This window comes from Carassius gibelio, chromosome A1, assembly GCF_023724105.1.
Source record: "Carassius gibelio isolate Cgi1373 ecotype wild population from Czech Republic chromosome A1, carGib1.2-hapl.c, whole genome shotgun sequence".
In the NCBI taxonomy this organism is placed as follows: domain Eukaryota; kingdom Metazoa; phylum Chordata; class Actinopteri; order Cypriniformes; family Cyprinidae; genus Carassius; species Carassius gibelio.
This window is the reverse complement of record NC_068371.1, coordinates 31,315,449-31,559,241: the sequence shown is the minus strand read 5'-3', so window position 1 is coordinate 31,559,241 and position 243,793 is coordinate 31,315,449. Positions and strand designations below refer to the sequence as shown.

General features: G+C 36.7%; 9 protein-coding genes and 6 long non-coding RNA genes across 23 annotated transcripts; 5 read left to right on the top strand and 10 right to left on the bottom strand.

Annotated features, from left to right (window-relative positions):
• Positions 1-1,230: 1,230 nt before the first annotated feature.
• On the bottom strand, positions 1,231-59,905 carry LOC128026507 (polymeric immunoglobulin receptor). Its single transcript, XM_052613785.1, has 10 exons — positions 59,861-59,905; positions 40,407-40,542; positions 39,901-40,233; positions 39,508-39,520; positions 23,953-24,257; positions 23,535-23,864; positions 21,039-21,188; positions 14,858-14,956; positions 14,592-14,635; positions 1,231-1,621 (listed from the first exon to the last, which is right to left on the bottom strand). Exons 2-10 carry the CDS (start codon positions 40,465-40,467, stop codon positions 1,262-1,264), a joined length of 1,695 nt encoding a protein of 564 aa, XP_052469745.1. The 5' UTR covers positions 40,468-40,542; positions 59,861-59,905; the 3' UTR covers positions 1,231-1,261.
• On the top strand, positions 41,154-42,247 carry LOC127938989 (uncharacterized). The gene is made up of 2 exons (XR_008148863.1): positions 41,154-41,299; positions 41,515-42,247. It is a non-coding gene; the product is annotated as an uncharacterized LOC127938989 (long non-coding RNA).
• LOC127939039 (uncharacterized) lies at positions 48,434-50,400 on the top strand. Its single transcript, XR_008148879.1, has 2 exons — positions 48,434-49,452; positions 49,668-50,400. It is a non-coding gene; the product is annotated as an uncharacterized LOC127939039 (long non-coding RNA).
• An 11,644-nt stretch (positions 59,906-71,549) lies between the features above and the next one.
• Positions 71,550-71,978, bottom strand: LOC127940434 (uncharacterized). The gene is made up of 3 exons (XR_008148963.1): positions 71,868-71,978; positions 71,721-71,765; positions 71,550-71,619 (listed from the first exon to the last, which is right to left on the bottom strand). It is a non-coding gene; the product is annotated as an uncharacterized LOC127940434 (long non-coding RNA).
• Positions 71,979-79,539: 7,561 nt separating this feature from the next.
• LOC128030208 (CMRF35-like molecule 8) lies at positions 79,540-87,473 on the bottom strand. Of its 2 annotated transcripts, XM_052617705.1 has the most exons (9): positions 86,438-87,473; positions 86,074-86,114; positions 84,608-85,986; positions 83,981-84,203; positions 83,582-83,902; positions 81,971-82,093; positions 81,786-81,890; positions 81,469-81,521; positions 79,541-81,384 (listed from the first exon to the last, which is right to left on the bottom strand). In XM_052617705.1, exons 4-9 carry the CDS (start codon positions 84,027-84,029, stop codon positions 81,028-81,030), a joined length of 1,008 nt encoding a protein of 335 aa, XP_052473665.1. In that variant the 5' UTR covers positions 84,030-84,203; positions 84,608-85,986; positions 86,074-86,114; positions 86,438-87,473; the 3' UTR covers positions 79,541-81,027. The 2 variants fall into 2 exon arrangements, with proteins under 2 accessions (XP_052473742.1, XP_052473665.1); XM_052617782.1 differs by lacking the exon at positions 81,971-82,093 and having other exon boundaries at positions 79,540-81,384.
• A 3,351-nt stretch (positions 87,474-90,824) lies between these two features.
• Positions 90,825-91,196, bottom strand: LOC127940323 (uncharacterized). Its single transcript, XR_008148962.1, has 2 exons — positions 91,075-91,196; positions 90,825-90,894 (listed from the first exon to the last, which is right to left on the bottom strand). It is a non-coding gene; the product is annotated as an uncharacterized LOC127940323 (long non-coding RNA).
• Positions 91,197-91,463: 267 nt separating this feature from the next.
• Positions 91,464-148,159, bottom strand: LOC128030441 (CMRF35-like molecule 8). Its single transcript, XM_052618457.1, has 3 exons — positions 148,032-148,159; positions 147,822-147,869; positions 91,464-91,741 (listed from the first exon to the last, which is right to left on the bottom strand). The coding sequence occupies exons 1-3, from the start codon at positions 148,078-148,080 to the stop codon at positions 91,464-91,466; spliced, it is 375 nt and encodes a 124-aa protein (XP_052474417.1). The 5' UTR covers positions 148,081-148,159.
• On the top strand, positions 92,478-93,695 carry LOC127939777 (uncharacterized). Its single transcript, XR_008148936.1, has 3 exons — positions 92,478-92,735; positions 93,243-93,496; positions 93,601-93,695. It is a non-coding gene; the product is annotated as an uncharacterized LOC127939777 (long non-coding RNA).
• On the top strand, positions 93,767-95,397 carry LOC127938865 (uncharacterized). The gene is made up of 3 exons (XR_008148836.1): positions 93,767-93,821; positions 93,950-94,019; positions 94,724-95,397. It is a non-coding gene; the product is annotated as an uncharacterized LOC127938865 (long non-coding RNA).
• LOC128030398 (CMRF35-like molecule 9) lies at positions 98,170-148,255 on the bottom strand. 2 transcript variants are annotated; one of them, XM_052618106.1, is made up of 7 exons: positions 148,177-148,255; positions 101,864-102,010; positions 101,397-101,717; positions 101,041-101,163; positions 99,262-99,366; positions 99,139-99,173; positions 98,170-99,027 (listed from the first exon to the last, which is right to left on the bottom strand). In XM_052618106.1, exons 2-7 carry the CDS (start codon positions 101,910-101,912, stop codon positions 98,668-98,670), a joined length of 993 nt encoding a protein of 330 aa, XP_052474066.1. In that variant the 5' UTR covers positions 101,913-102,010; positions 148,177-148,255; the 3' UTR covers positions 98,170-98,667. The 2 variants fall into 2 exon arrangements, with proteins under 2 accessions (XP_052474066.1, XP_052473988.1); XM_052618028.1 differs by lacking the exon at positions 148,177-148,255 and having other exon boundaries at positions 101,864-102,235.
• Positions 111,111-137,583, bottom strand: LOC128030498 (CMRF35-like molecule 3). 2 transcript variants are annotated; one of them, XM_052618298.1, is made up of 7 exons: positions 120,810-120,925; positions 120,408-120,575; positions 119,923-120,240; positions 119,569-119,691; positions 111,831-111,935; positions 111,709-111,743; positions 111,111-111,595 (listed from the first exon to the last, which is right to left on the bottom strand). In XM_052618298.1, the coding sequence occupies exons 2-7, from the start codon at positions 120,454-120,456 to the stop codon at positions 111,281-111,283; spliced, it is 945 nt and encodes a 314-aa protein (XP_052474258.1). In that variant the 5' UTR covers positions 120,457-120,575; positions 120,810-120,925; the 3' UTR covers positions 111,111-111,280. The 2 variants fall into 2 exon arrangements, with proteins under 2 accessions (XP_052474258.1, XP_052474176.1); XM_052618216.1 differs by lacking the exons at positions 119,569-119,691; positions 119,923-120,240; positions 120,408-120,575; positions 120,810-120,925 and adding exons at positions 112,212-112,289; positions 112,865-112,948; positions 136,839-137,159; positions 137,308-137,583 and having other exon boundaries at positions 111,145-111,595.
• A 3,241-nt stretch (positions 148,256-151,496) lies between the features above and the next one.
• On the bottom strand, positions 151,497-155,601 carry LOC128031358 (CMRF35-like molecule 8). The gene is made up of 6 exons (XM_052619607.1): positions 155,463-155,601; positions 154,984-155,304; positions 153,821-153,967; positions 153,441-153,545; positions 153,240-153,289; positions 151,497-152,383 (listed from the first exon to the last, which is right to left on the bottom strand). The coding sequence occupies exons 1-6, from the start codon at positions 155,500-155,502 to the stop codon at positions 152,306-152,308; spliced, it is 741 nt and encodes a 246-aa protein (XP_052475567.1). The 5' UTR covers positions 155,503-155,601; the 3' UTR covers positions 151,497-152,305.
• A 996-nt stretch (positions 155,602-156,597) lies between these two features.
• Positions 156,598-172,541, bottom strand: LOC128030736 (CMRF35-like molecule 3). Of its 4 annotated transcripts, none has more exons than XM_052618673.1 (7): positions 172,400-172,541; positions 171,527-171,604; positions 170,210-170,530; positions 169,462-169,578; positions 169,278-169,382; positions 157,477-157,532; positions 156,598-157,360 (listed from the first exon to the last, which is right to left on the bottom strand). In XM_052618673.1, exons 2-7 carry the CDS (start codon positions 171,585-171,587, stop codon positions 157,121-157,123), a joined length of 900 nt encoding a protein of 299 aa, XP_052474633.1. In that variant the 5' UTR covers positions 171,588-171,604; positions 172,400-172,541; the 3' UTR covers positions 156,598-157,120. The 4 variants fall into 4 exon arrangements, with proteins under 4 accessions (XP_052474633.1, XP_052474718.1, XP_052474805.1 ...); XM_052618758.1 differs by lacking the exon at positions 172,400-172,541 and adding an exon at positions 172,215-172,372; XM_052618845.1 differs by lacking the exon at positions 172,400-172,541 and adding an exon at positions 170,659-171,423.
• A 369-nt stretch (positions 172,542-172,910) lies between these two features.
• Positions 172,911-175,863, bottom strand: LOC128030985 (uncharacterized). Its single transcript, XM_052619148.1, has 8 exons — positions 175,624-175,863; positions 174,962-175,291; positions 174,792-174,836; positions 174,464-174,532; positions 173,905-174,021; positions 173,771-173,811; positions 173,370-173,669; positions 172,911-173,026 (listed from the first exon to the last, which is right to left on the bottom strand). Exons 1-7 carry the CDS (start codon positions 175,661-175,663, stop codon positions 173,436-173,438), a joined length of 876 nt encoding a protein of 291 aa, XP_052475108.1. The 5' UTR covers positions 175,664-175,863; the 3' UTR covers positions 172,911-173,026; positions 173,370-173,435.
• A 14,351-nt stretch (positions 175,864-190,214) lies between these two features.
• On the top strand, positions 190,215-198,911 carry LOC128025946 (B-cell receptor CD22). Of its 3 annotated transcripts, none has more exons than XM_052612702.1 (11): positions 190,215-190,504; positions 191,388-191,444; positions 191,699-192,049; positions 192,148-192,396; positions 196,661-196,912; positions 197,008-197,259; positions 197,450-197,692; positions 197,771-197,861; positions 197,975-198,020; positions 198,108-198,346; positions 198,497-198,911. In XM_052612702.1, exons 2-11 carry the CDS (start codon positions 191,390-191,392, stop codon positions 198,552-198,554), a joined length of 1,836 nt encoding a protein of 611 aa, XP_052468662.1. In that variant the 5' UTR covers positions 190,215-190,504; positions 191,388-191,389; the 3' UTR covers positions 198,555-198,911. The 3 variants fall into 3 exon arrangements, with proteins under 3 accessions (XP_052468662.1, XP_052468579.1, XP_052468745.1); XM_052612619.1 differs by having other exon boundaries at positions 197,972-198,020; XM_052612785.1 differs by lacking the exon at positions 197,008-197,259 and having other exon boundaries at positions 197,972-198,020.
• The last annotated feature ends 44,882 nt before the right edge of the window (positions 198,912-243,793 follow it).

Sequence of the window (243,793 nt, the reverse complement as noted above, 5' to 3'; positions counted from 1 at the left end):
CATAAACCGTGTTAGATGAATCAGAGGGGTTTGTGGGTAATTGAACAGTGGCATAAACAGTGTTAGATGAATCAGAGGGGTTTGTGGGTAATTGAGCAGTGGCAAAAACAGTGTTAGATGAATCAGAGGGGTTTGTGGGTAATTGAGCAGTGTGAATCAGAGGGGTTTGTGGGTAATTGAACAGTGGCATAAACATTGTTAGATGAATCAGAGGGGTTTGTGGGTAATTGAGCAGTGGCATATACAGTGTTAGATGAATCAGAGGGGTTTGTGGGTAATTGAGAAGTGTGAATCAGAGGGGTTTGTGGGTAAGTGAGCAGTGGCATAAACAGTGTTAGATGAATCAGAGGGGTTTGTGGGTAATTGAGAAGTGTGAATCAGAGGGGTTTGTGGGTAAGTGAGCAGTGGCATAAACAGTGTTAGATGAATCAGAGGGGTTTGTGGGTAATTGAACAGTGGCATAAACATTGTTAGATGAATCAGAGGGGTTTGTGGGTAATTGAACAGTGGCATAAACATTGTTAGATGAATCAGAGGGGTTTGTGGGTAAGTGAGCAGTGGCATAAACAGTGTTAGATGAATCAGAGGGGTTTGTGGGTAATTGAACAGTGGCATAAACATTGTTAGATGAATCAGAGGGGTTTGTGGGTAAGTGAGCAGTGGCATAAACAGTGTTAGATGAATCAGAGGGGTTTGTGGGTAATTGAGAAGTGTGAATCATAGGGGTTTGTGGGTAAGTGAGCAGTGGCATAAACCGTGTTAGATGAATCAGAGGGGTTTGTGGGTAATTGAACAGTGGCATAAACAGTGTTAGATGAATCAGAGGGGTTTGTGGGTAATTGAGCAGTGTGAATCAGAGGGGTTTGTGGGTAAGTGAGCAGTGGCATAAACAGTGTTAGATGAATCAGAGGGGTTTGTGGGTAATTGAGCAGTGGCATAAACAGCGTTAGATGAATCAGAGGGGTTTGTGGGTAATTGAGAAGTGTGAATCAGAGGGGTTTGTGGGTAATTGAGCAGTGGCATATACAGTGTTAGATGAATCAGAGGGGTTTGTGGGTAATTGAGAAGTGTGAATCAGAGGGGTTTGTGGGTAAGTGAGCAGTGGCATAAACAGTGTTAGATGAATCAGAGGGGTTTGTGGGTAATTGAGAAGTGTGAATCAGAGGGGTTTGTGGGTAAGTGAGCAGTGGCATAAACCGTGTTAGATGAATCAGAGGGGTTTGTGGGTAATTGAGCAGTGGCATAAACAGTGTTAGATGAATCAGAGGGGTTTGTGGGTAATTGAGCAGTGTGAATCAGAGGGGTTTGTGGGTAAGTGAGCAGTGGCATAAACAGTGTTAGATGAATCAGAGGGGTTTGTGGGTAATTGAGCAGTGGCATAAACAGTGTTAGATGAATCAGAGGGGTTTGTGGGTAATTGAACAGTGGCATAAACATTGTTAGATGAATCAGAGGGGTTTGTGGGTAATTGAGAAGTGGCATAAACAGTGTTAGATGAATCAGAGGGGTTTGTGGGTAATTGAACAGTGGCATAAACAGTGTTAGATGAATCAGAGGGGTTTGTGGGTAATTGTCTGTGAGTGTCTTTAATCTCCTCATAATCACATCCAGTGTGAGAAACCTGAGGAGAGACAGAGAAATCAGTTACAGCTCTACAGATCTTCATGATTAGAATTTATTTTCATTATAAAATAAACATCTTATTTTATACAGTAACTGGACTGACTGCTTTATGTTTTCCTGCTCCAGTCTGAGATGACGAATCACCGCCTGCCAAAAATTAGACTTAAATAAATGGCATTATATCATATTTCAACACTGTGTCAGTTGTCACACATCATCTGTATTTTGTAGCTGTAGCCAATAGGTAGCGATAGAATCAAAGAGAAAAACAAATCTTCATTTTAAGCTCGATATGAATGAGAGATTCTGTATCTAAAGGAGTTTTACCTCGAGACTTATGATTCTTATAGAGAAACAGTAATAAGAGACCAATGATGATCAGAACCAGAAGAACCAGAACCAGAACCAGAACCAGAGAGATGATCAGATAAGAGCCTGTAAACAGAAAATGAAATAATAAATAATGAGTGAATCTGATTACAGTGAGCCAAAGTGTGAGTGGAGCAGTGTGATTTTGATTGAAGCGAGGAGCAGATTTTTTTTTAAAGGGGGGGGGGGGTGAAATGCTCGTTTTCACTCAATATCCTGTTAATCTTGAGTACCTATAGAGTAGTGCTGCACCCTTCATAACTCCAAAAAGTCTTTAGTTTTATTATATTCATAAGAGAAAGATAGTCTGTACCGATTTTTCCCGGAAAAACACAAGCCGCTGGAGGTGTGACGTGTGGGTGGAGCTAAAGAATCACGAGCGCCAGTAGGCTTTTGCGTTGAGAGCGTCTGGAAACTGTGACATTACCGTGAGGAAAAAACCATCATCCAAAACAAACCATGGCTAACAGTCAGATTCAGCGTATGTTTATGATCCAGAATCAGATCCAGAGGCTGAAATTTAACAAGAGCAGCATCAGCAACGACGTCTCTATGTGGTATGTACTGAAACTGTATATATTTGCTTAGCGGTTTTGGAAAATGACTAAGTTCCACTTTATGTCTTCCAAATGCAGGGAACAAACACAAATACTTGCACAACTCCATTGATGCTCTGTAAAAATAAACTCCATCCACTGGTCCCTTAATGCTGTTTCTCGTTTGGTAATCTGTGCAGGGTTGTCTTGCCCTGGCAACCAAAAACACACTTCTTTTGTGACAGAAATTCCGCTCCATCTAATGTCACACAGAGCCATACTCGGAAAAAACTTTCCGAAACTTGTGACAAACCGGAAGGAGTATTTTTGGAACAGAAATACTCCTTCAAACGTACAACTTAATGTTTGAAACTTTGTCCATGTTTAGCATGGGAATCCAACTCTTTAACAGTGTAAAAAACTCAGTATGCATGAAATAGCATTTCACCCCCCCCCCCCCCCTTTAAAGTCGGAGTGTCGTGGTTTTCACTTCAACCAAGAGCGCTCCACCACTGCTCCATCACGGGTACAATCCATGCCAACAGCCGTAATATAACTGCACATTTAGCAAGAATTTATAATTAAACATATTTATCTATAGCTTGATACAGGTGGATCACTCAGATCAGGTGATACAGCACATTCACACACAATCACTTTCACAATAATGCATTCTAACAAATCTAATCTTACAGTGCTTCTTCATCTGTATCTGATTATGAATGAGCAGAAATCTGTAAGACATGCATTTATCTGTAGATAAAATAACTGATGAAAATATACTGTTATTTTCATCAGAAAAATTTGAATTATAGGCTACCTTTTATTGTGGACAACCATGTAATTAGTTTGCCATGTGGTATGAAAAATATATTATTTATTTCATAAAAAAAGTTTTTTTTTTTTTTTTTTAATATATATATGTTATGAACAGAACATTTCAAACATATTGCAATATTTTAGCTGCGGAGCGGTGTTTCAGTGAGCGTGGAGTGATTATTAAATGCTCAGGACATGAAGGGGATGTTGTTGTCACTCCACTCCGCTCACATACTCTGCTTTGAGCTTAATATCAAATCATATGTTTATATTTTATTATACAAGCACCTTTGAACATGTCAGAAGACACTGATGCAGAGGGTTTGAAAACAGAAGTAGATGATGAAGAAGGCGATGAAGAAGGCGATGATGATGAAGATGATGGTGGTGACGATGATGATGATGATGATGAAGATAATGGTGGTGAAGTTGTCTCTGAAACATCTGTATATAAAACAATTAATTTTTTTCACACACAGAACTTGACCACGTGTCTCGTGGTGAATATAAGTGTTAGTGATGTCATACTCACTACCCAGAATTCATGTTTGCTGATAATTAAAAAACAAAACGTGAGCTGCTTGTTTGACTTCCTGTAACTGAAGTCTGTGGTTTCTCAGTTAAAAATAGATTTAATAGCAGGACGAGCATCTTTAACTGCAGCTTCTTTAATTATAGAACAAGACTGCAGCACAACAACTGCTCTAATACTGCATCCAGATGAACACTTACACTAGTCAAAAACTACAGTAATACTGTGTCCAAATGATCAAATAATGCTGCTGCATTGAGTCCAGATCTGCAGCACTGGAGATTTAAAGAATGAAGAAGAATAAAACACATAAACACTTTCCTCTACTTTACTCTGTGTCCAGTTTCTCAACAGCAACACTGATGTAAAAACTGCACGTTAACCTGCATTGACTACAGAATCATGAACCTCTGTAAGGAAACTTCCTATTTTTTTACTTATTTGTTTACCTGCTGGTAAACCTGTATGATCAGAATCGGTTCTCTTAACAACATCACAATCACTTTCTTTGCACAGTCAAGCAACATGATACGACACACGGTGATCTGCTGAAAGGAAGCTAGTTTTTCTTTTTAATTATATTATGATTAATACGGGTGAGAAAATCATCCGTACCAACCCCCCCCACCCCCCCCCCCCCCCACACACACACACACACACAGTCTCTGTCTCTTCATTCATTCATATATGTTTACTAATTTGATGAGTTTAAGCCTGACACATTATGATACATTATATTTGTCCTGGTTAATGATTTTCTGGAGTTTTTAGATGATAACATTACAGTCAGTGTTGAGTGTGTGATGTTGATGATCATCATGAGTTTGAGAGTCTCAGTTCCTCACCTGATTCAACGATCAGATTCACTTTAATGTAGGAATCTATTTTTCCAGAGATATCAACTCCACACCAGTACGTCCCAGAATCCTGTTCACTCAGATCTCTGAAGGTCACAGTGAAAACTGCTGATGTTGTGTCGTCAAACAGAGAGAATCTTCCAGAATCAACCCATTTGTTTTTCTCATCGGTCTTGATGAGGTCAGAGCATTTGATCCACTCTTCTCTACAAAAATACTTTGCATTGTCTGTATATTCTCTATCATATCTGCATGTGATGCTGACTCCTCCTCCTGAATATCCTCTCACACGGATGGAGCTCAGGACATCTACAAAAAACAGCATCTCAGTACAACAACAGTGTATTCATGAGACTGAACAGAGAAAAGTGTTCAAAAGTGTTCAAATCCACCTCAACATGAGCTGAAGTTAAAGTCTGTTTTAGTGATTTACTGTGAGTTCAGACTCTTACCAGGGATCATCAGCAGAGTGAAAGTCCAGATGATCTTCATTCTTCTCTCTTCTTCAGTCATCTTCTCTGCTGTTAGTAGATTCAGTTCTTCTGCAGCTCTCGATCTCTGACAGAGAGACGCCCACTTCCTGTTCCTCTGAGAGAGAGAGAGAGAGAGAGAGAGAGAGAGAGAGAGAGACCTTTGACCTTTCAAAAACCCTTTAATAACAATAAACAAATTTTCATTACACAATTACACAATTAAATCCACAAGACTATCAAAAATTACAAAAGCTTACACCTTCATTTCCAAACAACCATCACTTATCATACATAAAATTCCATTTAAACACCAAACTTCTTCAAAAGTAGTCAATTTTCCAATATGTTTATAATATGCAAATTCAACCATTAAACGGGCAGAGATCAAACCTTTGTATCTTAAAACAATATTTGTGGAACCTTTTGCCATAATTTTAGCTTTTCTTGTCAACCATATGCTTAATTTAGCTTGTCCATACAAATAATTCAGAAATACATCAACATTCCTTGTTTTATACCGATACTTAGGACCAAAAATAAAACCTTCTTCACTAAAAGCATGACCCAACATATCACACCATTCTTTCAACACTTGAAAAAGTGACCCTAGTCTATCACATTTTAAAAATAGATGAGACAAAGTTTCAGTTTCAGAACAAAATGGGCAAGTTTCAATAACACTGGAGTCCAAATGAGCTTTATGTTTATTTGTGGCTACTATTCCATGTATGATCCTCCACTGTAAATCTCCAGTTCTCTTATCTATGGGAACCTTATACAAAGTTCTCCAGCTTCTTTTAGGTGAAAGATCTATACCAAATATTTCTTGCCATTTGGACTCACATACTTGTTTCAATTCTTGAAAGTGCATTACTTTTACACAAACATAGTACATAGATTTCTTGCCCACCTCATGAAAATATTTAAGTTCTGGAGTGTTACAAGTGAGTAACTTTCCCTCTTCCTCCTGCCATGAGTCCACAGAAACTTTTACTTCCAATTCCGGGAACTCTTTCACATTATTATCCTCATTTTGTTCTAATAGTTCCTTATCGAGAGCACATTTAAATTCAGAAGGCACAGCTTCCACAATTTCATTTAAAAGTCTTTCAGAAAAACGTAAGGATTTAACACCAATCTTTGTGGCAATATCTTCTGGGGATAACCACCCTTTCTCATTCAGAAAAGAGGACACCTTGGTAAAACCTGCTCTTACAAGTGCATTTCTCATTGAAACAGAGTTCAAAATTTTTACAGATAACACATGATTGTACATTATGGGTTCTTCTTTTCCCCAGAAACCTTTGACAGACCCTTCCAAAACTCTAAGCATTGTTTTATAGAAATGTGTTAGACCGGTTACTTCCACTCCATCAAGATCCATTAAAAACAGATGTCGATCAAGGCCCAAACGTCCTCCTTTTCTCAACAAGCCACAGGCTACATCTGTCCAGCTGACGTGCCTTTTATACAAGAGCCTTTGAGCAGCCTGTAATCTAAAAGCAGCAACTCTGCATTCAATGTCAATAAGTCCTTGTCCTCCTTCACATATTGGTAAATACAGGACAGCTGCTTTCAGCCAGTGCTGTCCTGACCAAAAAAAATTAACCAACTGTCTTTGGATATCCTTTACAAGATTAGGAGGAGGATCCAAAACAGCCATTTTATGCCACATTGAAGATGCAATAAGGTTATTTATTATCAAAACTCTTCCTCTATATGATAATCGAGGGAGAAGCCATTTCCAATTGGACAAGCGTACACACATCTTCTCCATCAATCCATCCCAATTCTTCCCTTTATATAAATCAGAACCTAAAAAGACTCCTAAAAATTTAATACCATCTCTACTCCATCCAACGTTTCCAGGCAACTTTGGTACTGAGCTTGTAGTTCCACACCATAAAGCTTCACATTTCCCCCAATTTATTTTAGCTAAAGATGGCTTTTCATAACACTGGATACAATTCAATACTCTCTGTACATCTTCTTTATCCTTAATTATCACAGTGAGGTCATCAGCATAAGCAGAAAGTTTAATAGGTTTATTAAAGGATCCTTCAATATGTAAACCTTTTAATGACGTTCTTAATTTACACCATAAAGGTTCAATAACCAAACTATAGAGTTGACCCGAAAGAGGGCAACCCTGCCTTATCCCCCTTCTGACTTTAATGGGTGCACTTAAACCTCCAGGCACTTTTATCATACATTCTGCTTTTTCATATAGTAATCTAATCCATGAAATAAAAACATCTCCAAAGCCATATGCATTTAAAACATCAAACAGATAAGAATGATCTACTCTGTCGAAAGCCTTTTCTTGATCTAGGGATAATATCCCTAGATCAATATTATTTACCATTGAATAGTCAATGACATCTCTTATAAGGAACAAATTATCTCTAATGTACCTGTTTTTTATACAATAAGACTGATCCTTGTGAATGAATTCTCCCATATGTTCATTCAGTCTATTGGAAATACACTTAGAGGAAATCTTATAATCTGTAGTTAATAAAGCTACAGGCCTCCAATTTTTAAGTAAAGTTAGATCACCTTTTTTTTGGTAGCAGAGAAAGAATTGCTCTTCTGCAACTAATAGGTAAACATCCTGTTTGTATTGAATATAAAATCACATCATAATAGTCTCTTCCAATAATTTCCCAAAAGGAATTAAAAAAATCAGAGGGAAGCCCATCTAATCCAGGGGATTTTCCGGTTGATAATTCTTGCACAGCTTTAGTTACTTCCTGAAAACTTAAAATAGAATTCAAGTCTTCTTTATGCTCTGATTTAAGTTTTGAAATTGAATCTAAAAGTTCAGTTTTACAATCTAAATCTGTTATATCTATATCATACAACCTAGAATAAAAATCAACAACACATTTACTCATTTCAGATGGGCCATAAAATAAATCACCTCTTTCATCCCTTAAACACAACATTTGTTTCTCTTGACACACTTTTCGTTCTAAGTTGAAAAAGAAGGATGTTGGTCCATCAATATCCCTAATATGAGAAAAACGAGCTCTGACAAGAGCTCCTTTTACTTTTTCTTGCAGTAAAATTTCTAACTGTAGCTTTTTTTCATTAATAACATTTTGTAATTGATTTTCATATCTTTCCAACATTCTATTTTCAATTTCAAAAATCTCATTTTCAATTTCCTTAATCATATTTCTCATTCTTTTTGAGGAATAACAAGTATATTGTTTAATTTGGGTTTTCCCTACTTCCCACCATTGTATTATATCTCTAAAATCATTTTTACGCATCTGCCATATTTGCCAAAATAAATTAAAATTTGCACAAAAAACAGCATCTTGTAACAGCTTTTTGTTAAAATGCCAATATGAACCTACTTTACATTGCTTTGACAATACACAATCTATTGTAATCATTTTATGATCTGAAATAATATTAGGAATTATATTAGCATTACAGATTCTATTCCTTGAATTATTAGAAATATAAAACCTATCTAACCTTGCCCCATGAACCTGTCCTTCAGAAACCTTCACCCAGGTATACTGTTTTAAAGATGGGTTTCAGTTCTCCAGATGTCGTTTAACTCAAAACTTTTAACAATGTTTGCCAAAACAGATGAAGACTGATAGTGCATTTCTTCGTTATTTCTATCCATATTAAAATCTAAAGTACAATTAAAATCTCCTCCCATAATAACAATATCTTTTGATTTTAATGTATTTAAAACTTCCTTAATTTTCTTAAAAAGAACAATTCTCTCAGACCCTTTATTATTGGCATAAACATTTACAAAAATTATATTATGAGTATTTAATTCTGCTTTTACAACTAATAAACGGCCTGGCTCTATCTCTTGCTCCGATAAAATTTTAACCTTACAGTTGGGACTAAAACATATAGCAACACCCGAGCTAACATTGGAGCCATGACTAAGAATATACTTCCCATCCCACCACAAGCCCCATTCTACTTCATTGCTTTTATCACTATGGGTCTCTTGAAGAAAAGTCACTCCAATATTTTTTAATGTTAAATACTCTGAAACCAAGGCTTGTTTTTTTCTATCTCTAAGGCCATTTACATTCAAAGATGCTACTCGCAATGGCTCCATAAGACAGGAAAGTAAAGAAAAACAGAGAATAAAGGAAAAACAAAGAGACAGACAAAAAGCCATTATGATTATTTAAGATTTCTCCTAATTTCCTTTCCTCTTTTATTTTGCCTAATCGTAGCTATATGTTTTTTCAACCGAAAGCGTTTCTGTTGCGATAACACAGAAAAATTATACATTTTCCGCGCCCACACAACTGAAGCAACGAATTTGTCAACATCTGGGAAATAATCAGCAACATTTACCTTTTTACCTTTTGTTTCATCCAAAAACTCATTAATCTGTTCCACATTATATAAATCATCACCTACCTTTGGGCAATCAGATATATCAGAACAACAATCATCATCCTTTCCTCCATCATCCTGAGTCTGACTCATTGATAAAACTTCATCAAAACCTACATCTTCAGCCGTATTCACCACCTCTACATCCTGACTCACTGATACGACCCCATCAGAAAGCACATTTTCAACAGCCGTCGCCGCTTTTACGGCTATTTTACTACTACAGCAAGGCTGCTCTTCTTGCACAAACCCAGCAGAATCACTAGAAATTGCACTCACCTCATTCTCTTCACCAGTATCCACACCTTGGCCTTCTGACACTTTCTCTGGTTCCCGATTAAGGTCACCCTGACTTTCCGTTGTATTTTCATTTGCCACCGCTTGTTCTTCTCCTATCCGAATCTCCTCTGGTCTATTTTTATGCGGACACGAGAATCGTTTGTGACCAATATCACCGCACTCAAAGCACCTCAAGCTTTCCGTGCTTGCATATACTGTAACACATAAGAACTATCCCCATCATTTACTCTAAAAGACACATCCAAAGTTTTATCCTGAGAATTTAAAAACATGTGAACTTGCCTTCTAAACGACATTACATGTTTTAGCGCTGGATTCTTGCACCCTAAAGGTACCACCTTAACTGGACTGAATACTTTCCCAAAACGAGATAATTCTTTAACAATCACTTCACTTTTAATGAATGGAGGAACGTTTGAAATGGTTACTTTGGTAGCCGGTGCATACAGCGGCGTTACTGGCACAAACATTCCTTTCACCCAAAGCCCATTTTCAATTATCTGATTAACGTGTTGCTCAGTCTTCAAAAAAACCACGACAGCTTTGTTCATTCGCGAGGCCGAATTTATATTTTCGTGACCAACCTGATCACCAACTACAATCAACACGTCCTCAATCGAAGCGGTCGGCTCCGGTACACATCTAAACCCATTCCGGAGAGAAACCGACACCGTTCCCCCCGAAGAAGACGCCATGCGGACGCCAAAAAAAAAACCCGGGAAGAAGAAAAACAATACCCTCTAAACTAACCTAAACCTAAACACAAAAAAATAATAAGAAAAAAGAAACACACTTTCAGTATGTTTTTAGAAATAAAGAAAGATTAGAAAAAACAACAATAAACACCAATTAGAAACGCTCTCACACACGTCCACTCACGCAAACTCATTCCACTAGAGGGAGACAGAGAGAGAGAGAGAGAGAGAGAGAGAGAGTAATAAAAGAGAACTGATGATTATACATGTTCACACAAACATACAAGACTCACATACATGTGTAAATACAACTTTGTGTTCAAAGCATTATTTGAGAGATATCTACAAAAATATGGAAGCATATGGGTAGCATTATTCAATTTGGGATGTAATATGCAAAATGACAATGCAATATGTAAAATGGCAATGCATTTCTGTATTTACATTTACATTTTCCAATACATTTGTGCAACGTTTGGTGCAAAATGAAAATGAAAATTAAATTACATAATTTTCATTTGCCATTTCCTACACCAGTTTTAATATGTAAAATGAATATTAATTTTAACGTTTTATAAGTTGCAAAATTAAAATGAAAATGTATTACAGAAATGATTAGATATGTCTAACATGTTAAAGCAAAAACTGTGGCAAAATGATCATTTAAATGCTATTTTTCTTAAATGCATTAACACTCACAGTCAAGACACTTACCGATTGCATTTTCATTCAGTGTCCCGCAATGAATGTAGCAAAACTCAATGTACACATTGAAAATGCATTCCGAGCCGATCAAATCTCCGCCCCCTCCCGCCCTGTCAATCACTGCGTGAACAAGGCGGGGTTTACAGAAGGTCAAGAGACTCAAGTGAGAGAAAATGGACAAGACAGTTGGCCCGTGTACGTTTTGATCATTTCGGTTTATGGCTTCAATATTTCATTCGGACTTGTGGGCGGAGCTGAAACGCTGCTTTCATCTGATTGGTCGAATCGGATCGGTTTTCATCTGACAGCCTTCAGCTGAAATGTCTGAAACTACACTCACTGTTAATTAGCATAATATTTGAATCAGATGTAGCTGGGCACATAATTCGTGCTACTGAGACCTGCAAATTATTTCTAGGTTGTAGTATCGTATGAATATTGTCCCACTGATAAAAACAGTGCAAATAGTTCTGTCCCTTTGGATAACAGTAAAGTGGAAATAAATATAGTTAAATTTATGAAATAAAATTAAATAGGATTTTTTGGGAAGGTAAGTCTGGACAGTTATACAAGCAACACCAGTCGGACGAGTCTAAAGATATGAGCTGAATTGGGTGAAACATTAAAGTTCTAGTCTGTGTCAATTACTCTCATAATAAATAATAATAATAATAATGTTAACTGTATTTTTCGGTATAAGTTGCATCAGTCCAAAAATACGTCATGACGAGGAAAAAAACATATATAAGTCGCACTGGACTATATGTCACATTTATTCAAGACCAAGAGAATCATTACCGTCTACAGCCGCGAGAGGGCGCTCTGAGGTAGGCTACAGGAGCACTGAGCAGCATAGAGCTAATTTTACTATTTTTATTTAGAAATGTAACTATATTCATTTTTACAATTATTTATTAATGTCACACACACACATACCTAGTGCCTTATGACTTAAAAGATGAGAGTGGTAAATGTTAAAGACATGGGACTGTTCAGTCTATTATTGATTTTAATTTCCACTTCACTGTTATCCAAAGGGACAGAACTATTTGCACTGTATTTATCAGTGGGACAATAATCATACAATACTACAACCTAGAAATAATTTGCAGGTCTCAGCAGCACGAATTATGTGCCCAGCTACATCTGATTCAAATATTATGCTAATTAACAGTGAGTGTAGTTTCAGACATTTCAGCTGAAGGCTGTCAGATGAAAACCGCTCCGATTCGACCAATCAGATGAAAGCAGCGTTTCAGCTCCGCCCACAAGTCCGAATGAAATATTGAAGCCATAAACCGAAATGATCAAAACATACATGGACCAACTGTCTTGTCCATGTTGTCTCACTTGATTGAATCTTATTCTTGAGACTTGAGTCTCTTGACCTTCTGCAAGCCCCGCCTTGTTCACACAATGATTGACGTGGCGCGAGGGCGGGGACACGTGATCGGCTCGGAATGCATTTTCAATGTGTACATTGAGTTTTGCTACATTCATTGCGGGACACCGAATGAAAATGCAATCGGTAAGTGTCTTGACTGTGAGTGTTAATGCATTTAAGAAAAATAGCATTTAAATGATCATTTTGCCACAGTTTTTGCTTTAACATGTTAGACATATCTAATCATTTCTGTAATACATTTTCATTTTAATTTTGCAACTTATAAAGCGTTAAAATTAATATTCATTTTACATATTAAAACTGGTGTAGGAAATGGCAAATGAAAATTATGTAATTTAATTTTCATTTTCATTTTGCACCAAACGTTGCACAAATGTATTGGAAAATGTAAATGTAAATACAGAAATGCATTGCCATTTTACATATTGCATTGTCATTTTGCATATTACATCCCAAATTGAATAATGCTACCCATATGCTTCCATACAAAAATATGTTTCTATAATCTTTATTCAGATTAAAATCTCAAAGACTAGAAATGAACAGTGAGATCTAGTGGACATACTGGTTGATTGATTAAAATAGGAACATTAAAAACATATATATTTATTTTTTTTTCACTTTATTTTGATAATCCACTTTACCTATACATAACTTTGCAACTAGCAGTGATTATAGTAATGGTAGACCGTCTGCTTAATATCTGCTAACACTTTATTCTGATGGTCACTCTACTAATACTCTAATGAGAGTTTGTTGATATGTACAAAGTTACTTACAGTTAGTAGAATGTCTAAAACAGGTTATCAAAATAAAGTGTAACCTTTTTTTATTTTTTTTTCATTACAGCATTTATTATAATTTATTATTAATTATTCATTTAATCAAAATATCTCCCCCTCCCTCTCGCACTTCACCTCAGTCACAGGACAGAAGGTGTGGTTTTAAATCATTTTATCTGTCCAGTCTATTCATATCATATTTGCATACAATATCAGTTCTTCAACTTGGTTTATTACATTATAAGTTATCAACTTTTTGAAATAAGCACTGAGTAAAGAACAATAGTTGATGCATGTGTTAAATTTGTGAGCTTTTTAACTCTGAGACGTAATAAAAATGTTTTACAAGAACCATGAGTGGCCAGGTGTGTAGTTTGACATTAATCAAACTAACTGAGCACTGCTGCGTATTCTGCTTTAATTTTACACTTCTGTTCTGAAACATTTTAATACTTATTCACATCAAAATCTGACCGAAATCTCCAGGGTTTCTGATCATTTATTTCAGTGTCATTTGCAGAAAAATAAACACTGCACTGTCATTTAAACATCGTTCACATCTGACTTACAAGTCTTAAATACAGAGCAAAGGAGAACCACGAAAAGAACACATATACCAAACATAGAGGCTTAAACCCAGAATCAAAGTCTTCATCTCATTGAGATTGTCTGCTGTGTCTCTTCAGACAGTGAGAGGATTGACAGCAGTGTATTCACTGTAATCCTGATTATTCCCCAATCTGACTCTGTCAGGACAGTCTGCTTTCTTCTGGAAATTCACCACGGTATAATTCAGATCCTCAGCAGATGTGATGAAGATCTGAGAGTCACCAGTGGCTTCCTGAACTGTAGAGTAAACTGATGAATCAGAGGGGTTTGTGGGTAATTGAGCAGTGGCATAAACAGTGTTAGATGAATCAGAGGGATTTGTGGGTAATTGTCTGTGAGTGTCTTTAATCTCATCATAATCACATCCAGTGTGAGAAACCTGAGGAGAGACAGATCAATTATTTACAACTTTGAATATCTTCATGATGGACGCATTAGAATTTATTTTCAATATGAATACAAGTCAACATCTTATTTTATACAGTAACTGGACTGACTGCTTCATGTTTTCCTGCTTCAGTCCGAGATGACGAATCACAGCCTGCCAATATAAGAGTCATAATTAATGACATTATATCACATTTCAATACTGGTGTCTTATGGAATTGTTTTTTACAAAACATCAAATATCTGTATTTTGCTCATGTCTCATTGCTGCCTGCAGGTGGCGACAGACTCAAAGTGGGAAAACTGATAAATCTTTGCATTTTAAACTCAGTATAATGTAGTTTCTCCATCTAAAGGGATTAAGAAGCAGTTTTACCTCGAGACTGATGCTTCTTATAGAGAAACCGAAATAAGAGACCAATGATGATCAGGACCAGAAGAACCAGAACCAGAGGGACAGAGATCAGAGAAGAGCCTGAAAACAGGAGATAAACAATCAGTCTGATCACTCTGGGCTAAATATCAGATCAGATCACGGGTGCAGCTTCATGTTTGGGACAGGATTGACCAGAGCATGATACTGGGCTTGCAGGTTACAGGTTACAGGTTTCACGTTGAACAATCACACAAGCTCTGTTAACAATGTTCTTGTCTTTGTCACGTTCGGTGATACAAGAAACACGGAGAGATCCAAGTGCAGGTAAGATATTTATTAAGGGGCAATCCAAAAGGGTAAACAGTCCAGGCAGGGTCAAAACCAGAGAATCCAAATAAACAAGAACAGACAAAACAAGGCAGGATCAAGACTACGGAATGACAAGACATTAGACAAGGACTCCGTGACACATACTCAGACAGACCGGGTATAAATACACAGAAGGTAATGGGGGAAATGGAGACAGGTGGGGAATAATCAATTAACCCAAACAAGGAGGAAGGTGACCAACTAAGGGAACAGACAGTTAATAAAGTGACAGACACCGTGGGAAAGGAGGACATCTAGTGGAAACCCAGGGACACAACCCAGACACTGTGACAGTCTTAAACTCAGTTATGCTAATGTGTAGCTAATGTGCAGACTTTCTGAGCAAAGGATCACTCTAACCCTTCTCTGTTTAAAGATACTGCGACCTGAGATTAAAGTGTGGAAAAAACAATCTACAGTATACCAAAATATGTTGGTTTTGAGGATAGAAATACAGTGCCCCACCTAGTTACAGTAAGTCTTAGAAAAGTCTTAGAGCCCCGAAAGACACATGTCCATTTACTCCACACAAACTGCTGCTGATGTTGTGAGAAAGGCCGAGTCTGCACATGCACAGAAAGAGAAAGAGTGACTGAGCAGGAAAGAGCATCACGTGTGCATCAATGAGCAAAAGTTAGTTATCTGTTTATCAAGTTAGAGATAACTGACAGGTAAACAGTTCATTATGAATGTGTAGGTCATATTTCCTATGCTCCTGTATTGTACTGCAATATTAGAAACTGAATAGCACTTTATTTGAAGTTTATGTACATGATGTTTATACTTGTAGTTTATGTAAATTACCTCATAAGCGTTTTTTTTTATTATGAAAGTGTTTGTCATTTCTAATCACTAGGTGGTGTTATAATATTCCATTGTTGTTTATATACAGTAGTTGGTTTCTTTTATAATATTTAACCTAATAATTTAAATTTAGTATTTAAAAATACTAGCAGTTCAGAATGTCTTTGGAATAATATTATTGAGACATATAAGTCAATCTACTCATTCTTTTTCTATTGTAGACCACACACAAAGACATATTCCTGCATATGTGAACACACACCAACACTCTCAGAAAATAATGTACATAATTGTACCTTTAGGGGTACAATAGCTTGTCACTGGGGCTGTACCTTCAAGGGTACAGCTTTTGTACCCTTGTGATTTGTACCTTAAGAGACCAGTTTTGTACCTATGATGACAATTTTGTACATTTATTTAACAGTACAAAAACTCACCCTTCAAAAAGGATGAAAAAAGGGTATATTAACACACACACGCTAAAAACAATGTCTAACTGTAACATAAAAAATGATCATCTACTGAGTGAGTGTAATTTGCCTGAAAATCCATTTCATTTCCCGGTTTCAGTATAGTCTTTTTTTTATCAGCCTTGACACTGCATGCATGAAAGTGATGCTCATAGGACAAAGAATTCAACAATTTTCCACAAACGATCCACATGGTGTCTATGTTAAAGAAATACTTGATTTGCCAAAACAATGGAATAGACTCAGAATGCAGTACATCTCGACGTCGGTTACTTCTATGCCTGCTTCTGATATTTTTTGAAGGACCTCCTTGGTTGAAAGCCCTGTAAGAACCAGAGGTGGGAAGTCCAGGGGCCAAAGAGTAAAAGTCCTGCCATATTTTTGTTCCACCCATGAACTCAGCAGCTGATTTCATCAGAGGAGGAACCAAGTCATTCCTTCCAAGTCACAAACTAGTCTTGAGTCAAATCCCAAGTCCTCGAAGAGTGAACGTTAATGAGATAATTAAGTGACTAATTAAATGATGATTGTGCATTAGTGATGAACACCTGCTGTTATTAATAATTACAGAGGATCAGATGTTGATGTTTTATGTACCCTATGCCAAGGGTAAAAAAGCTGTACCTTTGAGGGTACACTCTCAGAAAATAAAGTGCATAATTGTACCTTTAGGGGTACAATAGCTTGTCACTGGGGCTGTACTCTCAAGGGTACCATATATCAAATATTTTTGTTTCTTTCCCATCACATGTCTAGGCTTTGAAATTCCATTGAAACTACAGCATGCACACACACAAAAAAAACCAAAAAAAAAACTTTGCTCTAATATTTTTCAGGGTACAGATTTTTTATTTGTAACACATATAGAAGTTTGCACTCCAGTGCTTTTTAGACACACACAGATATCAAGAACCAGCATGAGTTGAATCTCTACAGTGGTGACAATCAACAAAATGCTTCATGTTGTAATACATGAATTACTCCCATAATGCACTGCAGTATGAATAATAATTTTCACTATTGTTGAGGATCACATGATAAATGTTCATGGCTAAATGCCTAATTCCAAAATGTGTTTTTTTTTGTTTTCTTAATATTGAAGCCTTATATAGTGGCATTTGCAAAATGAGATTTCTCTTTTTTTTGTGAAAGTGACATACAGTTAATTATTGTGACCCATACTCAGAATTCATACTTTGCATTTAACCGATTCAAAGTGCCCAGACAGAGCAGTGAATACACGGCAGTCCTCTCTAAGAACTAAGCCACGAACCCTTCTCTTTAAACATATAATCAAGAAATTTAATCAAGATCATACAGTCATCATAAGCATAAGTCATCTGCTAGATCAAGAGTTGTATCAGCATTGCACACATGTTTGCTGCAAAACAATAATGCAATTGTTTAGAAGCAAATTTTTAGACACTCCTTAAAGGCTCAAGAGCTCAACTGAAGCAAATACTCATTACAATTATTGTGGCACAGTTTTTTTTTTTTTTTCTTCCAGTTGATTTCATCCAAGGCTGTGCTTAAAGTCAGTTGTAGTTCTTGTGTTTCTCTTTTCTTCAGTGATGTTGATTGTTAACAGCAGGTGTTAATCATTAATGCATCTTCATTTAATTAGTCACTTAATTATCTCATTAACTTTTACTCTTTGAGGACTTGGGATTTGACTCAAGACTCGTTTGTGACATGGAAGGAATGACTTGTTTCCTCTGATGAAATCATCTGCTGAGTTCATGGGTGGAGCAAAAATATGGCAGGACTTTTACTCTTTGGGCCCTGGATTACCCACCTCTGGTAAGAACCATGCGTAACCGTGCTATGACTTAGTCTCCGCCAAAAGAAAGAAACAGAAGAAACCGGACGTTCTTTTAAAGGGTAACTAAACCCCTGGTCAGAGCCTGACTCCACCCACTGACAATATTTGAAAAATGCTGAAAAGTGGGCAGATCACAGCGGAGATAGAGGGGACGGACCGAGGGCGGGGCTGAGTGTGTGGGGCGTGAACCTGAGACCTGCAGTGACTGATTGATTGACAGCTGCTGTCAGAGAGTTGCTGTAATGAAGCAAGTAGCTTTGCAACAGAGCGATCATTTGAAGTAGAGGACTTTTCTCCCCTACTTTCACCTGAAGTGGAGGATGTCGAGGTGTCTGTTCATATATATTGAGCCGCTGGCTCAAACTCCGGTCTTAACTCCCGCATTGTGTCGCTTTTCAGCACGAGCTGTGTGGAGAAGCCCATTTCCACCTCCATTGCGTTGGAGAAGCAATCATTTACATTTACATTTACATTTAATAATTTAGCAGACGCTTTTATCCAAAGTGACTTACAAATGAGAACAATAGAAGTAGTCAGGTCAATGAGAGAACAACCACAGAATACAAGTGCCATGACAAGTCTAAGTTAGTCTAGTATAGAACGCATAGCCAGGGATTTTTTTTTTTTAAATGAAAAGACAAGAAAAGGAAAGGAAAAAAGTGCTAGTGTTAGTTGGTTAAGTGCAGGCGAAAAATATGAGTCTTTAGATGTTTCTTGAAAATGAGTAAAAACTCAGCTGTACGAATTGAGATTGGGAGGTCATTCCACCAGCTGGGGACAGTCCAGGAAAAGATCTGTGCGAGTGATTTTGAACTTCTGGTACCACAAGTTGTCATTCAATTGCAGAGCGCAAACTTCTGGAGGGCACATAAGGTTTAACCAATGAGTTTAGTTAAGTTGGTGCCGTGCCAGTGGTTGTCTTGTAGGCAAGCATCAGTACCTTGAATTTGATGCGAGCAGCTACTGGTAGCCAGTGTAACCTGATGAGGAGAGGAGTAACATGAGCTTTTTTTGGCTCATTGAAGACAACCCTCGCTGCTGCATTCTGGATCATTTGCAGAGGCTTGACAGTACATGCAGGAAGGCCCGCCAGGAGAGCATTACAATAGTCCAGTCTGGAGAGAACAAGAGCTTGGACAAGAAGTTGGGTTGCTTGCTCTAACAGGAAGGGTCTAATCTTCCTAATGTTGTATAAGGCAAACCTGCAGGACCGGGTCGTTGTAGCAATGTGGTCAGTGAAGCTTAACTGATGATCCATCACAACTCCTAGGTTTCTGGCTGTGTAAAATGCCATGTAAAATGCAGTTTGCAAACTCCAGCTCTAGGCGGGAACTTGCGGTCTTCCAGGCCAAGTGCATGCAACCACTGGTGCCTAATTTTAAAGTCTGCTGGAAAGCAGTCCAGCAGTGCTGTCACAACCAGCAACACTACACCTACGTACCATCCTGACCACTGTATTAAATACAGATAAAAATCTACACTAACTTGACGATCTAAATAACTATATAATTGATATGCTAAATAGATGCTATAAAAGTCTATCCTGGTCGTTTTCATGTTCACAATTCCAACTCCTGACTCACTACAGTGATTTTGACAGAACAAGATGGTTTTATACTGCCAAGGGCGTGGTAGCTCATACTAAGGGGCGTGGTGAGCTGGAAACTGCTTATGTCAATTGCCACCACAACATCCAATAGGCTGCAGTAGCCACCGTTCAACCTGAAGAGGGCAGCACTCAGACATTTTTACACCATATATTGTAGAATTAAAACACTTTATACTCAAATGTCAAAAAAGTTACTCGAATCAATGAACAGCACTAATAAAGCCCCATTCTTACAGATCATTAACTAAAAAAATTGGTTTAGGGTTTAGTTACTCTTTAAATTGAGATTCAAGCAGCCAATCAGGGCTGGCTCTACAAATTGTACCATAACCTTTAAAAGAAACGCTACATATATGCACCTTTTAATGTTTGGGAACATATATGTACCTTTTTGACCCTCAAAAATAATCCCTATGGGGTACATTAGTGTAGATTGTACCTTGGGGGACAGAAATGGACCCCTACTGTACCCCTATTTCTGACAGTGAATGGTAAAAATGACAAACTGTAATACCTGTGTTCAGGTGTGTTGTGTGCATCTTGGTTGTAAATTACTCCAGTTCTAAGACTAGTTAAACTCTTAGGATGAAGCTGATGTGTTTTGACTGACACCCCTTGAGGAAGGCTATAAATATCAGACCTCATCTAACTCCACCTCGACTTTTATGCTTTTGTTACACATGATTAATTTCAACTCTTGTAATTCGCTTCAATCTTTTCAATCTTTATGAATGATTATATTCAAGTGGTGATTGTTAGGAATTAGAAGCAAGCTGAGGACGTCTATTTCTAAAGCATTCAGTGCCATCTACTGTTAAAAACTAAGATCAGAATCGTTTCGAGAGACAATCACGATGCATTTGAAAAAAAAAATCTAAGGTCTATAATAGCAAAACAAGAATTACTTCATCATCCTTATTATTATTATTTCACATTTGAAAAACAAATCCAAAGTATAAAATTACATTACTTATTTTCGAGTAGAAAATCTAGAGTTGAAAATCTAATCTTTTTTATGTTTAGAGCTCCTCACAAGTTACAGCAGGAATCATGTTTGTGTTTCAGCACCTGCTGGAGTAAAACTAGATGGAGACGATTTAGAAACACCTGTGACCAGAGGAGTTCTGTCTGATGAGAAGGAAGAAGAAGAAGATGATGATGATGACGACGATGATGAAGATGATGATGATGACGACGATGATGATGATGGTGATGATGATGATGAAGATGATGGTGGTGAAGTTGTTTCTGAAAGATCTGTATATAAAACAATAAAACAATGAATATATATATATATATATTATCACCGTTAATCTATTCTCAAAGTTGGGTTGGGAGTTGGGTCTATACTAAGCAAGCTATGATGACTTTCACCTTGATATTTTATATAACTGACTCGCTGAGGTCAGCCTAAAAAGATGCTCAGGACAGTTGACGGGCCACTGCTGCGCATCGTCATGAAAGCTTATCTTTCTCATGTCTTTTTAAGCCGTACCGCTTGTCGATTTAAACATTAAAGCATCCACACGCAAGACGCGGAAAAGCTGAAGAGAGTAGCTGGTTACTCGCACGCTGTGTTCGGTGCGCACGAGAGAGAGAGAGAGCCGCGTATCACGGACAGCGACACTGAACCGAGCTCTCTTCTGCGAAGAGAAAGACGTCTCAAAACACTTGAACATCGAATTTGCTTATTTTTGCTCTTGTGCCGACAAATACATACAAAATATGTCAAAATATCCACCTTGGAAATTATGCTCGAAAAAACTCAGTTATTTCTTAAGTGAAAGTAAACAGTTGAGGAAAAAAATGGGATGTGTATTGTATTGGATGCGTTCATCGTCTCTTAAAGAGACCGCGACTAATTTAGCTACTGGCTGCTGTAATGTTAATCCAAGAAAATGAATGAAAATCACTCACTGCTCTTGACTGAATTACTTTGTAGTTTTAACAGCCAAACCAAAAATTATTCAGACACCAGGCATAATTTTTGATATATATAGCAAAACTGTAATAATGTGAGAAATGTTGAAGGTGTCTGAATAAATGTAGGTTTGATTGTATATTTCATTTTTACATTGAAGACTATCCAGTGCTATTTTACATTTAATTATTTGGTTTCTGTACCTTGACACCTACAAACTTGAAAAAAACGTAAACATTGGTGTGAAACAGGCGTAAGTGTAACGGATGTGAACAAACACACTCACACGTGGGTTTCCTTGTGCTTGCCTTAATCTTTTGGAAATAAAATGGCACAAATCACTTTGGCTGAAGATAAACTACTGCAGACATTCAAGACCACAGCAGCAACACTCAAATCTGCTGGAGTATGGCAAGAGAAGAGCGACAAAATACACTGTCTGCAGTACCATTAATAGCCACATTAAAAGCATTGGTGCCTTTGAACACCAATGAATTTAACCAAATGCTTATTTTATGAAATTCACACATCAAAACTCTTAAATTAAGTACCCTTTTTAACCTTGTTACATAAGGTTGTTTGCACCTTGTGCAATGTGGAATTAGTTTACAGCTTTTTCAAGCACTTTGTGATGTATTTTGGAAACAGGAGATGAGCCCCTTTTCTAATGCACCATCTAGCTTGATAAACCCCTTCTCAAAGACTTACTGTTAATTTTTTTTGGGTAACACACATATTCTGAATGCCTTCGGCATAATTCGAATGAGCGGTTTTAATCTAGATTAATTTCAAGATCACAGTGAGATTAATCTAGATTTAAAAAAATAATGTATGCCCACCACTAATACACACACACATATATATATATATATATATATATATATATATATATATATATATATATATATATATATATATATATATATGTATATTTTATTTTATTTTTTTCACACACAGAACATGTCATCATGTGTCTCTTGGTGAATATAAGTGTTACTGATGTCATTCACACACTCACTACCCAGAATTCATGTTTGCTGATACTTAGAAACAAATTTGTGAGCTGTTTGTTTGACTTCCTTTGACTGAAGTCTGTGGTTTCTCAGTGAATAATAGGACGAGCATCTGCAGCTTCTTTAATTATAAAACAAGAAAGCAGTACAACAACTGCTCTAATACTGCATCCAGATGAACACTTACACTACTTAAAAACACTGTGTCTAAATGATCAACTAATGCTGAAACACCAAACACTGAAGTAAAACTGAATGACCAGAAAACTACAAACTGCTGCTGCTTTCAAACTGAGTCCAGATCTGCAGCACTGGAGATTTAAAGAATGAAATGAAGAATGAAACACACAAACACTGTCCTCTGCTTTACTCTGTGTCCAGTTTCTCAACAGCAACACTGATCTACACAAAACTGCACTTTAACCTGCACTGAGTACAGCATCATGCATCTTTGTAAGGAAACTTCCTCTTTTTAATTGTGGTTTTCTTTCTTTCATCTAAAATTAACCTGCTGTTGTTTGACTATATTCAGTTCCCTTAAAAACATCATGATCCCTTTCTTTGCACAGTCAAGCAACACAATACATCACACAGTGATCTGCTGAAAGGAAGCTAGCTGTGTTTTTTTAATTACATTCTGATAAATCTGAGTGAGAAAATGATCTGTACCTGTGACTGTGACGAGGACTCGTGTGATGAAGCTCTTGTGTCCTTGATCAGACTGAACTCCACACCAGTATTCAGCTGAATGTTGTTGAGTCACATGACTGATGATTCCCGTCAGGAGCTGCTGCTCTCTGTCATCATACAGCTGCATCTGTCCCTCAGCGCTCCATCTTCTGCTCTCCTTCACAGACGTCTCTTCAGCACAGAGATCAGATCCAGATCTCCTGCAGACAAACTTCACATCGGCACTGTGGGATTGTGGGTATCTGCAGCTGATGTTCACAGATCCTCCTGCAGCAGCGGAGAGACTGATGCTCTCCTGACAACAATCAGCTGCTTGAGAGACGAATCAAGTGCAGCAATGTTAGAATTCAACAAGAGAGTCATCGATTCAGCACAGAAACACATGAAAGCAGCTCACCCTTCTTAACGTCCAGCTTAAACTCAGAGAAGAAACTGTAGTCTTCAGAACCTCTGACTGTAATCTTATATTGTCCAGAATCATTCTCATTCAGATCTCTGATAAACACACGTAAGAGACGTGAAGATCTGTCAGCATGAACGGAGAATCGGCCGACATGTGTCCATTCTGCTGCTCTGTCTGTCTTTATTACAGTTAAACATTGATATGTTCCAGCTTCACAAACATCTATCACAGAATTATCTTCTAGTATCTCATATTTGTAGTTTATAATGACGTTTCCTCCTGAATATCCCGTCACAGACCTGTTTTTTTCACCTGTTGAACACAAACTCAGATATCAGTGTGATGATGATGATGTTCTTTTTGTAATTCATGGCACTTTATCTTCATTCAGTGACAGTGAGACACACACACACACACACACGCACACACACACACACACACACACACACACGCGCACACACGCACGCACACACACATGTTTGTTTTTGTGTAAAGTGTTTTCATCCCATAGGTGTAATGGTTTTTATATGTACAAACTGTATATTTTATGACCCGACACCAACCCTACACCTAACCCTAACCCTCACAGGAAACTTTCTCAAAAAAACTCATTCTGTATGATTTATAAGCGTTTTGAAAATGGGGACATGGGTTATGTCCTCATAAGTCACCCTCTCCTTGTAATACCTGTGTCATACCCATGTCATTACACACACACACACACACACACACACTTCTTTCATTCATATATGTAATCTTGATGTTACAAGAAAATAATACATTATATGTATCCTGGTTAATTTTTCTGGAGGTTTTTAGATGATAACATTACAGTCAGTGTTGAGTGTGTGATGTTGATGATCATCATGAGTTTGAGAGTCTCAGTTACTCACCTGATTCAACGATCAGATTCACTTCAGTGTAAGGATCTGGTCCTGGTTTCTCAACTCCACACCAGTACATCCCAGAATCCTGTTCACTCAGATCTCTGAAGGTCACAGTGAAAACTGCTGCTGTTGTGTCGTCAAACAGACAGAATCTTCCAGAATCAACCCATTTGTTTTTCTTATCAGTTTTGATGAGGTCAGAGCATGTGGACCACTCTCCTCTACACAAATACTTTGCATTGTTCTTGTATTTTTTATCATATCTGCATGTGATGCTGACTCCTCTTCCTGAATCTCCTCTCACACTGATGGAGCTCAGGACATCTACAACAAACCAGCATTAAAACACTTTATATATATTAATGAGACCAAACAATTCATGTAAATTAATTTTTATTTGAAGTTAAAGTATCTTCTGTTTTAGTGATTTACTGTGAGACTCTTACCAGGGATCATCAGCAGAGTGAAAGTCCAGATGATCTTCATTCTTCTCTCTTCTTCAGTCATCTTCTCTGCTGTTAGTAGATTCAGTTCTTCTGCAGCTCTCGATCTGTGTTCAGATGAGTGTTTCCTGTAAACATCTTAAACAAGAACAGCTAAATGATATGCCCACTTCCTCTGAGAGAGAGAGAGAGAGAGAGAGAGAGAGAGAGAGAGAGAGAGAGAGAGATGATTACTGGTAATAAAGAGGGAAGTGAAACTATTATTTCACACATGGTTTTACTTTTATACTTTTTTCCCAAGTGGGTATAACTGCAGGCCGGAGATCTCCAAAATGGGGCGTGAACTCCAAAATTAGGCAGAACCTGCAAAATGGGGCGGGGTCTCCTTTCGCACAGACTTTCACCATTGGCTGTGGCTTCAGCCAATTGTTACTGACTTACATTTCATAATAAAACTTTATAAATTAAACATTGTTTCTAGTTCAATCTAAAATAAAAGATGCGATATAAATAAATGTTCTCCATGAGAGCAGAGGCCAAGGTTTGTGGCCAGTGATGTTTGGACCCAAGTCTGAACCTCTGCTTCATGATGTAAACGGGAAAATTTAACTCTATCTTTTCGTTCCAAGCAACAGGGCCGTCCAGGAACACGAAATTAGCAGGCTAGGAGGGGGTAGTGATGCTGGGTGTAACTAAAAAGGTGCCATTGAGCGGTGAGCCACATAATCTTATTAAATGTTTATGTCCTGAACTGCAACATTCTGTACCACGTTATTCAGCAACAATCCTGCCATTCAGTCAATTTCAGTGTTTAAGGTAATGTGTGGTTAGCAAAGGTTGTGGGGTTAGCATTTTTGTTGCATAGTGTAGGAAACACTTTAACTGACACAACCAATGAAATCTTCAGAATCAGCTGTGGGGCGGAGTTTGCACTGAAGTGAATTGAAGGATAAATTGTGCGTGCGTGTCATGCGCCTGTCTCTCAATGGGAGGAAACCACGCCCCATCTCGGAGCTCCCACCCTGTTTTGGAGATCTCCGGTCTACAGTTATACCCTTCTCAGTTTTTACAGAACCATAAGAGGTTTCTCAACAATGGTGCACCAATCATAACTCATCCATGGTCCCCGCAATGCATTGCGACATAAGTAAATTATGCAGCTGTATTGGCCTAGTATTTTCTTTTATTCATATTATTTGCTTTTTTTTGTGACATTTTACTGACCTGTTTTGTGATTAAAAAAAAAAAAAAAACATATCAAAATGATCAGAATGTTTTGTCACCATTGCTCAGATTCACATGCTGATTCTTCAGGTCTATGAGTGACAGAAATTAAACCTCTTCATAACTTCTAACTCTAAACGTGCTTTATACATTTATATTTATATATTTCTCACATTGTCATGTAGTATTGTAGAGCCCTGCAGCTTCTGATAAAATGCAACCAGAGACTCAGATGCATGAAATTAATTCACCATAAGTTCCTTATCGTCACATATGTGCTTTATAAACACTATTACAACAAGCAAAAATAAACTTATTTTAACTATAAATAAAAGTCAAGAGGCATCTAAGCAAACACTAATCACCAAAAAAGAGAGTAAAAAAAATAAAATGTAAAAAATTAAATTCTCAATAAAAAAGTTCTGTTTCAGATACTCCAGAAATACGGTTTAACTGGTTAGTAATGTCTGAAGTTGGTGTTGCTCTTTGTGGAGAGGTCCTTTTTCTGAGGTCAAAGGTCTCATGTGGTGGCTTTGGTGGTGTGTTATTTGAACCCTTTCCCCAACTAAACCAAGAGACTAAGAGGGAGTTAAATATCCTTTAAGGAACTAAACAGGGTCTTACAGGTTTTAAGGTAGTGGTGCTATATATTCTCCCATCCGTGCTCGCGACCGCTAGCAACTCATGTTTGCAGCTGAATGTTCATAACTGATGGATGGACATCTATGCCCGGGTAAAGGACATCAGGAATCCGGCGCAGAGAAAAGAAAGCTAAAGAAAGTAAAAAAAAAAAAATAAAAAAAAAAATGGCCATGAAGTTGGCTTGACATTGGACGTTCGAGAGTCTCAAATTTAGGGACCGTCTCTAAAGTTACATGAGATACCAGTATACACTTTTAATGTGTTCATTTAGGTGTCAGCTACAATGCATTATACATTTGTAATATATATTAAAATAAATTATAAATATTTTAGGTAAAAACAAGGTCCACTTATCACTTTCAGGCACATTCCTGTGACTGTTTTTTTTTTTTTTTTTTTTTTTTTTTTTTTTTTTTAAGGTTCCCTTGAGAAAATTGCCCATGGTTTTAACAATAACACCACAAATCATCGTTCTTTTTAGACATGGTTACTGCAAATTAAACATGGAATTGTTACTTCAAATAATAATTTACAAAGAAGTATTAATATACTGTTATATTTTTTTGTTGTTGCTATAGAAACAGATCTAAGCCATTAATAGCCTTTAAAATAACTTAAAATGCATTATATAAAAAAACAATGAGGCAATAATGACTGGTTAATAGTAACACTGTAAAAAATACATAATGTAGGCAAAAACAAAATAAACAATTTATGTACATGTTACACTTATAGGACAATCAAATCCTTGTTTAGGCTACTGACCAAACATTTAATTCAAATATTCACTTAATCTTTCATTTTTGGCCACCTTTTTGCTATAGATGACACAGGCTTTATAATTTATTCAACAAAAAACGTGCATATCACAACCCTTACAAAAATTAACTAGGGATGCACCGAAATTTCGGCCACCAAAAATTTTCGGCCGAAAATGGCCTTTTCGGTTTTCGGCCGATAGACTTTTATCACCGAAACAACACGGCCGAAATGTTGTGATGACGCAAACAGAAACCGCGACCTGCACGTGCACCTGCATAGCAAAGACCACGAGCTCCACGCGACATTCACTTCACACCAGTGAGAACATTCTCTCTCTTCTTATTCCTTTATTCGCAGCACTAAAGCGTCTCCTAACAAAGAGATTAAGACGGACCACGAAGTAAAAACAAAGAAAAGTACAGTCTTATAGAGTCTGTTAGCACACGTCTCATTGAGATCTTTTCGGATCCTCTGCACTTCATCGCGAATGTGCTTGATCCGCGTTATAAAACCATTACTTGGATGCGGAAATAAGGCAGCGCGCACGAGAAATGATCCAGGCCGCGCTGGATGCGGAGAACCCGCGTGGAGACGGAGAAGCGCCAAGCGCAGGAGACAGATCAGAGCGCAGAAAAGACTGGTCTCTGCACCAGATGAGTGGCATGCACCATCGTTTTCTGATATGTTCAGTGGAATTCTGCAAGAAAGTGCCTCAAATAATAATAATACGTTGGCTATTTTGTTCTCATACACACACACAAACATATATACATTCATAATATCAGATTGTAGCCATATTTATGCTAGATTTTCTGCTAGATTTCTGCTTTAATTTGACAAAAATGTTTATTTATGCCCTGGCCCTATTTAAATACACTCTCTCAAATATTTCTCAAATGTCAGGCAGATGACAAGCTCAACTGCTCAACAGCTAGATGATTATCTGTCTGAAGTCCCCATCCCCAGAAGTGATAAGAGTCTTGCCAACTGGAGAAGTAATGCACTTTCTAGTCCCACATAGAAAAATTTCAAATGCACTTCACCTAAATGCACTTTGTTTTTATGAGAGAACAGTTCATTTTAAAACCTTTCTGCAGGCCAGTAGGCCTGTGCATTATTATTAAATATACACATGAGTGGGATAAATTTTTAGTTTGAATTTTATTTTATACTGTGCATTGTTGCAATGTGCTTAATAAATATTTGCATCATTTGTAATTATGTATTTTTATGTTTTTTGTTTAAATAAGTTATGTAATTGTAATTATTTTTGAAACTTTAATATTAATTTATGCAATTGCAATGTCTTAATTTTAGTAAAGGTAGTACACGGTCATAGCAATAAATGCAATGGTACTAATAATTGGCATAATTTCTTTCGGTGTTTCGGTTTCGGTTTTCGGCCTTGGTTTTCTCTTTTTCGGTTTTCGGTTTCGGCCAAGAATTTTCATTTCGGTGCATCCCTAAAATTAACCAATATAACCTGCTTAATTTCCTTTTGCATGATTTCTGAATGCTTGAGACTATAAAATCAATTCGAGTCATAATTAAGTTATAGCCATAGGTAAATGTTGAGAGCTACAATTGTAATTTGTAATTAATACAATTTATTCATTTACTTTTTAATTTGATTCAAGTTCTCTTTTCACCACTATACTAGGTGTTTTTTGTCCATCATCATGTTTGAGGAAGGGGGGGGGGGGCACAACATTACAATCCTGCTTAGGGCACCCATTTGGCCAGCAGTGGCCCTGGCTATTTATCACCACATCTACTCAAGAACCAATGAGGAACCTTAGAGTGTAGAGACAGTGACATCTGGTGAACAGACATGCAAACAGCAGCAGCTCTCACTAAACTGAGTCTCACTCATTCTTACTTATTTTCAGAGAACAGTGTGATCACTAACAGCTTTCTCCAGGCACTACACAGAATATAATTAAGAGACAAAATTAGTCTTGGAGAAAATAACACAATCTATTGTTGATTATTAACTAAATATGTCTTTAAACTCTGGAGCTGACAGTATAAATGTATTATTTGTTGAGTCTGAAGGAGCTTCACATAATAACAGTGTCTCAGTCATTACAGTGAGTTTATGATTTTCTGTCTGTCAGTGTTTGAAACCTGTTTGAAAAAGTATTTTGCAGTTGTGTTTGATTATGCTGCTAAAGATGCATAAGGCCGGTATACACTGTGTGATTTCAGCAAGGTTTTAGTTGAACACCACTCTCACTACAGGAGGAAATCACATGAGATCAAGACAAAGCTCAGGGTTTATGTGTTCACACTCACACTATACTCTCCGATCATCCAGATACAACTCCACTTTATTCCTGAAGAGTTACTGTGTTTCAAATATAGGCAGCACTTCTGGTTCGGGAACTTCCTTCAAAAAGACATAAATTAATCATTTCATACAGATGGGCGAAACCACTTATTTTGTTTACAGTCTGATCCAATACTTTTAATACGATATCCCTTTTTCAACGTATTAAGAACATTGTTTGTGGGGTTTCTGTGAAGGATCATTCAATCCTACCATTTTGAAAACGTTAAGAAAACTTCATTACTGAATGGTCTTAACATTTATAATGTCCAGTTTTTTTCATGTATTAGGAACCTTTTTTCTTGGTTTATGTGAACGTTATAGAAACATTCCCTTCTATCATCATCAGTGCCCTGGACTTCACTAATCTTTCATTCAAAACTGATACGCTGCCAAAATGTTTACTTAAGTTAAAGGTCAAGTTCAAGGCAAACTTTATTGTCCCACAAGGGGAAATTAATATGGCCATTCATTCATTACGCGCCCTTATCACAACATATTCTTCAAAAACAGAACAAAACACATAATACACAACAGTCTATACATAGAACAATAAAGACAAAAATACATAATACTACAAAAATGAAAATTACAATCCAAGTACAAAATTACAAAAACAAAATTACAATCCAACATTTTACCTTAAAAATATATAATATTAACAGGTAACTAAAACTATGATAGCTTACGATGTGCTTGATCATTATAGAATCTGATCGCTACGGGGACAAATGATTTATTATACCTTTCTGTTCTAATTCTCTGTTGTAAAATTCTACCTGTTGACCTATTACTTCTCATTTATTTATTATATAGAGGGTGAGTGGGGTCATTAAGGATTTGGTCAGTCTTTTTTGAAATAAGCTCATTGTACAACTGAACTGCAGACACCTGGTCAACTCCAATGATCCTGCTGGCCATCTTAATCATGCGCTGCAGTTTCCTTTGGTCCTTAACATGCATGTTACCAAACACACAGATGAGGCCAAAGGACAGAACACTCTGAAGTAGACTTCTACAAAACATTACAAGAATGTGTTTTTCTAATCTAAAATTATATAATTTCCTAAGGAAGTACGTCCGCTGGTACATTTTCTTAGTTTTGTTCAGTGCACATTCATTAAACGTTAATTTAGAATCAATTTCCACTCCCAGGCGTTTATACATTGAGACCCTCTCCACTAATTCACCATTAATATTAGAGGGGGGAATTATCATTCTGTTTTTACTCAAATTTATGACCATCTCTTTTATGACTTACCTCTAACCCTAACTCATCTCATTATAAAAATGCTTTTAAAAGAAAAGAGCCCACTGGATTAAGTTGGCATGAGAACAATTTATTTACAAAACTATTTAATTACAGCAAAAAAGAAAAAAAAAGTTGTACAGATAATATATATATATATATATATATATACACACCTAGCTCATTTCAACATTTACTAATACATTTTTAAGAGCAAAAGTTCTTGCCTGTTGACATTATTTAATGGATCAGAGCTAACATGAACTAACAAAGAACAGTTGTTGTTTTAACAGTCTCAAAGATCAATGCAAATGATAACAAATGTATTGCTCATTGTTATTTAATGTTAATTTCAACATTTACTAATGTTAACTAAATATACCTTATTGTAAAGAGACACCAAAACTTAGTGTTTTGAACAACACATTAGTAAATGGCAGGGTTTTAAAATTAAAACCATTTTCTACGTTTATCTATTTATCTAATAATTTACTATTACTATTAGCATGGATAATTTCTGAGTGAAACTTTGGGTACTTTTGTTGCCCATTCTCAAATCGTTTAGGATTTATGTCTACAGTGGTGTAACATGTCTTTCCACATGATAATCCGGTGACATCTTTATTTAGGAGCTTTTATTTCTGCACCTGTAAAGAGCAAATAATATAGCAGTAAGTATCTATTAGTAAAGGTCAAATGTAATGCAGCATTGTGAACTACATTAAATTTATGTTGTAGCAATGTACGTATTTACAGCACTAACTGCAGTGACAGCACAATGAATGGCTGTGCACAGCATGATTAATATTTAGTGTGAAGCATGCCAATTAAAGAGTTCACTCAAAATATGAAAATCATTTTGTCCTCTTCGTACTGTCCATACCTGACAAACTTGTTGGTTTGATTACCAGCATTCTTCAAAGTATTTTCTTTTGAGTTCTGCAGAAAAACAAAAGTCAGCGGTTTGGTCCAACGTAAAAGACAGAATTCTGCTTAACTATACATTGAAGTAAATTAATAAACTCTTTTCACCAGTCAGCCATCGCTGTGCAGTAAAATAAGTGAACCCTGCAATAAAATGCTTGAAAATACACATTCAGCAGATCCAAATCTTTCTGTTGATCAGGTCTGTTCAGTTAATATTCCCCGCAGTTACTGCAGTAAATAACATGGTGAAATTACATTCTACTTGAACTTAGTTTCTCATTGTCTCTGATGCTCCTTCCTAGTTCAGTCAGAAGTATAATAAAGATAATTTCACAGTCTCGCACTCCAACATCTGCTCAGTGTTCACAGCTGTCTCAGGAGTAATGTCTGACATTCCTTCAGCGATGACACTTCTCTTGATTACTACAAGACAGAGACATATTCAAAGAAATGTGTAAATGTTATCAGAAAGAATCAGTTACTCCCATGTGTCTCTACATTCTGAGTGAAGTACTAAGTGATGAACTGTGATGCTGTGTTTGTGTTGTAGTCATGTGTGTTTTGGCAGAGATGAGCATCTGTACATGTATAGTCTGCTTATATTTAGCATCTGTAAAAGCAGGACAGAGATATGATCTCAGACAAACTGATGCATATATGACTACAGTACATTCTCATCATAAATAGCTAAATAGTTAATGCATTTAGTTGAGGTTTGAAAAATACAACCCACTTAAACAAATCTTCAGTCTTACATACAAGAAATATGGGTAAAAAACTATGTTTTCTTATTGCAACTGCATTTACAGAAAAAGGAATGTGAAAGCTCACTCTGTGTATATGCTGGACCGCTATGATTCTCATCCTCATCTTCCTCGTCTGTTGGTGGGTTGGGTTTCTGCAGAGTCAAAACTCTGGAGTAGACCCACACAACAATTTGATCACAAATTAAAAATAAATATATGTGACTGAGTTTAAATGATGCTGTTTAATTCAGGTGAGTGTAACGTGTTAACTAATGCAATAACTAAGCTTATCGGCAACTATAGACATTAATAAAATAAAGTATGTTTTATATGTAATGTTAGATGTAACCTTATACATTTAATGTAGCACATGGTAGCAGTTATGCTAACAGTCGAAGAGGTTACTGAGGTGGTCTTTTTTTTACTTTTGCCATCCCACTTTTATACTGCTCTCTTTCTGGCTTCAGTCAGGAAAAAATAATTAACAAAAACAATTCAAGTTATCAATAAAATATACAACAATATGAGCAATTGACAAACACCTGTTGTACAAGCAGAATTCAAACTATTTAATAATGGGTTGTAAGGTTATTTAACTTGTGTTGTAGTGAATAAATAATTTGAATTGATGTTCTAAGTGACTGGTATATTATTGCATAATTCAGTGATAGTAACTTTCCAAACTAATGAGTTGTTTTTATTAAAGTGTTATGTTCAACACTAAATAATACATCATTGTCTGATTTTCTTTAAATAGGTGCTCTTACTGAGGCATTGGAAAAATAAAGAAGCTGGAAAAATTGGTGTCAAGCCTTCCCATAACTCAAGCTTTACTGGATAGATGGTGGTTTCTGATGAAGACTTCATGTACTTCACATGGTTCTCCTTAAAAAACATATTATTTGTTTTCTGGTGATCTATTGAGCCTTCTGCATCTAAAATTGTCTAAAGGTTGAAAGCCAAGAGCCACGGGGCAGTAGAACCGAGGCCAGAATAGCGCATGGTTTCCACTGTCAGGCCTGAAGCTCCCGTGTGCTTCACTAAAACACGCCCTTCACACGCCTCTCAGAACAACGTCACGCATCATTTCACCAACAAAGAGAAGAAAACTAAGAAATAAGTCACTGGAACATGCGCGATCACACAGTAACACGAGTAAAGAGGCCGTGTGTTTGCAGGCTTTGTTAAATATTCATATTCAAAAGCATCGATGTTTTACTATTGATAGTGAGGAGTCATGTGCTGATTTGGGTTGATTTGGGAGGGGTCTGAGCCGGTCAGCCCTGATGGCACGATACGCTATCTGTTGCCAGGGGCAATGCCTTCAGAACTTCACAGAGGTGCGACTAAACATTCCAGAGCGCTTTATTTTCGCACATTTATTATTTCGGTGGAACAGAGACGGATCTACGAATATGAGAAAATGAAGAAAGTAAAGCAATGCAAAAAGATAAGGCGAAAGAAAGTGGACCTTACAGGAACAAGCTCACACCAAGCGCAAAACAGCTGTGTTTGGTGAAGCTCTCAGGCATCTAAAATATGGACCCATACGAGCTCCCTGGAGCGGCACAGAGACCTGAACAATTTACCTCTGTGCACACATATGGACATTGGGAATTATATTGTTTACGATGTAAGTCACCTTGCATTCACGCTGTTAATGGCTTTAATCTAACCCGGACATTTACATCCTACAATCACACATTTAACTACCCTAGCTAACCCAGAACTGGTTTGTCCACTTTGCAGCCCCCAACACAAAAACCTGGTACAGTATGTGTCATTGGGTTAAAATCAAATTATAACTAAACATACACAGCTTTACCCTACATCAAAACATGTTCAAAACAACGTTCGTATACATTGAATATCTTGTTACAATCTAGTGTCAAGAAGTGTCTGCTACATGCAATGTGTAATTAATTACAACACACTAAAACGCATGTGAATAAACTTACTTTGGTCAGTACAACGCTGTGTTCACCATCTGGAGGCTTGTAGATGAACCCAGCCACAGCAGAAAGCCTCGTAACTTTCCAAAGACTTGTGGCTTTTAAACTCCTGCATTGTGTAGTAACTTAAACCAAAAACAATATAATTCCCAATGTCCATATGTGTGCATGGAGGTAAATGGTCCAGGTCTCTGTGCTGCTGCAGGGAGCTCGTATGGGTCGATATTTTGGACGCTTGAGAGCTTCTCCAAATACCGCTGTTTTCCGCTTGGTGTAACCTAAAAAAAATTACTCCATTGTTCCTATGTTTCCCATATGTATCGTGAGAGGTACTGAAGCAGTTTTTTTTAACGCAGCATTGTCTTCCAGGCATGGTAAAACAGTGAGGAATTGCAAAAACCTCCACGAGTTAACAACACATGTAAACAATCCTGTAAACTGATCCTGCCAACATGGCGGAGACCGTGATATCGAGGGAGGGGCTTTGTGCTATGACGACAATTCCTCACTCTTAAGAGAATACGTGATATATTGAGCAAAATGAATTAATTTATAAGGACTCAAAATTAATCACACATAAATACACTTATTTATATTTTATTTATTTATTTTTAACGCTTTACCATTATGAAAATAGCCTGCTTATTCAGTCAAGTCTGTTTATTCATAGTCACATTAAGAATGAATGATAATATCTTTATTTTTATAAAAGCTCCCGAACAAAAAACATGATTATATTTTATCATTTATTTATCAACTTATTGTAAAACTTTTTTAATGCTGGTGTTAAAGCTGTTATCTTTCTGAAATGATCCGCGCTGACGCTCTCCAGACGCTGAGAAACTCCGCCTTTGTTCATAACCCCTCCTCTAGCCCCAGCTGGCCCGCTTTGGCCCAAGGTTTTCGTCGGGCCAAAAAACCCTGTCCGTTGGCCCCAAGGAAGCCCCAGCGAGGCACGATCAAGCCCCGACAGTGACAGTGGAACCATGACTGGCCCTGGCACGCACTAGGACACACGGTTTCAGCTCGACAGTGGAAACACGGCTATTGAGTTTTTCATCTACACTCCTGCTAGTGACATATACCTTGTGTCCTCACGTGCTAGTAACTTGCCTGCTTTGTGATAAGCAAATTTTTAGTACGTTTAATCTTTTGTTACCTTCTCAGCCAGGGTTTTAACCAAAATTATACATATAATATTTCACATACTTCTCAGTGTGGAGGGGTTGGTGTTTTTTAATAAAAATCTAACACTTTACTTTTACTTACGAGTTGCAATATCATTCCAGATTCTGAACACATCAAAAAACACCAACCTCTCCATACATATCTTTCCAGGTTGGTGTGTTGTAACAATATAACATAAATAACAATTAAATGTAATTTATTGAAGCATGACTTGTTGGGGTAACTGTTTTACTTGTAACAGAACACTATAGAACTACATTCACCATAGAACAGGAACATCATTTGTTGGTCACTTTTTTCTTGTCTATTTTCTTCCAAGCTGGTTGTTGAGTAACTTGCATTTGTGCATTTACTTCATTTGCCTGTCAGTTCCTGGGTCTGTCAGTAGAGTCAAATGTGTAATTTGCGTTGATTAAATGTGATGTGTGTGTATGTTAACCTGCTTGTGAACTCCGAATCTATGTTGATTTTATTTAAGATTTCTGAGCAACGTTGATGCTTTGATGAAGCCTACACTATCCAGCGTTTGGTCGTGTTTGTCCCAGTCTTGTCTGTCCCAGGCCCAGTAAAGCAAGATTTGAGTAACCATCCACCTGCTCTCAGTGTGATTTTACACACACACACACACACACACACACATGCGCGGCCCGGATAACACCATAGACAGTAAAAGAGGATAACACTTACTGATGCCGAGTCTGAGCCGAGGGCCCGATTACTACATGCTGCCGGGACTAGTCACACTCGTAATTTCTGTTCCCATCACTTCTAAAATGAAGAGAACATCCTAGTGGTGTTTTAAGAATGTATTTGTTCAACATTGTGAAATAACACCAAAAACACGTTATAAGAATGTTGTCATGAGATCATCAGTCAAGTAAAAATAACACAATAAAGACGTTACAAATACATTGTTATGAGAATGTTTTTGCTCAATGTTACGAATGTATTTTAAAAACATTATAAGACTGTCCCAGAAACATTATTTCAAGAACGTTTTTCATAACATTTAAATAACTTTTACATATAGTTTTGTGAACATATTCCCTGTTAGCTGGGATGACACTTCTAAACTGAACTTTTAAATTATGTAATTAATTTTTTATTAGATTTAAATTATTAAATTGTTAAATTGGTCCATGCCTGGCCTTAAATACACACTTAACTTTTTCTTAAATTAGAGATTTACCTCAGATTGAATCTAGATGCTCCAGTCCAAAGAGACAGAGATCAATGTTAGTCAAGAGTTGTTAAAAAAATCATTTTTATTTGCATTTCACTTTTCACATTCAGTGCTGTTTCAAAGCAGCTTTACAGAAAAAAAATAAATAAATAAAACCCTTCATGAATAAAGCTTTAAACACAGAAGTGATAAACAAAATGTTTGGATATCAGAAGAAACAATCAGACTCATCTGGAGGACACAGTTTCCTCTGACATTACGGGCAGTGTCCATGGTGCTAAATATGATCTGTTTACAGAACGAGGCTCATTTGATGCTCAGTGTTTGTTTCAGATAATGAACATCTCAAACTCCTTTAAAATCAACCACTTTCAGACACACAGAAACCCACTGCACTGGAGATTCAGCTGATGAGGATGAGGATGATGAGGATGATGAGGATGATGATGAGGATGAGTATGAAGGTGATGATGACGATGGTGGTGAAGTTGTTTCTGAAAGATCTGTATGTAAAAAAAATAATAATGATAATAATTTATATATATATAATTTATATACATATATAGTGGCGGGAAGAGCAAACGACAGACACACTGGGCATGGTGTATAAAATAAAGCAAAACAGGGAAATAAAGGTGGCGTCTCTGTGGCGCGGGAATGCCTCAACGCACCCTACCTGGACCCACGAGGACACCAGTGTGCACTGACAATATATATATATATTGTGTGTGTGTGTGTGTGTGTGTGTGTGTGTGTGTGTTGCTGATGTCATTCTCACACTCACTACCCAGAATTCATGTTTGCTGATACTTATAAATAAAATTGTGAGCTGTTTGTTTGACTTCCTGTAACTGAAGTCTGTGGTTTCTCAGTGAATAATAGAGTTAATAGCAGGACAATCATCTTTAACTCCAGCTTCTTTAATTATAGAACAAGACAGCAGCACAACAACTGCTCTAATACTGCATCCAGATGAACAATTCAACTAGTTAAAAACTACAGTAATACTGTGACCAAATGATCAAATAATGCTGCTTTGAATCCAGATCTGCTGCATTGAACATTAAAATAATGAAATTAAGAAAAAAAAAACCTCATTATACACATACATGAACAGATCCTCTAAAATTAACTTGCTGTTGTTTGACTATATTCAGTTCCCTTAAAAACATCATGATCACTTTCTTTGCGCAGTCAAGCAACACAATACATCACACAGTGATCTGCTGAAAGGAAGCTAGCTGTGTTTTTTTAATTACATTCTGATAAATCTGAGTGAGAAAATGATCTGTACCTGTGACTGTGACGAGGACTCGTGTGATGAAGCTCTTGTGTCCTTGATCAGACTGAACTCCACACCAGTATTCAGCTGAATGTTGTTGAGTCACATGACTGATGATTCCCGTCAGGAGCAGCTGCTCTCTGTCATCATACAGCTGCATCTGTCCCTCAGCGCTCCATCTTCTGCTCTCCTTCACAGACGTCTCTTCAGCACAGAGATCAGATCCAGATCTCCTGCAGACAAACTTCACATCAGCACTGTGGGATTGTGGGTATCTGCAGCTGATGTTCACAGATGCTCCTGCAGCAGCGGAGAGACTGATGCTCTCCTGACAACAATCAGCTGCTTGAGAGACGAATCAAGTGGAGCAATGTTAGAATTCAACAAGAGAGTCATCGATTCAGCACAGAAACACATGAAAGCAGCTCACCCTTCTTAACGTCCAGCTTAAACTCAGAGAAGAAACTGTAGTTTTCAGAACCTCTGACTATAATCTTATATTGTCCAGAATCATTCTCATTCAGATCTCTGATAAACACACGTAAGAGACGTGAAGATCTGTCAGCATGAACGGAGAATCGGCCGACATGTGTCCATTCTGCTGCTCTGTCTGTCTTTATTACAGTTAAACATCGATATTTTCCAACTTCACAAACGTCTATCACAGAATTATCTTCTAACATCTCATATTTGTAGTTTATAATGACGTTTCCTCCTGAATATCCCGTCACAGACCTGATTTTTTCACCTGTTGAACACAAACTCAGATATCACTGTGATGATGATGATGTTCTTCATTTTTGTTAATCATGGCACTTTATCTTTATTCACTCACAGATCCAGACACACACACAGTCACACTCACACACTCTCTCACACACACACACACACAAACACAAACACACACACACAGACACACACACACACACACACACACACACACAGTCTCTGTCTCTTCATTCATTCATATATGTTTACTAATTGAATGAGTTTAAACCTGATTCATTATGATACATTATATGTGTCGTAGTTATTGATTTTCTAATGTTTTTAGATGATAACATTACAGTCAGTGTTGAGTGTGTGATGTTGATGATCATCATGAGTTTGAGAGACTCAGTTACTCACCTGATTCAACAATCAGATTCACTTCAGTGTAAGGATCTGGTCCTGGTTTCTCAACTCCACACCAGTACGTCCCAGAATCCTGTTCACTCAGATCTCTGAAGGTCACAGTGAAAACTGCTGCTGTTGTGTCGTCAAACAGAGAGAATCTTCCAGAATCAACCCATTTGATTTTCTTATCAGTCTTGATGAGTTCAGAACACTTTTTAGTCTGTATAAATGTCTTCTCTCCTCTACAAAAATACTTTTCATTGTTCTTGTATTCTCTATCATATCTGCATGTGATGATGACTCCTCCTCCTGAATATCCTCTCACACGGATGGAGCTCAGGACATCTACAACAAACCAGCATTAAAACACTTTATACATTGATAAGACTAAATACAGATACAGTTTTAAAACGATTTAAACGTTTTTATTTAGTAGTTTTTTCAACAATTCATGTAAATTAATTTTTATTTGAAGTTAAAGTCTCTTCTGTTTTAGTGATTTACTGTGAGACTCTTACCAGGAATCATCAGCAGAGTGAAAGTCCAGATGATCTTCATTCTTCTCTCTTCTTCAGTCATCTTCTCTGCTGTTAGTAGATTCAGTTCATCTGCAGCTCTCGATCTGTGACAGAGAGACGCCCACTTCCTGTTCCTCTGAGAGAGAGAGAGAGAGAGAGAGAGAGAGAGAGAGACAGAGAGTGAGAGAGAGAGAGAGAGAGAAAGAGAGAGAGAGAGAGAGAGAGAGAGAGAGAGAGAGAGAGAGAGAGAAAGAGAGAGAGAGAGAGAGAGAGAGAGACTTTTGACTTTTAACCCCCTTTTATTACAAAATATTCAAGGTTTAGTTAAACCTTATGTAACCCAGGCTCAAAAACCTTTGTAGTCTAAATTAGATTTAAACACAGTCATCTGAATAGCTAGATACTGTTAGAGGAAGAAATATGGAACAAATACTAAATGTGTATATATATGTATATATAAATATTTTCCATTTGAAATGGGTTACTTGTTAGGTAAACTAAATAGTTGAAATGTAACTTTAATTTTGATTGAGCTCTAGATCTGTGCAGGTGAGCAGCCAATCGAGCGTAATTAGGTCAAGCTGACTCCGCCCACCGAGAGATGCGGCATGAGAGAGAGAAAAAAACTTGAGAAACAACGTGAATTAGAAGCTGCGTAAGATCTTGATTTATTTCATTTTGAGAGAGAACGCATGTGAAAACCAAACATTGTAAGTTATTTTGCAGACATTTTGTTGATAAATAAGTTTTATTTCAAACTACTCACTTACTTACATTTTGTTGATTATGTGACCGTCGTCACGCTGAATTCCAGTGGAGTAGGCCATCATTGCGTCATCCGAGAGAAACCTGGAAAAAAAACAGAGAAATATCATTAATACACGAGGGAATCGGTGAGTTAGTAAAAATAAATAATTAATGTTTAGTATATATGTTAAAAAAAATAGTGATTCAAGGGTGTATTGGTGTAACTGGAAGGAAAGAGGTGTTCAGTGAATGTACACGCTGTTATAAAAAATATGTACAGACATGTAAAGATTGTGTAGATTTAGTGAAATGTATGTAAAGTGAGGATTGATTAAGAATGTTGTTTTGTGTTTGTGCACAGGCCAGTTTTGTTATTTTAGAAATCTAGAATCTGGATTTTTTCAATTCATGAAGATGGCGAGCCAACCGTAAATCGATCAGAAACAACTATCCTTTGTCTTTTTGGACATCTGTATCACTTCACTTTCGGCAGGACATCGCGTCGGATTTTTTTCTTTTGAGGTTTGAAACATCTGACATTTTCATTTTTCCTTTTGAGCATTGGATCACTGATTTAAAGGAACTGAGGAGACAATATCATTCTTTATTGTTCAGACTGACATTTTGTTTGAACTGTGCATTCAAGAATTACTGATACTGCATTGATACGCATTCATTTAGACTTTGTTTCGTATAAACAAGTGTTTACAGTGGACATTTGTACGTGTGACTAAACACAAGTCCTGACATTCGTGTTTATTTTATATCTACTGATCTTGAGTATACATTTGAGTTGTGTACATAAAAAAAGGAGATCAGAAATTGAATGTTTATTACAATTTAATTTGCATTGGAGAGAAGAATTTTCTATGTCAAGGGTTAAATTTCAAATTCATTTAGCTTAATTGGTAAAAAGTAATATTTAAAGCAGATTTAATATTTCTTTTTTTGGTTTTATTTTTTTTTTTGTTTGTTCTTGTTATTTTTGCCCTTTATGCAGTGTCATTGATATTTTTTTTTTCCCAACCAGTGTATCCTATCAATCGCGCTTACAAGTCAATTTTATCCAATATAAAGATGCGCATTTACATCTATGTGTGTGTGTGTGTCTTGCCTCTTACGAGTTTCAGTCTCTTCTGATTTGGTCCTGATTTGCGAATTACAGTTTACCTACAATAACTGTTAAACCTTAGTGAGTTATTGTTTTCCCTAATATATGAGTTAACCCCTCTGTTTCATTTTACAAGACAAGGGTTACACTCATTTGTGGCGAGCCAGCCAGGAGACGAGGCAAAGGGAACCACACACACATAATTACTATAATTCACTTATAGTTCCTGTCTTGGAAAAAAAAAAAAAAAGGTAACCGTTTTCAGTGGTTGTAGATATAGCGAAGTGAACAAATAGAACAAAATGGAGGTTGTAGAAAAAGAGTGCGTGAAAGTCCCAAATGCTATTTTAATTAATGGCATAACCGGAACCGAAACAGATGAGGAAATATTGGACTATGTGAAGCGGTACGGGTCAATAAATAGAACAATCCTAGTAAGCGATCCTAGCTTAGAGACAGAGAAGTCTTTAATAGTTGAATTCAACTCAGGACTAGCAGTGCAAACCCTACGGGCAGAGCTTCCCTACGTCCAACAAGCCCAAAATGATCCTGATGTCTCTTTCTGTGTTACAGCCCTGTCAGATACTTATGTTCAGAAGCTGGGAAAGACCACAACCCAGACTTACCTCAGTGAGTTGGAAACTTTGGCGAGACATAGTGGGGAAAGTTTCGAGGATGTTCTGAGGGGCATGTTAGTCTATATTCAAGAGGCAGTTGTGCCAAAACCATGTGCTGAGCCCACCCTTGTCGAAAATGATGACACTTTACGTCCCCACTCGGCAGATCCACCTCAAACTGATTCCACTCCTAGGCAGTCCAGAGTGCCAGCAAGTGCTGCACGACCTCACACAGTTCCAGCAGTAGCTGCAGCGCCATGCTCAGAATCTCCACCACTCACGGTCACTGATTTAAATCCACCTGCAGTACAAAAAGTTGTAGTGGAGCATCTGGTGCGCACTAGTGACCTTGCGATATCTGGGAACTCACCTTTGCGACTCCGTGCATTCTCCGGGCGAACTCCCAGCCCACCGAATGAGGTTAACTATGAAACCTGGCGTACCAGTGCTGAACTTCTCCTTCAAGACCCAATGGTCTCAGATTTACACCGAGTACGCAGAATCTGTGAGAGTCTTCTGTCTCCAGCAGCAGACATTGTAAAATCCCTCGGTTCTACAGCATCACCTTCAGCTTACATTCAGCTCCTTGATTCTGCCTTTGCACCCATCGAAGATGGTGACGAATTATTTGCCCAATTTCTAAACACATTTCATAACCCTGGTGAAAAGCCATCCGCTTATTTACAGCGATTACACGTGGCCTTACAGACCACCATGCGACGTGGTGGAGTGCTTAGCTCAGAGATCAATAGGCATTTGCTTAAACAGTTTTGTCGAGGATGCTGGGAAAGCTCCCTGCTTTTAGAGTTGCAATTAGAGCAGAAAAAGAACTCGCCACCATCCTTTGCCGAGCTAATGACAATGTTACGTGTTGAGGAAAACAAACACGCTTCAAAAAGTGTGCGGATGAAACAGCAATTGGGAACTTCTAAGCAACGTGTAGTAGTACAATCTCAGACAGCTATCGGAGATGACGTGACTCAGTTACATTCTATCACTGCTCAATTGGCAAGTCAAATAACACATCTCCAGAAGCAGCTTGCAGTACTAACTTCAAAACAGTCTAAGGACAAATCAAGTCCTAAGGCGAGTGCTGTCAAGTCCGTGAGTAAACAAAACATAAGTAGTCCTAAAGGAAAAGACAGAGTTTCGGACAAATCGCAGCCAGCTAGACCCAAACCGGGCTACTGTTTTAGATGTGGAGAGGAAGGGCACATAGCCAGCTCCTGTTCAAATGATCCAAATCCCACATTAGTGACAGAAAAAAGAATCCAACTCACGAAGCGGCAAAATGAATGGGATTTGCAGTATGGCAGCTCCAAGCCACAGTTAAACTAGCAGCAGTTCCTGCTACGGGGCAAGCGGGAACTGAAACCAATTTAGAGTGTCCCAAACCACATAAAGTGTTGATGTCACAAGCACAGGTGAACTCACGGCAGTCATTTGTTCCCAGAGGGTTAATTGGGACTAGATGCACCGCCCAAGTTGACATAGCCGGAATGACATGTGACTGTTTGCTTGACACAGGCTCACAAGTCAGCACCATCACACAGTCCTTCTACAACAGAAATCTCAGTGACCAACAAATTCACCCCTTAGACAATTTGCTTGAAGTCGAGAGTGCAAATGGTCAAAACGTTCCCTACCTTGGATACGTTGAAATAACTCTTACCTTTCCCAGAGAATTTGTTGGGGTCAGCATGGAGGTGCCTACCTTAGCTCTTGTTGTCCCTGATCTTCCTTCTGCCTTTCAGCCATCTATATTGATTGGCACAAACACCTTGGATGAGCTGTATAAGGACTTTTCGCAACAAAAACCCTGTTACTTTTCACCCTCTTACGGGTATAGGCAGGTTCTTAAGATTTTAGAGTTACGTCAAAAACAAGGAGTGGAGGGAAACGTTGGGCTAGTGCGTTTACCTGAGAAGCAATCGCAAACAATTCCAGCTGGTCAAACCACAGTTCTTTGTGGGACAGCTTGTGTACAAGGAGTGTACCCTGACAAATGGGTAGTACTCGAACATCCATCCTTTTCTTCCCTACCTGGTGGCTTGATTGTTAAGACCTCTGTAGTTACCCTTGGGGACACTAAATCCTGTCGCTTACCTGTAGTAATCTCCAATCCCACCGCTCACAACATAACAATTCCTCCTAGATGTGTTATAGCTGAGTTAAAAGCCGTCCAGTCTGTGATCTCAAATAAACAGTCCAGCAAAGAGGATGAAGTGGAGCCCATTCCAAATTCCTCCCTTGAGTTCAACTTTGGAAATTCGCCCATCCCACCTAGGTGGAAAGACAGGCTTACTGGACAGTTAAGGGAGATGCCAGAAGTCTTTTCCTTACATCCCCAAGATTTCGGGCGCACTGATAAGGTTAAACATAAAATTAACCTTGTGGACGAGACACCATTCAAACATCGGCCAAGGCCTATACATCCGGAAGACATGGAGGCCGTAAAGAAACATCTGCAGGAATTGCTTGATGCAGGAGTCATACGAGAATCAATGTCCCCCTATTCCTCACCAATTGTTGTCGTGAAGAAAAAAAGTGGTGACATTAGATTATGTATAGATTACCGGAAACTAAACCAACGAACTATAAAAGATGCCTATGCACTACCAAAATTAGAGGACACTTTTATGGCTTTGGTAGGATCCAAATGGTTCTCAGTACTTGACTTGAGGTCTGGTTTCTACCAAATTGAAGTGGAGGAGAAAGATAAAGCGAAGACTGCATTTGTGTGTCCTGTGGGGTTCTATGAATTTAACCGTATGCCTCAAGGTGTTACTAACGCGCCCAGCACCTTTCAGAGGATCATGGAGAAGTGTATGGCAGATATCAATCTCCGTGAAGTTCTTGTCTTTATAGATGACATAATTGTGTTTTCCAAGGATTTGGAGGAACATGAAGAAAGGTTGCTGAGGGTCTTAAAGAGGCTCAAGGAATACGGTTTGAAACTTGCCCCAGAAAAATGCATCTTCGCACAGACCTCGGTCAGGTATCTTGGACATATAGTGTCAGACAAGGGAGTGCAGACAGATCCTGACAAAGTAACAGCAGTCAAAACCTGGCCGGTTCCCAGAAATTTAAAAGAGCTTCGGTCCTTCCTAGGATTCGTTGGTTACTATCGTCGCTTCGTTAAAGATTTTTCAAAAAAGATCAAGCCTTTGAACGACTTAACTACGGGGTATCCTCCTTTGCGTCAGGGCAGTAAGCAGAAAGGCAATGGACATTATCGAAATCCAAAGGATTTCTTCAACACTAGGTGGACAACAGCTTGCCAAAGTGCATTTGATCAAATCATCGAGGAACTTACCACCGCCCCCATATTAGCCTTTGCTGACCCCAAACTACCATATATCCTGCACACAGACGCAAGCACCTTAGGGTTAGGTGCCGCCCTATACCAAGAGCAGGAAGGGACAAGCAAGAGTTATCGCTTATGCAAGTCGGGGACTTTCGTCTAGCGAATCCAGGTACCCTGCCCATAAACTAGAATTTTTAGCGTTAAAGTGGGCAGTCACTGAAAAGTTCCACGACTTCCTTTACGGTAGTACCTTTACAGTAGTGACAGATAGCAACCCCTTAACCTATGTTCTTTCCACTGCTAAGCTTGATGCAGTTGGGTATAGGTGGTTAGCAGCACTTTCCACTTATAATTTCAAGCTCCAGTACAGGTGTGGGAAACAGAATGTCGATGCTGACGGGTTGTCTCGGCGACCTTATCCAGAACTCTTTGTAGAGGACACTTCTTGCAATGAGGAAAACCAAATTCTTGACTTTGCTGAACGGCTCACTGCAGAAGCTGAAAAGGAAGAAATCAGCAGTGAGGTAGTAAGAGCCATTTGTGACAGTCGTCTTACTCAATGGTCTGAGTTTTCATGTGACTCACCTGCTGCTTTCATCAGTTCCCTGACAATGCAGACAGCCGCAGTGCCTGATGTTTATTTGCAAGAAGATCAGTGTGGAGGACTACCAACCATCGCTCACCTATCTCCTTCAGAAATCCAAAAGGCACAACTGGCCGATCCCTGTATTAGAGAAGTCATTACCCAAATCCAGACTGGTGAGACTCCATCAAGAACTGTCCGTAATGCTCTTCCTAGACTACCTTTCCTTCTTAGGGAACGAGAACGTCTGGAGTTCCAAGACGGAGTCCTTTATCGAAGGAGAAGTGTGGCTGATAAAGTTATGTATCAATTGGTTTTACCTGAAGAATACCAGTCTGATGTGTTGAAGCATCTGCACGATGACCTTGGTCACATGGGCATCGATCGTACTTTGGACTTGGTGCGGAATAGATTCTATTGGCCCAAAATGGCTTCAGACATAGAGCATAAGATAAGAACTTGTGGGAGATGTATACGGAGGAAAGTCCTACCTGAAAAAGCAGCACCACTCGTGAACATTGCAACCAACCGCCCTTTGCAATTGGTATGCATGGACTTTCTCACTCTTGAGCCGGACCGTAGTAATACAAAGGATGTGCTAGTAATAACAGATCATTTTACTAAGTACGCCCTTGCTATTCCAACCCCAAATCAGAAAGCCAAGACTGTCGCGAAGTGTCTGTGGGAGCAGTTCATATGTCATCATGGCTATCCCGAACGCCTTCACAGCGATCAAGGCCCCGATTTTGAATCGCACTTGATCAAAGAATTGTGCGATATCGCTGGGGTGCGTAAAGTAAGAACAACCCCATACCATCCGAGGGGAAATCCTGTTGAAAGGTTCAATAGAACCTTGTTAAATATGCTTGGAACCCTGGAGACCAAGAAGAAAAGCTGCTGGAAGGAGTACGTAAAGCCACTTGTACACGCATACAACTGCACCAGAAATGAAACCACTGGATTTAGCCCCTACGAGTTAATGTTCGGACGACAACCCAGGCTCCCAGTAGATCTAGCGTTTGGATTACCTCTCAGAGATAAGGCAAATACGACACACTCCCAGTATGTAAAGAACCTAAAGTCAAGTCTTGAGGAGAGTTTCCGGATTGCAGTTGAAAACTCCAAAAGGATGGCTGAGAAAAATAAGACTCGGTTCGACAAACGTGTGACGGCATCTGAGTTGGACAAAGGCGACAGAGTTCTTGTGAGGAGTGTTAGACTGAGAGGAAAGAATAAACTTGCAGACAAATGGGAGGAAACCATCTATGTAGTGGTAGACCGTTATGGCGATTTACCTGTTTACAAAATATGTCCTGAGTTTCAAACTGGACCAACTCGAACACTACACCGTGACTTGTTGCTTCCCTGCGGAACACTTTCCTCTGACGTGAGTGAACTTGAAACGCCAAGGCCAGTTCCCAGATGCAAAACACGCAGTAAAGCGAATGGTGAAAGTCCTGAAGAAGATATTTTTGATTCGGAAGAGGAAGTTTATCATTCAGTGCCCCAACTGGAGTTTGTAGGCGAATCTTTCACAGTTCATACTTCCAAAGAAATTCAACCTGGAAAGGAGGACATTGCCCAATCCTTGGGAACAGGGTTACTGAAAGAAACGCCAGAATTAGAGGAGGAGAACTTACCTGTAAACCCTGAGGCGAACTTACCTGTAAACCCTGAGGAGAACTTACCTGTAAACCCTGAGGAGAACTTACCTGTAAATTTTGAAGTTCAATCTGAAAGAGAAGAAATTGCTGATTCAACTCATGTAACTGGCTTGGAAGCACAAAGCCCAAGTTTCAATAGGGAATCTTCTGTGCCAAGGTTCAGTTCGGTTGAAGAGGAATTAAATGATGCTGAAAATATGGAAACCGACATGGAAGCCATCGAATCAGTACATTCAAGAAATGAGTTAAGGAGGTCTGTTCGGACAAAAGAGAAACCCAAAATCTTGACTTACCCCAAATTGGGAAACCCTTTGATAACCATAGTTCAGTCCCTTCTTCAAGGCCTAAATGAAGCCTTTTCAGAGTCCTTGCAAGAGTGTCCCCGTACGAGCTGTTCTGCAGCACAGGATTATACTGGCAATATGCAAAGGGACTTGCATGGTTCTATGGGGGGAGGGTGTAACCCAGGCTCAAAAACCTTTGTAGTCTAAATTAGATTTAAACACAGTCATCTGAATAGCTAGATACTGTTAGAGGAAGAAATATGGAACAAATACTAAATGTGTATATATATGTATATATAAATATTTTCCATTTGAAATGGGTTACTTGTTAGGTAAACTAAATAGTTGAAATGTAACTTTAATTTTGATTGAGCTCTAGATCTGTGCAGGTGAGCAGCCAATCGAGCGTAATTAGGTCAAGCTGACTCCGCCCACCGAGAGATGCGGCATGAGAGAGAGAAAAAAACTTGAGAAACAACGTGAATTAGAAGCTGCGTAAGATCTTGATTTATTTCATTTTGAGAGAGAACGCATGTGAAAACCAAACATTGTAAGTTATTTTGCAGACATTTTGTTGATAAATAAGTTTTATTTCAAACTACTCACTTACTTACATTTTGTTGATTATGTGACCGTCGTCACGCTGAATTCCAGTGGAGTAGGCCATCATTGCGTCATCCGAGAGAAACCTGGAAAAAAAACAGAGAAATATCATTAATACACGAGGGAATCGGTGAGTTAGTAAAAATAAATAATTAATGTTTAGTATATATGTTAAAAAAAATAGTGATTCAAGGGTGTATTGGTGTAACTGGAAGGAAAGAGGTGTTCAGTGAATGTACACGCTGTTATAAAAAATATGTACAGACATGTAAAGATTGTGTAGATTTAGTGAAATGTATGTAAAGTGAGGATTGATTAAGAATGTTGTTTTGTGTTTGTGCACAGGCCAGTTTTGTTATTTTAGAAATCTAGAATCTGGATTTTTTCAATTCATGAAGATGGCGAGCCAACCGTAAATCGATCAGAAACAACTATCCTTTGTCTTTTTGGACATCTGTATCACTTCACTTTCGGCAGGACATCGCGTCGGATTTTTTTCTTTTGAGGTTTGAAACATCTGACATTTTCATTTTTCCTTTTGAGCATTGGATCACTGATTTAAAGGAACTGAGGAGACAATATCATTCTTTATTGTTCAGACTGACATTTTGTTTGAACTGTGCATTCAAGAATTACTGATACTGCATTGATACGCATTCATTTAGACTTTGTTTCGTATAAACAAGTGTTTACAGTGGACATTTGTACGTGTGACTAAACACAAGTCCTGACATTCGTGTTTATTTTATATCTACTGATCTTGAGTATACATTTGAGTTGTGTACATAAAAAAAGGAGATCAGAAATTGAATGTTTATTACAATTTAATTTGCATTGGAGAGAAGAATTTTCTATGTCAAGGGTTAAATTTCAAATTCATTTAGCTTAATTGGTAAAAAGTAATATTTAAAGCAGATTTAATATTTCTTTTTTTGGTTTTATTTTTTTTTTTGTTTGTTCTTGTTATTTTTGCCCTTTATGCAGTGTCATTGATATTTTTTTTTTCCCAACCAGTGTATCCTATCAATCGCGCTTACAAGTCAATTTTATCCAATATAAAGATGCGCATTTACATCTATGTGTGTGTGTGTGTCTTGCCTCTTACGAGTTTCAGTCTCTTCTGATTTGGTCCTGATTTGCGAATTACAGTTTACCTACAATAACTGTTAAACCTTAGTGAGTTATTGTTTTCCCTAATATATGAGTTAACCCCTCTGTTTCATTTTACAAGACAAGGGTTACACTTACATGGATTAAAAAGTTATTTAAAACACAAACATATGATAATAAATAGCGCAGAAAACAAGGCAAGGCAATAGCACAATTAAATATACATTTGCAAAGCACCATCAAAATCAGATTCACATATGCACTGGTTAACTCCCCAAATGTGATTGAAAGTCTCCAGGTCTTTAACCAAGGAATAGTATGCATATTCCACCTTTAATCTAGTTTTAATTAACCCTTTTAAAATTAACATTGCATCAGTTGACACAGCATTATTTATTTTGCTTTTACGTGAAATCCATATTCCCATTTTTGCTTGCCCAAACAAAAAATTAAGCAAAACATGGATCTGCTTTCTGTTTCTGTTATACTTCGGTCCATATATAAATAACATGGGTGAAAACACTTCTCCCAAAACAGTGCACCATTCTTCTAATTGAGAAAATAATGGCACAAGCCTCCCACATTGAAGAAATAAATGAAAAACAGTTTCAGTCATCCCACAAAAAGGACATCCCTCCTGAACCTGGGGATCGAGGTGTGCTCTGTATCTGTTTGTAGCTATTAACCCATGCACAACTCTCCACTGAAGGTCTCCGGACCTTTTTTCAATGGGAGGCTTATACAAGGCCCTCCAGCAACCCTTCGGGGAAGAGCCTGATCCGAATAGCTCTTGCCATTTCGACTCTTTAACTCCTCTTAAAGACTGAGAGTGTGAAACTTTTACACATGTGGCGTACAGTGCTTTCTTCTCAGTTTTACTGAAACCGTTCAGTTTAGGTGTCTTGAAGGTCAACAAAGACCCCTCCTTTTCTTCAAATATACCCACATCCGGAATTATTCTTAGTTCAGGAAAAGTTAAGTCCATATCTTCATTTGTTTCCACACTGCGTTTAAAATCTGTTGATAGGCTCTCGAGAATTTCATTTAGCAGTTTTTGTGTCCGACGAATTGATCTTATTCCAATCTTGGAAGCTAGCATTTCAGGAGTCATCCATCCATCTGAAGTTATTAAATGTCCAATCTTTACAACTCCTGCAGCCTTTAAAAGATTCCTCATCGATGGTGATTTTAGGATCGCTGAGTCCACCATAGAATTGTATATTAGGGGTTCCTCCCTTGACCAGTGACCCCCCTCATCCGTGATGTCTCTTGTGATATTAAAAGTCCTCCAGGCTTTGAACACTGAGTGATAAAAGGAAGTTAATCCAGTCAAATCAACATGTTGAATGTCCAGAAGAAACAAGTGTTTATCCAGCCCCATCCCTCCTGCTCTTCTAAGGAGGGCAGAAGCTACTCCAGACCAGCTTACATCCAATCCGTAGAGAAATCTTTTTACTGTCTGTAGTCTGAAAGTCTTGATTCTGCTTTTTACATCCACTAGTCCTTGTCCACCTTCTTGTCTGGGCAGAAACAAAGTTGATGCTCTTATCCAGTGGTTACCGGACCAAAAAAAGTCTGTTAAGCGTTTTTGGATTTTTACAACCAAATCTTCAGGAGGTTCCAGAATGTTCATTTTGTGCCATAGCGTTGAGGCTACAAGGTTGTTGCAGACCAGGGCTCTTCCTCTATAGGATAACTGGGGTAGCAGCCAATGCCAGCAAGACAACCGAGCACACACCTTCTCCACCAGGCCCTCCCAATTCTGTCTCTTATAATCCTCCCTTCCTAAAAACACCCCCAAATATTTTAACCCAGATTTTCCCCATTTTAAATTACCTGGGAGAGCTGGAGTGTTATGGTCTAGACCACACCACATTGCATCACTTTTTGCCCAGTTTACTTTTGCAGATGAAGCTTTACCATAACTTAATAAAATCTCTTTTAAAACCTGAACATCGTTAACATTCCTTAAAACAACAGTAATGTCATCAGCATAAGCTGAAACTTTTACAAAATCATTAAAAATTGCACCTTGTACCTTCAAACCCATTAAACTCTCTCTTAGTTTACATAGAAGAGGTTCAATAGCTAAGCTGTAAAGCTGACCAGAAAGTGGGCATCCTTGTCTGATACCCCTCTGTACCTTAACAGGGACACTTAGGCCTCCTGCTATCTTTACCATACATGTAGCATTATTGTACAACAACTTTATCATTTTCCTAAATTCCTCTCCAAACCCAAAAGCTTCTAATACTTTAAAAAGATATTGATGATCAACACGATCAAACGCTTTCTCCTGATCTAGTGACAGTATTCCAACATCTATATTATTACACATTGCATAATCAATAACATCACGTACTAGATGCAAATTATCAGCAATACATCTGTCTTTTATACAGTAAGATTGATCTTTGTGTATAATTTTGAACAATATTTTGTTCAATCTGTTGGCAAGGCACTTTGATAAAAGTTTGTATTCAGTGCAGAGGATTGCCAAAGGTCTCCAGTTCTTTAATAGGGTAAGATCACCTTTTTTTGGAAGCAATGTTAATACAGCCCGTTGGCAGCTCTTTGGTAGAAAACCAGTACGATTACATTCCTTTAGCACCTCAAATAAATCAGATCCAAGTGTTGTCCAGAAATGCTTATAAAATTCACCAGGAAGTCCATCTATGCCTGGGGTACGACCCAACGAAAGACCCGTTACGGCATCACTTAATTCCGCAAAGGTTAATCCAGATTCCAGTGCTTGCTTATCTTCTTCATTTAAACAAGGAAGATCTTGTAGGAATCCATTTTGTATCGGAATGTCTATGTCCTCAGGTGAGTATAAATGTGAATAGAAATTCACTGCTAGTCTACGCATTTCCACAGGTTCAGATGTACATTGTCCATTGTCATTCTTCAGGTTATACATTTGGTTAACTTGCACACTCTTGCGTTCCAGATTGAAAAAAAAAGAGGTGGGACTGTCCATATCCTTTATTGATAGGAATCGGTTTCTCACAAGAGCTCCTTTAACCTTTTCATTTAATATAGAGCTCAATTTTAATTTCTTCTCAGACCACTCATTTACATTGGAAGAAAGATCTCCTATCATATTTTTTTCAATGGCAAGGATTTCTCTTTCAAGCCATTCCAGAGACCGTTTCAAACTAAAATTAGAGTGAGATGTATACTGCTGACAAAATTCCCTTATATGAACTTTTCCAACTTCCCACCAAAGAATAACACTATCAAATCTTATTTTCTCTTTTTTCCAGGTCTCCCAAAAATGTTTAAAAGATTCACAAAAACTCCGGTCTTGTAACAATTTGACATTAAAATGCCAGTAAACACTTCTGTTTTTCTTAGAATTCAAAGTACAGTCAATAGTGATTAATTTGTGATCAGTGAAGGATGCAGGGACAATAGCTGTATTAATAATTCTACTTTTCATATTATTAGATAAGTACAGTCTATCCAGTCGTGCTGCTGAAATCCTCCCATCACTAACCTTTACCCATGTATATTGTTTAACAGAGGGATTATTTTCTCTCCATATATCAGTAAGATTGGAGGTTTTAATAACATTTTCAAGTACTGTTGATGACTGAAAATGGGGTTCTTCTCCATTTCTATCAAGCAAGGCATTAAGTGTGCAGTTCCAGTCTCCAGCTAAGATAGTAAAACCATTACCTTGCTGTTGTCCTAAAAACACTTTCAATTTGTTAAAAAAAATAATTCTCTCAGCTCCTATATTAGGTGCATATACACTCACAAACGTGAAGACAAGACCATTTAAATCAACCTTAACTGCTAAACATCTTCCTGGTTCAATTTCCTTTTTTCCCAAAACTTTGGCTTTTATAGAGGGAGAAAAGAGAATAGCAGTTCCTGCACTCAGGTTAGTCCCATGTGTGAGCACACATTCATTCCTCCACCACAATCGCCAGTCAACCTCATTGTTTACATCACTATGAGTTTCTTGTAAGAAAATTACATCTAATTTCTTTAACTTGATGAATTCTATCACTGTATCAGCTTTACTCTTATCCCTCATCCCATTAACATTTAGGGATCCCACGCGTAAGGTTTCCATAAGAGGGAAAAAGATTAGAAAAAGAACAGTCAGAAAGATATGTGTATTAGCCATAGTAATTAGTTATATTTTCCTCTTTTTGGTTTCCCTTTCCCTGTCTTAGACTTTTTACGAATATCAGTTATATGTTTTTTTAACCTAAAACGTTTCTGTTGTGATAGCTCATCATTATTGCAACTTTTCCTTGCCCACATTACAGAAGAGATAAACTTATCCAGATCTGGGAAAAATTCACTCACTTCCGTGCTTCTACCTTTTGTCTCATCCAGGAAAGTATTAATTTGTGCCACAGTATACAATCCTTCTGTGTCTACTTTTGACATTTCTGACCCTTCAGACCAATGCCCATCATCTTTCACACTATCATCTGTGTACTGAGATAACCCATCCATATCATCCACCGAGCATTGCTCAGCTACTTGTATACCAGTCTGAGATACACACTCATTTTCTTTTGCTTCCTCAACATCATCATTTTCAGTTATAACAATCGCAGAACTGCATCCAGCCTGCTCACTACTCTCCACATCCACACCAGCATCGCTTTCACTCACCTCATTGTGCCCGTAGACCTCCCCTAACGGCCTTTTGTTCGGTTTCTTAGGTAGTTGTTTATCCTGTGCTACTGTCGTATTATCCTCAGTATCACTGGTATCATTGCGATGAGCTGATCCGTTTTCAGTCGCATTAACAGGCAGCTGCTGCTCAACATCCGCTGTTTTATTGGGACAGGAGAAGCGTTTGTGGCCTATATTTCCACAAGCAAAGCACTTTAGATTGTCAGTACTTGCATACAGCATATATGATCCATCTCCATGACTTACACGGAACGAGATCTCTAATGTGCGCTCCGATGAAGTCAGAAACATTAACACTTGTCTCCTAAATGACAAAACGTGTTTGAGATCAGTGTTTTTACATCCTAATGGAATGTTTCTGACCGGACTTGCGATTTTACCGTATCGGGTTAATTCTTTAACAATCGCCTCATTCGAGACAAAAGGCGGTACATTGGAAATAGTGACTTTAGTTGCCGGAGCCGTTAAAGGAGTAACGGGCACAAACATTTCCTTAATCCATAATCCATTCTCAGTCACCTGGTGAACTAACTGCTCTGTTTTTAAAAACACGATGACTGCTTTGTTCATCCGCGATGCTGAGAGAATATTGTCGAAGCCTATAATTTCTCCCACCACCACGAGAACATCCTCCACGCTCACGCCAAGTTCAGGTACACACCTGCAGCCATTACGCAACGACAGGTGTGAGACTCCCTGACTAACTTCAGAGGCCATACCGACACGCGACAAAAGCCGCGAGCGGCTTCAAATACTCATTAATCTTAAAACAATTATTATTAAGAACAAAGAGGAGGAGAAAAAAAAAAATAAATAAATAAGAAAACACTTTCAAAATGCTCAATTTACACGCTCGCTCTAACCAGCACGCTCAGACGCCCCACTACACTCGTACGTACGCAGAGAGAGAGAGAGAGACAAAGAGAGAATTTTTTTTTTTTGAATTTTAACAAAACTTTTATTACAAATTCATCTCACAGTACAATTAAATTACAATGTGCATAAATAATAAGAACAACCTCAACTCACAATAAATGTGTAAAAAACAAATCACCCTCAGATACAGAACACAAAGCCTCGTTGCAACACCAAATACCTTCAAAGGTTATGAGATCATCCATTTGCTTGTAATAAGCAAAATCAATCAATATTCTTGCTTTCACCATGTTTGAAAACATTGCTACTACATTCTGTCCCAAATTTTGCTCAACTTTCTTTTTTCTACTTATGTAAATAGCCAATTTTGCTTGGCCTAACACACAATTTAACAACTGACATACAAATCTGTTTTTCAACACATATTTAAAACCAAAAATAAATAACACAGTCGAAAAAATTTCATTACAACTCTGAAAAAATGGCTCCTAAAAGCAAAAATAAAGGCTCTAATCTTGCACATTTTACAAAAGCATGAAAGATAGTTTCTCTCTCAGTGCAAAAAGGACATTGAACATCAACCTCAGGATTTAAAACCGAAATAAAAGCATTCATGGCGACAGCGCCATGAAGAATTCTCCACTGTAAGTCACCTGTCTTTTTCGTCAACGGTGGTTTATAAAGTGCTCTCCACTCAGGTTTTCTATCTACATTCAATTAAAAAAAATCACGCCATGGAGTATCAATTTTCTTCCTTAACACCTTTTTGTTAAAAATAACAACACAATACTTATACAAACTTCTCCCAGAACAAGAAAAGAAATCTACGCACAGGGATTGAACAGTTTTTAAAAAAAAAAAAGAGAAAGAGACAGACAAGGAAAAGAGTCTTCAGGATCTGGTTCACAGTGACCATCACCATACTCAGCCAACCAAAGTCTTTCCGTTGCATTGAGGAGCATCTGCCACTTCACCAATAGTTGTGCAACTAGACGGGTTGATCGAATCCCCAGATGTTGAGCCGTTGCTTCATCATTCATGAAATCCATTCCTGATACTTCCAGTAACTGTCCCAAAGTGATGATTTTACTGTCAGTGAGTGTCTTGTTAAGTCCTGGGTACAGTCCACTGGCAGACAAATCCAGGCGTGCTCCACGGATTAAAGGCTCTTCTAACAGCCAATGAAGTGACTCTGAATCCTCTGTTTTTTTTTAAAACAAAAAGACTCCACACTTTAAAGAGGTTCCTATAAAAAACTGGTAATCGAGAAGTGTTCAATTTCAGTGGGTCGAGTAAAAAAAAGAGTTTTATCTAGTCCCAGATTCTCCAGTTTACGTAAAATCACATATGCAACAGCACACCATCTACATTCAACTGAACCAAGAAGAAGTTTTTGAATGAATTGCAACCGAAAAGTTGCTACTCTACTTTGAAGGTGTATAAGCCCTGTCCACCCTCCTCCTTAGGCAAGAACAACACATTCTGTGGGATCCAATGCAATTTATCCCAGAAGAAGTTTACTAAAATTGCCTGGATTTTTACTAGCAGATGCGATGGAGGATCAATACATGCAACCCTATGCCATATTGAAGAAGCAACTAAATTATTTATAATTAATATACATCCTTTATATGACATTTTTGGAATTAACCATCTCCATTTATCTAGCCGGCCTTTCACTCTTTCAATTACTCCTTCCCAATTCTTTTGCACTGTTAACTCATCACCAATATACACTCCTAAGTATTTAAAACCTGATTTTCCCCAAACTAACCCTTTTGGGAGATCTGGTTTCCCACCTGCCCACTCACCTAAAAGTAAGGTTTCATTTTTACTCCAGTTTACACTGGCAGATGATAACCCTTTAAAAGTCTTAAGTAAACCTGACAAAACTTGGATGTCACTTTGCCTACTAATCATAATTATGACATCGTCGGCATAAGCTGACAATGTAAGATTCTTTACACAGTTTGGCAAACGTAAACCATAAAGTTTGACCTGTATTTGCTGTAAAAGTGGCTCTATTGCCAAAGAGTAGAGCATACCAGACAATGAACACCCCTGCCGGACACCTCTATGAACTTTAAAAGGAGCACATAAACCACCGTTCACTTTCAGAATACTCTCAACGCCACTGTAAAGAACTTTAATACGATTTATAAAATTTTGACAAAAACCCAAAAGCCTCTAAAACTCTCCACAAATAGCAATGTTCAACACGGTCAAATGCTTTCTCCTGGTCTAATGAGATTAACCCACAGTCTAGATTCACCATCTTGGAGACCTCTAAAATATCCCGAATCAAAGAAACATTGTCAAATATTGACCTACCAGGAACACAGTAGGTCTGGTCAGGATGGATGACACCATCCATCGCTCCTGCCAGCCTGTTAGCCAAGGTTTTTGAGAGCAGTTTGTAATCGCTACAGAGTAGCGAAACGGGCCGCCAGCACTTTATGTCCGTAAGGTCACCTTTCTTAGGCAGGAGGGTTAGCACTGCTCTACGGCAGCTCAGAGGCAGCTGGCCTTCAGCCAAGCTTTCATTCAATACCTCCAGAAGGTCTTCACTCAGTTCTGACCAGAAGGACTTATAAAAGTCTACTGGCAGGCCGTCAATGCCCGGCGCCTTACCAGACTCCATTCCTTATAGAGCCTTGTACATTTCACCCATGCTCAAAGCACCAGAAATCTCAGCATTGACTTCCTCAGACACCTGGGGTAAGTCGCTGAAAAAAATCACTGTCACTCCTGTATTGTGGCCCAAGTTCATTTTTATACAGGTTTTCATAGAACACAACTGCTCTCTTGCGAATGTCCGCAAAGTCGGTCAATAAACCTCCAGACTCAGAGCACAGAGCATGGATGACTCTGCTCTGACCGTTCTTTTTCTCCAGGTTAAAAAAGAACTTGGATGGAGCATCCATTTGGTCCACACTCTGGAATCTTGACCTGACCAGAGCCCCCTGTGTTCTGATGTCCAATAAATCAGCCAGCTGTGTCCTTTTCTTTGACAATGAATCTAAATAACTCCGGCCATCAGTTGACTCAGCTAATTCTAGAAGTTTTAAAATGTTAGTCTCCAAGGTGTTCATAATCAAACTTGTCTCTCTAGTGACGGTTCGAGTATACTGCAAACAAAATTGTTTTATTTGGGCTTTCCCAAAATCCCACCACTGTCGTAGAGACTTAAAAGAACCCTTTGTGGTTCTGAACTCATCCCAGAACAGTTTAAAGATGTTCTTAAAGTACCTGTCACTTAACAAAGTAGTGTTAAGCTGCCAGTATGCACTTCTTGGTTTAATGGAGTTTAAAAACACTGAACACAGCACCATACTGTGGTCAGAAAAACTCACTGGGGTAATTAAACATTTCTTTACAATATTACAGTGATGCTTAAAAACATAAAACCGATCCAATCTTGCCAGCGAAATCACACGGTCACGAACATGAGTCCAAGTATACTTTTTTTGTGCCCCATTAAATTGTCTCCAAACATCACATAGCTCACGGGTCTTGACCAACTGGATCAAACGATTACGAGACGGCAAGTGAGGTTCAATATGGTTTCTGTCCAAGTTTGACTGTGTACAGTTAAAGTCACCACCCACGAATAAATATTCTTCTACACAGCATTTTTGTAAGACCAAACACAAAGTATTTAAAAATAGCATTCTTTCTACCTCTCTCTTCCACGCCCACCGCAGACGCCACTTTTACTCCATGGCGCCGCGTGAGTTTACTCAAACCTTTCATACGTGGGGCTGTAATGCTGCCCGCGAAAAAAAAGCACGGTAGCATGCGGCCCAAACCAACAAATACACCACCACTTCTTAACAATAACCATTACGAGAAAGAAAGAAAAGAAAGAAAGAAAAAAAGAATTCACTCACAAGCTCCAATTCACACGCAAACACTCCTCTCACACTCAGCAGTAACACGTCACACCGGAAATGAGAGAAGTGAGAGAGAGAGAGAGAGAGAGAGAGAGAGAGAGAGAGAGAGAGAGAGAGAGAGAGAGAGAGAGAGAGATGGTTAATAAAGAGGGAAGTGAAACTAGTATTTCACACCCAGCCAGCAATTTTGCATTTAAAAGAGGTCTATTAGCCATCCAAACACAGTCCATATGTCTAGGCTAACCATAGCCCAAGACTAGTCATCAAATAAACCGTTATTAAATGATTACATATATACATCTAATAGACAACAAAATGCCAATCCTTCCAAATAAATTAAATATACATTTTTCTATTCAGAACGATTTGAACAGCTTAAGACAATACAAAATGCTAAAAAAAAAAAATAAAATTAATAATGAAAAAATAAAATGTTATAAATACAATACACTTAAATAAAAATATTATTATAAAGGAAATCTGGAATTTTTAACAACTTAACATAAAAAAATTTAAACAAAATATTTTAAATAACTAAGATAAGATATTTAAAAGAATAAATATCTAATACAAATCAAGAGCATGTTATCACACTTAACATTAAAACATTACAGATAAATGACAAATAAATGATAAATGATAACAAGATAAATGGTTTGCTTATTTTAACAAATAAAACAATCAATAGTGAACTTTACTATGTAACGCTTTGCAGCACACCTGCAAAGCGTTAGCACTCGTTAGCTTGTCATTAGCGTTTTCTTTTCTCCTCTCCCACGCTGCAGTTTTCCACAAGTTCATCAAACAACCGCAGTAAGAATATTTCATCAAGCACGGTGAGTAATGGCTTCTCCTACAATTGTTATTTGCACCTCTTGCCACATGTACAGTTTATCTATCTCTGTCGCTGATGAGGGATTCACATGTGATAAATGCAGGGAAACAGTTAGGCTGACAGAGAAGATTTCAGAATTAGAGACACGCATCCAAACTTTAATTGAGGACAGTAAGAATGTTAGGGCTCTAGATATGGCTTTGGATGCGTCTAGCTCAGGGATTCCTGTACATTGTCCGGTTCCAGCAACAGAGCCCCTGCAGCAGGGCAACTGGGTGACGGTGAGGCAGCGTAGTCGTGGGTCAAAACACCGCTCTTCTGTTCCGATCAAAACATTAAACAGGTTCTCCCCACTCAGTGATGCACCCACTGAGAAACCTGATGAAAGTGCTCTAGTTATTGGTGATTCTATTGTACGGAACGTGAATATAGAGACACCAGCCACCATAGTCAAATGTTTACCGGGAGCCAGAGCGCCTGACATCTTGGCAAATTTAAAAGTGCTGGCTAATGCTAAACGTAAATACAGTAAGATTGTTATTCATGCCGGCGCTAATGATGTTCGACTTCGCCAGTCGGAGATCACTAAAAATAACTTTAAAGAGGTGTGTGAACTTGCAAGCACGATGTCAGACACTGTAATATGCTCTGGTCCCCTCCCTGCTTACCGTGGTGATGAGATGCATAGCAGATTGTCATCACTCAATGGCTGGATGTCTAAGTGGTGCCCACAGAATAACATAGGTTATATAGACAATTGGACGAGCTTTTGGGGCAGACCTGACCTGTTTAAAAGAGATGGTTTTCATCCCTCCTGGGGTGGTGCTGCTCTTCTGTCTAGAAATATGGCAAATAGTCTTAGTGTTTATACTTGACTAACTGGGCCCCATATCAGGAAGCAGACAGACTGGCTAAACCGACCGTCTGCTGGCTGCCTCCCGTCACAGAGGTCAGTTAATTCTCAGCACATAGAGACTCTTTCACCTAGATATCACACTATAGAGACTGTGTCTGTTCCCCGAACTAGAAAATACAAAAAACGTCCAAACCAAGTTAAGGTTAACAATTTAATTGAGGTTCAACAAATAAAAAACAAATGCAATATGGATAAACAAATGATAAAGATTGGCTTATTGAATATCAGATCCATTTCTACGAAAACACTTTTTGTAAATAATATGATAACTGATCATAATCTAGATGTGCTCTGCTTGACAGAAACCTTGCTAAAACCTGATGATTACATTATTTTAAATGAGTCCACCCCCCAAGATTATTGTTATAAACACGAGCCGCGTCTAAAAGGCAAAGGGGGAGGTGTTGCTTCAATTTATAATAACGTTTTCAGGATTTCTCAGAGGGCAGGCTTCAAGTATAACTCGTTTGAAGTAATGGTGCTTCATATAACATTATCCAGAGAAACCAATGTTAATGATAAATCACCTGTTATGTTTGTACTGGCTACTGTATACAGGCCACCAGGGCACCATACAGACTTTATTAAAGAGTTTGGTGATTTTACATCCGAGTTAGTTCTGGCTGCAGATAAAGTCTTAATAGTTGGTGATTTTAATATCCATGTCGATAATGAAAAAGATGTATTGGGATCAGCATTTATAGACATTCTGAACTCTATTGGTGTTAGACAACACGTTTCAGGACCTACTCATTGTCGAAATCATACTCTAGATTTAATACTGTCACATGGAATTAAACATGCAAATTAAAACAGACACTATTTCAACTGAACAGAGATGACATAACTGGATTCAATGATGAACTGCCTTTAACTATCATTTTGCATTATTGAGACACTGTTTTCCAAATGAATGTTGTTCAGTGCTTTGGCGCAATGTATTTTGTTTAAAGCACTATATAAATAAAGGTGATTGATTGATTGATTGACTTAAAGGAAATGATGAATTATTGGTTTTATTTCTTGTTTAAAATGCTTCCCAGCTGCATCCCTCATGTTCAGCTCTATTACTGTCGGGAAGATGGTCATCACAGCATCTGCCAAATAAGAAGAAGAAAAAATAAAATAAAATAAAATAAGCAATTTTTTTTTTAATTACACTAATTGTGACATTAAAGGGACAGTAAGTAGGAATTACTCCCATCTAGTGGTGAAATTGTATTTTGCATTCAAACTAATTTTGCTCTCCAGCGCCTCGCTTTTTCAAATGCGCGTTGCATCTACGGTAGGCGATATGTACCAAAAAGCTTTGACGGGATGTCTTCTAATAGCACTTCGTCGAGTTTTCCTTCAGGTGAACAGGTGTGTTATTTCAAACAAACTGCAACATGACAACTAACAAACGAATGTTACAGTATGAATTACTGACTGTGGAAAACATGAAATATTGTAATTAGTAGTTATGTCTTCTGTATTCGTTATATTTTCTGAATTATGTGCATTGTTAGATATCATCAGATTATTCAACAATAGGGAGAGGAAGAGGTAGAGGTAGAGGGAGAGGTAGAGGGAGAGGAAAGAGAGGCAGTGGATCAGTGGGATCTAGGCGAGGAGGTGGACGAGGAAGAGGAGGAGAGCGAGAGTCAGTAACACGACGACAAAGATGCCCGGCAGCTACGAGAGACGATCTTGATAGAATTGAAAGTTTACAAAGGCAGAGAAGAGAAGCAACCAAGGTTTGTACAATTTATGTCTAGCAATAGCAATGAATTTTCATTGTCTGTACAGTTATATGCACGTAGCAAAATATTCACAACTTGAGCTAATGAATTGTTTTTGAAAAAGGAGAGTACTGTTTTATTTTGCACACAAATACAATTTTATTTTGTCAACATTGATACATAAGATCCCTGCAATGCCTCCAGTGCAATATACTGCAAAACATGTTTTTCAGCCTTGTGACTATATAGGTCTATATCTAATGGACTAACCCCATCTTATTTCCTTTCATTTCATCAAAGACTTCTGCATGATATGAGCCTTGACGATCACAAACGCCTCACAGGTAGACTGTTAGAGAGGCAGCCGGGTCTGGTCTTTGATATATTGATGGAGCATCAGCAAAGACATGGTGCTCCAACATCTGCGGAGGTTCCGGGGGTACCTTGGTGTACCTGTAGCCACTGCAGAGACATGCCGACCGACAGGGAGCGGAAATGCTGTGGACAAGACCCTGCCCACTGTGTGAGCCTCCTTCCTCATTTTACACAATACTGCCTGGATGAGGGATATCTGCGGATACATAGGCAGTACCGGGAGGATCTAACTGCTTTTGGAAATGTAAGGGAGCCCGGTGATGACAACCGGGAATACAGACATGCAGCTTACAGACACTTTATTTTCTGGCAGCATGGCTCATTAGGACAGGGGAACAGGAGAGTCATTCCCAGCTGCTGTGTTTGCAGGACTAGGGAAAAATTCCCAGACCCTCAGGGACAATACACCGGCTACATTCCAGGGATCTAATAACATTTTTGTAAATATTGTAAATGGTTATATCGATTTATATATTTTGTATTCTTTGAATTTCTGTTGACCTCAAACTTTATTTTAAACAATAAAACACTTTTTAATGGGATTCTCTGTGCTGTATTTACCCTACACTAGGGATAGAGAAAAAAACTCAAAATTATGTGCAAATACTATTTGATACAAAAAAAGATTGAAAAGAAGTTTGTTTGAAAACACAAATATAGATTTATTTACAATGAATTTTGATTATGCATTTACAACTCAAATATCAGCAAAACAATATCTCAATCTGTCTCCAAGTTGGAAACAGCATGGAAGGCTGATCCTGTGAAAGACGTGCAATTAGACAGGCCATTCAGTATCAGTTTGAGGCTAAGTTAATGGGCTAAAATAAGGGCAAGTAGATGTTTGACACTTACCCAGACCTCTGCTGACCTGTGTATGTACCAACTCGGATGTCGGTGGTGGGTCGTCTGCTCTTAGGGACCTCTTTCGCGGCATCCCAATTCCGCTTGTGACCCTCCCTTGCAAGACTGCTTGTAACTCGTTGATGTAATCATATGATTTTTGACACTTTATGGCGTAAAGGCTATATCTCCTTGCATTTTTATTGTACTTCTTCCTGTAACTAAAATTCCCAAAAGAAAATTATTACAAGTCATTTAGTCATTATGAGAAACAAACTGTCAAACTTGTGAATACATAATTTATATTGTGAATATGCAATTATTTCAATACAACAAATTTGGATGAGAGTTTGACATACACTTGATGGCCCTCAGCCGTTCTGTATGTTGGCCGTTCGCGGTGAAAATTGTAGTGCAGTGCTGCGAGCACAACTTTTGTGTCATACACTCGGGGAGTGAAGGCCTGGCGCTTGCTGGCATACATCAGAATGTGATTCTGAAATGACTCCAGATGTGCTGTCGATCTGAAAAAAAAAAAAATAGACCCTAAAAACAACCACCCACACATGACTTGTGGCACTTTTATATTTCTTTTTAAATGTCATGTCCCCACACTTTACCTGAAGCGCAGATACTTGTGGACATCCTTCTGCCAGCGCTTGTTGAGGACAATCTCCACTAGTGCTTTATGGCTCTTGGAATCTCTTTCAATCCACTCTTTATCCTGAATGTCTTCAAGGTGGTCGTGTTGGCAGCTTCCTGTTTCCCATGTGTGATTGTTGCAAACATGATGCAGAACTCCAATCCAAAGTGCCTGAGGAAAGTAAAAAAAAAAAAAAACACTAACACATTATCATATCACAAGTATTTGAATCATGGCATTATTACCATTTTTTCTTTTATAACATTGCTACTGCTTACAAGAAACTGCTGAAATGTTTCTGCTGTCTTGCAGCACCACCAGAAATGGTTTACTATATCCCTCAGCCAGTGAAGGAGAAGAGACTGTCCTTTCACCTTTCCTGCTTTATGATGATTAATAAAACACAAACAATGGAAGTTATTCCTTTTAAATATTTTGATGGAGATCTAACATAACAAAATTATTCCATCGACATGCAGGAAGGTACAATTCATTATTAATAAATTAGATTAGTGTTATAACTTACGATTGCTATTTTTTTTGCACAGATTTTTGGCACCATGCCACATGTCCAGGCTGTGGTGAATTCTCAGATCCTTATATCTGCCTTTGTCTGGGTCTGTGAAGTATGTAATAATTTTAGTCCCAAGTGTCTCAATCAGCAATTCAATATTTCTATTCAAACATTTTATAATATGACCACTTACTCAAAAGGGCTCCAATCTGGACATGAGCGTCCGTGCAGAACTCAACTACCTTTATCTCTTGGGTAAGCTTGTCCACTGTCTGGATAAAACCCTCTTTCTCCATGATATTGGAGTTCCAGTTGGTCTGCCGCTTGTCTACAGTGGCCACATGAATGATTTCCTTAGAATCAAGCTCCATGGTTGTGTAGCTACAGTATTGGGCAGAATGCCCTGGTGAGTCATTTCTATGGAAGCATATAGGTAGCATTTTGGGATGTAATATGCAAAATGACAATGCAATATGTAAAATGGCAATGCATTTCTGTATTTACATTTACATTTTCCAATACATTTGTGCAACGTTTGGTGCAAAATGAAAATGAAAATTAAATTACATAAGTTTAATTTTCCATTTCATAGACCAGTTTTAATATGTAAAATGAATATTAATTTTAACGCTTTATAAGTTGCAAAATGAAAATGAAAATGTATTACAGAAATGATTATATATCTCTAACATGTTCAAGCAAAAACTGTGGCAAAATGATCCTTTAAATGCTATTTTTCTTAAATGCATTAACACTCACAGTCAAGACACTTACGATTGCATTTTCATTCAATGTCCCGCAATGAATGTAGCAAAATTCAAAGTGCACATTGAAAATGCATTCCGAGCCGATCACATCTCCGCCCCCTCCCGCCCTGTCAATCACTGCGTGAACAAGGCGGGGCTTACAGAAGGTCAAGAGACTCAAATGAGAGAAAATGGACAAGACAGTTGGCCCGTGTACGTTTTGATCATTTCGGTTTATGGCTTCAACATTTCATTCGCACTTGTGGGCGGAGCTGAAATGCTGCTTTCATCTGATTGGTCGAATCGCTCCGCCTTCAGCTCGGTCTTTTTATTCTTTCAGGCAGAATAAGAATCAGTGCGAGTGAAGCACTGTAATGTCTGAAACCACCGCTCACTGTTAATTAGCATAATATTTTAATCAGATGTAGCTGGGCACATAATTTGTGCTGCTGAGACCTGCAAGAGACCCCGTTAAATTATTGTATGAATATTGTCCCACTGATAAATACAGTGCAAATAGTTCTGTCTCCTTGGATAACAGTGAAGTGGAAATAAATATAGTTAAATATATGAAATAAAATTAAATAGGATTTTTTGGGAAGGTAAGTCTGGCCAGTTATACAAGCAACACGAGTCGGAAGAGTCTGAAGATCTGAGCTGAATTGGGTGAAACATTTAAGTTGTAGTCTGTGTCAATTACTCTCATAAATAATAATAATAATAATAATGTTAACTGTATTTTTCGGTATAAGTTACATCAGTCCAAAAATACGCCATGACGAGGAAAAAAAAACATATATAAGTCGCACTGGACTATAAGTTACATTTATTCAGGACCAAGAGAAAACATTACCGTCTACAGCCGCGAGAGGGCGCTCTGGGGTAGGCTACAGGAGCACTGAGCAGCATAGAGCTAATTTTACTATTTTTATTTAGAAATTTAACTATATTAATTTTTTCAATTATTTATTAATGTCACACTTAAACATGACTTAAAAGATGAGAGTGGTAAATGTTACAGACATGGAACTGTTCAGTCTATTATTGATTTTTATTTCCACTTCACTTTTATCCAAAGAGAGAGAACTATTTGCACTGTATTTATCAGTGGGACAATATTCATACAATGGGCTAGGTGCACAAGATGGCGCCGGTGAGCTTCAGCGACGCGAGTGTGTGCGTACTTATTTCCGGTCTTGCGACGCTCGCCTTGACTGTAAGGGAAACTTACATACGAAACTTGGCTAGATGTATATAATTAATGTTTTTCAAATTTAACAGCGGATAGTGGTATATCAAAAACATGGGGAAACATCCTCCCTATATTTTGCGTACCTCTGTGGGGAAATTCATCAAGATACAACGCAGAGATTGCTTTATTCTTCTGTTGATTATGCGGATCAGCGTCAGGTCAGGTTAATCAGTCCACAGGGATTTCTTCTTTCAAACACAAACCACTCAAATATGCAATACTTTTCATTTTCGAAGAGCTGGTTTTGTTCTGTTATGTAAGATAAATGTTTCTGACTGTCAGACGCACAGAGATTTCTGATAAAGCATGTTTTATTAACTTTATTTGATAACATAATTTATAACTAACTGTACAATTAAACGTAGTATAATTATGGTAGGTTTGCCTTAAATAAAAGATCGCTGTTTGCATTCATGTGCGTTTTTATCTGTTTATTTGTTTTGTGAAAGATCTGCAGCATAAATCATTATCTGTCTATGAGTAGCCATGTATATTGTTATTGTTTTGCATTAATTATCAGATTAAACAGATATTAAAATTAGTCACGTATTTTTTACTGTGTAAAATGATAAAATATGTTGTGAAAATAACGATGAAACAGACTGATGTATATGTACAATTGAGAAATGGATACTTCTGAAGATAAATCGCAGCCCACGTCTCACGAGGTAAATATTTAATATATATAAAAAAATAATAATAATGCAAACATTTTCGAGAAATAAGTAATTTGTACATTTACATATTTGGTAAGATAAAATACATGATATAGCTGTGTATACACACCATGAGTTCAACTTTCATCTCGTGAACAGTAGTGAACATTAGTGTATTTAATTCATTTACCAGACCCAAACATAGACAAGTTTCAAATCCACTGGCTCAATTAACATTTGTAGTATAGTGATAATAGCAGTGTATATCTTATTTGCATATGAAGTGATATTATAAATCCTGTAAACATATAGAAGGTAATATTTGGACTTCTCCAGTTCTCTGCACTGACTTTAAGCACAACCGGAAATATCTACGCACACACTCGCAAGACCGGAAATCCAAGATGGCGGAGATATGCAACTAGCCCATACTACAACCAAGGGGCAAGGAACTCGACCGGAAGTTGAAGTCGGGTGGGGGCTGCCATCTTGTAGCAGAACTTCACTTGCGTTAGCATTCCCATTGACTCCCATTCATTTTGGCGTCACTTTGACAGCGAATAACTTTACATCTGAGGCGTTTAAAGACTCTGTTTGTCCATTATTTATTTCTAAAGATACACGACAATGTATAAAGGGCTCCATTACCTTCTATGTTACATTATGGCCCCGTATAAACAGTTTTTGTAAAAAATAGGCTAACGATTGCGTCATAACCACTCGGCTCTCTGTCGCATTACCGTACAGACAGGAGGAGAAGCTCGCAGGCAATTAACTTAATATGGCGTACTGTCGTTACATTTTAAAATACTATACAAAATAATTAATCAGAATACTTACTCCTGCTCACTCACACCAAAGAACTCCCCGCTCAAGCTCGCCGTCTCTGCAAGATTAACGATGGCCGTTTTCACGCACAGCTACTAGAAGATTTACATCTGCCAGACAGGTTGCTGACGTCGTCAAGCTTCGTTTGAGTCTGCGCGTCAGAAACGGAAGTGCTAAAAAACGCTAAAACCGGGCTTCATTTGTCTCAATTGAGTTCCAATGGGGTCGCTGTGTCCATTTCTTTTACTGTCTATGACTACAACCTAGAAATAATTTGCAGGTCTCAGCAGCACGAATTATGTGCCCAGCTACATCTGATTCAAACATTATACTAATTAACAGTGAGTGTAGTTTCAGACATTTCAGTGCTTCACTCGCACTGACTTTTATTCATTCTGCCTGACTTATTTATTCTGCCTGAAAGAATAAAAAGACAGAGCTGAAGGCTGTCAGATGAAAACCGATCCGATTCGACCAATCAGATGAAAGCTGCGTTTTAGCTCCGCCCACAAGTGCGAATGAAATATTCAAGCCATAAACCGAAATCATCAAAACATACACGGACCAACTGTCTTGTCCATGTTCTCTCACTTGAATCCTCTTCTTGAGACTTGAGTCTCTGACCTTCTGCAAGCCCCGCCTTGTTCACGCAGTGATTGACGTGGCGCGAGGGGGCGGACACTTGATCGGCTCGGAATGCATTTTCAATGTGCACATTGAATTTTGCTACATTCATTGCGGGACATTGAATGAAAATGCAATCGTAAGTGTCTTGACTGTGAGTGTTAATGCATTTAAGAAAAATAGCATTTAAAGGATCATTTTGCCACAGTTTTTGCTTGAACATGTTAGAGATATATAATCATTTCTGTAATACATTTTCATTTTAATTTTGCAACTTATAAAGCGTTAAAATTAATATTCATTTTACATATTAAAACTGGTGTAGGAAATGGAAAATGAAAATTATGTAATTTCATTTTCGTTTTCATTTTGCACCAAACGTTGCACAAATGTATTGGAAAATGTAAATGTAAATACAGAAATGCATTGCCATTTTACATATTACATTGTCATTTTGTATATTACATCCCAAATTGAATAATGCTACCCATATGCTTCCATACATTTCTGCCGTCCCCTGAAGAAAAAAAAAAAGGTAATTTAAAAATACAACAACTGTACGATAGATGATTGCAAAATTAGTTTAATTGAATAGTACCATAACTTTTTATGTAGAAGAAGGTCAAATATAAAAATAAACACACCTAGGAGCACAACATCTTTCCCTTTTAGTCGGCTGATGGCCTCAGACCTCTTCTCTTCCCAGAAATCTTTAATAGGGTCAACACAGTAGGTTTCCTGGATGGTGTAGTGTGTGCTAGGGTTTACCATTCGCATGTTCATGAATTTAAATAGGAGAGCAACTTTAGTGTAGTTGTTTCCAGAGAGTAAAATGTTTGTGGAAAGAAGAAAGTCCCCGGCCTGCATGTCAAACTTCAACACAGGCTGTGAGTTCCACCGCCATAGGCAGTGTCCATTGGGGCAGATCTGGTAAGATAAGGGTAGCAGTATAAATTCATAAGGCATATACAGTGCTGTCTGTTACCATACATTTTGATGTGATGTGAAAGGCTTACCCATTCAACACTCATTGCAGTGCCCTTGGTGGCGATGTTTGTTGAAAAGGGGGCAACACTGTCACACACCAAACCAGTCCTCAAGACACCAGTGCATCTTTTCACGGGCAGAGTTAAAAATGTGACAAGCTGCCTCAAGCAGTTCTCATAGAGCACTGCTGCTCTGACGCCAACAATGTCATCCTCACTGAGGACCTTCTGAGGGCCTGGCAAAATTGTCCGCTCATGACTCAAGGGCTCATCAAGAGGAACTTCAGGGGCAGGCAGATCATGCACGGTCTCATCAATCCCAATAGTTGGCAGATTATCAATTACCTGTGCTCCCTTCAGTGCACCACCCATTCTGGCAAAGCAGGAAATCAAGAAACATACACAGAAAAATTAAGTTATTTATATTATTTGTTGCCATATAACCATGATCTTATTTATCACCCGAAACATCAGTGTGAACTAAAAGAATATAAAAAGATTTCAAAATAGCACTGATTTTTTTTTTTAAATGTAAAAACTCAACACATAAACAAAGTAAAAAGTAGTAATAAATAATTCACCGCAATGAAATTGTTGGAAGGTATTCCTCATCAGAGCTGTCGTCCGGGTTTCCATGAAGTGAGGGTCCCTCTTCTTCCCAATCAATCCTGTAAGATAAAAAAAAATGGAATGAATAAAAACAATTCAATAAAAATCCAAAGATAGAATAGAATAGAAGCCCACTTACACACTGTTCATGGGGTCATTGAAGGCATTTTCATTCAACTCCTCTTCAACAATACTCATGTCATGCATACTAAGAGAATAAAGGATATTTTAAAACATGTATCAGATGAAAACATGCAATTGTGAAGGGACACAGACTAAAGAACTAAAAAAAAAAGATTTATGGGTCACCTCTGCTCAAGGGTTTCAATTTTCGGTGCACTCATATGTTCATCTCTAAAATAAATAATGATAACACACTATGAAGTATAGGTAGATATAAGTTTTATATGAAACCTGAACAATTACAGAATAATTTCCATGGAATGACTTACTTACCTATCTGTTCCACTGGAAATGCTTGACAATGCTGGAGCATTTGCCACTTGAGAACGTTTTGCCTTGAGGGGGGTTGATGTGTTCCTAATCCAAAGGGTATTCTCATAACTGGACAAATCAGATGGGAAAATCAGATCAAGGTTTATTGACCAATTAATATTACAAAGAAAAAAAGAAAATTGACTCCAGCAGTTGTTGACCCTCTTCAACGTTCACAAATAACACTATACGCTTAAGATACTGAATTACGGTATGCTTCTTTATTATTCAATGCGAGGACACAGTATAACTGATAAATAACAGAAAATGTCAGATAACATTAACTTGGTAGCCTTAGGTGTGCAAACAATGCAAGAAAAATTGTATGCTCTATTAAAATATTTCTATAGAATTTCTGGGTTACAAAAACTAAAACTTACAAATCTAGTTTTTAGCACCTTCGCTACATTAACAGTTACTCAATAGCTGCTATTCATCAAATAGCCTGTTTAACTTTTAACTATAAATGTTCGTCTATCTATATAATAACAACCAAGCAAAGAAAAAAAATATTATAATATAGATTGTAACACTGACTTACCCGTCGAGAAGAAAACTGGCCACTTCAGCGTCTCTTTTGAAATCTTTATCCAGCATTAGCTCTTTCCACCTAGAAAAAGCTTCCCCGACATTAACTCTTGTTTTCTGTAATCTACGGTCACGTTTCCTTTTACGTTCTATTTTTGACTGTTTTGGCGACGATGTTTTCTTCTCCTGTGGTGCGGCATATGTATGGTCCATAATAAGAATGCAATCCAGACTTTTAAACTTGCCGGTGGAGTTTCAAACGCCTTTCTGACCGAAAACGCGCTGTGGAAACGCGTTGGCTTAGTACTTTTTGTCCCTCTCTGCTATTATAGTTTTGCAAGATGGCGGAACTACATGGAAGCCTCCGTCGACCTACCCGTCCCATGTATATAAAGATAATAAATTCTTCATTTACGAGGATTAGTTTAAACATTGGCATAGGTATTTGTACACCATTGAGGGCATATTTATGAATAAAAATATTGATTTTAGATAATAAAATACCAAAAAAAGTTACTTATTGTCCCTTTAAAGCAATTTTCTCATGAATGAAGCATGATTGAGGAACCTGACACAAGAATGAAAAACTATCTACAGATCTCAAGGTTTTCTGACGTTGCAGCAAGATTATGGTGATATTTACACTCTACAAACATATTATCATCAAACACACTGACTTTACCAACTGATTCACTGTTTTCTGTTCCAGCTTCAGTCATTCTGAGAGAACAGCGGATCAAAACATCAGAAACTCTCAGTGCAACGAGAATGTAGAGATTACAGTGTCAGGATGTAAACTGGACATCCCATTGCCATAAAACAGCATAATGTGAAGTTCATTTAGCCATTTGTGCATGAATATATGCACAGGCTCCAGGTTTGGTAATAACTATGACAACTGAATTTAATTTAAGCTATTATTGCATCTTCAGTTGTTCTGAACTTCATGTTGTGTAATAAAGTGTATTTTAGTGCCAGCATTTGCACTTTGACATGAATTGCGCACCAAGAATAGCGCGACTATTTAGAGCTTCTTTAGATCAGATGAATTGGCCTCATATTTCACAAATATAGAAATATACAGAAATAAGGCTGACTCGACTTGTCTCATGACATTCATAAATCAATATGCATTTATTATTGAGACACAATATGACAAATCTTAAAATCAAGCAAAGGTTTATGCTTAAAACAAGAGCAAATATCTGTCAGCGAGGTCAGAGAATATAAACTGAATTTAAATCCGAAAACAGGTTTATATTATATAATTTGTGCACCAGATTACCAAAACTGATAGCATGAGAGAGAGAGAGAGAGAGAGAGAGAGAGAGAGAGAGAGAGAGAGAGAGACATCCCAAAAACTATGCATTAACAAGAAAGAACATACTTTAATGAAAGCAGAATGTAGAACTGTTGACTTATCAAGTGTTTTTGCTGCATCTTTGTCTCTGTGCTCCATGAGTTCCTCTTTGTTTCCCTTGTGGCCTTCATTAGTGACATGAAGAAGTTGGTCAACAACATACTTCTCATACTTTGTACTTTACTTCCCTTCTCCCGTATTCAAATAAAACCCTCATTTTCCTCATTCAGTTCTGCAGAAACTACTGAAAACACACGCACTTTAAAACATGCTTGATCATTCACTTAGGTAAACGATTACAATACAATTACAATGCATTACAATACAGAACAGAACTAACAAATATTGCAACAAGTGTGACTGCATCATATAATAATTATTAATTAATAATATTAATAATGTTCATCGTCTGGGTGACTACGTCTTGTATTAATGTTTCTAAAAATCCTGTCAAACTTGCACAAACTGACAGTCAACTCTCAGAAGCTACTACTAAGTATTGTAGAAACATAATTTTCTGTAAAGTTGTTTTGTAACGATTTGTATTGTAAAAAGCGCTATACAAATAAACTTGAATTGAATTGAACAATTAAAATAACATTTTTATTCATTAAGCAGACATATTCGCCAGCAGAGAAAATACAAACAAATGATAAAACACACCAGCAATTTATCAGGAGCCAATAATCACTAAAGCAGAAGTAAAGCTGTAAAACAGAAGTTTCTCATTAAATAAAAATATTGAATAATAGAGTTGAATATTACACATGAATTAATCTGTCCAGATGTAGATTCGTCTGTATCATGATTTGAATCCAGATCCTGTTAAACACAGACAAGACCGTTGTCCGAAGCTGTGAAACTCTTATGTGTTTGTTTCCTTGTCATTTAATCAAAGTAGTTTATCCTGTATGTAACTTCAGTGTAGAGCAGCTGCCCGGCCATGTGGTTCAACTATACAAAACATATGAAGCTGTAAACCCATGTGATAAGATGAGCCACTGCCTGCTTTTCACATGAATAAAACAAATAATGCACTAATAACATCAGTGATGACCAAAATATTACATACAGCTGTAAATATCTGTGAACTTTACAAAAATCTGCAAAGGTTGAACATCTTTAAAAAAGTCCACTCTATTCCACAAAGTCAAGCAGACAAGGATATTTAATCTTCAATTAAACCCTTATTTACAGGAAACCCAGGGATTGTTTTTGTCCCGTCACTGATGCATAGTGGGATCAGCTTTTACTCTATTAAGCTTCTTTGAAACAGTCAGTGAGAGAGAGAGAGAGAGAGAGAGAGAGAGAGAGACAGCAGCAGAGATTTAACACACATACACAATCACATTTACAGTCACAGTCTGATGAAGTGACACTTCTTACATGCTTAAAAACTAACCTTCAAGAGCTGCATCAGTAAATTCACATTTATAAAACACATCGTGCTGAGTTTTCCAACTCAAAGAAGGTAAAAACATCAGCAGGTAAAACAACAAACTGAAATGGCCAATCACTAACATTTATTCACTGTAATGATGTGACCACACTGTAAAAATTTTTGCCGTTAAAATAACAGTAATTTTCTGACTCCACTCCCACTGCTTCAAACAGTTCGAGTTTTTAAACTAGCATTCCTACGATGTTAGTACTATGAACTTATTTCATTTGAGTCCACTGAGAAGGAATATTTCTTACACTTAATGTGCAGTAATAAAGTAACTAAATACATGACTTTTACTCAAATCACTGCAGCTCATTGTCAGCTGTATTACACATGTATGTGCTGAAGTACTTAACACAGAGATCACCACTGCATCAGCGACTCCACATTTACTGTCTTTATATAAAGCAGCAGAAGATCAGAATTTGTGGCTCATCATTGACTGAAGCACAGGTTCTACTCTACAGCACAATGGTGAACAACAAAACTACATTAAACTAAACAATTTCTCTTGTGCAAACACACATTAATACAGTCGAGTTCAGTATTTACTCTCATTATCAGTGTATGACTTTGCCTAATTTTTTTTCTATGGATTTTCACAAATATTTTAGTTAAATTAACTTTTTTTTTCATTTGGTAAATCTGACGTTTACATTTTACAGTATATTACTGTTTTTCCTTGACTTAACGGCAACAAACTGTAGAAAAACACTTTTTTTGCTGGCAAACATTTATTTACGGCAAGAAACAATAGAAAAACAGTCATTTACTGGCAGCAGGGGTGCCAGTAAATAACTGTTTTTCTACAGTTTGTTTCCTGTAAATTAATTACAGTTTATTACTGTTAAATTATGTTTCATGCTGTTTTTTCTTCATCTTAAATCTTTAACCCTTTAAACCCCACAAGAAAATCCTCAGTTTTAAATGAACACTTATAATGTGTGCACACTACAGAGTGTTAGAGTAACACTGAATCAGTGAAGTTAATGAGATAATTATGTGATTAATTGATGATTGAGCATTAGTGATAAACACCTGCAGAATCACTGAAGGAAAGAGAAACACAAGAACTACAAATTACTTCAGACACAGCCTTAGATGAAATCAACTGAATAAAAGAATACATCAAATCTCTCAAGATCTGATTAAACAACTACTAAAACAGCTTCACCAGATTCACATTACTAACCAGACTGACTTTATTTCTGTCAGATGTCTACAGAAGAACTTATGGAGAGTTAAATAGGTTTAGGTGTTTTTTTTTCACTACCATGATGGAGATCAGTGTTTACTTTAGTTGGGCTCTTGAACGTGACTTTTCATCAATTAAGTTTTTTTTTTTTTTTACATGCTGTAACAATGCGCCTTTGGAACCTGTTATAGCAAAACAAAAGTACACAGAAGAAAAAAAATCTGATATTGTTGTTTATAGATTGACAAGAACAAATGCTATTATTTCTGATCTAATCCCATGTCTCTTCTCTTATTGATACTACAGCATGAGAAGGAACACTGCTGAGCCATAAGTTATAAAAGACTGTTAAGAAAATTTCACTCATAATAAAAAAACAAAAACCTTTGCTGAAATTTAGACAGAAACATCAAGAATCAGCGTATGAATCACAGCAATGGTGACAATCCATAAAATAAATAAACAGATCAGTTCTGAACATCACAACACATGCTACTAAGACTTAAAACAAATGCAAAATGATAAGCACATAAGAATTCAAGAAAATAAGTGAACAATTCAGTGGCATAATTTATTCATGCCGCAATGCATGCTGGGAGTCATGGATGAGTTTTATAAACCTTTTGATTGTCACCATTGTTGAGATTAATATGCTGATTGTTGATGTCTCTCTTTCAGTGTTGTGAGGACTGCTGCCCAAAATATTTAAAGCTCAAAAATCCATATCCAGATAATCACATTACCGTTCAATCTTATAAATTTGAAGAAACAAACAAAATAAAAGTGTTATTCACTCACATATTTCAACACCAAATTATTATTTAACTATAATAACAACAAGTCAGTCTAGTAGATCATGCCTGACAGAAACAGTCATAATCACTTGATCATCAAGATTATTATTGCTGTAATAGATGTATCATGAAGATACAAATATAGCAATGAAACAAAAGTTGAAGTACAAAAGTCAAGGGTCAGGAGCCCAACTAAAGCAAACACTGATCTCCACAATGGTGATGCTAAACGAAACTAACATTATCATCTACATCTCTGTAATTCTCAATAAGATCTTTTGATCTCTGATCTCTGATCTGATAGAAATAAAGTCAGTCTGGTTAGTAATGAGTGAAGTTGATAAAGCTGTTTGTTGATTGTTTAAATCTTCAGTTGATTTCATCTAAGGCTGTGGCTGAAGTCAGTTGTAGTTCTTGTGTTTGTCTTGTTTCTTTTTTCTTCAGTGATTCTACTCATTAACAGCAGCTGTTGATCAGTGTCTGAATTCACTCATTAGTGTTCATTCTCTCTGTCAGGTGGACTATATTAGTAAACTCATGTAGGGAATAGTGAATGAGGGTGTAGGGTGTGATTTGAAACACAGCCGCTGAGTGTCGACTTTGAACGTTGTTAATTTACGATATATAGCAGCAGGCTACTTCTCGAAAACGATGAATATTACCCAGAATGCACTGTTTTAATGAAAAACAGTATGTTACTGTCGAAATTTGGCCGTTTTTTTACAGCGATTTTTAACAGTGTAGCAGCAGGCTACTTCTCGAAAACGATGAATATTACCCAGAATGCACTGTTTTACTGAAAAACAGTATGTTACTGTCGAAATTTGGCCGTTTTTTTACAGCGATTTTTAACAGCCCAGCAGGCACAGGATGTAGACTCCAACGTCAGTTAGACGTTGGATTTTGGTTGAAAATGAAAATCGGGTTGACGTCTAAATCCAACGACTGTTTGACGTCAAGCTCCAACGTTGGGCAGATGCTGAATTTTGGCTGGAATAAACACCCCCACAAAAAAAAAAAAAAAAAAAATCATAAAAAACATTGAAATGCATGGCAGTACACATATTACGAGCTTCACTTATTACTTAACAGTTTGACTTTATTTCTGTCAGACGTCTACAGAAGTTATTTTTGAGAATTAACAGAGATTTAGATGTTGATGTTTTATTTGAAAATGTTTGATCACCATTATTGTGATCAGTGTTTGCTTTAGTTGGGTAGTTTGACTCTTGGCTTAGTAAGTTTGTGGGTCATGTAATAGTGTTTACCAAAGCACATAACTTGTTATAAAAGGGGCCATGAACAAATATAAGGTGATATAGTTATCATGATGAAAAATGATTGAGGATAATTTTTCTTGTGATTGACCCAATTGTTAACGAACAATATTCAAGAAACAATACTTTCCTCCTTCAGATCTGACATTCTGATTTTTTTTTTGAATACATTTTGAGAGAAAATTCTTTTGAGACACATAGACATCATTAATCAGTATATGAATCTCAACAATGGTTACATGCTTCATGCAGCAATGCATGCTGGGAGCCACCATAGAATAAAACTCATGGCTCCCAGCATGCATTGCTGCATGAAGCATGTCACCATTGTTGAGATTCATACGCTGATTGTTGATGTCTGTGTGTGTCAGCATAGGTTAAGTTTTTTGAACTCATGTTTAAAAGATTTTAACTGATTGTTATAACACCACTGGATCTCATGTGACAGAAACACAGAGTTTGTAATATGAATGTTAAAACATCAGTGAATCAGGTTATTTTATGATTATAAAACCATTAACAGATAACAGCCATCACCTGATCTCATGTCACATTGTCTTTCTTTGATGCTGCAAATGTGCTTGACACACAACTGTCACAGCGGAAACAAAAGATATAATAAGTGTTAAGAGCCCAGCTAATGGAAACACTAATCACTGTTATGGTGTTTAACTGTTATGCTGTTATGGAAATTAAACACATTAGAATTAAACCTCTGTTAATTTCCAATAAGAGCTTTTGTAGATGTCTAACAGAAATAAAGTCAGTCTGGTTAGTAATGAGTGAAGCTGGTGATGCTGTTTATGGAGTTGTTTAATCCTTCTCTGCTGAGATCTTGAGATATTTAATGTGCTGCCATGCATTTCACCCTTTGTTGCAGTGTGGTGCTTATTCCAACCAAAATTCAACGTCTGTCTGATGTCAGAGTTTGACCTCAAACAAAGTTGGGTTTAGACGTCAACCCAACTTTCATTTTCAACCAAAATATGACGTCGGACTGACGTTGGATTAGTTGGAGTCCAACGTCTTCCTGACGTCACATTGATGTACTGTGCCTGCTGGGAGTGCACATGAGCTTCTTAGCATAAACAGCGTTAGTAGAATCAGAGGGGTTTGTGGGTAATTGTGGAGTGGCTTAGATCGTTTTACTAGAATCAGAGGGGTTTGTGGGTAATTGTGGAGTCACATAGACCGTTTTACTAGAATCAGAGGGGTTTGTGGGTAATTGTGGAGTGGTCTAGATCATTTTACTAGAATCAGAGGGGTTTGTGGGTAATTGTGGAGTGGCATAGACTGTTTTAGTCATAGACATCACATAGGTAGATGCTCTATTGGCCGCTGGGCGCTGAGATTTGTGGCCACCATTTTATACCGGTTGTACCCCTAGCTTCGTTGCATAGCAGCAGTTAAGATCCCAGAGCACTGTGCAGCTTTTTCCTGTTCTAATCAGCGGACCATCGCAAGTACGGCCCGGCGGATTACTTTTCACATTTAAGATTTAACATTACTATTGTACTATTGGTTGTATTTTGTCCTTAAATCCAGAGAATTGAGAACGAGCAAGGATCTTTGATAGTACTGTACTGAGATCGTAGGTAGCTAACATTAGATGACATCACTGAATTCAATGATGAACTGCATTTAACATTTATCATTTTGCATTATTGACACACTGTTTTCCTAATGAATGTTGTTCAGTTGCTTTGACACAATGTATTTGGTTTAAAGCGCTATATAAATAAAGGTGACTTGACTTGACTGACTATGTATCTCTCTCTCTCAACTCAAGTGTTTTCCACATAACTTACTATTCAGATCAGAAAGAAGTTTGAAAGCACGTGTTAGATGCACAAAACTTACTTATAGCATTAGGTGTCCTAGTCTGAAGTCTGAAGTTAATTCATAGATTGTTCGACCGGACATAATTGTTATTTGTGTTTGCGCACATGATATCAGGAAGCAATGTATACACATGACGTGTGTGAGAGAGAGAGAGAGAGAGAGAGAGAGAGAGAGAGAGAGAGACTATGTCACAAATCATTATAAATAGTTTCTTATTTAACTTATTAAAATATCTTATTTTACTGCAACTATCTGTTTCTGCTTCTTGTGACTTCTTGTGCGTGTGACTTAAATTACCTTATATCCGACATCACATATTTTGATTTTGGATGTCTTGTCGCTTTATATCTTATTTCAGAATATGATATAACTGTTAAGCCTACTATGAATATTAAAATATGCTGAATCATGTGTCCTGTATCATAGCTACATGAATGACCTTTGCAGCAAAAAATCAGTTAGGTATTCAGTGAGTTATGATTAATAAAATGTGTGGACAGCTCATTGCTCCTGGCAAACAAGTTAGACTGAGTGGAGCTGGTGACCGATCCAAGATGGCGGCTCCACAGCTCGACCGTGCCAATAGGCAGTAGTGTTCGATGGGGCGTCTACCTATTTGATGTCTATGGATTTAGTAGAATCAGAGGGGTTTGTGGGTAATTGTGGAGTTGCATAGACCATTTAAGTAGAATCAGAGGGGTTTGTGGGTAATTGTGGAGTCGCATAGACCGTTTTAGTAGAATCAGAGGGGTTTGTGGGTAATTGTGGAGTCGCATAAATAGTTTTAGTAGAATCAGAGGGGTTTGTGGGTAATTGTGTAGTCACATAGACCGTTTTAGTAGAATCAGAGGGGTTTGTGGGTAATTGTGTAGTCGCATAGACCGTTTTAGTAGAATCAGAGGGGTTTGTGGGTAATTGTGTAGTCGCATAGACCGTTTTAGTAGAATCAGAGGGGTTTGTGGGTAATGGGGCAGTTTTGTAGTCAGTTTGAGGCCTGGTGTCTTTAATATCCTCATAAATGTAAGGCATTTCAGGAACCTAAGAAAAGAATGAGAAATTATTAACAGCTTTTGATGAAGGTCTTTCATTCAAACGTGTGTCAAACTATTTGATTTCACAAACCTCTTCACTTTTTTCTGTTCCAGGTGCAGACCTTTTAGAGTCTGACTCAGGGTCTGTAAAAACAAATATACTAGATTAAATATAGCAATAATAATAATACCTCACATTCAATTATATTTCACATATATCAGTAGTGACCAGCAGGGGGAACAACATCTTTCCATCCACTCTTTCATCACACAACAATGTCATTCAATGGCCAACAACCCTTAACATTATTCTCATTAACAAATCACTCAGGCAAAGGTATATATGGGTAACAAATGATATCCAAAGGAAGCCGTGGAACTAGTTAATTTGATTTAAGACAAACCCACCTTTATCTCGAGCCTGATGCTTCTTACAGAGAGCCACTATAAATGAAACGAGGCCGATGATGAGTAGAAGCAGAGTTACAGACACACCGATGATCAGAGACGAGCCTGAGAGAAAACACAACAAGAGCCTGATTCTCTGATGCCTGCAGGTAAAGGAGTGAATATTAATGTATACATCAGAATACCTTTGACAGATGGAGATTTCAGTGTTAAATCAGATGCTGATGGCTGGGAATTTAGTGAAACAGGTGGAGCTGTGATTGATGATGATGGTGATGATGCCAACGGTGGTCGATATGTGCTATTCCCTTAAAAAAAAAAAAAAAATATATATATATATATATATATATATATATATATATATAATAATATTATTATATATATATATATATATTACACTTATACACAAATTTTATATATTATAATAACATTTGTTCATTGTAAATTCAGACACTCAGACACACAGAAAAAGCAAACATCTCACCTCACTACACCTGCGACTGGTGTTGTCAAAAGACCCAGTACTTTGGTATCAATTCAATACAAAAATAATAATAATTACAATAATAACTTTAATGTTAGAGTACCAGGTTTTTTAGGTACCTGTGCTACCGAGTACACGCTCAGCCCGGTTCTTGATGTGCTATCAGAAAGATGTGCAGATGCACTCTCTTCATGAACGCACAGAGATGGCGACTTCAAAAGGAGGAAACACCAAACTAACAGAACACTTAAAGACAGACACCCCGATCAAATGAAAGAGTTCAAGCAGATAAGTTTCATTGTGTTTCCCATAAATTCATTTAACTGTGGCGTAACAACACAATATCAAAACTGACCGCCACAATTAGACTTTCCAAAAGACTTTGATTTCGTTGAATAGACATGAGCACTGCCTCTGTCACAGTCGAAACCCAGTGCGGGTGTTTTTATACCACTTTTATACCATTTCTGAAGTAAACCGGCTGTCTTCAGAAAGTTATGGATGTCATTTTTATGTAATCCCTGAGCAGCGTTTATTAGCACTGTCTCAGTGCTTATTTGATTACAGCTGTTACCAGGGAATCCTCTGTCTCCTGCTCTACAAGCGCCTCCTGCTGGCAGAGGATTACTGTGCATATGTGTCGACACAAATAGAGTGCACAGCATTTTTTAATAACTGTGTTTTTGTGTTTTGCTTTGGTACCGAATCTTGTACCGAGAACCGTGTATTTTCACTGGTATTGGTACCGAATACTGACATTTTGGTACCATGACAACACTACCTACAACTATAATTAACAAACAGTATTTTATTATATTATATTATGTTGATATTAATATTATAACTATTTCATATTTCTCTAGTACATATACAACTGTTAGAACAGTCACATTTATTATCACATTCCAGTGATTCCATGATCCAGTCCCCTCTTATCTTTGTTCTCACCTTAATTATGTAAGACATGACTATGGATACCTTCATCAGGCTGAAAACAATCAATTAACTAATTAGCAAAGAAACTACAGACAGACTAGGACAGGAAATAGGAAATTAAGGTACTACAGCTATAATATAAAAGTCCAAAACAAGACACAGAACAGAAAATGTGACAGGCTTAGAGCTGACATTGTCCTTCACCATGATATGTGCACTAAATATTAGTGTTTCACCGCAGAAGGTGAGTTTCTTTATCTTTACTTAATTTCTAAAACACATATGTGTTGTTGTTGTTGTTTTTTTTAAATCAAACCAGCTGCTAAAAATAACAGAATTTGTGATGTTCATGTTAAAGTGCATCTGGGTTACTCACCTGATTCAACGATCAGATTCACTTCAGTGTAAGGATCTGGTCCTCGTTTCTTAACTCCACACCAGTACGTCCCAGAATCCCGTTCACTCAGATCTCTGAAGGTCACAGTGAAAACTGCTGCTGTTGTGTCGTCAAACAGAGAGAATCTTCCAGAATCAACCCATTTGTTTTCCTTATCAGTCTTGATAAGTTCAGAGCATGTTATTTTCCACTCTCCTCTACAAAAATACTTGTTCTTCTCTGTATATTCTCTATCATATCTGCATGTGATGTTGACTTCTCCTCCTGAATATCCTCTCACACTGATGGAGCTCAACACACCTACAACAAACCAGCATTTTAATACAACACTTTATTATATTATTTATGATGTTCAAATTGCTTTCAAGAGTTTATTACCAGGAATCATCAGCAGAGTGAAAGTCCAGAAGATCTTCATTCTTCTCATTCAGTGATCTTCTCTGTTGTTAGTAGACTCAGTTTTACACAGGTCTGAAGCTCTCTCTTGGCGTGTGTGTGTTTCAGGTGGTTCCTGGCAGTGTGTAAATCATGCATGTGAAAAGATAAAGACTTCCTCTTCCTTTGTCTTCTGCCATTGTATGCGTCACTGGTACAAGTTAGACTGAAACAGAGAGAAACAGAGACACAGGTCCAAAAAAAAAAAAAAAAAAGCATGAACTAAATAAGAACAAGCAGAAGAAAGCAAAGTACATATGTGTTGACAAACACTTGTGCATCATGTTTTACACACTTAGCCATAGTGAGACTGTAATCAGTAACGCATTATAGCTTCCTCTTTGTTACACTCGCAGCCTTTGGATTAAAAAAACCTTCATAGTATCATGAAGTGTGAAGTCAATATACTTCTCACAATTTCACTTTACTTCCCATCTTCTGTGTTTAGAGAAAACCCTTGATTTCCACATTCTCATACATGGATAAATTCAGTTCTGACGAAACCACAGAAAACACACTTCATCATTCAGTTCTTATTAAGTAATTTATTAATTAAGCGGTCACATTTACCTGAAAAGAAACACACAAGAAATAACAGCTAAAACAGAGGTGAAGTTGTGTCATGACAGCTCTCTGCGGGATTGACATGGTGATGTACAAGACAATGAAAGAAAGAGAAGAAAGAGCATGTAAGAAATATTACTGCTGCAAATATTACATACATGAAATAACCACCAAGACAAGACAAAACACCCCCCAACAAGCATAATGCATTATAAGCATGCATAATGCATAATGCAATCCATAATGCATTTCACTCTGAACTAACGGTTACAGCCATAGACAGAGATCTTCAGCATCTCCAGCAACACTGTCATTGATACGACTGTGATAAGCACACGCTTCTGACGCTGTGTGCAGCTGAAATTATCCACACACTCTTCATAATAAAAACATCAACCTTAAAAATAACAAATGTGAACACAGGGATAATCGCGGATGCATATGGCGAACCCACGTTCAAATACATACACAAGAATGCTTATTTCATTTAACCCGTTTCAAGTCCGTCACTATCGGTGTGTGCTAACATCGACTGCATATGCTCTAAACTGTGTTTTGCTCCAGCTGTATAACACACATGATAAATGCTGCTGATAATACGCTTATTATTCGCCCCTGCACACAATGCAAACTGCTAACATGACACTTAGTTTAAAACTTGATTATGGTTGCTCATTTTTTTATTCAGTTAGGCAGGCCATGCAATACACACAGCACTATGGATTAGAAGAGCATTCACTTATCTTAGATGTTGAATTCGCTAACTACAACTGCTATGACAAGCACTAGTTATATATTTGAGTGTTGAGCAGCGAGCTCATTGGCTACTGATACAGGAGAAAACCAATCAGCTGTGACATGTGATAATGATGTCATCAGGTCAGATTGAGTTAGACCTCTTTATGAGTCCAATGAGTGACTGTCTACATCTGTTCTGCAAAGTCAAGTAGATGAGGACATGATTTCTCAATTAAGCTGATTTTTCCAAAATGTCTTCTTAACATCTTGCTTTATTTTATCCAAAATGTATTTTTTAAATCTGGGATTTCTTTATCCAAAATTTCTTCTTAAAATCTGAGACGCAGTCAGTAAAGTCATCATACGGTTGGATCATCTGGTCAATCTACTGTTGAGTAGATCGTTGAATCATCAGGTTTATCTGCTGTTGAGTAGATCATTGGATCGTCTGGTTTATCTGCTGTTGTGTAGATCGTTGAAACATCTGGTTTATCTGCAGTTGTGTAGATCGTTGAAACATCTGGTTTATCTGCTGTTGTGTAGATCTTTGGATCTTCTGGTTTATCTGCTGTTATGTAGACAGATGTGATGTCTTTGTTCTTGTGCTGCAGCTTGTTGATTTCCTCATATTTGTGGTCGTTAAAGTCCTGCAAAAGAACTCGTGTTATCTTCCAGACACTTGTGTTTTAGGCAGCTCATAAATATAAATCATCATCATCATTATCATCACTCACCTCTGCAGTGTTTTCATTCAAAGGAAGAAGCACAACGGAGACTGTCAAAACATGAGGAGAATTAACATTACAATCAAACAGAAAATGTTAGAAAGTAACATTTATTTTCTTCCTTTCAAATCGCCACCTTTTGAAATAGGCCTAGTTTTCTTATGAAAAAGAAAGTTAATAAAACTGTTATTAAATTACTTATTTTTAGACTGCAAAAACAAAATGTTTTCTGTCAGTATTTAATATTTTATTTATAACTAGCTGTATAAAAAACAATACAAGTCTATGGAAAATCCCTGTTAAGAGAACTACTGTGTGTGTGTGTTTGTGTGTGTGTGTGTGTGTGTGTGTGTGTTTAGAGTCTAAATCTGACCCTGTTGTGGAAGTCCAGATTGAGTAAGTCCTGGTGATTTCCTGCTTCTCTTCAAACACAGCAGCACCAGCACCAGGAAGAAGATGACCAGAACGATGACTAACCCAACAGAGATGTAGATGATGGAGCCATCATCGGTGTGCAAGACATCACCTGTTACACACTAGGACTGTCATTATTTGTATTATGTTATTGTTCTGAACATAAGTTTAACAGTTTTGAAACAGTATGTAAGCATGTGCAAACTGGCCTGTTTGTACAAAGAGTTTTGTCAGTTGTTGTGTCTGAGTGAGAAAAGAATTCATGAACTTTGAGAGATGTAGTCAATGAATGCATTTTGTAACAAAGCAATGATCCTCATTAATCATGATCATCATGCAGATTTTGTCAGTAAAGCTGGTTCTGTGGTTAGCAGTGAATCTCCATCGCCTGCTTTCAGGTAAAGCAGCATTTACTACACAGAGCCGTAGTTCACTGACAAGCTATGCAACATCGCATTTGTAATCGCAAACGATATAATTGTAAGATGAAATTGAGGAAATCATTTGTGATAGCTGGGTTTCCATCGCCCTGCTTTGAATGTGCAGTTTGAAGCGTTGCATCAGAATCGAGAGATTTCTGTATAAATGCCTCCCAAAACTGCTAAATGACTGCATTCCCAAACAGCAGCATCCACCTCTGAAAGCAAAACAAGTTTAAAGTTTTACTTTTTACAGTTTTTTACTGTTTACTGTAACTGTTTAGTTAATATTATTATCATTATTATTATTTAATGCTATTTAAAAAAAAGAAAGAAACCTCCATTACACTTTCATTAAAACCCCAGTTCTGTATAGGGCTGGACAATATGAGCAAAAATTCATATCTCTGTATTTTCTGGATGATTTGCGGTATACAGTAGCCTATATATCTTGGTATTTTGTATTTGGAATAAACAAATAAAGTGAATGTAAGCATGTAGGCATATGTTATGTGCAAAAGGTTAAATCACATTACATTGTAACATTGCAATCTAAAAATAATATATATATATATATATATATATATATATATATATATATATATATATATATATATATATATATATATATATTTTTAAAGCAGAAGTTAAAGTTACAAAACTGATTAACCCTTTACACTTTACAGTTAGCACTATCATATAAATACACTTTATTGTAGGTTTAAAAATCTACATATAGTATGTCACATTTATTTACTTTAGCTTTTCAGAGATGCAGTGCTCGTTATAAATAAAGTCTGTGGAGATTAGCGGAGAATCGCTAAAGCAGAAACTCATGCACTTCTGACAGCCAAATGAAAATATTTCCACTGCTTTTTTAACATTTCTAGATGGAGAATATACCTGTGAAATGTAAGTTATGCATGAAGGAAAACAGCACATCTCAAACCCATTAAACATCGCGTCTCTGTTCAACTGAAACTATGAACTATAGGCTACTAGGAGAGAAATAAAAGGCAGAAATCATATCAGCGTAATTTGAGGTCAAAATGCATAGCCGGTACACAAAATGCATACAGATTGGCAGGTCTGAAACCTTTTTTACTCAACCTTTTTAAACACACTCCATAACGTCAGTCGAGAGTTTGAAATAAATCCTTCTGTGAGATGATGTGGCTACTTAAACAGAATAATTAAAGGTGACATATCATGAAAATCAGACTTTTCCAGGTTTAACATGCTATAATCAGGTCCCTGGTGCATCTACCAACCAATGAAAAGTGAAAAAGGTGAACCCAGTAACTGTTTTGGTAAGACTTTTTCTGCAAGCATCAGAGAACGAGCGCGTATGATTTCACTCCCTTGGTGACATGACAGAGGGATCCCATTAAAATATGAATGCCCCTTAATCTGTACGTTTTTTTATTTAGTGACATACAGCCAAGTATGGTGACCCATACTCAGAATCCATGCTCTGTATTCAACCCATCCAAAGTACACACACACACACACATAAACAGTGGCCAGCCATTTACAGTTTTTTGCAGACGTTAGGACATATTTCTCAATACTTAGGTCACTTTTGCAAAACTCTTCACACAGTTCTCCTAACCAACTTTCAGCTTGGCAAAGCAGTTTCACATTCAGAATGCACTACAACTACCAAAACTATCTCTTCATGTCTCAAATCAACTCATTCTTCCAGAACACTAGCAAACGTTGACATCCGACAAACACACTATGTCACCCACAAAACAATGAGCTAAAAACACTAACAACATGTAGTATTATACAATGATTTCTTGTGTAAAGGACACATCTCTGTTTATAATTCAATGCAATATATGTTACTGGAAGGAATCAGATATGATGCAGAATTCGTCAATGTTTTATGTTTTTTATTTTATTTATTTATTTATTTATTTATTTTGCACTGAGTAATTCCAAAATAGAAGAATTTGTATGCATACCATCGACTGATACAGATACAATAGTAATGCTAATCTACTAGGTCTTCTTCATTTGACACAGGTTCTCATCCACATCACATCTACGTACAAAGAGTTTTAGCACTTCTTGTGTCTGAGTGAGAAAAGAATTCATGAACTTTGAGAGATGTAGTCATTGAATGCATTTTGTACCAAAGCAATAATAATTGATCCTCTGTTTAACCCACAAACACTTCTGTTGTGCTCACTGTGTGGAGAAGTGTGTGTGCAAAAGTGACCTAACTATTGAGAAATGTGTCCTAGCGTCTGTAAAAAACTGTAAGCTGCGGCGCCGGGGAGCAGCTGGGGGTTCAGTGTCTTGCTCAAGGGCACCTCAGTCGTGATATTGCCAGCCCGAGACTCAAACCCACAACCCTAGGGTTAGGAGTCAGACACTGTTCTCTGTTCAGCTTCAGAGGAGACAACAGTGCATTGATTGATTGATTTACTGGATATTGCTGCTGCCACACAATTCTAAAACCACACACATAACTGACTGTTTATCTATTTCAAGTGTTTTTATCCTAAACTTTTGTTGTGTGAATAAGAACTTAGTTTAGTACTCACAAGATGTGACAGCAGCTTTCTGTCTGTGCTCTCAGACACCCTAAATCAGAAGCTTAAAATGGTTTAAAATGCATGATTTCAGCACGATAAAGATTATAATCAGAACCAAAACAGATGTTTTTAGCAGGTCCGAGCTGTAATAATGCAACTCTATTCTGGAAAAAGGGGCGGGGAGCAGCAGCTCATTTGCATTTAAAGACACAGGCCCGAAAAACATTGTGTTTCTGCTTCCACTCAAAATAGGCATTTTCAAAATGATATAATATATGATCTGTGGAGCAGGCCTGGGGTGGGTAATCAGGAGAACATTTGTCACATTAGTAAGTCTATCTCCTCTTAAATAACACTGCACACCTTCCACATTCTGACACTGCAGTGCAGCCTCTGCATGGGTTGTACCATGTGACTGAGTTCCCCCCTCCCATAGAGCTGGTTGGGTCCATAGCCTGTCTTTTCCAAAACGTTTTCTCAGGTAGACTAATGCTGGCGCCTGCCGATAGCTGGGTCGATAGCTGGCTCTACCATAACAGTCAGGTAGGATGTATGGGAGGAAGAGGACAGGAGGGGCTGAAAAGGCCAGGTTGAAGAAAAAAAAGACATTGGAGGAGGTAGCTGCCAAATGTGCCAAGCTTACCCAATTATTTTCAAGAGGACAGACACAAGTGGAAACAGGTAAAGAGAGAGAGACCTATTAATGATTAGCACTAGCAACATAATTATTCGGCTAATACCACTGTCAAACTATTCACAAGCAACGTTTACAATTTTATTAAAATATTATCCTTCTGTGTATCCCCCAATACATGGCTGTTTATAAACTTTGCAAATATTATGCAATTTAATATTGATAACAAAACTCAAGCTTGATCTGTGTATGCAGTAAGAGTACTTTTTGTTATTATTTTATTTTAATTACTAATTATTTTTTGTAGCTTCTGAGCAGCAGATAAGCCAGTCCCCTGCTGAAAATGAGGCCATGATGACTACAGGGACAGATACTAGAGTAAACAAGAGCATACCAGAGTAAACTACATGAATTAAAGTTATTTAACCCTCAGGTTGTGTTCAAAACTATAAAACAACTTCTGTGTTCCCGGTCAAAAATGACCGGCCTGCAAAAATAGTTTATAAATAATCACCCAATATTGGATTCGATCTTTGTGTCAACTTGTTTTCTTTCAATAAGGACTGGTTTTATATTTCTATTTGCATCTGATTAATCATAGGCCTCATTTATCTGAGAGGAGGTATCACGTTTTTTGAGTATAAAAGCATCATTTTTGAATATTTTTTAATAAATCGGAAAAAGTGGGCGGGCCTTGGGCCTGAAACTTCTGTTTATTTAGCATCAGCATTTCCTGGGTTTCTTCTTGATTTTCAGCATGAGAGCTCCCTCTGGCCTCTGGATGGAGATTTACTACTGATCACAGAGCTGTGCTTCACTGAAAAATACGCATGACAATCACAGCTTCTGTCTAATCATGATGTATTAACCTTTACCATTTAATTTTGATTAATTGCGCAGCGCTATTACACACATTTAATGTACTTTAAACGTATATTGAAACGTCTCATTCAAATTCAAGGAATAAGCATGCAGAGCGACAGACAGATGACCTGACCTTCTGTTGATTTGTGCTGATCTGGGATTGTTTCTGTTCTTTCTGTGATTGTGATGCTGCTGGATTCTGGATATGGTTCTGTTGTGCTGAAATATGATGGTGTTGATGTAAAACGGCTGGTGGTTGAAACATCAGTCGTCTTATTATCTATAAGGTGACAGGAAACATCAATGTATCATTATTTTGACAGACCAACCATATATTTAATTTAGAAATCCACAGTATCATTCATTTAATCTGTTTTTAATACTGTTTTGTCGTGTGAATAGAATTCCTTGACTGTGGTAACATCATTGTACACACTAGTGGCTTATTGCTGTATTTTATACTCAACACATTCGTATCTACGCAAACAACTTTAAGATTGAATGACTAAATAACATGAATCACTAACCACTTTTAACCAGCAACAGAATCTCTGAATAGACATCTTTAAATACAGTCCTCTCCACTCCACACCAGTATAGTCCCTGATCCGCTGTTCTCAGATCAGTGATGGTGACGGTGAAAACTCTGGCTGTCGTGTCGTCTCTCAGAGAGAATCTCTGGTCTTTAGCTGGAGATCCTGATCTAACTATGATGTTTCTGTTTCCAATGATACACTCGCCTTTACACAAATACTTTGAATTTGATTCATATCCAGATTCATAAGAGCAACTGATGTTAAAACTCTCTCCTCTGAATCCTGTAACTGGAGCACCAACAACAACTGAAAACAGAAATATCATTAGACAGATCTGTTATGTGTGAGCAAGAGATATTATCAGACCAGACAAATATAATAATATAAAATCTTCACTCAATAACCATACAATCAAGAGAACATGTCAAATTCTGTACAAAATCCCTGAGTCTCAAACTCACCTGTACAGATGCTGGACAAGATGAGCAGAACAACACACATGCTGAACATTTTACATGCGTTTTGCTTAAATATAAGACAAAAACTCTGTGTCTGCGAGTGTTACGGTCTCTCTCTTCCGTACTGAGTGAAAAAGCATGCTGCGTCTGCAAAATATATTTAACATTTCCTTCCCCTTTCCATATCTCTGACCACATCAGCTCTACAGGAAATTTTCAGAGAGCACATTACTGACTGACAAACAGCACATGCTCGGTTTATATTACTAATCTAACAAATGAGTGTTTGTTTGGTGAAAATCTAGATCTTAAGTCATTATTTTGATATATTTTGCAGATTATTTTAGTCAAACATTTTGGGTGTAGATTTAACATCATAGTGACAGGAGCGTGCTGAAGCTCAGTTCAGTGTTTGACGTCACTTGCGGACGGTGCAGCACGGCACAGATCACTCAACTGCAGTGTTAGATTATATCATGATCTCTGTCAGATATTACTGTGAGTTTGCCTCTTTGCAATCCCTCCTCTCTTCTTACACACTCCTACACTCTAAAAAACGCTGGGTTGTTTTTTCAACCCAACTGCTGGGTTGAGGCCGTTGGATAGGACTTTGGGATGTTTTAACCCAAGTTTGGGTTGAAAATAAGTTTTTTTAAAAAAAAAATTTAACCCAGCGGGTCTGGGTTGAGGACGCGGACGTGAAGGAGAGCACGCACGTCACGTCAAGATCGTACGTCTCCAGTGCGAGCAGCCGCCATTTTCTCAGCGTGATAGAAGCGAGAAGCGAGTGAAAGACTAAGGTAAGTAAATATTCAAAATGTAAAGTTATCTTTTATTGTTTACCCGGTTGTATGAAAGGCGGAAGGTTTTATGAGAGGCGGAAACAAAGTAGCTTAACGTTATATGTATATATATATATATATATATATATATATATATATATATATATATATATATATATATATATATTTAAAAGAAAAACAGACGCGGTTTTCGCCTCAGACACGGAGGTCTTAACTGCCTCATGTAACGGTACTGAACGGAGGATGTACTTTTAATATAACGTCTGTGAATGTATTTTGTCATATTTACATAAGATTTTACATTATCTGTACTTTTTGAGGCGTTAACAGACGGTTATGGTCACGGTTACGCTCATGTGAATTTGTCTTTTTTTTTTCGCGGTTAAACTGAATGTATGTTTGTCTCCTAAAGGAAACGGCATTGTGTAGTAAAGACTAGCATAATTATTTTGAGGCTGTTGAAGTGGTAACTGTTAAAAGTATGTTTTACATGTAATATTTCAGACTTGTCAAGCTTGTGTCTTCATTGTCCTCGCGCTGAGAGTTAAAGACACAGAAGCTGTTTGTGTGAGGAGTCACAGACCTGTGTGAGGAGGAGGAGGAGGTGTTCTTCTGAAGAGAGGGACAGACGGTTTAAGGAGAGTAAACTTCAAAATAACATCAAGTTATCTTTATTTTTACTAAGACTAAAATAATGTTGTTGTTTTTTTAGATGTTGAAATCCAGAGACAAGATAACTTCATTCTTTTGAGACTGATGTAAGTTAAGTTATTACTTTTTTTTTTTGTCTGTATGTGTGTATATATATATATGTATGTATATGTTAATATTTTATTGAAACCATTGATGTCCCTCTTTGCAGAACTCAAACTAACTGGAGTTAAGGACACACAAGTCTGCTTGTGTGAGGAGGAGGTTATCTCAGCTTCTTCTGAAGAGAGGGAAAGATCGTTTAAGGCAAGTAAACTTCATAATTTCATGTTATCAGTTGTTGTTGTGTTTTACTAAGAGTAAAATAATATTTTTTTTTGTAGATGTTAAAAGCAAGAGACATGGGAGAGCATCATTCCTTTGAGATTTTATGTAAGTTATTTTTAGAAAATAAATTTTTCTGTTGTCTCCTGCCGGTTTACTTCACATTTTGATGCATCAACAGTGTGATTATGTGCTCATTTCATTAAAACCATTGATGTCTGTGTTTTTTATTGCAGAAATCAAACCAAGTTTGGAGTTGTCTTGTCTGATTTGGAGAGTCATCATTCTTGGTCTTCGCTCTTAGAGGTAAAGTTCACACAAAAAATCATTTACTTGCCCTCAAGTCATTCCAAACCTATAAGACTTTTGTCTGTCTTTACAACATAAATTAATATATTTTTAGTTTTCTCATAATATTTGTTAATCCATTTATAGTTTAGATAATCAGTATTTTCAAGCTTCATAAATATAGAGTTATTGTAGAAGTAAATTCTGATATTTATATATGAATACATCTTAAATTATATGATAGCAAACATGTATGTTCAAAATAAAATACTGATCTCCCAGACCAGCAATGGAGGACACAAAAAGAGAATATTAAATATATTCATATGTTTTCCAAAAAATGAGCAGAGTTTGTATGAGTCTGGAAAAACATGGGGAGAGTAAATTATGAACATTTTAATTATTTGGTGAACTAACGGTTTGAAGAGCAGCCCTCCATGTACATGAATATTGTGAGGTATGTGAATGTCATGACTGTTTTAATGTTTCAGTAAAGAAGCTTTCTGAAAGCAATATTTATTCAAACAATATCGCATGTCCTCACACTAGTGCTGCCATTATAGACTTCATGAGAGCTGTGATAGACAGACATTAAACAAGCACACAAAGTGTTGAAACTTTAAAACCGATTATTTACCTATCCTTACGGATGTGAATACACCTCTACCTGAAAATGGATAGTTTAATTAAATGTTTAATTTTTTCAAATGTGTTTCTCTTAGGCCACTGATGAAGAACAGGCGGTGACTGGGATGAATCCTGGTCAGAGAGGAGAATCTTCTTTCCCCTAAACTGATGCAGCGGTGGTTTTAGAGAAGGACGCTGCCCTGGATGATGTAGAAGATGTCACATGCTGTGCTGATGGGGTTTCTTCATGATTACATCAGTTATGCTAAAGAGATCATGAAAATTGACCGTGATGCATGATCTGTATTCATGGACTATGAAACAAACTGTAAGTGTATAATTTGTTAAAAAAAAAAAAAAAAGTTAAATGCTTTTTCTGTGTTGTTTAGTAGAAGAGTTTACACTCTGTCATTCATACACATGCTCACATTCTTTCACACACACACACACACACATGCGTCTGTTAAAGGTTATAATATCAAAGTTAATGTTGTGATTTATTTGTGTACTGTCATGCCAGAATAGTTGGAAAAAAAACTAACTAATTGTAAATTTATTCTATGTGTTTTCGTATATTTTTATACAATATATACAATTGAACAAAGTCCAATTTGATCTTAAGTTATATTCATCAAATGTTCAATGCTTGGTTTATGAACTCTGTAGCTGTTAATGCCATCCTTTTCTACATTTCTTCTAACATGTTACTTTTTGACTTTTCTCCTGTTTTTAATAAATATTTTCCTTTTGATAATTATTATTTGTGTGTAAAAGTGATATTTAAAATGAACAACATTTGTAGGTTTAATGCCTAGCTCAATTTGGGTTAATTTTAACGTAGAAATGCATTGTTTCCCCACATGGCTGCACTCTGCGAGTTTATTTTCATCCAGCAGGAGGCGCTAAGCGGAGAGGTAGGTTTCTCCGGTAACGGCTGCAAAGCGGTGCTGAGCTCACAAACGCTGCCTTATCAAGCACATGCGAAATGATATCGAACATTTTCTAAATACAGTAGTTTTCCTTCTGAAATACAGTGATAAAAAACACCCGCTCTGGTTTTTGAAACCCTGCAATATAGTCATTTTAAACCATAAAAAAAGGCAACCCAGCAGGCTGGGTTAAATATGATAACCCAACTGGTCCCAGCGCTGGGTTCGTCCCTTTTTGACCCAGCGCTGGGTTGTCAAAATAACCCAAATTGGGTTGTTTTCAACCCAGCAGTTTTTAGAGTGTATCTGTAGATGTTTCCCATTATTGTTGGAGTGTGCAATCCCTCCTCCCATCTGGGTTCTCTCTCTCTAATCTTTAGTTTTATATCTCTTTACCTCAGTGTATACGTGCATGCGCAGATGATACCTAGAGTTCAGTCACTGAAGAATTGTGGGGGAATGCTGTGCGTCCAGGTTACTGGGTTTAGTTTGTCCTTTCCTGAAAGTTGAAGTGTTCAGTGCCAATATTATTCCTTATAAGTCCAGTATTTGCTGACTATATGCTTACCTCAGCCAACTTGTTGTTTTGGCTCATACTCAACACACATGTAATCCATATCTCATTGGATAAACTAAAACACCACCCCTTGCGATGCAACTACACTGTAAAAAGTGTTTCCCTATATTTATTCAGTAAAATTGTGTCAAAATATTACAAGCAATATTATTAATTAAATTTAACACATTTTAATTAAGTAGAAATAATCATTAAAAATGAGTAGAATAACATGAAAAAATTAAGTAAAATTTACATAAAAATATTGATTTCATTGGACAAAAAACAAACAAACAAAAAAACACTATGCTAAAGAATACTATGTTAAGCATGCCAGGCCAGTAGTTGGTGATCATGAAACATTATATGCATGCACATGACATCAGCCTTTTTACAAATTCACATTTTTGTTGCTTACATAGATATGATACAGGCATCATGTTCAAAAGGCTGTGTCTTAAGGCCCCCCAAACAGAGTTATTGAAGACACCTAAAGTTCACAAACAGAATCAAAGGGTAAATTATTGGTTACCATTACACTGGTCAGTGTTTGCTTTAGTTGTGTTCTTGACCCTTGATGTTTTAATATAACATTTTGCATTGCTGTTGTAACTCAGTTATAACAGCTAGACAAACTAAGAATAAAGATGATCAGGTAGTGTTGGTCATGCTATTACATAATCTTTGTTCTTCCTGAATATCTGAACTCATTCAGAGTCTGATCTCTGAGACAAGATAACATTCATTATGGCAGCCCTGTGATTTAATATAATTTTCAGTGTAAACCAGAGTTTGAGAATTCTGTTTAAAACAGAGAAAGGGGAACTTTCTTTTGACACACAGTCACATCAAGAACCAGCGTATGAATCTCAAGAATGGTGACAAACAGCATATCCAGACGAACTGTAAGAATCACAAAACACGCTACTATAGAATTGTTGCTCATTATTTATTCATGCCGCAAAGCATGATGGGAGCCATAAAATGAGTTTTGATTGGTGGCACCCAGAATGCAGTGCAACATGCTTTTTGATGGTCACCATTGTTGAGGTTCTCAGGCTGATTCTTGATGTCTGTGTGTCTAAATGAAAACACTTCTCTTTTTTAACAAGGTTTTGATCAGAGGTGCTTCTATGAATTTCTCTGATAATGCTGAAAACACCAGAGCTTATATTGTTCAATCACAGGACACATGTTATTGATGAGACACACCCAACTCAGACCAAATGATGATGTAAAAACAAATAACACCACCTGGTCGCATTTCCTTCTTGGCTTATATAGCTGCTGTATCACAACTAGCAACCAAAGAAAATCTGTTTAAAATTTTAAGGGTCAAGAGTCCAACTAAAGCAAACACTGACCACTACAATGGTAAGCAAATTATTATTTTTTTTTTCATTCAGTGATTCGGTTTGTGAACTTTAGGTGTCTTCAATAACTCTGTTTTGGGGGCATTACAACCTTTTGAACATGATGCCTGTATCATATCTATGTAAGCAACAAAAATGTGAATTTGTAAAAAGGCCGATGTCATGTGCATGCATATAATGTTTCATGATCGCCAACTACTGGCCTGGCATGCATAACATAGTATTCTTTAGCATAGTGATTTTTTGTTTGTTTGTTTTTTGTCCAATGAAATCAATCTTTTTATGTAAATTGTACTTAATTTTTTCATCTTATTCTACTCATTTTTAATGATTATTTTTACTTAATTAAAATGTTTTAAATTTAATTAATAATATTGCTTGTAAAATTTTGACACAATTTTACTGAATAAATATAGGGAAACACTTTTTACAGTGTATATAATGTGTGAATGTAATAATAAACTTGGAAGAGGAATGTGAGCTGACTAAAAGGCTTAATGTGTATTTACTTTTTTCCATGGGCCCATGCAAGGACTGAGAATGGTCAGAAGGCATTGAAAGATAAAGAAAAAGAAATGTGTTAATGTGACATGCAGTCAGAGCAGGGTTGCCAAGTCCCCAGTTTTTACACAGAACTCTGCTACTTTTAAACTGTTGGTGTTTTTTTTTTTTACATAATACATACATTCTATCTGACAGAAATTATGGTATTGAAATATTTAACCCATTTAATATTTCACCTGTGATAAAACTTTGGTAGATGATGAGACAGGTGAAGGATATATTTGTGAGGAAGAGGAAAGTGTTAGGAAGCTCCTTCATGAAATCAGGCTGTTTTATGATTATTACTACCCTATACAGTATTTCTTTAATTAGAAATTATGTATAACGCATAGCCGTGACTGAAAAAAAAATGTCTATTTTAGGGGTTAAAGTTGTAAGTTTTGTGTCAGATCTGGCAACCCTGACTCTACCCTGAGGATAAAGAGAACAGTAATATACATTTTTATTGGTTTCATTTAACTATAGATGAGGTGCAGTATTACAAAGATAAATGAAGTTCACATAATTCTTTCTTATTTGCATTTATTTAACTTTTCACATTATAAACATTAGTTTACCCTATTAACTTTATACATTATACAACTTAGTTACTCTGTTATGCACAGAAATGTATTTTTTTATTTATGTTTGATGACTGAATATATCGAGCCATCGTTTGTCTTGACATCGTGAGGATGTGCTGTGATGTTTTGTGGATGTGTCGCTGTTGTGTAGATCAGTTCTGTTCTGTTGTCTGTTGTTGGTTCAGGAAAGTTAATATTGGCATAATAATCATAGTCTGTATCCATCACCTGATTGGTCGAGTGGATGTGACGGGGATTTGAATCAGGCTGCTGATTGGTTACTGTGGCATAAACAATAGAGACTTGTGATCGGGTTTTGAGATGTGATGCAGCCATCTGATTGGAAGAAGATGCTGCAGCGATGACATCAGAGGGTCCAGTGTCCCTGTTTGCAATATTATACATGTGGACACTCTGAAAAACAACATAGATGTCAAAAATTTACTAATTTTTACAAATAATACTGTATGTTCATTATAGAACAATCATTTCTGAACCTGTACAAGTAAATATTTGATCACCCACCTCTGTGTTGTGCGGCACATTCTGCTGAAATAAGGCTAAATAGAGCAAGAAAAGAGAGGAAAGAGAAAATCAAATCAAGTCAAATAGTGAATAATGACTCTATCATCACACAAAAACTGTTACCTGTCCCAGATTTCCTTTTCCTATTTTTCAGGATGAGGAACGTTCCAGAACACAGAACCAGAACCAGCAGAACCGAACCCAGACCGCCAGCGACAGAAGCCAGATCTGTGTTATATAATATTAGAAATGTGTCGTTATATTGTGTAACCGAAGTGAAACCTCAACGGTAAACCTCAGTCCCCAGAGGAAAACACTTCTGTGAAAGCAGTTTAACCGCAGGAAATCTGATGTGTGCTTCACTTTAATCATCTTCATCGAGAGCCACAAGAGATCAGATGTGTCTCCACAAGTGTTCAAACCAATCACTTTTCTCCAGAATATCTTAATTCTATTTCATGGGTGTCGGAGGCAAATAAAAATAAATAATAAAATAAAATAAAATAAAATAAAATATGTTGGTGGGTCTTCCACTAGAAATAATAAATGACTGGAGTAGACGCCATTCCTGTATTCTGGTGCCTTTTAAGTAATCAATTCATTTTAAACAGATACCACATACCTGACAAGGTTTTCCCAAAATTAACACAGCAAAAAAAGTCTAATAAGTTGTTCTGAAAAACATCATCTTTATAACAACATAGTGCAACTGTAATTCACTAGCAAGAAAGACTACATGATGTGATTAAAAGCAACAGGCGAACAGATGATGACCATTCAGTTTAATAGCAGCTAGTTTAGTAACAGAATGTGAGCCTTCAGAGATGAAGGACGGAGAGTTTAATTTATATGGACTCTGAACGAGCCAAGCGGAATGGATTCGAGAAAGCTGCAGTGTGGAGGGATTTTCATTTATTAGGCCATTTATCAAGTGGAATGGGTTTGACTGAGGGAGTGGACAAACATATGCTGAATTAGAGATGATAAAAAAAAAAAAAAGATGTGTCCAATATTATTGGTCTTAAAGAGGAAGTGAATCAGTCAAGTTTACATTATTTAGTAAACTGATTGCCACTTTAAATAAAAACAAAAACATATTACAAACACTATTAATGCAGCCGTTTTAAAGAATAAAGGATGTTTAATTAATATTAATATTTTATTAATACAATTAATAAAAAGCATTTCTTTACTTTTTTAACGCACGTTTGCTTTGGAATTGAGGAAGATAAACTTAAACGGTCTGTTAAACCCTTAATAAGTGCAATAAGCAGTTGAATGCCTTAAAACACTTTAATATTTAAGTTGTCATGGCTGGGAAGAATGATAAATTTGAGGAAGTAAACATATTGTATTCGCAGGTGAACATAAATTATCTTTCATAACCATTACTGGTGAACGAGACAGTGTAATGCAAATATGTCTGAAAAGTCTGCCATATCAAGAAAGAAATCACATCATTGATATTATATGAAGATATTATATTAAACGAAACCAACCCCGTGACGTCACACGCTGTGGAATTATGTAACCGTTTTAAAGAATAAAGGATATTTGGTATCCTTAAGGATATTTGTTAACAAATATCCTTTATTCTTTAAAACAGTTACATATATCATGTTTGTTATATGTTTTTTTTTTTTTATTATTATTATTAAAGTGGAAGTCACTTTACTAAATAACGTAAACTTGTCTGATTGCTACACTTCTCCTTTAAGAAGTGGGAGGGTCTTGTTCCACATACAGTGGTTTTCTATGTAATCAGTCAAGGCACCGGTGCATCATGGGTAGTGTAGTCTGTGTGTTTACTGATGTTTGGCTGATCAAGTTGAACTGTAGTATTTCCTGTTCTTCTTGATTCACTCTCTTTTTGATGATAGAGTGACAGACAGATGAACTGACCTGTTGATTTGTGCTGATCTGTGATTGTGATGCTGCTGGGTTGTGGTTTTGTTTCTGTTGTGCTGAAATATGATGGTTTTGCTGAAGAAGGACTGATAGTTGAAACCTCAGTAGTCTCATTACCTGATGGATGACAAGAAAGATCAACTTAAAGTAATTTATTCAGATGAATTCACACTGATTTTCATTTAAAACACATATGATCTTTCACATAATCTCTGACGTGAAGATGTATTATACTGCACACACTAAAGTCTAAACACACAATCAACTCAACAGTACAATATGAGTCAACTTACAACATTTAATGACTCACTTACATTTTTTATTACCATCTGATACAATGAATCACTCACCATATTTAACCAGCAACATAATCTCTGAATAGACATCAGTATTTAAAGTCCTCTCCACTCCACACCAGTATTGTCCTGCATCCTCTGTTCTCAGATCAGTGATGGTGACGGTGAAAACTCTGGCCGTCGTGTCGTCTCTCAGAGAGAATCTCGGGTCTTCAGTTGGAGATCCTGATCTAACTATGATGTTTCTGCTTCCAAAGTTACACTCGCCTTTACACAAATACTTTGAATGTTTTTCATATCCAGATTCATATGTGCATCTGATGTCAACTCTCTCTCCTCTGAATCCTCTGACTATAACTGGAGCACCAACAACAACTGAAAACAGAAATATCATTAGACAGATCTCTTATGCGTGAGCAAGAGATATTATTAACGATAAATTTTATCGAAAGTATTATCCATTTGAGGCTGAAGGTCTTGTGAAACCACAGTAAAAACAAGGGAACATGTCAAACTCTCACCTGTACAGATGCTGGAAAAGACGAGCAGAACGACACACATTCTGGACATTTTACTTAAATATGAGTCCAAGCTCTGTGAGAGAACCGTTACAGTCTTTCTCTTCCGCTCTGAGAGAATAGTTTCCTTCCCCTTTCTTTCTCTCTAACCTCATCCAGCTCTAGATGACATGATCACAGCATCAACGGTGTTGTGTAATATACGGTTCCTCTGAAAAACTGGAGTTTTGACTCGAAAACGAGGCTGTGAAGCCGCCTTTCCACTGCACACCACATTCGGACACGATTCTGTCGCATTTCTCCCTCTAGTGTCAATCGCGCAAAACTTTCACACTGGTCTCGAAGAAGGGTCTGTCTGCGGACTGCAAGACGGGCGTAACTTGAAAGAGGCGTAACTTGAAGTTGTCCAAATCATACAGAATCACGCGAGATGACAAAACAAGATTTTTTTTTATTGCGTTTGAAACAGCATACCCTTTAATTAGGCACTTAATTTCAATAAGTAATAAATTAACGAGCGCTAAAAGAGTACATACTCCACAGCCTAAATGAGTATGTATGTATGAAACATGAATGCAAAATTAGGATATCATCATCCGCTATGTTTATCATGTGACCTACAAAGTTAAAACAAGCGCAAAAACTTAAAAATAAATAAATAAAAAGATATGAGTGACAGGTTGAATTGATGTATTTGTATCTTGATAATGATTAAACTTGCCCATGTTGTAGTCTTGTTGAAGAAACGAATGCCTTTTTATTTTGTGATTGTAGGCTTGGAAGTGATTGGAAGTTTTTATATTTTTAACTCCACTAATGTGATCAAGTTTTATCCTTCAATCATTTTTTTTTTAATAAGAAAACCCAAAATCGTTATCTTTTGAATATTCTTTCGATTACTTTGTGCAAAATCCTCATTTTTTTCTTGTATAGTATGAATTAAAACAAGCAAGAGTTTTCCCCGTTTAAGAAAGGGAGTAGGTTTGAGTGTAATAATTATAGGCCTGTGTCAATTCTATCTTCCTTATCTAAAGTGTTTGAAAAGATTTTATTTGACCAAATTGAAGAATATATTTTTAAATGTAATATTTTGTATGAACTTCAGTCTGGCTTTAGGATGATGCACTCCACTGAAACAACAATTTTGTATTTGACAGATTACATAAAGAAAGAATTGGATAAAGGTAAATTAAGTGGAATGGTATTACTAGATTTACAGAAAGCCTTTGACACAGTTGACCATAATATTTTGTTATTAAAATTAAATGCTATGGGTTTTGACTCTAAAGCATGTAAATGGATTAACTCTTATCTTTCAAATAGGTGTCAAATGGTAGACTTAAACAGAGTGTTTTCAGATAATTTACCCATCTCTTGTGGTGTACCACAAGGCAGCCTATTGGGACCCTTACTTTTTTTAATGTATATAAATGATCTAAAAATGGCCTGTTCTAGCCACCTGCTATTATATGCTGATGATGCAACAATAATTGTTACTGACGAGAAGAAAGAAATAATAGAAAATGAATTAAGTAGAGAGATTGCGGAAGTATCCAACTGTTTTTTTCAAAATAAACTGATTTTACACTTAGGCAAAACTGAAGGTATTTTATTTGGTTCTGCGGCTAAATTGAGAAAATGTTCCAAATTAGAAGTGAGGGTTGGAGATTTGACGATTACTGCTAAGCAAGAATTGAAATATTTAGGATGTACTTTGGATGATAAATTAACTGGGGATAGTATGGCTGTTCAAGTTCATTCTAAAGTATGTAATCGAATAAAATTCTTAGGAAGACAGGCTGCTTACTTAGATACTCAAACCTTAAAAAAAGAAGCTTGTGGCTGCACGGGAGGAAAATGTTTTTGTCTGTCCGCTGAAAATGAATAAATCAGAAGTCATTAGTTTGGCATTCAGAACTGTATGGGTAATCCAAAACTCGTCCAGTTTTACACTGGGTTCCCTGAATATGACACTTTAAGAGCCATTTTCTTGGCTCTACAGCCCACAGCACAGAGCATGGCTTCATGGGGTCAAGAGTAAATAATTAATAAAACCAACCAACACACACTGAGGGTTGGATTCCAGGGACAACATCTCTCCCTGTTTAATCAGTTTTTCTTGTTTCTTTGCCGGATTAGACTGGACCTTCTTGAACCACACCTTGCTATGTGTTTTTGTGTTTCACAAAGTAGAGTCAGTCGAATTTGTGTAACCTGGGCAAATTATTTGTACTTCATGCTGGGGAGTCTACCTATATGGCCAAGTAGATGCCAGAGTATTTTAAAGCTCTCTACCCCAAAACCACCGAGTCATCCTGGATTGTACTGAAGTTCGAGTCCAATCTGCCAGCTCTAAGGTACTGAAGATGAATAACTTACACTACAAAAGCACAACTACACTTAAATCTCTGGTTGGAATTTCCCCGGATGGGAGCATGACTTTTGTGAGCAGTCTTTACACAGGAAGCATGTCTGATAGAGATCACCAAGTCATCTGGCATTTTGAATCTTCTTGAAGAGGGCGATGCTGTGATGGTAGACGAAGGCTTTTTAATCAAAGACCTACTAGATGAAATTCACCAAGTCACAGTAGTTATTTCACCTTTTCTCGGCCCAAGTGAACAGTATAGCCATGAGGAGCTCGCACACACACATAACATTGCTTGTTTGAGGATTCACATTGAACGGGCCATTCGTCGAATCAAGGAATATCACATTTTTGATCGGGTGATTCCGTTGTCATTTGATGGACTGTGTGTGGTATCCTCACAAATTTTCTGCTATCACTGTGTGATAAATCAGCTCTGGACTGTGTGTGGTATCCTCACAAATGTTCATGGTCCACTGTTTTGAGTGAATGTATAAATGTTCCAAAAAAAGAGTGCACATGGAATCACAAAAGTGAAATTTGTATATTATATATAGTTTCTATATTGGATTACAATTTATATTTAATAAAATGTTATACACAAATTTAAATATTTTTTAAAGAATGCTAACATTTGTATATTACTGAATTTTTACATATCTTATTGTAATTCTTACCACATTCTTGTAACAAAAATGCAACAGACATTTCAATATAAAAATGTATTGTTACGTCCCCCTCTGTGTCTAGGGGTGACAAGGGGAGTAACATATGCTACTTAAAAAAAAATAACAAAATAGTGAGAGAGAGTTGACTATCCGTAATCCCAGCACTCAAACTCATGGAAACTCTTCAAGATTTTATTTACAATGTAAAGTCTTTGTACAGCATTAAAGGGTAAGGGAAAATTAGAGGTTTAACAATATGGATAATTAAAAAAGAAAGAATAAGACGCTTGTAGCTTCAGGAGGGGGTTAAGGCCAAAATAACAAACAAAAAGGGGATGCTACCTGAAAACAAAGTAATCTACCTTACCTAGCAAACAAAACATCAAAATCAACAACATGTCTCTTCCCTGACTTCCTCACTGTTCCACAAAACCAGGAGAAAAGCATACGTTGATAAAATAAAAGTGGCACCCACCACCTTACTGCGTCTGCAGGCAGAAGAAAAAAGAAACAAATTTCTAATCACTACAGCCAGTACAACAGGCTGTCTTGAAGATACACTACAGGCCCTGATCACACAATAGTAATCAAATACAACAGGCTTTCTTAAAGCAGAACCACTGCTTTAGCCACCAACTAAACAGACAAGCCAAACTCTCTCTGGTGTTGTGTCTGTTCCCTCTGTTTAAATACAAGCTCCTCTCCATAGCTCTGACGAGGAACAGTTGACATCAATTAGGTCTTCTGTGAGAGGACAGGGAGGAACAGAGGAAAACCAACAAAAACTACAACTCCCAACAGGATGTCAAGCATCAATGAAGCACGGTTACATATGGAGTTAACACACAGTATTAACAGCAACAATGACATACACTGTTAAAAATCGCTGTAAAAAAACGGCCAAATTTCGACAGTAAAATACTGTTTTTCATTTAAACAGTGCATTCTGGGTAATATTAATCATTTTCGAGAAGTAGCCTGCTGCTATATATCGTAAAATAACAAAGTTCAAATTCGACACTCAGCGGCTGTGTTTCAAATCACACCCTACACCCTCATTCACTATTCCCTGCATGAGTTTACTAATATAGTCCACCTGACAGAGAGAATGAAAACTAATGAGTGAATTCAGACAATGATCAACAGCTGCTGTTAATGAGTAGAATCACTGAAGAAAAAAAAACATAACAAGACAAACACATGAAATACAACTGACTTCAGCCACAGCCTTAGATGAAATCAACTGAAGATTTAAACGATCAACAAACAGCTTCACCAACTTCACACATTACTAACCAGACTGACTTTATTTCTATCAGATCAGAGATCAGAGATCAAAAAATCTTATTGAGAATTACAGAGATTTAGATGATAATGTTACTGTTTCGTCTGACGTCACCATTGTGGAGATCCGTGTTTGCTTTAGTTGGGCTCCTGACCCTTGACTTTTGTACTTCAACTTTTGTTTCATTGTTATATTTGTACTGTTATATGTGCTGTCTGTTACAGCAATATTAATCTTCATGGTCAAGTGACTATGACGGTTTCTGTCAGGCATGATCTACTAGACTGACTTATTGCTATAATAGTCAATTCATAATTTGAATATCACTTTTCTTTTGTTTGTTTTTTCAATTTTATAAGATTGAACGGTAATGTGATTATCTGGATATGGATTTAATGAAATTTTGAGCTTTAAATATTTTGAGCAGCAGTCCTCACAACACTGAAAGAGAGACATCAACAATCAGCATATTAATCTCAACAATGGTGACAATCAAAAGGTTTATGATGCAATGCATGCTGGGTACCAGCACAGGATAAAACTCATCCATGGCTCCCAGCATGCATTGGGGCATGAATAAATTATGCCCCTGAATTGTTCACTTATTTTCTTGAATTCTTATGTGCTTATAATTTTGCATTTGTTTTAAGTTTTAGTAGCATGTGTTGTGATGTTCAGAACTGATCTGTTCATTTATTTTGTGGATTGTCACCATTGTTGTGATTCATACGCTGATTCTTGATGTTTCTGTCTAAATTTCAGCAAAGGTTTTTTTTTTTTTTTTATTATGAGTGAAATTTTCTTAACAGTCTTTTATAACTTATGGCTCAGCAGTGTTCCTTCTTATGCTGTAGTATCAATATTCAATAAGAGAAGAGACACGGGATTAGATCAGAAATAATAGTGTTTGTTCTTGTCAATATATAAACAACAATATCAGATTTTTTTTTCTTCTGTGTACTTTTGTTTTGCTATAACAAGTTCCAAAGACGCATTGTTAAAGCATGTTAAAAAAAAAAAACTTAGTTGTTGAAAAGTCATGTTCAAGAGCCCAACTAAAGTAAACACTGATCTCCATCATGGTAGTGAAAAAAACACCTAAACCTATTTAACTCTCCATAAGTTCTTCTGTAGACATCTGACAGAAATAAAGTCAGTCTGGTTAGTAATGTGAATCTGATGAAGCTGTTTTAATAGTTGTTTAATCAGATCTTGAGAGATTTGATGTATTCTTTTATTCAGTTGATTTCATCTAAGGCTGTGGCTGAAGTCATTTGTAGATCTTGTGTTTCTCTTTCCTTCAGTGATTCTGCAGGTGTTTATACTAATGCTCAATCATCAATTAATCACCGAATTATCTCATTAACTTCACTGATTCAGTGTTACTCTAACACTCTGTAGTGTGCACACATTATAAGTGTTCATTTAAAACTGAGGATTTTCTTGTGGGGTTTAAAGGGTTAAAGATTTAAGATGAAGAAAAAACAGCATGAAACATAATTTAACAGTAATAAACTGTAATTAATTTACAGGAAATAAACTGTAGAAAAACAGTTATTTACTGGCGCCCCTGCTGCCAGTAAAAAACTGTTTTTCAACTGTTTCTTGCCGTAAATTAATGGTTGCCAGCAAAAAAAGTGTTTTTCTACAGTTTGTTGCCGTTAAGTCAAGGAAAAACAGTAATATACTGTAAAATGTAAACGTCAGATTTACCAAATGAAAAAAAAAGTTAATTTAACTAAAATATTTGTGAACATCCATAGAAAAAAAACTAGGCAAAGTCATACACTGATAATGAGAGTAAATACAGAACTTGACTGTATTAATGTGTGTTTGCACAAGAGAAATTTTTTTTGTTGTTCACCATTGTGCTGGAGAGTAGAGCCTTTGCTTCAGTCAATGATGAGCCACAATTTCTGATTTTCTGCTGCTTTATGTAAAGGCAGTAAATGTGGAGTCGCTGATACAGTGATGATCTCTGCGTTAAGTACTTCAGCACATACATGTGTGCTATAGCTGACAATGAGCTGCAGTGATTTGAGTAAAAGTCATGTGTTTAGTTACTTTATTACTGCACATTAAGTGTTTGCATCGTTATATTAAGAAATATTCCTTCTCAGTGGACTCAAATGAAATAAGTTCATAGTACTAACATCGTAGGAATGCTAGTTTTAAAAACTCGAACTGTTTGAAGCAGTGGGAGTGGAGTTAATTTCTATGGTAGAATTTACGGTAAAATACTGTTAAAAAATAAAAGTGGTAAATTAATGGTTAAGAGCTGTAAATTAACAGTACTTTACTGGCGCCCCTGCTGCCAGAAAATTACTGTTATTTAACGGCAATTTTTTTTACAGTGTACGTCTTAGGATGTAACAGTATCTTTTAATTAGTTTATCTTTGTAATAAAATAAATTTGTACTATTAATATTTTCAGACATGTCTGAAGTTTGAGAGAATTAAAAAAAAAAAATAATTAAGTTAATGAAATTAAGTTTCACTTGTCATATTTACAGTTTATAAAGATGGTAATATATATATATATATATATATATATATATATATTTTTTTTTTTTTTTTTTTTTTCAGGAAAAACACTATTTAACAGAGAATACAATCTATATACATTTTTAAGGTAATAGTTTATCCAAATTGAAAATTTGGTCATAAATTGCTTACCATAAATTTGTTCCAAACCTATATTGATTTGTTTTCTCCTAATGAACATAGAAAATACTTTGAGGAATGCAAGTAACCAAACAGCTAATTGTTGACTTTTTTTCTTCCATACGGAAAGTCAGTGCCTATTGCAAACTGTTTTGTTACCTACATTCCTCAAAGTATCTAATGTGTCCAGCATACCAAAAAATGATTTATCAAGGTTTGGCACAACTCAATAAGCAAGTGAAGACCAAATTTATTTTTGGATGAGCTATCCCTTTAAGCTTTTGTTTCTGTTTACACTCTCTTGTTGCACAGAACAGGTAAGAAACAGCTTGTAAAAAAAAAAAAAAAAAAAAAAAAAATCAAGCTTACACTTCAGCTCCTCACCATTCATTTTTGTTGAAATGGATAGATTCCAGGGGGTAATCATGGTTACATTTTAAATGTTAGTGGCCCTAACACTACAGCCTGCTTCATTTCTCATCATTGTAAACCACAGGTATCATGGACATCAAACACTACAGTTCAACACTTTGAATCGGCTAAAAGGCTAATGTTAGCAGCACATACAATCAGTATGTGATGTTAGGTCGTTCAGTAACATCAGCTCTATTGTGATTTTCTATGCACCATCATGGATATAACCCTCAATCTAGTTGCTGTTACCCTTCAGGAGGATAGACCTGGGAATTAGTTCCTCTGTTGTGGACGTGTCATTGAAACAACGCTCAATCAATTAGATATGAAAGTTCACACTTCTCAAATCACTACTTGTTTAATTGATTATTTTAAACAGGTAATGAAGTGACAACAGTGTCAAAACAATGCAGTTTGTGTTTTTTTGTCTATGAGCTCCAGGGTCACATTTGGGTTTCGTCAGTGTTGGGCAAGTTACTTTTAAAAAGTAATTAGTTACAGTTACTAGTTACTTCTTCCAAAAAGTAACTAAATTAGTTACTCAGTTACAAATTTTAAAAGTAACTAGTTACTTAAGAAAGTAACTATTGCGTTACTTTCAAGTAAAATTAAATTTTAAATGCTCAAATGTGACCCCACCTCTACCCCTCTTTAAAGGAACTTAAAATACATGTGCATGTTCAATTATTTATGATAAATCTGAATAGTATAATGAAATGGACACTTAATACAATACATTATTAACAGAAACATGAAACATTGTACACACATCTGAAGTGAGACTAGCCTCCAATCAAATTCCATGTATGTAGATATTATGTTTATATAGTGGATCAATGCAAATAACACGATAGATTTTTGGGAACTTTTGATATTTCCTTTTATTGTTTCTTTAATTTCTTGAAGGAAAAAGTAATGTATACTTCTATTTAGAGAAGGCTACTGTTGGATTATTTGGGCTCGTCGCCATACCTGTCTCTCGTTGACTGACTGGCTTGTGTTGTTCGTTGTGTGTCCTGTCCTGTCCGATGATGGGTCGTTCGCGAATGAGCGTTAGTGATGATGGATCGACTCGTTCGCGAATGAGCTTTTGATGAGTCGTTCGCGATTCGCGAATGAGCCGACTCTAAGAGCCGGCTCTTTTAGTTGAACTTCGGGAGCTGGCTCGCATATCTAAAGAAAAGACTCTATTTTTTTTCAAATTTAGCCTATAGAAATTAAATAATTATGTAATAAAAATGGAAATATTATAGTCAAAGTCATTTAAAGAGCCGTTTGTGAGCCAAAGAGCCGGCTCTTTTCAGTGAGCTGAGTCAAAAGAGCCGAATTCCCATCACTACTATGCGTGCTTTCGAACACCCGCCCAACTCTACCTCTGATTGGCTTACAATGAAATTTTACTCTACCTCAGCCAATCGTCAGCATTTATGCGCTTGTCTCGTGCTCTGCCCACTAACCAAGGAAGAACAGTAAAAAAAAAAAGATTTGCCTCTCGCTCAGAGATCTAGTTGGTCTGATGAAAAAAAAGAACAGCTTCATCATCTGTTATAGTAACGCGCCGCATTTTTTGGCAGTAACGGTAACGGCGTTATTAAGATGAGAAGAGTAATCAATTAGATTACTCGTTACTGGAAAAAGTAATGCCGTTAGTAACGCCGTTATTTATAACGCCGTTATTCCCATCACTGGGTTTCGTTGTGTGTAATAGTTGTATGGTCCAGAAACTGCTGTCCCAACTGAATTTAAAATTATATTACAGTATTTTGTTCAAGTCTTGACTAATACAGTATTTGACATTAAATTCATATCAAGGTGCCCACTGGAGGGGTACTGATTATAAAGAATACTTCAGTTCACACAGTATTTTATTTTTAGTAACTTTTATTGTTAGTAACATGATACAGTTTACAAAATACTGCTAAAAATATTGATAATTAAAAATAAGCTTGTACGGTTGAATTTTTCCTCATGTCTTGTAACATCAGAGCAAATTTCTGTGGAAGAAGTTTTGACAGTCTTTTTTAATTATGTTTGATTACTGAATATTTTGTCTTGATGTTTTGTGGATGTGTCGCTGTTGTGTAGATCAGTTCTGTTCTTCTGTCTGTTGTTGATTCAGGAAATGTAATATTGGCATAATAATCATAGTCTGTATCCGTCACCTGATTGGTCGAGTGGGTGTGACGGGGATTTGAATCAGGCTGCTGATTGGTTACTTTGGCATAAACAGTACAGACTTGTGGGCGGGTGATATGATGTGATGCAGGCGTCTGATTGGACGAAGATGTTGTGGCGATATCATCACTGTTTGGAATCTCCTCATACATACGGTCAGTCTAAAAACAACACACACAAGAATATTTACTCGTCTGATGGTATTCACTGCTCATCAATAAACAGCAATATAACATATTTCTGAACCGCTACAGGTAAATATTTGATCACCCACCTCTGTGTTGTGTGGAACATTTTGCTGAAATAAAGCTGAATGGAGCGAGAAAAGAGAGGAAAGAGAAAATCAAATCAAGTCAATAGTAAATAATAACTCTGTAATCACACATAAACTGTTACCTGTCCCAGATTTCCTTTTCCTCTTTTTCAGGATGAGGAACGTTCCAGAACACAGAACCAGAACCAGCAGAACCGAACCCAGACCGCCAGCAACAGAAGCCAGATCTGTGTTATATAATATTAGAAATGTGTCGTCGTTATATTGTGTAACCGAAGTGAAACCTCAACGGTAAACCTCAGTCCCCAGAGGAAAGCGCTTCTGTGAAAGCAGTTTAACCGCAGGAAATCTGATGTGTGCTTCACTTTAATCATCTTCATCGAGAGCCACAAGAGATCAGATGTGTCTTCACAAGTGTTCAGACCAATCACTTTTCTCCAGAATACATTACATAATCAAATAGGGCAAAGTTGCATTGTGGGTATTGTAGTTTGTGTGCTTACTAGTGTTTGGCTGATTGAGATTAACTGCTGTGTTTCCTGACATTGTTCTTGTCGTTTCACCTTCTGTTTGACGAGTCTCTGACAGAGAAAGAGAATAGTGTAATGTGAACGTGCTGCTCACAACTAAATGAACTGATGCTTTGGAGAAAAGTGCCTGTCAGCTGCATGAATGCAAATGTTAAGACATCATGGAAAACCCATGTAAAGGAATGCTGCGCTCATGTTGAAATTAATTAATTACGAAATAATTTAACTCTGAGTCCTTCACATGCAGTCTCATCAACTATAGAAACAAGAGATGGCTTCAGGAAAGCAACTAAATTAAACGTTTAACTTTCAGTTATTTGAGATTTGAGCCCACCAGCCAGTTTGATTTATTTTTTTACAGATGTTGAGGTGTTGATGAAACTAAGTTTGAGACATGAACTGTTTAGTCAGAACTAGCTGAAAACTCTTAATTACGTTATTTGCACCACTATTATGAATGCTGCATTGAAAATGTGTTCAGAAGCTGTGGAGAATCAGGCAAACTATCAATGCTTTGATTGAAACGATGACTTAAACTGTGTATGTAAACCCAGTGACTTCACATTAGCAGTAGTTTTACAGTAATGCATGTGTGTGAAGGAGTCAGTGATGGTGTGTTCAGGAACCTGTGCTGCTGTGGTCAGTTCTGGTGTTTGTACTCGGACGAAGGGTGCTGGTTGAGATCTGGACCGGTATTGCTTTCTGTGGAGCTGAGAAACAACCTCACATTGTTTAATTCAAACAAATACAACAGCTATTACCTACAGTATGAAACATGAACACAGAGGATGAAAGACTGTTGTTCTGTATTGAATATGAATCACCTCCGATCACATGCAGCTTGATTTGTTTATATTCTTCCCATCCAGATCTACAGCCGTACGGTCCAGCATCTGCCAAACTCAGGTTTCTGATGATCACTGTAAATGTCCTCATCTGATGATCATCACGCAGGGAGAATCTGCCGTCAAACACTGACCACTCTCCTCCATTAGACTCTATTAAAATGATGTTCTGTTTGTAAGCTCCTTTCTGGAAGTATTTGTTGTATTTTTCATATCCTTTAGCATAAGGACACTTAATAATTGCTTGTCCTCCTTCTGTTCCCGTCACTGTAATGTCCACACACTCTGAACTGCTCACTGCACACACACACACACACACACACACACACACACACACACTGCTTTACTCACATACACTGATAAAATAAGCCATATTTATAGACAATAAACACTTGTATTATCTTTGAGCACGTACCCATCAGCAGAAACACAGAAACTGTTCGTAGGAGCTTCATTTCTTCTCGGGTTGAGTTCAGAAAATCAGTGTGATACTGTGCAGTTCCTCAAAAGACTTTCCTAAACTCAAATCTCCAGTAATGCTGCTAATGCTGCTCTCTTCTATTGGTGTAGAGTTAAACACTAAGTTTGTTTTCTCATCCCACGGTGAGAGTCAAGCACTAGCGCTGATGGTCTGTGTGTCTGTTTTCATGTGATGTTGAGGCGTTACATGTGAAAAATGACCAGGAAATGAACAGTGATCTCACAAAGCACAGCCCGTTTCCTCTCTGTTTCTGTTCTGCATCTAATACAGTCAAGTGCTTTTCTGTTGCCCTTCTGCTATTTTCCTGCTACAACCCCCATATAGGAAATATTTAAGCAATTTTTTTTTTTTTTGCAAGTTTATTTTTTACAATTTTTATAATATATATTACAAAAAATATATGTTAAAAAATTCACATTTGAAGAAAAAATTGTGAACATAACACATTTTAATAAACTTCTGCAAGAGAACAATATAAGGAAATAAAATAGAATATTTCTTATTCTCTAGTACAGTGGTTTTCAACCTGTGGTCCGCGGCCCCCTAGTGGGCCGCGGTGGTATTGCAGGTGGGCCGCCAATTATTTTCTGTTTATTTCCAGTCCATTCTAGGGCTGTGCGATTAAAAGAAAACGTCCTAAAATCACAATTTGAGCGTGCGCATATGCCTAACTCCAGGTTCACACACTGTCTGTGATGCGCCTTTTTTCTGAGCCAATGTTGACGGATCAGAGCGTTCTCACTGCGGTAAAAGGCTAGAAATAAAAACGTGCGAAAATAATTCATGTTTAACACATGAGCATAGAGTGAATTTGTTAGTGAACAGGATACAGTTTAAGTGAGAGGAGACACGTTTTAAGTGTGCAAAGCAGCGTGTATCTGAGCAAGCACGACCGGTTTTGTGACGGAGCAAAGGAAATCTGCTGCGAACAGAGAGATTCGCACTCGTGCATTATTTTAATGTGCTTTCGCGTTATATTTATGCGCTCTCACTGCTGACCACATACACATACTGTATACACACTGCAAACACCTGAGGCACCGCTACAATTAATGAGCTCTATGAACAATGCATGGCAAAAAAGAAAAAAAAGTCCCTGTATACAGGTTTTTTAATTTTTTTTTTTTTTTTTTTTTGCCACAAGTCTATCGTGAAAAAAAAAAAAATCGTGATAGTTTTTTTTTTTTTTTTTTTGTCCATATCGCACAGCCCTAGTTTATTCAATAAATATAGTTTAAAATCTAGCTTCTGAGTACTAAGTTATTAACCCAACAATAGCGGGGTCAGTTAATTTTTTTGAAGTGGGCCGCGCAAACATATGTGTTTGGTTGTGTGGGCCGCGAGTTGAAAAAGGTTGGGAACCACTGCTCTAGTAGGCCATGCACATTTATATTTAGCCTGAATGTAGGGTACTGAAATTTATTTTCTTGCCCCTGAAATACATATATAAATATATTATGGTATACGAAGGTTGAAACAAATATATATTTTCTATTAAAAAATATATAATTGAGCTTTGCTGTTTAAATTGTGATATATTTACATTATTAGTATTTCAAAACATGTTACCTACAAATCAAATATTTCAAAGAAAATAATAATTTCCATAATCACAGGAAATAATGGTAACTATCAAAATTATTTGTAACATCACAGAAATAATTTCAGCTCAATATTCTCATTAAAAAAAAAAAAAAAAAAAAAAAAAAAAAAAACAAGCGTTGTGGCGAATGAAACATGTTTGCTGGTTATTTTCTGTGGTGATTTGGCAGCATGTCAAAAACTGTAAATAACCAGAGTATTTCTTGAACATTAAAGTCACACTTTCTGCATCACATCAGCCCTGGGAGAAGAGTTGCATTGTGGGAAGTGTGTTTAGCTGAAGCCTCTTCCTGTGTTTCTGGTTGAACTTCCTGTTTGGTAAATTGCTGCTGAAGACATCTGATGACAAAATGCATTCTAGTAATATTTTCATGAAGCTAACCATAAGTATTAGCATCTCAATGACCATTAAATGTTCCTTGCATGAGTTTATCAGAATATAAGCTGTATTTTAAACAGTCATCAGTGGAGGAAGATGCTCTTTAGCAGCAGATCAGTGCAGTTCTAGCATCCACCAGCAGTGAACAGATGAAACTAACCAGACAAACCTTGAGCCTAACATCTGATGAGAAAATGATACAGACAGCACACATTTACTCACATACAACAATAAAATAAAATAAATATTCAAATGCACTAGCAATCCAGAATTGGACAAACATATGCACTGGATTAGAGATGAAAAAAGTAAGTGTGTCTGAGATTATTGGTCTAAAAGAGGAAGTGAATTAGTCAGTCAAAATTATTTAGTAAACTGATTTCCACTTCAAAAAAAAAAAAAAAAAAAAAAAAAAACATGTTAATGTAACCATAAAAAATAAGAAAAAAAGAAAAAAAAAAGAAATTAGGGATGTTTTGTTATCGCTTTTAATGAAAGGGCGCCAGCATCGTGCAATTCCACAGTGTGACGTCACAGGGTTGGTTTCACTCCATTAGCCACAGAATTAATAAAAGCATTTCTTTACTTTTTGAACAAACGTTTGCTTTGAAAATGCAATAAACAATGCTAACGTTACGGGTGGAAGAAGTTATGAACCCGCTGGTTTGGGGTGAAGATGGGTCGGAAACAATGCTTGTTTCCATTGAGACTCATCAAGATGGTCATTCTGACGTCATTTTGCATGCATTTGCTCAAGAAGACGAAGAAAGAAACAAACAAACTCAAATTGCTACTCGCATACTGTGCGAGCTGTGGCTTTTATCGTGCGTTCATACACACATAACCGGTCTGTCACAGCGCGTGAGTAATGCACTGAAATCTCTTTAGTACTGTCTTGTGCTTGAATGCCTTAAAACACTTTAATATTTAAGTTGTCAAGGCTGCGAAGAGTGATAAGCTTGAGGAAGCAAGTATATTGTATTCACAGGTGAACATAAATGATCTTTCATAACCATTACTGGGGAACGAGACAGTGTAATGCAAATATATCAGAAAAGTCTGCCATATCAAGAAAGAAGCCACATCATTGATATTATATGAAGTTTTTTTCTTTTTTTTTTTTTACATCACGTTGATTTTATTAATTCTCTGGACTACAGAGTGAAACCAACCCTGTGACGTCACTCACTGTTGAATTGCACAATGGTGGTGCCCTTTCTCTAAACGCTTTAACAAAGCATCCTTTTTTTTTTATTTAAAACAGTTACATTAATCATGTTTGTTATGTTTTTGTTTTTTTTTGATTAAAGTGGAAGTCACTTTACTAAATAACGTAAACTTGTGTGACTGCTTCACTTCTCCTTTAAGAAGTGGGAGGGTCTTGTTCCACATACAGTGGTTTTCTAAGTAATCAGTCAGGGCACCGGTGCATAATGGGTAGTGTAGTCTGTGTTTACTGATGTTTGGCTGATCAAGTTGAACTGTAGTATTTCCTGTTCTTGTTGATTCACTCTCTTTTATTTAGTCAAGGACAGAGAAAAGAACCATGAAATGTGATCAGAGGTGGGTAATCCAGGGGCCAAAGAGTAAAAGTCCTAACATATTTTTGTTCCACCCATAGAGTCAGAAGCTTATTTAATCAGAGGAGGAACCAATGCTATGTCCGAAACCGCTCCCTATCCCCTATATACTGCACTATATGGGGTGTCAGCCATTTTGTAGTGCTGTCCGAATTCTGAGTGAACTGCGTCATTCCCTACATTTGTCCACTACTTTTTACCCACAATTCATTCTGATTTTGAGTGTACAACCGATGTACACTCGCTGAAGCACTATTTCCCACAATCAAATGCGGAGCAGCGTCGAGCTGGAAGCGAGAGCGAGCGAGTTTGAATGAGAGATGAAGTTTACATCTTTATTATTTCTGTTTTAACGTTTTTCCTACATCATTTATATAAAATATGTTATGTAGGCAATAACTCAGTTTAATATTTGACAAATTTACTGAGGTAGCATCAGAGGTGGGTAATCCAGTTGCCAAAGAGTAAAAGTCCTAACATATTTTTGTTCCACCCATAGAGTCAGCAGCTGATTTCACCAGAGGAGGAAACAAGTCATTCCTTCCAAGTCACAAGCTAGTCTTGAGTCAAATCCCAAGTCCTCAAAGAGTTAACGTTAATGAGATAATTAAGTGACTAATTAAATAAAGATTGTGTACTAGTGGTGAACACCTGCTGTTAACAATCAACATCTCTGAGGAAAAGCGAAACACAAGAACTACAACTGACTCTAACCACAGCCTTGGATGAAATCAACTGGGAGAAAAAACAAAAAACTGTGCCACCATAATTGTGGTGAGTATTTGCTTCAGTTGAACTCTTGAGCCGTTTCTGTAAATTTGTTTAAAAGTAAATGCATTATTGTTTTGCAGCAAACATTTGTGCAATGCTGATGCAAATCTTGTAAAATCTAATTTGTGGATCAGAGAGGACAGCTGTCTGTTCACTGCTCTGTGTGTACTTTGGGTGGGTTGAAGATAGAGCACGATAATTGGTCACCGTACTTAACAGTATATCACATAACGCTTCAATAGTAAGGCAAAACACAGTTTGGGATTAGGCATTTAGCCATGACCATTTATCATATGAACCTCAACAGTGGTGGAAATATTTATTCATACTCCAGTGCATTATGGGAGTCTTTCATGTATTGCAACATTAAGTAATTTTGTTGATTGTCACCATTTAGAAATGCATATGCTGGTTCTTGATATCTGTGTGTGTGTGTCTAAAAAGCCCGTGCTGGAGTTCAGGTTTTTATATGTGTTACACAAATTTAAAATTCACTCCCTGTAATAAATATTAGAACAATGCTTTCTTTGTGTATGCTGTAGTTTCACTGGAACTATTCAAAACCTAAAAATGTGATAAAAAGAGAACATTTATTTGACAACATTTATTTGAAATATAAGTAAACCAGCTCAGTGTGACTGTATGGTCTTCATACATCACAGATCTCTTTTTTTTCCACAACATCACATACAGATCTACAGAAACAGATCTGACACAACAAGTCAAGGGTCAAGAGCACAACTGAACCAAACACTGATCTCCATGATGGTGGCATCATTTTATCCAATAAAACATCAACATCTGATCCGCTGTAGTTCTCAGTAACAACCGGTGTTAATCATTAATGCACATTCAATAGTCACTTAATTATCTCATTAACTTTAACTCTTTGAGGACTTGGGATTTGACTCAAGACTAGTTTGTGACTTGGAAGGAATGACTTGGTTCCTCTGGTGAAATCAGCTGCTGGACTTTTACTCTTTGGCCTCGACTTCCCACCTCTGAATGTGATCGTGCTGCTCATGTGGTAAGAACATAAACCCATATAAAAGGAGCACTACCATGATGTTTTACAGTGATAGATTCCCTACACCTTCTACCTTATTTTATTTATTTTCAGGTAAGGTAAAGAAAATCAAATCTGTCCTATCCCATAAGCATTTAAATTTTTACACTCACAAAATAGGTCACAGAAGACTTCCCTGTGGTCTGTTCTGCTCAAATCTATTAATCAGAGTCTTCAGACAGGTGCGCTTCTTACTTATAATTTAGATTAGTTTTATTATTTATGTATGTATATAGGTTAAATACACTACAAATAAAATACTTATCTTTCTAATAAACCAACACGTATAATAGCTTGTAGTTACAATGAAAAGGTATTAAAGAAATAAAAATGGCAAACTTGCAATTAGACAATTGCTTATTTTCCTTAACAATTTACACACAGAAATCATTTTATGAATATGAACACTTTCAATTAGTATTTTCAATTGAAGACACTTTCTTATCCGAAGCACATTATAACAAAGAAGCAAATATCTGGAGACTGAAGATTCAGTCTTTAACACAGATGTGGATTTCAGACACTGCATCTGCAGAAAGACATTGACACATTGAAGCAATCATCATGAAATAAGAGTTATATAGAGTGACATACAGATAAACTGACCTGTTGATTTGTGCTGATCTGTGACTGAGATGCTGCTGGGTTGTGGATTTGTTTCTGTTGTGCTGAAATATGATGATGTTTCTGTAAAAGGACTGATAGTTGAATCCTCAGTCGTCTTATTATCTGATGGATGACAGGAAAGATCAACTTAAAGTCATTTATTCAGATGAATTCAGGCTTATTTTAATTTAAAACACATATGATCTTTCACATAATCTCTGACGTGAAGATGTATTTTATACTGCATACACTAAAGTCTAAACATACAATCAACTCAACAGTACAATATGAGTCAACTTACAACATTTAATGACTCACATTATTTATTACCATCTGATACAATGAATCACTTACCATGTCTAACCAGCAACAGAATCTCTGAATAGACATCAGCTAAAGTCCTCTCCACTCCACACCAGTATTGTCCTGCATCCTCTGGTCTCAGATCAGTGATGGTGACGGTGAAAACTCTGGCCGTCGTGTCGTCTCTCAGAGAGAATCTCTGGTCTTTAGCTGGAGATCCTGATCTAACTATGATGTTTCTATTTCCAATGTTACACTCGCCTTTACACAAATACTTTGAAAATGATTCATATCCAGATTCATATGTGCATCTGATGTTAACTCTCTCTCCTCTGTATCCTGTAAGTTTATCTGGAGCACCAACAACAACTGAAAACAGAAATATCATTAGACAGAGCTGTTATGTGTGAGCAAGATATATTATTAAAGATAAATAATTTACAAGTATTATCCATTTGAGGCTGAAGGTCTTGTAAAACCACAGTAAAAACAAGGGAACATGTCAAACTCTGCACAAAAGCCTTTTTTATACTCGCCTGTACAGATGCTGGAAAAGACGAGCAAAGCGACACACATTCTGGACATTTTACTTAAATATGAGTCCAAGCTCTGTGTGAGAACCGTTACAGTCTTTCTCTTCCGCTCTGAGAGAATAATTTCCTTCCCCTTTCTTTCTCTCTAACATCACCCAGCTCTACTACACACTGAAAAAAAAAATAATAATAATAAAAAAAAAGTGTAGTAGGATTTTACGTAGCCTACTTGAAAAAAAGCTTGGAACAATTCTCACTCAGAGAATGCTAGGTAATTTACAAAAGATTGATAAGTAAAAGCCTAAACATAATTATTAGTAGCTTTCAGTAGACATATTTAAGTTAACTTTACTTGGGATCTCCCAGTAAATTTGATTGACCCTTTGTTTGTAAATTTTACTTAACCTTTTCAGCGGTGAGTTTAAAATATTCCAGCGGTCCCCCAGAGTGAGTTTTTCTTAAGATGACCGTTATTTTAGAACGTTCCCCTTACTGTTTCCCTGGCGACACATCAGGCTTGTCACGTGACACACCACGTCTGCAATAACAGTATGACAGATGGATTGCTTTTATCTATTTTTTCCTTTTTTATTTAATATATTCTTAAATTGCATACCATGCCATAAACAATCTGATATTCTGATTCATAAATATGTGTAAACTAGTGTGTTTTGTTTTTTAAAAACCCTTCTAAATGACCTTGATCGTGATCTGTAATGTGAGATGGGCACCGCCATGTTTGTTCATGCTGCAGTTCAGAAAGTCCCTTCAGTTGGATTTACAGCACATGAACTCATCAATCTCACCTGTGGGATTACAAATTTAGAAAATGTTAAATCTAGGTTCCAATATAATAGTAGAGTTTTTGGGGTAATAAAGTTGACATCCAAGAAGCTCAAATCAGGAAAATCAAGTGTCTGAGACATTAACCTTTTGTCTTTGTGTTCTTCCTTGAAGCTCAAGGCACAGCTGTTCCTTTTGTCTCTATTATAATGTGAAGGTATCCGTGATACTGTCAGGCACCTCTGTATTTAAATGACACTGTTATGCTGATAAGATCAAGGCTAGGAAGATGCCAGTGTCTGGTACTTTCCTGATTGCATTTGCATGCTTTGTTAAAATGTTCTCCACCTCTACTGTATGGATCCCTCCCACTTGAATCTATATAAAAACTACAATGTCTTAAGGACAAATTAGACCTCTTGATGACTGCAGCGCCACGCAGAGCGTTCTCAATAAAACAATCCTGCTGAAGATTACCCAAGAGTCTCCTGGTCTTCGTTTCTGAGTTCCCAACACACCTGAAATCCAAGTAACAAGTGGCGGATGAACTGGGTGAAGAGTAGAGTGAACTTTATAGTAACAGTTACTTTATAGTTATAGTTAGTAAAAACACTGATCTGGTAACGTAACTCCCATTACTTTCCTGCAGAGATCCAATACGCATTAATCCACAAATGACTTAAGCTGTTAACTTTTTAATGTCGCTGACACTCCCTCTGAGTTCAAACAAACCAATATCCCAGAGTAATTCATTGACTCAAACAGTACACTGACTGAACCGCTGTGAAGAGAGAACTGAAGATGAACACCGAGCCGAGTCAGATAACACTGCTGAAACTCATCCTTATTTTCTCATCCTTTCTTGTTTTGTCACCATTTTAATATCCTAACCAAAACACAGTGAACTAGAAGATACAGTGTGTGTCCCCTTTTCTACATCTGACTTGAAACAGATATCGTGTCATCTCACCATGTTTTATGATTGAAATAAATACATTTTTATATGCATTTCACCCCTAAAGTGTCAGGCTCTGTCACAGACAAATTTGCTTATGTTAGAATGGTTTCCTAACTAATTTCTTTGATACAAATAGCATTTCCTCATTGGTCACATGTCCCTGATTGTATCTAACAGGGTTTTGTAATTTCTATAAGGAATATAAGCAACTTTTTGGTCAACTGCATAGGCCCAACCTTAATTTCATCAATATAACCAACAGGTTCTTTCTAATTCTTTCTAAGCTGCCTGTTATTTTTGTAACCAGCCACTCAAAGAGCACGGAGGTCAGTCCAGTGAGAAAAAAAAACAATTGTCCAATGTTGCACTTAACAGTGGTGTAGGGAAATGTAGATTTCTGCAGCTCCTCTTTCAGCTTTACATTTTCTGCTTGTAGTGTGTCAAACTTGTGACACAGGTGTACATAGTCCCCCTGAAGCTGACTGTGTCTCCCGTTCAGGTCATCATACTCCCTCTTTGTAACTGGGATGTCATCTTCAGCTTTAATTAAGAAAAGTAAAAAAATAGCATATGATACAACCACTGGAGACAATTTCACAATTGGGGGTTTTCACACATTTTAGTAATGAGTTTTAAAATGTTTTCCATGATAGGAGAGAAGATACTTTATCACTCACAGGGTGAGATTATTTTGTCTGTATTTGACTCATCCTGGGGCATGTGTACACACAGATATGCAATTAGAGCAGTGTCCCTGGCAGCACACACACACATCTACGTCATCAAGCTCAGTTTGAGTCTGCGCAGTACGCTCGACCCCCAGGAAGTGTGTGCTTCTATTGACTTCACTTGTCTCCGTTGCATATAATGGGGTCACTGCGTCCATTTACTGTCTATGTGAAAAACGGACGCAGAGTGTGTCCGCTCTCATTTATTGAGAGCAGTTTCTCCTATTTCTTACCTGACAAGTAATATGTTGACATGTCACTGAATGTTTTAATGTCCGCTAATATGGCTGTTTTATGAATATGTGGACATATAGATATGGCAGTAGCCGCATTTTCACATTAATGTCACCTGTTGCTGCCAAAGTCACGTCGGACAGAGCTTTATTTTTAGCTCCTTGAACATTTTTGTAAAGTCTTAATACTCTTGAAATGTGAAAAGCTAATGTTAAAACTGAGTTTATGTCATGGTTAAAAGCTAATGTTAAAAACAAATCTGATTTATATTTTACAAGTGGTTAAAAATAAGAGTAAGAGTAAAAATTAAATTAAAAGGGACACAACGTGCCTGGCAGCATTCTGCAACTCGGCCTAATTTAAATTAATAAAGAAAGCATCATTAGCCCCAACTTTAAGAACAAAGTAGCAAGAACACCACATGTATATATTCTAAAATAGTATTGAAATTATTACACTATTACACTGTTTATCTATTAAACAAGTAATCGCAACAAGAAGCTTCTTGTTACTAAGTTAGTCCATTTATTTTCTTTATGATAGAGAATCAATGCACTAAATTTACAAATATTTTAGATTTTTTTTTTTTACAACTACTACATACATGAAGCATGGTAATATGTTTATGATTGTTGTGGTTAGCTGCAAGCTAGTTAGTTAACAGTCTTTTACTGAACAGAAATCGCATCTTAATGGCCTGCTGATCTCCACCTTTACAATGTTTTCAAATAAGTAATACAAATCATAAAGTGTCAAAAAAAAAAAAAAAAAAAAACATTTTTGGCAATCACGTACCTCTCTTTGACTATCCATCTTTCTTGCCGAATCTTGATCGTTTATATCAGCTGTCGTTCCAGTTTTTCCTCCTAAATAAAAGTGTTGAAAGGACCCCAAAAGCCTCGGATGAGCTGTTACTTTTACAGGCTGGATTAGGACGGAGGACTATTATCATCCCGGAGGATGCTGACCACTCTGAGGTCTGGCACTTCAAGTTTTACATATAAATGGGCCCTTTTTAAAATTATTTTTTGTTTTGTTTTAATAAAGCTTGAATTTAATACCTCCAGATATCTAAGCTATTGTTGGAGATGTATACAAATCTGGACTCATTGGAGGGAGCCTGGATGCTCTATAAAGCTGTTGGTAAGATAACTTGGTTGATATTTAAATTTGATTGTGACTTCAACTTTACACATCACTAGACTGGATTGTTAATTTGAGGGGCATCTCTGCTAAAAGTATGACCTCTTTAAAAGTACTCACAAAATTAGTTTATCTTAGTTTACCTTGGCTATCAATGTTAAGAGTGAAATAGAATATTATTTAATTTCTGAAACCTTTATTTTTCCATATAAATAGTTGATAGTGGATTCTGATCTTTTTCACTCAGGCGGATCAGGTCAGCGAAAGCTGAACATTGTTGCGCCGGAAGCTGAAGGATACACCGGGTCCTATCTCATCAAAACTGCAGGAGGAAAGGGCTGTCTGTATATCATGCCTCTACAGAATACTCTAGACATCTCTCCTTTACCGTACTCCGCAAAAGAGTTTGAGAAAATGCCGAAAGCATGATGCGCTAAATATTTCACAGATATGCCTGTTCAGCTGCTGGCAGTGCACGTCCAGAAGTGCGATACAGACCTGTGTATTGACATCAGTGATTGTGAATCAGTAAAGTCAATTTAATTTTTAAATGTTTTCATTTCAGTAATAGTAAATAAAATATGAATTTACGATTGTCAATTTTAAATTGGCATTTAATTTGTTACAGGAGCCTAGAGATTACATACAGAATCTAGAGATTGATACAGAAGTGCCTTCTATTTCCACAAACGTTGAGGATGATCATGCCAATGTAGGTTGTTCAGTGTCATGCCTATAGCAGTTTAACTTCTGAATAATGTATAAGTCTCCTTAATTTATTTAACATGATTTTACATCAGACACAATTTAGATTAACCTTAAGTCTACTAATTTAATTGGTACAAGACATTTATTTTGTGTTACCCTTATTAATGCAGCCATATCTGACAACTGTAATTTATATAAAGTACCCTACAGATATACAAGAGCCATCTACTTCTTCAATTTATAGTTTAAGTGGGAATGTAAGGAGTCATTTTTAAATTAAAAACTTTGAAGTGATTTCTCACATGAAATCATATATTTTCCATTGGTTTACATCCACAGTTAAGGGACGAGTTGGATTCTTCTTCAGCAGTGATTGATGTCAAGGTAAGACCAATGCATGCAGGACTATTTAGTGTAGTTTTATAGAAGGAAATGTTATGTAAGGAGTATAAAAAGTACATTTTATTTTCAGGTTAATTTGTTGTCATAAAGGTTGTTCATTTTTACTTGATAATGATGGTTTTTATTTTGGTTTTATGTATTTCCCTGCACTTGTAAGGTACCTTGTCCTGTGTGTTCTGCCTTGTATTCAGAAGACTTCATTGAAGTACATGCTAGTACCTGTGGGGAAAGGTTACTATTTTTGTGTTTATCAAATTATTGCTTTAACACACAATCTTTACCATTAGGTGTTGGTGTGTGCGGTAGAAATTTGCATTCAGCTAAATTGTATTCTTACTTTCAGAATTCAAGATAGACCAAACATAGATTTGGAAATTACAGAACAACACGAAGACAATCAAAACAGTTGAATTTAAGTTTAAGTTATAGTGCCATTTTTTCCAGGACCAAAAACCAAATAATGCTTCTGTATTTTTTTACAATACTTTTCTGTATTGTATGCTTCTCTAACGTGTGAGAGAAAGGAGGACATTCTCAGGTATAATGTGAATCTGTGATGTTTTAATCTGGCTCTTTTTCTTCCGAATCCACCCATTAGGGTTAGAACTCTGTAATATAGACCTAAACTGTTAAATAACAGTTTCTAAAATCTTTTTATTTTTATTTTTTAATGCTTTTCCAATCTTATGGAGATTCAGTTAAAGTATAAACCCAGTTTTTACTTTGATTTAACTGGTGTGTACGTTTGTGTGCTTGTAATATTTTAAAGAAAATCCCCAAATCTAAATACTGCAAATCCCAAATCCAACCACTTTGTGCACAAGTGGAGTTTTGCTGGCATCTAATGGGTAAAATCCCTTAATGCGCCCAAATTTTTTTCTACCTCACATTTGGAACATGACTTGTTTAGATTTTTCGCTTTAATTTTGTAGCAGTTTTAGAGTTAAATATGTTTCATAAAATATAGTTTATATAAAATTCTTCATAAATCATAATCTTAAACTTAATTTAACTTTGTATGGGTTTCTAGCTATAACTGTTTCTTCAACATTTATCTGCCATGGGTCTTTAAAATGTGTCCAACATTAAGTCTGTGCTTCAAATATTTGACAGTTTTTTTTGTAACTTTTTTTTTTTTTTTTTTTTCTGGATACTAAAGGGTTATTAATGTTCCATACTCGGTCTCTTTTGTGTGAACCAACCACTTTTATTAACCTTTATGAACAAGTTTTTGTACACTTACTTTTTTCCTGGATTTACTTTTATATACAGTGCTGTTGTCCTGCATTCTTGTGTGCGAATCCTACCAATGCTGCAGCAGATGTGCAAAGGATTAGAGTTCTATGGCCTCCATAAAATGGTAAAACAAAATCAGCCTTTATTTCAGCCTTTATTTGTTCCTGGCCATTTCACAAAAGTAAGTGTTGTTACTTGCATTTTTTTTTTTATAGTTGCTTTTGAGTTTTGTCTAATAAAAGGTTGTTCTTTGCAGCCTGATGCAGATTTTCTCACGATGGCCCTGTTACCCGTTTTAAGTGAGGTGGGTTCGGTAAAGCGGCAGAGAGAATCAAGAATTGTGAACTACTTACAGGACTTCATTCAAAGCCTTGAAGAAGGTGGTAACATTTTTCAATATTCTAAATTATATTAAAATTATATCAGTTTGAGCATGTTGCCCTCAGTCACGATATTAAAAAATACAATGTCCGGTATTGTTAAAGGCTTAGACACAAGTGTTTTTTTGTTTTTGTTTTTTTTCGTGTAGAAGAAGTGAGCAGTGGTAGGGAGAGCAGAGGTGAGGACGACAACAAAAAGGTAGATGAAACGGAGGACCGTACAAAAGAAAACGCAGAACAAGACCAGATCACCGTCAGCAGCTTCATGCAGTGGCTTACTGGTCAGGGACATGTTCCCATTACGTCTGCACAAAGAGAAAAATTTAAAATACACATAGAATTTGATCATGACTGTCAGCTACAATATGGTGAGCACAATTTATGCTACCCTCTTGTAAATGCATGTTCCTGTACTGTGACCTTGCCTACTAGGCACCTAGGGACTTACACGGAGTTCCTCGACATTATGAGGCAGGCTGTGAGCAATAGCAGAGAATTCGGTCGTTCATGAGCTGGATTCCTAATATAGCGTTTACTCCTTGAACTGTGTTCTCTCTCTTATTGTTATAGTGTTAGTTATTTTAAAGGATAGAGATCCAGTAGCTTTTACATATTTGAATGCAGCTTTTTTTATTATTATTTAGTTTTGTTTATCATTGACATGCATTGCAAAAAAATGCAGCAAAGATTGCTGCTGTATCGTTCCAAAACTCAATTTGGAAATGAAAATGTATAACAATATACAGTAGGCTTCAATGCAAAATAAAGCTGTTAGCTGCAGTACTGTCTTTATGCTTGATTGGTGTGTTTTGTTAAATTATTACACCATATTTGTTGAAACAAACTCCCGACAAAACGAATACAGTTCTTTAACCGGGATATTGGGACCAGTGGAATTAAGCAGGTGTTCGAGAGCCCTCAACCCATCTGAACACAAAGGGCTTTCAAATTCAGGAACAACAACTCCGAAATCTTCACAGGCATCATAAGAAGCTGCTTTGCCCAGTCTAGATCTGGCTCTTCCATGTCCTGAAGGTACAGAAATTGAATACATAGTCAAAAATCAACTTGGAGGAATACATAAACAGCAGTAGAGTAACAAAAGCAGGGTCACCATACCTCGTATCTCTCCGATGGGTCAATATTTATGTGCATCATTCCAATCTGCCACAGTTGCTCTGGACTTCGATTGCCCTCTGAGGAGAGTGGATGATGATTCCAGGCTTCGGAAAATGTGTCCAAGTCTGCCTGAAGTCTTTGGAGAAAAGTGTAGTGCACACTGAAAAGGTCCTCGACCACTGATAAGTCCAGCAATCCTTCTGCCTCTAGGGAGTGCAGTGTGTCCGAGTACTTGTTAGTCACCATGGTTCTAACATCACGCCAGAGGCGCTCAATCCTATTTGAAACCGTAATTAGGTTTAAATGCAGTGAAAGGCATTTGAGATCAATTACTAACAAATGTAAAGTAGTTTGTTACATAAGTGACATTGAAAAGCTACCTAAAGATTACTGAAGTTACAAAATATAAAATAAGTCTTTTCATTTTTGAAATTTCAGACAGTAATTTACCTTTGATTATGGACACTTTTCCCGGATATGAAACTTCCTCGGTCCGTGCCTCTTGAAGAAAACATGAACCTGGCTATCTGTACATTCTCCACTCCTTGGTCTCCCCTGACCCTGATTTATTTTGTTATAGTACAATACATTTCCAGACATAAAATTCAAATGCCTTTTCTTTACTATACTCACCTAGATGGTAAGCCAAATGTCTGGACTGCTTCTGAGAAGAAGTGGTATGCTGTCGATGCCCGGTTGTTAGGTGCTGCTTTTAAGTACATGACCTGCAAACACAAAATGCTACTAAGTAAATATACGTAGGAGAAAATATAACATGCATTGGAAATAAATGTATTACATGCTAATTTTCATGCTAATTTTACATGCTAAGAATATATAATTTTGATACCAGATGAACAGTGACACTATTTTTATATATATATATATATATATATCTCAACACTGTAAACATACCTTCCTGGAATAACCATCCACACCACCAAATATTACAATGTTGCATCTATTTACAAGAAAAAAAAAATCTTAAAATTATACACAGACATACATTATATATATATATATATATATATACGCACATACACACACCATACATAACTTACCGTATCGATTTGTGTCTATGTGCACAAGGGAAAGGGGCCCTCTAACTGAGTACGTTCGCCGCACCACACATCCCAACCTGGCCAATCTCGAAAGGATTCCAATTGAATCAACGCGGTGCATTGAGGCAGCTATTCTCTGCCATTGCACACGCATTCCTAAAGACAACAACCTCCCTCTGACCATTCTGTAACCAGCAACAGGCATATCATCCTTAATGCTTCTCACAAGGTTATCCAACTCCTCATCAGTGATGCAGCTATACATCCCTGAGATCAAAAGGCCAAACTCGTTCATCCTTCTAAAGATGGTTCTTGTGGAAACACCAGTCATTTTTGCAATGTAATGGACAGGAAGGTTTGTCTGCAGCATCTCTGCTAACTCTTCTCTTTCAATTGAAAACCTTGGACGTCCTCTCAGACCAACAGTTGAATCCACTACTGCATGTGGAGCTGTGGAATATGGTGGTTGTCTAACTAGTTCAAACACTGCCTGCAGAGCCTGAATGATTTCGTAAGGTATTTCTGCATGTCTTGAGAGAGCTTGCAGGAGGTACAGCTGCTGGCGGCACACAAACTCCATGTAATCCAAGTCAAGTGGAGATCTCAAAAGCTCCTCCAAAAGATGCCTTTTCAGAATTTGCTGCAGAATACAGAGGAACAAAACCCAGCAACATTAGTTTTTTAAAATATTACATATTTATCTTAATCATCTAACTTTTTGTAAGCTATACTAACCTAACAAGAGAGAAATTAAAGTACAATACACAGCATAAATGATTACACACCATGTAAACATAACATATCTTTAAAAAAAAAATAAAGGTGTCTTAGATGTAAAGACAAATTTCAGAATTTGTAGGGTTTCAGAAGGGTGCATTCACTCATGCTGTGTAGTGTCTCTTACCTTGAGAAGCAAGAACCCCTTTTACATTTAACAGAACATATAATAAACCACTCAAAATTGGCATATTAGTAATACACAGGATGATAACAAAAAGCTTAACAACAAATCTTGCTTATTGATATAAAACATAATTTATTTTTCATCCAAAGCCATTGTTATATTTACAACGATTTAATGGACACTTTAAATTTCTGAGCTTCTCAGAACCAATATGATATAATACATATCAATATAGTTTAAACGTATATAGAATGGGAGTGTAGTGGTTCTGTGTATAGTGGTGACTTTACATTGCCGTTTTATTCCAATTTATTTCTAAATATTTGAATGCAAATAAAACAAATCATAGTGCTATAAATATAAAATGTCAATTTATAATCATTTTGGTAGATTTACAATGCGAATAACCATGGAAATGTGTCATTACAGTCTGTAAATATCTCTTAACAACAAGAATGCAATCACTAGTACCACAAGAATGGTACGGTATGTATCACAATGCATAAGACTGATGTAGAATCTAATAAGAACCTATTATATGGTAACCATGCATTTAATCACATTACACATTAATAAACAACAATTAATAAATAAAACAAAATAAAAACTAATTAAGTGATAACTCACACGCATTTGTTCCGTTGATGAAGCCATGTTTCATCTTATAACAGGTGTCCAATCACAACAGACTTCCGGAAAAGGGGAAGTAACCAATGACATTTGAGGTTATAAAAACAGTAAGCCCCGCCCCTCGACTGCCAAAACTAAATTTGTTTGAGCGAGCTAAAGCAGCAGGTGAGAGCAGATCGAGCGCGAGAGCGTGGGGTATGATCATGCGAGTGCTGTAAAACATGTTCTGAACGACCGAGAAGTGCGTCACAGCCCCGTGCTCGCGAGACAGTATTTGTGCGCGCGGAGCAGAAACGCGCGCGGATACTTTCTGAGCGCTCGCGGAGCAGAAACGCGCGCGGATACTTTCTGAGCGCTCGCGGTGCAGAAATGCGCCCGCGCGAGGATGGCATTTTGCGCGCGGATGCTGTTCTTTGCCCTAGTATCCTGTGCACGGCACCTAGATTTTACGTGCGCGAGTTTTGAGACTAATCTTTTAGTTTTGAGACTAATAATTTGTATTGGGTGTAAACCTGATTAATATGTAAAGATGATTTATGTGCGAATTATTTGTGAAACTACATGGAGCATTTTGTATTTCTGTTTATTCTGTAGTTTTCACGGTGTCCAGGTGCATGGTGTTCGTTGAGAGGAAGAAATAAATTGACACCCGTTTGAAACTCTCTGCGTCTTGATCAGGCCCGTCGCAACAAGGCAGGCAAACCAATCAATTGCTTGGGGCCCCGAGCTGGCCTGGGGCCCCAAGACAACGACTGGTTAAGAATAAAATGCAACGACACTGTGTGAGCGCCCCTTTGATCATCAATGTAGTAACGTGCAATGACACTGTTATCGCGATCCCCCTCAAGGGGGCCCCTCTCAGTATTCGCTGACAGCAGCCAGCCAACCACGTGATCTCTGCTACCGCAAAATACAAAACCTCCTCAGCAGTCATGAAGCGGAATTATGCTTTAGGAAGCCAGAATAAAAAGAAGAGAAAGGAAGAGGAGGATAAGAAAAAACAAGATAGTCGTAAGTGATAAATTACACTGGATAAAATAGCTCTACTTTTCAGTCTTGTACAAATGGTGTAATTTTGCAGCAGGTAGCAGGCTAGCAAAAATATGTTTATGTTAGCTAACGTTACCTGCCTGACGGAAGGAAGGAATATGGTTACTGGAAACATGTTTTTTGAACGGGATAAAAAAGATGCAGAACAGAAATCGCATACTGCAAGGAGTCAGCAGTGTTTTGATTTGAGGGCGCGGGCAAACGTCGTGGCGTTTGTCCATTGCAAGATAAAGTTGGTAACTACACCACAACTAGGGCCCTATGATTTCCGCGATGCAGAAAACGCGGATGGAATCTCAGAATCCAGTCATAAAAACAGAATTTACAGTTTAACGCAGAATGACATGTTATTTTTCCAAATTTTGAATGAATTAATTAAAAATAGGTCATTGCACTTACATAAAATCACGATATGGACTAATATCTGTAAATATTAAGCCGGAACAGTCTGTTTAAATATGAATCCTGCATGTTCTGCGTGTCTCTGTTAATGGGAGCAGAAGCGCGTCTTCCTTTATTACAGACACTAAAGCGCGCGTGACGCTCACGGTAATTTCAGCATCTGCGGTCTCACTAAAAAAGAACGTGAACACATGAACAACATCTCCAGAACTGCTCTGACAGTCACTTCATGAGCATTTGACCGATACATAGAGCTGTAAAAGTACGTCAACCCGTCAAAATAAAAGTCCTGTTTTAGACAAGTATTTGCCAGAGATGTATTACCATTGTTCTGCAGAATGTACATAGCCTACTACAAAAAAAAAAATCAAACATTATTTTTTTAAGGTTTAATCACACAAAATGTATTCCATGTTTTATTTTTAATATTAAATCCCCTTTGTTTACCAAAAAGTTTGCTTAATTTTCAATAATTAAAAGATAAATTAATGTTTGGTGTTTAATGCTTAATGTGCATCTCCGAAAATGCTTTATTTAAAACCCCAACAGAATGGGACTTAAATGCACTTAATTCATCTTTCAACTTTATTGTCATTGTTCACAGTACAAGTACAGACAGAGAAACAATGGATAATAATTCAATGTTTATTTTTGTTGTATTCATTGCATTCTATGCATTTAAAAATAAAAATAAAAAATTTCTAAAAAAGGAAACTAGTTGCTCATTTTAAGAGACCCAGAAGTCTTATTTTCTCTTGCATAATTGATATTGCACTTTAACTGAGCAACAACACATTTTGTCCAGTTACTCGATTAATCGATGGAATTTTTGGTAGAATACTCGATTACAAAAATATTCGATAGCTACAGCCCTAGATGAAAGTGTCTATTCCACAATAAATTCCGTGCATCAAACATTAGCTTGGGATGTTTTTAAGCTTTGATAGTGAAAGCAGCTGCCTGCATCCCTTCCCTTCTAATATCAAAATATGGAAATGCTAACATATCTTTAAGTTTTCAGTAAACTTTATAATGAGTAAAAATACTGTTTGCTAACAGTTAAATGACAATTAACTAAATGTTAATTAACTATCAGTTTACCATATATTAATGATTGTTATTATAAAGTGTCTACCATCTAACTTACTTCTCAGTGCTGATGTTTCCTCTATATAGCAGAAGGTGCCACAAGCTCTATAATTATAGCTGATATTCTGCACAGCCCAGAGTTTAAACTGACAAGTGTGTGCTGTCATATTATTAGAAAAAAAAACAGTGCAAATCACTATTGAATTCCTACCAAACTATTTTTTTCAAGCAGTATTTTCACTGCAAACCTTTTTTATTTATATAAAGTGTGGGTGAACTTAAACTGTATGGCTATGCTGTGGTTCCTGTAGGCTTTGCGTGAGTGCAGGGGGCCTCTATGTCCATTTTGCTTGGGGCCCCCAAATTTCTTCAAACGGCCCTGGTCTTGATCAATCTATATCCGAGGGGCCGCTACAGAGTTTGCCCGGTCTCATTTATTTCTCCTGTTTCCAGAGAGAGCATATACGCTGTTTATGTGGTGCCAGCTGGTACCTGTGACACTTGGACATTAAAGTCACACTTTCTGCATGACATCAGCCCTGGGAGAAGAGTTGCATTGTGGGATGTGTAGTGTTTGGTTAGCTGAAGCCTCACAGCTCTTCCTGTGGCTGTGGTTGAACTTCCTGTATGATAAGTTACTGCTGCAGACATCTGATGTATAACTGAAGCAAATATTCTAGTAATATTTTCATGAAGCTAACCAAAAGTATTAACATCTCAATGACAGCTGCTTTTAGGAGCCTCCATTAAATGTTGCTTGCATGAGTTTATCAGAATAAAAGCTGTATTTTAAACAGTCATCAGTGGAGGAAGATGCTCTTTAGCAGCAGATCAGTGCAGTTCCAGCATCTACCAGCAGTGAACAGATGAAACTAACCAGACAAACCTTGAGCAACATCTGATGAGAAAATGATACAGACAGCACACATTATCTAATCTATATTATATTATGTTATATTATATTATATTATATTAGTTGAAATTAACTCATGAGTGGTGATAATGGAGTACTTGGGTCTGTAGGGACACATATAGCACAGGTTTAGGAAGAACAGGTGTAAACCACACTTGTTTCTGTGTCCCTGTCCTCTGGATTACAGTCACGTCCAGCGTCCTTGATCTACAGTCATAGAAAATAAGAAATAGTAAGTTAACGGACAAAACACTGAACAAAAGGGAATCTGTTTAATATTATAACATATACATTTAAAAATTTAAAATATAAAAAAATTAAAATTAAATTAATGCATTTAGCAGACACTTTTATCCAAAGCGACTTACAGTGCATTCAGGCTAACAATTTTAACCTATCATCTGTTCCCGGGAATCAAACCCCCAACCTTGCGCTTGATAGTGCAACGCTCTACCAACTCAGCTACAGGAACACTAATATAAATGAATTAGGGCCGGGACTTTAACGCGTTAATTGAGATTAATTAATTACACAAAAATAACGCGTTAACTAAGATTAATTAATTACAGGAAAAAAATTCCCGCATTTTTACTAACTTATTTTTGCACCGCGGAACGTTTGTCACTGGATGCGTTTCGGCGGACCGATTATACTGGAGCACCAACTAGCGTTCGCATATCACCGCAGCACATCGAGCCTCAAGTATCACCTCAACGCAAAACATATAGCAGCTAGCGTGGACTTTACACTTTATGTTGAACTATGTATTATTTTGTTGTTGCAACAGTTTATGTTGAACTCTTTATTGTTTTGTCCAAGGTTATTGAGAGTTGGACTTAGTATGTTATGGCCTCTGAAGCAACAGAGAGATGTTTTCTAATAGTCAGTGTTTCCAATGTTCTGAATGTAATTGACAGTATTGTGTTTTACTTAAAAAACACTTTACAGAAGGTTCCAGCACTTATAAGCTTCCTGAATTTCTGAAATGTACTATTTCTAAATTGTTTCTAAATATGCTATTGCTACTCTTCATGGCAAAAATTGCACTGGTCTGCTAGACTTGGTTGAACAAAAATAAACAATATTTTGTTGCTTAAGCTTATGTATTCAGTCATTATTCAATGGTATACTATAAATCCATGTGAAAAAAAAATACTTCTCACTGTTCTCAGGTCAAATATTTATCTGCGATTAAAATGCGATTAATTTCGATTAATTAATTACAAAGCATTTAATTAATTAGATTAATTTTTTTAATCGAGTCCCGGCCCTAATATGAATATAATCATATGAATATAATCATTCACAGAGCACCTTTCTAATGCAGTTTCTGCTGTTGTCCATCTCGAGAGAAACTGTCCAGTAAATGATGAAAACATCAGTCTCTTTATACTCACCTGTTCATATAAGACTGGATTAAACTCTACGATGGAGGATGACAGTAGACCTGTGAAAGAGATCAGTGTAAAGGCCCGTTCACACCAAGCATGATAACTATAAAGATAACGATAAAGATTTAGTTCTAAAAATCGTTCTCAGTATTAAAGAATAGCGTAGTCCACACCACAACTATAACGATAAAGGCACAGAGAAATGATATCGTTGGAATCACTTTCAGAACAATTTTTTTTCTTCTGATGAACGATAAAAACATTGCCAACCAATCAGAATCAATCCTGCTGTGATGAATTTGAGAACTTAAAGCAGCAGACGTGCGTCCGCTTAGAATACACAGACAATATCGTTCACTGGTGTGGACGCTAATATCCTTATCTTTATAGTTATTGTTCTTGCCTTCGTGTGAACGGGCCTTTAGTGTCTCTGAGATTCTACTTCTTTTAAACTCTTTGTCATTTAGTCCAGTGCTCATGCATGTTATCCAATCTTCTGTCTTCTGTTTTAAATGATTACCTTGGGTCTTATTACTCTTCCACACAGCCACTATAATCAAAGGAAGAACGATCAGGAGAAAAACCAAAGCTTCTGCAGTGACGATAATCATGAATGAACCTGAAACTAACAGGAGGAAAACACTGTCTGAAATACTGCATAAACAGAAACAATCATCAGAATCAGAACAGAAGCTCTTTCGAGAATGAATAAATGAAATAAGAGTGATATAAGGTTTATTTACAGTCAAGTTGTCATGACAACCATCTTTCATTACCTGTTCTGATGGACAGTGTTACATTAATTTGAGTCATGTGTGAAAACTGAAGTGCAGTGAGATGTGCAGAGGTGTGTGTCAGAAGAAGACATCTGAGGTTAATGTATATTAAAGAAATATGAAAGGGCAGAAGCTGATCTGACCTGTTGAGGAGATGTGATGATCTGCGATTGTGATGGTACTGGGTGGTGAATTCATGTCTGAGGTGCTTAAATGGGACAGTGTGTTTGGAAATGAGCTGATAGTTTGATCTGAAGCCAAATACAGAATGAGCTGTTATACTGACACAATAATGCATATCATAATGGATTTATGACAAAATACACTGGAAATGTAATATCAAATATCCGGTACCTGGATGGAGGGTGGATGTTAAGATCTGGACCACTCTTGTTGCCTGTGGAGCTGAGAGACAAGCTCACATTTTTTAAATCAAACAAATACATTAATAAAACAGCTATTACCTACAGTATGAAACATGAACACAGAGGATGAAAGACTGTTGTTCTGTATTGAATATGAATCACCTCTGATCACATGCAGCTTGATTTCTTTATATTCCTCTCTCCATCCAGCTCTACAGCCGTACGGTCCAGCATCTGCCAAACTCAGGTTTCTGATGATCACTGTAAATGTCCTCATCTGATGATCATCACGCAGGGAGAATCTGCCGTCAAACACTGACCACTCTCCTCCATTAGACTCTATTAAAATGATGTTCTGTTTGTAAGCTCCTTTCTTGAAGTATTTGTTGTATTTTTCATATCCTTTAGCATAAGGACACGTAATAGTCACTTGTCCTCCTTCTGTTCCCGTCACTCTAATGTCCACACACTCTGAACTGCTCACTGCACACACACACACACACACACACACACACACACACACACACACACACACACACACACACACACACACACTGCTTTACTCACATACACTGATAAAATAAGCCATATTTATAGACAATAAACACTTGTATTATCTTTGAGCACGTACCCATCAGCAGAAACACAGAAACTGTTCGTAGGAGCTTCATTTCTTCTCGGGTTGAGTTCAGAAAATCAGTGTGATACTGTGCAGTTCCTCAAAAGACTTTCCTAAACTCAAATCTCCAGTAATGCTGCTAATGCTGCTCTCTTCTATTGGTGTAGAGTTAAACACTAAGTTTGTTTTCTCATCCCACGGTGAGAGTCAAGCACTAGCGCTGATGGACTGTGTGTCTGTTTTCATGTGATGTTGAGGCGTTACATGTGAAAAATGACCAGGAAATGAACAGTGATCTCACAAAGCACAGCCCGTTTCCTCTCTGTTTCTGTTCTGCATCTAATACAGTCAAGTGCTTTTCTGTTGCCCTTCTGCTATTTTCCTGCTACAACCCCATAGAGGAAATAATTGTAAGTTTATTTTTTTATATTTTTAAAATATATATAACAAATATATATATATATGTATATATATAAAAATCACAATTGAAGAAAGAATTGTGAACATAACACATTTTAATAAAGAGAACATAATAAGGCAATACAATAATATATATATATATATATATATATATATATATATATATATATATATATATTAAAACATTAGTAAATATGAAACATTAAAATGTCATTTTAAATATTTTCTTATTCTCTAGTAGGCCATACACATTTATGTTTAGCCTGAATGTAGGTTACTGAAATTTATTTTCTTGCCCCTGAAATACATACAGTGCCCTCCACAATTACTGGCACCCCTGTTTAAGATGTGATCGTGGACTTCTAAGAATTCTCTTTTTTTTTAAACAACATAGAACCCAAATGCAAAAAAAAAAAAAAAAAAAAAAAGGGAAAAATCCAACCTTTTATTTAAGTTCATTACTTTGATGGTAAAACAAAAATCACAAATTTAAGAAAAAAAAAAAAAATCTTGAAATCATGTGTCCCACAATTATTGGCACCCCTGATGTTAAAGGGGGGGGGGGGGGGGGGGTGAAATGCTATTTCATGCATACTGAGTTTTTTACACTGTTAAAGAGTTGGATTCCCATGCTAAACATGGACAAAGTTTCAAAAATTAAGTTGTACTTTTGAAGGAGTATTTCTGTTCCAAAAATACTCCTTCCGGTTTGTCACAAGTTTCGGAAAGTTTTTTTCGAGTATGGCTCTGTGTGACGTTAGATGGAGCGGAATTTCCTTATATGGGTCCTGAGGCACTTCTGCCGGAAGAGCGCGCGCTCCCGTATAGCAGAGCACTGAGAGCACAACAGACTTCACTGATCAGAGCGAGAGCGTCGCGAAATGTCACAAAAGAAGTGTGTTTTTGGTTGCGAGGGCAAGACAACCCTGCACAGATTACCAAAAGAGAAACAGCATTAAGGGACCAGTGGATGGAGTTTATTTTTACAGAGCATCAACGGAGTTGTGCAAGTGTTTGTGTTTGTTTCCTGCATTTAGAAGATGCTTGTTTAACAAACAAGGTCCAGTTTGACGACAGATTTGCACATCGTTAATTTCTTAAGGATAATGCAATCCCAACGAAAAAGGGTCACGATCGTGTGTTGGAACCACAGGCGGTGAGCAAAACTGCTTCAAATATCTCTGCCTCCTTGTTAGTGCGTCCCCTCCCATGCCGGAGACCCGGGTTCTAGCCCCGCTTGGAGCGAGTCTTGCTGCTGCTGCTCTTGTTCAGTTTCAGCCTCGGGATCTGATTCTGGATCATAAATTTACGCTGAATCTGACTGTTAGCCATGGTTTGTTTTGGATGATGATTTTTTCCTCAAGGTAATGTCACAGCTTCCAAACGCTCTCAAGTCAAAAGCCTACTGGCGCTCGTGATTCTTTAGCTCCGCCCACACGTCACGCCTCCAGCCGGTCGTGTTTTTTCGGGAAAAATCGGTACAGACTATCTTTCTCTTATGAATATAATAAAACTAAAGACTTTTTGGAGTTATGAAGTATGCAGTACTACTCTATAGGTACTCAAGATTAACAGGATATTGAGTGAAAACGAGCATTTCACCCCCCCTTTAATACTTTGTACAACCCCCTTTTGCCAACAAGACAGCCCTTAATCTCCTCCTATAACATTTCACAAGATTGGAGAACACAGAGAGAGGGATCTTTGACCATTCTTCTTTGCACAATATTTCTAGATCATCGAGTGTCCTGGGTCCTCTCTTATGCACTCTCCTTTTTAGCTCGCCCTACAGGTTTTCGATTGGGTTGAGGTCTGGGGACTGAGATGGCCATGGGAGGACCTTGAGTTTGTGACTGCTGATCCATTTTTGTGTAGATTTTGCCACATGTTTGGATCATTACCCTGCTGAAAGACCCAATGACGACCCATCTTCAGCTTTCTGGCAGAGGCCATCAGGTCTTTATTTAAAATGTCCTGTTAGTTCAAAGCGTTCATAATGCCATGCACCCTAACATGGTTCCCAGGGCCTTTGGAAGAGATAAAGCCCCGCAGCATCACAGATCCTCCACCATACTTCACGGTGGGCATGAGGTGCTTTTCGGCATACTCATCTTTTGTTTTTTTGCCAGACCCACTTAGAGTGCTTGTTGCCAAAAAGCTCAATCTTAGTCTCATCTGACCAAAGCACACGATCCCAGTTGAAGTCCCAGTGCCGCTCCAAACTCCAGACGTTTACGTTTGTGAGTGTTCGTGAGAAAAGTAATTTTCCTTGCATGCCTCCCAAACAGCTTGTTGGCATGTAGAGAGCGTCTAATGGTTGTTTTGGAGACTTTGTGACCCCAAGATCCCACTCTTTGATGCAATTCTGTGACAGTGAGCTTAGGATTTTTTTTTTTTACTTCTCTTACCATCCTCCTCACTGTGTGTTGTGGCAAAATAAACTTGGGACCTCTTCCAGCCTTGTTTGTCACTGTTCCAGTTGTTTTAAACTTCTTAATGATTCCTCTGACTGTAGATACGGGCAAGTTAAGGCGAGTGGCTATTTTCTTGTAGCTATTGCCTGGCTTATGAAGGTCGACACACATCTGCCTTACTTGAATGGTGTGTTCTCTTCTTTGCCATGTTGACAAGGGGGTAAGGGTATTAGGCCTCTGTGTCACGTCATATTTATACCCCAGGTCATGAATTACTAATTAAAAGTTCCTATACCTGACCAACTTTAGCAACTACAGAAAAATATATATATAAAAAAGATTAATTAAAAATTTCAGCGGAATTGTTAGGGGTGCCAATAATTGTGGGACATATGATTTCAAGTTTATTTATTTTTTTTTAATTTGTGATTTTATTTTTTTACCACCAAAGTAATGTACTTAAATAAAAGGTTGGATTGTTTTTTTCTTTTTTTTGCATTTGGGTTCTATTTTGTTTAAAAAAAAAAAGGATAATTTTTAGAAGTCCACGACCACATCTTAAACAGGGGTGCCAATAATTGTGGAGGGCACTGTATATAAATATATTATGGTATACGTAGGTTGAAACTAAATATATATTTTCTATTTAAAAATATAATTGAGCTTTGCTGTTTATATTATGGTATATTTACGTTATTAGTATATTTCAAAACATGTTACCTACAAATCAAATATTTCAAAGAAAATATTAATTTCCATAATCATAGGAAATAATGGTAACTATCAAAATGATTTGTAACATCACAGAAATAATTTCAGCTTATTATTCTCATAAAAAAAAAAAAAAACAAAACAAGCATTTGTGGCGAATGAAACATGTTTGCTGGTTATTTTCTGTGTTAATTTGGCAGCATGTCAAAAACTGTAAATAATCAGAGTATTGCTTAAACATTAAAGTAACACTTTCTGCATCACATCAGCTCTGGGAGAAGATTTGCATTGTGAGAATTGTAGTATGTGATTAGCTGAAGCCTCTTCCTGTGTTTCTGGTTGAACTTCCTGTTTGGTAAGTTGCTGCTGAAGACATCGAGAAGGGTATTTCTGCACAACCGGAGGCTGCAGTTTCAGGACCGCAATTCTGTGACCGCAGCTTTAGGACCCTGGTATTTTGGTGACAGCGCCACCTACTGTACTGAATCAACACTAATTAAAGATGGACGACGTGGACAGCAATCAGACGATGAGTACCAATATTTAATTAAGTTTTATTTTATAACGTTTAAACAGTGCAAAGTTTACATAGTGAGAACTGCTACCTATGAATTAATAATTAATTCCCACCAAATTAAGATTTGGTGAGCTAGTTTTATTAATTACTATGATGTTAATTCGTGGCCATGATTTCATAAATCCTTGTTGAGTTTTAATGACGAAGTATTATAAGTGAATCTGAATACTGGGTTAATAGTCATAGTTTTACCATATTTATGTATAAAATATCTTTCATAATTAAACTGCACTGACTGCCTAGTTGCAGTATGTGTTAGCCTGTTGTTTTGGCATTGTTTCGCAATGATGAATGAATTTTAATAGCTTGTTACAATTTGGCCTAATCTGCAGGTCTACTCCACATACATTGATATCATGTTCTGCATGGCCAATATGAATTGATTTTATGGATTTGGTTAGGCTCATTGTAGGACAGATGATTAAAAAATGGCACTAGGGATATTTTCATGATCTCAAAATATTCTAACAAGCAGGCTCTCTCTTTTTCAAGATATACATATAATATAACAATCCAAAAAGGGAGATCCCTGCCCGAATTGAAGAGATGCACCACATGCTGCAAGGACTTTCATTATATATACGTATATATTAGGGGTGTAACGGTACGCGTATTCGGCGTATTCGTATTGAACCGTTCGGTACGAGGCTTTTGGTTCGGTACGCGGTACGCATTATGTACCGAACGGTTCGTTGAACTAATTAATTATATTTGAAAAAAAAAAAGTGAAATATAATGATATGCATTCAACAAGGTAGCCCAATAACCCAAACGACCTAACAGGCAACGGCCCTGACACCCCCGAAGAAGAAAAAAACACCAACTTATATGTTTACGTTAGGCTACTCAGTCAGGCGCTCGCTCACTCAGTACGCGCTCACTACAGTTCATGCACGGTACGCGGTGGCCAATGCGTTTAACAGACCAGCAATAGAAGATCCTCCAATAACCAACAGGTCTGGTGTTTGGGTTTGGGTGTATGTATATACAGTACAGAAACAAAAGTTTGGACACACCTTCTCATTCAAAGAGTTTTCTTTATTTGCATGAATATGAAAATTGTAGATTCACACTGAAGGCATCAAAACTATGAATTAACACATGTGGAATTATATATGGTATTATATACATAACAAAAAAGTGTGAAACAACTGAAAATATGTCATATTGTAGGTTCTTCAAAGTAGCCACCTTTTGCTTTGATTACTGCTTTGCACACTCTTGGCCTTCTCTTGATGAGCTTCAAGAGGTAGTCACCTGAAATGGTCTTCCAACAGTCTTGAAGGAGTTCCCCGAGAGATGCTTAGCACTTGTTGGCCCTTTTGCCTTCTGTCTGTGGTCCAGCTCACCCCTAAACCATCTGGATTGGGTTCAGGTCCGGTGACTGTGGAGGCCAGTTCATCTGGCGCAGAACCCCATCACTCTCCTTCTCGGTCAAATAACCCTTGACGCCTTCAGTGTGACTCTAACATTATCATAGTCATGAAAATAAAGAAAACTCTTTGAATGAGAAGGTGTGTCCAAACTTTTGGGCTGTACTGTATATATATATATATATATATATATATATATATATATATATATATATATATATATATATATATATATATATATACATACATACATACATACATACATACATATATATATATATATATATATATATATATATATATATATATATATATAAATGACTGCCAATATTTTAAAAGTTGTTGAGAGGCTAGACAAGACACAAGAATTATTCAAGAATGTTTATTTATATATATATATATATATATATATATATATATATATATATATATATATGTAAATAAATAAACATTCTTGAATCATTCTTGTGTCTTGTCTTGCCTCTCAACAACTTTTAAAATATTGGCAGTAATTTAGTGACTATACGCCGATTACAACTTTAACTTACCTGATAATGAGCTAATTCACCTTAAGGAGGTTAATCAATATACTGTATAATTCAAGAGACTAAGACTTTTAAGGTTCTTCATTTTTTACAATTGTTTTAAAATTGATATACATCGATTTTACAAAATTGATATTTCATTTATATTTTGTGTAAATTCATGTTTAAATTTAAAATTGTGACTCAAAGCACACTTAGTAATTAACCTCTGCTGCATTTTGAATCAAAAATCACATTTTAAAACAAATGCTACTGAGATTAATATATTGATGCTATATACAACGTGACTGCAAACTAAACCAACAGGGTAGTAGATCTGCGTTCCTGAAACTGCAGCCATCGCTATATTGGCCAGTACGGTAGGTGGCGCTGTCAGGAAAAACTAGGGTCATAGAACTGCGGTCCAGATCTGCGGTCCTGAATCTGCTGCCTCCGGTTGTGCAGGAACATACTATTGGGAGACATCTGATGCAAAAAGGCATTCTAGTAATATTTTCATAAAGCTAACCATAAGTATTAACACCTCAATGAAAGCTGCTTTTAGGAGCCTCCATTAAATGTTGCTTGCATGAGTTTATCAGTTCCAGCATCTACCAGCAGTGAACAGATGAAACTAACCAGACAAACCTTGAGCCTAACATCTGATGAGAAAATGATACAGACAGCACACATTTACTCACATACAACAATAAAATAAAATAAATATTCAAATGCACTAGCAATCCAGAATTGGACAAAGTGGACAAACATAAGCACTTAATTAAAGATGGTAAAAGTAAGTGTGTCTGATATCATCCTGTTGTTAAGTGATGACGAAAAAAGCAATGTTTCCGGGTCCAGGATTCAACTTGCTTCACTTGAGAATATGACCTCAGCAGCCGTTTATGAGCCCTTTTCATTCATATTGATAATTTAAGCTAAACGCTTTCAAACTTACGGTAAACACTACAGTCTCCGTGCTCACAGCGTCCCAAACACAAATAATTTTTAAATATATATTTTTTTATTTATATTTTCATTGCCTGGCTATCTGGGACTTCGGTATGGAGTTAAAGGTTAAGATTATAACTTTTTCGCTAGTATTCTATAACATTGTGAGTTTATATTAGCACCTTTTGTTGTTTTCTAGTGGTAACTGATAGAGCGTTTGGACACAGAAGCACTGCTACTTAACAAGTGAATTGGTCTTAAAGAGGAAGTGAATCAGTCAACATTATTTTTATACATTTGCTTTGAAACTGAGGAAGATAAACTTAAAAGGTCTGTTAAACCCATAATAAGTGCAGTGCTAACTTTACGGGTGGAAGAAGTCATGAACCCACTGGTTTGGGGTGAAGATGGGTCGGAAACAATGCTTGAAAAATGCTTGAAAAATGCTCAAATTGCTACTCGCATACTGTGCGAGCTGTGGCTTTTAGCGTGCGTTCATACACACATAACCGGTCTGTCACAGCACGTGAGTACTGCACTGAAAACGTAAGTACTGTCTTGTGCTTGAATGCCTTGGCTGGGAATGGCTGGGAAGAATAATAAACTTGAAGTTAGCATATTGAATTCGCAGGTGAACATATTTTTTTTTTTTTACATCATGTTGCACCTCACTTTAGAAAACAATGTTTGGCAAACCATGATCAAAACATCATGATTTAGACGGCTTAGTGTTCGATATTCCGAAAACCAATCACATTTTTGTGTTCAAAAAGTAAAGAAGCTTTTATTAAATCTGTGGCTAATAGAGTGAAACCAACCCTGTGACGTCACACACTGTTGAATTGCACGATGGTGGCGCCTTTTCACTAAAAGCGATAACAAAACATACATTTTTATTTAAAACAGTTACATATATCATGTTTGTTAAATGTTTTTTTTCATTAAAGTGGAAGTCACTTTACTAAATAACCTAAACTTGTGTGACTGCTTCACTTCTCCTTTAAGAACTGGGAGGGTCTTGTTCCACATACAGTGGTTTTCTATGTAATCAGTCAAGGCACCGGTGCATCATGGGTAGTGTAGTCTGTGTTTACTGATGTTTGGCTGATCAAGTTGAACTGTAGTATTTCCTGTTCTTGTTGACTAAATAAAATTCCCTACACCTTCTACCTTATTTTATTTATTTTCAGGTTAGGTAAAGAAAATCAAGTCTGTCCTATCCCATAAGCATTAAAATTTGTATACTCACAAAATAGGTCACAGAAGACTTCCCTGTGGTCTGTTCTGCTCAAATCTATAAATCAGAGTCTTCAGACAGGCACGCTTCTTACTTATAATTTAGTATAGTTTTATTATTGTGTATGTAAAGTCCTCGATTTTCTCATTCTTCATCTTCGAGACTTTCTTCTTAGATGCCTCCTTTGGTATTAAGGTATTAAAGAAATAAAAATGGCAAACTTGCAATAAGACAATTGCTGATTTTCCTTAACAATGTACACACACAAATAACTTTATGAACATGAACATTTTCAGTTCATACACAGCAAAATCCCCAGTTGTAATTTAACACTCTTGAGTGTGGACTCATATAAACACTAAAGCAGTGTTAAAAGTAACACTGAAGCAGAGTTGAAGTTAATGAGATAATTAAGAAGTTAATTGAGTTATGATTGACCATTATTGAAGACACCTGATGTTAACAAGCAGAATCACCAAACGAGAAAATCACAATTTGTGTGTCACCATTATAGTGGTCAATGTTTGCTTTAGTTGGGATCTTGACCCTTCAGTTATTATCTTTAGATTTTATGTGGCTGTGGTGACTGAATTATATCATACAGACAGACCACAGCAAAGGCAATCATGTGTGCCATTGATTGTGATTTGAGCTATTTGTTATAGAGTGACCTGAATGCCTGAGTTTAAGTTTCTTTACTGCATACATAAATTAAGTGAAAAAGAAAAGTAAGCAACCCAGAATTTCTGACATGTTTTTAATAGTTCTACGTATAAAAGTAACCTTTTGTTTAGACACACAGACATCAAGAATCAGCGTGAGCATCACAACAACGGTGACCATCAAAAAAGCATGTTGAAACCAATAAAAACTCATCCATGGCTCCCATCATGCATTGCGGCATGAATAAATTATGAGCTGAACTGTCTTTTTAACTTTCAGAGTTGGTCTGTTTATCTGAATATGCTGTTTGTCACCGTTGTTGAGATTCATACGCTGATTCTTGTTATCTGTGTGTGCCTAAAATTAGAATTCTTTAATAAAAAAAAATCAGAATCACTTGCAAGAGATACCTACAAAATGTATAGAAAATACAGACTTTTTTCATTGTGGAATCAAAGCTGTGACAATCAATAATGGAAGTTTTAATTTGAGAAAACACTGTAAATGAGTTCAGTGATTCATGTCAAACAACGATTACATTAAAACATAATCATCAACACCCGATGATTTTTGCTCTTGGTTTGACAAACAAACTTTAAAAGTAAAAAGTTACAAGCCAAGATCCCAGCTAAAGCAAACACTGAACACTATAATGGTGATACACAAATTGTGATTTTCTCGTTTGGTGATTCTGCTTGTTAACATCAGGTGTCTTCAATAATGGTCAATCATAACTCAATTAACTTCTGAATTACCTCATTAACTTCAACTCTGCTTCAGTGTTACTTTTAACACTGCTTCAGTGTTTATATGAGTCCACACTCAGACTGTTAAATTAACACTGGAGATTTTGCTGTGAATTTTCAATTGAAGACACTTTCTTATCCAAAGCAACTTAGAGCAAATTATAACAAAGAAGCAAATATCTGGAGACTGAAGCTTCAGTCTTTAATACACAGATGGATTTCAGACACTGCTTCTGTAGAAACACATTAACACATTGAAGCAATCATCATTTAATAAGAGTTAAATAGAGTGACAGACAGATGAACTGACCCGTTGATTTGTGCTGATCTGTGATTGAGATGCTGCTGGGTTGTGGTTTTGCTGAAGACGGACTGATAGTTGAATCCTCAGTAATTATTTTACCTGATGGATGACAGGAAAGATCAACTTAAAGTAATTTATTCAGATGAATTCATGCCGATTTTCATTTAAAACACATATGATCTTTCACATAATCGCTGACGTGAAGATGTATTTTATACTGCATACACTAAAGTCTAAACACACAATCAACTCAACAGTACAATATGAGTCAACTTACAACATTTAATGACTCACTCACATTTTTATTACCATCTGATACAATGAATCACTCACCATATTTAACCAGCAACATAATCTCTGAATAGACATCAGTATTTAAAGTCCTCTCCACTCCACACCAGTATTGTCCTGCATCCTCTGGTCTCAGATCAGTGATGGTGACGGTGAAAACTCTGGCCGTCGTGTCGTCTCTCAGAGAGAATCTCTGGTCTTTAGCTGGAGATCCGGATTTAACAATGATGTTTCTGCTTCCAATGATACACTCGCCTTTACACAAATACTTTGAATATGATTCATATCCAGATTCATAAGGGCATCTGATGTCAGCTCTCTCTCCTCTGTATCCTGTGACTGTAACTGGAGCACCAACAACAACTGAAAACAGAAATATCATTAGACAGATCTGTTATGTGTGAGCAAGAGATATTATCAGACCAGAATAATAAAGTATCATCCATTTGAGGTTGAAGGTCATGTAAAACCGCTACGAAACCAAGGGAAAGTGTCAAACTAAAAAGCCCTGAGTTTTAAACTCACCTGTACAGATGCTGGAAAAGACGAGCAGAACGACACACATTCTGGACATTTTACTTAAATATGAGTCCAATTTATGTGAGAAATGTAACAGTCTTTCTCTTCTGCTCTGATATAATAATTTCCTTCCCCTTTCTTTCTCTCTAACCTCATCCAGCTCTAGATGACATGATCACAGCGTCACCGGTGTTGTGTAATATTCGGTTCCTCTGAAAAACTGTTCCAGTTTACGTGAAAAGACATTAGTTCCTCTGTTGCTCAAACGAACTGAACTGAATATATTAGTTCAAGCTCCTCAAATCACTGACATCGCCCAGCTGTACACACTGAAACAATAAATGTGTAGTAGGATTTTACGTACTTGAAAAAGCTTGGAACAATTCTCACTCAAAGAATGCTAGGTAATTTACAAAAAAAAAAAAATGATAAGTAAAAGCCTAAACATAATTATTAGTAGCTTTCAGTAGACATATTTGAGTTAAGTTTACTTGGGATTTCCCAGTAAATTTGATTGACCCTTTGTTTGTAAATTTTACTTAACCTTTTCAGCGGTGTGTTTAAAATATTCCAGCGGTCTAAGTATAGTTGCTTACACTATGTGTATCTGATATTAACAGAGTTGGGACTTTCAAGTCACAAGCAAGTCTTCAAGTCAAATCCCAAGTCCTCAAAGAATTAAAGTTAATGATATAATTAAGTGACTAATTAAATGGTGATTGTGCATTAATGATGAACACCTGCTGTTCTTGAGAATTACAGAGGATCAGATGTTGATGTTTTATTGGTTAAAGTGATGCAACCATAATGGAGATCAGTGTTAGCTTTAGTTGGGCTCTTGACCCTTGACTGTCGTGTTAGATCTCTTTCTGTAGCATTGCAAGAGACTGTCTGTATGTAATAAACTAGTAATTGTAACCTAGTCTGATTACAGTCAAATTAACATTTATTTTAACAGTGAATTTTAAGTCTGTTAAGTGCATACAAAACTTGAGCTCCACTACACTCTAGACACACACAGACATCAAGAACCAGCATATGACTCTCAACAGAGGTGACAATCAATAAAACTCAAATAGTAAAACACCATAGTAAAAACTCGTCATGCACTGCAGTATGAAAAATTGTCACCACTGTTGACGATCGTGTGAATGACTACAAGCCTGAACCATCTGTTACTGCAATGTTTGATTCAGCAATGCATACATGTTTGTTTCAAAAACAATATTGCAATTGTTTTGAATTAAATTGCTTTGAATTAGTAAAAGCATCAAGGGACTACCTATAGCAAACCATGACCACAATTATGGTGGCATAGGTTTTTTATTTATTTTTTTAAGTTGAAGGCTGTGGCTAAATTCAGTTGTAGTTCTTGTGTTTCTCTTTACTTCAGTGAAGTTGATTTTTAACAGCAGGACTGCGTTCAGCCCCGACAAAACGTTGCACAACGTTTTTTAAACAGAAACGGTGATGCGTTGAACACACTATTCTGATGATGCAACTATGGCAGCTGAAAAGGCCATTCTTTGTATTCCAGACTAAAACACATCTATTTAGCCTCACATACTGACTTTATTTGTAGTTCATACGGTTTAAATACCCTGTATTTTTTTCTCATATTTAGGAAAAGCACTTAATTACCATGTACATCATTATGTTGATATCCTATATTTTTACAATTAAACTTACGACAAACATGTCTTCTAATATCCTCAGTTGTTGCGTATACCGAGCTGCAACGAACACATTTGTACATTATTTTCCTTGAAGCCATTGTGCAAGTTCACTTTAATACCGCATGCTTTATATACATAATGCTGCTGATTGGACTGCAGTTCTGACACACCCACCAAACAAGAGAAAACACATCTCAAACCCCGTTGCACACCGATGCAAATTCTACCAGATATGTACATTTCCACTTGCAAAAATCTTGTGTGGAAAAAAATATATAAATATTAAATCTGAACGTTGAGTCATATGGAGGACATGTTAATCTACATGAAACAGATATCGTGTCATCTCACCATGTTTTATGATTGAAATAAATACATTTTTATACGCATTTCACCCCTAAAGTGTCAGGCCCTGTCACAGACAAATTTGCTTATGTTAGAATGGTTTCCTAACTAATTTCTTTGATATTAGATTATTCTATTCTTTTCTCATTGGTCACATGTCCCTGATTGTATCTAACAGGGTTTTGTAATTTCTATAAGAAATATAAGCAACTTTTTGGTCAACTTTATAGGCCCAACCTTAAATTCATCAATATAACCAACAGGTGGTCTTCTAAGTTTTTGGATAATTCTTTCTAAGCTGTCTGTTATTTTAGATTTCTGCAGCTCCTCTTTCAGCTTTACATTTTCTGCTTGTAGTGTGTCAAACTTGTGACACAGGTGTACATAGTCCCCCTGAAGCTGACTGTGTCTCCCGTTCAGGTCATCATACTCCCTCTTTGTAACTGGGATGTCATCTTCAGCTTTAATTAAGAAAAGTAAAAAAATAGCATATGATACAACCACTGGAGACAATTTCACAATTGGGGGTTTTCACAAATTTTGGTAATGAGTTTTAAAATGTTTTCCATGATAGGAGAGAAGATACTTTATTACTCACAGGGTGAGATTATTTTGTCTGTATTTGACTCATCCTGGGGCATGTGTACACACAGATATGCAATTAGAGCAGTGTCCCTGGCAGCACACACACACACACACACACACACACACACACACACACACACACACACACATCTACGTCATGAAGCTCAGTTTGAGTCTGCGCAGTACGCTTGACCCCCAGGAAGTGTGTGCTTCTATTGACTTCACTTGTCTCCGTTGAATATAATGGGGTCACTGCGTCCATTTCTTTCACTGTTTACTTTTAAAAACGGACGCAGAGTTTGCCCGGTCTCATTTATTTCTCCTGTTTCCAGGTTTGTAGAATAGTAAATTAATTTAAGTACCTGACAAGTAATATGTTGACATGTCATTGAATGTTTTAATATCGGCTAATATGGCTGTTTTATAAATATGTGGACATATAGATATGGCAGTAGCCGCATTTTCACGCCTGTTAATGTCACCTGTTGCTGCCAAAGTCACGTCGGACAGAGCTTTATTTTTAGCTCCTTGAACATTTTTGTTAAATCTTAATACTCTTGAAATGTATGATATTGTGTAAAATGTGAAAAGCTAATGTTAAAAACTGAGTTTATGTCATGGTTAAAAGCTAATGTTAAAAACAAATCTGATTTATATTTTACAAGTGGTTAAAAATAAGCGTAAGAGTAAAAATGGCTTTTGCTGGAAATGGAAAATGCATTTATTATAAGCTATGTTTTATTTTGAGTTAAAACAGTGGTTATTGTCATTTTGATTTATTTAATCACACACAACTTATTACTCAGTATTTGCTGAAAGATGGAATAAAAAGACAAATTGTATTTTACTTTGAAGACATGTTTATTTTATAGTGAACATTGAGTGTTTGTAACAGAGGAGGATTTAAAATGTGAATGTCTAATAAATCCTCTCTCCCGCTCTTTCTGCTGAGCGAGATGAAAAACAGACGCAGAGTTTTCACGGTCTCATTTATTTCTCCTGTTTCCAGAGAGAGCATATACGCTGTTGATGTGGTGCCAGCTGGTACCTGTAACACTTGGACATTAAAGTCACACTTTCTGCATCACATCAGCCCTGGAAGAAGAGTTGCATTGTGGGAAGTGTGTTTGGCTGAAGCCTCACAGCTCTTCCTGTGGCTGTGGTTGAACTTCCTGTATGATAAGTTACTGCTGCAGACATCTGATGTATAACTGAAGCAAATATTCTAGTAATATTTTCATGAAGCTAACCAAAAGTATTAACATCTCAATGACAGCTGCTTTTAGGAGCCTCCATTAAATGTTGCTTGCATGAGTTTATCAGAATAAAAGCTGTATTTTAAACAGTCATCAGTGGAGGAAGATGCTCTTTAGCAGCAGATCAGTGCAGTTCCAGCATCTACCAGCAGTGAACAGATGAAACTAACCAGACAAACCTTGAGCAACATCTGATGAGAAAATGATACAGACAGCACACATTAACCCACATACAACAATATAATAAAATAAAATAACAAAAAAAATTGATTGTGTTCACAAAATAAGGCACCATGATGCCAAAGTGTAGATTTTTAGTATAAAATATCTAATATTTTGAACTGGTTTGTGTTGTGATGTTGATGAAGAGCTGCTTGAGTCTCATTGACAGGTCTGTAGGGACACGTATAACACAAGTTTAGGAAGAACAGGTGTAAACTACACTTGTTTCTGTGTCTCTGTCCTCTGGATTACAGTCACGTCCAGCGTCCTTGATCTACAGTCATAGAAAATCAGAAATAGTTAGTTAATGGACAAAACACTGAACAAATCTGTTTAATATTATAACACATTAAGGTAACACTTTAGAATAAGGTTCCATTAGTTAATGTTAGTTAACTACTTTCGTTAACATGAACTAAGCAAGAACAATCCTTCTACAGCATTTATAAGTCTTAGTTCATGTTAATTTCAACATTTACTAATGCATTATTTAAATCAAAAGTTGTGCTTGTTAACATTAGTTAATGCACTGTGAATTACCATGAACTAACAATGAATAACTGTATGTTCATGAACTAACATTAACGAAGATGAATAAATACAGTAATAAATGTATTATTGAGTGAGTGAAGTGACATTCAGCCAAGTATGGTGACCCATACTCAGAATTTGTGCTCTGCATTTAACCCATCCGAAATGCACACACACAGAGCAGTGAACACACACACACACACTGTGAGCACACACCCGGAGCAGTGTTCATCATTTATGCTGCGGCGCCCGGGGAGCAGTTGGGGGTTCGATGCCTTGCTCAAGGGCACCTAAGTCGTGGTATTGAAGGTGGAGAGAGAGCTGTTCATGCACTCCCCCCACCCACAATTCCTGCCGGCCCGAGAATAGAACTCACAACCCTTCGATTGGGAGTCCGACTCTCTAACCATTAGGCCACGACTTCTTTATTCATTGTTTGTTCATGTTAATTAATACATTAACTAACATTAACTAATGGGACCTTATTCTAAAGTGTTACCCACATTCACAGAGCACCTTTCTAATGCAGTTTCTGCTGTTGTCCATCTCGAGTGAAACTGTCCATTAAATGATAAAAACATCAGTCTCTTTAAACTCACCTGTTCATACAAGACTGGATTAAACTCTACGATGGAGGATGACAGTAGACCTGTGAAAGAGATCAGTGTTAGTCTTTCTGAGATTAATGCTGTAAAACTCTATCATTTAAACTATGTCCTCCCAAACACAATCTTCAAGGTTGTTTATGCTCTAAATGCTGAATCCTCAGAGGAAAGGACTTATTTCATGTAGATTATTACCTTGGGTCTTATTACTCTTCCACACGGCCAGTATAATCAAGGGAAGAACGATCAGGAGAAAAACCAAAGCCGTTGCAGTGATGATAATCATGAATGAACCTGAAACTAACAGGAGGAAAACACTGTCTGAAATCTGCATAAACAGAAACAATCATCAGAATCAGAACAGAAGCTCTTTCGAGAATGAATAAATGATAGACGACTGAATGAAATAAGAGGGATGTTGTCACTTCCTGTTCAGCGTAATGCTGTAGGTTCACTCCATATGAGTGTGTGAGATGAGGAGACATTTACCTGTACAGGTGAAGAAATCAGCGCTAAATGACCAACATCATGCAAATTAAAGGAGAATAAAGAGAGAAAGAGGAAGATGACCTGACCTTCTGTTGATTTGTGCTGATCTGGGATTGTTTCTGTTCTTTCTGTGATTGTGATGCTGCTGGATTGTGGATATGGTTCTGTTGTGCTGAAATATGATGATGTGGTTGTAAAAGGGCTGATAGTTGAAACCTCAGTCATCTTTTCATCTATAAGGTGACAGGAAAGATCAACTTAATCTCAGTGCACACTCAATATGAGTTATATTGTGTATATAATTATAGATTATGCTGTGAATTGACTTCATAATAACATGAGCTACATCTGCTGACTCTTTCTAGGTCTCTATACTACAATAGGTCTATTTGCCGAAGTCACATTAGGGGTGTTGTGATATATGTTGATGATAACTGTGATATTCAAAGCAACAATTATTGATATCAGTATTGTGCTTTAATGCTGACATTGTCACACAAGAAGAAGTAATAGTACTCTGAGGAGAGCCGTGTAACTAGCCATTATTTTACTAGTCATAGAAACATTATATTGACAGCAGTTTTCTGTGTTCATATACTTAAGTAAAAGTTGATTATTTTAATAAGTACTGCATTTTCTTTACTAGTATTATTTTTGTAATTGCAATCAATACACCCTGTGCATATTAACACTTTATTTCTTTGTGCAAATCTATGAACAGTAACACAATTAAAACTGATCTTGAAAAACTGAGGGACCACATTTCTATATTAAACTTAAACATTAAACATTAAAACTACATTAAAAGTAAAATGTTAAGTTGGTCGCAGTGCCCTGCACTTAATGCCTCATCTGATGTCATTCGATGAGGTTCTTTAGTTAACTTAGAAATATCATAAATGATAATGAACAATATTTCCACAGCATTTATTAATCTTAGTTCATGTAAATTTTAGCATTTACTTATGCATTATTAAAGTCACAAGTAGTGTTTGTAAACACTGAGAGCTAACATGAACAATGAGTGACTTGATTTTTATTAACATTAACAAAGTTTAATAAATTGTGTAATAAATGTATTGTTCATTGTTCATTCATGTTAGTAAATACATTAATGTTAACAAATGACATCTTATTGAAAGCCACCAAGGTTTCTATAGATATCACAATATACTGATATTAATGCAACAATAACCGTGATATGAAAAATCTAATATTGTGACAGCCCTAAGTTACATGAATCACTAACCATATTTAACCAGCAACAGAATCTCTGAATAGACATCAGTATTTAAACTCCTCTCCACTCCACACCAGTATTGTCCTTCATCCTCTGGTCTCAGATCAGTGATGGTGACGGTGAAAACTCTGGCCGTCGTGTCGTCTCTCAGAGAGAATCTCTGGTCTTCAGCTGGAGATCCTGATCTAACTATGATGTTTCTATTTCCAATGTTACACTCGCCTTGACACAAATACTTTGGATTTGATTCATATCCAGATTCATAAGAGCATCTGATGTTAACTCTCTCTCCTCTGTATCCTGTAACTTTATCTGGAGCACCAACAACAACTGAAAACAGAAATATCATTAGACAGAGCTGTTATGTGTGAGCAAGAGATATTATCAGACCAGAATAATAACATATGAGACTATTGATCACAGTAACAGAGAAAAAACAATAAAACACATCAAATTTGGCACAAAATCCCTGAGAGTCTTAAACTCACCTGTACAGATGCTGGAAAAGAGCAAGATAATGTCCCACATGCTAAGATTTTACACACGTTTTGTATAAAAACAAGACAAAAGCTCAAGCGTTACAGTGTTTCTCTTCCGTACTGAGTGAAAAAGCTTGCATCGTCTGCAACTGTATTATTTCCTTCCCCTTTCTATATCTCTGACCACATCAGCTCTTCAGGAAATCTTCAGAGAGCACATCTGTGATGTTTGACTGTAACTATGTCGTCACACATGAGCAGAGGAACAGTATTTCATTCCCCTTGTGTGCACCAGTAAACTCAATCATCTGTGCAGTCAAATATTCATAATATTAATACCGGCATTGATTCTTCACATATATGAAAACTGCATGTACAGAGTGTAATATATTTCATCTGTTCTGCTCAATGTTGGAGTGTTAATAAGCCTGCAGCTTTACCCTTATGAAACAAAAATATATTGCAGTATATTGGAAAACATCATGTAATATATTAGGCATATATTCTTATATATATTTATTTTTTCCAATATATTGCAATATATTGAAACAGCAATAATTTGTATATATAATATATGTATCATCAATATATTATTAAATGTATTCAAATATATAAAATATTAGAAAATAAAAAGGGAAAATAATACATTACAATATATCACAATATATTTTAAGAAATATATGGGTAAATATAGTTTCCTTTCGTAAGGGTACACCAGTGAGAAAACATATATACCTTGCTGCCAAATAAAAGTCTTGAGACTGTAACACTTCTGTGTGTCCTTTAATGCTGAAGGAGACAAGCTTCATTTTCTTGTGATTAAACACAACAGCGACTCGTTCCTCTCCACACTGACCTCTGATGGACAGACAACTTATGAAATGATTCAAAGCAACATATACACTTCCACACATCTCTATCACATCTCTGAGGCTCCAGGAAACAATAAGATACTGACAAACTGCTACTGAGACTTCATTATGACTGGTAATAAAAGTGATTTAAGGGCATTTCAATTCTCAATTAAAACTCTTTTGTCAAATCAACACTGTTCTGTCTAAAACGGACAATGAAAGACACACTGACCTGGATTTTTTTTTTTTTTATTATTATTATAAAAAAAAATAACAATAATTGGATTGAAAGAATCGTAATCTTACTAGAAAATTTTGAACCACACATAATGACAGTTTGATGCAGATCAAAACCAAGATTGGATTTTGTAATCAAATTAAGACAAAAAAAAGCCTGAATCTGATCAGATTACATTTGTATGTACATCTGGCTGCGAAGTCCATTTCCACTGATGACCATTCAATGCGTTTCCAGACATAATATGTATAATTTCTCTAACTGCACGTTTTGCAAACATTCAATGATTTCGTAATAGATGCGTGCTGTTTAATGTCACAGTTCAGGAAACCCAGCGAGTCAAGCTGTGAGAGATTTCATCAGTCAATCTGTGGCGTCATAATGTCATTGTCCTGATTAGCCACTTCCTATTTAGTGAACATCACTCTTTTACAGACAAAGTGATCATATTTACACCCGTTTTACATTTATTAGACTTAGAATATGATCTGAGGCTACTGTATCATTTGTAAAGTCTATGCAGCATTCACATGCAACAGAAAAGGGCTGATCATTTGAGGACGAGGATTCAGTGTTCAGTCCAGTGGTTGATGGATGGTGTGATAGATGGACTCTTCTTGAGACCCAGCGGTGAGACTCTGATAAATGTGACTGTGTCTGCTGGGGTTGAGTTGTGTGTAGATCTGATCTGGATTCACACTGTTTCTCACTGCAGCAGCAGCAGTCATGACGTCGAGGTCTGTGTCGAACGCTTCATCACTCTGAGCTGTGTGTGAGTTTGAGACGACAGCTGGGGTTTCTGTCTCATACGTATTCTGTAAATTGAAGGAAGGGAGAATTGAGCAAGAATGTGAACCTTGACACTGACTTGAGAAGAACTAAAGTTCATGATGCAACTCATTTTGAAATCTTTAAGATGATCCTGACTCACGTCTTCTTCTTTTCTGAATGTCAGATGAAGCCCCTGAGCGGAGAAGGAAACCAGACCTGCGATAGATGAATGTTATCTTAGTTTTAAAACTTCCAGTAACTGAATTCAGTTCTTCAGGTTAGCCAGACAGCAAGTCACTGACTGTCTCAACAGTTCTGTTCAGACCAGTTAAAAAAAAAAAAACAACGACAATTTGAACAGAAAGGAAATCTGCACTCTGTTTTTTTTTTTTTTACCTCTGTAATTTTAGGTAGTTTATAAATCATTACAGACTATCTAGTTCTATGTTGTCTAAAATCTAATTATTATTTGGTAAAAGTAATTCATTTTTAAAAAGTGTTACTTGAAAGAATCATTAACTTAAAGTTCTCCCAATAATCAAACTATGTAATTAAACACTCCCTCTGAGTTCAAACAAACCAATATACCAAAGTAATTCATTTACTCAAACACTTTACACTGACTGAACTGCTGTGAAGAGAGAACTGAAGATGAAAACAGACTTATTCGTTCTCGAGTCAAGAACCGTTTCTGTGAGACGCGTCCGATTCGTGAACCGAGGAGCTGATGATACTGCGCATGTGTGATTCAGCGTGAAGCAGACCGACACACAGAGCGTCTGAACTGAACTGATTCTTTTGGTGATTGATTCTGAACTGATTCTGTGCTAGGTTTATGGGTGCGGGTAAACCGAAGGCTTGAATCAAGGGCAATCATCGCCAATGATGCCATTACATCGAGCGCAAAAGAACCGGTGAACTGTTTTCTTCAACCGGTTTATTGAATCAAACTGTCCGAAAGAACTACTGGTGATACCGATGCAACCGGTTCTTCACTCGTGACTCGTGCACCATCAGTGAGCGCAGGACACTGAAGACATCTACAGTGGATTCATTCATTTTCCTCCACAAAAACATGCAAGCTTAGCCTAATCGTTGTGAGTAAAGGTTTTTCAAATGATAACTAAATATTCATTGAGTCATAAATGCATAATGTGGACAGAGTATTTATGCTAATGTAGGCATTATTCTTTTATTAAATGTCAGCTGCTAGTGGGAAGCAAATCCGGCGGAGCCTTTATCTTAATTTCTTTATTGCCAAATACCCATCTTAATTTAAAATTGATTTTAATTTAATTTATTTAAAAAAAAAAAAAACTTGTTTTTATTGGTGTGTTGGTCTATTTATTGGTTAAATGAGCCTATGTCTATGTATAGTGCAGAGATGTTATAATGTTAGAGAGGACTTATTTTATTTCTTTATTCCAACTTCCAAGTGGTGTAGTCTACGTTAGTTATTAATAAATTATGTTAAAAGGGTCATTCTACGGAAATGTCCATTTTTCTGTCCCTAGCCTTTACAGAAATATTACACTTGAAAAACACTTCAGGGTTACAATTTTTTTTATATTTTAAAATGAAACAATATGTTATTTGAACAATTACACTTTCTTGAGCCATCAATGTGGCAATATTTGATTTTTATTAATTAATTAGAATTCCAAGCACCAGAGAAGTGCCCGTCCCCACAGTCATGTACAGAGGGAAAATGCTTTATTTTGAGGTCAAAAACAGTGTTTTCTTCCATTTAAAATACAACCATGTGTCCATAACTATAAAATATATGATGTAAATTACATTAAAAAACAAAATGCTAAATAAATATTATAAAATATATAATGAAAGTAGTGGTCCCCTGGAGTTGTGTCACTGGTGTTACCGTTTAACAAAAAAGCTCTTATTTTGAAAAAACAATCACACTGATGACATCACTCGACTTCCTTCTTCCAATTTTCTGAAGATCTATTAAGAGAAGCCCATGGTAAGTCCACTGTCTCTTTTCAATTATCAGAAATCTTCTCATTTATCTCATGATTTCATATGAAGCTTTTAGTTGAAGTCACTGGTATGACCTCTTTTATTGTTTGGGCATTGTAAAAAACTAGAATACAAATGGATTAAACTACTTAATTTAGTGAATATGCCATGATTGACAACATGTGGTTTGATACCTTGCAGCAGCCATTTTGTAAAATGCAGTTTTCATGAAAATTGTCACTGGTGTTACTGTCACTGGTGTCACCTTCCTTATGGGTAACACCAGTGAAGATCAGTAACACCAGTGACTCCCTTTTATAGATAAACTTTGTTCAAAGCTATTCATTTAATTATTTTGCATAAAATGGCACTAAAATTGTGATTCTAACTTTTCTTTGTCATTGTTAAGCCTCCTTTGGTCATGTATTTCTAAATTGAGGGTATGGCTAAACTGAGCGCAGCTGAGAAACAGCGACTATACAGAAAGCGTAGGGATGCTGATCCTGAACGCAGAGCAGAGTATTTGCAGAAAAGGAAACAGAGCTATGTCCGTGACATTGACACACAAAAAAGAAAGAGTAAGTGATTTGAGTGAAAGGGAGAAGATATATGAGCGAAAGGCATGGAGGGCCCGTCAGCAAAGATGCAGGCAAAGAGTCAGAGCAGGAGCATTGACCCCCCCATCATCACCAGATAGATCACCCAGCGTTTCAAGGTACAAACTGAACTGTTACAAATACAGAAATAAATGGTGAAACAGATATAAAAGTGCATAGCATACAGTACCTCCACATTCACACTCACTCACAAACACTCTCTCTCTCTCTCTCTCTCTCTCTCTCACACACACACACACACACACACACTCTCACACACACTCATACTCACTCTCTCTCTCTCTCTCTCTCTCTCTCTCTCTCTCTCTCACAAACATACACACTCTCTCTCACACACACACACTCTCTCTATTTCTCACACACACACTCAAGCTAGGGTTAAATGAGTGAGAACTTTTTTTCAAGAAAATATTTTGCTTTACAGACAAATACAACAAGGGAGGAGACAACGTAGGAGAGATGCACAAAGGAAACAAAGGGAAATAGAGAAACTGAAAGACAAGATCATCGGTTGGAAAAGAAGATATGAAAAGGTGAAGAAACGTAACATACGACTGCAGCGTGCAAATCTTGACAGCCCAGAAGTTAAAACACAAACAGTTCTTCAAGGTCAGCGAGTCAACACCCATGTCAGAAAAACCCTGAAATATCACTTTGCTGTTTTGGGATCACTGACACACAAATACAAAAGTTTTAGAGACACAAAGTCAAAACAAAGTCTTGCACAGCTGGTATCAGAGAAGGTGATCAAAAAATATAAATGCAAGACATATTGCAAGAAGCTCATCGGTTGTGATTCTCGAATCATCCGAAAAACAAAGCAAGTTCAAGAAACTGGCATACGGAAGGAGACTGTAAAATCTGTCAGACAATTTTTTCTCAGGGATGACGTCAGCAGACTGACTACAGGGAGGAAGAACACACTTACTCTCAAGAAGATTAAGAGACAGAGGAGGCTACTGTCTGATTCCTTGCTCAACCTCCACAAGAAATATGTATCTGAGCACCAACAAATTTCTTATGCTTTCTTCTGCCGTCAGAGACCATTGTGGGTGGTTCCACCAAATGAGAGAGACAGAGAGACATGCCAATGTAAGACACATGAAAACTTGCAGTTCATGGCTGACAAATTATACAAGCTTGGCATTTCAGACTCCAGAAACTTAGAGGAAATGTCCGACAGCACTGTGTGCAGCAGCTCCAAGACATGTGCGTATGGTGATTGTTTGGACTGCAAATCGTCAACCTATCCCTTAAACAGGTATTCAAGTAGGGTGGTGACTCTGAGCCAATGGTGCCAGGAGAAGGTGAACATCTCACTGCAAAGTGGAGAGACAAGAGTCAGTACAATCACTGTCAAAAAAGATACCCCAATACAGGAGGATGAGCTTGTGGCACAATTCCAGGACCGACTCTTTAAATTCAGGAGACACATTTTTAATATTCGCTGGCAGTACAGCCAGTACAGGAATCTCAGAGAGAGCCTTACTGCCAAAGACTGCCTTATCCACATCGATTTCAGCGAGAACTATTCTTGTAAATACTCAAATGAAATCCAGTCAGTCCACTTTGGGGGGTCACATCAGCAGGCGACCCTCCACACTGGAGTGCTTTATCTGGCAAACCAGGCCCCCTTGCCCTTCTGCACCATCTCCCCCAGTAGAAGGCATGACCCACCAGCTATATGGGCTCATTTGGATCCTATTCTTAATTTCCTGAAAAAGGACCACACTGATATCCAAAACCTACATTTTTTTAGTGATGGCCCTGCCACCCAATACAAAAACCGCTTAAACTTTTACATAATATCCACGGAGCCACACCAGAGGGGTTTCTCGACTGTGACATGGAACTTCTTTGAGGCAAGTCACAGGAAGGGTTCACCAGATGGAGTGGGGGCTGCACTGAAGAGAACAGCTGACGCATTAGTTCGTCAAGGTAAAGATATTCCTGATGCACAGAGCTTTTTCCAGCTGCTGAATGACACAAGCAAGGTGAAACTCTACTATGTGAGTGAGAAAGAAGTTGAGAAGAAGGATGAAGGTTTAAAGCAAGTGCCCCTATTCACCATTAAAGGCACCATGAAAATGCATGAGGTCCTTAGTGTTTCTCCTGGCATTCTCAAATACAGGGACATAAGCTTTTTCTGTGGGGCTGCTGAGGGGGTGTTTGAGTGTCCATGCCACAGCCTAGAGGAGGTTACTCTTGTAGCTATGGATGCAATCAATCAAACAGGCAAAGATTTTAGACCCAATGTCATAGAACAGCATCACACTGGGCAGTGGTGTGTTGTGGGATATGATGATGATCCCTATCCTGGCATCATCCTGCAGGTGGAGGAAAACAATGTTCAAGTTAAATGCATGCACCGCAACGGAGTGAACAAGTTTTTCTGGCCAAGCCCCAGAGATGATGTTAACTGGTACGGTGATGACCAGATCATATGCCTGATTCCAGAGCCCATGGCACTAAATAAGCGTTCAGTTCAGATTGATCAGCGGTTCTGGGAGTTCGTTATGGGGCAGCTGGGCAAGTAAAAAAAAGCAAAAAAAAAAAAGCAAAAAAGCACCATGAAATGGAAAATGGGGGACAGTTCAATGTTTTCCCCTCTTAGTCATTGTCTAAACTGCATTTGTTCAATTGTGACTGTTTTTTATGTCATGGTATTGTACTTACTAGGTAATGTACTTTGTTGTACATTTTAGTTGTTTTCTAATGAAGTTAAAATGTTAAGTTAAAATGTTGTCTATGATATTTTTCTAACTCTGATTTCAGTTCTTATGAAATGAGTCATATATGTTATGTATGTCACTGGTGTTACTGTGTTTTTTTTCTTTCACATTAAATAAAATCTGTCATATGTGGCATAATGATCATTTTAAATTCATTGAATTCTGCTGCACTTAAGAGTTAAGCTTTAAAGGATTGTATTATTGCTTGTTTAAAACCTTTTTTTTTCAAATATTTTTATATGGTGTATGCGGTCTTTAAATACATGCACACAAAAAAAAAGAAAAATCATTAAGCTGTAATTTATGTGTAATCATGAAGTCAAAGGGTAATCTAATAATGTGGTCTAAGTTTAAATGTTAGAAAAAGAAATCAATTTTAAGAGATCTTGCCATACCAAATGTGGACGTTTCTGTAGAATGACCCAAAACATGTATAAATGACTCATTATTAACAAAAGGCAAAAGCGTTGTGTGCGTGTGGACATTTGAATAATGTCGGGTGTGTTCTGGCTTTTAAAAAGCTGTCAATCAAAATGTACTTGTCTTAACTTCCGGTAGACTCCAAATAGAATCAATAACAACAGCCAAGTCCCTCTAGAGTAGATAATTTTTGATAACAAACAAAATGTGTTTTCTGTGTGGATCAGGCGGACTTAATGAAAATTCTAATTCATCCTTTGCCAGCAGGAGATGTTTTAAAGCATAGACATAAAGCGCGAGAAATAGAGGTTTCCCCAGTAACAGCTGTAAACAAAGCAGAGCTGGTACGCTCACACGCTGCTTTATCAGGCATATAACATGCAATTCTTCCTTCAGAAATACAGCGATATAAAAACACCCGTGCCTCGTTTTGATATTTAAACATAAATGTAAGGAATTATTATTATTAAACGTGCAGTAAATACGTTATTTAACGTTACGTTACTCATGTTTAACGAAACTTTTTTGAAACTCGATCAGTTTTAAAATTGTGGCTCCAAAAATAAATGAATGTATGGGAAACACATCCCGCAGCACAACCACCTGAGCCCAACTTCAGTCTGCTCATCACCTTGACTTTAACTGCGTTTTTAGAAGGCACCGCAGCCAGACCGATATACACAACACAGACCGGAAGTTAACTTAGGTCCAGGCGCTTGCGCCCGATGAAACCGTCTATATATACTACATATATATATATCAGGGTTTCCGTTGTCCGGTAATTGCCGGACATTGGCCGAAAAAAAAAAAAAGAAATGTCCGACAAAATTAAATCTCTCCGGTCAAATTGTCTGAATAAAATTGCCTAATAATCCCGCCCCCTAAAATAAGCCAAAAAAATAAATAAATAAATAAAAACGGGCTCCCCTTTCATCTCCGTTTCAGCGCTTTTCTGGGCACTGAGGACAGCGACTCAGTAGCCTACCTGAATTTAATGTGTAATTAGCATAGGTAAAAAAAAAATTCGTTTTAAATTGTTCAAAAGACATTTCAAGCTTTCTTAAGATATATTTCATGTCTGTGAGGCCTACGCAGAGTTTCGTTAAATTAGGTTGAGATGCACTCCAGTTCACTAGCAATGCAAGTGGCCGCGAGGGCGCCTGCATGATTAGGCCTGTCGTCTGCTATATTTGCTTCTTATGTATTAAATCCAGGCAATTGGTTGATAAAAAAAAAATATTAAAATTAAGATACAATTTATACAAAACGAAATTCACTTCAAAAAAGTATTTCTACTAAACAAAACTTAATTAAGTGGTCAAAATCATGTCTGACCCGCTCCATGTCTCTCGATATTGCGCATCTTATCTTACTCGTGCGGTTTACTTTTCATAATCAACATAAATTAAAAAATAACATTATAATATTTTAACAAATATTAAACTAAATAAGCTTATTTAATGGCTACAACATGTATAGTAGACCTAGAATCTCTATTTGTACACTGTAAAACCCGATAAGTAAACTTAACTCAAACCGTTTGAGTAAACAGACTGCCTTGATTTAAACCATGTAAGTTTTAAAACTTTGCATTTAAGTAATTAAGTGATTAACTAAGTGCTAATTGAGAATTAGTGATGAACAGCTGCTGTTAACAAACAGAATCACTGAAGAAAAGAGAAACACAAGAACTACTACAACTGACTTCAGACACAGCCTTAGATGAAATCAACTGAAATAAAATACATGAAATCTCTCAAGATCTGATTAAACAACCCCACAAACAGCATCAGCAGCTCCACTTATTAATAACCAGACTGACTTTATTTCTGTCAGACGTCTACAGAAGATCTTATTGAGAATGAACTAAGGTTTAGATGTTGATTTATTGTTTCATTTGAAGTAACCATGTTAGAGATCAGTGTTTGCTTTAGTTGGGCTCTTGACCCTTGATTTCTGTCTTAGTCTTTTCTCTGGCTGTTATAACCGTGTGTTTCTAAAACACATTTGTTATAACTCAAAAGCCCAGAAGAAAAGCCGTCAGGTGTTCACCTGTACCTAGGTGTAGATTGTTATACTTTATATTGGTATAACAACCAATATATATATATAATTATGCAACTGTTAGGAGTCTAATCTCTGATGAAATATGGGTTGTGTAATTAAATTGACTATAGTAAAAGTGATTCTTAGAGCCAGTAGAGGTGTGCGATACCGCTAGATTTGGTATCGATCCGATACCAAGTAAATACAGGGCCAGTATCGCCGATACCGATACCAATACCGATACTTTTTAATAATTAAGGTGGATGTGTCTTCAACCTAAATCTAAATGAATTTTCATGACTTTTAATTTGTTTTTGTGATTTGCATTTTGGGTTATTAATCAGTACTACAAAAGCTTTTGTTCAGAAACAACTTTTGGTTACTTCTGATTTATTTAAATAAACAAAGTTACAAAATGATTACTTCACAAATATAAAAAATGTAAAAACAAATTCTCTTTTCAAGTAGCATGTTAATAAAAAAAAAAAATTCTCCTCTTTAGTGCACTTCTTTTCAGTATTTTTTTCTTAAAGTCACAAAGTTTTACTTCACAATATAAAACAAATTCTCCTTATACAAAATTCCTGAAGCCGACATCTTCCACTATGGAAAGAGGCTGCAGGTCCTTCACAATCATTTCTGATAGGCGCCTTGTAATATCCACTGCTCTTGGAGAATCAGCTATTGAAAAATAATAAAAATAATTAAGTCTGGTACACATCTAGGTGAAGTTTAAATATAGAAATTAGTATCCCTTTCACAGCTAACACAAAAAGGGTAGATCGGCCTGAAAATACAGCCATACAACGCTCCTCTTTCTCTCCGCGTCTGACTGACTGCTGTTAGAAATGCGCGGCTGAGCGGTGCGCGCGCTTGACTGCTGGTGGTAGCGCTAGTGGTGAGTCACGTGACGGTACAACACAGGAGAGGGGGCGGAGAGCAGTGTCGAGCACAAGCAGCACTCTCAAGAGTTTGCTCTGCTCTGTGACAGCAGCAGCATTTTGACAAACACGGCCAGGTCGCAAAACGAGAGAAACTGAAACTTAAGTATCGATATTTTCCCGTTGGTATCGATCAATACCGATACCAACGTTGGTATCGATAAAAGTATCGATCTGCCCACCTCTAAGAGCCAGTGGTTCTGTAATAATCAGCTAATACAAAGACTTTCCAGACAGTTTGGTCTTCTATGGTGTCAGTTAGTCACACACAGACATCAATAATCAGAATATGAACCTCAACAATGGTGACCATAAAAGAAAAAAAAATAAAATGCTGCAGAGCATGCTGGGAGCCATGGATGAGATTTGTACTACAATAGTACCCAGCATGCATTGCAGCATGTTTTTTTTGTCACCATTGTTGAGGTTCATATTCTGATTATTGATGTCTGTGTCTGACCAACTACTGGGATGGAAGACAAATGTATATGTACAAAATGTTTATGAAATCATTTTTATATTAACTGATTATCACAGAATCACTGGCTCTTAGTGTCATTTTTATTAGGTCCACTTCTACTAATTACACATTTGTTTAATCAGAGATTAGACTCTGTATAGATCAATATTTGTGAATAATAATGAAAAATTATCATCACAGCTATAAAGTATAACAATCTACACCTAGGTACAGGTGAACACCTAATGGCATTTCTTCTGGGCTTTTGAGTTACAACGAAAGTGTTTTAGAAACACACAGTTATAACAGCCAGAGAAAAGACTAAGACAGAAATCAAGGGTCAAGAGCCCAACTAAAGCAGACACTGATCTCTAACATGGCTACTTCAAATGAAACAATAAATCAACATCTAAACCTTAGTTCATTCTCAATAAGATCTTCTGTAGACGTCTGACAGAAATAAAGTCAGTCTGGTTATTAATAAGTGGAGCTGCTGATGCTGTTTGTGGGGTTTGTGCGCTTAATTACTTAATTGCAATGTATATCTTCTTTCAATGAACTCAACTGAATTAAGTTCAGAGTACTCATAACTGTTAGTTTTTTCAACTTAAATGGTTTAAGGCAATCGGTTTCCTCAAACGGTTTGAGTTAACATAACTTGTCAGGTTTGAGTGAGGCTGTGTCTGAAGTCAGCTGTTGTTCCTTTCTCTCTTTTCTTCAGTGATTCTGTTTGTTAACAGCAGGTGTTCATCACTAAAGCTCAATTAATCACTTAATCACTTAATTGCAATGTATATCTTCTTTCAGTGAACTCAACTGAATTAAGTTCAGAGTACTCATAACTGTTAGTTTTTTCAACTTAAATGGTTTAAGGCAATCGGTTTCCTCAAACGGTTTGAGTTAACATAACTTAAGGATATCTGTTTACTCAAACCGTTTGAGTTAAGTTTACTTGTCGGGTATTACAGTCAAGGCAATCGGTTTACTCAAACGATTTGAGTTAAGTTAACTTGTCGGGTTTTACAGTGTACAAATTGCTGCACATTCATTTCATTCTGAATTTTGCACACATAAGTTGAAAGGCATTTGTTTGTGCATGCATGTAAAACATATCTGCAACTTTTATCAAGTTCACTGATAATTATGCGTGCATTTATGAATTATTATCTTAATTGTGACGAGTCAGCTGCCTCCTCCCTGATTGTCACCGGCACCCCGTCCTAAATGGAGTGGACTGGAGTGGGTGTGTGAGAGGAGGGGCGCTGGACGAGTCAGGGCTGGCGGCGTGTGATGGGGCACACCTGATGTGAATGGAGCCTCATCCCCGCCGCTGTTTAAAAGCCCAACGCGCCTCTCCTCAGGAGACCGGTCTCTTCCCCGTGCATGCACACTGGTGTCCTCGTGGGTCCAGGAAGGGTGCGTTGAGGGCAAGGGCGTAACTTTGGGTCTACCATTGGGGGGGTTAAACTCGCGGCATATGAATAATTTTCTTGTGTAAAAGGTAACATGCTAATTTACACTACAGATTATTTAAAATATGATACTATCTTTCTTGCTGGCAAATGAAATTAATAAAGAAAACGAAAAAAAGTATTCATTCTGAATATTTCATATTATTTTAATCTGAATGATGTTATGATATTAAGGGGGTTATATTAGTTGGATCTGATATTTGGGGGGGTCATGACCCCCGTAACCCCCCTGCAAATTACGCGCATGGTTGAGGGACTCCCGCGCCACCAAGATGTGAGCTGCCGGACCCGCGATCCGGATGGGAACCGCACCCGTTTACACGGCCGACGGGCCAGGATGCCGGGCCGTCCATCCCCTACCAGCGCCGCGGCCAACGAGAGAGACGCGGCCGCTAGGAGAAGCCGCCGCCCCTCGCGCCCCCGACCGAGGAGGGGAGCGCGTGCGGCCGCCGGACTCCGCCCCTTGCCTGGACCCTTCCTCGATGAACACTGCCCGACCTACACAAACCCCGCAGCACGACGAGGACACCAGATTCCCTGTTATTTTGGACACTTTCCCCCTTTGGCCACTTTTATTCCCTGTTATTTTATGATTTCTGTTAATAAAAGCCTCTCCGAGGCCTGACGCCACGCCCACTGTGTCTGTCTTGTGCTCCTCCCGTGACATAATCTATAATGAAACAAGGACGAAACATATGCTTTGTTTGTTTAGAATGGAATGGATCGCAAATAGATCCGAATGAAGAAATGAACCATAGTAGAAAATGTTTTTTTTCCGTCTATTTGAAAGTTAGGCTAATAAACATGTTGCATTCGGCTGCCTGATTATGTCATTTTTTACGTTACATAGCCTGCCTCCAGTTTTCCTCACCTTGACTAATTAAGAGGCGATACTTGACCGGCATATCGTCAAAATGTCCGGAAAAGGAAACCTCTGCCGGTCACTTTGACCGGCAACATTTTTTTCTAGCGCAAACTCTGATATATATATATATATATATATATATATATATATATATATATATATATATATATATATATATATATATATATATATATATATATATATATAACCAAAAAAAATATTAGAAAACAACATTACTAAAACTAAAAATGCAATGGATATACATATATATATATATATATATATATATGAAAATGGAAAAAAATAAAAATGGAAAGTAATTCAAAATATAAATAAAACCTATAACAGTATCTGATCTGAATAGTGATCTGAATGTAGACAAATTGAGATTGAATTAATTAATTCATTAATATATACTGCATAAATATTACCACATGTCTTTGTCTTCCGTATGGCCACAATAAGCAACACAGCACAGATGAAGAACAAAACCAAAGCTCCTGCTGTAATGACGATGATGATGATATCAAATGAACCTGAAAATGAAGCACTGAGCTGGTTCAGATGTTTCTGTGAGAGAGACATGAGCAGTGTGTGATGTGGAGAGCTGTTTACCTGAGTCAGGTGGAGACGTCTGTGCTTGCAGGGTTTGAGGAGTCAGAGGAGCTGATGAAACACGAGTGCTTGTCATTAAACACAGGCGGACGGTTGGACCTTCAGTTGTCCCAATATCTAAAGCAACGAAAACAAAGATGGACTAGATTTCACTTGTATTAATACATTACAATCACATGTGTGTTAACCCATTGATTATGATGCAGTATCGCCGAGAATATGATGTATAAAATATATTTTAAAAACATGAAATATTTACTGTAGCTTGTCAGAGTCTAAAATATCTAATAAATAAATAAAATAATATGCTACAAAAGCAAATTCTTCCCTTTGTGTTGGGGTTAATCTGACCTGCATTATTTTGTTCAAAATTAACTGCACAGACACAAAATAAACGAATGTTTTTTATGAATACTTGTAATACCTGAGGTGCAAATAATTACAATTAGTTATAAATTATTTTTAACCCTTGCCAGGTTAAAATGAGTTATTCCCATTGCTTATTTTCAGTGTGGCAACAGACTGGGAACTGACACTTGTGATGGTGATTTTTGGTGAACTGCATGGAAACCAATGGAGATTGATTAATGTAACAAGCACCTGCACTTTCTAAAACACATCTATGTATCAAATCTTTGCATGCACATCCATGACCCTACATGAGGAAAGTCACATACATGCATGAACAGTTACAGGCTTGTTTTCATGGACATTTTTACTATAGATTCATTAGTTTAAGTCACATTACCCTGTTTTACGAGCAACAGAATTTCTGAATAGACATCTTTAAATACAGTCCTCTCCACTCCACACCAGTATTGTCCTTCATCCTCTAGTCTCAGATCAGTGATGGTGACGGTGAAAACTCTGGCCGTCCTGTTGTCACTCAGAGAGAATCTCTGGTCTTTAGCTGGAGATCCGGATTTAACCATGATGACTTTATTTATAATTTTGCACTCGCCTTTACACAAATACTTTGGATTTGATTCATATCCAGATTCATAAGGGCATCTGATGTCAGCTGTCTTTCCTCTGAATCCTAATACTGTAACTCGAGCACCAACAACAACTGAAAACAGAAATATCATTAGACAGGATTAGCACATTTAACATATTAAGAAATGCCGACTGCTGGTTGTAAAATTGTGGAAAAGCAGAGAAGTGCAAAACTGTCACAGGCAGAAGTCCTGAACTCACCGATACCCATGCAGAACCAGAGAAGAAGAAAGCTCCACATGGTGAGGATTTATATCACTTTTGTTTCTAAATAAAACTCGTAAACACTGACAAATGCTTCTTTCTTCCGTACTGACGTGTCTATGGTGCAATGCTTAACTTCTTCTTCCCCTTCCCTGTTTTTAGCACTACACACACCTTGCATATCTTGACATTACTGTACATATCAACCAAATATCAGAACAGATCTAATGCATGCATACATTTTGTTAACATTATTATGCTTTTACTTGCCCTTAGAGAGAATGTGGATGCTTTAATCACTTTTAAAAATGTGAATTTCATTGCACCAAACAAACAATAAATGACAATAATGACAATAAATCAGTCAAATTATAACATTAATATTATAAAAGTACCATAATAGTACCAAAGGATAATAGTAAATCAAGAGTATGATCAATTATATATCTATTTACTCTCCAGGTTTGTAACTCTCCAACTTTTGAAAGGCACATGTTGATCATTTATGAAACTAAAGTATATGGCTTACTTCTGTATATTAGCTGGATATGAAAGTATTTTGGTATCCAGAGGTTGCAAACCTCTCCTTTAAATACCTCATAACAGAGGGTGGGGAAATACCATATATGTACCTGAATGACATTTAGCTGACCTGCACTGTATAAAAATATTCATGTAGACACATAAAACAATCTACCAAACACATTAATCTGAAAATCAGCACCAGAGCACTAAGACCAACTCCTTCATAAACCAGAGGATCTGAGGACAGAAACCAGCACACAGATGAAACATTTCTTTCCTTCCTATCTGATTCTCAAGTAGTCCTATAAATATCCAAAGACACTAAAAAAGTCTTATTTACCAGACAGTGCTGATCTGTGCATGGTTTCTGGTGAAGAGTCTGCAGTCGACCGCTTTGTCATTAATGCTCCCTTATTCTCTATATAAAAAAAATATGATTCAATATCTGAATTTAAGTAAGGAAGAAGTGATTTATAGATGGATGGCAATAGCCTGTTGTATCACTAGTTGTTGGTTTTGCAGGTGATATGGATGAACTTGGTGAAGCACACAGAAAAATCTCCAGTGTTAATTTAACACTCTAAATGTGGAGTCATATAAACACTGAAGCAGTGTTAAAAGTAACACTGAAGCACAGTTGAAGTTAATGAGATAATTAAGAAGTTAATTGAGTTATGATTGACCATTATTGAAGACACCTGATGTTAACAAGCAGAATCACAAACGAGAAAATCACAATTTGTGTGTCACCATTATAGTGTTCAGTGTTTGATTTAGTTGGGATCTTAACTCATAACTCAATTAACTTATTAATTATCCCATTAACACTGGGGATTTTGCTGTGCAGGCCTCGGTATAGAGACTGGAAAATATGAATACATCCAGTAAATATGCTACTATAACGTAAACGGGTGTTGTTTATCACGTTTCCTGTTTTTGGCTATCATAAATGAGAAATTCAAGTTTCCAGACATTTAAGAAACAGAAGTAAAACAATCAGCAAGTCTGAACAGAGTAAGATTACTCACATGCCTTTTTTCAAACATGCATTCTTTTAAAGCATCTATAATGAATAATAAAATATGTTTAATGTATGTGACTGTAAATTAAGTAAAGCAAACTTTCAACTACAACATACCTCTGAAAGGAAAAGTTCAACTCTAAACAAAACCATTTTTACTAAATAAAGTGAGTTTTTTTAAATATAACTTACCCTGAAACACATGTAGCCGAGTCCTATACGTGTAAGTGTCTATTAAAAGTCTGTCGACTGCGCAGATGTAAGTGGCAGAGTCTGACAGCCGCAGGTCAGTGATGGTGATGGTGAAGTCTGATCTTTTGTCATGTATGGTGTATCTGCCTCTGTTAGTCGGGTTTTCTCATGCATTTGATTTAATGAGAATATTCTCGACCGCACAAGAGTCTCTGCAGAAATACTTGATGTTCCCACGGGCCAATAAATGTGAACAATGAAATGTGACGTTTCCTCCCGTCGGAGCCGTAAAAGCATTCGTAGACACCCCTGGAAATCAGGAATCAGACAGGATGTGACATCACATGATCAACTGAATCAATAGCGCAAGTCAGTCCAAATATCAGGCTTTAGTTACTCGTTCCTTATGAAAGATAAAGGGATGTTCACTCACCTGTGAAGATGTGGGAGAGGAAAACTAGAAAAATCCACATGCTGAAAAGACCCAAAAGAGACTTCACAGCACTTATAAAAGCTAAACACTGTGTGAAATCCAGGGTACACTTCACCTTCCTCCTGTGTGGTGTGATGAATTCTTTAATTCTATTTTTGTCTCTCCATCCTCTTGAGATATCTGCAGTGATGCACCTGTGGCATAACGTGACTTGTAGTCTCACTAAACTCACACACTTTTCTATACGTCTACATTTGCTGTTTTCATTCAGACACATTTATTTATTCAAGACAATTCAATTGTTTGTCTTTATACATGAAATCAACATAACAAACTGATGAAAATTGATAACATTATACAATAAGGTTCGATTAGTTAATTTTACTTAATGCATTAACTAAAAATACGCAATACATGTGTATTCTTTGTTACCATTAGTTGTGAATCCAACAGATATAACGTTTAATTGTAATAATTAATTAGTAAATGTAAATGTTACCAAATCAGGATTTTTTAACTACTGTTAACGATAGAAACCTTATTGTAACTGTTGCAGGAAAAAGAAACTTTGATTTTGTCAAGCTGTTGATGAGGATGTTTTGGTCAGTCAGTAGTCTGATCAATACTCTGATAAATTGACTCTTGAACAACATCCGGGTTCATTTCGGTGTAGATCTGATCCAAATCTGGTTGCACAGCATCCGTGCAGCAGGCGTCTGTGCTGGGATCCGGCTCTGTGTTTGCAGGCCTATGAAGCTCTGGGATAACTGAACCTTTATCACTTCGAGCCGTGGGCGGGTTTGTAAAGACGACCGAGCTCATTTTCACATACTCATCCTGTAAAGAGGAAGCTTTCATGTCAGTGAGCACATTAGTTAACATTATCAGCATCACTATTAATGTGGTTGTGAACGTGATAACACTGATTACAGACTTACAACAACTTGAGCTGTTGTCTTCCGGTGATAAGACACAGACACTGGAGAAGGGTAATGCATGTATTAATTGACGCATGATAAAAGTTAAATCTTTGATTGCGTAGAAAAGAGGAAGTCTCATGCAGTCGTCTCACCCGACAGCTTGGAGGCGGTGGCACATTTTAAAACTTTAAACAGACCGAATGGACACACAACCAGAAGTGTGCAAACACACAACAAACTCAAGACTGTCACGAACCTGACGTAAGATTCTGTGGAAAAGGAATACAATCTGACACACCTGATAAGACACACTTTAGTTTATGTGAGCGGCTGAAACAAAGAGCAGAAGAGAAATTGAGACAAATAGCTAGGTCTGAGAAAAGAGACAGTCCAGTTGTGTAAGAAGTTAACAGGAACGATGTAAGACAATATGAAACAACATAGCAATACGTTCAAACAATCGAAAGAAATTAAAGAATGACAGAACAAACACAAGAATGAAAGAATGAACTACTAAATGAAAGAATGGGTGAGCGATAGACAGAATGGAGGACAAATGCATGCACAAGGTCAGAAGACAGATACAGCAAAGAACAGAATGAAGGAACAAATGATAGACTGACTAGATTGAATAAACAAATGGTGGATTGAACAAATAATAAGCAGGAGGAATGAATCAATGATAGACTGTACAGAGGACAGACAGTTCACCCTGATCTCTAGTTCTGGCCCAGTTCTGTGCTGTGATATTCACAGGACTGCTCGTGCTGGAGACGATCACTACAACACAACAGAAGAAAAGAGATCATTATGATAGGCAGCAGCTTTATTTGCACCCGCATGTTCTTAGCAATAGATGCTATTTACACTTTGTAAAACTAGGAGTATTTTCTTTGCAATAATAGTAGTTAGATGCTTTTTACACTACTTGGTGCAAATAGTGCCAGATATATGCATGCATATAAACATTAAGCAATAATAACATATTGAGTATATAGCATATAGCGTTTGTATGATCGCTCCTGCATTTCTGCGGTACCTTTCGGTGTCGGTGCTGGTGTTGTGCTTGGTCTCTTTGCTTCACCTGTGCAGAGAAGAAGGAACGTGAAACTATCCTTCAGCCACATTCACTTCTGCATTCAGTCGTGTGTGTGTATGTGCGTGTGGAAAAACATAGAGCCTATCAAATACTTTCTAAATGATTCTCACCTCTTATGACAGTCAGTTGTATTTCTTCCCCTGTAGGATCAGGCATCAGTGTAATATCCACACCGAACGAGTAGTAGCCAGAATCCTCCAGGACCAGATTCAAGATGGTGGCGGTGAGGACGCAAGCAGACGTGTTGTCGAATAGAGAGAATCGCCCCTGTTTCACACACCTGTTGGGATGAGACGTCTCAACCAGTTTCTCAAAGAAGAAAGCACCATGTTTGCCGAAGTATTTGGTGTCTGTCTTGTAGTCCGGTGTGTAAATGGCTTTAAAGGTTACGTGGCTCCCCTCATATCCGATCTCAGCATAGCAAACATCCAGTAAACAGGCTGGAAATGATATTAAATTACATTTTAAAGTATTTTAAAGATTTTAAATCGTGATTTACGTAATACACAAATATAAAGCAGCAGTCAATGTTAATTTTTTCCAACAACTAACAATTAACAACACAATTTGTCTAACTACATTGGTAGTTAGATTATTAGTAGATTTGGTCATTTGTAGCTTTATATTTTAAGCCCGACTGTACTTGAACGAGAACGAGAACTAGCCTAAGTTTGGCAAGCTAGAGTTTTGAAGTAGTTTTCCCAACACTGATGCTGACAGTTATAAAATCCAGATGCTGTTGTTTTGATGTAAAGTGATCGCTAGCACTCACCTGTGTAGACGCAGAAACAAACGAATCCTGCTTTCCACATGCCGAATGGATTTTAATTGATTCTAATGAGTGCAGAGAATAAAACCTTGGCTTTCTGGCAGTGTCTCTCTCACTTCCTCATCTCTATTTTGGACGAATCCTCAACCCAAACTCAAGACTGTGGTTGTACACAGTGGGCAGTTCAAATGCAACTTTCTCCATATGACCAACTTCCCCCCCAAACTATTAAAATGACTCAAAATGCAGCAACTACAATGAGATGAATTCAACTGAATAAATGAATACATCAAATCTCTCAAGATCTGATTAAACAACTACTAAAACAGCTTCACCAGATTCACATTACTAACCAGACTGACTTTATTTCTGTCAGATGTCTAGAGAAGATCTTATTGAGAGTTAAATAGGTTTAGGTGTTTTTTCACTACCATGATGGAGATCAGTGTTTACTTTAGTTGTGCTTTTGAACGTGACTTTTCAACAACCAAGGTTTTTTTTTTTTTCTTTTTTAACATGCTGTAACAGTGCGCCTTTGGAACTTGTTATAGCAAAACTAAAGTCCACAGAAGAAAAAAAAATCTGGTATTGTTGTTTAAAGATTGACTAGAACAAACACTATTACTTCTGATCTAATCCTGTGTCCCTTCTCTTATTGAATATTGACACTACAGCAAAATAAGAAACACTGCTGATCCTAAAGTAATGAAAGACTGTTAAGAAAATTTCACTCATAAAAAAACCTGCGCTGATCTTTAGACAGAAACATCAATTATCAGTGTATGAATCACAACAATGGTGACAATCCACAATATAAATAAACAGATAAGTTCTGAACATCACAAAACATGCTACTAAAACTTAAGACAAAAGCAAAATTATAAGCACATAAGAATTCAAGAAAATAAGTGAACAATTCAGTGGCATAATTTATTCATGCTGCAATGCATGCTGGGAATCATGGATGAGTTTTATCCTGTGCTGGTACCCAGTATGCATTTCATCATAAACCTTTTGATTGTCACCAAAAGGTAATTGTTGATGTCTCTCTTTCAGTGTTGTGAGGACTGCTGCCCAAAATATTTAAAGGTCAAAATTTCGTTAAATCCATATCCAGATAATCACATTACCGTTCAATCTTATAAAATTGAAGAAACAAACAAAAGAAAAGTGTTATTCACTCATATATTTCAACACCAAATTATTATTTGACTATTATAGCAACAAGTCAGTCTAGTAGATCATGCCTTACAGAAACAGTCATAATCACTTGACCATCAAGATTAATACTGCTGTAACAGATGCATCATAAAGATACAAATATAGCAATGAAACAAAAGTTGAAGTACAAAAGTCAAGGGTCAGGAGCCCAACTAAAACAAACACTGATCTCCACAATGGTGATGCTAAACGAAACTAACATTATCATCTACATCTCTGTAATTCTCAATAAGATTTTTTGATCTCTGATCTCTGATCTGACAGAAATAAAGTCAGTCCGGTTAGTAATGTGTGAAGTTGGTGAAGCTGTTTGTTGATCGTTTAAATCTTCCGTTGATTTCATCTAAAGCTGTGGCTGAAGTCAGTTGTATTTCTTGTGTGTGTCTTGTTTCTTTTTTCTTCAGTGATTCTACTCATTAACAGCAGCTGTTGATCATTGTCTGAATTCACTCATTAGTTTTCATTCTCTCTGTTAGGTGGACTATATTAGTAAACTCATGTAGGGAATAGTGAATGACAGCCGCTGAGTGTCGACTTTGAACGTTGTTAATTTACGATATATAGCAGCAGGCTACCTTCTCGAAAATCATGAATATTACCCAGAATGCACTGTTTTACTGAAAAACAGAATGTTACTGTCGAAATTTGGCTGTTTTTTTTACAGCGATTTTTAACAGTGTGGTGGTCATCATAAAGGACATACACAGTCAGATTCATCAGGAAATGGTATGCTGAGATGCTGTAGATGAACTCGATATAGTCCTGAGAACCTGATGAGGAAAGCATTTCAGATTTGACAGATTTAAGTGACTCATTTTTCTAAAACTGCTCATTATGATGTGTTATATGGGTGCAGTCAAGTCCTCCTGGGAAGTTCATTTGACGAGTACCTTTACATCTAAAAAATGATGAATACAGAGTGTGCATCATTGTGTTTTTGATTTTTTTCTGTTTTTATTCAGTTTATGAAGGTGATGTAAACTGAATCATTATATTTCCTATGGTAATTATACATAAATATAAATTTTTAATATGCAAATAATATTGGCCTATAATTTTAATTGTAGCTACATGAAAAAAAAATAAAAAAAATAATTAATTTTCCACAAATTTACCATCAAACTGCATAGCTTTAGTCTTTGGCTGCATTCATTCATCCACATGTTTTCTTACTGACTCGGAAACTCAGGGCTTAAAGAAAATTTTGAGCTTCCCGCTCATAATAACACCTTCATGTGCATTCAACTCACATCTGTCCAAAATGACTTGAATGTGCCATATGATCCATTATCAATTTTCCCATGAATAGATGTTTAGTCTTGTTTGTTCATGTTCACATTTTAACATGATACTGAAATGAAGTGTTTTTAAAGTAAACTTTGCTTCCATAAAATTATATTATATTATATTTTGGCATTATATCAGCTTTTTTACTCCCACACTTTTTTCCATTAAAGTATCATGGGCTTCATCAAAACGTGAGTGAACGTCAGATAGTGTTGGTGTGTTTGAGATGATCCACAGAGATCTGCTCGCCTGAATTACTGCGCTCTTTGTGTTTGAGGAAAAGACCAATCAGACACAAACACAGGGCTACAACACACAACAAAGACACCATCATCACGAACCTCGGGTGAGACTCTGTCCATGCAAAGCCAACAGTTACAAAGCAAAACCACATGCTTTGTGTGTGTGTGTGTGTGTGTGTGTTTCACCGCCAGGCTCTTCTGGAAACAGGTCTGTGGTTTGCTCTGGTGGATGTTCTGCACCGAAAACAAAAGTGAAAGGTCTGTAGTTCATCCTCATACGAAACCTCGGCTGACATTCATTTACCCCTGTGTATGTGTGTGTGTGTGTGTGTGTGTGTATGTGTGTGTGTGTGTGTGTATGTGTGTGTGAATTCACCTCTCACACTGACTCATGAGAGGCGTAAGATGAAGACCATGCTGTATCACATCCCATCTGAAACACATCTGAGTCTCAGTGGCACTTCAGAAATCCCCAGCACTGTTATACGCCAGTGTTCATGATCACAAACAGACAGTGATCTCGATTATAATCATAGCACGGGTGGAGGACAAACAGACATGGATGTGCTTTTCTTGTCATCATTAAGTTTTCCAGTAGTCCTGCTGTTTATAAAGTAAATTTTTTCATTGTATCATTGACAGTAAGTCTTATAAACCGCAAGCACAATGTAAAAGGAGCTGCTTAAAATAGCTTTAGATGGAGACTTACATCAACTGGTTAAGCTTCATGTTTATTAATGCTGAAAATATCTTTATTATGCATAGGTATCACACTGGAGGACTGTGTAAACAAATTAATTCTAATTTATTTATTTTTGATTTACTGTTTCTCATTCATTTATTATATTTATGGCTATTTTAAAGTATCATTTCATGTTCGACCCATGTGATAGTGCGACTGACTGAGATGTTGCTTCTCACAGATCCAGAGATGTTAACAGCCAGTGAGTTCTCCATCAGTCACAACACTGAAACACCACGTACTGCTGACAGATGTCATCTCACTGTTAGTCTGCTGAATTGTTGTGTTTATCGATGACATCAAGCACAGTGAAGAATAAAAAGTGCCATTTTCACACTGAATATATTGTGACGGATGTTGTACCTAAGAAATTGATGGATGTGGAGGTTATCATGACTGCCTGCTTCAACCTTCACTGACACTACATGTTCTCACACTAAATACTAGATAGATATTCTCTCTCTCTCTCTCTCTCGTGCGTATGCGTGGGCGTGGGCGTTTGTGGAGCGAGCGGAGCGTGGCTGTGAGATTGATTGTGGAATCTTTGTTTTCAAACTTATTTTTTTTTCTCTCCCACTTTTTTCTTTTTTCCCCTCGCTGTTTAGTTGACAAATAGTAAAAACAAAAGGTTTTTGTTCTGGTTGCGCGGTCTTTCAGACGCCGGAATGGCGTCTGTTCCCGTGCAAGGAACGCCAACTCTGTCACTCCGGAATGGTTGTAAGTGTGTACCAGAGGCCGGGGTGACAGTGGAAGAGCTGCTTTTGGTTATAGGAGAGCAAGTGGGGTTTGATAATATCATTTCTGCTTCGCGGATGAACAAGGCTGTCGTTGTGTTTTTAAAATCAGACTCTCATGTTAACCAGTTGACTGTGAGCGGAATATGGGTAAGGGAAGCGTTTGTTACGATAACCCCGCTATCCGCTCCAGCAACCAAGATCATCATTTCAAATGTTCCGCCGTTTATAACTAACGAGACTATCACGAAAGAACTGCAGAGGTTTGGAAAGATCACCAGCCCTGTAAGAATGATTCCGCTTGGATGTAAAAATAATGCGCTTAAACACGTCCTCTCGTTTAGACGCCAAGTCTTTATGTTTTTGAATTCGCCGGATCGTACGTTAGAGGTCTCTTTCCGTGTTAATCACGGGGAGAATTCATACATGGTTTACGCTAGCACTGAGAACCTAAAGTGCTATGAATGCGGAGTCTTGGGTCACAAACGTTTTGCATGTCCGCATAAAGATGACCAACGTGCATCTACTTCTCGTGAGGATGTAAATGATACAGATCAGCGAAAGAGTGAAAGTGAAGAACAGGGAACTGAAGATCAGGATGAAGGGCCTACAGAGGAGGGGAAGATACAGGAGGTGAGTGAAATGAATGTATGTGCTGTGAGTGTGGAGCAAGCTGGATGTAGTTCTGTCCCTGATAAACATGGAGATGTGACAGATGGGATTGAAAAGAGAGAGGCACAGAGTGGTGTGGAAAATGTGTGTGAAGTTAAGGATGTGGCACAGGCTGACAACTTAGAGGAAAATATGGTTGAGGAGGTGGATAGTTTATCCCAGTATACAGATGATGGAGTAGATGAGGAACAGTGGACTGAGGGCTCGAGAGGAACGGATCAAGATTTGTACACTGTTGAAGAAATTAATGCATTTCTGGATAAAACTAAAGGTAAAGCTGGTGTTGAAGTAAGTCATTATTTTCCTGATATTGAGAAATTTACTGCTTCGGTGATGTGGGCTAGGAAGGTGAATAGCATTGATGAGCTCTCACAACAGAAGCGGTATCGTCTAAAAAAACATCTTACTGGCCTTAGACAAGGCAAAAAGACAGGGAAAGCGAGGGGAAAAACGAAATCTTAATGGCTTTTAACATTTCTATGTCTTTCTGTTCTTTCCTCTTCTTTTTCCCTTTGCTTATGGAGATCTTGCGGGTGGGATCAATTAATGTAAATGGAATGAGGGATGGAAAGAAAATTAGTTTACTATCAGAAATAATTCGATTGAAAGATTTGAGTGTGGTTTTTTTGCAAGAAACCCATAGTAATCAAAATAATGAGGCTGATTGGGGTTTGTGGTGGGAAGGTGAAAGAATTCTTAGTCATGGGACTAATGTAAGTGCAGGAGTAGCTGTGCTTTTTTCCCCTGTTCTCAAAACAAAAATATTATCAGAACATGAAGTGGTACCAGGGAGATTATTGGCTGTAAGAGCTGAGATTAGAAATTTGAAATTTTTGTTTGTAAACATCTACGCTCCTAATATAGGAGAAGACAGAGTACAGTTTTTTATTAAACTAGAGCACTTTTTAAAACAGCAGCAGGATGGTGATGTTATTGTACTAGGTGGAGATTGGAACTGCACTTTAGACTCTACACAAGATAGGATTGGAGAAGAACCTCATCCAAAGTCAAGTATATCTTTAGCTAATATTATAAAAAAATTTAAATTCTCAGATGTATGGAGAGAACAAAATTCATCAGTACGGCAGTATACATGGATGAAAGTCGGTAATGGAAGTGTTTCTGCTGCACGTTTGGATAGATTTTATATATCACACAATATGAGAAACATGATTGTTAATACAGCCATCACCCCAATAGTTTTTTCTGACCATAAGCTTATTACAGTTGAGTATATACTAACTGAAAGAAAGCATAGGAGTTATTACTGGCATTTCAATGCCAAACTCTTGGATGATAAGCTTTTTTGTGAGAATTTTAAATGTTTTTGGGAGGCTTGGAAAAGTGAAAAGTGTACCTATGAAAGTGTTATTCAATGGTGGGAAGTCGGCAAGGTGCACATTAGAGGGTTCTGTCAACAATATACATCTCATTCCTCTTTAGTTCTGAAAAAGACTTTGGAGTGGTTGGAAAAGGAAATCATGGACATTGAAAAGAAAATGAATGATACTGATGCTGGGAATCTACAAGATCTATGGATTGAAAAGAAAAATCAGCTAAGCTCCTTTTTAAATGAGAAAGTAAAAGGAGCACTTGTAAGAAGCCGTTTTGCAACGATAAGAGATATGGACGGACCTTCTTCTTATTTTTTTTAATTTGGAGCGAAAAGCAGGTCAAGAAAAGCAGATGTACATTTTAAAGGACAACAATGGACATAATACTTCAGACCCTATAGTGATGCGGAAACTTGCTGTGGATTTTTATTCTAATCTGTATGATGATGACGACTCAGATGAACAGTGCAGAAATCAACTGTTTCAAGATCTTCCTGTTTTAACATTGGAACACAGACAATCTTTAGACACTGAAATCACTTTTGAAGAGCTCACTGATGCTGTTATGGGACTTTCCTCAGGACGTACCCCAGGACTGGATGGACTACCTGCTGAATTTTATAAGTTTTTTTGGAATGTTATTGGTGCTGATTATTTTGAGGTAATCAAAAAATGTATCATAGAAGCTGTGCTTCCTCTGAGTTGTCAGCGGGCAGTTCTTACACTTCTCCCTAAAAAGGGTGACCTGACATTTTTAAAGAACTGGAGACCTGTAGCAATCTTAGGTTCCGATTATAAAATTTTTTCAAAATGTTTGGCCAATAGGGTAAATAATGTACTGCATACAATAATACATAAAGATCAGTCATATTGTATAAAAAATAGATCGATACAAGATAACTTACATCTGGTACGGGACATTTTTGACTTTGCCTCTTACAGTAAAACTAATATAGGTTTTCTGTCTTTAGACCAAGAAAAAGCTTTTGACAGAGTTAATCATCTTTTTCTTTTTGATACCTTAAAAGCTTTTGGTTTTGGAGACATTTTTATCTCCAAAATAAAACTACTGTATGCTGGAGCCACATGCATGATTAAAATGGCTGGTGGCCTCAGTATTCCTGTGAAAGTAAAACGAGGAATTCGGCAAGGCTGTCCTATCTCCGGTCAGTTGTATAGTATAGCCATAGAACCTTTACTATGCAGACTGAGAAGACAGCTGACAGGTCTACAGGTCAATACACTGGATTTTAAGTGTCCTATCAAGCTCTCTGCATATGCGGATGACGTCACAGTTTTAATTAGTAATCAAAATGATGTTGAGTGTGTAAAGTTGGCTTTGGAATGTTATGGGAATGCGTCTTCAGCCAAAGTTAACTGGCAAAAATGTGATGCTTTGTGGTGTGGCCAAGATTTTATTAGTCCATCATTACCTGGTGGATTGAAGTGGGGGAGAGAAGGGTTTAAATATTTAGGTGTTTTTCTAGGGACAGATAAATATAAAAATAAAAATTGGGAAGGACTGGTGGAAAAAGTGTGTGCTCGGTTGTCTCACTGGAAATGGTTGCTGCCCCAGCTGTCCTATAGGGGGAGAACCCTGGTCTGTAATAACCTGATCGCATCATCGTTGTGGCATAAAATGATGATTTTAGAGCCTCCGGAAGACCTGGTAAGAAGAATTCAAAAGTGCCTGGTGGATTTCTTCTGGTCAGGACAACATTGGCTGAAGGCACCAGTGCTCTATCTGCCAACACAGGAAGGAGGACAAGGGTTGGTGGACATTAAATCCAGAGTCAGAGCTTTTAGACTTCAGGCGGCTCAGAGACTCCTGTATGATGAAGATGTAAGCTGGACTGGGACAGCCTGTGCCCTTTTGAAGAGAGCAGGAAATATGGGATTAGACCGACATCTGTTTCTGATGGACACTGAAAAGCTAAACCTGACAGGATTGACAACTTTTTACAGATCAATGTTAAATATATGGAATTGTTTCAGTTTCTCTCGAGAACCAAATGGTGTGAAGGGGCTATGGCTGAGAGAAGAACCACTGTTTTTTAATGCATCACTGGATCTAGATGCTTTTAAATCAGGATCCCTCAGAAAAATGCTGTGGACTGCAAACATGACCAAAATTGGACATTTTGTTTCTGAAAAAGGATGGATTTCTGCTGAACATTTGGCTTTAAAACTGGGTATGAGATCAGTCAGAGTGGCAGACAGACTGTTGAATCAAATCTTTGAGTTTTTACCACCCGATTATAGACTGTTATTAGAGACACCAGCTGAAGAGGAAGAGCTTCCTGTCTTCCCGGACCTAATTTTTTCTGCTGATTTTAGAACATGGGAAGAAATGGAAAATGGTCTGCTTTCTTTTAAGACACCCCAGCCGGGACTTTTTAGACTTGCTGGAAAGAAAGATCTTTATGGATTGTGTGTAAAGGTATCTCATCTTCTTCAACTTCAGAATGTGAAGGAGTCGAAGTGGCAGGAGTTTTTTGGGTCAGGTGTTTCCCCTAAAGGCTGCTGGAGGACCTTGTACAAACCTCCTATTGAGAAAAGAACTGGAGACTTACAATGGAGGATTGTGCATGGTATAATAGCCACAAACAGACACAGAGCACACCTCGATCCACAAGTCCAGGAGGGCTGTCCTTTTTGTGGAACTCAAGAAACTGTTTTCCACTTATTCTTTAATTGTGAAAGATTACAACCAATATTAGATAAAATTGAAGAGTGGTGTCAAGCTCTAGGGGAAGTATTCACACCTGAAAGGTTTATTTTTGGCCCAAAATATAGCAAAAGTAAAATGAGGAGTCATGTTCTATTAAACTTTTTATTTGGGCAAGCAAAGATGGCTATATGGTTGTCAAGGAAAAGTAAACTAAACGAAAAGGGATCAACTGATGCTATTTTAATATTGAGGGGATTAATAAAATCCCGTATTAGTATAGAGTATAGCTATTATAAGTTGATAAATGATCTGCAGATGTTTAAATATAAATGGGAAGTTAATCAATGCATTTGTGAAGTTGACTCTGATGAAGTTTTGATTTTTTATGTTTGAGGAATGTTTGTTTTAATATGCTGTCGAAAAAAAAAAAAAAAAAAAAATTGATGGCAATTTATAATTTTTAAACTTTTTTTTTGTAATAAAGAGACCTTAAAAGTCAAAGTCTCTCTCTCTCTCTCTCTCTCTCTGTGTTACACAACCACATTCTCAGTCTGAACTGAAAAACAGCTCCATCTTCAGGGCAGCAGAGGAAAAGTCTGGCCATCCTCAGAAGAGTGATTTATTATTAACTGTTTTTAATTAATCTGTATTTGATTTATTTATTGGTTTTATTTACAGTTTTAATCTGATTTATTAGTTTAAATAAATGTATTTGTTTTAATACAATTCAATTATTTTCATTAAATTTTATTTTCATTTTTTGCTGTTTTATTAAGTAATATATATTTTTTATTAAATAATATATTTATTTATTTATTTTTATTTTTGACTTTACTCATTTTGTTTTGCTTTTCAGATTTTAGATTAATTAATTAATTAATTAATTTAGTTGTCATTTTCTTGTGTTTATTTATTTATTTATTTGTTTAATTTATTCATATATTGTAATCTGATTACTACGGCCCCCTTAAGGTGACTTGTTTGGTTTACTTAGTTTTGTCGTGGCCACGAAATAATAACTTGTGGGAACATGATAATATGTCGTCACCACGAGATCATTTTGTCGAGGTAACGACATCCTTATGTCGTGGCCTCAAGATGCTATGTTGAGGGAACAACATCCATTTCTCGTGGCCACGACTTCTTATGTTGAGGGAACGACATGTTTTTCTCGTGGACACGAGTTTAATGCGTAAACAAACCTGCGTAACCATAGCAACCCGGGATAATCAGAGATGGATTCATTCATATTTAAGGATTCATTCATACATAAGAAACAGTCGAGCAACATAGAAGGACAGCAGCTTGTGAGTGTTTTGTCTTGTTTTCTCATCAGACTAGTGTGTGATCATCATTGCTAGGAAAGTTTTTTGGTTTAAATTGTGTGTGTCTTACCGTGGTTAATACGTGCTGAAAGTGGCGCTTGGTTTTGCGTTTGCCTATCGCGGGACTGCCTGGTTTCGATCTGCTAAATAGTGAGGCATGGCCAAAGCCAGTGAAAGTACTTAATTAGCTGTTTGAAAAGCACTTGTCAGAAGAAACAGTCGAGCAACATAGAAGGACAGCAGCTTGTGAGTGTTTTGTCTTGTTTTCTCATCAGACTAGTGTGTGATCATCATTGCTAGGAAAGTTTTTTGGTTTAAATTGTGTGTGTCTTACCGTGGTTAATACGTGCTAAAAGTGGCGCTTGGTTTGCCTATCGCGGGACTGCCTGGTTTCGATCTGCTAAATAGTGAGGCGTGTCCAGCTGACTTCAATCACAGGTAATCAGGCTAATACAAAGCACTAGGGTTCACCGCGGCAACCCTCGTGTGAACCCTCCTTGTGTGAAGACCAATGAGTGTAAAGACAATCGACTCTACCTGTGCGACTCCACCGAGCAAGGACACCGACAGGGCACCTGAGTATTGCTTTTCTCTTTTTTTTTTCCACTCTTTGTATAGTTTGTTCTCAAATATATCTTACACTTGTAGTCACTATGTGCTTTCAGATCTCTACTATCACTACTAACACTCGGAGAGCACGCTATGTACGTCGCAGGAAGGCCTCTCTGACAAACCTACGCCATGTCCCTCTGACCTCTACTACTATGCTCTCTATTCCAGTTGGTCTCTGGAACTGCCAGTCTGCAGTTAACAAAGCAGACTTCATTTCCTCTATTGCTACCCATTCCGGTCTCAACCTCATGGCACTGACAGAGACTTGGATCAAACCTGAAGATACTGCCACACCTGCAGCCCTCTCTACTTATTTCACTTGTTCCCACACTCCTCGTACCACTGGGAGGGGTGGATGTACGGGTCTCCTTATATCCAAAGAATGGAAATTTGAACTTCAACCATCACCTACAGGTACTGGTTCATTTGAATCACATGCCATTACTGTAACCCACCCTGTTAAAATTCACTCTGTGGCCATTTATCGTCCTCCAGGTCAACTGGGAAACTTCTTGGAGGAGTTGGATGTGCTGCTATCAAACTTTCCTGAAGATGGTACTCCTCTGGTACTGCTTGGTGACTTCAACATCCACTTAGATAAACCCCAGGCTGCTGACTTCAAATCTCTGCTCACCTCATTTGATCTCAAGCTAGTGTCCACTACAGTGACTCACAAATCGGGCAACCAACTTGACCTCATCTACACGCGCGGCTGCTCTGTGGACACCTCTTCAGTTGCTCCACTGCACACCTCTGATCACTTCCTCATTACTGCTAACCTAGCACTTACTCCTGAAGTGGCACATACTCCAACGCAGGTCACCTTTCGACGGAACCTACGCTCACTCTCTCCATCTCGCCTATCTGCTGTGGTTTCATCCTCTCTTCCACCATTCTCTCAGTTTTCTGCTCTGGACACGAACAGTGCTACGGACACTCTTTGCTCCACTTTAACATCTTGCTTGGACAACTTTTGCCCACTGTTGTCTAGACCAGCACGCACTGCCCCATCTGCCCCCTGGCTGTCCGAGGTTCTCCGTGAACATCGCTCTAAACTCAGGGCTGCAGAGAGGAAATGGCAGAAATCAAAAAACTCTACGGACCTCAGTGTGTATCAATCTCTCCTCTCTTCCTTCTCTGCAAATGTCTTCACAGCTAAAACATCCTACTACCACAACAAAATTAACAGCTGCTGTGACGCTCAGACACTATTCAAGACTTTCTCTTCTCTTCTTAATCCGCCGCCTCCACCTCCTCCATCGACTCTTACAGCGGACGACTTTGCAGCTTTCTTCACAAATAAGACGAGATCCATCAGTGAACAATTCTCCACACCACAGACTGAGGAAAACTTCACAATGACTGATGCACACTCTTTATCCTCCTTCTCCCCACTCTCAGAGATGGACGTCTCCAAAATTCTCCTGTCCAATCATCCTACTACTTGTCCACTTGATCCTATCCCCACTCACCTCCTTCAAGCGATCTCTTCTTCAGTCATACCTTCACTTACTCACATTATCAACTCCTCTCTTCAATCTGGAACATTTCCCTTAGCATTCAAGCAGGCTCGGGTAAGCCCACTGCTCAAGAAACCATCTCTAAATCCAGCGCTTCTTGAAAACTACAGACCTGTATCCCTTCTTCCATTCATTGCAAAGACACTTGAGCGGGCTGTGTTCAACCAGCTTTCTATGTTCCTTGGACAGAACAACCTCCTGGACAGCAACCAATCTGGCTTCAAAAGTGGCCACTCAACTGAGACTGCTCTGCTCTCGGTCACTGAAGCCCTGCGACTAGCAAGAGCAGCTTCAAAATCCTCGGTACTCATCTTACTGGACCTGTCTGCTGCTTTTGACACTGTTAATCACAAGATTCTCCTGTCCACCCTCAGAAAGATGGGGATCTCTGGAACTGCTCTCCTGTGGGTTAAGTCCTACCTCTCTGACAGATCCTTCAGTGTGTCTTGGAGGGGTGATGTTTCAAAGTCACACCACCTTGCTACTGGGGTTCCTCAAGGCTCAGTACTTGGACGACTTCTCTTCTCCATCTACATGACATCTTTAGGATCTGTCATTCAGAAGCATGGCTTTTCTTATCACTGCTATGCTGATGACACCCAACTCTACTTCTCATTCCAGCATGATGACCCGACGGTAGCTGCTCGCATTTCAGCCTGTCTCAGTGACATTTCTAGCTGGATGAATGACCATCACCTTCAGCTTAACCTTACAAAGACTGAACTACTGGTGATTCCAGCTAACCCATTAATTCATCACAACTTCTCTATACAGCTGGGCTCATCAACCATAACTCCTTCGAGGACAGCCAGAAACCTAGGAGTTGTGATGGATCATCAATTAAGCTTCACTGACCACATTGCTACAACGACCCGGTCCTGCAGGTTTGCCTTATACAACATTAGGAAGATTAGACCCTTCCTGTCAGAGCAAGCAACCCAACTTCTTGTCCAAGCTCTTGTTCTCTCCAGACTGGACTATTGTAATGCTCTCCTGGCGGCCTTCCTGCATGTACTGTCAAGCCTCTGCAAATGATCCAGAATGCAGCAGCGAGGGTTGTCTTCAATGAGCCAAAAAAAGCTCATGTTACTCCTCTCCTCATCAGGTTACACTGGCTACCAGTAGCTGCTCGCATCAAATTCAAGGTACTGATGCTTGCCTACAAGACGGCCACTGGCACGGCACCAACTTACCTAAACTCACTGGTTAAATCCTATGTGCCCTCCAGAAGCTTGCGCTCTGCAAGTGAACAACGCCTTGTGGTGCCATCCCAAAGAAATTCAAAATCACTCTCACGGACCTTTTCCTGGACTGTGCCCAGCTGGTGGAATGACCTCCCAATCTCAATTCGTACAGCTGAGTCTTTACTCATTTTCAAGAAACATCTTAAGACTCATCTTTTTTGCCTGCACTTAACCTACTAACACCAGTAGGTTTTCCTTTTCTTGTCTTTTTCATTTAATTTAAAAAAAAAAAATAAAAAAAAAAATATTATATACACCTGGCTACGCGTTCTATACTAGACTGAGACTTGTAATGGCACTTCTATTCTGTTGTTGTTCTCTTGTTGACCTGACTGCTTCTATTGTTCTCATTTGTAAGTCGCTTTGGATAAAAGCGTCTGCTAAATGATTAAATGTAAATGTTAAATGTATTTAGAATTAAGTAATTATTATATTACCATACACTTTGGCTACCAGGCTGTATAACATGCGATCGTCAGCATTCACATGAAGTTTATCATAAATAAATATTACATAAAGTGCATAATAAAATATAAAAAACTTTTTTTTATCCTGCAGTCTTACAAGTGAAATGGATGTCTTACGAGAAATGGATGTTGTTCCCTCAACATAGCATCTCGAGGCCACACCATGAGGATGATCAAAATGATCTTGTGGCCATGACATAATATGACGTTCCCACAAATTAATATGACATATTATCACATTCCCACGAGTTATTATTTCGTGGCCACGACAAAACTAAGTAAACCGAACAAGTCATTTTACGGGCACCATAGATTACTTTATAAGGCAAAGCAACTATATGTTACATTATATGCCCTCAAAGAAATGTATAACTGGATATGCGTCTAAACATGCATTTTGATGTTATTGTGCAAACACTTACTGTCTATACAAATGAAGAAGTACAGTTCTGTGGAAGAGTTTTCAGGAAACTGAGTAACAACATCTGACCATGTGACAGCAAATGTCCCTTTTACACTGAAAGCTTCATAGTGTCATTTGATTATTGTCTGTAAGCTGCAGTCATGTATTCAGACATTTTTAATCAGTATTTCCGAATGAGTTATTTTTAATTGTGTATTTTTAAAGTGGTTTAATTTGTGTGAATCTTTTGTAAGTGGTTTAGTTTGGGTTGTTCCTGTCTTGTTACGGGGCAGACAGTTAAAAATAGACTTCAGGGGAAGGAAAAAGTTGTGTAAAACAGCAGAAGAATGTTTTCAGCTTGCATTTGTAGTTTCACTCTCCTGAAATCTTTTGACTGAAACTACAGCACGGTAAGAGTTACGCTCATTCAGTAATAAATACTTGTTTAAAGGGGGGGTGAAATGCTATTTCATGCATACTGAGTTTTTTACACTGTTAAAGAGTTGGATTCCCATGCTAAACATGGACAAAGTTTAAAAAACTACGTTTTTTTTTTAAGCACACATTCAGACACCAGTTTTCGGATCACCATTTACAAGGTTTCAAACCTGGAAAACAATCTAATACAGTGGGAGAACACTGACAAATTTGAAACTCTGAAAAATTATTTGTGCAACATCGTGAAATTTTTTTGCAGTTCTGAAGAAGGAAATCTCAAAAACAACATAATGTTTGCAGAGATATTTTAATTTTTTTTACATTTTGCAAGCTTGCAAATCTTATTTTTCGAACTTGCGAAACTTTTTTTGTAATATTTTGAGTTTTTGAACACTTAGTTTCAACCTTTCAGAACTATATTTTCAGTTTTGAATCATGGCAGGATTTAAATCCCATATACTGGCGCTCGCGATTCTTTAGCTCCGCCCACACGTCACGCCTCCAGCCGGTCGTGTTTTTCCGGGAAAAATCGGTACAGACTATCTTTCTCTTATGAATATAATAAAACTAAAGACTTTTTGGAGTTATGAAGGATGCAGTACTACTCTATAGGTACTCAAGATTAACATGATATTGAGTGAAAACCAGCATTTCACCCCCCCCCCCCCCCTTTAACTAATGCATCTCTAGGCACACAAGAAACTTAATGCAAGAGACTTCTCTTTCAAGATCTCTTAACATCTATTGATCGTGTGAACAACTAACAATGAAGATTTTGAGTTAATATCATTTAAATTATTTTGATCATGTTTACAGGGTTTATAATACACTGTAATATTATATTGTTTCCTGCAGTGATGTCACTGATGTCAGCTCCTCCTCTTCCTCTGCTGATTCTGCTCATGATCCCAGGTGAGTCTCTCTGTAAATGCCAAGGGACTTAAAACTCAATATTAGAAATAAAGGAACAAAAGTTTGGTCCAGTTAGTCCTGGGAGCTGCAGGAAAAGTGCTGAACAAGCTAAACCACCTTTGAACTGATCAAATAATCTTATGTTTTATTAGCATTCAGTGCAGAATGTTTTGTATAACAAATTTAATGAACTCGTATGGTCTTTTCTGTCTCATCGAATGGTGTTTTCATTATTTTTCATAAATGTGTTTCAGGAGTTTATGGCCAGTATGGTTGGGGTGTGAGTTACAGTCCTTCACACATCTGTGCACTGACGGGGTCAACAGTGACAATAAGCTGTACTTTTGCATACCCTTATGGATATAAGATTGAGAAAGTGTTCTGGACCAAAACAAATGTTAAAGAGAAAGAAGACTATCCAGATCTGTTTGAGGATCCTGAATACAGTCAGAGGCTTCAGTATCTGGGAGACAAACAGCAGAACTGCACCATCAGACTGAGTCATGTGACACAGAAGGACCAGCACATGTACTATTTCAGATTCATCACTGTTCTACCTGATGGAAAATGGACTGGTAAACCAGGAGTGACTCTTAATGTCACAGGTGACTTTCATGAGGCTGAGCTCTTCTTCTGTGCATTATGTTGAATAATAATCAGTGTATGACAGCAGCACTAGATATAATGTGTGTGTTGTGTTCAGATCTTCAGGTGGAGGCTCCTGAGAGAGTGACAGAGGGTCATAATGTCCGTCTGACATGTAAAAGCAGCTGCGCTCTGACTGACAGAGCAACATTCATCTGGTACAGAAACTCACAGCCATTAACTGAGAGAAGAGACAGAAACAATCAACTCCTGCTGCAGTCAGTCAGAAGAGAGGATGCAGGCAGATACAGCTGTGCTCTACATGGACACACTTACACCTCTCCTGCAGCTCAGCTCACTGTCACCTGTGAGTATTTTCTTTAAAGGTTTCCTTCAAAGTCACTAATCCCTCCTTTTCTTTAAAACTGCATAAATCCGGTTTATAAGTGAGACACACAGCACAATAAAACATGGCCAATATGTAAACGTTAAAAATACTCAATAGTATATGCACAAGATGGGAAAAAAGGTTAACATGATTTTAGTGTGAAAGATTGCTTTAAAATATTTACCCCATAACAATGCAAAGGAGCTGTCAGATTTACCGTTGGTCTGTTAAATTTTGTCACAAAAAATGCACAGTGTTTAATTAACTCTGCTCAGTGTTTATCACACTGTACTCAAAGTGTTGAAGGTAGATTGAAGCAGTGTTGAAAATAATGACGTAATTAAGTGATTTACTAAGTGCTGATTGAGCATTAATGACGAACACATACTGTTAACAAACAGAATCACTGAAGAAAAAAGAAACACAAGAACTATAAATGACTTTAGATGCAGCTTTAGATGAAATCAACTGAAATATAAGAAGACATTAAATCTCTCAAGGTCTCAGCAGAGCAGCTTCACTCATTTCTAACCTGACTTAATTTCTGTAAATCAAACTTGCTTTGTGTTGCAAGGCTCGTGATTGGCTGTTCGCTAGTGAAGTCACACATTCATGTGCGCAAGCTCCACAAACTCAGGATCAAAGCCTGAGTTGTCAAAGAAAAGTGATGATCATTATCATGGTACCAGCAAAGCCGGATTGGAGAGGTTTGGTTTTGTCAACTCAAAACTAATCCTGTAACTGAATTTGTTCAGCTACCATCATGGTACAGGCCGCTGGGTTTTGAAAAATCTTACCTCCGGTTAGTGTTAGCAGTTAGCAGACCATTAAACTGGGTAATATAGGACTCTGGGAGCATGGATATATATATATATATATATATATATATATATATATATATATATATATATATATATATATATATATATATATATATATCACCTAAAGGATTATTAGGAACACATACTAATACTGTGTTTGACCCCCTTTCGCCTACAGAACTGCTTTAATTCTGCGTAGCATTGATTCAACAAGGTACTGAAAGCATTCTTAAGAAATGTTGGCCCATATTGATAGGATAGCATCTTGCAGTTGATGGAGATTTGTGGGATGCACATCCAGGGCACGAAGCACCCGTTCCACCACATCCCAAAGCTGCTCTATTGGGTTGAGATCTGGTGACTGTGAGGCCATTTTAGTACAGGGAACTCATTGTCATGTTCAAAAAACCAATTTGAAATGATTGGAGCTTGTGACATTGTGCATTATCCTGCTGGAAGTAGCCATCAGAGAATGGGTACATGGTGGTCATAAAGGGATTGACATGGACAGAAACAATGCTCAGGTAGGCCGTGGCATTTAAACAATGCCCAAATGGCACTAAAGGGCCTAAAGTGTGCCAAGAAAACCTCCCCCACACCATTACACCACCACCAGCAGCCTGCACAGTGGAAACAAGGCATGATGGATCCATGTTCTCATTCTGTTTACGCAAAATTCTGACTCTACCATCTGAATATCTCAACAGAAATCAAAACTCATCAGACCAGGCAACATTTTTCCAGTGTTCAACTGTCCGGTGGGGTCTTCTGCTGTTGTAGCCCATCGTCCTCAAGATTGTGCGTGTTGTGGCTTCACAAATGCTTTGCTGCATACCTCGGTTGAAACGAGTGGTTATTTCAGTCAAAGATGCTCTTCTATCAGCTTGAATCAGTCAGCCAATTCTCCTCTGACCTCTAGCATCAACAAGGCATTTTCGCCCACAGGACTGACACATACTGGATGTTTTTCCCTCTTCACACCATTCTTTGTAAACCTTAGAAATGGTTGTGCGCAGTAGTGGACAGTATCGGAGTAGCTTTACTTCGTTACTGTACTTAAGTAAATTTTTCAAGTATCTGTACTTTACTGGAGTCCAAAGCATAAAATTGTACTTTTTACTTCACTACATTTCATAAAACATATCGTTACTCCCTATAATATATCACGTGCTCCGACACGCAGAAGCGGTGTCTGATTCATCATGAACGAACTGAGTCTTTTCAAAATAAACTTTTAAATGGGATCGCAAATTGCACCAAACGATTCGTTTACGAATTAGAATTATCCGATTGCAGCCTACTGTCTATGGATTGCAGCAGTTCTAGAGTCGACCACTCACTGATTCAAATGAACCGTTTAGTGCGAGTCTCCAGAAGTAAGAACCGGGAGATCTTGTGAGCGCACATGCGTCTGATGTTGCTAAAAGTAAGTTATTAATGTTGAAATTTAGGATTGATTATATGTCAAAATTGTCAAGTTGTTTGGGAACTAAATCCGCTGTAAAGACCCACACAGCAAAAGGATCCGCCGCGGAGGTATCGTGGCTTCCGAAATGGACCTGCGAAACGGACCCGTATCGGCGTCCACTTGCGCGCAATGACGGATCCGAAACAAAGGCGGATCGCGGACCCGCCGTCCGTTTTGGACCCGCACATTGAAACATATATCCGCCACGGACTCCTAAAAATACTGTCTCATCTTGCCAAGTAACCATGTTAGAGATCAGTGTCTGCTTTAGTTGGGCTCTTGACCCTAGATTATTGTCTCAGTCTTTTCTCTGGCTGTTATAACCATGTGCTTTTAAATCACATTTGTTGTAACTCAAAAGCCAAGAAGAAATAAGTGTTAACCTGTACCTAGGTGTAGATCGTTATGCTTTATATCGTTTATGATAATTATTCAATATTTTTCACAATTGTTGAACTGTATGGAGTTAAATCTCTGATGAAGTAGGTGTTGTGTAATTAGTAAAAGTGGTTCTGGTAAAAATGACACTAAGAACCAGTGATAATTAGTTAATATAAAAATGATTTTCTAAACAAAATGTTCCAAAAATACTCCTTCCGGTTTGTCACAAGTTTCGGAAAGTTTTTTTCGAGTATGGCTCTGTGTGACGTTAGATGGAGCGGAATTTCCTTATATGGGTCCTCAGGCACGTCTGCCGGAAGAGCGTGCGCTCCCGTTTAGCAGAGCAGGAGAGACATTCACTGATCAGAGCGAGAGCGTCGCGAAATGTCACATAAGAAGTGTGTTTTTGGTTGCCAGGGCAAGACAACCCTGCACAGATGACCAGAAAAAAAAAAAAAAAAAACAGCATTAAGGGACCAGTGGATGGAGTTTATTTTTACAGAGCATCAATGGAGTTGTGCAAGTGTTTGTGTTTGTTCCTTCCCTGCATTTCGAAGATGCTTGTTTTACAAACAAGGCCCAGTTTGACGACGGATTTGCGTATCGTTTATTTCTTAAGGAAGATGCAATCCCAACGAAAAAGGGTCACAATCGTGTGTTGGAACCATAGGCGGTGAGTAAAACTGCTTCAAATATCTCTGCCTTCTTGTTAGTGCATCCCCTCCCATGCCGAGACCCGGGTTCGAGCCACGCTCGGAACGAGTCGTTGCTGCTGCTGCTCTCGTTCAGTTTCAGCCTCTGGATCTGATTCTGGATCATAAATATACGCTGAATCTGACTGTTAGCCATGGTTTATTTTGGATGATGGTTTTTTCCTCAAGGTAATGTCACAGCTTCCAACGCTTTCAAGCCTACTGGCGCTTGTGATTTTTTAGCTCCGCCCACACATCACGCCTCCAGCGGCTCGTGTTTTTCCGGGATAAATCGGTACTGACTATCTTTCTCTTATGAATATATTAAAACTAAAGACTTTTTGGAGTTATGAAGGATGCAGTACTACTCTATAGGTACTCAAGATTAACAGGATATTGAGTGAAAACGAGCATTTCACCCCCCCTTTAAGTTTGGTGTTCAGGAGATTGTCTTGACCAGGACCACACCCCTAAATGCATTGAAGCAACTGCCATGTGATTGGTTGATTAGATAATTGCATTAATGAGAAATGTAACAGATGTTCCTAATAATCCTTTAGGTGAGTGTGTGTGTGTGTATATATATATATATATATATATATATAATTTATTTATTTTTACTTTGTGTGTTTAGTAATCCGTTTTAATGCAACAATTTTGAACTGGTATATTAGAAAGAAAAAAAAAAAGAAATATGCTGGTTATATATGTTTTGAAGCTTGGCTGCTGGTTTGAGCTGGTCATGTGCTGGTCCTGAAGGAGTTAGTTGCTTAGAACCAGCACATGACCAGCTCAAACAAGAAGTCATGCTGTTTTTTTTTTTTTTCATCAGGTAGTACTAATATCATTAAGAGTTTAAAATTCAAATATTTCTTTTGTAGATCCTCCAGATAAACCTGTGATCTCCATCAGTCCATCTGTAATAGTGGAGGGAGATTCAGTGACTCTGATCTGCAGCAGTGATTCAAACCCTCCTGCAGAAATCAGCTGGTTTAAAGGAGGAATGTTTGTAGGATCTGGAAGAATCTACAGCATCTCAAAGATCAGCTCTGATCACAGTGAAGAATATAAGTGCAAGACAAAATATGAAAATACAGAGAAATACTCTGTTGCTGTGACTTTAAACATAATGTGTGAGTTAATGATCATCTGCACATTGTTTATTTGTTTATTTATTTATTTATTTTTTATTGTGAATTTTCATGTTTGTTCATTTGTTTGTTTTTAGACCCACCCAGGAGCGTCTCAGTGTCCATCAGTCCATCTGTAATAGTGGAGGGAGATTCAGTGACTCTGATCTGCAGCAGTGATTCAAACCCTCCTGCAGAAATCAGCTGGTTTAAAGGAGGAATGTTTGTAGGATCTGGAAGAATCTACAGCATCTCAAAGATCAGCTCTGATCACAGTGAAGAATACAAGTGCAAGTCCAGAAATAAACATGGAGAGAAATACTCTGCTGCTGAGACTTTAAATGTCATGTGTGAGTCAGTCATCATCTGCACATTGTTCACATACAAATTCAAAATTTTCTTTTATATATATATATATATATATATATATATATACACACACACGCACGCACGCACGCACACACACACACACACACACACACACACACACACACACATATATATATTTTTTTGTGAATGTTAATATTTTATGTATTTTAGATCCTCCCAGGAACGTCTCAGTGTCTATAACTGGATCAGGTGTAATAGTGGAGGGAGATTCAGTGACTCTGATCTGCAGCAGTGATTCAAACCCTCCTGCTCTGAACTTCAGCTGGTTTAAGGAGAATCAAAGCTCCTCTGTTGGATCTGGACAGAGTTTCAGTGCACTACAGAGTGGACGCTTCTACTGTGAGGCTCACAATCAACATGGATCTCAGAGATCAGACGCTGTTACTGTCACAGGTGAAGCTTTATTTTATAAATGATCAAGACAGTTGTAGCTTTGAGAGTCAATCTTAACTCACATTCTTAATCTTTCAGTGTCTCGTGGTCTGGGTTGGCATGTCTGGTTGGGAATCACAGTGGCATGTGTAGGATTATTCATTATTAGCATAATCATCGTGTTCATGACGTAAGTTTGATTAAGAGTCATTTTCGGTTATAGTGCAGTTTGAATTGCCTCATGTAATTATTAGTAATAAATCTTTAAAACTCAACTTGTAACTTTAATGTCTATAAAAGCAGGAGAAAACGAAGAGGTGCAAAAGCTGAAGATATCACAGTGAAACAGGTGAATCATCCAGACATGACTGGAAATATGTTGCGTACATTTTAGTTAGGTTTCATATGTGTAATAATTCATTTTCATTTATTTCAGGATGATCTGTACTCTAATGTAACTGAGAGGGACGCTTGCGTGTCTGAATCAGCCATTTGTGATGCTGCTCCGTATGCCAGCGTTTCATTCAGCAAACCCAGAAGAGATGGAGACAGAGATGCTGAGGAGATCCAGTATGCAACTGTCCAGCATCACAAGAACAAACCGATGAAGAGAGCAGAGGAGAGCGAAGACCAGTACGACAACCTCAGGATCCACCAGCCTACTGCTGCCCTGAGGTGCAAAAATACATCTTCTGTCATAATCTGCTCACTGTCATGATTATGAGGAAACGATAAATTAATAGTACTTTCAGTTTGAACTTTTTGCTTAATGCCAAATCAGAAACCTGACATACAATCATCAACGTGTGATTTCCTTTTTTTCAGGCAATTGGATGTGGAGACTGTGGACGAGGTCTCTGTGATCTACAGCCCTGTCAGATGAATGACAGACTGTCATGAAGACATGTCATGTTCTTCTCGGCTGCTGGGAAAAGCAAAAGCCAAAGATATTTGCTGAATATGAACAATATTAATTAATGTCCTTGAAAGTTTGGCAGTTTAATTTAGCATGCAGTTTAACAACATTTATGGCATATTAATTAAATCTGGTGAACAGATGAGATAAAAAGAAAGAAAAAAAAAACATGATGCTGTGAAATTATTCAAACTTTGAATTCAAATGTTTATGTGACCAAATAAATAGAATGTATCAGTGTATAAAAAAAAAAAAAAAAAACAACAACAACTTTGAATTCCACTAGCACCATTTGTAAGCAAAAGCAATAAAATATAAACTTCCTTTTGATCTCATACTTTCTCCATCACATCTCCATCTAGTGGTAACTTCAGCTGAGAAATACTGTGTTGAAACAACAAAACCTCTCAAGTTAAAAAAACAACTTCTCTGTCTGTGGTCAAAGTGATGGCATCCAGCTTTATGCAACATATGTCTAATTGAGAGAATGTTTCCAGGAAGAAATGGCAGCCAATATTAAAACCTAGTTTTATTTATTTATTTATTTATTTTTGTTTAAACCTCTCTCCGATATTAATATGTGCAAAAGCAAGTGAAACTATAAAGTCCTACTACATAAGGAGAAATATGTAATTTACTGATCGGTTAGATTGATGTACAACAACAATAAAAGATGCCATCTTCATTTCATGTTGTTTAACAGTATTAACACTTTTTTACAGGTTCACTTGCTTTTGGATGCATTTGGATTGAAAAGATATCCAGGTATAATCAAATAAAAAAATAAAACTGTGTTTTTATACTGACCACTCTTTCTTCCTGAAAAAAAACAACCAAAACAAAACAAAAAAACATTAAACCTAAAGAATGTAAACCTTTCTGATGAAATGTGTCTTAAATAAGATTATGTCATCAATTTGACCACAGACAGACGAGTTATTCTTCAACATCATATATATATATATATATATATATATATATATATATATATATATATATTTATACTTAAGTTTATTGACAAATAGAGAAGAGATAGTAAGTGGTGGGTAGGAGAGGTGGGTAAGATTGTAAAAAAGAAAAAACGCCCAGAATCCCAGCCCCACAATCAATCAGAGACCACTGACAGAGTCTCAACGCACACTACTGATCAAAATAATCAAAATGATGACTGTGTTCTCCCCAGCTCTACAGCAGCCCACATTTTTCTCATTTCAATCCAGTTTTACCCAACCCAAAAAAATATGCAATAAATATAAAAAGAAGAAGAAGAAAAAACAAATGCTGTATCGTGTCCAATGTAGACAGCCTTAAAGGGGGGGTGAAATGCTCGTTTTCACTCAATATCCTATTAATCTTGAGTACATATAGAGTAGTACTGCATCCTTCATAAATCCAAAAAGTCTATTTATTTATGATCCAGAATCAGATCCAGAGGCTGAAACCGAACGAGAGCAGCAGCAGCAACGACTCGCTCCGAGCGGGGCTCGAACCCGGGTCTCCGGCATGGGAGGGGACGCACTAACAAGGAGGCAGAGATATTTTAAGCAGTTTTACTTACCGCCTGCGGTTCCAACACACGATCGTGACCCTTTTTCCTTGGGATTGCATCATCCTTAAGAAATAAACGATACGCAAATCCGTCGTCATACTGGGCCTTGTGAACAAGCATCTTCGAAATGCAGGGAACAAACAAAAACACTTGCACAACTCCGTTGATGCTCTGTAAAAATAAACTCCATCCACTGGTCCCTTAATGCTGTTTTTTTTTTTTTGGTAATCTGTGCAGGGTTGTCTTGCCCTGGCAACCAAAAACACACTCCTTTTGTGACTTTTCGCGACGCTCTCGCTCTGATCAGTGAAGTCTGTTGTGCTCTCAGTGCTCTGCTATACGGGAGCGCGTGCTCTTCCGGGAGAAGTGCCTCAGGACCCATATAAGGAAATTGCGCTCCATCTAACGTCACACAGAGCCATACTCGAAAAAAACTTTCCGAAACTTGTGACAAACCGGAAGGAGTATTTTTGGAACAGAAATACTCCTTCAAACATACAACTTATTTTTTTAAACTTTGTCCATGTTTAGCATGGGAATCCAACTCTTTAACAGTGTAAAAAACTCAGTATGCATGAAATAGCATTTCACCCCCCCTTTAAACTATGTCTTCATTAATCCGTGTATATATATATATATATATATATATATATATATATATATATATATATATATATATATATATATATATATATATATAACACACACGCTGAATTGAAATCAGAATTTACTAAATCCTTTTCATTTTAAAAACAATGTCTAACTATAACATAGCAATGATCATCTACTGAGTGAGTGTAATTTGCCTGAAAATCCATTTCATCTCCTGGTTTCAGTATAGTCCTTTTTTTTATCAGCCTTGACACGGCATGCATGAAAGTGATGCTCATAGGACAAAGAATTCAACATTTTTCCACAATGGATCCACATGGTGTCTATGTTCAAAAGATACTTGATTTGCCAAAACAATGGAATAGACTCAGAATGCTGTACATCTTGACTTCGTTTACTTCTATGCCTGCTTCTGACATTTTTTGAAGGCGCTCCTTGGTGGGAAGTCCAGGGGCCAAAGAGTAAAAGTCCTGCCATATTTTTGTTCCACCCATGAACTCAGCAGCTGATTTCATCAGAGGAGGAAACAAGTCATTCCTTCCAAGTCACAAATGAGTCTCATGTTAAATCCCAAGTACTCAAAGAGTTAAAGTTAACAAGATAACTAAGTGACAAATAAAATATTGCTCTAATATTTACAGGGTATGATTTTTTATTTATTTATATGTAACACACATAGAAGTTTGCACTCCTGTGCTTTTTATACACACACAGATATCACGAACCAGCATATGAATCTCTACACTGTAAAAAAAATTGCCGTTAAATAACAGTAATTTTCTGGCAGCAGGGGCGCCAGTAAAGTACTGTTAATTTACAGCTCTTAACCATTAATTTACCACTCTTATTTTTTAACAGTATTTTACCGTAAATTCTACCATGGAAATTAACTCCACTCCCACTGTTTCAAACAGTTCGAGTTTTTAAAACTAGCATTCCTACGATGTTAGCACTATGAACTTATTTCATTTGAGTCCACTGAGAAGGAATATTTCTTAATATAACGATGCAAACACTTAATGTGCAGTAATAAAGTAACTAAATACATGACTTTTACTCAAATCACTGCAGCTCATTGTCAGCTATACCACACATGTATATGCTGAAGTACTTAACGCAGAGATCATCACTGTATCAGCGACTCCACATTTACTGCCTTTATATAAAGCAGCAGAAAATCAGAATTTGTGGCTCATCATTGACTGAAGCAAAGGCTCTACTCTCCAGCACAATGGTGAACAACAAAACTACATTAAACTAAACGATTTCTCTTGTGCAAACACACATTAATACAGTCAAGTTCAGTATTTACTCTCATTATCAGTGTATGACTTTGCCTAGTTTTTTTTCTATGGATGTTCACAAATATTTTAGTTAAATTAATTTTTTTTTCATTTGGTAAATCTGACGTTTACATTTTACTGTATATTACTGTTTTTCCTTGACTTAACGGCAACAAACTGTAGAAAAACACTTTTTTTGCTGGCAACCATTAATTTACGGCAAGAAACAGTTGAAAAACAGTTTTTTACTGGCAGCAGGGGCGCCAGTAAATAACTGTTTTTCTACAGTTTGTTTCCTGTAAATTAATTACAGTTTATTACTGTTAAATTATGTTTCATGCTGTTTTTTCTTCATCTTAAATCTTTAACACTTTAAACCCCACAAGAAAATCCTCAGTTTTAAATGAACACTTATAATGTGTGCACACTACAGAGTGTTAGAGTAACACTGAATCAGTGAAGTTAATGAGATAATTCGGTGATTAATTGATGATTGAGCATTAGTATAAACACCTGCAGAATCACTGAAGGAAAGAGAAACACAAGATCTACAAATGACTTCAGCCACAGCCTTAGATGAAATCAACTGAATAAAAGAATACATCAAATCTCTCAAGATCTGATTAAACAACTATTAAAACAGCTTCACCAGATTCACATTACTAACCAGACTGACTTTATTTCTGTCAGATGTCTACAGAAGAACTTATGGAGAGTTAAATAGGTTTAGATGTTTTTTTCACTACCATGATGGAGATCAGTGTTTACTTTAGTTGGGCTCTTGAACATGACTTTTCAACAACTAAGGTTTTTTTTAACATGCTGTAACAATGCGTCTTTGGAACTTGTTATAGCAAAACAAAAGTACACAGAAGAAAAAAAAATCTGATATTGTTGTTTATATATTGACAAGAACAAACACTATTATTTCTGATCTAATCCCGTGTCTCTTCTCTTATTGAATATTGATATTACAGCATAAGAATTAACACTTCTGAGCCATAAGTTATAAAAGACTGTTAAGAAAATTTCACTCATAATAAAAAAAAAAAAAAACCTTTGCTGAAATTTAGACAGAAACATCAAGAATCAGCGTATGAATCACAACAATGGTGACAATCCACAAAATAAATGAACAGATCAGCTCTGAACATCACAACACATGCTACTAAAACTTAAAACAAATGCAAAATTATAAGCACATAAGAATTCAAGAAAATAAGTGAACAATTCAGGGGCATAATTTATTCATGCCCCAATGCATGCTGGGAGTCATGGATGAGTTTTATCCTGTGCTGGTACCCAGCATGCATTGCATCATAAACCTTTTGATTGTCACCATTGTTGAGATTAATATGCTGATTGTTGATGTCTCTCTTTCAGTGTTGTGAGGACTGCTGCCCAAAATATTTAAAGCTCAAAATTTCATTAAATCCATATCCAGATAATCACATTACCGTTCAATCTTATAAAATTGAAGAAACAAACAAAAGAAAAGAGTTATTCACTCATATATTTCAACACCAAATTATGAATTGACTATTATAGCAACAAGTCAGTCTAGTAGATCATGCTTGACAGAAACCATCATAGTCACTTGACCATGAAGATTAATATTGCTGTAACAGATGTATCATAAAGATACAAATATAACAATGAAACAAAAGTTGAAGTACAAAAGTCAAGGGTCAGGAGCCCAACTAAAGCAAACACTGATCTCCACAATGGTGACGTCAGACGAAACAGTAACATTATCATCTAAATCTCTTTAATTCTCAATAAGATCTTTTGATCTCTGATCTCTGATCTGATAGAAATAAAGTCAGTCTGGTTAGTAATGAGTGAAGTTGATAAAGCTGTTTGTTGATTGTTTAAATCTTCAGTTGATTTAATCTAAAGCTGTGGCTGAAGTCATTTCTTGTGTTTGTCTTGTTTCTTTTTTCTTCAGTGATTCTACTCGTTAACAGCAGCTGTTGATCATTGTCTGAATTCACTAATTAGTTTTCATTCTCTCTGTTAGGTGGACTATATTAGTAAACTCATGTGGAATAGTGAATGAGGGTGTAGGGTGTGATTTGAAACACAGCCGCTGAGTGTCGACTTTGAACGTTGTTAATTTACGATATATAGCAGCAGGCTACCTTCTCGAAAACGATGAATATTACCCAGAATGCACTGTTTTACTGAAAAACAGTATGTTACTGTCGAAATTTGGCCGTTTTTTTACAGCGATTTTTAACAGTGTACAGTGGTGACAATCAACAAAATGCTTCATGTTGCAGTACATGAATTACTCCCATAATGCATTGCAGTATGAATAATCATTTTCACCACTGTTGAGGATCACATGATAATTGTTCATGGCTAAATGCCTAATACCAAAACATTTTATTTTATTTTATTTTATTTTATTTTATTTTATTTTATTTATTTTATTTTATTTTATTATTTGATATAAAGTAGTACCGATGGATATAGCTCATGTTACATACTCTGATACAGTAGGTGGCGGTATGCACCTTTAAAAGCCATGGTTGCAATCTGCCAAAAAATGAAAAGAAGAAGAAGAAAACATGTTATTTTTTCCTTAATAAAGAAGCATTATATAGTGGCATTTGCATAATGAGATTTCTCTTTTTTGTGAAAGTGACATACAGTTGAGTATGGTGACCCGTACTCAGAATTCGTTCGTTGCATTTAACCCATTCAAAGTGCACACACAGAACACAGAAGCTCCCACTAAGACATGAACTCTTCATTTCAAACATATATTAAAGAAATTAACTCAAGATCATACAATCACCAAAAGCATAAGTCATCTGCTAGATCAAGAGCTGTATCAGCATTGAACAAATGCTTGCTGCTAAACAATAATGCAATTGTTTAAAAGTAAATTTACAAAAATTGCTTAAAAGCTCAAGAGCTCAACTGAAGCAAATACTCACCACAATTATGGTGGCAAAGTTTTTTTTTTTTTTTTTCTCCTTTCAATTGATTTCATCCAAGGCTGTGGTTAAAGTCAGTTATAGCTCTTGTGTTTCTCTTTTCTTCAGTGATGTTGATTGTAAACAGCAGGTGTTCATCACTAATGCACAATCTTAATTTAATTAGTCACTTAATTATCTCATTAACTTTAACTCTTTGAGGACTTGGGATTTAACTCAAGACTCGTTTGTGACTTGGGAGGAATGACTTGGTTCCTCCTCTGATGAATTCAACTGCTGAGTTCATGGGTGGAACAAAAGTATGGCAGGACTTTTACTCTTTAGCCCCTGGACTACCCAAATCTGGTAAGAACCATGCGTAACCGTGCTATGTCTTAGTCTCCACCAAAAGGAAGAAACAGACAGAGGTGGAGAGTCCAGGGGTCAGAAAGTAAAAGTCCTGCCACATTTTTGCTCCACCCATGAACTCAGCAGCTGATTTCACCAGAGGAGGAAACAAGTCATTCCTTCCAAGTCACAAACTAGTCTCAACTCTAATCCCAAGTCCTCAAAGAGTTAAAGTCAATGAGATAATTAAGAGACTAATTAAATGATGATTGTGCATTGGTGATGAACACCTGCTGTTATTGTGCGTTACAGAGGATCAGATGCTGATGTTTTATTGGTTAAAATTATGCCACCATCATTGAGATCAGTGTTTGCTTCAGTTGGGCTCTTGACCTTTGGTTTCTTATGTTAGATATTTCTCTGTAAAAGTACATGTGCTGTTATAAAACAGTGCGATCTGTGCTTTGCAGAAAACCGTTACTAGCTCCTTTTACATGATGAAGTAATTATTAGGCATCAGCCTGTTTATTTCCAAAACAATTTTATGTATTTATTATTAACAAATGTTCAGTTTTTAAATAACCTACCTTGTGGAACCGTTGGTTTAATCACTATAATGAATACATTTCCTAATGTATGTAATAAATATAAATTTTTTCCTAATAAGACGCACAGACATCATGACCCAGCATATGAATCTCAACAATGGTGACAATCAACAAAACACTTCAAGTTGAAGTGCATGCTGGGTAACACCATAGTAAAAACTCTGATTATGCACTGTAGCATGAATAATTATTGTAACCACTGTTGAGGATCATATGATAAGTGCTCATGTCTAAAATCCCGAGCCTGTACAATTTTTTCCCCCAATATTTAAGCATTACAATAATATTTGTTTAATAGGACTTTTTTGTAGTTCAGTAATTGCTGAACATAATTTAACAAACCAAAGAGAGACACCTTCATGAAGTTAATTAAAATGTTTTAGATAAAAAAAGGGCAATTAAATTTTCTACTTCAAGCTTTTAATTCAGCAATGTGTTAATGTTTACTACGTAACACAACAGCAAGTGTTTAAAAGCAAATTACTTTGAATTATTAAAAGGGTCAAGAGCCCAACTAAAGCAAACACTGATCTCCATGATGGTGGATTCACCACGATTATGGTGACAAAGTTTTTTTTTTTTTTTTTCTTCCAGTTGATTTCATCCAAGGCTGTGCTTAAAGTCAATTGTAGTTCTTGTGTTTCTCTTTTCTTCAGTGATGTTGATTGTTAACAGCAGGTGTTCATCTCTAATGCAGAATTATCATTTAATTAGTCACTTAATTATCTCATTGACTTTAACTCTTTGAGGACTTGGGATTTGACTCAAGACTTGTTTGTGACTTGAAAGGAATGACTTGATTCCTCCTCTGGTGAAATCAGCTGCTGGGTTCATGGGTGGAATAAAAATATGGCAGGACTTTTACTTTCTGACCCCTGGACTCTCCACCTCTGGAAACAGAAGAAACCGGACGTTATTTTAAATTCAAGCAGCCAATCATGGCTGGCTCTACAAATTGTACCTTAACCTTTAAAAGAAATGGTACATATATGTAGCTTTTAATGTTTGGGAACATATATGTACCTTTTTGACCCTCATACATGTAGCTTAAGGTCCAATAATAAGCCCTATGGGGTACGTTAGTGTAGATTGTACCTTGGGGGACAGAAATGGACTCCTACTGTACCCCTATTTCTGACAGTGTGCTCAGCTGATTGTTTTATCAGTGATGGAGGTGCATTTCAGAATGGGTAGATTATTATTTGTGTGTGTCATGTCTATAGTCTTCATCTATATTTGAATATACAATTATATTTATATGTTTCTTTGAAATAAAAAAAAGATCACTGTCATCAGTTTTTTTTTTTTTTTTTTTGGAGGCAGCATGCATAAAATGGGATGCAAACACTGAAAACATACTGTATGTAGTCAACTGAACTTAAAACTACGTTATTGTCTTAAATGTTTCAAAAACAGAATTGCTGAAACAAAAGAAAAATGACCAAATTTATAGTTAATAATTATATTAACAAGAACCTCGGCAGATGAAAGATTAAAATAAGAAAGCCAGTGGCACTAAGTGCAAATAGCTATAGATTATATTTACACTGTTAAAAATAGCAGGATTTTCTGCTATTTATATTACTTACAGCAAATAGTTGCAATTATCTGCACCTCAGTACATTATAAACAGAAAGCAATAAGAACTTATTGAGTGTAATTTATAATTTCAATTCAAATTATTCAATGGATGCCACCTTATTGGGACAATAAATCCCTCACAACTTTTTTTTTTTTTTTTTTTTTTTATTTCCTTCATTTTTATTGAAAATAAATATTTTTCGGATGTGATCTGAAATGTGAAAAGGGAGAAAAAAAAGACTTAGTCAAAAGACAGATTCGAACCCAGGTCAATCGTATCAAATTGTGAACAACACACGTTTTACCATCTGCACCACTAGATCTGATGACTGTGTTTTATCTGTTGTAATCTTAAATAGCTCAATAAGAAATATATAAGGTGCCATTAAAGTGTAATATTATGGTATACACGGTGAAGTAAAGTGCAACAGAATGTTAATATATTGTAAATAAAATACTACACAGCTATTACAGAATAAACTCTGTAATACCGTATAATTTTCCCTCAGATGAACCATGGTTAAAATGTGCTGTATTATATTTTACTCCTGTTCTTCCCGTCTTATTTTTTTTTTAATTTTTTTTTTTACAGCTTAACGTTCTTTAATACGTTAACATTTTATTAGAGTATTCTGTTAAGTATTCTGTTTTGTCCCGTTGCTTTTATGGACACTCTTTGGGCTTTTCCCTTGACTTTATGCCTCCACGTCACCCCGATAGCCTCATAGACAGTCAAAGATTGCCTGCGAGCTTCTCCTTTCTCTACTGTGTGACAGAGAGTTGCAGGTTATGGCGCATTGGTTAGCCTATTTTTACAAAAACTGCTTCTATGGTGCCACAATGTTAGATACAAGGTTAGATACAAGGAGCCTTTTATATATTTTCATGTTTCATGTTGGACAAATGGAGTCTTTAAATGCCTCAGATGTAAAGCTATTCGCTGTCAAAGTGATGCCAAAATGAATGGCAGTCAATGGAATGTTAACAGCAGGTGGGGGTCTGCTAGCCAATGGCGGTGCCCAGGGATGCTTCAATAAAATATGAAACCCTGCCCCCCTGATTTTAATGCATGCAAGATGCAAAAACAACTAACGTCATCACGCAAGGCAAATTACACACGCTTGAGCTGTCAACACTTTAATGCGCATGGGTGTTAGACCTATGTTACGTCACTTTGCACATGCGTGGTAAACACATACCTGACGTACGTACGTGACGTCACTGTGCTACAGTCTGCAGCGAGTGGTGTCTCCATTTCACTGCTTCTCCTGGCCTCTCTTTCATCAGTTCTGTTTGGAATCATTTGACGGAAGATCAGTTCCGTTCGGAATCATTTGACGGAAGAATGGAAAACAAAATAAAAAATTTGGAAATTATTGATTGGTACATTGAGAAGATATAAATACCTAATAATAATAATAGCCAAAAAAAAAATAATGATAATAAAATTGGCAGCGGGCCAAATCAGCCCCTGGGGCACAGGGAATTTTCTGCGGTGCTCCCGATGGCCAGTACAGGTCTGCCGGACCCGAACAATACACACGTCTCTCGAACCATGACAAGTGAATTGAACGGTTTAGATTTTTTTTTAATAAACCATTAAAATAAACATAACAAAAATGGGGAAAACAGTAATGTTTTTTTTTTTTTGTTCAAACATCTGGTCATGGCAATATGGGTATTTTTGAATGCGCAAATTTGCACTTCTGTTAAATCACGTCACTTGTATTCATTACTTTTTTCTCCCACTGAACACAATTAATTTTGTTTTTAAGCAACACAATTTTTTACACAAATAAATTTGGATCTCACGGGACATTTCATGTAAATTTACATTGAAATACTGTTAAATACACAGATTGCATATAAAAGTGCACTGTTTTATTAAAGTGTTGTTGAAAAGTGAGAAAAAGGAAGTAAGGCAACCCATACTCAGAATGTGTGGTATCTACAAACACAGCAGTGAACAAATACACACCCAGAGCAGTGGGCAGCCATTTTTGCTGCTTCATCATGGTATTGAAGGTGGAAGAGAGAAGTGGTTATTTACTATTTATACTGACTATTCCTGCCAGACCTGAGACTCAAACCCACAACCTTCAGGTCCTACTCTCTAACCATTAGGCCTGGTTTGACGTGACATTTGTTCATCTTGGCTGCACTTATTTCACTTCTCACCTCACTGCAGCGACATCTCCCTACTCGTGTCTTTCAATCTGGCCTTTGGCTTCTTAAACAAGCCTATGGAATCAAATAAGCACTAATCGTTCTCTACAGGATACAATTCTGCGGTAATCCAAAAAAAAAAAAAAAAAAAGTATTTTGATATGAATGGATCGTTTTCTCCGGGTATTAAATTCAGAGTTAAACAGTATCAGCAATATATGCCTTCAGATGTCAGAGCAACGGGACTGTGACGTCAGCGCTCTTCTGGCCATCTCTCATGAGGGTCACATGATCACACAGTAAACAACACTATGCTGCTGTGAGTTTGCACATGTCTTGTTCTCACTGTGGTCGCTACAGAGAAACTGCATTTATGGCCATATTTAGAAGTACAAAAGATAACCAGAGACAACAGAGAAGTGACACAAGGCCAGAGTCAGAATAAAATATAATAAAATAAGAATAAGAATACAAATATAATAAGAATAAAATAGCTTACAAGGATGCAACTTCAATATTCGTTTACTCTACTAATCCTTGAGAAGTTCTTATGCACTGTAAAACCTGACAAGTAAACTTAACTCAAACCGTTTGAGTAAACATATTGCCTTGATTTAAACCCTGTAAGTTTTAAAACTGTGCATTCAAGTAATTAAGTGATTAACTAAGTGCTGATTGAGAATTAGTGATGAACAGCTGCTGTTAACAAACAGAATCACTGAAGAAAAGAGAAACACAAGAACTACTACAACTGACTTCAGACACAGACGAAATCAACTGAAATAAAATACATGAAATCTCTCAAGATCTGATTAAACAACCCACAAACAGCATCACCAGCTCCACTTATTAATAACCAGACTGACTTTATTTCTGTCAGACGTCTACAGAAGATCTTATTGAGAATGAACTAAGGTTTAAATGTTGATTTATTGTTTCATTTGAAGTAACCATGTTAGAGATCAATGTTTGCTTTAGTTGTGCTCTTGACCCTTGATTTCTGTCTTAGTCTTTTCTCTGGCTGTTATAACTGTGTGTTTCTAAAACATATTTGTTGTAACTCAAAAGGCCAGAAGAAATGCCATCAGGTGTTAACCTGTATCTAGTTGTAAGTTGTTATACTTTATATTGGTGATGATGATCATCAACTAATGAACTGTACACAGTCTAATCTCTGATGAAATAAGTGTTGTGTAATTTGATTGATTATAGTTAAAGTGATTCTAAGAGCCAGTGGTTCTGTGATAATCAGTTAATGTGAATGACTTTTCCAACAGTGTGGTCTTCTACGGTGTCAAACAGTCACACAAAGACATCAATAATCAGAATATGAACCTCAACAATGGTGACCATAAAAAAATGCTGCAGAGCATGCTGGGAGCCATGGATGAGTTTTGTACTACAATAGTACCCAGCATGCATTGCAGCATGTTTTTTTTCGTCACCATTGTAGAGGTTAATATTCTGATTATTGATGTCTGTGTTTGACCAATTATTGGCATAGAAGAAATATGTATTTGTACAAAATGTTTAGAAAGTCATTTTTATATTAACTGATTATCACCGAATCATTGGCTCTTAATGTCACTTTTACTAGAACCACTTCTACTAATTACCCAACACCTACTACGTTAGACTCCACACAGTTCAATAAGTGAAGATTATCATCACCAATATAAAGTATAACAATCTACACGTAAGTACAGGCTAACACCTGATGGCTTTTCTTCTGGGTGTTTGAGTTACAACAAATGTGTTTTAGAAACACACGGTTATAACAGCCAGAGAAAAGACTAAGACAGAAATCAAGGGTCAAGAGCCCAACTAAAGCAGACACTGATCTCTAACATGGTTACTTCAAATGAAACAAATCAACATCGTTCATTCTCAATAAGATCTTCTGTAGACGTCTGACAGAAATAAAGTCAGTCTGGTTATTAATAAGTGGAGCTGCTGATGCTGTTTGTGGGGTTGTTTAATCAGATCTTGAGAGATTTCATGTATTTTATTTCAGTTGATTTCATCTAAGTCTGTGTCTGAAGTCAGTTGTAGTAGTTCTTGTGTTTCTCTTTTCTTCAGTGATTCTGTTTGTTAGCAGCAGCTGTTCATCACTAATTCTCAATCAGCACTTAGTTAATCACTTTTAATTACTTTATTAATTACTTAAATGCAAAGTTTTAAAAACGTACATGGTTTAAATCAAGGCAATCTGTTTACTCAAACGGTTTGAGTTAAGTTTACTTATCGGGTTTTACAGTGCTATTTCTTTTGTCTGTTTTCTTAATTGCAGAATATTTATCATGTGCATCCAGTCCTTCGTGCTGTCTTTGCTGTAAACTGGTTTAAAGGGACGGAAGTGAGAGACTTATTTACCCTCATTTGATAAAACTGTTTTGAAAAAAAAAGAATATCTGTTTCGGGTTTTTTGTTAGTGTAAAAACTTTTCCAAAATAAAAAAGTAAGTAAGTGAAATTTTCACTTATTTTTCACAAGATATTGAAGTGTTCCTGTAGCTCAGTGGTAGAACATTGCATTAGCAAGTGCAAGGTTGTGGGTTCGGTTCCCCGGGAACACATGATAGGTGAAAATTGATAGCCTGAATGCACTGTAAGTTGCTTTGGATAAAAGTGTCTGCTAAATACATTAATTTAATATTATTTAATTAAATTTTACTCAATAAAATGTACTTATTATTATTTTTATATTTTTACTTAACTTAGTAGATTTACATAATTTCCAAATGTGTTAAATTTACTTGAAAAATGCTTGTGCAAAAACTTGCCAAATAAAAATTAAGTAAATTTACTTATTACTTTTTTCAGTGTACTCTTCTGAATAAGTCATTATGCTTCTGAATCACGCATGGAGTAGTCGGACATCCCAGTGATTTTTGTACTGGGAATTCGGACATACTACAGTACACACATTCACACATTGTCACATTTTTTTTTTCCAACAATATAGCATTTAAGTACACGATTTTGGATGAAGCCAGTGTATCATTTTACAGAGCAATTAGTTCAGTTGATTCAATTCAGAAAACGTCCTTTCTCACATCACTAGTCTGATTATAATGAATCAGTGAAACAATCCAGCTCTCAGTGCCCTCTACAGAAAAAACTTCAGCTACACTACTCTTGGGTCACACAAATGTTTCATCATTAACTACATCTTTGGTGCATGTGATCTTCAAAGCCTCGTACTTCCTGGATTGTGAGGTTCAGTCAGAGAAACAAATGTGACTTGATATGAATGGATAGTTTTTCCAGGTATGTCATTCACAATGCAACATCAGCAAAATCTGACTTTATACCATTGTCAGAGCAAAATGTCTGTGACTTCAGGCACTCGTCTGTCCATCACATGATCACCACACAGCAAAATCCCCAGTGTTAATTTAACACTCCCCAGTGTTAGTCTAACACTCTGAGTGTGGACTCATATAAACACTGAAGCAGTGTTAAAAGTAACACTGAAGCAGAGTTGAAGTTAATGAGATAATTAAGAAGTTAATTGAGTTATGATTAAGCATTATTGAAGACACCTGATGTTAACAAGCAGAATCACCAAACGAGAAAATCACAATTTGTGTATAACCATTATAGTGTTCAGTGTTTGCTTTAGCTGGGATCTTGGCTTGTAACTTTTTACTTTTAAAGTTTGTTTGTCAAACCAAGAACAAAAATCATCGTGTGTGCTGATGATTATGTTTTAATGTAATCATTGTTTGACATGATTCACTGAACTCATTTACAGTGTTTTCTCAAATTAAAACTTCCATTATTGATAGTCACAGCTTTGATTCCACAATGAAAAAGTCTGTATTTTCTATACATTTTGTAGGTTTCTCTTGCGAGTGATTCTGATTTTTTTTTTATTAAAAAATTCTAATTTTAGGCACACACAGATAAAAAGAATCAGCGTATGAATCTCAACAACGGTGACAAACAACATATTCAGATAAACAAACCAACTCTGAACATCACAAAACTAGATACAAAATGAACATAAAAACAGCAAAAATAAAATATAGTTAGAATAAAAAGTTAAAAAGACATTTCAACTCATAATTTATTCATGCCGCAATGCATGATGGGAGCCATGGATGAGTTTTTATTGGCTACAACATGCTTTTTTGATGGTCACCGTTGTTGTGATGCTCACGCTGATTCCTGATGTCTGTGTGTCTAAACAAAAGATTTCTTTTTTACGTAGTACTAACTATTAAAAACATGTCATACTATGTCAGAAATGCTGAGTTGCTTACTTTTCTTCTTCACTTAATTTATGTATGCAGTAAAGAAACTTAAACTCAGGCATTCAGGTCACTCTATAACAAATAGCTCAAATCACAATCAATGGCACACATGATTGCCTTTGCTGTGGTCTGTCTGTATGATATAATTCAGTCACCACAGACACATAAAATCTAAAGATAATAACTGAAGGGTCAAGATCCCAACTAAAACAAACACTGAACACTATAATGGTGATACACAAATTGTGATTTTCTCGTTTGGTGATTCTGCTTGTTAACATCAGGTGTCTTCAATAATGGTCAATTATAACTCAATTAACTTCTTAATTATCTCATTAACTTCAACTCTGCTTCAGTGTTACTTTTAACACTGCTTTAGTGTTTATATGAGTCCACACTCAGAGTGTTAAATTAACACTGGGGATTTTGCTGTGCATGTCAACATAAGAGAGATGATGCCGTGAGTTTGTACACAGCTTGTTTTCTCACCTCTCTAGAGAGGAAACTGTGTTTATGGCTCTATCATATCTACACATATAATGTGTTAGTTCTACTTCTTTAGCATGTTTAAAGCATTTTTACTAAATTATCCAAAGCTTATCAAATGAAAAATCAAGCAATTATTTTCAGGAACAGATCAATATAAATATAAGATTGATCATCTTTAAAGACTGATTTAAATTTTCTCTCAGTGGAAATTTGACTTCTTGGTGTTATTCTGATGTTGTCTGTGTGATGACACTCAGTTTACTTGTTAAAACTCTTCTTCTGCTTTATGCTGTGAAGTGTTACATCCTCCTGCTAAAATATAGGCGTTGACCACATAAAAAATTATCTTTACTGGTTTCATCCTGATCATTTGTAGTGCTGTTACTGGTCATGTGTGTATACATGTGTCTGGTCATGTGTGTATACATGTGTCTGGTCATGTGTGTATACATGTGTACATGTGTCTGTGTATTCTGTAGACTGATTACCATCTAATACATTTTATGTGTTAGAGCTTGACAGGGGATAGTTGTCACAAGAGTAAGTTCTCAGTAACTATATAGGTTCAGAAGTGGTTTTACGTATATGTTAGCAGCAACCACCTATTTTCCAAGTTTAACCTTCATATGTTGTGTAAGCTGTACTATTTTTTCCTAGATAAAATGAGGTTGATGGTTTAAATATTTGACACAATCTCAGAGCTCAATTAATACATATATTTGTGGTTAAAACTTTTAAAATCTTGGTGATTAGATGTGGTTTTTAATATGTAAGCCCGGTGAAAGTCTTTGTTTTAGATGTTGATGTCACCACCGGGTTTATTCTGTAGTTTAAGCAATGAGGTTGCTGATCGCGCATGCTCTAATGCACGGCTGTCAGACAGTACATGTGCAGTCTGTTTGGAGAAGGTGCGCTCTGCGCTGTGTCATGCAATGAATGAGAGGAACCATACTCTCAAGAACTACGAACTGTGTCACATAGATACCTGATTGGGCAGATAGCTGGTCAATTGATCATAAAATAGGCACATGTATGTATATGGCATAATAATCTAGTATCTAGTAATAATGTACTACTTTCCCTTTTTTTTTTTTTTTTCTTACTGATCATTTGGAATGAGAATAAAAAGACATAAAAAAACAACAAAAAACAACAACAACTATCAAAAAATTGCAAATAAGTTCAAACATCCATTCAATATATATTATTACCTGAATATTACTGATGAACTGATCAAAAAGTAGGCTACTGTTCACATGTGTTTTACTACTATATAGTGTAGTTATTTAGTACTAATTGAGTACTTTATCTTGTTTTATTGTTGGCTTCCTCTTTTCTGATAATTTGGAATGAGGATAAAAAAGACACACACACACACAAAAACATGCAAATATGTTCAAACATCAATTCAGTATCTAATATTTTCTGAATATTATGAAATTACGAGATGGCCGCCCTGGTGATGTCATAATATGCAAATTAGAGTATATTTACACCCCACATAATATTTCGATCATGCCAAACATTTTTTCTAATTGACAGTAGATCTCTATCTTTAAGCCCTTTCAAGCCACAAGCTTTTGAAATCTTGATGTCAAAATACAACATTTTTTTCCAAAAAACCCTGGCGCCTTAAGGGTTAATATGGTGTTCATTGTCTGTTATAAATAATTGTGTGTTATAATTTAAAACATATAACCACAAATACATATTATCATGTGGTATAATTGTTGTTATGATTATTCATGAGTTGATATATTATTATGTTTTCATAATGCCTTATGAATTCCCTTATAATGTATTGTAAATACGGGCTTCATAGAAAGTGTTACTGCAACTTCATAAATACTTCAAATGTGTACCTGAGTTCAGGAGGGTTGCTCAAGTTCAGTCCATAGAAAGGTACCAGCAATATGGTCTTGCATAAGGTCCTGAAGAACTTTATCTTCCAACACTCCAGCATCTGCTGGGCTGTCTTCAATGACTGTGCACCTTCAAATAGATTCCCGTGAGTCTCCTAGTTATTGTCAACATCTGTATCCTAGAAGTATTTAAAAGGGTGGAGTACTCAGATTCTTATGTATGAACATAAAACAATAAAATCGATCTGGAGAAGATACACAGCAAAATCCCCAGTGTTAATTTAACACTCTGAGTGTGGACTCATATAAACACTGAAGCAGTGTTAAAAGTAACACTGAAGCAGAGTTGAAGTTAATGAGATAATTAAGAAGTTAATTGAGTTATGATTAAGCATTATTGAGGACACCTGATTTTAACAAGCAGAATCACAAACGAGAAAATCACAATTTGTGTATCACCATTATAGTGGTCAATGTTTGATTTAGCTGGGATCTTGGCTTGTAACTTTTTGCTTTTAAAGTTTGTTTGTCAAACCAAGAGCAAAAATCATCACGTGTTGATGATTATGTTTTAATGTAATCGTTGTTTGACATGATTCACTGAACTCATTTACAGTCTTTTCTCAAAGTAAAACTTCCATTATTGATTGTCACAGCTTTGATTCCACAATGAAAAAGTCTGTATTTTCTATACATTTTGTAGGTATCTCTTGCAAGTGATTCTGATTTTTTTTTTTTATTAAAGAATTTTAATTTTAGGAACACACACATAACAATAATCAGCGTATGAATCTCAACAACGGTGACAAACAGCATATTCAGATAAACAGATCTACTCTGAAAATCACAAAACTAGATACTAAAAATGAACATAAAAACAGCAAAAGTAAAATATAGTTAGAATAAAAAGTTAAAAAGACATTTCAACTCATAATTTATTCATGCCGCAATGCATGATGGGAGCCATGGATGAGTTTTTATTGGCTACAACATGCTTTTTTGATGGTCACCGTTGTTGTGATGCTCACGCTGATTCCTGATGTCTGTGTGTCTAAACAAACGATTTCTTTTTTACGTAGAACTAACTATTAAAAACATGTCATACTATGTCAGAAATTCTGAGTTGCTTACTTTTCTTTTTCACTTAATTTTTGTATGCAGTAAAGAAACTTAAACTCAGGCATTCAGGTCACTCTATAACAAATAGCTCAAATCACAATCAATGGCACACATGATTGCCTTTGCTGTGGTCTGTCTGTATGATATAATTCAGTCACCACAGACACATAAAATCTAAAGATAATAACTGAAGGGTCAAGATCCCAACTAAATCAAACATTGACCACTATAATGGTGATACACAAATTGTGATTTTCTCGTTTGGTGATTCTGCTTGTTAACATCAGGTGTCTTCAATAATGGTCAATCATAACTCAATAACTTCTTAATTATCTCATTAACTTCAACTCTGCTTCAGTGTTACTTTTAACACTGCTTCAGTGTTTATATGAGTCCACACTCAAGAGTGTTAAATTAACACTGGGGATTTTGCTGTGTATGCATCCTTTACTCCTAGATTTATATTTGAGAATTTGATGTATTGATTTGATATCTTTGAATTATGTAAATTTGTATGATACATATTGACCTGACTGATGATACATTTTTATTTGATTTATTCTGATTATTCTGAAATTATTCTTTAAGTAGATTAATGCATGGTGGTATTTCCGCAAATCTGCATTCAGGACAGATCATACTGCAGCACCAATGGACACTCACAGAAATATTTCACCACAAATTTAAGATTTATGTAATTTTATTACATGACAAATTCCCATTTACTTTGATGAAAACCAATCACATAAACTTTAAATAACAGAATCTTGTTTGTTTTATAACTCTTACAGAAGATCTTATTGAGAATGAACTAAGGTTTAGATGTTGATTTATTGTTTCATTTGAAGTAACCATGTTAGAGATCAGTGTCTGCTTTAGTTGGGCTCTTGACCCTTGATTTCTGTCTTAGTTTTTTCTCTGGCTGTTATAACAATGTAACCAGGCTTACTACAGATGACAGAGCAACATGTCTGTGACGTCAAGCACTCATCTGTCCATCATGAGGGTCATATGATCACACAGTCAACATGAGAGAGATGCTGCCTTGAGTTTGCACATGGCTTGTTCTCTCACCTCTCTCGCTAGAGAGGAAATTGAGTTCATGGCCATATCTTATATCTTGTTTCACAAGATAACCAGCAGCAACAGAAAGGACAAAAGTCCAGAGTCAGCCAAAACAAATAAAAGATGAAAACTGGATGTAGATCAAACAATGAAAACCTTTCATTGGGAGCAAATGTTATATTATTTTAGTTCACTTCCTTAGCATGTTTAAAGCATTTTTACTAAATTATCCAAAGTTTATCAAATGAAAAATCAAGCAATTATTTTCAGGAACAGATCAATATAAATATAAGATTGATCATCTTTAAAGACTGGTTTAAAGTTTCTCTCAGTGGAAATTTGACTTCTTGGTGTTATTCTGATGTCGTCTGTGTGATGACACTCAGTTTTCTTGTTAAAACTCTTCTTCTGCTTTATGAAGTGTTACATCCTCCTGCTAAAATATAAGGCATTGCCTACATAAAAACACCATTACTGGTTTCATCCTGATCATTTGTAGTGCCATTACTGTTCATGAGTGTTGGTGAAACGGTTAAGAACAGGATTTTATATCACCAACATAAAGTGTAACAACCTACACCTAGGAACAGGTTAACACTTATTTCTTCTGGGCTTTTGAGTTACAAAAAAATGTGTTTTAGAAACACATGGTTATAACAGCCTGATGTTCAAGGGACAAGAGCCCAACTAAAGCAGACACTGATCTCTAACATGGTTACTTGGCAAGATGAGACAGTATATTTTTAGGAGTCCGTTGCGGGTCCGTGGCGGATATATGTTTCAATGTGCGGGTCGGGTCCGCGATCCGCCTTCGTTTCGGATCCGTCATTGCGCGCAAGTGGACGCCGATACGGGTTTAATGTAGTTTTGTAGTTCACCATTGTGCTGGAGAGTAGAGCCTGTGCTTCAGTCAATGATGGGCCACAAGTTCTGATCTTCTGCTGCTTTATATAAGGACAGTAAATGTTTGAGATAAAGCATGAAAATACCTTATGAATTGGTATAAAACAGAGGTGGACATTCCAGGAGCCAGAAAGTAAAAGTCCTGCCGTATTTTTGTTCCACCCATGAACTCAGCAGCTGATTTTACCAGAGGAGGAATCAAGTCATTCCTTTCAAGTCACAAACTAGTCTTGAATCACATCCCAAGTCCTCAAAGAGTTAAATTCAATGAGATAATTAAGTTATTTATTAAATGATAATTGTGCATTAATGATTTACACCTGGTAGTATTGAGAATTACAGAGGATCAGATGCTGATGTTTTATTGGTTAAAATGATGCCACCATCGTGGAGATCAGTGTTTGGTTTAGTTGTCTTCTTGACCCTTGACTGATTGTGCTAGGTTTCTCTCTGCAGCCCTATATGTGGTGTAGAGATGACAGATCAGGGGTATAAAATAAACATAAAGGCACAATGAGCTGGTGATTGTATTAAGAATAATGTGTTTTGTCAGAAGTTTAGAGTTTGAAAAATTGTCCTAGTGAAACTGCAGCACACAAAAATGGTACTTTAACGTTTGCAGAGAATAGATTTTAAATCTGTGTAACACATACAAAAGTTTGAGCTCCAGTGCTTTTTAGACACACACAGATATCAAGAACCAGCATATGAATCTCTGCAATGGTGACAATAAACAAAATGCTTCAGGTTGCAATACATGAAAACTCCCATAATGCACTGCATTATGTATAATTATTTGTCACCACTGTTGAGGATCATATTATAAATGATCATGACTAAATGCATAATTCTAATCGGTTTTCTTTTAATTTTGAAGTATGATGGTGGAAATGAATAATAAAATATCACTGTTTTTTAAGAATAATGCATTTGAATCAAGATCAAACAGGCTTCAAAAGCATAAGCTACCTCCTGGTTTGTTTCTGCATTGCACAAATGTTTGTTGTGAAACAGTAATGCATTTGCTTAGAAGCAAACTTACCAAACCTGTTAAAAGGCTCAAGAGCCCAAAATGAAGCAAATACTGACCACAATTATGGTGACAAAGTTATTTTTTATTTTCCTTCCAACTGATTACATCCAAGGCTGTGCTTAAAGTCAGTTATAGCTCTTGTGTTTCTCTTTTCTTCAGTGATGTTGATTGTTAACAGCAGGTGTTCATCACTAATGCACAATCTTTATTTAATTAATCAATTAATTATCTCATTAACGTTAACTCTTTGAGGACTTGGGATTTAACTTGAGACTTGTTGGTGACTTGAAAGGAATGACTTGATTCCTCCTCTGCTGAAATCAGCTGCTGAGTTCATGGGTGGAATAAAAATATGGCAGGACTTTTACTTTCTGGCTCCTGGAATGTCCACCTCTGGTATAAAAACAGTCTTCATTCACAAAAAGTGCATCTAAAAACTAATATAATCATGTTAAACCTCACTGTATGGAAAGTGTTATATATTCTGCTTATTCAGTTTATTAAAAGATTGTATATTGCCCTTTTAAAAAAGTGTATTTTACTATTTTGGATGCAGCCGGTGTATCGTTTTACAGAGCAATTAGTTCAGCTGATTCAATTCAGAAAACGTCCTTTCTCACATCACTAGTCTGATTATAATGAATCAATGAAACAATCCAGCTCTCAGTTCCCTCTACAGAAGAAACTTCAGCTACACTAGTCTTGGGTCACACAAATGTTTCATCGTTAACTACATCTTTGGTGCATGTGACCTTCAAAGGCTCGCACTTCCTGCTTTGAGAGCTTCAGTCAGAGAAACAAATGTGATTTGATTTGAATGGATAGTTTTTCCAGGTGCAATAATATCATCACAATCTGGCTTCCTATGGATGTCAGAACAACATGTCTGTGATGTCAAGCACTCGTCTGTCCTTCATGAGGGTCAAATGATCACACAGTCAACACTAAAGTTTGCTCAGGGCTTGTTTTCTCACCTCTCTAGTTAGAGAGGAAACTGTGTTTATGGCCATATATTATATCTTTTTTCACAAGATAACCAGCAGCAACAGAAGGGACACAAGGCCAGAGTCAGAAAAAATAAAAGCAGAAACTATGATGAAGATCAAACGATGAAACCCTTTATTTGGGCTGACCTCTTATAATGTGTTAGTTCTACTTCTTCAGCATGTTTAAAGCATTTTAACAGATCAATATATAAGATTGAAAACAGAATGATCATCTTTAAAGAAATGTGACTTCTTGGTGTTATTCTGATGTTGTCTGTGTGATGATGACACTCGGTTTTTCTTGTTAAAACTCTTCTTCTGCTTTATGTTGCGAAGTGTTACATCCTCCTGCTAAAATATAAGGCGTTGACCACATAAAAACCTCTTTACTGGTTTCATCCTGATCATTCCCACTGGGCAAAGTTACGTCCAGTGGACGTCTTTTTTATGTCTTTGCTGACGTTGAAAAGACGTCCACTGAGGAGCCAGAATGAAAATTTCAAAAGTGGTCAGTGGACATATTTTCAACATCATTTAAGGTTGATTTAGCATAATTTATACTGTTTCTGGACCAAATCAACACTCTCAGGAATTAGACACTGTGTTTGTCCTAAAATCAAGAAAATAAAATAATCTTTATGAAATAATAAAATAAATGACGATTGAGCCTGTGGTAAAATCAACTGCAAATCAAAGACATTAAATCTCTGAAGATCTCAGCAGAGGAGGATCAAACATCTCCACAAACAGCTTCATCAGCTTCACTCATTAGATTGACTTTATTTCTGTCAGACATATAGAGAAGCTCTTATTGAGAATTAACAGAGGTTTAAATGTTGATATTTGATTCATTTGAAGTCACCATTGTGGTGATCAGTGTTTGGTTTGGTTGGGATCTTGGTCCAGTTACTTCTTGCGTTAGCTTGTCTCTGGCTGTTGTAACTATGTGTTATAAAGCACTCCTATTGTGGCAAAGAGCGGTGAGCTCAAGTGATAGCATCTTACTGTTAATGCTGACAAAATTAAAGCAAAGTAAGATATTCGTGTTTGTTACAACTGCATTTATTTTCTTGGATAGAAATATTGTAGAAAAAAAAATAATGAACTTATTTTTTTACAAAATGCAAGATTTTGCATATGCATCACATCAATGGTGACAATCAAAACAAAAACGTCTGGAAAATATGGATGCATTTTGATTGCATTTTGTGCATCTTCAAAATAAGCAAGTATTTTGTTCTCGGTCGCTGTACTGAAGATTTAAAAGGCTTGGAAATGAAAAAATAAATAAAATAAAATAAAAAAAAGCTAACTGCATAACCTCACATACTTAATATGTGATGACTTTTTCATCCTCAACAAAGAACTGATACCACCTGAGCTCTTTATCTCGTTTCTCTTTACTGCAGTGTTTCACAAAAACACAGTTACAGCAGTCAGAGACAAGTCAATTGAAGAAGTAGCTGGACCAAGATCCCAACTAAACAAAACACTGTCCACCAAAATGGTGACTTCAAATTAATCAAATATCAACATTTAAACCTCTGTTAATTCTCAATAAGAGCTTCTCTAGATGTCTGACAGAAATAAATCAATCTAATGATTCCATGTTTGTGGAGATGTTTGATCTTCCTCTGCTGAGATCTTCAGAGATTTAATGTCTTTGATTTGCAGTTGATTTTACCACATGTTCAATTGTCAGTTATTTCATTATTTCATAAAGATTATTTTATTTTCTTGATTTTAGGACAAACACAGTGTCTGGAAATTACATTGAAATAACATGACTGTAAATCTAACGCATCCTGATAGTGTTGATTTGGTCCAGAAACAGTATAAATTATGCCTAAATTAACCTTAAATGATGTTGAAAATATTTCTACTGACCACTTTTGAACTAGTTTTTAACCTTGTAAGAAGGTTCTGTGAACGTCTAAATCGGACGTACAGAAGACGTCAAAAAAAGACGTCATAAAAACTTTCATTCTGGCTCCTCAGTGGACGTCTTTTCAACGTCATCAAAGACATAAAAAGACGTCCACTGGACGTAACTTTGCTCAGTGGGTTTGTAGTGCTGTTACTGGTCATGATTGTTGGTGAAACGGGTAAGGACAGGGTTTTATAATACTTCTGTAGAATGATTACTACCTAATATATTTTGCGTGTTAGAGCCATAGACTGTATAAAAACACGGACATAGTGTCCATGAGGTCACCCATAGGTTTCCATTTTTTAAATATTTTTTTTTATCCACTTTATCGGACAATAGAACGGGACTTTTCAAAACCTTGACATCCGGGTATCCTGGAGATAAATCAGTAAATTTGAGTAAAATCACATGCTTTGCTTATCTCGTCCGAATCCACCAAATTAGATTTAGATGTGGGGGGTGGGGGTGGTTCAAAATCTCACAAGCTCCCTAGATAATACTTATCCCGTGCGAATAGGGCTTAAGCCACTTCTGTGTTGACCTCACGACAGACTGTGGCTGAAGAAAGTTGTAGTTTGTGCTTTTATAACTCTTTCTTTCAGTGCTTGTTCACAGCAGGTGTTGAATTATTGAATGTTTCAGGAACATCACATTAAACTTAACATTCTACTAACATTTAGGAAATTGGACATTTTTATCTTCTTGGAATGTTACAAATCAAGGTTCTCAGAATGTTGAATTTTAAATAAAAAATTAAGTTGACAGAAAGTTTGAGGAACATCATACCTTTTAAAAATGTTCCTCTAACGTCAAGAAAACTGGACATTAATGTTCCTAGAACCAACACTGAATATTTGGAGAACACTCAAAATTCTGTTAGCTGGGTGTTTGCTTTAGTGGGCTCTTGACCCTAGACTTCTGTTTTAGTTTTTTTTTTTTCATACTCTCTCTGAGAAGAGGTGGTTGTTTTGGTGCCAAACATCAATTATTGAATTGTTCAGAAACTAATCTCTGATTAAATAGGTGTTATGTAATTAGTTTGATTGATTATAGTAAAAATTATTCTACGAGCCAGTGGTTCTGTGATAATCAGTCAATATAAAGGACTTTCCAAACAGTTTATGCACACAGACCTTCTTTCTACAGTTACAATCAGTCACACACAGACACCAATATATCAATACATCAACCTCAACAATGCTGACCTTTTTTTTTTTTTTTTTTTTGCAATGCATACTGGGTACTATTTTAGTTCAAAACTTATCCATGTCTCCCAGCATGCATCCTTGCATAAATTAGGAAGTGTCCCTTTTCTTTTGTTCTTAATGTTTTCTCTTGTGTTTGCTGTTTTTGTTATGACTTTAGTTGCTTGTTTTGTCATTTTCAACATTGTTCAAGTTCATATGCTGATTCTTGATCCCGTAGATGCACCTGAATCCAAGATTGCTCTACAAGCACATATTATTTCAAATCAAACATGAGAAACAAGGAGAAAATACACAAGATGAGAAAAATGAGTTTGGTTATCAGTAGTTTACTGATGATGTTATCTAGTATCTAAAAAACTGAATGTAAAACTAGTATCTAAAAAACTGAATGCCTGACCTCATCACAACAGACTTCAAGATTGTGATGTAGTGTTGACTGAATCTATATATGAAAATGCAATGGTAAGTTATTATTACAGTTATTGTCTGTTCCCTGTACCACTATTGTCTGGATTTTACAGATATTTTACTATTATTATAATTATCATAATCATTCTAAAAAGTTATCTAAACAGATTCCAAAATTATTTCTATCTTTAGTATACAACAAAATGAAACAATAATTTTTAACCATGCTTGCTTGTTTAATTATGTCTTTATCTATTTATTCAATCCTACTCACCGGGGTTGTCTTGGCTTAAAAATGCTCTTTATAAACAGATATAAATGCATGCACACACACACACACACACACATTGCAGTCATCTGGTGCATCCTTAGGCCGGGCATAAACTGTGCGATTTTCATCCGATTTTGAGCCAAATTCTGACTCTTGGGTCTGACTCTTTTTTGAGTCGGGCCGATTTTCAGCATTTTCGTGCATCGTTTGTCATGCAGTGTTCGTGCAGTGTACAAGGGGAAACGAGAGGCGATTAATCTCTCCCGACCGGCAATAGGTTGGTCGGATGGATTTCTGACATGTCAGAAATTTTGGTCACCTCTCGTGAGGTATCTCACTATTGAAGCAGGGCTACGAACCGCATGTGTAAAACCATGGTGACACAGCGTGGACTGAAGTGATTGAGGGAAAACTTGTGGAGTTATGGCAAAGAAAAATAAAAAAAGAGGGAAGAAAACGTCTGCTTACCTCCAGTTCACGTTGCAAAATGGATAAACTGCCTACGCCTTTTTTTTTTTTTTTTTGTTGACATTTTGGCACACAGAATTGCGCATATCACCAAAGCAGTGCGTTTATCCCGGAGCTTTGGCTTTGGCTTTACATCGCAAGCGATCTACTCGTACAGTGTGAGTTGGTACCTTGCCGAAATCGCACAGAAATCGCACAGTGTATGCCCGCCTTTAGTGTGTTGCATGTGTAACAGATGTGAACAAAAACACTCACACATGGGTTTCTTTGTGCTTGCCTTTACCTTTTTGAAAATAAAATGGCACAAATCACTTTGGCTGAAAATAAATTACTGCAGACATTCAAGACCACAGCAGCGACACTCAAATCTGCTGGAGTACGACCAAACTCGTATGATTCATATTTAACATATAACAGAATACATGAAAACTGAAACAATATCCCTGTAATTAATACAGTGTACCTATACAGAACAATAATTTGATAATGGGAGAACATCAATTGTTAACATTTATAACTAAATAAACACGGAAGCAACATACCTTTTTTGGAAATAAAATGACACAAATCACTTTGGCTGAAGATAAATTACTACAGACATTTAAGACTAGAAAAAATAGAAATCACACATTCACTCAACTCATAATACAAATAATTGTCAGAATGTTAAGACATAGACAATAACCGCTCGAATTCACTTCATTCATGTGACGCATGTGGGTATTCAGTAACTTACAGAGGTGGGTAATCCAGGGGCCAAAGAGTAAAAAGTCCTGCCATATTTTTGTTCCACCCATGAACTCAGAAGCTGATTTCATCAGAGGAAAAAACAAGTTATTCCTTCCAAGTCAAAAACTAGTCAAATCCCAAGTCCTCAAAGAGTTAAAGTTAATGAGATAATTAAGTGATTATTGAGATAATTAAATGATGATTTTGCATTAGTGATGAACACCTGATGTTAACAATCAACATCACTGAAGAAAAGAGAAACACAAGCACTACAACCACAGCCTTGGATGAAATCAACTGAAAAAAAAAAAAAAAAAAAAAAAAAAAAAAAAAAAAAACCGTGGCACCATATTTGTGGTGAGTATTTGCTTCAGTTGAGTTCTTGAGCCTTTTAGCAGTTTCTATAATTTTGCTTCAAAGCAAATGCGTTGTGGATATGCAGCAAACATTTGTGCAATGCTGATACAAATCTTGATCTAGCAGGCAACTTATGCTTCTGATGTCCATCTTGATTTAAATTTTTTATAACGCCTAATATTATAGCATATTAAATTATACTTTTAAATAAAACAATTTGTGGTTAGAGAGGACAGCTGTCTGTTCACTGCTCTGTGTATGCGCTTTGGATGGCTGGAAATCATAGTACGATTTTTGAGTTTAGGTCACCATACTTAACTGTATGTCACTTTCACAGAAAAAAAAAAAAAAAAAAAAATACACAGAAATCTCATTATGTAAATGCTACCATAATGATTCAATAATAGGGGTGTAACAGTACGTTTATTCATACCGGACGGTTTAGGTACAGGGCTTTCAGTTCGATGCACGTGTGTACCGAATGAGGGAATGCAATATTTTGTGTTTTCAAACGAACATATTAAGTGGCGGAAGTCTCCGCGTTCAGCGCAAATCTCGCCCTGCAGCTGATTCTAATCCCGGTGACACACTGGATGCCTCGCGCAAGCGTCTCAGCTGCGTGCGGCTCCCATGTTAACGAGCTTGCAGACTGCCTGCGTGAGACGCGCATCTCAGGCGCAGATCGAGCCGCGCGAAAAACGCGTGCATGCCTGAAATAGAACCGACGCCTATTTTTCACACAACAGGCTTGTTGGAAGCGTTTCCATGCTAAATAGAATAGGAAAATATGTTTATATGTCATTTTTTACACAAATACATATCAATTCATGACACTTTGATCATGTTTGAAAGTATGTAGGTTGACATAAATTCAGATATAAATGTAATTAAAAAAAAATAAATGAATAATTATTGATTTTCAAATATTGCACCTGTCAAACATACCTACCGGTAGTCTATTTTGCCGTCAATACTGTTGACTGTGTCCTTTATCAGTAGACTTTATATTTATGCTCAACATGAAGTATAGATATTGTTGTCATGAAGACAAGAGCCTGATCTGTCGGCGTTCTCCCAGTCACCTACAGCAGCAGGCACTGCATGGTTCTGGTGAAGCAGGCCTACAAGCTGGGATTGGTAATGCTGCACTGTAATCATAGTTATTTATTTATATTTTTCATTTATATTTTATTATATGATATTGGTTTGAGACTGAGAGCATTTTATTTCTTATTCTTTTTTTATTTTATATATATTTTAAAAAGTATTTAAAAAAGTGTATAGTATTAAACAACTTGCAGCTTATCGTTTGCTTTTCTTTCCCTTACTGTACTGAATATGAACCAAACCGTGATTTTTGCATACCGTTACACCCCTATTCAATAATGAGGAAAAATATAAACACAGTTTGGGATTAGGCATTTAGCCATGATCATTTATCATATGAACCTCAACAGTGGTAAAAAAAAAAAAAAAATTCATTCTGCAGTGCATTATGGGAGTCTTTAATGTATTGCAACATGAAGCATTTTGTTGATTGTCACCGTTGTAGAGATTAATATGCTGGTTCTTGATATCTGTGTGTGTGTCTAAAATGCACAGTTTAGATTTCTGTATGTGTTACACAAATTTAAAATTCACTCCCAATAATAAATATTAGAACAATGTTATTTTGTGTGTGTATGCTGTAGTTTCACTGGGATTATTCAAAACCTAAACTTGAAAATAGAGAAAAAACATTATTTGAGATATAAGTAAACCAGCTCAGTGTGACTATATGTTTTTCATACATAACAGATCTATTTTCTCCACTGTAATACATGAGGAGCTACAGAGAGAGATCTGACACAACTAAACCAAACACTGGTTTAACATCTGATCCTCTATAGTTCTCAATAACAGCAGGTGTTATTCATTAATGCACAATCATCATTTAATTAGTTAATTAATTATCTCATTAACTTTAACTCTTTGAGGACTTGGGATTTGACTCAAGACTAGTTTGCTGAGGTGTAAAGTCCAGGGGTCAGAAAGTAAAATTAATGCCATATTTTTGTTCCACCTATGAATTCAGCAGCTGATTTCACCAGAGGAGGAACCAAGTCATTCCTTTCAAGTCACATACGAGTCTTAAGTTAAATCCCAGGTCCTAAAAGAGTTAAAGTTAATGAGATAATTAGGTGACTAATTAAATGTTGATTGTGCAGTAGTGATAAACACCTGCTATTATTGAGAATTACAGATGATCGGATGATTTATTGTTTAAAATGATGCCACCATCATGGAGAACAGTGTTTTCTTTAGTTGGGCTCTTGACCCTTTTAATAATCCAAAGTAGTTTGCTTTTAAACATTTGCGGTTTTGTTACATGGTAAATATTAACACATTGATGAATTAAAAGGTTGAAATTATGTTCAGCCATCACTGAACTACAACAAAAGTTCTATTAAACAAATATTGTTGTAATGCTTAAATATGGTGGGGGAAAAAAAAGTACAGGTTCAGGATTTTAGACATGAGCACTAACCATATGATCCTCAACAGTGGTTACAATAATTATTCATGCTACAGTGCATGATTGTAGTTTTTTTACTATAGTGTTACCCAGCATGCACTTCAGCTTGAAGCGTTTTGTTGGTTGTCACCATTGGAGATTCATATGCTGGGTCATGATCTCTGTGCGTCTTAGTAGGACAAGGTTTCAAAAATGTATATGCATTGCATACATTATATTTCAAACTAATTATCAATATTAAACCAACAGTTAATTTACATGTAGCAGTTCTACAATGTATTTAAATATTTAAAAACTGAACATCTGATAAATGAAATAATAGTTTTTTTGTACATAAACAGGCTGATGCCTAAGAATTACTTCATCACGTAAAAGCAGCTAGTAAGAGTTTTCTGCACTGCACTGATTGCACTACTTTATAACAGCACTTGCACTTTTGCAAAGAAATATCTAACACAGAGAAGCCAAAGGTCAAGAGCCCAACTGAAGCAAACACTGATCTCCATGATGGTGACATCATTTTAACCAATAAAACATCATCATCTGATCCTCTGTAACACACAATAATGACAGGTGTTCATCACTAATGCACAATCATCATTTAATTAGTCTCTTAATTATCTCATTGACTTTAACTAATTGATGACTTGGGATTTGACTTCAGGCTCATTTGTGACTTGAAAGGAATGACTTGGTTCCTCCTCTGGTGAAATCAGCTGCTGAGTTCATGAGGGGAACAAAAATATGGCAGGACTTTTACTTTCTGACCCCTGGACTTTACACCTGTGCCTGTTTTAAAATTAAAATAAAATTATGGCTAAAATCAATACAATCATGTACCCATTGATCATAAATTCAAAAAAACTAATTTTCTGTCGTATCCTAACATTGTATTGTTGTGTCTATTAATATTGCATTTTATTTTGTTCTGTTGTTTTGTTTTATTGGGTTTTTAAGAATGTGAAACTTTTTTTGTCTGAAAGGCTACTTGCGTGATGACGTTTTATGGTATATTTATATGTGATTGTTAATGCATGTTTCCTCGTCCTGCCCAGGGACTACAGATGAAATTTAGCTTGTAGCTAATTCTGGTATGGCTGAGTGACATACACTGTCCCTGTTAAATAAAAAAAATAAATAATAAAAAAAATAAAAATAAACAGAAAAAAGTGGAGAGCATATGTTTTCACGAATGGAACACAGCAAAGCCACAACTACAAGACGACGACGAGGACATTGACAGTATCGCATCACACACCTGCCTGACTGAAGATCCTGAGTTTTCTCTGCTGTTGAGCCGCAGCGTTTTGCATGTTGTCTTTAGTTTGGCATGTATAAACTGGAGGTGACGTCCAAGGCCAGAGGGAATCAATGGCACGCTGTCAATAGATTGAATAATGTGTTGTATTTTTATTATAATCGCAATGATTATAGGCTGCATTATAAATCAATTAATTAAGTACAATTACTGCATTATATTTTAGACAGTGCAGATTGGTGGCGTATTATGTGGTAAACAGTAAAAAATGATTGACGTATATGTACGAGAGATCCCTTTTGGCACTTTCCGAGCTTGCACAGCTTGCGTTTTCTCACACAAACCGCTCGTTTCGTGTTTAGGTCATCAATGTGTACTTACGATGGGAAATTGTTTAATTTGGACTTCTCTGTGCATGCTCTTTGAGATGGTGACCATAGACCTCTATTATATGAGTCAAAGACAAGAACGGTTTGACCTAACCATATCCAAATGGAAACTACTCTGGAAACAAAGACAACTACATCTTGGATGCCCTTTAGGTAAGCTAAAACATACCAACATTTAATTTGAAAGGGAACTATCCCTTTAAACAGTATTGGCAATATCTGCCTTTCGATGTCACATCAATGGGACTGTGACGTCAGCACTCTTCTGACCATCTCTCATGAGGGTGACATGATCACACAATAAACAACACTATGCTGCTGTGAGTTTGCACATGACTTGTTCTCTCACATCTGTGGTCGCTACAAAGGAAACTGCATTTATGACCATATTTAGAGGTTCAAAAGATAAACAGAGACAACAGAGAAGTGACACAAGGCCAGAGTCAGAATAAAAAGCTTGGTGCACGAGGATGCAACTTCAATATTCATTTATTCTACTACGTAATTCTAGAGTAGTTCTTATTAAATCATTTATTTTCTTGTTTACCCAGAATAAGATTAAATATTCATGTAAGTTTGAAAACATAATAAGCCTTTCTATGGACTGACAAAGTTTCATTTTTTTCATTAAGATAAAGTTTACACCTATTGTGTGACGTTAGTCTCTGCTTCTGCTGTTTCTGTACTATGTGAAGTGTTACATCCTGCTATAATATTAGGCGTTGACCACTTAAAAACCCTATTGCTCGTCTCATCCTGTTCATTTGTAGTGCTGTAACTGGTATTGAATTTTGGTGAAACGGGTAAGAACATGATTTTATAATATTTCTTTTGACTGATTATCATCAATTTTCTCTCTCATCAACATTCACAGAACACTGTTATTTTTAACTAAAGCAAGCGGCTGCTGGTGCATGGTTTGGCAGAATGCTAGCAAAGAGCGCTGCATTTATAATCTCTAAAAGTCATTTCAGCCATTGGCAGAGCGTGAGTAAGGCTGTGGCCACGTATGGGGACCTAGGGCAAAAATGCCACTTAATTGGACAAAAAAATGCCCCTGCACAAACAAATAAAATATATTACGTCTGATACATCCATTACGTTATTTTAGGCGTTTTTACAGTGTTGCCCATTTTAACCAATCACACACAATTCTGTTGAGTTTAAGAATGCAATGGCAAAACAGAAGCGTTCAGATAAGTCCTCTTCAGTTTTGCTGACCGCCTGCACATTCGCTGACAGAATTCCGGACTCTTGTGAATTCCCTCATCATAAACAACAAAGTGCAGATGAATGTACCAAGAGATTTAATCCACAGTTTATACAGCTTTAGTGATTATAACGATATATCAGAGGTGGGACTTTCAAGTTAATGTTAAAGAGATAATTAAGTGACTAATTAAGTGATGATTGTACATTAGTGATGAACTTCTGCTGTTAACAATCAACATCACTGAAGTAAAGAGAAACACAAGAACTACAAATGAATTTAGCCACAGCCTTAAACTGAAAAAAAAAAAAAAACACATGCCACCATAATTGTGGTCAGGGTTTGCTTTAGGTATCTTGATCCTTTTATTAATTCAAAGCAATTTGATTGCTAATTGCAATATTGTTTTCGCAGCAAACATGTATGTATTGCTGAGTTAAACCTTGCAGTAATAGATGATCTCATGCTTTTTTTGCTTACAACTCATGATGATTGAACATCATGAAATTGTGTTTATTTTTGGATAGTAGACTGACACTCAGCTAGTACAGAACTGAAATTAAAAAAAAAATATCGCAATTTTGAAAGGCAAAAAAGGAGATCATTTCAGGTTTTTAGACAAACACTTTCACAAGATCCTCAACAGTGGCAACAATTTTTCATACTGCAGTGCATAACGGGAGTTTTTTTCTAAGGCTTTACCCAGGATTGCAACATTTTGTTGATTGTCACCACCGTTGAGAGTCTTATTCTGGTTCTTGATGTCTGTGTGTCTCTGCAGAGTATTGGATTTCAAATTTTGTATGCACTTAATAGATTTGAAAATTTTAGTTTTACTGGATTGATTATGCAAACCTTAAACAGAACTAACGTTAATTTGATTGTAATCTGACCAACTATCAAATATAGATTACTTTCTTCTTTCTGCTTTACAGCACCTCATGCAATGCTACATAAAGAGATCTAACGTGACAGTCAAGGGTCAAGAGCCCCACTAAAGCAAACACTGATCTCCATTATGGTTGCATCACTTTAACCAATAAAACATCAATATCTGATCCTCTGTAATTATCAATAACAGCAGGTGTTCATCACTAATCCACAATCATCATTTAATTAGCCACTTAATTATCTCATTAACTTTAACCCTTTGAGGACTTGGGATATGACTTGAAGACTTGCTTGTGACTCGAAGTTCCAGTCAACAATCCAAAAAAGACTATCTCATGATGTCCAAGTCAACATGAGTAATAAGCAGAAAATTCATAAGATCATCTGTCACTACAAGGTTTGACTCAGCAATGCATCAAATTGCTTAGAATTAGTAAAAGGGTCAAGAGACTACCTAAAGCAAACCCTGACCACAATAATGGTGGCATGTTTTTTTTTTGTTGTTGTTGTTTTTTTCAGTTGAAGGCTGTGGCTAGTGACGGGAAGATGAAGCCTCATGAAGCTTTAAGCTTTTCAGCCAAGTGGTTCACAAAAGGGTTAATTTCTGGAAACGTGATTTGCTCACAATACCACCTGGGGGCCAACAAGTGTAAAACAAGCAGATCTATTACAGACAGAGGTGTAAAGTCCAGGGGTCAGAAAGTAATTGTCCTGCCATATTTTTGTTCCACCCATGAACTCAGCAGCTGATTTCACCAGAGGAGGAACCAAGTCATTCCTTTCAAGTCACAAACAAGTCTCAAGTTAAATTACAAGTCCTAAAAGAGTTAAAGTTAGTGAGATAATTAAGAGACTTATTAAATGATGATAAACATGCAGTAGTGATAAACACCTGCTGTTATTGATAATGACAGAGGATTGGATGATTTATTGTTAAAAATTAAAATAAATTAAAAATGCCACCATCATGGAGATCAATGTTTTCTTTAGTTGGGCTCTTGACCCTTTTAATAATTCAAAGTAATGTGATTTTATACACTTGTGGTTGTGTTACATTGTAAATATTAACTCATTGCTGAATTCAAAGCTTGAAGTAGCCACTTAAATTGCCCTTTCATTATGTAAAACATTTAAATGAACATCATGAGGGTTTCTCTCTTTGGTTTGTTACATGATGTTCAGCTATTACTGAACTACAACAAAATTCCTATTAAACAAATATTATTGTAATGCTTCAATATTAGGGGGGAGTTATACAGGCTCAAGATTTTAGACATGAGCGCTTATCATATGATCCTCAACAGTGGTTACAATAATTATTCATGCTACAGTGCATGATGGGAGTTTTTTACCATGGTGTTACCCAGCATGCACTTCAGCTTAAAGCGTTTTGTTGGTTGTCACCATTGTTGAGATTCATATGCTGGGTCATCATATCTGTGTGTTTTATTAATGCAAGGTTATATCATTTTTTATTCATTACATAGATTAGATTTTAAAAATATTAATTATAAGTTAAACCACTGCTTCTTTTGCATGTGGCAGTTCCACAAGGTATGTTGTTTAAAAATTGTTAAATGAAATAAAATTATTCTGGAAGTAAACTGGCTGATGCCTAATAATTACTTCGTAATGTAAAACCAGCTTGTAATGGTTTGCTGCACTGCAGTGATTGCACTGCTTTATAACAACACATGTACTTTTACAGAGAACTATCTAACACAGAGAAGCCAAAGGTCAAGAGCCCAACTGAAGCAAACACTGATCTCCATGATGGTGGCATCATTTTAACCAATAAAACATCAGAATCTGATCCTCTGTAATGCACAATAATGACAGGTGTTCATCACTAATGCACAATCATCATTTAATTAGTCTCTTAATTATCCCTTTGACTTTAACTCTTTCAGGACTTGGGATTTGACTTGAGACTAGTTTGTGACTTGAAAGGAATGACTTGGTTCCTCCTCTGGTGAAATCAGCTGCTGAGTTCATGGGTGGAACAAAAATATGGCAGGACTTTTACTTTCTGACCCCTGGACTTTACACCTCTGTCTGTAATATATCTGCTTCTTTTACACTTGTTGGCCACCAGGTGGTATTGTGAGCAAATTAAGTTTCCAGAAATTAACCCTTTTGTGAACCACTTGGCTGAAAAGCTTAATGCTTCATGAGGCTTCATCTTCCCATCACTACCTGCTGTTATATATCATAAATTAATTGTCCCAGTGAAACTGCAGCACACAAAAGAGGTACTTCTACGTTTACAGATAATAGATTTTAAATTTGCGTAACACATACAAAAATTTGAACTTAGACATACACAGATATCATGAACCAGCATATTAATTTCTGCAGTGGTGACAATCAACAAAATGCTTCATGTTGCAATACATGAAATAATGCATCCCATAATGCACTGCAGTATGTATAATTATTTGTCACCACTCTTGAGAATCATATGATAAATGATCATGACTAAATGCATAATTCTAAGCAGTTTTCTTCTCCTCTTAATACTGAAGTATATATATATGTATATATATATATATATATATATATATAAATAAATAAATGTATAATAAGATATTCCTGTTTTTTTTAAAGAATAATGCATTTGAATCAAGATCACTAAAAGCCCAAGTTGCTTCCTAGTTTTTTTTATGCGTTTCACAAATGTTCGCTGTAAAACACTAACACATTTGCTTAGAAGCAAACTTATCAAGTCCGTTAAAAGGCTCAAGAGCCCAAATGAAGCAAATACTGACCACAATTATGGTGACAAAGTTATTTTAATTTTCCTACCAACAAAATTTGTCCAAGGCTGTGCTTAAAGTCAGTTATAGCTCTTGTGTTTTTCTTTTCTTCAGCGATGTTGCGATGTTGATTCCTAACAGCAGCTGTTCATCACTACACTGTAAAACATTTTGCCGTTAAATAACAGTAATTTTCTGGCAGCAGGGGTGCCAGTAAAGTACTGTTAATTTACAGCTCTTAACCATTAATTTACTGCTCTTATTTTTTAACAGTATTTTACCGTAAATTCTACCATGGAAATTAACTCCACTCCCACTGCTTCAAACAGTTCGAGTTTTTAAAACTAGCATTCCTACGATGTTAGTACTATGAACTTATTTCATTTGAGTCCACTGAGAAGGAATATTTCTTAATATAACGATGCAAACACTTAATGTGCAGTAATAAAGTAACTAAATACATGACTTTTACTCAAATCACTGCAGCTCATTATCAGCTATAGCACACATGTATGTGCTGAAGTACTTAACACAGAGAACATCACTGTATCAGCGACTCCACATTTACTGTTTATATAAAGCAGCAGAAGATCAGAATTTGTGGCTCATCATTGACTGAAGCACAGGCTCTACTCTCCAGCACAATGGTGAACAACCAAACTACATTAAACTAAACGATCTCTCTTGTGCAAACACACACTGTTAAAAATCGCTGTAAAAAAACGGCCAAATTTCGACAGTAAAATACTGTTTTTCACTAAAACAGTGCATTCTGGGTAATATTCATCGTTTTCGAGAAGTAGCCTGCTGCTATATATCGTAAATTAACAACGTTCAAATTCGACCCTCAGCGGCTGTGTTTCAAATCACACCCTCATTCACTATTCCCTACATGAGTTTACTAATATAGTCCACCTGACAGAGAGAATGAACACTAATGAGTGAATTCAGACACTGATCAACAGCTGCTGTTAATGAGTAGAATCACTGAAGAAAAAAAAAACATAACAAGACAAACACATGAAATACAACTGACTTCAGCCACAGCCTTAGATGAAATCAACTGAAGATTTAAACGATCAACAAACAGCTTCACCAACTTCACACATTACTAACCAGACTGACTTTATTTCTGTCAGATCAGAGAACAGAGATCAAAAGATCTTATTGAGAATTAAAGAGATTTAGATGATAATGTTACTGTTTCGTTTAGCGTCACCATTGTGGAGATCAGTGTTTGCTTTAGTTGGGCTCCTGACCATTGACTTTTACACTTTACATTTTGTTTTATTGCTGTATTTGTATGTTTATGATGCATCTATTACAGCAGTATTAATTTTGATAGTCAAGTGATTATGGTTGTTTCTAACAGGCATGATCTACTAGACTGACTTAAAGTGTTGCTATAATAATCCAATATTAATTTGGTGTTGAAATATTTGAGTGAATGACACTTCAATTTAGTAAGATTGAAAAGTAGTGTGATAACCAGTATTTATGGATTTAACGACTAGTTTTAGTTAAAAAGTATTTCGGGCAGCAGTCCCCACAAGACTCAAAGAGAGAAATCAACAATCAGCATATGACTCTCAACAATGGTGACAATCAAAAGGTTCATGATGCAATGCATGCTGGGTACCAGCACAGGATAAAACTCATCCATGATTCCCAGCATGCATTGCGGCATGAATAAATTATGCCCCTGAATTGTTCACTTATTTTCTTGAATTCTTATGTGCTTATAATTTTGCATTTGTTTTAAGTTTTAGTAGCATGTGTTGTGATGTTCAGAACTGATCTGTTCATTTATTTTGTGGATTGTCACCATTGTTCATACGCTGATTCTTGATATTTCTGTCTAAATTTCAGCAAAGGTTTTTTATTTATTATGAGTGACATTTTCTTAACAGTCTTTCATAACTTATGGCTCAGCAGTGTTCCTTCTCATGCTGTAGTATCAATTATTAGATCAGAAATAATAGTATTTGTTCTTGTCAATCTATAAACAACAATATCAGATTTTTTTTCTTCTGTGTACTTTTTTTATTTGCTATAACAGGTTCCAAAGGTGCATTGTTACAGCATAAAAAAAAAAAACCTTAGTTGTTGAAAAGTCACGTTCAAGAGCCCAACTAAATTAACACTGATCTCCATCATGGTAGTGAAAAAAACACCTAAACCTATTTAACTCGGACATCTGACAGAAATAAAGTCAGTCTGGTTAGTAATGTGAATCTGGTAAAGCTGTTTTAGTAGTTGTTTAATCAGATCTTGAGAGATTTGATGTATTCTTTTATTCAGTTGATTTCATCTAAGGCTGTGGCTGAAGTCATTTGTAGTTCTTGTGTTTCTCTTTCCTTCAGTGATTCTGCAGGTGTTTATCACTAATGCTCAATCATCAATTAATCACTGAATTATCTCATTAACTTCACTGATTCAGTGTTACTCTAACACTCTGTAGTGTGCACACATTATAAGAGTTCATTTAAAACTGAGGACTTTCTTGTGGGGTTTAAAGGGTTAAAGATTTAAGATGAAGAAAAAACAAAATGAAACATAATTTAACAGTAATAAACTGTAATTAATTTACAGGAAACAAACTGTAGAAAAACAGTTATTTACTGGCACCCCTGCTGCCAGTAAATAACAGTTTTTCTACTGTTTCTTGCCGTAAATTAATGGTTGCCAGCAAAAAAAAGTGTTTGCCGTCAAGTCAAGGAAAAAGAGTAATATACTGTAAAATGTAAACGTCAGATTTACCAAATGAAAAATAAGTTAATTTAACTAAAATATTTGTGAACATCCATAGAAAAAAATTTAGGCAAAGTCATACACTGATAATGAGAGTAAATACTGAACTCGACTGTATTAATGTGTGTTTGCACAAGAGAGATCGTTTAGTTTAATGTAGTTTTGTTGTTCACCATTGTGCTGTAGAGTAGAGGCGGTGCTTCAGTCAATGATGAGCCACAAATTCAGATTTTCTGCTGCTTTATATAAAGACAGTAAATGTGGAGTAGCTGATACAGTGGTGATCTCTGTGTTAAGTACTTCAGCACATACATGTGTAATACAGCTGACAATGAGCTGCAGTGATTTGAGTAAAAGTCATGTATTTAGTTACTTTATTACTGCACATTAAGTGTAAGAAATATTCCTTCTCAGTGGACTCAAATGAAATAAGTTCATAGTACTGACATCGTAGGAATGCTAGTTTAAAAACTCGAACTGTTTGAAGCAGTGGGAGTGGAGTTAATTTCCATGGTAGAATTTATGGTAAAATACTGTTAAAAAAGTGGTAAATTAATGGTTAAAAGCTGTAAATTAACAGTACTTTACTGGCACCCCTGCTGCCAGAAAATTACTGTTATTTAACGGCAAAAATTTTTACAGTGCACATTAATACAGTCAAGTTCAGTATTTACTCTCATTATCAGTGTATGACTTTGCCTATTTTTTTTTCTATGGATGTTCACAAATATTTTAGTTAAATTAACTTTTTTTTTTCATTTGGTAAATCTGACGTTTACATTTTACAGTATATTACTGTTTTTCCTTGATTTAACGGCAACAAACTGTAGAAAAACACTTTTTTTGCTGGCAAACATTTATTTACGGCAAGAAACAGTAGAAAAACAGTCATTTACTGGCAGCAGGGGTGCCAGTAAATAACTGTTTTTCTACAGTTTGTTTCCTGTAAATTAATTACAGTTTATTACTGTTAAATTATGTTCAATGCTGTTTTTTCTTCATCTTAAATCTTTAACCCTTTAAACCCCACAAAAAAATCCTCAGTTTTAAATGAACACTTATAATGTGTGCACACTACAGAGTGTTAGAGTAACACCGAATCAGTGAAGTTAATGAGATAATTCTGTGATTAATTGATGATTGAGCATTAGTGATAAACACCTGCAGAATCACTGAAGCAAAGAGAAACACAAGAACTACAAATTACTTCAACTACAGCCTTAGATGAAATCAACTGAATAAAAGAATACATCAAATCTCTCAATATCTGATTAAACAACTACTAAAACAGCTTCACCAGATTCACATTACTTACCAGACTGACTTTATTTCTGTCAGATGTCTACAGAAGAACTTATGGAGAGTTAAATAGGTTTAGGTGTTTTTTTCACTACCATGATGGAGATCAGTGTTTACTTTAGTTGGGCTCTTGAACGTGACTTTTCAACAATTAAGTTTTTTTTTTTTTTTTTTACATGCTGTAACAATGCGCCTTTGGAACCTGTTATAGCAAAACAAAAGTACACAGAAGAAAAAAAATCTGATGTTGTTTATAGATTGACAAGAACAAATACTATTATTTCTGATCTAATCCCATGTCTCTTCTCTTATTGATACTACAGCATAAGAAGGAACACTGCTGAGCCATAAGTTATAAAAGACTGTTAAGAAAATTTCACTCATAATAAAAAAAAAAACCTTTGCTGAAATTTAGACAGAAACATCAAGAATCAGCGTATGAATCACAGCAATGGTGACAATCCATAAAATAAATGAACAGATCAGTTCTGAACATCACAACACATGCTTCTAAAACTTAAAACAAATGCAAAATGATAAGCACATAAGAATTCAAGAAAATAAGTGAACAATTCAGTGGCATAATTTATTCATGCCGCAATGCATGCTGGGAGTCATGGATGAGTTTTAGCCTGTGCTGGTACCCAGCATGCATTGCATCATAAACCTTTTGATTGTTACCATTGTTGAGATTAATATGCTGATTGTTGATGTCTCTCTTTGAGTGTTGCGGACACTGCTGGCCAAAATATTTAAAACTCAAACTGTTGTTAAATCAATATGTTCAGATTATCATGTTACGGTTCATCATAAAATGTAAGAAAAAAAAAAGTGTAATTCACTCAAATATTGCAATACCAAACTAATATTTGACTGCTATAGTAACACTTTAAGTCATTCTAGTAGATCATGCCTAACAGAAACCATCATAATCACTAGATTATCAAAATTAACATTGCAGTAACAGATGCACCATAAAGATACAAATACAGCAATGAAACAAAATTTAAAGTACTAAAGTCAAGGGTCAGGAGCCCAACTAAAGCAAACACTGATCTCCGCAATGGTGATGCTAAAATAAACTAACATTATCATCTACATCTCTGTAATTCTCAATAAGATCTTTTGATCTCTGATCTGAAAGAAATAAAGTCAGTCTGGTTAGTAATGAGTGAAGTTAGTAAAGCTGTTTGTTGATTGTATACATCTTCGGTTAATTTCGTTTTAAGCTGTGGCTGAAGTCAGTTGTAGTTCTTGTGTGTGTCTTGTTTCTTTTTTCTTCAGTGATTCGAACAGCAGCTGTTGATCATTGTCTGAATTCACTCATTAGTTTTCATTCTCTCTATCAGGTGGACTATATTAGTAAACTCATGTAGGAAATAGTGAATGAGGGTGTAGTGTGTGATTTGAAGTGTCGACTTTGAACGTTGCTAATTTACGATATACAGCTGCAGGCTACCTTCTCGAAAACGATAAATATTACCCAGAATGCACTGTTTTAATGAAAAACAGTATGTTACTGTTGAAATTTGGCCGTTTTTTGCAGCAATTTCTAACAGTGTACTGTTAAATGTAAATGTCAGATTTACCAAATGAAAAAAAATTAACTAAAATATTTGTGAAAATCCATAGAAAAAAATGTATGCAAAGTCATACACTGATAATGAGAGTAAATACTGAACTCAACTGTATTAATGTGTTTTCACAAGAGAGATCTGTTAGTTTAATGCAGTTTTGTTGTTCACCATTGTTCTGGAGAGTAGAGCCTGTGCTTCAGTCAATGGTGAGCCACAGTTTCTGATTTTCTGCTGCTTTATATAAAGATGCTGATACAGTGGTGATCTCTGTGTTAAGTACTTCAGCACATACATGTGTGCTATAGCTGACAATTAACTGCAGTGATTTAAGTTAAAGTCATGCATTTAGTTTCTTTACTACTACACATTAAGTGTTTGCATTTTTATATTAAGAAATGTTCCTTCTCAGTGGACTCAAATGAAATAAGTTTATAGTACTAACATCATAGGAATGCTAGCTTTTAAACTCAAACAGTTTGAAGCAGTGAAAGTGGAGTTAATTTCCATGGTATAATTTACGGTAAAATATTGTAAAAAAAAAAAACAAAAAAAATAAGAGTGGTAAATTGATGGTTGAAAGCTGTAAATTTACAGCACTTTACTGGCAGCAGGGGTGGCAGGAAAGTACGGTTAATTTACAGCTTTTAACCATTAATTTACCACTCTTATTTTTTTTCAGTATTTTACACTAAATTCTACCATGGAAATTAACTCCATTCCCACTGCTTCAAACAGTTTGAGTTTAAAAGCTAACATTCCTACGATGTTAGTACTATGAACTTATTTCATTTGAGTCCACTGAGAAGGAACATTTCTAAACATAGAAATGCAAACACTTAATGTGTAGTAAAGTAACTAAATGCATGACTTTTACTCAAATCACTGCAGTTAAATGTCAGCTATAGCACACATGTATGTGCTGCAGTACTTAACACAGAGATCACCACTGTATCAGCAACTCCACGTTTACTGTCTTTATATAAAGAAGCAGAAGATCAGAATTTGTGTCTAATCATTGACTGAAGCACAGGCTCTACTCTCCAGCACAATGGTAAACTACAAAGCTACATTAAACTAACAGATCTCTCTCGTGCAAACACACATTAATACAGTTGAGTTCAGTATTTACTCTCATTATCAGTGTATAACTTTGCATAACTTTTTTTTTCTATGTATGTTCACAAATATTTTAGTTAAATTAACTGTTTTTTTTATTCGGTAAATCTGACGTTTACATTTTACAGTATATTACTGTTTTTCCTTGACTTAACGGCAAAAAAAAAAAAAAACATAGAAAAACAGTTATATACTGGCAGCAGGGGTGCCAGTAAATAACTGTTTTCTACAGTTTGTTTCCTGTAAATTAATTACAGTTTATTACTGTTGAATGATGTTGCACTGTAAAAAAATTTGCCGTTAAATAACAGCACTTTACTGGCAGCAGGGGTGCCAGTAAAGTACTGTTAATTTACAGCTCTTAACCATTAATTTACCACTCTTATTTTTTAACAGTATTTTACCGTAAATTCTACCATGGAAATTAACTCCACTCCCACTGCTTCAAACAGTTTGAGTTTTTAAACTAGCATTCCTACGATGTCAGTACTATGAACTTATTTCATTTGAGTCCACTGAGAAGGAATATTTCTTACACTTAATGTGCAGTAATAAAGTAACTAAATACATGACTTTTACTCAAATCACTGCAGCTCATTGTCAGCTGTATTACACATGTATGTGCTGAGGTACTTAACACAGAGATCACCACTGTATCAGCGACTCCACATTTACTGTCTTTATATAAAGCAGCAGAAAATCAGCATTTGTGGCTCATCATTGACTGAAGCACAGGCTCTACTCTCCAGCACAATGGTGAACAACAAAACTACATTAAACTAAACGATCTCTCTTGTGCAAACACACATTAATACAGTCGAGTTCAGTATTTACTCTCATTATCAGTGTATGACTTTGCCTAATTATTTTTCTATGGATGTTCACAAATATTTTAGTTAAATTAACTTATTTTTCATTTGGTAAATCTGACGTTTACATTTTACAGTATATTACTGTTTTTCCTTGACTTGACGGCAAAAAACTGTAGAAAAACACTTTTTTTTTGCTGGCAACCATTAATTTACGGCAAGAAACAGTAGAAAAACAGTTATTTACTGGCAGCAGGGGTGCCAGTAAATAACTGTTTTTCTACAGTTTGTTTCCTGTAAATTAATTACAGTTTATTACTGTTAAATTATGTTTCATTCCTTTTTTTCTTCATCTTAAATCTTTAACCCTTTAAACCCCACAAGAAAATCCTCAGTTTTAAATGAACACTTATAATGTGTGCACACTACAGAGTGTTAGAGTAACACTGAATCAGTGAAGTTAATGAGATAATTCTGT

What these genes read in the sequence shown, in the direction of transcription:
- LOC128030441 (XM_052618457.1), bottom strand. Translation starts at nt 148,080, where the DNA reads ATGTCCAGAATGTGTGTCGTTCTGCTCGTCTTTTCCAGCATCTGTACA. An exon ending in CTTTTCCAGCATCTGTACAG is followed by an intron (nt 147,870 to 148,031) that starts GTGAGTTTAAAA and finishes TTCTGTTTTCAG; the next exon opens with TTGTTGTTGGTGCTCCAGTT. An exon ending in AGGATACAGAGGAGAGAGAG is followed by an intron (nt 91,742 to 147,821) that starts CTGACATCAGAT and finishes GAGGAGAGAGTT; the next exon opens with TTAACATCAGTTGCTCTTAT.
- LOC128030498 (XM_052618216.1), bottom strand. Translation starts at nt 137,347, where the DNA reads ATGAAGCTCCTACGAACAGTTTCTGTGTTTCTGCTGATGG. An exon ending in CAAGCTGCATGTGATCAGAG is followed by an intron (nt 112,949 to 136,838) that starts GTGATTCATATT and finishes GTTGTTTCTCAG; the next exon opens with CTCCACAGAAAGCAATACCG. An exon ending in ATGTTCCACACAACACAGAG is followed by an intron (nt 111,596 to 111,708) that starts GTGGGTGATCAA and finishes TGTTGTTTTTAG; the next exon opens with ACTGACCGTATGTATGAGGA.
- LOC128030398 (XM_052618106.1), bottom strand. Translation starts at nt 101,912, where the DNA reads ATGTCCAGAATGTGTGTCGTTCTGCTCGTCTTTTCCAGCATCTGTACA. An exon ending in AGATCAGCACAAATCAACAG is followed by an intron (nt 99,367 to 101,040) that starts GTCAGTTCATCT and finishes TATATAACACAG; the next exon opens with ATCTGGCTTCTGTCGCTGGC. An exon ending in ATGTGCCGCACAACACAGAG is followed by an intron (nt 99,028 to 99,138) that starts GTGGGTGATCAA and finishes GTTGTTTTTCAG; the next exon opens with AGTGTCCACATGTATAATAT.
- LOC128030985 (XM_052619148.1), bottom strand. Translation starts at nt 175,663, where the DNA reads ATGTGGAAAGCAGGATTCGTTTGTTTCTGCGTCTACACAG. An exon ending in TTGTTTCTGCGTCTACACAG is followed by an intron (nt 175,292 to 175,623) that starts GTGAGTGCTAGC and finishes TATCATTTCCAG; the next exon opens with CCTGTTTACTGGATGTTTGC. An exon ending in AGACAACAGCTCAAGTTGTT is followed by an intron (nt 173,670 to 173,770) that starts GTAAGTCTGTAA and finishes TCCTCTTTACAG; the next exon opens with GATGAGTATGTGAAAATGAG.
- LOC128025946 (XM_052612619.1), top strand. Translation starts at nt 191,390, where the DNA reads ATGTCACTGATGTCAGCTCCTCCTCTTCCTCTGCTGATTCTGCTCATG. An exon ending in TGAGACTTTAAATGTCATGT is followed by an intron (nt 197,260 to 197,449) that starts GTGAGTCAGTCA and finishes TATGTATTTTAG; the next exon opens with ATCCTCCCAGGAACGTCTCA. An exon ending in CAGCCTACTGCTGCCCTGAG is followed by an intron (nt 198,347 to 198,496) that starts GTGCAAAAATAC and finishes CCTTTTTTTCAG; the next exon opens with GCAATTGGATGTGGAGACTG.
- LOC128026507 (XM_052613785.1), bottom strand. Translation starts at nt 40,467, where the DNA reads ATGACTGAAGAAGAGAGAAGAATGAAGATCATCTGGACTTTCACTCTG. An exon ending in TAAGCTGGACGTTAAGAAGG is followed by an intron (nt 23,865 to 23,952) that starts GTGAGCTGCTTT and finishes TCTCTCAAGCAG; the next exon opens with CTGATTGTTGTCAGGAGAGC. An exon ending in CAGAACTCCTCTGGTCACAG is followed by an intron (nt 14,957 to 21,038) that starts GTGTTTCTAAAT and finishes TCCTGTTTTCAG; the next exon opens with GCTCTTCTCTGATCTCTGTC.
- LOC128031358 (XM_052619607.1), bottom strand. Translation starts at nt 155,502, where the DNA reads ATGTGGGACATTATCTTGCTCTTTTCCAGCATCTGTACAG. An exon ending in TCTGTTGCTGGTTAAATATG is followed by an intron (nt 153,968 to 154,983) that starts GTTAGTGATTCA and finishes GTCACCTTATAG; the next exon opens with ATGAAAAGATGACTGAGGTT. An exon ending in TCAGCACAAATCAACAGAAG is followed by an intron (nt 153,546 to 153,820) that starts GTCAGGTCATCT and finishes TCCTCCTGTTAG; the next exon opens with TTTCAGGTTCATTCATGATT.
- LOC128030736 (XM_052618673.1), bottom strand. Translation starts at nt 171,587, where the DNA reads ATGACAAAGCGGTCGACTGCAGACTCTTCACCAGAAACCATGCACAGA. An exon ending in ACGGAAGACAAAGACATGTG is followed by an intron (nt 157,533 to 169,277) that starts GTAATATTTATG and finishes CATCTATCGCAG; the next exon opens with GTCTGGTTTCCTTCTCCGCT. An exon ending in CATTCAGAAAAGAAGAAGAC is followed by an intron (nt 157,361 to 157,476) that starts GTGAGTCAGGAT and finishes TTCAATTTACAG; the next exon opens with AATACGTATGAGACAGAAAC.
- LOC128030208 (XM_052617705.1), bottom strand. Translation starts at nt 84,029, where the DNA reads ATGAGAAGAATGAAGATCTTCTGGACTTTCACTCTGCTGATGATTCCT. An exon ending in GAATCTGATCGTTGAATCAG is followed by an intron (nt 82,094 to 83,581) that starts GTGAGTAACCCA and finishes TTTTTTTTTAAG; the next exon opens with GGAATAGCACATATCGACCA. An exon ending in GCATCAGGCTCGAGATAAAG is followed by an intron (nt 81,522 to 81,785) that starts GTGGGTTTGTCT and finishes TTGTTTTTACAG; the next exon opens with ACCCTGAGTCAGACTCTAAA.